At 36.4% G+C, this 269,799-nt stretch overlaps 1 protein-coding gene and 2 long non-coding RNA genes across 5 annotated transcripts; 1 reads left to right on the forward strand and 2 right to left on the reverse strand.

The window, feature by feature from the left end:
• Nucleotides 1-1,708: 1,708 nt before the first annotated feature.
• LOC140690424 (uncharacterized) lies at nucleotides 1,709-86,266 on the forward strand. The gene is made up of 3 exons (XR_012065697.1): nucleotides 1,709-1,903; nucleotides 22,648-22,812; nucleotides 86,017-86,266. It is a non-coding gene; the product is annotated as an uncharacterized lncRNA (long non-coding RNA).
• LOC140690478 (uncharacterized) lies at nucleotides 2,775-5,156 on the reverse strand. Of its 2 annotated transcripts, XR_012065776.1 has the most exons (3): nucleotides 5,053-5,156; nucleotides 4,709-4,815; nucleotides 2,775-3,982 (listed from the first exon to the last, which is right to left on the reverse strand). It is a non-coding gene; the product is annotated as an uncharacterized lncRNA (long non-coding RNA). The 2 variants fall into 2 exon arrangements; XR_012065775.1 differs by lacking the exon at nucleotides 5,053-5,156 and having other exon boundaries at nucleotides 4,709-4,849.
• CCDC102B (coiled-coil domain containing 102B) lies at nucleotides 45,541-230,015 on the reverse strand. 2 transcript variants are annotated; one of them, XM_072952139.1, is made up of 9 exons: nucleotides 229,942-230,015; nucleotides 197,772-198,393; nucleotides 196,274-196,491; nucleotides 188,074-188,182; nucleotides 165,205-165,321; nucleotides 149,381-149,590; nucleotides 82,077-82,247; nucleotides 49,771-49,809; nucleotides 45,541-46,868 (listed from the first exon to the last, which is right to left on the reverse strand). In XM_072952139.1, exons 2-8 carry the CDS (start codon nucleotides 198,375-198,377, stop codon nucleotides 49,807-49,809), a joined length of 1,434 nt encoding a protein of 477 aa, XP_072808240.1. In that variant the 5' UTR covers nucleotides 198,378-198,393; nucleotides 229,942-230,015; the 3' UTR covers nucleotides 45,541-46,868; nucleotides 49,771-49,806. The 2 variants fall into 2 exon arrangements, with proteins under 2 accessions (XP_072808240.1, XP_072808239.1); XM_072952138.1 differs by lacking the exons at nucleotides 45,541-46,868; nucleotides 49,771-49,809 and adding exons at nucleotides 68,025-68,091; nucleotides 71,742-71,811.
• Nucleotides 230,016-269,799: the final 39,784 nt, after the last annotated feature.

The raw sequence follows: 269,799 nt of genomic DNA on the forward strand, positions 1-269,799 counted from the left end.
TGGGTCATGGAAATTTGAAGGAGGTGCTTCAAAGAAGGCTGCATGCTTGAGATGGACAGGGAGGAATACAGAAAAAGATATTGAGGCAGAGAGAGAAAGAGGGATTTAGAAATTAGGAGGTTCAGAAGAGTGATAACTGGCACACAAACCCACAAAGGCCTAAAAATATGTTAATACACAAGGACCACTAATGGATGGAGCCAAGGTATCTTGAGCATAAAACAAATGAAGGGAAGTAACGGAAGAAAAGACTATGAGAGAAGATTCAGGCTAGCCTGGCAAAGGGGCTTGAACATCCTTAGTAAGGAGATGGGGCTTTATTATTTAGGAAATAAATAAATATATGAACTTTGATGTAGTTGTAAATAGCATTAATTATAAAAATGATCATAATAATTGAAACCTGATGTAATTTCTAAGGAATATAGAGCACATTTTATGTTCCTGCAATATTAGATTGATCTTGCTTATTTTTGCTGCATGTAACATTTTTGTCTTGTAGAAATCTGTGCATGCCCATAAAGCAGACAGATTTAGATCCCATTAGTGATTAATACTGTTTCAAAATTGAAATCCGTGATTCACTGTTTGTACAGAAGTGAGCTCTAATATCATGAATGAATTATGGAAAATATTACACAAAGGAATTCATGATCATTCTGTGAATAAAATGGTGGACAGGTTTTGGATAAGCTGCACAAATTATTTCATTAAGAAATCAGTCTGTACACAAAAAGGAAAACTGAGCTTAAGGTGATAGATTAAAATTATGAAAGAAATGGAGTTTTATATATTAAGAACATTTGGACCAGTCCTGCTTCCAGAAACATCTCATTTTAATTTGTCATGAACCTAGATAGTCAGACCACCATGGATGGATTCAGCTCCAAATAACCGTCTATAGGTCAGTGACCTTCAAAAAGTTATTTAAGCCAGATGAGCCTCAGTAGTCCTACTTGTAATATGAAAATATGCCCCTGTTACAGAAATTTTTGCATTTTTGAAGACGGGATGTCTAGCACAAAATACTAGTATTGCACAAGTTATTGGTTCAGTTTTCTAATTGCCGCTTTCTCTGATTCCTAGGGCTACCTCCATTTCACTTTCAAATATTTGGGGGGTTCTTGTTTGAAAGCAAAATGACTGCTGTCCTGCTTTTACCCCACAATGTCGGCAACAGACTAGACGTGTTGAAATTTAGGACTTTCAGGAAAACTCTGTATTTAAAAAAAAAAATGCCATGGAAATACTGTGAAGTTATAATGTCTGTTGATACTTGGCTGAACTTCAAGGATTCGTAAAAGTGCTATGCAACTTAGTGTGCTTTTCTATTTCCTTAAAATTCTTGACTAGTGAGAAAATAGCTGATGCTTAGTTTTATACATTGATGATGTGAATTCATAGATGTTCGTTTACAGTTGCCAGTAACAGGGTTCTTTATTTTCCAAAAAAAAAAAAGAAGTGTGACAAAATGCTTCTCCTTTTTAAACCACTGATTTATGCTTTCCAGACTGATGTACCTTCTGATTGTTTTTAGTATTTTGCTGTTATGACCATTGTTACTGTTAATGTTCTTGTAATTGTCCAGGATAAACGTGCACGAGATTCTCTAAGTTATATACTCTGTAGTGGAGGTTCTGCATTACAAAGAATGGCTGTGGTTCCCAAGCAACACCGCCCTTTAGAATCACCTGAGGAGTCGGAAACTCCCAGCTCCCAGGTCTCACCGCTTGCCAATTAAATCAGATTGGCTGGAGGTGGAGCCAGGCATCAGCAGGTTTTAAAAATCCCAGGATGATTCCCTGGGAAGCCGTTTGGGAACCAGTCGCTGAAAGATGAGCTTTGCTAGGTGGTGCCAAGGGTGTTTTTCAAAATGGTCGTATTCCATCTCCAGCTGCAGTGGGTGAGTGTCTGTTTTTCTGTATCTTCAACAAAATTTTATACTATCTGGCTTTAAAATTTTTGTCAAGCTTGTAGGTGAAAAACAGCATTTACATGAAGCTTTAGTTTGTATTTCCCTTGGTTGCTGGTGAGGTTGAACACTTGTTTTAACTTGGATGTGGACCATTTCTGTTTTTTCATCTGTAAAAATTATGTTCATGTTTCTGTTTGAGATGGTATGGGTTTATTTTTCTATCTTTAATTAATTTGGTAGAAAAGATTTGTATTTTATTGAAACTCTTTTGATAGAGACACATCTTTATCTGGCTCTTAGAGTTCTACCCTATTCCTAGGTTGTTAAATACCCTCCCTCCCCAATTATAAACTTTATCAATTCTGGGGAGACAGGAGCATTTGTTGTGTTGAATATAAGAATGTTTTTTCCCCTTAATTCTCAGTGAAGTCTAACATTTTAAAATTGAACTATCCATGTGTTCCTTGAACAAGCCTTCTGTGTCCGTCATATTATTCCAGTGTAGAGCTAAATTCAATTTGCTAATACTTGGTAAACTTGCAACTATTATTTTGAAGTGATATTTGTCAATAATTTTCAGTATTACTTGTGTGTGTGTGTGTGATATTGCTTTTGTTCAGATTTATTGTAACAGGTATTTAATTTTTCTTGACTCCAGAAAGGTTTTCTTCTGTTTTAAGACCATGTGGAACAGTTTTTTTAAAGACAGTAAAGTCAATTAAGTCTACAGGATAGGAGACACCTGAACTTACTAGATACAAAGTCTAGCTTTGTTATTTTCTAGCTGTGCAGACGTCTGCATTGACTTACTAGCTGTGTGTGGGTATGTGGTTTTTGATAAAGAAGCAAGAAAAATTAGTTAAAATTATTCCAGCAAGCTTTTCTTTATTTGTGCTTTCTTAAAAGAGCAAGCAAAGCTACGACCTGATACATTTTATCAAGCGGCTCCGTAGAAGTAGCAGGGCCGATGTTAGACCGTGGATGGTGGAGCCACAGTGCCTGATTGCAAACCCTATCTCTGCTACTTGCCAGCTGTGTGATCTTGGGAAGCTTATTCTAACCCTGGGCCTTGGGCTCCTCATCTATAAAACATGCAAGATTATAGTAGTCAGCTCATAGGTTCGCCATGTGGATTAAATGAGCTCGCACTTGCAGAGCACTTAAAAGTAGATCTTGGCACAGAGTAAATACTATGTACAGGTTGCTAAACAGCTAACAGGTTGCCTGGGTTCCTTTTCAACTTTGCCTCTGTGGGCAGCCTTAAGTGAGTAACCGTGGGGCCCAGGCCAAAGTTCACAATAGCCTGCACCTGGTAAGAGGTAAACGTACCCATGCGCCAGTAGTGAGTCAGCATTATGAACAATACGCATGCGCCAGCAGCGTGAGTCGGCATTTTGAACATTGCGCATGCGCCACTAGCATTCTAAAAGGACAAGCAGCGTACAGCTGAGCGCCCCCACCCTCCCGCCACCCGCGCCACCGGCTTGTACTGCAATAAAGTGCTGTTTTGCTCTATGTGGGCTCCTATCGCCTTCTTCCAGTTGGGGCAGCTCACCTCCTCGGATCCCTTACCAGCCCCCCGTGGCTGACAGCATCCTACCTGGAGATGCCAGCACCACCTTCTCAAACCCCAGCTGGAAGACAGGTTCACATGTGTGGCTTTTAACTACCTGTCACGTTCTGTAGGTATAAACCTTGTGCGGGTTTTTTTTCTTTTAAACACTGAGATGAGTTGTATTCTGACATGATTTTTGGTTTTCTAAGTATTTAAGAGGCAAAATTTCCTTCTTGTATAGATGCTTTTTCTCCCCTTTCTGCCATTGTTTGGTGATGGTGCTGTTAGTTTTGGGTGGTTATTCTCCTCTACTCTGTCTCACTTTTTCTCCCTCAAAGACGCGGTGACAGTGTTCTGGTCGGTCTTGCAGCTCCTGGGTGTTCGCAAGCAATCTTTGATGCTGATGAGAAGGGCACGTTCCAACTAGGTGGAGTCTCTGCTCTTACTCCGTTCTGTTTAAGGCAGGGCATGATGAGATGTGTTATAAAACTTCATCTTGGTACAGCTCTCTCCTGAGGGATTAGGCTGCTTGTTAATTCTGTCAGTTCCATCTTAGGAGAAAACACGCGTAATGGGTCTCTACCATGAATAACGCACAGGAGGTGCACAGACACACACAGCAAAACTAGTTGATGGTGTGTCAAATACTAATTTTTATCAGTTTCTCATTAAAAACAGCTAGGTCTGGTGAAATGTGCCGATGAAGTCTTTAGCTAATACGTGTGGGAAAGGAGATCTTTATTTCCTAGTAACTAATTGCTGTGTGTTTAAAGTTGAATATGCACAAGTGTGTTGTCAATCACAGTAAGAATATTCCATTTTATCTGTTACACTTCTACATAAAGAAATGTCATGACAAGAAGGAGTTTGTCCCTGTAACTCACATTTTTACAAACTCAGCCTCATCCAACCTGTATTTCTTCTTAGGAACAGAAATACAGCACGCGAAGAGTAGCTTGCCTGCATTAGGCATTTTCAGAGGAAGGTATAATTACCATCCATTGTCTCTTCTGAATTAAAAATAGGTTTAGCTCATCTATACAGTAGAAATTTCCACTTAATGGTAAAGGTCAGTGAGACAACTGAGAGTTTCGTAGTATAAAGACAGAAACTCCTTTTACATAGGAGACTAATCAGAACTTCCTATGACAGGCCAACGGCTGCAGAAAAAGCAATCTGTTTTGGAAATGAAAAGAGAGGCTTCATCACTTCAGCTCTCACAGGGCACATTATCTTACCAAGTCTTTTACAAAGTGTTTCACCGAAGTTCATTTTCATCTGTGTCTAGATTGCAGTATGATTTCCATAGTTCTTGAATATTGGAGCCCTTTCTTCATTTCCAGCCCTAAAAATGCAGTTATCAGAACAGCAAAGGACATCCCGGCAGCAGCAGGAGCTAAAGGCATTTTAATAAGTTAAAAAACTGCGTCACAATCCCCTTGAGTGAAATCCTCCTCGGCCTGAACGGGGACCGTACCGCTGGGGGCTCACCCTGCTCTTTAATCTGTGATTGATCTTTTGACGCCCGTTTGAAACAAAATAAGTGACTTCCTTGAAGATTCTAAAACTAAATCACTCTTACCTCTTTCAGTTCATGAACTACAGAATTTGTTCTCTTTACAGACACTCCTTTGTTTTAACTGCCCTCAGAACTATCCTAGAGACGTTGAGGCGGCTCCTCCTAGCTTCTCGATTTTGTAAACCCGCGCTGTTCCTAACGGCCTAAATCAGGGCCAGCGGACACGCCCGCTGTCTTAGCGAAAGGTGCAGGCTCAGGTGAGGAGCGTCTACGCCGGCTGCCAGAAACTGGTGGAAGGAGCACGATCCTCTTTTCAACATCGTTATGCTAGAAGAGAGTTTGCCTGTATTACTGTCCACACCATTTTGTTTTTTCACTTAACAGTTATTATTTAAGAGATCCACAAAAGTGAATCTACGTACCGTTTTATTCGTGTTTATAATAAGGTCAAAACAGACAATAAATGGTTAAAGATACCTAAGTGATAAAAGCAAGGGAGGGATCTCTCTAAAGGGTAAGGGGGTGACTAATCTAGTGGTTGTATAAAGTAGGGGCAGCCTGCGATGTTCAGGAATGAAAGCTTTATCTACTTCTTAAGTGGTGTGATATTGGTGATCTCTGTGTACGAATTCTTTAAGCAGCACGTTTTTATTTTATGCTTTCCTCTGTTTTTATTTTCTCCCAATTAAAATTTTAATAGCAACAAAACGTTACCTTAGCAGAAAAAATTCTAATACATTCAAAATTTTACAAAAGAAAGGTAAAAATATTGATTTAAATTTTAAGTATTTTATTGATTAAAAATAAATATGAAATAGCAAGCATATCAATATTGAGATAGAATTTCCAACTCATTTAATCATAAACAGCAGGAAAAGTAATCTAATGCTCTTATTTCTCCAGTCCTAGCTGACTCTTAAAATGAATCTGAAAAGTCAAAATTGCAGATGAAGAGTTGATAGAAAGCAGAATCATTATTGTTGTTAACCTCAGCTACACGTGTCCATGTGAGATGCAGTGTGCCTAGACTGGAATTATGGGCAACAATACAAATGATTTTTATAAGATAAGCATCTCTTATTATAGTTTAAACCCCAACTCAAAGAAGCTTAAATTTAGATAAATTTTGATCAATATTTGTTGAAGCTTGTTGATTTAACATCAGGTTTTTAGGAGCTAAACTGGAATTCCTCAAACTTCATTATATTTGTTTTCAAATGCTTTTTCATAACATTCTTAACACAGGATGTTAGAGATCACATAATTAATTAAAAATACTGTAAAGCATTTCCAAATATATATATATATACACTTTATAGATTTTAGAGTACAAGTTCTTGGTTCATCCAAATTAGTTCCTTGGATTAATATTTATATATTACCTGTTACAAAATATTATTGCTATCAAAATAGCACAACATTTTAAAAGGAAAACGTAGAATCAATGACTTGTGACAACTTAGAAAGTTAATGATTCTCATGTGTTTAGAGTTAATGGTTAGGACATATTTTCCTTGGCTGACGTTGGTTTAGGTAATTGCTCCTTGATTGAAAGCCCTAGTTAACTCCTATAGGATTTGTAAAAGACAGTGAGGTGCATGTAGAGTTTATACTTAAACATTTTGGGTTGTTCCTCCAGGCTGTATGTTTTACTCAGTGTTCATTTAGGTAGGACTTCTCGAGTAAGAATTTTAAGTGAAATGCAAAAATCTAAATTCAAAATATTAATTCATTTTAAAGGTATGTAATTGTATCATTGGTATGGACATCAAAAACAAGTTAATGACTAAACAGAGGCCAGTTAAGTCCGTTTAGCTATTGTGACAACTGTAAAAATAAAAATGAACTCTGCACACATTTTGAGAAAGGTTCATATGGGATGCTGTCCTTCGTAGTTTCATCCACAAACATAAGCCAGAAATTATCAGGAATAAATGATAATATTTTCTGCGTATTTAATAATAATTTTCCCAAAAATAAAAATAGCATTTGTACTTTTCCTTGAAAAATGAGTCTCTAGGTCTTCCTTGAGTACAATAACTAAGAAGGGGAAAAAGGGGTAAATTTTAGTGTATCTTTGAGACTGCCTAATGCAGCAGAAAATGCTAAAAGTTAATTGTATTAAGAAAAAATAATTGCCTTGAGTCAAATCTGAGATGAAGCAGATTTCAGCAGAGATGAAGAAATCTCTTTATCTAAGACATCACATTTAGGGGATTATAGCCACCTCGCTATCTGAGTCAAAAGTCCCAGGGGCAGCAAAATTGCTGGTAAGAGCCATGCTCACCTCAGTCCAGAGTGAGTAGGTAGTGATTAGTTGAAATAACAACAAACAAAACAGCAAAATAACCACAAAACATGGAGTTCTTTTTTTTTTTTCAGGCTTACATATTCTTTCAGTCATGACAGTGGATGCTAATGAGGTATTAAATTCAAATAGCTTGTACCAAAAAAAAAGTTTTTTAATATAGTAGAAAGGAACTGAAATGGTATTCATTTTTGTCCTATTGTTTTGTACTGAATTCTTCAATAATTTTCTCCAGACTCACTCATACCCTTAATCCTATATGACTGGCATCACTATAAAAGGAGAAGAGACAGACACAGGGAAGGTGGTCACATGCAGATGGAGACAGATTAGAGTGATGCACAAGCCAAGGAACTCCAAGGATGGCCAGTAGTTATAAGAAGGTAGGGTGAAGCAAGGAGAGTTTCTAGATTCTTCAGAGGAGGAACCCCTGAGCTGATGCTCTGTATTTGGCACGTTGAGCCTCCAGAATTGTCAGGCAATACAACTCTGTTGGTTTAAGCCATCCAGGTTTTGGTGCTTTGACTTTTTTCTCCTCCTCCTGTGCCATATGAAACCAGCTCAGAACTGACACAGCTGTCGTAGGAAATGAATACAGCGTTTACGGGAGTATCTTCCCTGTAAGTCAGTAAGACGCAACAGAATTGTAGTGTGGATGTGTCCCTTCAGTGTCTTGATGGGATGTAATTCCATAGAAGAAATTATTGTTGCCCCTTCAGCCCCATCTTGAATGCTTATGGTGATTCTGAGCTCACGATGGTTTGAGCAATGCCAGGAGAATATATTTTATATTAAGTAGATTTTCTGATATTGGTACCCATTTGTTCCTGCTCTGAGTTTTGAGCTACAGAGCATCAATTTGCCATCCATTAACATTACAGCTCTTAAAATATTTGAAAGAGCACATTCACTGTGCCCTGAATCTTCTTTTTCTCAAAACATTTGGAATATAAAGGACTGAAATGTTTATAGTCACATATTAAGGGATGTAACTTCCTTTATCCTTCATACAAGTGCACACGCACACCCTTATCTGCTTTGTAAAGCAGATTTTTGAAAGAAGTCCATTCAGTCTTAACAAGTCATATGGTAAAACTCTAAAGGGATAGCATAAAAAAGTAAGTCATAAAATAAATTCTTAAAGGACTTTGCCAGTTACAAGAAGCTGTTCTTCTGAACAGCATGAATTAAGCCTTTGACTAGCCTCTGGCAAGTATGAGTATAATGATTTGTAATGAGCAAGCTCTTCTGAAATACTAGTTCAAATTGATTTATAATTTGGGTTGAAGTTAAAAAAAAACCCTCAAAATCCTATTTGTCCTTTTGTGTGATTATTTGTTAGAATCTATAACAATTTTTTAAAAAATTTTTTAAAAATCACAGCACTCTTAAAATACGTTAATATGGAAATGTTATCAAGGCAAATCAAAGCCACGCTTCTCTCCGTTGTCCTTGGTACCAGCAGCTGATTCTCCAAAGCGTGGCCTGTTCAGATGCAGAAACATAAAGTGTGAATGTGCCTCTCTATTAACTACCAGATGGTGTTTTTTTCTCATTTTTTCTATTTGAGATTCATGATATGTTCTCTTACTACATTAATCTCTCATAAAAGATCTTCAAATTAAGAAGAAAGAGAAACTGTATGTGTGTGGGGGCGTAGATAGATGGATGTGTCTGTGTTTATATGATAGTCTGTTATAAGCATCGCTTTGTAGGCTTGTTTTAGGACTGTCTGATTTGTGACCCACCCGCTGGATGAGTCTGTGTTTTAATGCCACTCACTCTGATAGTCAGTCCTGCCTGGCTTCCACATGGTCTTCTACTTCATTCTTAGGTTATGCATTTTGACACTCCATCTGGTGTTAAAATCCGCCACAGAGCTCACAATAGAACAGGCTGTCTTTTTAGTAGCTGGACGTTTTGAATAATCTGTCTTCTCTTCTTCAACCATTGGGATAATTGTTCCCTGTCTCTAATGGTAGTAAGCCCTTAAGAGCAGCAAGTAAGATTGGATCCTTAAGGGCCCTCACATAATATCCTATCTCACTGGTAAATTGCAGTTACCCACCAACCTTGGAGCATGTGAACAAGCATAAATCCCAGAGGAGTTGAAGGAGGCTGTCAACTAGGTATACACTATTACATTCATCCTAACAGTTCATATTTATGGCATAATGGAAGTTATTTCTTAACCAATACTAGACATTTGTTAGCTATCAAAAGCCTTTGTTTTATCATTAATCTTTGCTTCTGAGTTAGAATTGTGCAGATCTTAGTTTAGATTGTTGATGCATTTGAATGACAAACTGAAGTCTTTGATCTTTGGTTATTTTGTGATTGTATCACAGTATATGGGATGCATAGTGTTCAGAATGTACTCAATATTAAAAAAATTCTTTATCATTAAATTTAAGACATATTAATCAGCTATTCAGTTTCATAAGTTGCAGCTTGGGGTATTTTATAACATCCCCAGGTTTTACTTTTGCTTATTACCCTTTTCACCTTTGTCCATTGAACTGATGATTGCATCAAACCATTACTGCAGTATTTCTTACAGAAGCGTCTAAGGACTTCAATAACTAAATTACTTATTAAAATGTTACATATAACTCATTTTATGAGTTTAAAAAAATTTGAAGATGCTCTTATTCAATTATAGATAATAAAATCAGTTTTTTTTAAAAGAGTTTTATATTTTAAACATTTACCAAATACTACATGAGCTTTCAGATTTTAGATATTTCACTCTCTGGATGTTAATAAATGTACATCAAGGATCAGAAGTATTTTCCAAAAGATAAAAGTAGTTTTGTTATTTTTAACTTAGTTACAGTGTTCTTCCTGATTACAGAATGTGACATTAGAAATGGAAATGATAGAAGTAACATCTGGAACAGTACCACCCAATTTAACCTCTCTGAATCCTAGTTGTACACACACATATGTGTACCTCTGTCTGCGTGTATGTACTTCAGGACTCTTTGGATAGCTTTGAAAACATTTACTTCTGGGGCTAACAGAAGATACTAGCTTAACAAGGTCCAAGACTACAGGGTTTTGAACACACCAACTCTCGGTAATTGTCTTTAGAAGATCATTCGTTTTCTTTCAGTTTCATTCTTTGGAATATTCATTTTGATTTTCAAAATCAATCCTTGTAGTTCAGTATTTTTAATGGCTGGATAAGCACACATACACTGATGCACACACACTGATGCTGATCATCAGTAGGTGAAACCATTTGGATGAATTTCTTGATGATTCATGAGTGTCTATTTGTCTAGTGGTAAGTGTGAAGGAATCTCTGTAATCCCAGAAATCAAGACTTGGTATGAAACCATAGCAAGTCCTGGAGCCTTGCTTCCTAAACCCATGGATGTTGTGGACATGTTGTTCAGGTGTAGATTTTGACTCAGGACGTCTACGGTGGGATTGATGCTCTAACAAGCTCCCTGCTCCCACTGTTGCTGCTGGTTCTAGGACCACATTTTATGTCACAGGGTCCTGGAGCAAAGAAGTCCTGCTAAGTGGACCCTGGCTAGGCCTGCTGTGCTCAGCATTTCCTAGGTCAGTGCATAACCAGTGTCCACAGTTACAGTTTTATGGATGCAATATGAACACAGAAGTCAGTGCAGAAGTATAGTGGTTGCTTCTCATTTTGTTATAAACTATAAATAGTGTAGTAACCTGGTACACAGGCACAGGAGGAAACAGGGAAGTTCAATATACATTTTACGGCTTACAAAAGGACATTTGTGAATACATATGAGCCAATTTTGCTGAATTTTCAGGAAGATTTGTTTGGGATGATAGCAGGGTTAGCAAGTACCCCTTAGGTGGTATTCATTTATCTGGTAGGACTTCATGGTACAGAGATAGAACAACGCTGAGAGAAACACAGCCTGCCTCCTGGGAAGAACTAGGGATACGAGAGACTCAGGCTTAAGTCATCTCCTCCATCTTAATGGCATTTGAAAGAATACAGCCTTTGAGCTTAGCACAGCCAAGTGTAACTTCTGCATATTTATATGACAGATGCTCACTTTTGGCAAGACTCAAATCCAGTTATTCAGGGCACTTCTTCATTAGAAAATCAAAAAATGATCTCTTGGTTTAAGCACTAGCAAGCTAAAGACAGACAATGGACCCCTGATTTTTGGACTGAACTGAACATGAGCCTGGGACCCCTGGTAGCTCAAGGTCTTAGAGTCTTACTGGTACAATCTCACGTGGAACCAGGTGTGTATAATTCATGCTAGAGATTCAGTGTGGCATCTTGGTTTACTGTGGATGTTCCCATTTAATATTTATAACACAGAGATGGATTTGGTTCTTTTTTTTTTCTTATGAAAAGTCCAGAGTCAGCAAGATTGTTACTTTTCCAAACAGCATGTCAAGAATTAAGAGAGAACTTGATTTTCTGACTAAATATTTCCCCTAGAAAATGCTAGCGCTTTTTAAATGCAGTATCCATCATTCATTCAGTCATTTGTTTGCTTGTTGTATATTTACTTGTTTATTTGTTGGTTTATATTGAGCTTTGCTGGCTTTCCCAATGTGACAACTGAATAGTCTTTGATAGGTATTTGTACCAGCATAGTAGAGGGGTAACTGGGTTCATGTAGAGAGAAACCAGAATCTGCAAATCCCCAAAGGATGCTTATCCCCAAATATCCACATATTATAGAATTATTTTGCTTAATTAGAATGTGTATGCTGTTTGGTTACAGATTTTCAGATGATCCTGTTAAGTTGAGAGATTCCTATTCATGCTCAGGTTATTTAGAATAGGTATTTAAGGAGAAGCACTGGGAAGCTTGCAGAGTTCCCTGGATCCTAGCTGTCAACCAACGTTGGTGAGAGAGGCCAAGGAGCTCTCCTCAGAAAGGTGCTTCTGTGCCATCTTCTATATCCTGAGATAAGACGATGTAATGTAGGGGCTGTGAAGAAAGGGCCCAGTGGGGGTGCCTTGTCATCAGTGCACAGTTCTAGACTCGGACCAATTCTGCCCTGCCTCTTTCTTCCACTTTTCTCTATAACATTTAAAGATGCACTAGTGAAATGTGTTGAAGGAAACTTTTACCAGGAGGCTGAATGCATGATACAAAAATAATATGGAAAAGTACTTGACAAAAGTATAGGAGCAAAAATTAAACTCAGCTTTCATAGATGGCTAGCATTCATTTACAGTGTTTTTAATCCTCTTCAAATGCTATGACTCAATTTCTTCCACAAGATTCTTCTGTAAGATTGAACATGTAAAAATTTGAGAAATGATTTCTGAATATTTGAGACATAGTAAGTTTTAAAGGCAAATTTGGAGGAAGCTGTAATATTTATTAGCTGTACAGTGTGGCAGTAAGGAATAACAATCTTAGAAGAATGGTAATCTTAGTGTTTCAATGAAATTATAGAAGCAAATAATTTGAAACAAATAGACTACGTCTGTCTTCTAATTAAGATGAAATTCTTAATCAGGAAAATATTGCCAAACAGACAACATTATTCCTATGCAAAGGCTACTTTACGTTTCTTGTGTGTAATAAATTTTGTGTCAAAGGAATAGTCGAAGCATTAATTGCGAGGAGGCTAATATCTACTTTGTCAGGATCCCAAGAACTTCTTAACTCTTAGGTTTCCTCCTGTTGGCCACTTTTTGCTGCTTCCCATGTCCACTGGGGGGTTAGTGGGGACCCTGAGGAGCAAGTTATAAAAGCAAATACGTAGGGAAAAGAGCTGATAAAACTCAAAGTCATCCATTTTGGTAACTGTTGCTATCTTTGAAATACCTAATAATGATAATTAAAATGAATTTTCAGATATTTAATGACTATCAGTTTGAAATGAGTGGAAGAGACAATTCCTTTAAATCAACTTAGAAAATAATATTGTGTAATAAAATATGGAAAATATATATCACACTTGTCATCAGTGGTGCTAAGAATTCAACTCAAATGAGTGTTCCTACCTGTGGTTGGAGGCTGCACACAGGAATTCAAGCATCTGTTGTTTACAGCCAAGATATTTTTACCCAGAGAACTTAACAAAGTTCATCCTTCTTGAAAAATAAATTAGTACAAGTTGCGAACATCTTATTTTATACTGCTTTATCTTTTGAATACTTCTCAGTAGCAAAAAAGAACTGTCATAAACGACTTCCAGAAATCTTGATTATTTTCTCTTGCTGTAAGGAAGTACTCATCTAAGCAATGAAAACTTTCAATTAATACTAAAAAAAAAAGGTATTAATTCTAACGAGCAAGTGAAGACATTTGGGCACAAAAATTCAAAAAGTGACAGGTTAGCAAGAAAGTACCATGTTTAAATAAGGTACTACAAGTTCCCCTAAGATACCAAGCAACACTGCACATCCGTGAAGGACACAGGTGTCTCTTGTTATGCTAGGAGTGCGTAGGAACCCGGGAACCTGGATGTGCGGTAGACAGTAACCCTTGTCATGTGAAAATCTTTCCTCCATCTAGAAATGGTGGTTTTATTTATTCATTTGTTCATTTTTTAAACCTTTATTGGTATAATTGACTTAAAACATTGTATAGATTTCAGGTGTACAGTGTGATGATTGGGTACACGTATATATTGCAAAATGATCACTGGAATAAGGTTAGCTAATGCACCCCCAATGAACTTAACTGTCATTAAAACATGGCATTACGGCTCAAGCTAGTCCATTGTGTTCTGGTGGTTATAAAATTACTCCCCATTAGCACATTTATTTTATGCAGATCTGTTGGTTAGGATTCAAGGAGGGCACAGAAGGTGGATTGTCTCTGCCCCGTGATGTCTGAGGACGCGGTGTAAGACGTGAAGACTGAGGGTTAGAGTCTTCTGAAGGCTCGCTCACTTAAACGTCTGGTGTCTGGCAGTTGATGCTGAAGACTGAAAGCTGGGTGGCTTGGGCATCTGTCTTCATTTGTGGTAGTTTCAGGATCTCTCCGACAAGATGGCTTCAAGATATACAGACGTCTTACGTAGTGACTCCAGTCTCCAAAGTCATGTCGCCAAAGGGAGGCATCACCTTGGAACCTGGGTCCATGGAACCTGGTCATCTTTTCTAACCTGGCACTCAGGCTGGCCCACGTTCAAGGTGAGGAAAAGTCGACCCCATCCCTTTGTGAAAGGTGGTCAGAGATTTTATTGAATTTTTCAAGCTATTGCATACTGCTAAGAGAAAATTCATAAAATCATGCTAAAAATGAGAACAAAGACATGAGTTGTTCTTGAATGTTTATCATGTGTGTTGTTGCCACTCCACCGAGGAAGCAAAAGTAATTGCATGACATCACTGACAACCTTCTTGAGATAAAAGCAAGAGGCCAGTTATTTTGAGAGCAGAAAACTGTGATTAGCTCCTGCACCGGGAGTGGGACGCATTTCTGTCGCTCTTCCCTGATGTGACTTGCGGGGGAGGATGGGAATCTCCAAATTTGGCTAGAAATTTTTCAAAAGCATTTCAAGGAAAGCAGAGGCTTAAGAAATCAGAAAAGGTAGTGCCTGACCCTTATTTCTGATTTCCCCAAACGGAAAATAGAGGGAATTTATTCACAAAAACCCCCTGATACATGTGACTCCTTACTTTCTGACTTTTTATTCATTGCATTTACAATACACCTATCAATTAATGTATGACTTGCAAACTCTCCTGATCTTTGGTGAAGAATTCGTATAGAACATGAGAGATTTTGACTAACATCTATATCAAGAATTTGTCCCCAAAGTCAGACAAATCATATATAAATGTCCCAGACTTCACCTCTGACCCCTATACTATGTAGTAAATGATCATAACTACATGTGACTTTCAAAATAGGACAATTTAGATCTGTATCCTGGTCATTTCTAAGTGCATATGCTAATATTATTCGGTTAATTTTAATCTCAAACAAAATAAGCAGTATCTGGGAAGGGCTACAAGAATATAGAAGCTTAAAAATTAAAAAAAAAAAGTAAGGGCATTACAAGTTAAAAAAACCTTAAATGTAGGTCCATATGCATTTACACAATTTAAAAGGTGATGACAAGTTCAGTTACATGCCCTGATAGTAGAGTAAAAGGTTAGATAAATTAATCTCCGTAAGTAATTTATTAAAAAGAGCATATTATACCCTTGAAGTGAAATCCTGTTACACAAATATTACAAATTAAAAAAAGGGGAAGCTTAAAGTATTTAAATTCAAATTATCCAGGGAGTGTCAGATTTATTATACAAATTCACTCCTTTTACTGTCATATAGGTTGTGTTTCTAATATGTCATAAGGCCTCTGACATACTAAATTAAATATCACAAACTTGGGTAATTTGGGTCATTTAGTTTTGCTAAAAGGCTATCTTTCTATACAAACAGTGGCCAAATACGCATATGCATGTCAACTGATTTTAAATTACATTTTAGTTTTAGATTTATAAACAATTCTGTATTTTTTCTTAGCTGTCAACTTTTAATTACATGTAATAGCTAACAAATAGTTCATAGTTCAGTTTATGAGAAGTCATATTAAAAATGAGAGGAGGGTGTAGCTCAGTGGTAGAGAACATGCTTAGCAGGTATGAGGTCCTGGGTTCCACCCCCAGTACCTCCGTTTAAAGAAAATAAAAACCTAATTACCTCCCCAACAAAACAAACAAACAAAAAAATGATATCCCTATAAGAAAGGAGTACATTAGTCCAATTGACAATAAATTGTGGAAATACAGACTAAAAATCATGGCATTTTTTCCCACACACAGTGTTCAGTATACAGAAAACAAAAATAAAATTGGGATGCTTTACCTTACTTTTTATGTAAGGATGCAAAATCTATAATCAAAATATCAGATAGTAAGACTCCTTACGATGGAATCTTCTGGAAGACTCAGCATTTACGAAGAGAATTGTCAGGACAGCCGAAAGTGAGCTGATGAGCCCACGTGGCTTACTTTGATACAAGTGCTACCTGAGTGTGCGCACTCAGAACCCGCGTGCTGTGTTCTTACACACGGTTCCTTTCCTTCTGTGAGGTAACAGAGATCAAAGCAGCCACAGAAAGTGGAACGTTTCTAATCTGTTAATGTTTAATGCTGTAGCGATCACCTGGTGGTGAACAACTGCTCTCACTCTGCTGCGCACCCCATCTCTCCCTGTCTTCACCACGGGGACCCCTATTCCTCAGAGTAATGCAGCACTTACAACTTTCCTGGAAAAAAATATTAAATTGATGAGATTATTGCTGATACTTATTTATATACGCATTTAATGACTACACAGATACATTTAAAATGTATTGAATTATTACTAGTTTTCTGAGCAGAGTTTGAGTTGTTTAAAATAATGTGCATGTACGGTCGTCAGACATATTGGCTTGTAATTTTCTTTTTTTGCAGCGTCATTGTCTAGTCTTGGTATCACGGTAATGGTGGCCTCAAAGAATGAATTTGGGAGTGTTTCCGCCTCTTCAATCTTTTGGAATAGTTTGAGAAGGATAGGTAATAGCTCTTCTTTATATGTTTGGTAGCGTTCCCCTGTAAAGCTGTCTGCTCCTGGACTTTTGTTTATACTTGGAGGTTTTTTTTTTTTTTATTACAAATTCAATTTCACTGCCAGTGACTGGTTTGTTCATACTGTATGTTTCTTCCTGATTCGGTCTTGGAAGGTTGTATGTTTCCGGAGGGAAATTGTTTAATATGAAAACTTGAGCTGAAACATTCTAGATCCTCATTTTGGGCACTGAAGGGGTGTCTGTGTCAAGGGGGGAGCTTAGGTACCCTCTAATGATGCTTGTAATTGAAACAGTGAACTTTTCAAAAGACCAGAAGTTGGGCTTGGGCTGTCAGTGAAATTTACCTAAAGAATATGTTCCTTAGGCCGTTCCCTTTTTTTGCCTTTATATAATACGGAGTCAATTATTCTTAAATTCATCTTTAATAAAAACAAAGGGCATAGGCCCCCACACAGCATGGGCTACAGTGTCAGGCAGTCAATATGCGCTGAGTGGCCCTGTCACCATGCGGGTCATTTAATCCACAGAAGGAGATCCCAAAGGACTGTTTCTAGAATTAGAATTTTTTAAAAAACTAGTAAACAATTGAGTAAATTGCCTGATTACAGATAAAACAGAAATAATATTTATGATAACAACACATATGTTGTCTGAAGTTTTAAAGCCTGAAATGTATATTCAAAAAAAAAAGTGAACAAAATAGAGGGTTAGAGAAAACTGCCTCTCATTTATGTCTCCCATATGCTTCATGCAGCGATAACTCAAAGTTCCTTCAGATTTGGGGAGAGATGGTCACAGGTGATTAAAGACCAGGGATGTTTCCTGATGACAAAATGTTTGCACAGCTTTGTTTTTGGTCTAAGCATGGCATTATTCTAGACCCAGGCATTCATTTCACATTTGTATTAATTTTGGTCCTATTAGTTGGTAATCCAAATGCAAGTAACGCCTTTACATATCATTAATGCACCATGGAGTGTTTACCTTAGATACAGGCATTTCTTCACCTCTTTTCTTATCAAGAAGCAGGAGGCTAAATGCCTAGAAGTCTTCTAGAAAGGAAGTAACATACGAAGATCTAGTATTTGGGCTGTTTACAGATACAACTAATGTTTAGTGGGGAAATAGCTCAAACTCATCTAATCATACTTATAGTGTAAAAAGTAAATGTATTAAAGGGCATCTTACAGTTGCTCCTGACACGTTCCTAAATTACGTGGCTGGGTTTGACATGGTATCACTTTAACTGTCTTGGCTGGAACACTCGCCCCTGTTACCTTTTGGCAAAAATTCCTTTAAAGGGAAAGAAAGCAGTGATTTGCTTGATTATAGAGATGACAAGTATCTGCCAAAGACAATGCATGTATTGTATGCATACATTTCACTCACAAAATAATAATTCCATAAGTGCTGTCATGTCACAGGTATTATGTCATGGCAGGATAACGAAGAAGCTATTAAGGGAGCAAATAATTGCAAAGAAAGGTTGGAAATGCTGATGGATTAAAAGGATTTCCTAATGTTTAACACAGCTAGATCTGTGCAGGTGCTGTCCTCTTCGCCGTCCGTCCTTCCGTGTCTGTGAGCACACACACACACACACACACACACACACCACACACACATCTGGAATGGTATTCACTTGATATAGAAGGGTTATTTCTTGATGACAAAATCTGGGTTTTAATTTATGTTTGGTGCACCTCAGCACTTTAAAATATTTTTATAATTTTAATATTGTTGGGAACTGTGTTGTAAGAAACACATATTACTCTAAAATTGTATAATTTAATTACTTTAAAAAGCATGTTAGCCATTAATGTGTACTAAGTTTCATGGTACTATTCTCTAAAAGTTTTCATAAAACTTAACACAAAGTTCATGGACAGGCATGCTCATCCCAAACAGGATGATGGTGATACTTTTGGAAATTTGTGGAACTTTCTGTATGCTTGGTTTTCAATGAAATAAACATGTCATGATATCTTTGGTCAATAGAAGTTTTGCAAATCTAACTAACTGTACGTAACATCTTTACTGAGCAAATTGGCACATAGTAAACTGCTCGTACTTAGCTTGTAAACCTTGATAAGTTTTGTCAAATGTATACGCTTGGAAAGCCATCATAGCAATCTCCTTAATGTACTTTCCCATCATCCCCAAAAGGGTACCATGCCCCTTCTCCCAAACCTCCCCACCCTTCCAGCCCTTGGAAACCACTCATCTGCTTTCCTTCTCCGTAGATTAGCTTGTACTGTCTAGAATTTTATAGGACAGAATAATACAGTATGAACTTCTACTTACCTGACTTATTTCACGTACAGTGTTGACCACAGATGACTGGCACCTTTATTTAAAGCAGGCCATGAGTATTTTTGAAATAGACCTAATGGTAACTTTATTTCCTGTTGCATATTAATTTTGCATGTGTTGGATTTTTACAGTGGGCAGGTATATGCCATGAAATATTATTCTCCTGGATAGAACAAAGTTTCGAAATAACAGTTTTGTAGTACGTCACAGGCTAAAATTACATTAAGAACAACATCAACTCTATTAGGTGATGAAAGACTGGTTTACTTTACAGCAGTGACTTTTTTTTCTTAATTTAAAGCCATCAGGTATTTCAAAATAATGCATGTTCTTGCAATTCTGTAATTTTTTTATTGGAAGGTCAACATATATAAATGGATTATTTGATAATAAAACCCATGAATGTCTAAAAAATAAGAGCTAGCTATAACCCATAATCTCTGCTTAGTTATAATCATATATGCATTATACATATTATAAACCAGCAGTGTATCACTTCTGTCTCTGCACTTTTACCAGGCACTGTCTCCTGCATTGTCACAGTAGCCTCCAGACTGGTCCCTCTCCCTCTGCATTCATCCTCCACACTCTTTTCTTGGAGAGACTGGTCCTTCTGAAATATGTTAGATCACATCGCTGCTCTGCTCAAAGCCCTGCCACACCATAGCTCTTCATTTCTCTCTGAGTCAAATTCCGTTATCCTTGCTTTCACCTATGTCAGTTTTGGCAGTAACGTAGCCACGTTTGGCACAATAATTTTATCCAGCGACATAAGGGTCTTAAACAAGGTTGAATAGCTAGTTTCCTTTCAACCAAATGAGATTTATTATCTTGTACTTTCCAGGTGCATTGAAACAAAGCAGAAACATAATTTAACAACTTTCAGAGAATTCCCCTACCTAGCCTGTGGATGAACAGAAAAGTTCATTATGCAAATTAATTCACTTTTGACTCATATTAAGTATTTTTCCCATTTGTAGAACTTTGAAAGCTAATTTAAAGCCATGAATGGCAACTTGGTTCTAACAACTTTCCCTAGAAAATGTTGCATTATCAGTGATTTATTAACAGAATACAAGAATGAAATCAGTGCCCATTAGAATTAATGTAGCCTTTACTCTGCTTCTCTTTTGTCTTGAAAGTCGTTTGGGGATTGGTAGCTACACGTCCACATGGGTTAGCACAATTACATGGAGGTAAAAGTGAAGCACTGAAATGGAAAAATCAAAGTAAGACAGAAAACCTTAATAGAGAATTTAATATGACTTTAAGATTATTTACCTCTTGTGTGATGTAAAGGTACATATCAAGGAATAAGAAAAATATCACCTTATGAGTGCAGAGTAGGCACTGTCTTCTTCCCGAGTTTCTATTTATTTATCCTCAACACACACGTGCACACACGTACACATCTTCTCATATTCATGAGCAAGAATGTCCAGATTAAAACCGGAAAGAACAACATTTTCCAGGAGTTTAATTTCATAGGGTCATTTCAAGGACTAACGCACACAAGTGCCTGCGCGCACACACACACGCGCACAGACACATATACACAAAGCGCTTAATTTTGTCTTTATTTTTTGACTCACCCTTTTTTCAAAATTCCTCATTCCAGTTATTCAAATGATTGAATTAGAACGACCAGGCACCAGGAGAAACATTGAGCAGTTAAAGACATTCACTGTGGTCTCCAACACAATGCGAAGGTAGTGGCTTCCAAGGTGGGTAAAACTAGAGAAAGAGTGAAGGCACCAAGGGTCCAGTTGAGGCGGAGTGGCAGTCCCACAAAATGCCCTTTGCACGGGTCATTTAATTTCCCTTGGCCTTTGTTTTCTTATTGATAAAGCTTAAATGGGAGGAACAAATGCTCTCTTAGGTCCCGTTCAGCTAGGATACCCCAGAGTCCCTGATGGAGCTGCAAATGCCCACGCCTGAGATGTGTCTTCGGCTTCTGATCTGCCGTGAAAGTTCTCTGAATTCTTTGGCTTCTCTTATTCCCTGTGATTCTTCTGATCAGTCAGAGCACCTCAGTGACGATGCGTGAGGATATCCAGGCCTTTTTATTGCTTTCAGAAGACTGCTGATTATTATGGGACATGAGGACATGGAGTTGATAGAATTCTATCCTATCTCTGAATTAGAATACCTTTATCCACAGGTCTGGATAGGGCTATTTTTTTTACACAGATCTTCACATTTAAATATGTAATTTTAAGACAAGCAACATTCTGTATTGTGTCAATGTCACTGGTCGAAAGACAGTCTTATTATTGGCTCATCTTTTTCAAGAATCTACTATATGCAAGATTTAAAGACATACACAAATGATCCTCCAAAAAGAATGTGCAAGTTAGTTACATTTGAGAGGTTTAATGTATCAACACAGTGTATCTGCAGAAATAACAAAATCATAAGAATTACTTTTTTTGTGTAATGAAAATGATGAAGAATTTAAGAGTTGACACATCCCTAAGAGGAAGTAGGTGCTGAAGGCGGGCTACAGTTGCATCCAGTCACACTGTGTTGCAAATGTGAACGGTCTCAGTCTGAGTTCAACATGTATAATGAAGACTCATTTTATGCTAGTCTAAACTCTGCTTCTGAGTTTGGATCGCTGTCTCAGTTAAGACACCATTAGATCTGAACCTGACTGAGAAGTGGCGTATTTCCTTATTATTGCTTTTGTATGATTATGCTAAATGAGACTCCAAGATACAGCTGAGTGTCTTATACGGCTTGTCCCCTAGAGTGTGAGCCAGAGCCCAAACCCTGTCCGGGGGCCTTGCAAGTGTGTCCCCTCCCCCACACATACACAAAAACACTCGTACCCATGAGCCACTCTCCTTGGGTACTTTTTCTATATGTTTCATCTGCTCATAGGTATTGTATCTGTATCTACAGCTATAGTTGTCTGTCTGTCAAATATCATATCTATGTTCATATATGAATATGTTAAATTTACTAGTTATGTCTACATGCTTATATATCTATCTGCTTCTAAATACTCATCAACTTACCTCGTTTATGTTTAATTTTATCACAAGAAGTACCCTTGAGGGAAACATTAAAGCCACTGGCAGATACAGGCAGACATAATAAGACTCTTAAGATGAATACATGTTAAATATACATTTTATATAATGGATCTGTTCATATGACTGTACACTTACACACATGAATGCATCCACAATTATGAACGGCTATCAAGAAGAGTAATGAAAACGCCGATTATGCCAGATGGCTGTCTACATGGAGGCGTGTGTTCTTAAATGTAATCCACACAGGTATTTATAGTGTCTGTTGCCCCTCGCCTTAACCCGTAGCCGCACTGCAGAGCTGCACAGCTCTTAGGATTCACTTGGATTACATAGGTTTCCTTGCTTGGACAGTCACAGACCCTGAGACACTGTTACGCACACAAGAAAAGCCACATGTTGGATTTACTGGACTTTGGTGCTGAGGAATGATAACGCAAAAAGTGTGAACCTTTTCATTTTTTTTTTTTTTCCATTTTGTTCTGTTGAAACTGAGCACAGCAATGCAGAATACTCTGTTCGGTGACTGAGGCGAAGGCAAAGAAGGCAGCACAAACCTGAGGGAATCGGGACGCCCCTTCCCTGCTTTACAAACACGCGGGCGAGATTCTTCAGAACACGTTAATTTTCAGAGGAAAGAGCCAGCAAATTGCAGCCTTGAAAGCGGTAGGCTTCGCTATCCCACCCCCCTCCCCCGATACACGAAGATGTCTTGTTAAAACATCCGGAGACAGAGGCCCTGAAAAGCGCAGGGATTCACAGAGATGGTTTGTGAGAGATGGCATTTCCGTTGCTGAGCTGGAAAGCGGGGAAGTTACTGTCTCAGTGGAGGTAGTGCAATTCTTTGGTAAGAACAAAAAGTGGGGGGCTTCTGTGTGATAACGGCAGAATCGGAAATGCTAGTTGTGATGATGGTATTTTAGTATTGATCTTAAACATGCCAAAGGGGAAGCAAGAAGTCCTTCGGGCTTTTGACTGACACTGCTGTATGATAACAGGAGGCGCGCTGCTGGTTGTGTCAGAGACCGCTTTCCCCTCAGTGTCCATTTTCACTTTCCCTAGTAAGAGTACCCCAGTTGTTATGCCCTGGACATCGCCACCTGTAAAGGAGGCAGAAGTGCCAGACTATCTTGCTGCTCCATGTGGCCCTGTGACTCGAGCCGGGCCAATGAGAGATCTGCACTGTTGTCGGGGGCACTTCCGCGAAGTGACCTTAGATTAGGGCACCTTCTTTTTGCCTTTTCCACCGCCTTCTCTGTGAAACAGACACGAGATAGCTCAGTGTCTAGCAGTTACCAAAGATTATGAAGACGCAGAAATTTGGAAGCCCAAGTTCCTGGCAGCAGTGCAAAACTACTTTACCAGAACTGGACTGCTAATCTGGATATTTATTTTTGTTGTAGAATGTTCTTTCTTTTCTTATTTGAGTAGTTTTTTTTTCCCCTGAAGGCACACACTATCCTAGTTACGTGTCTTTGTTGGTACCTTAAAAGATACAGCAAGACTTACCCAGATGATAGTAATTCTCTAACAACTTCACAGAAACATAATAAAAATGATCATTTATAATTTTATGGAACTTCAGAATTTTAGGATATAACTAATACCATCAAATTCCATATTCACTGTGGAAAATTGGCAATTACATAAATTTATGAAAATGCAACACAATTTTGCAGACTGTTTCCCTGGCAAAAACACCCCTCAGAAAGGGACCTCAAGTTGAATCTGAATGATTTCCCCTTTGTAGTGTACAGGGGATTCACTCTAGCAGATAAACCTCAATTATCACAACTAGGAGAAAAAATTTTTTTGGAATGTGCTAAAAATACCCAATTTCTATGCTGTTGATAATGCCACTTAATTTTTGGTATAGTTGCAGATCCCTATAGGTAGAAGGAATTGTCATTCCTAGAAGACACAGGTGAAGTCTCTTAGGTCGTCATACAGAACAAGATAATATTTATGGATATAACTGGGATTAAAAACCAAATGCTGAGACTTGTGTCAAAACCCTAGGCACTATGGTAGTTATGGGTAAAATTCAATGTAATCATAAAGCATAAAATATATTGTTAAAAAAATAGCTATGATACTATGGGGATTGGTAGAGTGCTATGATGTGGTTGTCTTATATGCAATTTGCCTGCCTTTATCAGAGAAATATTTTGCTTGAGATTTGAAATCAATGCAAAAGATAAAGGGAACTTTGGGATTTGATAAATTTTTTTTATGGTTTTTTTACATTTTTTATTGATTTATAATCATTTTACAATGTTGTGTCAAATTCCAGTGTTCAGCACAATTTTTCATTCATTCATGGACATATACACACTCATTGTCACATTTTTTTCTCTGTGATTTATCATAACATTTTGTGTATATTTCACTGTGCTATATATACAGTGTAATCTTGTTTATCTATTCTACAATTTTGAAATCCCAGTCTATCCCTTCCCACCCTCCACCCCCCTGGTAACCACAAGTCTGTATTCTCTGTCCATGAGTCTATTTCTGTCCTGTATTTATGTTTTGTTTTTGTTTGTTTGTTTTTGTTTTTTAGATTCCACAAATGAGCGATCTCATATGGTATTTTTCTTTCTCTTTCTGGCATACTTCACTTAGAATGACATTCTCTAGGATCATCCATGTTGCTGCAAATGGCATTGTGTTGTCGGTTTTTATGGCTGAGTAGTATTCCATTGTATAAATATACCACCTCTTCTTTATCCAGTCACCTGTCGATGGACATTTAGGCTGTTTCCATGTTTTGGCTGTTGTAAATAGTGCTGCTATGAACATTGGGGTGCAGGTGTCATCCTGAAGTAGGGTTCCTTCTGGATACAAGCCCAGGAGTGGGATTCCTGGGTCATATGGTAAGTCTATTCCTAGTCTTTTGAGGAATCTCCACACTGTTTTCCATAGTGGCTGCACCAAACTGCATTCCCACCAGCAGTGTAGGAGGGTTCCCCTTTCTCCACAGCCTCTCCAACATTTGTCATTTTTGGATTTTTGAATGACGGCCATTCTGACTGGTGTGAGGTGATACCTCATTGTAGTTTTGATTTGCATTTCTCTGATAATTAGTGATATTGAGCATTTTTTCATGTGCTTTTTGATCATTTGTATGTCTTCTTTGGAGAATTGCTTGTTTAGGTCTTCTGCCCATTTTTGGATTGGGTTGTTCATTTTTTTCTTATTGAGTCGTATGAGCTGCTTATATATTTTGGAGATCAAGCCTTTGTCGGTTTCACTTGCAAAAATTTTCTCCCATTCCGTAGGTTTTCTTCTTGTTTTATTTCTGGTTTCCTTTGCTCTGCAGAAGCTTGTAAGTTTCATTAGGTCCCATTTGTTTATTCTTGCTTTTATTTCTTCTAGGAGAAAATTTTTGAAATGTATGTCAGATAATGTTTTGCCTATGTTTTCCTCTAGGAGGTTTATTGTATCTTGTCTTATGTTTAAGTCTTTAATCCATTTTGAGTTGACTTTTGTATATGGTGTAAGGGTGTGTTCTAGCTTCATTGTTTTACATGCTGCTGTCCAGTTTTCCCAACACCATTTGCTGAAGAGACTGTCTTTATTCCATTGTATATTCTTGCCTCCTTTGTCGAAGATGAGTTGACCAAAGGTTTGTGGGTTCATTTCTGGGCTCTCTATTCTGTTCCATTGGTCTATATGTCTGTTTTGGTACCAATACCATGCTGTCTTGATGACTGTAGCTCTATAGTATTGTCTGAAGTCTGGGAGAGTTATTCCTCCAGCCTCTTTCTTTCTCTTCAGGAATGCTTTAGCAATTCTAGGTCTTTGATGGTTCCATATAAATTTTATTATGATTTGTTCTAGTTCTGTGAAATATGTCCTGGGTAATTGGATAGGGATTGCATTAAATCTGTAGATTGCCTTGGGCAGTGTGACCATTTTAACAATATTGATTCTTCCAATCCAAGAGCATGGAATATCTTTCCATTTTTTAAAGTCTTCTTTAATTTCCTTCATCAATGGTTTATAGTTTTCTGTGTATAATTCTTTCACCTCTTTGGTTAGATTTATTCCCAGATATTTTATTACTTTGGGTGCTATTTTAAAGGGGGGATTTGATGAATTTTAAATCTTCTTATAGTACATTCACCAATATCATTAAGGTTTTTTTTTAAATTGAAGTGTAGTCAGTTTCAGTGTGTCAGTTTCTGGTGCACAGCACAATGTCCCAGTCATGCATATACATACATACATTCATTTTCATATTCTTCTCATTAAAGGTTATTACAAGATATTGAATATAGTTTCCTGTGCTATACAGAAGAAACTTGTTTTTTAATCTATTTTTATATATGGTGGCCAACATTTGCCAATTTCAAACTCCCAAATTTATCCCTTCCCACTCCCTTTCCTGTTGTAACCATAAGACTGTTTACTATGTCTGTGAGTCTGCTTCTGTTTTGTAGATGAGTTCATAGTGTCCTCTTTTTTTAGATTCCACATATGAGTGGTGATAACCTATGGTATTTTTCTTTCTCTTTCTGGCTTACTTCAGTTAGAATGATGATCTCTAGGTCCATCCATGTTGCCACAAATGGCATTACTGTATTTTCTATGGCTGAGTAGTATTCCATTGTGTAAATCTACCACAACTTCTTTCTCCAGTCACCTGTCAATGGACATTTGGGTTGCTTCCATGTCTTGGCTCTTGTATATAGTGTTGTTATAAACATTGGGGTGTATGTATCTTTTCAAATTAGAGTTTCCTCTGGATATATGCCCAGGAGTGGGATTGCTGGATCATATGGCTAGTCTATTTTTAGTTTTTTGAGGAATCTCCATACTGTTTTCCATAATGGCTGCACCAAACTACATTCTCACAAGCAGTGTAGGAGGGTTCCCTTTTCTCCACACCCTGTCCAGCATTTATCACTTGTGGACTTTTTAATGATGTCCATTCTGCTTGGTGTGAAGTGATACCTCATTGTAGTTTTGATTTGCATTTCTCCAATATTAGCTATATTGAGCACTATTTCATATGCCTGTTAGCCATTTGTATGTCTTCACTGAAGAATTGCTTGCTTAGGTCTTCTGCCCATTTCTGGATTGAGTTGTTGTTTTTATTATTAAGTTGTTTGAGCTATTTATATGTTGTGGAAATTAAGCTTTTGTTAGTTGCATCATTTTAAAATATTTCTCCTATTCTGTAGGTTGTTGTTTTGTTTTGTTATGGTTTCCTTTGCTGTGCAAAAGCTTGTAAGTTTAATTAGTTCCCATTTATTAATTTTTGCTTTTATTTCAATTGCCTGGGTAGCCTGCTCTAGGAGAACATTGCCAAAGTTTATGTCAGAGAATGTTTTACCTGTGTTTCCTTCTAGGAAGTTTATCATGTCTTGTCTTATATTTGTCATTAAACCATTTTGAGTTTATTTTTGTGTATGGTGTAGGGGAGTGTTCTAACTTCATTGATCTTACATGCTGCTGTCCAGTTTTCCCAACACCACTTGCTAAAGAGACTGTCTTTTCTCCATAAGGTGGTTTTAAATAGAGTTTAATAATACTTAATACAGACTTTCAATAAAGAAGATCAATACTGTGGTGCATTTTACATTTAAATTGACACTGTGGAACCCAACAACCCTAACATTACTCAAGTATTCCTTTTCACTAAAAACTCTCATCTCCTTTCAGTTCCCATGGTTCCTGTGCTATTAGGAAAGTAGTACAGTGAATTAATTAGTCATTTTAATAAAATGTGACTTTCTTAAAAGTTAATTATTAAATGGAAAATCATGGCTGTCAGCAAAATGTTAGCTTTTCCTCCTGATATTAATTTTAAAGTTGATTTGTCATAATAAATGATGGTTGAATACTTTTCATGTTCTTAGGTGTTAGTTTTATTGTAATTCCCATTCTAAAATTAAAGTTTTTAACCCTCCCTAATACCAATTCAGAAGATGTAAAACTACTTAAAAACACCCATTTAATCTCCTTATCTTTGTTAAACAGTTATGATTACTAGTTGTGCTAAAGTAAGCTTTCCAGAAAAACCAATGATGATGAATGGGCATGAAATTTGTTCTGTAGCTTTACAAATAGTTAATTTTTCCAGTTTAGTTAAAAAAAAAAGAAACTCTAAGTTCCTTATCATTCAAAGATGTATTTCTGGTGATTCCAGTGATTCCTAGTGCAAATCTACAATTAGGAAAAAATAGTTATGTAAAATTAAAGGCTGATTTTTCAAGCTAGTGAGCATAAAATTTAAAGAGAATAACAAATACATGGATTGTATATCCAACTAAATTTTCTGTTTCCTTTTTAAAACAACTTTATTGAAGTCTAATTTACATGCCATAAATTCTCCATTTAAAAAACTATTCAATGATATTTAATAAATATATAGAGTCACACAACCATTTTCACAATCTGGTTTTATTTATCAACTCAAAAAAGATTGAAGTAATAAGCTGGTGAAGGAACCAGCTGGTAGAAAGCCATGTGTAGTGTAGCCCTGGAGAGATGGGAAATAATTCTCCCTCGACAAATAAATGTATCTAAATAATCAGAAGTTTTACTTCAGTTAATGATGCCAACTTAAAAAGTTTTCATTATTAAAAAAAAGCTAATGACCAAGTCTCATTTAACGATGAAAATTTTAAAAATCAAATGGTAGACTTCTGCTTTCTACACATAGATCAAAGTATAAAGAACTTACAGAGACAAAAATAGGAAAATACTGATTTTCTGAGTAGTTAAAATATTCCCATTCTAAGAGGTAAATTTTTTTATATAAAGGTCAAACCAAAAATCTCAAAATATTGAACAATGGTATAATTTATTGAGACAGTGCTTTTAAATTATCACCGTAAAATAGACATGAACAAGTGTCTTTACTGAGTAGTTAAACTGTTCTGGTTTCTGGTTTCAGTGAGATTCCATGGACATTGATAAATTCAATGGTGTTCATGCACCTTTAATTGATTCTACATCAGACGGGTTCGTGCACCTGGTGAAATTCTAAACAACGTTTAAATGGTGTGAGTCTTCAAGAATATAAATTGAGTAGCAGCTGCCTCCAAACACGACTTATTAAAACAGGCTGATTCACAGAATTCTAACACCTCCACATTTGCCCAACTTTTCTGCTTGTCATTTGTTCTCTTTATAATAAAGTAGGTAAAAAAAAAATAAACACATCATCTTCTAAATTTGAATTTATAGGCTCTGTCCATGTGTGTCATATATTATTTAGATACCTGTATTTTAACATCTTGCATAAAACATGAACTGAAGAAACATGTAAAGAATTTAAATAGGATGCTACGAGCAGCCGCATCCTTAATTGTACGTGGACATTTTTCCTATAGATGTTAATTCTTAAACACTAGGAATGCATCTGTGTTCATTTGAATTTCACTGATAAAAGGAATTGGAGAAAACTTATGTGCAATCTTGTGTAGATTGGGCAGGGAAATCTTTAAAAAGAATGAAAAGTGCAGGTAATAATAGGAAAGAAAGAAAGTAAATTGCTTTGATATAGCGTGAGTCACAGAGAAAATTCTGATAAGCACGACTCTTGTTTAGCAAGGAAACCATAGGTTAGTTGAGCTGGACTGGATAGCTGGGAAAAAAAGGACGTCAGGGCATAGGACGGGCTTGATAAAGACACAGCACTGGGGCTGGCTTGGTGGTCTGAGCACGTGGCAGACGGTAACTTCCAAAGACTATGCATTCCTAACAAGGGAGAGATGGAATAGCTTGATTGAAAATCAAAGCAGAGAAGAATTTCAAAGAAACTCTCTTTATTAGACCTAACCTAGCAGGTTGCTACAAGTAAAATGTGTACATTTATAATTCATAGTACAGTTTGTACACCAAGAAAATGGTTTCTTATGCTCTAAATAAATGCATGAAGGCTAAAAATACTACACCTTCTGAACGTGAATTTGCAGATCTCTGTCAATGTGTATCATAGGTTGTTTCGCCGCCCCTTTATGAAAACATGAACTGGAGAAACACAGGAGAACTGTGTTCCTTAAGCTCCGCTCTGGTCTTAGTGTGTAGAGAGCCCCCCGTGGAAGCAGGGCTCCTGTTTCCTCACATAGGGAAACCATTTCTACTGGATGGTTTATGAGGCTGACACTGTTTACAGGCTTCAAGCATTTTAGCATTTAATTAGACAGGTATATAAAAGAAGAAAATGTAGGTGTATTGCTTGATGCCTATTACTGGATGTTTGTATACAGCATTCAGTGAAATGATGGAAAAGCAGTCAGATCTCAGAACTGATCTGTTATGACCCCATGAAAGGAACAGATGGCAGGTACTGCGTGAATTCACACTGATGCTTTTGAAGGTTGACAGTGACTGCTCAGTTTCAGGTTTTGAGGCAAACAGGACTCTAATTACCAAAATGCCCGCCCATGACGATGGGAGAGAGCGCAGCGGGACCAAGCACCTCCATTTTCAGCAACAGCTGCAAACGCTAATCAAACCAAACAGTGCTAATTAAAACTGGAATAGAATAGAGCAGTGACAAAAAGCAAACGGATTCTGTAGGATAACAACTACCCAAAAATGGACCCCGTCTGACAAGGAGGTGGCCAAAGATACCAGATACACAGGAGAATGGGACATAAAGTAGTACCTGTATAAATGAGTGACCGGGACTACGGTGTAGTCTACAGATGGGAAAAGATTTACACTCATAACAGAAAAAAAATTTTTGAAAATTAAAAAATAACTAGCACTAGTTGAAACAGGAATTCTATAACCATTAAATGAAGTCCTCAGAAGGCTTTAGAAGAGCCCTGGGAACAGACAGACTTCAAGAGAATCGTGAAAAGAACTGTAGAGTCTTCAGTAAATATTGATGCAGTTCTCAATTCTTGGATTCCCTGAGGCTGCTTTTCAAATCCTGGTTTGCAGAGTGATGCTGGCCTTTCCAGAAGACAAGGAATTCGTTCCAGAATATAAAGCAACTGCAGGTGGAGCAGCTAAGCTTGTGATATTTACTCCAGCTCAGAAAATATATATAGAAAGACTTCACTGATGAAGAAATTAGTGCATTGATGTACATTTTAGGAGCTGTATATCTTGTTGCAGACAACTTTCCTAAGTAGTACCTTAAGGATTCTTTTTGCTTAGTAGTAATGACAGCAATAAGTAATACTGAAATACAATGCTCCCTAAAATCTAGTCTTTATTTTTAAATAGCCCGTTAATACTTTAGATATTGTAGCTCTTGCCACTCTGAGGATTTATTTCAAAAGGCCTGCAATGTGCTGTAAACAAGATGAAAAACTGGAGATAGCATTTATAGAATCTATATATATATCAGTTGGAGTCCAATCAAGAGACAAAAGCCGCACCCAGTATCTGAACAGGGAATTTAGAAATTCTAAACTTTTATGCAAAATAGAAATAAAAATCACTGCCCTTTAAGTAGCAACAAAGAAAATAATTATGTTAGCTAATGAATTTCATTTTATTAGAAAAAAATTAACCATAAAGTTATCTGTGCTTGATATTTTTAACTCTAGTGATAAGCATCATTGCAGAATGAATATTCGATTTCTCAGAGAAAACCAGAGTGATATCATTTTCAGTGTCTCCCAGGTAAAATTTAGTAGCTGTGTGACTGATGATGTTTTGAGATCTTCTGTATGCCATATGTGAAGGTTCATGTTTAATACATAGTATCTCCCAACCTTGCAGTTACTCTCCATGTGCATTTTGCTTTAGTTAGGAAATCCTACTGCATAAAATCAATGACAGAAGACCAGGCTGATCATTCTAGATCCAGCAAAGACATTCATTACATGAACTCAACTCACCATCTATCCAAAAACAATCCATGACATTCTCAGTCCTCATTTTTTTTAACTACCCCAGATCTTGTACTGGATCAGATAATTTATTCATAAACAGACAACCTTCTACATATTTATTGTAAACCATCATCGAGTCATGCAAAATGAGTTTTCTGTGATGGGTTTTTTGACAGAAATATCCATCATATTTAATGGACCCTCTTAGATTAGAAATTACCAAGTAAAACTTATGCATATCAAATGAAGTAGAAAACTATCATTTTAATTATGCCATCATTAATTATCACCATGTATGTGTAATACCTATTTCTTAACTAGGATAGGTGCAGACTTGGATCACCAGGTGTTCTTTTGAAATCAGTTACAGAAGTCCCAGTGACATGACTCACTGTTGATCCTTGCCTGAGCTCATCAGTCCTTGACAATGTACCACTCCCTCATGCTTCTTAAAATTTTAAAACTTCCTAAAAAGTTCATACTCTACTTTTCAGAATAAATCATGAGGCTTTTAAGTCTAATGGTGTATGTCTCATTGTCCCCCAAGGACCTGTGTCCTACGTAGTTCATACATAGTAACCGTTACAGGGCAAAGCCTCGGACAGACGATCACACAGCTAAGCTCATACTCAGAACCAGTAGACTCTTAGATTCCACACTGATGTCGAGAGACAGCGTATGATGGGAGGCACTGTACTCATCATGGATAAGTGGATATTTTTGTTTATCCCCACAGTGATGCTGTGTAGCCACTGTCAACAGCCACTGTAAACACATGACAATGCAAGAGAAACTGAAGCGCCACTAGTCTTCATGGCATTACATGCATTTGAAGAATAGCAGTGGGAAAAGACGGTCAATGGCGGTAATTATTTCTGTGTAATCAAGGCAAAGAGCTTCTGCGTTAAGTAGTGAATTCCGAGTGTTTAAACAATTCCCAGAGCATTCTCGTAGCTCGGAGATTCCCTCAAAGCATTCCTTTATATAAAAATCTATTCTTTTCTAAACACAACTGAATTTAGAGGAATATATTTTGAAGTTTTTTTTGATACATATTAGATATTATGTAAACAAGAAGATGAAAGCAGTGCGGTATTTTTATTTTAAAAAAAAGGCACAAAAGCAAACTTATTTACGTTAGATACTGGAAATCTAAACCAACCAACAAACAAAACAGACCTAAAGTATTTCCTCATAGCACGGATCCCCATTTAGCAAAGCTGCAGCGTCAGAGCGCACGGTGGTTTTACAGTAGCCATGACAATAACTGAATTACGTGGCACACCTCAATCCTGCTGTGACCAGTTTGGAAACTTGGAAAAGACTCTGTAAACCTCTGGTCTCTTTTTCATTTAAAAAAAATTTGGGGCCAGAAAACAGTAGTGATGTCCAGCTTAAGCAACAGAGCTTCAGTCCTCCATGTACTGTTTATGATGACAAAGCCCAGCCCTTCATAGTTGTGGTCTTACAAGAAATAAAAAAAAACAACTTGCTACCTGGGAAGATGCCTGTGGCATGCCTGCAGAAGGTATATCTTTTATAAAATAGTCTACATCTCATCCCCCAGAAGTTCCCCTCTTCTCTTGGATGCTATACTTCCAGTCGCATGCTGGCAATATTCGTAGACAACATAAATGCACATTTCTAATACAAAATCATTGTGTATTTGTCTATTCTCCACGTAAAACTTGATTCGCTTCCTGTATTTATGTCTGTCTATTCATATCTATATTTGTGTATATAACATATACATTTATAATCACACACATTCAGAGTGCAATTGTGAAATGAGTGAATTACTCCTAATGCAGAATTCTGTTTTCCACACTCGCTCCTGATTCCATGATAATAGAGTTTTAGGTCTAAAGATACTCTGAATCCTGTTTCTAAAAGCTGAGCATCTCTCCCCTGGAGTCCGATAGCACCCGTGTAAGTGGCGTTCCTACTCTAGCCACTTACAATGCTCAGCCTCTTAATCCTAAACCTGGTACAACCAGGTCTGCAGGTTTCCCCAGTTAATGGAGGCACAAGAGGGACGGGGATACACACAGGTGCTCAAGGACACGCTCACAGCCTCGGCGGCTTGATGCGGCGGCGCCCAGTGTCGTTCCCAGGAAGGAGCTGCCGGTGCCCCCTTCGCTGCCTCCAGAGCAGCTCCCTGCAGAATAAACGCTGAATGTCACATTTGCTTTTTGCCTTTTTTTTTTTCCTGTAAAAGCAAAAATCCTCCTTGGATTTCTTCCAGTTAGCAAAAACAGGTCCTTATGTAGGTCTTCCGTAAAAGCCAAGTGGCATAAAGTGAACTTTTGAAAAGCAGGGGATAGCTGATCTTTTTTCCCCCAGATTTCTAGGGTACAGCAGATAACTAAAGCGAAAAAAGGGGCTCTGAGGAAAATAACCTCCAGAGCATTGATTCCATCTTCTGTCGTGTGCACCCATATCTGAGTTCTGTGGACACCTCTTACTGGCTTTTGTTCTTTCGTGTGATTTATTTTAATCATATTTTTATGACAGACAATATTGAAATGCAAAGGATAAATTACACTTCCTTAATGTTATGCTTCGTTGTCTATTCAACTTATGTCCAAATAGATGGTGATTCTTACAAAATGAAAATGGTTTTGTTTCATTCAGTCTCTGGGAAGGAATGTTCTTTGCAGCTAAGCAGTTTGTACAGACCTGGGCTTGGAAGAGGTTTAGTAATAGGAGAGACAGAGCGTTATACAGCTGACCCTTGAACAACGTGAGTTTAAACTGCCTGGGTCCACTTGTACACAGATTTTTTCCCCAGCAGTAAAAGTACAGCACTGCGTGATCCATGGTTGGTTGAATCTGCTGATGCAGAGGGCTGAGTGTGAACTTTACACAATTAACTCAGTGGATGGTCAGTGCCACTGAACCCTGGCTTGTTCAAGAGTCAACTGTATTTACAAACATCTTGAGTATGACCAAAAGCACACGAGTTGAGGCCCAGTGTTCTGTGCGGATTTCTATTACACTTTACTGAAATTTAAGATGATATATCTTCTTCCTCTGCTAGAATGGAAGCTCCCAAACCATCAAAATCTGTCACTACTTGTTCACTGTTCATTCACTAGTGTCTGGGAAAAAGCTTGGCTTGTTGTAGTCTCACAGTAGTTACAGAAGGATGAATGAATGAGTGAATGGAATGGATGATGATTTACTCGTAATCCAGATGCTTCCTGCACATTAAGTGTCTAATAAATGTTTTCTGAGCTGATTCTGGCTCTTGTATCCCCACTGCAGAATCCCAGATTGATTATCAAATACATGTTGAGCAGGAAATCAAAGCACAGCTTTAGTTAGTTTGCTTATTTAACCAATTGCTAGTTTGTATTTTCTGGGGAAAATAATGTATATTTTAATACGTGTACATTATTCTAAGAGATGCTGTTGAGTTAAGACATCTGCTGTTATCTTAGTGCCATCAATTCATCCATTTTAATCTCTAAGTTAGAATGTATGACTATTAAAATGGACATTTTACAAATGTTTTTTAAAAACCAAGATTTTCAGTGTTGCAAAAACTTGTCTATATATTTACTTTTTAAAATTTAGTGTCAGCTTTATCAACTTGCTTTTTTTTTAAATTATTTACTCCAGCTGGGATAATGGATAATACATATTTGGGAAATTATGAAAAGACAGAGAAAAGGTACTGGCAACATTTTGATTCCAACATTAGGAGATTTAAAAAAATAGACTAGAGGGAGATTGTACAAGTTTCATCGTATATGTTCAAAGATTGGACTTCCTGCTCATTTCCGGCTCCATATATTTTAAACAACATGTCTGTAGCCAAATTATGATTCTGAGCCAAGCAAATACTGCAGTGGAAAGGTCATTCTGCAGAAAAAATAGTATTTTAACTTTTCTCTGAGTGAGTCAATGCCATGATGCCGATCCCTTCCCCACTCAGATAAGAGGAGATAAAGGAAATTGTATTACAATTTTAATATTTCCTTTGTCACTTTGAATAAAATCCATTAATGCCTGGGCTTTTACAAAGATGTCCTACATGAACAGAAAATACAGCCAGGTTATTAGCTAAATGTAATTGCCTGATGATAACAGACTCTTTGGAGTCTCTGTTTGACTCTTATTTAACTTCAAAAAGACTGTCAATTAGGAGACCACATTTAAAGCAAGTGGGAGAATTATGCATGGACACTCTTAACAAAAGGCGACATTTTCATAGAATAGTACATATCATTTTTAGAATACCAAACTCCTACTTTAGTATTGTTTAGAAATGAAAGGACTTAATATTTTTTGTGTCCCCAAGTGTCGAAAAACATGAGGTCACTAAACGTGCCCGAACCTCACACGCTGTGCAGATTGTATAACCACAAAGTCACGTCGCCCCTTCTTCTGGTGAATCTGTGCGAACAGTTCAGCTGATGCCTATAAAATGAGGTGTGTGAGTGTGTGTGTGTGTTAAGTGTTCCCAATAATTAAACATATGAATTAGAACACTGAAAGTGTCACTGGCTTTATAAGTCAGATACTTAGTTTTGAAGTACCTAATCCAGAGCATCTTGTGTTCAGAGATCATTCATATTTGGATTCCCAGTGGGGAAGGGAGCGCAGATTGGACAGGAGACTCACGGAAGCACACTGACTCCCCCAGGAACCTGAGCCCAAGCCTTTCTCTCTGCAGGATGCCTGTGTAGGTTCTGAGGCATTTCGCTGTGACAGGCAATCTTCTAAATCCATACTAGACATTGTATCATGAGTTCAGGCAATCCTTTAAGTATGAGTTTCCTTTTTTTTTTTTTTTTGAGTTTCCTCTTTTATAAACACATATAATCGTGTGTTAGGGGAGAAGTTCTCATGAGTTCTACTTAGCAAGCTTCTGCTTCTTTGCACTTTTTTTTTTTCTGTAAAAGAGGGAAATTAATCTGAGCGGTCTGATGGGAAAACTCCACATTCAATAGAGACACTATAGTTTCAGAAATCAGTTTGAAATGATGAGTTTCTTCCTCTTGTGCCACGTTCCCTATTGTTGCTTTTTCACGGCCAGGCATCCTGCTCATCATTGGATAAACTGTGACGGGCACAACGCTGTGGTCCGTGTTCCGATGCGTCTTGGGGTCTCTGTGTCTCTCTCTCCCTTACAATCAGATGAGTAAACTGACCCCTGACCTGTCTCTCGGGGACAGACTTGAAAGTAACCTCCCTTCTCTCCACCCCATTCCATAATGATAGATGAAAACCCCTGCTTCATCGTGCTCATTTTACCATCCATGCGCCAGACTGTGAGAAACAAGTGAGAATCCTTACCTTGGGCGAGGTTACCAAAAAAATGAAAAAAACCCAAAAACCTTAATAGTTTGCACTTGAAGTTGGTGCAGTTCTCTCAAGCCACAAAAATGGGCAACGTTTTCTAAGTATTAGTTTGAGGTAAGTTTTATTCTAAAATCATTTCATGTTATGCTTTCATTTTCAAATCTAATTTCAGATTGATGCAATACTTTAATTTTCTAAGAGAGTTCATAGGGTCTGTATTTTTGCAGCAGAACAGTTTTAGACTTGAACAAACAGGGAAGTATCTTCTGGGGGTATCTGGAAGAACACCTCAGAACCTTGTAGAGAACAGCCCCTGTTCCAAAAGGAGTTCTAGCTTCAGCTTCCAGAACTGTTGAACGGCCTAACATGTCCTGTCGGGGTGGATTAGAACTGTGAACCATTCTAGCCTGCCTGTCTGGGGAGGGAGCACCCATTCTTCTTTTCAAGCCTCTGGTTGGATGCTCAGCCCAGACATAGATGTAGAATGACCTATGACCTCCGCCATCTGCCTTCAATTTTCTGAACATCCAACCGCATACACTGTTTCCCAATATCCCACTGAAACCATCTTTTGTCCCCTTGCCATGCCTTCTGCATTCTCTCCTCATGTCTTTGCTAAAGGTACCATTTTTCCATTTACCCAAAACTTTCTTACACCAGAAATTGACACAACATTGTGAACTGACTGTAACTCAGTTAAAAAAAAAAAAACAAAACTTTTTGACACTTAAGATGGTCCCATCTTACCTCCTGCACACATTTCTTTTACTTTTTTAAATAAAAAAGACAGGCATTTTTATGTAGGCCAGTGACATTCTTTTTTTATTTTTTAAAACTTCTCTATTATGGTATGATTCCTCTACAGTAATCTACACATATTTCAGATGTACAATTTGATGAATTTTGATAGATGTCTACACCCATGAAACCACCACCACAATCATGATAGCTGTTTCCATCACTGAGACTGTCCAGTCCACCTAGATCATCCTGTCTTTGAATTCCTATAACAGCTATTCTATATGTATGACACAGAATAACCTATTTCTCCATGATATCTCTTCTAATTTTGCCTTATGGCAGAGTTACTGGGGTGTGATTGAAAATTACACATCTGTGTAACTTCTCTACCTACAAAGGAACTCTTTGAATGCTTCAAATGAGTGTCTAGAATACAGCTTCACTGTACAGTGACACTATTGATAGTTATTTTGAAGTTGTGACTCCAGACAATATATTTCTAAGTTTTTTTGATAAACCATCTTCACTGTTTATGTCACATATGTGAGCGTCAGGTACAAGGTCTCATAGTCAACATAGGAAGAGAATTGATGCATGTCTGTTAATTACACACTAAGATAATACAATTCTTTAAATATAAGCAATAAGAACTAACATTTATTAAAAAGGAACAATGGGCCCAAACTATTTCCCATTTTTAGGATGAGGAATCTGAAGCTTAATAAAGCTTAATTCATTTCTCTTAAGTTGTACAAAGGAGGAGGCAGGACTCAAACCCAGGTCAGACTCTCTTTAAAATATTTGCTTCTCCTTGAAAATAGTTACCTAGCAAATAAATGTGTTGATTGATAGAACACAGGGCACCATGTCTCCTGCCAGCATCTCAAGCCACTACATCTAAAACCCAAGAAGATGTTTACACTATTGGCCATCACTTACTGGTGGCAACATGGACAACTATTATCAACCCACTTTTGTAGATGAAGAAACTAAGTGATCAGATAGCCAAAGAGCATGCCTACTCTAACTATACAGTCTAGGGTCTTTCCAGGATTCTATGCACTTGTCCCAACAAATTCATGTACTTCCTGTACCTCAAAGGCCTTTTCTCAACCTCACTTATCTGGTGATTGCCTTTTCATCCCAGAAAGACTAACCACATATCACTTTCATTACATAGTTTTTCCTGAACACTTTCTCTACAAAGGGCATGTTTTATTTATTTGTGTGTTGTCAGCATCCAGCAATTCCATAATAAGCTCTTTGGGCTAAAAATGATCCTGTAATTTCGATGTTGTTTACTTGTTTGAAGTTAGCATTACTTTTTTCTTATTTTTATTTATTTGTGGCAAAAATCTTTTTTAGTCACAGCTTTCAAATTTGGAATAGGGCTTTTTTCCCCTTTAAACATTCAGGAATATTTTCCCTCAGTGAGAAACAGTAGAAATTGGCATCATACCAAGTAGGCTGAATCAGCAAGAATGCACCTGGCAAACTCAAATAATCTTATTTTATACTATTTTATACTTCTGCTGTGAAAAGCTGCAGTGGGTCACATCGTAGCTGGGGACAGAATGATTATGCAAATTCAATTTTAATTCCTTACTGTCTTGTATCAACTATGTTGATTCTTTCGCTGATAGAGAAGCCTAATGTGTCCCTTGGCTATAAGTCATGTAAGAAGGACATCTATTTTATTTTAATTATCTCTCTCTTGATGTTTCTTCATTTACAGACTTAACAATTAAGCCTACATATATGTCAGTGGTTTTACCAGATCATTATAGGTAGTTGATTTTAAATATAGAGACACTGTTTTATAAATACAGAATTAAATTTAACAAGACCATGGATGCTTTAAAATACACTTACACGGGCATATTCTAAGAGCCAAAACCCTAAAAATATTATCTATCATAAATAACTACATAAAATATTTCAAATATTGTCACTAGCTCTTGGCTGAGATGTAAGATTCTTATCCTCAAAATAATCAACAGCAAACTAAAATGTACCGGGGTTCCTGCAATGCCTAACAATTATGTTACATTTTATATATTTTATACATTTCACTATCAGAAAAATTCAGTATAGTAGATATGATATTCATATTACAGATACAGAGTGGGAGCTGAGATTAACTTCTTAAAATCACACATCTTCTAAGTAACAAACTGGGTATGTTGGACTTACAGATCTCTGCTTGCCTTATGTCCTCAGTATATTAGAGAAAATGTGACACAGTTGTAAGACTTACTAAAACAGTCTTTATTTTTGTTTTCTATTTGTATGTCATGAGCATAAAGACTGACTCTGAGATTCTTTTTTGGAAATATGACCCTTAAAATTGTCACTTAGGCTAGAAACAGACACCATCCCTCCAATCCCCATTATATTTTTGCTAGAGGAAGTGTAAGTGCAGTTAAAACCTCTCAGTTAGCAATACCATCAACAGTGCTGAAAATGACAATCTGCATGTCACAGAGCAAGGTTAATGAAATAACTGTTAACAGTTAATAGTTCTTAAACATTTCCAAACAGAAGTGAGTGTGAAATGGTGGATCAATAAATTAAAGCTTTCAAGGTTAGTTTTTTTATTTTTTGTTTTAAATGTGTGTGAGTGTTGACAACTGAGAGGCACTTCAAAAAAATGTTTCTTCTGTATAGCACAGGGAACTGTATTCAATATCTTGTAATCTTTAATGAAAAATACGAAAACAAATATATGTATGTATATGCATGACTGAGGCATTGTGCTGTACACTAGAAATGGACACATTGTAACTGACTATTTCAATTTATAAAAAAAAGAAAACAGCAGGTCACTCTGTGCCTTAGGGAAGAGAGAATTTGTATTGTTGAGATACATTTTGATATTATACTCCTGAAGCAAAAATGTCCGCTGGTCGAATTTTAAATAAGCTAATCTTTGGTTTATAGTAATTAAGAAATGCCCCATAATGCCATAAATAATAAAGTTACTTACAATTTTTATTGATAATCAAAACTTCTTTCGACAAAAATACATTGATTTCCAAAATTCCTTTTGTAGGAAAACACTTGAGCTGAATGTAAACTGAATATAATTTAATTTCTTGCTGTTTTATTCAAAAACCTTTGTTTAGTTAATGTAACTTCCTTGATAGAACCTTATGCTTTTAAACAGATCACATACAAAAATGATAGGGAATGTGAAATTTCAAAAATATCGTTGAATGTGGTATAAATTAATACAAAACATCAAGGGTTAACAATGGAAAGGATGATAAAATGCCATTTATTAAAATTACCAATCATAAACCTGAAGTCTATGCTGTTTATATTTTAACAGTTAAAATTTCAAGCCAGAAAATTGTTGCACAACCTTAGTGTTGAAAGACTGTATAAATTTTCTATGTTCAAATATTAAATGTAAGTTTTGTAAGTTTAAAAGCAAGAGAAAAAACAAAATCATAGGTAAGAAGCCAAGTCTAATTTTAATTGATGGTCATATCTGTGACAGATTGTTTGCAATAATTAGAGAATATTCTGAATGAAAAGTAGATTTCTTTAATTTAGTGCTTACAGTGTCACAGGGGGACCTCTCACATGTATGAATCTCAATTTGTCTGCGTAACAATAGGCAATAACCATACTCCAGGAAACCCACCATGTGCAGGGGGCAGCTCAGAGAAGGAGTTAAGGGTGGCCATTTTTAAAGTTTGTTGCCAAGCGGTCTTCTTATAGGATGAGGTCATTGCTGCTTACACATCTCGTGCATGTGGGAGGCGTGAAAAGTGTACAGAGGACAGTTGGTCACCAGGCAGGTTCTTAGCATGAAACTCCGTTTCAAAGCCTCGCCATGTAAATAAGATTTTTGTGAGTCTTTCTCGTAGAATATTATAAGAATACAGTGAATTTTATGCTTGTATTTGGCACATGGAGCTGGAGACAATTTCCAGAAACACCTTTGAGTCATCTCAGCTCAGCATTGCGTGATCCAGTGGGAAGGCAGGGACGTGGAAGGCATGATTATCCATTGGTTAAGCAATATACGTATATACAGTGAAACACCGAGTCAACCCTATTTTGCTTTCAAAGCAATAATATTAACAGGTTAAAATCATTTAGATATTATATAAATGTGCTATGTCACATGATACGGGACAGACTTTCTGCTTTTCCAAGCAAAATGAGATGATTAAAATAATTAAATATGATAAAGCCATGGGTGCTACATAAAATGGAAATAGAAAATGAGGTGAAATAATAATAAAGTTAATTATTGAGGCACTAATATAAATCATTAAGCACACAGATAGAAAAACTCAAGTAATTGAACATAATTTCACCTACATTCTTAGGTTATCTGAAAAGAGGAAAACCTTTGTGTAGAAGAACAACATTATCTGCTACTCATGATCTACAAATAGTGAAGTTGGAAAGGTAGAAATTCCAGAGGGCAGAGATGATAACAAAACTAGGGTAATGATAAAAAAAAATGGACAGTATTTAAGCTTTTCTATTCTGCTTTTAAACTTTGCACTATGACAGTCTTATAAGCAAAGACATCCTCTAAAAAAAAAAAAAGAAAAATGATGGTTAATGCACATAAGATGCCAGAACATTAATAAGTAAACAGAAATATCATTTCTTTCCTTTATTGCTTTCGTGAGTCAAGGGAAAACTGAAGTTTGCTTTGGCTTCAGCATGTATGGGCTCACACGAACAGCCGGTATACATCTAGAAAACATTCTCGGACCAGGAATCTGGCACAAATAACCTACAGGAAGGACACTGCTGAATAGATTAACTTATAATGATCTATCTTGTAGATTAATATATGTAACTTTAGATTTTAGTTCTCTCTAAAATCGTGTGTTAGAACAATACATAATCTTCTTTGTACACATAGACTACCTGAGCTTTTGAATACATCATATAGGCAGGACCAAAGCTATCAAAAGTTGGACCCAGGGCCCTGCGACAGCGGCAGTGACTTCTAGCTGCGTTGCCAGAGCAAACGGGAAAATGCAGAGGCAGGAGTTTGTTCAGCTACACTTTCGGCATCTCTGTTTCCAACCACAAGTGATAGTTAAATCTAACATAAACCTTAATGGGCATCATATAAGGGGCCTCTATTTCGTGCTGGTGCCACGCAGGGAGACAATAGTGGAACAAGAAAGGCTGGGATGTAGGCAGGAATGTTTGTTGCTCCCAAAACTCACATGTTGGAACCCTAAGGCCCAATGTAATGTCTTAGAAGGTAGGTCCTTTGGAAGGTGATGAGGACAGGAGAGTGGAGCCCTCACGAAGGAGATTAGTGCCCTCGGAGTAGAGACCCCACAGTGCTCCTTGCCCCTTCCACCGCAGGAGGACACAAGAGGTCTGCCGTCAAAAGAGCCCTCCCCCACTCCAGGTTGGCACCTTCATCTTTGGCTTCCAGCCTCCAGAACTGTGACAAATAAATGTGGGGTTTTTTGTTTGTTTATAAGCCACCTAGTTTGTGGTAGTTTGTTGTAACAGCCCGAACAGATTAAGACAGATACAGAAGTGGGGGTGTTGAATGTTTTTTCAGGAATGAAAGCAAAGGAAAATGGGATGGGCTGTAATTCATGCTAGCTGGTCTTTCCTGCCCCCCAGGATAGAAACAAACAAATACAAGCAAAAGGAAAAAATGATATATTTTTAATGATACTGTTTTATCAATTTTCATCTTTTTTTTAACACTCTTTAGATTGAAGAACACTATCATACTGTCACTAGAATGTTTTTTAAACACTAAGTAGAATAGTTTCAAGCAAGAAATGTTAAAATGTTTATGTACTTCTGATGTGAAGGCTATATTTTTTTTTGTAGTTTTATAGTAAGTTTTATTTTTTTAACTTTTTTTAGAGTTATAATCATTTTACAATGTTGTCAAATTCCAATGTAGAGCACAATTTTTCAGTTATACATGAACATATAGATATTCATTGTCACATTTTTTTCTCTGAGAGAGGCTATATATTTTAGATAAAGAAAATACAGCTAGGAAATGGATGAGTTGTAATACAGCTGAGTCTGCAAGGCTGAGTGAGGTAATAAAAATTAACAGTGAGATCCTGTGTTCTAGTGGGACATCCACAAGCTACTCTTTGGTTTAATCCAGAAAACATGGATTCTTTTATTTTTTGCAGTTCTGTAGTTCTTTCTTACTCTCGCTGCCTCCCTGAAAAATAACTTTGTACGCTCAGTCATGACACAGTGTAATTTCCTTACAGATGGGAGCTTGTCTTCTGAAGAAATTAGAACTCATTGAACAGATTCTCACCCATAATAAAAAAGCTATCAGGATGTCTAAATGCAGTTAATATACTTAAGGACATAGATACAACATACGTTCTGAACATAAACATCATTTCCCTTTATAGAAAAAACATGTTAAGAAAAAAATTAGATACCACTTTACAAAAAAAGATTGAGTGGTAGAGTTACTAGTCCCTCAATGTTTTACTTTCCTTGAATTGTCAAACTGCTTTCAAGGGATTTGAAAATAATTATTTCAGTAAAAGGATGTAGACCTCCTGAACTTGCATAATTTCCCATAAGAAAAATTTAAATCAGAATTATGTAAGTACATCACTACAAATCCAGTTGGCCCCAAGGCAATGCTTAGAAAGCAATAAGGATGCAGAAAGCCACAAAAACCAGGTTAGTCTCAAGCCCTACTGGTCCTCAGCAATCTTCCTTTCCTTGGTGGTCGTTTGGAGGAAGACCACAAGTGCATAAACTATGCACGGCGTTGAAAGATTTAAAAGTAAAAAGTGGTAGAATATTTTACCAAGAACCCAAGCACAGCATAAGAATATGAAAGGGAAGAAATTCACTAAATTAAAAACAAGAGAGGTTGAATAGTGTCTAACCAATTTAGGACTGGCCTTCAGTGAAAGCCAGTGATTCACGGAAGGAAATAATCAGCAGCAAGACTAAGATTATTCGAGTGTGTAGTCTGCGTTTATCACAGCATTTGTATGGAGGGAAATTTTTCCTTTCTCAGCAAAGATCCTGGCAAGGGATTTTTAGAAGCCCTTTAGATTCCCTGGCCAAACTATGGTTCTCAGCCATGATATTTTTATATTATCACAAATCATGTAAGCCATAAAGTAGCTTCTGCCATCTCACTATTGTCTATCCAGTATCCTGACATTTCCTGTTGATCACTTAATATGGACTCTTACTCATATTTGCATCTATTTTTTGCTGCCTTGTCACCCTCTCCAACACACAATGACTCACTAACACAGCCAAACATCAGTGACCACATCTATCTTGTCTCCTCTGTCCCCAGAGTATTTGTGAATTAATAACAAAAAATTAGAATAGGAATTTTTATGCATAGGTGTTTATTGCAATAATACATACAATATTTAAACATTGGAAAGGAGAGAAATTGTTTAACAATAGATTAACTTCAAATATTAGTATATTTATACCTTATTATGCATTCATCAAAATGCTATTTTAATAATGTTTTCAAATAGCAAAATATTTAAAATAAAATTTTGGAGGAAAAGTAGGGTTAAATCTGCATAGACATAATTGTGATTATACTGTGTACATAATCATATGATTAGCATGTAGCTATATACTTAGCGTATGTATGAGACCATGAGACAGACAGTATGAATGGTCAGAGAGGATGTGAGCAGACGTCACATGCATCAGTATGGACCCCGGAGTCAGGCTGCCTGAACGTGAATCCCAGTTTTGCCCCTTAATGAGCAAATTACTTAACCTTGCTGTTCCTCAGTTTCCTCCTTTGTGAAATGGGAAAAATAAATATATGGATGATGTTGGGATTAGATAAGTGAATTTCTACTTAGAACAATATATAACAGAGTAGATACACAATTCTTAGCTATTACGATCATCTAAATATACACACACGTTGTAAGTACACAAAATGAACTTAGGCATACACACAGACAATTGCAAAACTATGCAACATTGAGCAAAATGTTATCAGTGAGTATTTCTGACTTTTGAGATTGTCGAAGAAAAACTTTTGTGTTTATTTACATTTTTTTCCATTTTCTGTATCTTTCTGGAATGAGCAAATGTTTTTATAATCAGAAATAAAAAAATTTTTTGTATGGTATTTAAGAACAGATGAACTGAGTCACACATACATATAATACATATACTTAAAGTACAACATCTTATTAAAATATAACATTGCTTAAAATAGTGCTCAGCATGTAGGATGCATTCTTGGGGCATTTATTAAATTCATATAAATGGTCATTGAGGACCTGGACACAGTAATTAGTAACTAGAGGATATTCAGCCCAAGAGATTTGCGGGAAAGGCAGTTAAAGGACAAAAGTGAAATTGTAGAAGAACACAGTATCAGTCTAGCAAAGTTTGGGTTCTATAATCCTAAGACTTAGGTACGTTTGATAGGCAGCATTGAAGAAGCCAGTACAAAAGGAAAGTTAGAAAATCTATGAAGTGAGGAAACAGGCTTCATGGCCAAATTCAGATTCCAGATAAGCTAGGGAAAACAGAGTAAAATAGGATAAATTTGCTGTAAAGAGGAAAAACTTTGACACGATCCTAAATTAAGGAATGTAGGGCTGGGTGTATGTATGTAAATGTTTGTATTTAAAAAAGCAAAAAAATGACAGTTCTATTTTTAAGTTTTTGAGGAAGCTTCATACTGTTTTCTGTAGTGGTTGCACCAATGTACATTCCCGTCAACACCCTTTTCTCCACATCCTCACCAACACTTGTTATTTCTTGGCTGTTTGACAATAGCCATTCTGACAGGTGTGAGGTGACATCTCATTGTGGTTTTGATTTGCATTTCCTTGATAATCCAGTAATTCCACTCCTGGGTACCTATCCAAAGAAATTGAAAACACATTCAAAAAGATATATGCATCTCAGTATTGATAGCAGCATTATTTGCAATGGCCAAGATATAGAAGCAACCTAAGTGTCCATCAACAGATGATAAAGAAATTGTGAGATACACACACACACACACACACACACACACACACACACAATGGAGTATTAATCAGCCATAGAAAAGAATGACATTGTGCCACTTACAACAACATGGATGGACTTAAAGGGCATAATGCTTAGTGAATAAGTCAGACAAAGACATATGCTATATATTCTTACTTACACATGGAATCTAAAAAAACAAACGAATATAACAAAACAGAAGCAGACTCACAGATACAGAGAACAAACTGATGGTGACCAGAGATGAGAATGAGTGAGGGGAGGAGCAAGATAGGTGAAGAGAATTAAGAGGTACGAACTACAAGGTGTAAGTTACAGGGATGTACTGTACAGCACAGGGAACACAGCCCATATTTCATGATGACTTTGCATGGAGTAGAATCTGTTAAAGTATCAAGTCACTATGTTGTACCCCTGAAACTAATATTGTAAGTCAACTATACTTCAGTAAAAATAAATAGAAAATAAAAGGCACACATTTAAAGAAACTTTGCTAGATTTTAATTGAATTCCAGCCTGATGGCTCTAAGTAACTACTGTGGGCAGTGGGCTAAGTAGTGGTAAAGACCCTCATCTATAAAGGTCCAGTGCCGACACTGGTCTAAACCAACATGCTTCAGAAATGATACATATATGCACATACACACACACACGCACACACACGAAGGAAAAACAAAAGCAAGGCTGGAATTTCACAGGGTGCGTCATTTAGGAACATTTCACTCCCACTTAGATTTCCCCGATACAGTCCTTCTGTAGCCAGTTACATAACTGTTTTCAGACTCAAATGATTCAATTAAAATCTAGCAAAGTTTGAAACTTTCTCAAATGATGATTATAATTCTAATAATTGATATTAGTAATAGAGTATAATATTTTTATAACAAGCAAAGAATCTATCCATGTATTTTACATTTAACCACCCCCATCCAAATAAGTTTCTCTAACGTGACTAATTAGGAAAGAATTTCAGGAACTAAATAAAAGCAACAGTAGGACATCCACAAGTTCCAATATCCTAATGTTGTAAAGTCGCTTAGTCTCCTAACCAATTAGCACTACAAATATAGTGCTAATAAAATCCACCAGACACCCATGGGCCCCTCACTGAAAATATTTGTGGGAATTCTTGTGTCCATGATGTATGCAAATTTTATTAATGCTAAGTCAACATTTCAAATTTTTAAAAATTTAATATTTGTAATTAAAAAAACCCATATACACTAAATTTCAGATTCTGTGGGAAACCCCTAAATTTTACTCTCTGTGGCTGGAATTAATATTTGACTATGTGATTTAAATTAAGGAAGACATTTATTTTTATATACTCAGAGGTAATAGACTTACTTGAATAAATCTAGTAAATAAAGCTAACTTTGCTAAAATGTGTCTTTAAAAGAGTAAGAATTCAGGTGCATTTAATGGAATGACATGCACTATAAGCAGAAAATTTAATAGTGTAGGCTGATTTTAATTCTTCACTTTACTATCTTAAAGGATTTAAGTAAAAGCAACTTAGCAAATTTTTTCCTTCCTTCCTTCCGTCCCTTCCATCACCATGTTCTGTTCTTTGTTTCTGCACTAGCAATTCTGTAACAGATAAATGAGGCATGGATATTATAGTAATTTGGCTGAATTTATTTTCCAGAAAGAGATAAGAAGTAATAAATACAATAAAATATAATTTTGTGGGAGTTCTACCACAAATCACTTTAAGTTTGTATGGGTCACTGAGATTTTTCTTTATTGCTTAATGTTCAACATGCAAATTCTGTCAACTTCCTGCTTACACACATGCATATTTGTCTATATAACTTAGACTACTTTCTTTTTACTTAATATCAACATTTTTCAAAATGGGAATTTCTAAAAGTAGAAGACATTCTTAAAAGTTAAGTGTATGTCACTATTAATTTTTGCTATTTGAGGTTGTCAACTGCATATGCCATAGAAATGACTGTCAAAATTTAATCATCAGAAGTAAACAGGGAACATCCACTGTGCTACTAGAAAATCATGTGTGATCGAATCAATATTTTTGTCCTCATATCTGACTGTGTAAGCAAGTTTTACAGCCAGAGTTCTATAGTGTTCTTGACAGACATGGCACTAATAAGATAACATTGCAAATCTTTAAGAACTGTGTGACCATTCTACTCAGTTTTCTTAAGCACCAACTCATATGTGCCTACTGATGATGTAAAACTCAGAAACATAAATTTGTGTGGTGTAAATATCAAAGTTAAATATTAAATCATGAAAATACACCAACAATGGAGATCACTTAAAACGTAAAAAATCAACAGATATTTTAGTTCATTGATGTAATCTGCATTTTCTCGTAATCAGGACAATTTTAGTAGAAATATTTAAATGATAATTGAAGTTATTTAACAGTTACAGCTATGGTAGGAGGAAAATACCCTGTATAAAATATTTAAATAAAAAAGTGGAAATCTACACAGAGCATTTTCAAAGTACAGAGAATGTATGGAATTTATCAGGAATATAAAATAAAAATTTATAGAGTTTCAGCTTAATTTTTGAAAGACAACAAAATATAATGAATAGATATTCACAGATATTATACAATAGATTACACTTTAATAATATACATTCTAGATGCCTTAAAGAATAATAGAATATTATTGGGTGTAAATGGTTTCTTTGTATTAGAACAGAAGAGCAACATTGAATCAAATTGTTCTATACTCTGCATAATTTTTAGTTAGCTTAATCTGGTTATTGTGAAGGGCTAGACACTTACCCTTGAATTCAAGGCCATTTCTCTTGTCCTTACAAATCACTGTGGGTATAAAAATGGGGAGATACTCCTTTAAGTCAATTAAATGCCAGCTTTCTTATTCTGAAATATATTTCTACATAAAAATCTAGCAGTGAGCTAAGGTATTGCTTTAAAATGATGAGGATAGTAGAGCAGAATTTAGAGGACACAAGTAAACAGGGATACCAACCAAGACAAAAACATTAATGAAAAATTAATCCATCTACAGAAATGTAAATTGTATACAAATAAACATGTGTGAAGATCTTTAGTTAAGTCAATATTTTACCTGCTTCCTATCCCTCAAGTCTTTTTCACCAAATTATACTTCAGTTTTGTATGTTAAAAGAACAGAAGTAATGACTGCATGTGTGTGTATATTTTTATGTCCGAAACCAGAACATTGAAAGGTGTTCTGGGGGGAGGGTATATCTCAGGGGTACAGTGTTTGCTTAGCATGCATGAGGTCCTAAATAAACAAACAAACGAGCAAATAAATAAATAAACCTAATTACCTTCCCCCACCAAAAAAAAAAAAAAAGTGTTCCAGGTAGTTGCATTAAGAATGCTATTAAAAGTGTAGCTCATTGTAACTGTGATTGTGAGGTACTTGGCAATCCTATAAAATAGCAGTTAGATAAAATTTAATATACAATGTGGTTATTCATTCATGAGGTTGATTAAATTTGGTTTTAGTTTTCTTTTCCCCCGTACCATGAAGAACAAAACAATCATAGGATGATTTTACATTTTATAATCTCATTCACGAAAAAAAGAAAAGATTTAGAAATACAGACTATATAGAAAAGAACAGATTTGTTCATTCACACTGAGATTTGTCTTCTCTAAACCCAAATAAAAGATGAAAGTCTACTGAGAAATCATATAAGTCAATATTAAATGCAAATAAATATATGAAATGATTACCAGATCATTTTCTTGTAAGTAATGCAAGCACAGGTGTGCAAAACATCCCCCCAAGAAAGATTAGAATGTTTGTTGGCTGTCTTGGAATTCCATCTTTCAAAATGTCAGAGCTTCCCTTACAATATTCACCTTGCCTCCAAAACTTAAATATAAGGTTTTACTGACATCTGTGCTTGGATTCTGGGCTCAGAAACAAAAAGGACAGAAATGGTGCTTCAGTTTCTGCAGATCTTGTATATACTATTACATTTTTCATCTGAAAAGTGTATGTTTCAAGGATTTATTAACTTACAAGTCTAGAAAAATTGGCAAACTAATACTTAACATTTCCTTGTTTCTACTCTATAAAATGTCTTATTCAGTTTCCCACCAAAATACCTTTTGCAAATTAATTTGAAATATAAAAAATGACCCTTTTTACTTATTTGCAACACAAAATTATCTAATCCAGCTGCCACGATAGTGAGCTTTTAAATAAAGGGAATACAGTTAAGAGGGGTACATACTTTATTTCTTTAATGAGAAACTAGTATTTTTCACTAAAGAAAATATTTCCTATACACATGGTATGTTCCAGACATTCTAAGTGTTGGTTATAAAGTTGAGCAAGACAAGCAATATCCCTGACACCAGGGAGCTACCTTTCTGTCGGTCTGTCTATGTATCTATCCAACTATCCATCTATCTATAATTTATTGTAACTATTTTATCAAAACAGTCAACACATTGCGTCCAGAAAAAAAGACTATTAGCATGTTGGTATTTGGTTACGTTCGCTTTGTTAGTTCATCTTAAACGTAATATAAATTATCAGAAGATGCAATGCTCACTGCCTGATCTTGTTTTTAAATGTGTGATTTCTAAAATAGCTAAAAGAAACGTTCCTAGGAAAGTGTTATGGGCATTCTTCGGATGTATTTAACTTTAATAGGAAATACTAGTCAAAGGATGTTCATGAATAAGTTGAACACATTCTACTTGCTTACTATACAACTTTCCACAAGATCAGAACGTGATATAATATCTATGAAATCAATAGGCATTTGAAGCTATGATAGTTAAGGTAATGGCTATCACTATCTGATGATTGAAGAAATTTTTTTTTTTTCTGTCAGAAGTAGCTTAGCTATTCCTGGAAACTTATTCTCTTTACTCTCTTCAATGTGAAAATCAATACAATTGGACAAGTTTCATGCAGATTTCTGTTGGTATCCTTATGAGAAATGCATACATTTAATTATTAGTCTGGAGACAAATGACATCATTACTATAACATATTACCCATGAATGTATTATAACTCCTTTTTAATTCAGGGCCCCTTTCAGGACCAAAAAGAACTTTATAAACTTCTCAAAAGGAATTTTGAATACTTGTTTTGATTTATTCAAAGATGCCTTCTAAGATTTTGGGAATTTATTGTCTTTAGTTTGAATTTTTATCAAGAAAATTTATCTAAATTATTATCTCTTTATATTAACTGGGCTGTACCTTGTCTTGGGTATGTATTTTGTCTCTACCTAGTAGCAAAATTGTCTCATTTTTCCAGTATTTAAGCCACTTTTTTCTTGCCTATTTACAATCTAGTGATACAAATTGAATAGCAGATTTACTGGTTATCTTTGTTTTTTGTTTCTGAACTCCATGCTTCCCTGTGAAGAATGGTATTTGATATGTTTAAAGTAGAAATCCTAAGTAGATAGTGGAAGTTCTTTATTTTCTTAGTTTTGATCATGAATATGGGTTAATATTTTTTGTTTTATTATTTTATGTAATAATCATATCATTTTTCTCAATTGGTGTGTATATTATTGCATTTCTGATAGAGAACTTCTCTTAAAATCTCAGAATAAACACCATGTGGTCATGATGAATATATTATAACACTTCTAGATTCCCTCTGCCAAGATTATCACTTAGAATTTTTCACTCAATCACAGATTAATCTATAATTCTCTTATACTATTTTCATCAAGTTTAAGATTCAATAATTTCCTATCTCATAAAATATCTTAGGAAATATGCTCTTTCGAACTTTCCTAAAACGTATTTTTTATCTGTTGCTGAAAGTTTTGATAAAACTCACCTATGAAAATCAGCTATAAAACTTGGTTTGTTTGTTTCAAGGAGGAATGAGGAATTTGATGTGTAAGTTATTTAATAGTAATTACTCCATCAGCTTTTTTACTTTTTATGGAGTACTAGAAAGTATTTTCTAGAAAATTTCAAATATCTCAATTTACAATTTTAATGGATTAAAGTTTTTCAGAATCTTCAATTGTATTTTATAAATATCAACTATAACTCTAGTTGTTTTTAAATTTTTTTTAAATTAGTTGGGTGTTTCCTCTTTCTTATTGATCAATTTTGGTAACAGGTTTTTGATGTGGTGAGAAATTTGGGGGATTCTTTGCTGTAAGGAATGTCTTTTTTCCCTCTCTCCTTCCACTTAACTTTATAAACGGTGAATTTGGTTTTTGCCACTCAGAGTCATACTCCCAGTCACCACGGACCACATTTGGATCCAGAGCCAGGCAAACTCTTGGCTGCAGCTGTACTGCTGTTTTGTGTTTCTGTGTTGTTTCTGGCCAGTGAAGAGTTTTATTTGTACCACTAAACATGCCTATGTTTCTTAATGACTTTTTAAAAATAGGTCTTATTTCTTACTGCTGCTTAGAGTGGAGGCAGGACAATCAATGCATCATCTCACTGTATCATCTTGACAAGGATTGCTTATATACTCTCATGTCAGCAATCATTTTACTATGAATGCGTAAATTATTTGTACCATTAGATTGTAGTATGATATCCAAAATGCCATTACATCATATGGTTTGTTTTTATTCAGCCAGAATCTTAAAAAGATTGTATAATTAAACCATCAAACAGTTCCATTTTCCCAGATGAATGATGATCCATTGGCAGCATTTTGGAAAGTGTAACTTACTGTGCTGAAACAATAACTCAGATGGTGGTATCTGAGTGACCCATAAAAGTTAATACAATTTTAGAAGGGTCTAATATAGTCCCAAAGAAGAGCTGGGAGAAAGTAGGTCACTCTGTAAGCAAACCTCTACATCCCAAAGAATAGTGGTGATAAAAAAATGATTCAGAAACAGGGGCCACAGTAACAAAATAATTCAATTGTGCAAATTGCTTCATGCATATAAAAGCAAGCAACTGTGTCTAGTATTTATTTATTTTAGAAAATGTATACCAGTTCTTTAACATTGTTTATGATTACAGTGGGCAGTATTAGAATATTTCACTTAAAACCTTTTAAAGTGCTCTGACATGTATTTTCTCATATGATCATATTACAATTCTGTGCGACAGGGTATAGATAACGTTTCTAAACCTAAACACACACACACACACTGAGCTAAGGTGGGTAGATAGATGTTACATGAGTCTCCTCATTCAAAACAATTGCCCTGTTTATTATAATGCAGACATACACACCAAGATTGTCATTTTCTTTTTTGACAATAAGAATTAATAGGCAATGTGAACACAATAAAGAATGTTTTGATGTATCTTTGTTAATGTTAGCTAAAGAGAAAAACATCTTTCCCCCATAAATTTTTTAAACATCTGTATTTTATTTGAAGAAATTCAAAATTTCTTACTTGTACATGGAAATCTGGGTCATTAACCATTCACAGGGATGAAGAAACAGGCCTAGTATACAGCTTACAGAAAGCAATGATGATAGAGCATCCAACATGGCATGTCATTTTTTAACCCAGTGAAATGTAAGAATAATTCTTATTTTTAATTACATCTTTGAGTAGTTTAATTTCAGAAGAAATCACAAAAGGAAAAAAATGTATGTATCACTGTCTTCATAATTCCTTTGGAAAAATAAAGGAACTCTTGTTATAAACTTGTAAGTTTATAAACAATTCAACATAAGGCTTAAGTTATATTAAATGTAATGAGAGAAACTTTTTTTTAAACAATAGGAATTATCAAAAAATAAAATAAAATTCTTGGTGAAATAGTGAATTCCTAATTCTGGGATGATTTAAGTGCAGGTGATTTACCAGAGGGATTATGACATCAACGTGATGATTGCGTAGGTGATCTTCATGGTTTCTTCCAATTTCAACTGTCTAAGATTCTTTGGAAATGTTGACTGATAAACCTCCAGATGTCAATTTTGGAAACTCCTCCTTTCTGAAGTTAAATATGATCTATTTCTTCTTTAATTCAATGAATCTTTGTGTAACAACTAGTATATACCATGTACCACACAGAAGCACTGGGCATAGAGTGGCAAATAAAACAAAGAAGGACATGATCCCTGCCCTCATGATACTTATATCTGGTAGAAAATACAGATGTCAAACAACAGCACATACCTGGATACCAGTAGGAAATCATATTTTGATATGTGACATGAACTAAAAGGTCAGATTGCTATGAGATTAAGGGTAAAGTTCTATATGATCAGGAAATGCCTCACCAAGGGAGTGACACTGAAGCTGTCACCTAAAATAAGAGAAGGAAGTCAGGTGAAGAATGATGAACATGTCATGGTCATAAAAAAAAAACCAAAACAGGCTGTGCTAGAGGATAGTACGTGGGTAGAGCTTTGGAGATTGAGAAAATTTTAAACATCAGTTCTTCTGATACGTAACAGATGTGCAGAGAACAGCCTTGAGAATGCTGACATTGACCCAAGTGTCATGGGTCCTTGTAAGGAGTTCAGTTATTTACTGTTGGTTTAATGGGAAGCTATGGAGAAATTTCACCCAGACAGGGATAGAATAGATACTGTGCTTCTAGAGTTCCACTCTTTAATGTGGCGTCTGTACTGAAACCGGAGAGGTGAGTTGGAAGCTAGGGTAGGAATCCAGGGAAGAGACTGTGATAATCTAGACCAGAGTAGTAGCAGGCAAGTGGGGGGAAATTTAAGGGTAAAAGGAGATTTAATCGAATTGTCTGATTTATTAGGGAGTGGCTGAAGTCGATGTGAAGAACTAATGGTTTCTGAACAAGACAAAATAGCTGCTATCAGACCTTTCCAACTGTGGTAAAGTTATAAAAATGGGGTGAAATGTATTTTAAAAATGTATAAAAACAAGTTTGAGAGAAACGGACCACACTGAATTTTGAGAAGAGAAGCAGATTAAACCTGCATTTCTCACTGGGGACATTTTTCAAAACGCTGTACAGAGAAACAGAGCCAGACAGAGAACCCTGGTCTCACTGAGTGAGGAAACAGGTCAGAATCTGGGGCTGTCGGAATGGCTGGGATTTAGAGAGTATCAGAGAGAAGGAAAGGAAGGAGAAGCCCTGCAAACATCTGCACAGAATATACCCGAGGTCCTGTGGCAGGCCCTAAGCTGGCCATGTGCAAGGCAAGAATCTAGAAGGTCCAGCGGAGAACAGACTGAGAAGCTTCAGTGGGCTCGGTACTGGGCAAATGCCGGGGTCCCTTCCCGGTTGTACTGGAGAAACACATGAGGCTTTCAGTTGAGACTCCAGAAATACTGTTCCCTGCAAGTAAAGTCATGCCTTAGAGGTAAGAGCTCTGCTCTACTAGGGGGATAAGTTAAAATACATCTGTGCTGAAACGGATTAAAACCAAGCCCCAGCAGTGTCTCGGTCTGTTCAGGCTGCTGAAACAGCACACCGCAGACTGGGACGCTCCTAAACGAGGAACGTACGTACTGAGGTAGCTCATGATGTACGAACATGATACAGTTGGAGGGGTATGCAATAAAATGATGAAATGGAAAATAGACTTAAATTTGAGTAACTCACAACTTAAATGATAATTCTGCATTTAGATAAGTATTTGTAAGCAATGTTCTGTAAAATGCTACTGATGTGTGTAATTTCCTTTTCCATGCAGTATATTTGTTTTTCAGAAAATAGATTTTCCAGAAATTCACTTGTTACAACTGAACAATTAGAGCAGTGTTACAACTGATAGTTTTCAACAGAAATATAAGTAATCACAGACTTTATTTACATGCTCCCATTTTGGAGGGAAGGCCCTAGAGACAAACCTTAGAAAAACAATAGTGGATGTTTTTAACCTGTGGCTTTGGGTAGAAAGTGACCATTGTAAGCAGTCCAGATGGAAGCCAAAAATAAGAATAATTAAGGAACATAAAATTTTAAAAGTCAGTCACAGCCAATAAACTTCCCAAATGTGAAGGATCAGGTTATCAGATTGTGAGTCTCTCTTACTTCATCAGTCCTTAAATAAGGCAAAGTTCAGTTAAATCTGGATAGCTTAACAGAAAATGTATTTTTACTTTATATCTTAATGAGATCCACTTAATGTTGGTGAAAATATTTTCAACAGAAAATAATTAAGGGAAAAACCTGTAATAACGTGAGATCCAAAGATATATTCCAATTATGTTAAATAATAATTGACCCAGAAACTTATATCCCACATAACTAATATACAAAAAGGAAGCAGACGATATTTTTCATAAATTCATTCATTAAACATTATTTTTTCAGATGTTCTGAAGGTTATTAACATTAATTTATGAAAACATTGGTTCATTAGCTCAATGCATAACCAACAACAGTGATTGCTATTCCTTGATTATTATTATAATTAATTATATATATGAGATTTTAAAATGTTTTTCTACTAAAAATGCCTAGAAATACTATAATAATGTCAGAAAACCATTTAGATCTTATTTTATGGCTAAATAGTATTCCACTGTATATTTACATAAATCACATTTTCCTTATCATTCATCCATTGATGGACACTTAGGTTGTCCCTATGTCTTTGCTATCGTAAATAACGCTGCAGTAAACATGGGGGTTGCAGATATTTTCTCAAGTTAGTGTTCTCATTTTCTTCAGATAAATAATGAGGTGAAATTGCTGGATCATAGGGTAGTTCTATTTTTAATTTTTTGAGGAACCCCACATTATTTTCTATAGTGGTTGCACCAGTTTAGAATCCGACCAGCAGTGCACGGACTTGCCTTTTCTCCTCACCCTCAGTGGCATTTGTTACTGCTTGTGTTTTTGATCATAGCCATTCTAACAAGTGTGAGGTGACAGCCTCATTGTGGTCTTGATTTGCAGTTTCCTGTTGATTAGTGATGCTGAGCATCTCTTCATGTACCTGTTGGCCATCTGTATGTCTTCTTTGAAGAAATGTCTATTCAGATCTTCTGCCCATTTTTTAATTGGAATTTTTTTTGTTTTGTTATTTAGTTTTATGAGTCCCTTGTGTGTTTTGGTTATTAACCCTTAACAGATTAATGATCTGCAACTATCCTCTCCTGTTCAGTAGGTCATCTTTTTACTTTATTGATGGTTTCCTTTACGGTGCAGGAGCTTTTGAGTTTGATGTAATTCCACTTGTTTGTTTTTGCTTTTGTTACTTTGCTTTTGGTGTCAGATCCAAAAAATCCTCGCCAAGACCAATGTCAAAGAGCTTGCTGCCTATGATGTCTTCTAGGAGTCGTATGCTTTCAGGCCTTACATTCAAGTCTTTCACTCACTTTGAGTTAATTTGTGTGTGTGGTGTAGGACAGTGGTCCAATTTCATTGTTTTGCATGTGGGGGTCCAGTTTTCCCAATACCATCTATTGAAGAGAATGTCCTTTTCCTGTTGTAAATTCTTGGCTACTTTGTCATATCAACTGACCACCTATGTATGTGTAGGTTAATTTCTGGGCTCTGTTATCTGTTCCATTGATCTATAGGTCTGTTTTTATGTCAATACCATAATTTTTTTTCCTCCAGAGGAGGAAACGAAACACCCAGATGGTGCTTGAGTTTGCTTACTCAGGTTCTGCCGCTTCCTGACCAAACCCTATCCTCTCTCCACACCCCAAAATTCCAGTATATTATTTTCCAGTGCTGCTGAATGTTTTAAGACTTTGCAGGTTTAATAGGTATTTTAATAGGAAGGTGTCAGAACATTTCTAATATTAACACAGTGCTGCCAAGTTGTTATAGATCTCATTGCTGAAAAACCAACATCTGGAACAAATTTTATTCTTACCCTTAGTCCCCATGACTCACTGTCTAAGTGGCCAAGGTGACTGTCATTTTGTTACAAGTTTGAGCTAGTGATGTTTTCTCTATTCTATTAAGACCACGTATTACGAACGCTACAAAAGTTTTAGAAAGTGAATTGGTAATAATGTAGGTGATTATTATGACTTGAATAAATCTCTCATATAAGAAAAAGTAAGTAGACAAAACACTTAGCAGAAAAAAATAGCAAGGGCATTTTATCAAAGAAAATGTATCAAAATAGGACTGTGAGAAGTCAGAATAAAGTAAGCCTCCAAAGAAAACCTAAAATTTGAGATTCTGTGTGTGTGGGTTTCATTCTCTTACAAGGTGGAATGTGAAAGGGCCTTCGAGATGGGGGCATGAGATACCAGTCATTAACTAGACATAACTGCTTACAAAGTGAAAAAAGAGCTAACAGAAGAGAAAGATAAAAGGAAACCTGTAAAAACAGATATTAAAATTGTCTTGAATGCAGAGTACTAGCAGCAACGAAAAATGATCAGATGTGAAAAGCTACTGCAGAATTCAGAGGGAAAAAATACCTAAGAGTTTAAAATGCTTGGAGATAATATTGATGCGGTGAAAAAAAAAAAAGCAGAGCAAACATGTATTGCCTTTGCTGAAGGAATAACTGATGATCATGAGGAGGAAAGAAAACACAATAAAAACATGTAAAAAATAATAGAGCATCTGGAATCTTCCTCGACTGAAATGTAAAGACTTGAGTACATTTAATCTGTTACACTCTTCACAATTACATCCAACTTATTCGCTACATATTTACATTAGCATCCTTTCCGTTCACATTCAAAGTCAAAGACTGTGACTAATTTTTAGTACCTTTGTAAGAAAAAAAGTGTACTGTCAAGTATACTGATGACAGATAGCTAGCTCTTCTATGACACCAAGATGGTAGAACTGTTTATTGTTGGCCAAAATTGGTGAGCCTAGAATTATATGCAATCCAAGTTGTTCTTCACATGCCAAAGCAACAGTAGCAGCTTATTCTTGGACAAAATCACTGAAACGTGGATACCACGTTACTGAGTGAGGAGCCAAAATAAAGAGGTCACTATAGCAAGAGATAAAGTGTCAGTGAAGCTTTAAAACTAATTAAGAATTCAAATAAAAATACCTAAATATGCTTTCATTTAAAAATGCAAATACGAAAAACATCTTAAAATTATGGACAACAAAGAAAATACTAATCTGGGTCTAATCCCTGCTAAATGAATTAATAAATATGAATTGAGAGCATGACCTTTATTATAAACTTAAATGTATAAGAAATTATGACTTTAATTAGCTGGATGAAGGAGATAAAATACTCAAGGAACTGTCCCCCGCACAAACAGAGCTCAATCACCTTAAAAGTGACATGAATTTAGGGATTCAGAAATAGGGAAAGGGGGATATGGGTTGACTACAAACATCAAAGATGATTAGACATTGATTTAAATCTAAAGCGTAACAGTTAAAAACTGGAAGTCAGGGTGAGTAGAATGTATGTAATAAAATGATTTCTACCTCCAGTTTATACATTTTTACTTCTGGAACTTGCAGAAGGGCAGGAAGAACAAAAGCAAATATTAAGATAATTCTTTATATAGGAGAATATTTAAAATGTAATTTTATTCCTCATTTTAATTACAGAAATGTAATTAAGAGGTTCAAGATTTTAAAAATGACTTGAATGACTCTTAGTGGAAACAAAATCAAGACTGTAGAACTCCCAAATTGGGGGCAGAGGATAAAACACAAAAGCAATACCGCACAGCATGGTCCTTACAGGCAAGCCCAGAATGCACAGGCCACATTAAGCAGGCAAAGGCCATAAAGAAAAGAAGGCATACTAAATTTTTATTTATGACAATTTCGTTAATATTTTAAACCTTTTTATGAAGAATGAAACATTGACGTAAAGTAACATCCTTCTGTATTCTCTATAAAAGAGGCATGGGTGTGAACCTGGGAAAACAGAAGGCAGTTTGAGCTCACCCCGGTGCTGGTTCTTATCTCTGCCCTGCACCTGCTCCTCTCCTGCTCCAGACCCTCCTCTCTGCTCTCTGTAAAAATGCAAAACTGTGGGCGCAGATATGCAGCTCCCAGAGGATCTTCTGATGTTTTGATTTCTACCAGAATCAGGGGAGTGGAAACCTGTATGGGACCACGCGGTGGACGGAACTGGGCCGATACAGCAGGAAAAAGATGCAGAGTTGTCTCTAAGGGGGATTTTGGTCCCTGTAGCAGGTCCCAGCTCAGCCCCTGTGAATCCCTTAGTGGAGCTGTGTGTGTGCCTCACTGTGCCTCGTATTCCTAAAGGGTCTTTCTTATCCTGAGGGTCTGGTGAATTTACGGAGAATGACGTTGGATGTTTGCTTGTCTCAACGTCTCCTGGTTGGGAGATATAGCTTGAGTACTGGGGGCCAGAGAGCAGAAGAGCTTTTTCCCCGCAGCTCCCCAGCCTGAGTCTTCCAGTATCTCCAGCGTAATACAGAGCAGAAATCCCTGGTCAGTCCACGAACATCTGATTTGCCGCAGCTGAGGGACTTCAATATTTTCAAGGGAATAGCTACTGAACGGACCAAAAAAATCAATTCCAAATGGTGATCCAGAATAGTACTCTGATTAGAATAATCCCATGGGGATGAAACCAGAGTTTAAACATTATATTTTGTAACTAAAAAAGTGACAGCATTTTATAATTTCTTCTGCTTGAAAATAAGAGATAAGAGATCACCCCAGGCCAATGCTACTATCAGCAACTAGAAAAAAAGGCCAAATTTCAAAAATCATAACTTTAAAGGCATATGAAATGTGTAGACATAACAGAACTAGAAGGACTAAACTCTTCAGAGAGGAGAGAACCATTTGGATGTGAGCTGACGACAACCAGGTGTCTATTATTTTACACCCCTGGTGAATATGCCAGTTCTGCTGGCTTGACTCAGGCAGAGCATGGCTGCCGGGGGCTGTGGCCGGGAGGAAACAGGTGATGTATTTAGGGGCCACGAGGGGCTGCGATGACAGATGCAAATAGAAGGCCAGCTTTCCCAAGACATTTGTGAATTCTGAGGGTGTTTGGCAGGCTAAAGAATTAAGCCAAAAACTTCTGAAAAGAAGGAAAAAAAAGTCTCCTACATCCCACTAGAGAAAAAGGCCTAGAAATACGGGCGGCAAGAGATGAGCGCCTCAGCAAAAGCTGGGAGACACCTGAGGGCACGTACCAATCCTGGATGAAGACAGAAGCCTGAGAACAGCAGAGGCTAAAACCAACAAGCAGGAAAACTGCAACTGGGCGGAAACAAGAAAAAGAACAGGATAAAGGAAAAGTTAATATTTACCTCTTATCTTCAAAAAGGTCCAAAAGGACAAAGCATCCATAAATGAAAGATGATATTAAAGAGGGCAAGAAAAAGCTTTAAGGATGAAAATTTTTACCTTAATAACATCATTTTATTAAGTTATGAGAAACATACTATAATAAATGAATAATTAAGCACAAAAGATACAGACAAGGAGTTTAAGAATGTTGAGAAATGGAACTTCCAAGATAACAGAGCTATGTCTAAATAGGAATCACTCCCTGTTAGTTTACCAGATACCATTGTTCATTTGGAATTAACTTACTGAGTCATAAAGGTGGCCTGAAGAAAAAAAATTAGATAGGTACACAGAAAATTATATAAATAAACAAAAACAGGCGATTATTAAATGTTTCAAAAAGGAATAGGGGCACACAGAACGCTGTTATAGTACACCACGGGGTTCCTGCAGTAAAGCATCTTAACATTTTCCTGAAAAATATAACTATGTAACTCAAAATGTGGCATAAACTATCTTGGCATGCTGAAACAGGGGAAGAGTGGTTGAGGCTGTGGCAATGTGAGAGTCAAGTCTTCATCCAGGAACCAGTTCTCAGAAATAATGTAAAACTAGCAGGGAAAGCAGATCACGTAGAAACGTGGACCTCATGGACTTCAGGGCAGTAGGCTCTGGGGAATGAGTTTTGATTAAAATAAATTTTAAAATTTCACGAAATCAAACATGTCATAAGTTATAGCTTCTGGGATTTGCATTTGCTTAAAAAGGCCTTTCCCAAATGACAATAAAACTCAACGTTTTCTTAATACTTTTACCACTAACTTCTGTTATCTCTTTAAATTCTACCTGCAGCTTAATTTCGTACCGTTTGTTATTGATGCTTTAACCAACTTTTTATCTACTTTCAGATTTATTTGTAATGTTGCTAATTTAGATAAACTCAGGTAGAGGGCTAATGGACTCATTCACTGTTCAGAATCTTAACTTCGGTATGCTATTATAGGGAAAAAATACAAAATTTATTTTTAATCTTTTCAACGTTACTTTATAGTAACGTTGAAATATCACAAATGCTACTGTCATCCCCAAATAGAATTTTGTTAAACTAACACATATTGTATGCTTTTCTACTTTTTGTGGTTATTACAAAGTTTGAACTTTTAAAACAAAGGAAATTTCATCCAAGAGGAATTAGTAATCCTTCCTCAATTAAAGACTTAACCATAGCTTTCAGTGGACTACTGTATAAGTTTCTAGGGGGATTGTGATGTGTGGACACATATATTTTGTAGCCTCCAAGTAAAGTTTTTTTTCCTTTTCTAAATAATGAGTCAGATTCTGGAAGCCTTAACCCCAAACCCCACTGCAGGAATCATTATCAAAATTACTAAATTCTATTTAGTACTAAATTCTATGTAACAAAATAGAATACTACATTCTATTTATACTAAAATTCTAAAATACTAAAAATACTAAATTCTATTTAACAATTAAGCTGAAAGAGTCACTTCTTAGACGCCACATTTCATATCAGAAAATGCAGTCCAAAATGTATTTCATACTTAGAGAAATTAGGCTAATTAAAGATTTATATATGAAAGCTGTATTTCCATTCAACTGTAACATTCTGAGTTATTATCCACTCATTCAGAGAATAAATAGACCTAAAAGCAAGCTAAAGAGAACTGATATAATCTGATTTTATGTAACTGAGTTAATCATAAGTCTAAGAATATAACAGAATGTTCTTTCACGAAATTCCAAGTACTGATCTGAATACTTTTATCTTTTTTTAACACTTCTATTGTGATATGATTCCTGTACAGTAAGCGACACATTTCAGATGTACAAATTGATGAATTTTGAATACTGTTATCTCTTTATCCTAAATTACAGCTTGATGTTAAAATAAAATGTCTTACTTTTTAGTTTTAAGTTCATATTCGTCTACTTAGTCATCTCTTGCTACTGAACAATTTGTTGGATGCTAACAGTTAAATTGGAGCAAACGTTAAAAGTAACAGAACCTTAACTCCTCCTAATATCCCTTTTTGGGAAATACTCTGCACCCTACTCATCACTGCCATTCCTAAGATCCTTTATTTGTAGTGACATGAACCGAAAAGTATGGTCAGATTTAAGTATTAAAGAAAAATATATTACATTAAATGAATAAATTGAAAAAATTATGAATGAAATCCTGGCCAATGAGAAACACTTTATTGGTGTATTTCTCTTCTTTATTTAATCTACCCTCAATTTAAGCCTCATAAAATAATCATTAAACATGTCAGACTTCTCTGAAATGACACTATTAATCTACGCTAAATTGTAAGGTATGGTGGCAAGCTCATAATTAAACAGGAATTGTTAACTCCATGTTACAGGTGAGAAGACAGACGTCAAGGGATCAAATGAATTGCTTGAATGTCTTATGCATGTCTGGAAGTCTCCTAACCTCTTCCTCTAATAGGTCTTTGCCCATCCACAGACATCCATATGACACTTAGGTAAATACAGCTATTGAAGCCACTATTTCTCACCTGTAAAATGGAGATTCTAATTTCTATCCTATAAAGCAAGTAAGGTAGTGCCCACATAGAGGAAAAAATGAGATCCAATGTTAATATTATATGTGTTCCAGTAGCCCTTTCTTATATCACTATTTTTATTATGTGAGTTGTTCTTTAAAATTTTTCCTAGTCAACTACATTCTGTTTAAAACCCAATTTTATTTCTACTTCTCTTTTAAAATAATGTAGAATTATATATTTGCTTTTCCCTGTTTCTTTATCTGAGTCATCAGCGTAGCTCCTGAATAGGACAGATTTCTTTCACATTACTTGTGTGACTGTGGGATTGACACCTCACTCCAATAATTACAGTTCAAGTTGGACTCAGGAATATTTTTTTTCCATGGAGAATACATACAAACATGAGATATGTTCAAATAAGAACAATATTACATTCAGCATAGAGGCTGTTTTCCTAGTTAAACTTGCCAAGCTGTTACTGCAGAAAATAATTACATTGGTCTGTTAGCATTTACTTTTGAATAGATCTTTGTAGTGTTCTGGCTTCTTGGTGGATACAGTGTGTACAGATGTTTGAACACATCTCTGAAAATTATTCTCTTCTTAGGAGCAGAATCCTCCTCAATGAGCAGAAATTTTCAAATGTTATTTATTAGTTATGTCCCCAAGTGAATATAAAATTTAGCCTTCATTTGAAGATACAGAAACCAGATATTTCAAGTGATTTCAGAAAACATTGGTTACTATCTTCCCAACAGTATAACACAAAGGAAAATACTGTGTGTACTTCTTTAGAAATGGATCATGCCAACACGTTGAAAAGACATTAAGATTAGAAATAATACTAAGATTAGAAATAAGCATCCTTCTGCTTTCCACTGCATCGGGTGTGATGTACCCGAAGTTCAGGCACAGTGGAGAGAGCTGCACGCCCGCTACCAAGGTGAGAATGCTTTGGAGAAGATTCCATTTCCCACACCAGTCACAGCCTACGGCTTTATTCCTAGGAATAAGTGAGCGCCAGGCCGGGTGGGACACGGAAGGCCTTTGCGTTCTGGAGGGAGAGTGCACAATGTGTGTTACCTCAACACTAATCTTTAAGTCTGTAACAGCTCCCCTTGGGATGTGGAGATGACACCGTATTTTCAACAGTCTGACTTAAAGTCAGCTAACAGCTCCTTTCTTCCATGTGTTTTTATAAACCTTTGTAAGAGCAGCGTCATAAAATAGGCATTACTTTTTCTGTATCTATTCCTTCATATTTTACATGAATCGGTGGTACTTTGCAGTATAATACCAAACATTCCCCATTGTGGTAGCATTTCTTTAGGTGGTTCAATATAAACTACGCATAAGTTACTGTAGTTCTAGTATAAGATATTTCTATTTGAAACTGGTTAATATAACAATGCTGAGGGGTATTTAAAACAGTATTGGGGTTTCTTGATTAATGTGGTTATGAGTATTCTCATTTAAGAAAATATTTATATTTAAATTTTCTTTTATTCTCAGAGTTTTCTAATATTTATAATTCTAAAGATTTTCTTTAAAGTGACAGATAACATTTAAAGACAAAAAATTTGACATTTAATTTACTGGTTAATGATTATCTTTTTATATCACATTTTTCCTGACTTTTTTTAAGTCTAATATAAAGGAGTTTCGGGTGTGTAACGGCAGGATTATTAACTGCTGTTTAGTAGAAGATGTAAATTATCTTACCAAGAGATTTTAAAACAGGTAAGAAAACATACCCAATAGGAGGTTACAGGTTTAAGGAGTTGAAGTCAAGGGCAAGTATTATTACAATTCAAAAATTTTCTGGGGGGCATTGCCAAGATTTCTTTAAAGTGATTTTTCCTTTTTCCGCAGAAAATTTGCTATCTAAAAGTGTTTGCTTAAAGGAAATTACCTCCTAAAAAGCAGAGTGCAACAAATAAGCTAATATGTGTTGCATATTTATAAATGTCAGTTGCTGTGTCAGACACTTATACACTATTTCATTCGATCTTTATTAAGGGAGTATTATATAGTTCCACAAGTAACGTACTCAAGGTCACAGAGATAATAAGCAGCAAAACCTCTCTTCTGACTGAGCTGCAGAAATAGGGGTCAGAGAAAAGCCTAATCGAAAGTCACTGCGCTGGTGGCACCTGCATTGCCCACAAAGATGATGACAGCCATCGTCATGTTTGTAAAAGACATGAGCAACGGCTATGTAAGGTTACAGGGTGTCTTTTTTTTTTTTTTAAGTAAATTTATCTTAAAAACTGAACTATGAAGCAGTAAACTATACTACATAGAAAAGTCTTAAATATTTCTCTACATACAATTTTATATTTTGCTTTGTTCATACAACTCAAAGGAAATCACAGCTTTATTTCCACCTAATTTACACTTAGACACTACTTTCAATGCTCGTGGGCTTTCCTATGACTTTACTGCAAAATGTCCATTCTTAGTTTGTGAGGCGCTTGTTGCTTTTCCTTAACTTCAATCCCAGGCAATCTGTTTGTATTAATTGGAGAGCAAATCTTAGCTGGGTCTCCTTCAGTCTCCTTATAATGCAAACCATATTGTTTGACACTTCTGCCCACTTGTGCCTTGTATGAAGAATTATACCAAAATTATTGTTACCTCTCTGGGCTGAAAACATTTTCCACACAGCGTGCCACCCCTACCACATAGACTTGTGCATATGTGATTTTTTGCTTATCAATTACTTAAATCATTACTTAAGTAAGGTGATTCTCTTGTCAACTACCCAGCAAATTGTATGGTTTACAACATATATTTTCTTGCAGATGTTGTAACTTTTAGCTCTATATGAAATGTATTCTGAAAGCTCCTTTTGCCTTTCAGAAATTTTATACCTTTAGAATTAGTTGTTCTTAAATGATATTTAAATTGCCTTTATCATCACATGCAATATTTGAGAAATAAGAGCTAAGAAGCCCCTAAATTTAACTATTTTGTACCTGTAAGTTCATTTTGTGAGTATTTCTAGTGAGCAAAAATTTTATGGATATTTAAGAAAATATGAGGGGAAACAGGACATCAGGGTTTCCTTATCTAAGGCCCCAAGCTTGAATTCAACACATTTTGTGAAATAATTGCCGGTTTATTAAGTGCCTGAGTTTCATTTCCAAGTTTTCATTTGTTTCTTTCTGTTCATCTAAAGATCTCTGGAGCTTATGAATCTGACTCAGGAACTCATGAAGCTGAAAGCAACATAGAAAACGCTTCAGTTAAGATGATTTTCAGATGATGACTTGTTTTCATAGAATCTTCTAAAACTGAACAACTTGTATGAATGTAAAACTATGGCCTCATGCACTATAAATATATTTATCGGGCATGTTTAAATAATTTGCAGGTACTTCTATATTTGATGCTCAAATTACCTCAACTTTATTCCATGGCGTCCGTAATATATACAGTGCTATCTCCTTGGTTTCTTCTTTTTTTTCTTTTAGGTCAAACAAGATCCCTTCTAATTGCCTTTGGGAGGTAAATTAGTAAATAATTTTACAAGATAATGCTTTGATGTACATAATCCAAGTTTACCTTCTTACCATTAAAGTTCTCCCTCATCTAACCTGTGCAGGTTTTTTAAACTTCACTTTCCTCTAGTCTCTACTTTAGACCAATAAACATGGAACTAGAATTTTTTTTTTACAGATCTTTCTATTTTTTCTGCATTTGTTAATATATTAGGTTTAAGTTGCATTGTAATAATTATACTTTACTTGAAGTTAGCTATTCAAATCAATGTCTACTTTGTTAGATGTTACAGAAATATTTTAGAGTAAAAAACTATCCCATATAATTAAAAAATTCCTACAAAATTCTCGCAGGCTAAGCATACAGACTGTTTTTTCTTCTTGGGGTACACTCTTAGATCCAATTTCAGTATTTGGGGAGGAATCAAAATGCTCAACATTCATGGCTCATTAAAAATTAATTTTCAGAGATAATTTTGTTATATACAATCAAGATAAAAATTAGAAGAAAAAGGTAATAGGCTAATAATCAGGTTTGGCTAATATTCTGGAACAGATTATTTCACATTTTCATCATCTTTCAAGTACCTACAAAAAAAAAAAACCCCACTTACATGGCATTACAATGCCAGGGCCTAGGACAGTTCCTAAATGATTTAATTAATGAGAAATGTTATCTTTTTGTATTTTTTTCTTTGATTTATATATTTTCAGCTTTTATTCTATTGTTTTGGATTTTAATATAGGAATACCAATATGGGATATACAATAACTATTTGGAAAGCTAAATCACAGATAGGTATTAGATATTTAAGAACTATTTGGTACAACTAGATGAAAAAGAGTTTGAGTAGAATATGATACTTACAATAGGCTACTTATATTCAAAATTGGAATAATTGAACTAAATTTCATAATGCATTTTGGAAATGTATACCAAAAGTTTTAACATTCATGTTTTTTAATGTCTGAAAGATAATATCAAAGACACATAACACCTCTTTTTGCACAAAAATTTTTCATTACGTTCATGAAGTCAAATTGACCTGAATGGTTACTGAAAGTTTTATGTTTAATTACAGTCCATCACTCTGATAGAACATTCGGCAGACATTTGAATGTCTAATTAGATTTCATTATGCTGTTTTACGATATTTAACTCCAGAAAAAAGGCTCACGGTAAGTAAGGGGTGACATTTCTGATGTAAAATAACACAAAAATCCTGGTGGAAGTGTTTTTTAAGGTTTTCCTATTTTCTGAATTTGTGTTAAACTTTTATAAAACTTACAATGAAAAAGAAACGAACTTTGAAGTTACCTGTAAGGATGTTGTGAATGCGGAGGAAAAGGTGTAACTCAGGCCCTCACAGTCTCTCATCTGGGCGCCCCAGAGACCTGGCTGACATCCAGGTCTGATTATATCGCCCATTTGACAAGTCCCTGACCAGCTCTCAGTGCCCAGAGTAGCACATAAACCCTCCTCAATTTTCTCTGTCGTATCGCCTCCTTCCACAGTAATCCTAGACTTTAGTTCAACCCTGACCCTTTTAGCTTTCAGGCCACCAAAGACTGGGTTCGGTGGCAGGGCTGGTGCTCATGTGATTTGTTTCTTTCCCCTGCTCTTTTCTCTGGAACGGACCACCATGCTACTCCTAAAATCCTGTAAAACAGGCTTCTTAAACTCTAACATTCTTATGAGCCACTTTAGAATCTTGTTAAAAATGCCAATAATGATCCAGTTGGTGTCATGCAGGGCTCCAGAGTTTTCTGCTTCTCAAGTTGCCAGATGATACTGATGCTGCCGGCCCCGGGAACACACTGAGCCCGGGTCAGTACAACTGCCCTGGCTCGAATGATGTAGCTTTCCTGCCATTCTCTCTCTCTCTGTTTTTTTTTTTTTTCCCCTTGAACTTAAACTTACCAGACTAAATTATAATAGTCATTTTCTATCTCCTGTAGATGGTGAGTTTCTTGCAAGCGCTACGGATATATATACACACAGGCACACACTTTAACTTTCCCTGCCCCTGCTCATGCGCCAGATCCCATTCTCCATCCCCACCCCACGGCCACCATGCAAGGACATACAGTACATCCTCTGGTTTCTTTTTCTCTTTGGTCATTTCCATCACTGGCTTTGTACTGACTGTGCTTTCTGCCTAGAACTTTCTTTCAACAGTTACCTGAATGATTAACTTTCATTAACATCTTGCATGTAATTTATTCAAATCTGAGGCTAGACACCATACTTAATGTTGCAAACTGTTCCCAAAGCAAAAACATTGTTGTTTTTTTCTACCAGTTCTATGACTTATATATTAATTGTCTCGGTCTCTCACCACTGGAATGCAAAATTCATTTTATAGTGCTTGGAATAGTATTTGCATGTTTTTTTTTTTAAATGGATACTGGATAGGCTGAACCAACTGATGCCCTTCCACTTTTGCTAAATATCTTTGCCAAAAAGCAGGCTGTAATTGGAAAATTTCTATACCAATAGTATCCTCAAACTTTCATGTGCCAGATAAATCCAATTCAATATTTACTGTTGAGTACAGAATAATTGCTTTGTTCCTATTGCGACTCTGGTAAGGTCCCAGCCAGTCTGGCTGAAATCTGGGTAGATACCCAAAAACTTCCGATTCAAGAAAAATAAGTATAAACCATATATTAATAATCTGATCAGACTGGCAATATAATAAGGATAGTCTAAGACTTGGTGACATGGAGACAGCGACTTCAGCTAAAAAGGAGTTGCAATTCCTGAAAAATACTAATCTCCATCACTGAAAAGAATGGAAAATGAAGTAAGAAGACTAGAAAAGGAAGGCCCTGTTAGATGCTACAGACAAGAGCCCATAAACTCATTTTTATCATAGATCCTTGTCTAAATCTAACTGGAAACCACTGACAATCAGTTCTGATACATCTTTTCCATTAGCAACTGAGCAGGACCCATCCCTGTCCTAGAAATTGAAGTGCCATGTTTAGCATCGGCTATTCTGGCAACTCCATCTGGCCAATCGGCTCCAACTCTGCTCCAGGGCGTCCGCAGTGGGGAGCCTTTATCGTCTCTTCACTTCGGAATCTGATTAAAGTAATGAGGAGTGATGGCACAAATGCACCTGTTCACAAGTCCCCTGAACCCAGCTCACGTAACACAGAGCCTTTGTAAGGAGTAAGTGAGCATGACAGCTTGCTGACTTCAAGTAATTAGTACAGACTAATTTTGCACAGATATTTTTAATTGGAAGTGAAATATTCTGAACCATTTTATTTAGGATTATAGCACAATATGCTCTTCACCAGGAAAAAAAAAGTCACAATCACTAGGAGAATTTTACTAAAACTGCCTGGTGCTCTGATGGAAAGTGGTTGCCTTTGGAGAAGTTTGCTGAATATACAGTGTGCTCCACGATTCTACACATTTTTCAATGTCAGAATTAATTTCACACTATTAAATATAGTATCTTATTGCTACCTATATGGAAATTATTGGACAAATACCTATTTAATGACTCCAACTAATTCTAAGATATGCAAAATTAAAATGAGATCTCATTATTAACTGGGTAGAAAATATCCTGTGGTCTTGTGATCCATGGTAAGTGTGATTTACCAGAATTACTTACTAGTTTCCTTACTGACCTTCTTTCTAAATACACGTCATTGAACTTCACAGGACTTTCATGAAACTGGCTGCTAAATTTCTTGAGATCTCCACGATGTTAAAATAAACAGACAGTAAGAGTAAATATGACATATTATTTCAGTTGCTATAACATTTATATATTAAGCCAGATCGAAATTAATTCTAGGGTGTCTTCAAAAGAATTAAGTCAATTGAACATATCCAGTGATTCCAAAGCTCTTAAGAATATCTTAAATAATTGTATTACTTGAATCTAGAGTATTTCATTGCTTTACCTCTATCTAATGAACTTGTGAAATATTCTTTAAGAATTGGATGGACGTTGGTGCCTGAAGTCTAAAAATTACAGGTATTGCTTTAAGATGCTCTAGATAATCTGAAGTGACACTATTGATATTTATATGCAAAGCATTCTGTTTAACAGTTGATTTCTATCGGAGCTATTTTCCTTTTCTTTTCAATAAATTAAACCAGCACTGTGGTCAGTGGGAGCTAAGTACTTAACATCCTACAGAACTGATTCTTAATTTGTGCCCGGAGGGACTAATACTGAGGACTTGTTCCGGGTACCATAGCAACTGCAGAATCAAAGCAATGATGTGATGAGGCAAGTTTGTAGTTGAGACAACACTTCAGGATTCCACTGGGTCACCTGGGGCAGCAAGATCGCAAGTGTTTCTGGTGTGGCGTCTTGATAGGGGACACTTAATTTTATCCAAATTAAAGCAACTATAGAGCATCTCTTTCCATAGAGTAGAATAATCCCATGGAGATGTGTGATAAAGTGCGAAAGATGTGTGATTTGTAACTAGCATCTCCCAAGGGTTGTGATGTGGATCTTTATTAAAACTGACTTCAAGTTGCATTAACCTGACCGATATGCTGATGTGTCTGTGCAGAGAATGAGGTCTTGTCCAACATCAAAGCATGACAAAATACTGTCAAATATTAATTTTCATGACAACAGCACTTGTATTCGATCAGCACATGACGCACACACTGGCACTTCCCTCTGAGACTCTGAATAGGGGAGAGCACTGACAGAGCACCCAGGGAACGGGCAGTCTTCCCTTCCCTATTTTATTTCACTCAGTTAACACACAACAGATGTCTGCCTTCAGAGGGAAGCTGTGTAAGAGCACTGGGCTAAGTGCCTCTTTGCCTTTGGATATTGGAATGAATTCCAGCATCATGAAACTCGGCGCAAGAAATGAAATTGCCATTTTTATCCCAAATTTCAATCTTATCACAGGTCTTGAATCACCAGGCTAAATCTCCAGCTAATGTTGAAGATGGGTATAAAATGCCCTGTTTCTCATCATTTTAACCAAAAGCAGAGGAAATTGCAGCAACAGTCACAAAAATGCAAAGATGAAAACCCAAAGGAATGTAAACATTAAGAACAAGAGAGTTCAGTAAAAGACTAGTCAGCTTTACTAATTGTCACATGATTTGGAAATTCTTCCTCATGGCTCTGTGCCCTGAAAATTCAGCCCAGTTATTGAGACAGTGCCTGTCACTCCGGGCCAGCTACACAGGTGACAATCGACTAGTGAGTCAGAGAAATCTGCTTCCACCAAGATACAGTGAAACCTTCATAAAACAGAGGAAGTGGCACTCTTATTAAAAACCACAGGACCTGCATCCAAGAAACCAAAAACAAAGGGAAAACAAATTAGGAACTAAGGGAATATTTAAAAACCAACAAGCTTAAGCTATGATCGAAACAGATACCCCAAATTAGAAAGAGAAGCACTGCTATTTTGAAATAAAATTCATAAGAATAAGTAGAGAAGAAAAAGTCTTCAAAAGGTGTTTTATAAATAGACCATAAAAATACAGTATGAGATATAAACAGAGGAGAAATAAATGATATTTTTATGATTGGCTTATAAGGACTAATGCTTAATTTCCCACAGAACAAAAGGAGAGTGTCACAATCTAATCTTTTTAATTTGGAAGAGAAACATTAAGTGTCTAAAAAGGACTGTAATGATATGAGGGATAACTAGTGATAAAAGGAAGAAGTGTTTTCCTCTGATACAAATATCTTTCCAGATTACAATTGGTATCTTAGCTCTTTCTCCCCTGTGTGTGACTATGGTCATGGCATTTACTTACTCAAACCTCAAATTTCTATAATTACTGTAATTATAGTACGTAATTTCAGGGTTATAGTAAGACTTACATGAGATAATAACATAATTACATTAATTTTTATATTAATAAATTACTGTCATAATAGCCAACAGTTACAAGTTTATAATAAAGATTAAATAGTATAACATTATGTTGAATACTGGAACATTCCATTAAGCACTGTTATATACTGTAAGATTAAATTAAGCACTGAACATTCAATCTGAGACCTAGGTAGATTAAGTCTGCATAATTATCATATTTTAACATATAGTTTCTTTACTTTCCTCAAAGGTTTCATTAAGTCAACTCCACACATTTTGGTGGTTGAATTTATGTAATTCCACACATTATTCGTTTTACAGATGAGAAACAGATGACCAGAGAGGCTAAATGTCGCCAGCAGTAAATGCACACATCAGAGCTTACTTCCTGATCTGACTGCAGGCCTTTATTTTGCCCACTCTACCAGACATTGTGTCAAATATTCAGAAACTAGATTGAGTTTATATTTTTCACTTGCCTTTTCTAACACTGCTGAATCATAGTTACAGATCAGAAACATATTACTTAAAGTATGTCCTGCATCTGTATCTTTTTTCACTCAGCATGATTTGTAAGATCCCTCGGCATTCTAATGTGTTTCAAAGTCTGTACAGTAACCCACGGTGCACATCCTTAGATGGGATCCATCCAGCCTCCCCATCACCAAAGGCCCAGACGCGGCCACCTCTCAGCTCCCAGGAATAATCCTGCATCCGATACCCTGTACCTGTCCCCTTATTCTGTGTGAGAATCTCCCTGGGATGTGGACCAGGTACAGGGTTAACAGAAATGAAAACATGTGTTTTTGCACATTATGGCCTCTGTTTTATGTGTACGTGTTTAATTACATTTGAACCAAAGATCTCCTTCAAACGGCTGCACTTGGAGAGCAGGGGATGGGAGTAGGATGTCAATGTAAGAGGGAATAGAGAAATAAGAAAGGATTTGCATGAAGGATGAACGGTGCCAGCAAACAAGTGCGATTAACTCAACCCTCAGCACCAGAACACCAAGGAGAAAAGAAATATTATTCTTTGCTGAGTTGCCTATTGCCAATTTTTTTCCTGAGGTTTATATCACTTCCACTTTTCAGAGCATAAATGAGTGGAAAGAGAACTGATGAGGAGAGGGAATAAACTATCAGAAATCGTTCAAAAGAAAAAATACATACGTAAAAGTTAAAGGATGGTGGTCTAAAAATGTTACCTAGAGTTAAGAGAGAGGAAAAACGAACAATGAATCATGCTCTAAACCTGCCCTGAACCCCACCAGAAACAATGTAGGCAGTTGGTAAAGGAAGAACAAGATCATGATAACTGATTGCAGGAAATGGTACCCTTCAAGTCATCCACAGAAAGTGGGACAGAATTGTTAGAGAGATTTAGATTAGCTGTGTACAGAGGCCAGGTTGCTGGACTTCTGCTCACGGTGTCCTGCTATCACCTCTTCCGTTCAGGGGCATCTGAGACAGCTCTACTGAATGCTGGCACAGACTGGGCTGGTCCTAACTGTGCACTCCAGTCGGGGTGTCAGACAATTTTTTTTTAAATACATAATTACAACTAGCCCTTAAGCGCTGGAAGGAAAAGAAACATGGCAAATTGTTTCTGCTGCACCCTGTGAATACCACCATCTTGACATTTATTTTGCTACATTTAACTAAATACACCTGTTTGAATATCCCCTGCCATACTAAAAAACCTCTTCTTGGGAAGAACTCAAATATATTCTCACATATAACCTCTAACATAGAGGTTAGGAAGTAATACATATTAAATGAACTGGGCTGGCTTTTACAGTGCAATTCAGATCCTGGGTCTGGTGTCCCCAGGTGAACCTGGCCTCTTATTTATTTTTAACCTTAACCTGAAACACTTACCACCTCTTTTTCATAGATAAATGTGAATTTCAGTCTATCGCTCTTCTCAGTCTTAAAATTAGCAAGGTGTAAAGTGAGATTTCACCGAATTGTATTTAGGGCTAGGAAAGGATTTCTGTGTCCTTCCAAAATAAAGGCTTGTTTAAAAATCAGCTGTTAATTTGGATAATTCATGTTCTGTAGGTTTAAACAAAGTGTCTCTCACATTCTTCACTGCTGATGATACCAGACTTTTTAAAATATTCACCTTTTTGACACCAGAAGCATTGAAATGTGAGGACAGAATTAGCTAAGCTGTAATAAGGTGATAATTGCTAAGTGTAAAGCCACACCGACAATGCATTTAGCAAAACACTAGCGCTTTTAGTGTGAATTTACACGGCTCAATCGTATCTTATTCTTTCCATCTGTTTAACTCATCTTTTGAATTTTCCTCCAAACAAGAAGACAGTATCAATTAGTTTTGCACATTACCATGCTACAGATACAGGGTACTGTGGGGTGAGAGGCTCACTTCTGTAGCAAGCCATTTTACTTACACCCTGCTGATAACATCTGTTATCATGAATACATGTGTTCAGTGGGGCCAGAGTTATGAATGTGAGTCTCAGTGGCGGCAGCCTTTTCTCATGAGACCAGTGGTTCTGATATTTCACTACACATTAGAGGCATTTGGGAAGCTTTTTAGAAATACTCAATACAGGCCCCACCGCTAACACCTGACTGGACTGCTGGAGACAAGACTTGGTATTAGCATTTTTAAAATCTTCCAAAGCGTTTCTATGGTGCAGACAAGTTAGAAAAATCATCAAATTAGACTTTGACCCTTATGCTGGGAATATATTTTATCCATCTCTGTATTCGATCTAGAATTGTACTGAGCACTTACATCAATAAATCGTAGTTCAGTGAAGAAATCCATGAATTACTGAAAACATGAATGTCACCTCAGTTAGGTGATTCTTCCTTTCCTTACCTTAGAACTTTTATTTGTCAATTATTATACGCAAACCCATCATCTGCTGCTTCGTTTGCAAATTACAGGCATCAAAGACCTAGGAACTACCTGACCTCTGATTTATATCTCTTTTAACACAAACACTGAATATTTTCAAAGTCCTCTTATTAATAGAAGCTATTATGAAGATTGAAATAGAGAAACAAGAGCAAATATTGAGTTACACTAAGGGAAACCAGTTGTGCCCACTGACGTCCTTCAAAGTCCAGCCCCCACTTTCTGGGCTCTCAGATGTCTGCCTGTGATGTCTCTCAGATAAAGTACATCCTTTACTGGATGTGTCTCCTCTGACAAACCAGTAGCTCCACGTAATGCCTACCTTTATCAGAGTCAAACCCCACCGCCCTTCACGGACCTCTGACCTCACCTACAAGCAAACAGAGACTTGCCCACAAGCCAATCAGGCACCCTGTGACCCTATCTGATGAAACACCCCAACAACCGGCTCTCGCAGCTCATGCAGGCACCCCTCGCCTGGTGGCCCCTGTTGTCTATGGCAGTGCACCCTGATAAACACCTTTCTATTCTTACACTTAATCTCTGGTAAATTCTTTTACCAGCCCGCGTGCAACTGGCTCACCAAACAGCCACCCCGTTGTACCACACAACAAAAATAGTTTAACAAAAGGGAACAGACTGAAATTGAAAGTAAATCCGATTAACAGCCCAGCAAACTGAGTGATTTAAGCTCAGCTTTATAAACAAATCATTTGAGTTTTAACTTACTTTCACATCAGTTAAGATGCAGTTAAGATTTTGCATTTATCACGAGTCAACATTTCCGTGATTTGATCTATCATTGCAAAGAATAGAAAATTGGTAATTCTGTATATACCATATTATATTCATATCCTTTAACCAAAGAATTCCACTTAGAGAACTTTTTTTCCCCATTGGGAAAAAAAGGTCTCTACAGAAGACCCTCGAACAACTTAGGGGTTAATCAACCTATAACTTACAGTCGGCCTTCCCTATCTGCAGACTCAAACAACCATGGACTGTCTACGACGGTAATGTTTGCTATCGAAAAATGTATTTGTATCAGTTAACTTGCCCCATCCCATGTTCAAACCCACGTTGCTCAAGGGCCAACTGTACAACAAAGTCAAAGTAGAGTTAAGTTGGGGAAGAAAAAAATTTATATCCAAGCAGATAAAGAAATTTATGTCCAAGGAGATACACCACATCTTGAAATACCAACTATGAAAAGCACATATCAGCCTGAAAATGGACTATGGGAACTGACAAAGCAGAGTGTATTGTTTGCAAATACTGACTGCTATTCTGCACAAAATTGCCTAGGAATTTAAAGTCAATATACTAAGTCATATGATACAATGGTGAGTGATAGTTAATTTTTTCAATTGATTTTTTCTTCTTTATGCGATATGATAATTGCTTTATAAAATTTAAAATATTCTTTGGCAAACCATGTCTTATTCTGTCTTTAGTCTTCCTGAGACTAGCTGTATAGTGTGGAGCACCCTGTGTCTTAGTAAATGGTTATATTATGCTCCTCGCTTCTTAGGTACTGGAGGCATCAGATTGTGAGTTTCAGTCCACATTCGTCTCTACCCACTTTGCTTACTGCATTATTACATTATTCATTAGACTGTTTTCCTACTGTATCTATTAAAGTGGGTCAGTTATTTTGGCATTTTAATGTGGATATACATGTAATTAGTTCTGTACTACGGTAATAGTCTCAATAAAGTTTTGCCATCATATACTCTACACATAACTCACAGAAAAGACGTCAATGAAATGATGAGAAAAGAGTGTTTAACTTCTAAAAAATACACATCAAGTTAGATTTTTTTGGTAAATTTGCTTAAAGAAAAGCAACTTAACAAAAAAATTTTTTTTAACTTGCTCATTTCTCCAATCAGACCTGAGTTTTCTCCTAGGAGCCCCCAGATATCTGTTTCTCTCTACAATATAAAGGATTAATATCTCATTTTCATTTATTTAATCTGTTGACTTATGGGAGTTGGAAACTTTGTATTTGACATTTCCAATTAAACAGTAATTTCAACTCATTGCAATTTGAAGAATTTGCTACTATTAAAAAGCTCAGCCATGAAACTGATAGCATTTTCTTTGCTTCTCAATGATAGGTCAGATTATCATGTTGACTGCTATCTAATGCAAAATCTTATTTCCATGAGGGATATTTGCATTCCTAGCCACCAAAAATGAGTAATGACCTTGAATCTGAGAAAAACTGAAAACTGACAGCTGCAATCCAGATTATAATACCCATATGAGTTGATAATGCTTTGGCTCAATCTTGTCTTACGATCAACTGATTGGATATAGAGGTACAGAACATTAAAATATTTTGTGTGTTGTACATATATTTCAATGCACCTATTTTTAAGCTTTAAAAATCCACAGATTGCCAGCTTTTCTGACTGAATCACCGTTCCTTTCTCCTGACACTTGCCTCTTGATGGCTGGCTTTTATGAGCGGTGAGCAGCTGAACCTGACTTCAGGGACACACACACTCCCTCACTCATTCATACTCTCACACACAATAGAGCACAGCCCATCCTCCTGGTCACAAACTGCTTGTTTTTCTCCCTTCTTCATTCAAGAGTTTTCACCCTTTCCCCATGCGAAATGACCCAAGCAAATTTCCAGTCACAGCCTAGGTCTCAAAGATCTCATGATAATACCGACATCAGAGCTCAGTATGTCTTCTCTTGCTCAATGGAAATCTATGTATTCAAAAGGCAAGTAATCTACAAACCCCCCAATACACACTCAGTGTGCTACAGTGAAACTAGAATAAGAAAAGTGCAATAAAAACTTCCATATAGAGGAGAGAAATAGAAAATATTTATGAACTCTAACTTGGCAGGTGTTGCAAGGGGCTCCTATTCTGTTCCTAGGCAATGGTCCTTTATTTGGCCCGAGTTCTGCTGCCTGATAATAGTGGCCTAGTCTGCAGTTTTCTATGGTCCTTGGCTTTGTTGTCTAGGTGGTCCGATTTTTATTACATTCCGTAAGATAGTCCGTCGTCTGAGCTACTTGCAGTTATCTTGAATTTGTGACAAAATCTCATTCTCTTCTCCCTGTGCCATTTTGTTCAGCTTCAAGGATGTATAGAAAATGACCCTAATTAGGAGTTTTTAACAACACGCTTGGTGGCCACATCACTGATTTGATCCTTGCCTAAAAGCTCCACCTTAACTGATGTTTATGTTCAAAGCATCCTCAGTTTTATGTATTACCATTCACAAATGAAAACCAGACTCTGGAAGTTACAGAACTACTTAAATTTCTGTTACCCTTATGTATTTCTTTGAAAACACAAAAAGTCTCTTCTGAGTTTATCTTTTAATCCCTTGTCGAATGCACCGATAGCAAACAAGAAATACTAGCTACACACCTCCTAAAAACCACAAGCTCATTCTGCACATCATCAGCTTTCCAAGGTGTTATAGGAAATAATGTACTAAACCTCTCAACACTCCATTACAATGGGCAGCCCCCATTCTAAGCTCCAGTAGTTAGTCTTCTTACCACCTGCTTCTGGCACTGGAGCCAATGTAATTTCATATAATTTTAAAATGTTGTTTTGTTTGAATAACCGTAACAATCAGTTTAGCTAAGTTTTCCTACAGCAACGAACAAATCCAAAATGTCAGTGGCTTACCACAAGAAATAGTGTTTTGTTTGTTTTTTGTTTTTTTTTCACCCACGTGGATCCATTTGAGTCAGCAAAGGCTCTGCTCCATACCCTTTTCACTACAGAATCCATGCTGACAGAATAAAGTCTGTATTGGACCTGCTGGTGTCCCGGCATGAGACGGGGCAGAAAAGGAACATGGGAAAAGGGGCAGCAGAGCCCTCCCAAAGCCCCGGATGCCTGATGGTAAGTGGGCACGTGGTGGCTGTTCAGCAGGCTGTGGCGAAGCCATCAGCACACGTGCCGACGCTGACGACGCTGACAGGAGAAGGATGCTTCCCCTGCAGGGAGGGGCAGTGGCATAATAGACCACGGCCATTCTCAAATGCATGATTGCATGGCTGAGTCAGATCTTTGGGATCTGATACCTCATTAGTCCTGGAACCCTGCAGAATATCACAATTTTCCTTCCCAAGCCTGTGCTGGCAACCACAGAGGTTTACTTACCACCGCCTCCAACAAATACATATCAAAACTGTTCACAGGAATAATGGTTATAAGATAAAAACCCAGAACAGTCCTCTCAAGCCTTCCTACCTTATTGCTTCTCTGACTTACACTTCCACAGCCCAGCCTCACTGCACGTGAACATCATTAAAAAGTGCACCTGTGTCTCCATTAACAGACATGTCAGCGCTAATACGTATTATCAGGGGACAATGCCCGAGCCTCACTGGTCAAGTGATTCTATTTTCACGTGATGTTATTAGATAAGAAAATCTGGTTTGCTTGACCATAAAGTTTTGAAGAAAATTAAATCTTAAAATGCGGAATATGTCCTGTTATTGAATTACCCCTGGGAAAAAAAAATCCTGTTTTCTTTTTTAAATTTCCAACTGTTTGGCACTATCTGGAAACAGTCTTTCTAGCCAAGGAACTAATTACTTTTGCCTCAAAAGTTGTCCAACAGGAGCAGATGTGGTGCCTGGAACACCATCGGAAGTAACTGCTGCCCACGGGGTGACCGTCACTATCACGGTGACGTTTGAGGCTCTGTTTCTTTCAAGAAAAATCTCTGTTGTTGGTAACTGCAGCTGAATCATACCTCCCTGTGCAGGTGCACCATCAAGGCATCACACCCAGACTTCCACCTTCCAGAAACCTCTTAAGCATGCCATAAACCATTAGCAAGTTGACCTCACCCCACAAAACAAGATGCCTGCACTCAACACCAGAGAGCCCTGGGGAGAATATATATCATAACATTGAATCATGACATGTATCATGTTTCTCCACTATACAGGAGTAAAGCTTAAAACACCAAATTTTAATTATACCACACCCCCTCCCACACACACACTCACAGGACCAAGCAGAAACTATTTGGAGCTTTAGAGAACAACTTTAAAAATGCACTCCCAGCCCCGCAAAGATGAGCGCGTTGTCTGCGTAATGTTTTCCTCTTCCCTTACACTTACGTTTTTATTGATTTTAGTTTTTAAAATGTGAAGGTTTTAATGTCAACGAACGCAATATGATAATAAAACAAGAAAACTATCTATGCTCCTAAAGGTGACTCTGAATCTATCCAACACGTGCTCTGCTGATACGGTACCTTGTCTTCTGTTTGGTGGAGCCCCTGTTTCAGTTCTTCCACGCGAAGTCTCAGTTTCCTGACTTCGGCCTCACTTTGCCCCATGAGGTGGTGTGCATGGGCCAGGTCTGCTGTCTTAGCCTGGTGCTGTCTGCTTAGCTCATGGTAGGCGTGTTGAAGGTCCAACAGTTCCTTTCAAAAGAAAACAGGGATTTCGTTATTTATAGTCTACTCTGATAAAGTCAGAAGAATGGCAACTTCTTTTTGACAAAATAGAAAAGCAGCTTAGGGAGAATTCAGAGGAGACAGCTCTTCTGGAACTCTACACTTCTGCAGTTAAATAATTATATAACAAAAGTGGAAGCATGTCACTCTGAGTGGAAGATGCATTTGCGTGTGGCTAAGATGGCTGAAACACAACGCGACTCTATGTGCTTGAGGGAATGACCCATTTTTCATGTTATGCAAATTTAGTTTTTATGTATGCTTTCCAAAAGAGGAAACCTCAGATCCATAAATGGAGAATAAAGTAAAATAAAAAGAATTGTTTATCTGCGAAATCAGCATAAGAATTAAAAGTTAAGCAGGCTATCTACTTTTAATTATTCTTCTAAAAAGAAAGGTTTTAGGCTGTGAGTGACCCCCTTCTGAAACCACAGGAGTCTGACCAGGAGACCCGAATAAGGGGCCCATCCTGTCAAAAAAACAGAGTGACTGCACCATGAAGGGACTGGATCTCCAATCTATCTTGTTATAACCACCACCATACAATATACGAATTAACAGGTTACATTAATTGGCCTCAGATTATAATTAACATTGCTTCTCATTTTTAGTTAAAATTTGCTGTGCAAAATTAACAATACTATCACTGTCGAAAATATATTTATTAAAACAATGAAAAAAAAAAAACCTCTATTTCCTCATAATGTTCTAATGCTTTAAGAAACTCCAAGGATATTTCTTTAATTTCCTGAAAAATACTGTCATAATACTTTATATATAAAAAATCGCAGAAGGTGTCACTAGTTAAAAACACAGTTAGAATTTTTTAGGAAAACTAGGTAGACAATTGGAGATGAGATTTTACTCACCACTTCTCGTACTACTACTATTACTAACAACAACAATATAGAAAGAATCAGATTTAATGTAAAAAAAATAAGCCACAAATCATTGAGAAATACTGGGAGAGACCCTAATGTTCGTGCTCTACTGCTTGGTCTTTTGCTCAGGGAAGGTCACCTTATTTTCAGGCCCAGGAAGGAGGTATGTGTTAGTAAAAGTCTATTCTCTGCGAGTGGTCCCCAAGCATGCACCATTGGCATCACCTGGGAACGGAACTCCATCCAAGACCTACTGATTCAGAGGCTCAGGGGCTGGGCCCAGCGACCTTGGTTTAACAAGCCCTTCAGATGCTTATGATTTGTGGTGAAGTTTGAGGACCACTTGTATATGCCAATCATAGTGAGCTTTACTCTTGCCAGTAATTGTTTTAGGAACATAGTTGTAATCTAACCGAACAATGACATGTGAGAAGTCTTCTTGGGTGGGAGGAGGTGATCTAAATTTTTTTTTGCACTTAAAAATATACGAGGAAGACATGCGCCTGGAGGTACAACCGTCTGGGCCAACAGGGCCGACTCCTGCTTATAGCTGAGCTTGGCAGACCTGGCCTGGGCACATTTCATTACAAGAAAATACATCAAATTTTATCTATAGCCAAACATAGTTTCATTATATTCATAGGATACCTTTCACTTTCTATTCTAAAAAGACGAAAACTGCATTTCACTTTAGGAGAAAAAAGTTATTTCATTAATAAAGATTTTTTAAAAAACAGGTTAGGGTGAAAGGGCTTAATATTAGCCAAGTATCTACCCTCACTAAATGCTTCACATACTTTCTCTCTCTCTTGTCTTTTCCCCAGTCTCAGACGTTATGCAAATTGATTATGGCCAGCCTAGCTGTAAGTTACTCCTGCTCTTTTCATTTTATCAAAACAATATCCCATGGCTTCAATCTTGTTATCAGCCCTCGACTTCTAAGACTTCACAAGTTGTTTGACATATTAACCCATTAATTCATCAACACCCCTATTTTACTTCCTGGAGAGAGAGATGGATTTCTTCTTTAACTCTCAAAGCTATGGCCTTTGCTACCATACACTCATTTTTGTTGTTGTTGTTCTTGTGATGAGATCAAGCCTCCCCAACACACACATACTTTTCTTTGAATACATGTTACAGCAGAGAATAAAGGCACTTAGGATCACAAAACGTAATCCCATGCATACCTTCAATGTTTTCATCTGAAGTTCAATTTCCCCTGTGGCTTAGTTACAGACCTCCTGTAGGAGGGCATCCAAATGGATGTTCATTTAAAGAGTTAAAATCTGCATTTGCGAAGAGAATTAAGTAGATAATAAAGATCCATATGGACTTTTAGAGCAAGTTGATTCTAGTATGTTTTTAATGGTGAAATACATGAAACTGTGATATATTTGTATTTTACTTTGGCAGAGAAAAATCTGAATATAAATTAAACATATGTATAAATAAATAGTACTAAAGATTATTTGTCAGTGTGTAATCCTCTATAAATCTAAAGCTATTCAACTGGACAGTAAAGAGACTTCACAAATTTTTTGTAAGTCGATATGAATAATAATATTGGGTCTTGGTATTGAAAATAAACGAACAGGCATCTTCGGTAGGCTAATGTTAGTTCCTCAAATAGAGCAACTCTGTTTGTAGTGATGTAAATGAACCGAGACTAGGTTTTAAACTTTGTATGTGGCTCATGAACACATGCATTAGTTTACGCTTTTATAAGCAAGGATATTGCTTTCCACCTAGAATTAATATTGTGGCTGATACTTCAAGTATCGAAGCGTAACTGATTTTGCTTGTGCCAAGCTGACAGAACTAAAAGACACTTTCTTATCATTTGAAATGACATAACGAAAGGCTGGTAAAAATGAATCAAGTAAGTTTATATGTATCTCTTGGAAGGAAAAACAAAATGACATAGAGGAAATTTAAAAGTGTTATTATATGTGTTATTTCTGTTCATTCAATTTTTTAAAAATCCGTATAAAATTGGAAATTTCTGCATCCGTAATTTCAAACCTGCGTAACAATAGTGTATTGATATGGGAGAGAACCTAAAATTCACAGTATATGATTCAACTCTATTTAATGGAGAGAAGCACTTAGAATATTGGAAATAACTTGCTCATGGTCTGTTGACGGCCTCGTCAGACTCCAGCTGTGAGGGGCAGAGGGGCACGTTTTCTCTTCTCCAAAGTTGACTCAGACACATTGGATGGTTATTACAATCAGATCGGTCTACCTGAATACATTAAAGAACTCACAGTCTCATCCAGATTAAGCACATTATTAAAAGTATCCGGTACTACCTGTTTATTTATTAGGATAAACGTCAACATCTATTTGCATCATCAATTCTGACCTCAAGAAATGCAGAAAGCAAAGGAATGTATAAGAGCTTTAACATGAGTATTCTGGTGACCTTAAGTAGCAACTTTAAAGGGTTTATTCAGTATCTTTAGAGTCATTTTAGTGCTAGCTATAGAGATGACATGTTATCAGTCATCCATTCAATAAGCATTTGCTGAATGTCTACCATGTGCCAGTGACAGGGCTGTACATGCTACACATAAAAGTAAACAAGACACAATCTTTAAACGTACAGAGGTTAGACTCCAGTAGAGGTAACAGGTTGAAGACTATCAAACAAGCAAGTTTTCCTGCTGTGGTAAGTACTAAAAAATAATGAAATGAGCTAACACGATAGGGAGTGATTCATGAGGGTGGATGATAAGCAGGGGACAATCTGGTTGAGGGGATGCCACCCTGTGCCCTCCAGATGCTCCTTCAGGAGGGAGGATGTATTCCCCCAGCTGCTACAAATGTCTGATCACAACCCTCTCCCCTAGGCTGTGAACAGCCTCCTTCCTGAGTCCACACCGCCTCCGTGAGGCAGCCTGGTCGTTTGAGAAGTACGAGGACTGCTCTTCTCACTGCACTTCGGGATGGCCCCAAAGAGCCACCCCAGCCTCACAGGTACCCAGAGGCACAGCTGTCATCACTGCTCAGCAGTCCTACCTCTCCCTCTGCCCTGTGCCCTGTGCTGCTGGTCCCTCTCCCACAGGTGTTGCAGTCTGTAATAAACATCCTGCATGTTGATACCTGCCTCAGAATCTGCTTCCCAGTAACACAAATGGCAACTTCCAGTGTCCCACGGCTGTCACTTGGGGAGATCTAGCCCACAAAATTAAATATCATAGCAGAAATGCCATGGATGGAAAATAGATGATGGAAACTTTACTGAGAAAGTAATGTAAGAAGGGCACAAAGCCACAACATTGTGACTACCTTGTGGCATTTGTGTATGTGTGTGTGTGTGTGTGTGTGTATAAATATATATAACTCCTAAGTGATTGAGGAATATACTTGAGTTTGTGAAAAGCAATTTTTGAAAACAAATTATAAGAATTAATTGTCATGTTAAGGCACTTGAGACTTATCCCACAAGCAAGAGAGTGTCAGATTTTTGAGAAAGAACAAAATGTTCACACCAGAGTTTCAAAGATAAATCTGATGAGTGATTGAGGTTAACAAAATGGCAGTAAGTATATACCTGTCAATAACTGGCTAAATGGCCCAATCGAAAGACACAGAGTGGCTGAATGGATACAGAAACAAGCCCCGTGATGTATCCTGCCTATAAGAGACTCGCTTCAAATCTAGAGACACACACAGACTGAAAGTGAGGGGATTAAAAAGGTATTTCATGCTCATGGAACCTAAAACAAGCTGGGGTTGTAATATCGGACAAAACAATTTTTCTATTTCTATGAGATCATGGATGTCTAAATTTATTGTGGTAATCATTTTATGAGGTCTGCAATTCACATCATTATGCTGCATGCCTTAACCTTATACAGTGTTGTATATCCATTATATCTCAATAAAAGTGGAAGAAAAAATACATACTGCAGTGGTCAAGGTGAGAAATTATAAAACAGTCAACTGGGGTAGGAAGATGTAGGTAAACAGCAATGGAAAAATATTACAGATGTTGTTCAAGGAAAGTTTCACAAATATGTTGGTTAGTTCGGGGTAAAGGTGTCCAAATTAAATTTCTTTCCTATAAGATTAGGAGGAGGTTGCTTAAAATAGCTCAGGCAAAAACAGTCTTCAAAGAGTGATTTTGAGAAAATGCAGTGAGTTCAGCTTTGCCATGCTGTTCTGAGGTATGGCTGTCTACGTACATGTTTATGTCAAGAGATAGGAGTTATCATCTTTAATTCAGAGGACAGAATGGGAAGAGATAATGTTTGAATATATGTGAAGTGAGTACGGTAAGCTGAAGCCCACAGACTGAAAATCAAATGTGGGCGTTTTGTTTATTAAATGCCATTTGTATTTATTCAGTGCTTAGACAACTAAGCAACTGCCCGAAGAAGGTTTGTTCAACTCGACCCACTAATGTCTCACGGTCAGTAATGTCAGTTTTCCCAGTAATATTTAAGTTTTTAGAAAATATGAAAAAGCTTCACTAACTTGAACTTCTTTCTAAGTCTCATTTTCCTCGTCCATTAAAATACACATAATAGCAATTCCACAGAATTGTAACCTTTAAACGACACAGTATGGGTAAGTCATTTTTGACACATTAACATAACCATAGACAGGAACTGGCGAGAATAGGTTAGTTATTTAGTTAGTTAGCTTTTATCAAATGCAATAATCAGTTAAGGTGTCAGTAATCCAGAGGAAATAGATCCTCTCAGCAAATGCCACCAGGGACTGGGCTCTTCTCACCAACCTGCTCTGTTACCCTTAGCTCGTATGTGGTCTTTATCCTTAAGCTTGATGTGTTATGATCACAAATTATCTGCTGCATCTTGCTGAGAAGGAAGGCGGAGGGGAAGGAGCAGGGATAAAAGTAGTATTCTCCAAGGGGCGGGGGTTTGCATTTTTGTTGATAAGGCAACCTCTCAATACTATGCTACAGGGAAAAAATGATAAAAGCAATACACAAAATATTGAGGATACATAAAACTATAAAAATATATTCAAAGTCAGGCATATTATAAACAAACTGAGAAACAATAAAGGCTAAGAAAGATTATTAAAGCATAGATTGTGGGAAGTGAAAACATATAAAGAAGTGAGCTAACAGAAACAAGAAGAAACAAGAAACCTTATGAAGTACAGTGATGTCTTCAGCTGAGTAACCTAGAATTCTAAGCCCAGCTAAACTAATATGTGCGAGGCAGGGCAAAGTCCATCTCAGTTTTAGGCAGAGGAAGGATCTTCCATTCACGTAATCCTGACGAAAGAACTCAGACAGGATATTTTTCAGGAATTCATCTTTCTACAGTTCTTTGAATTCATCAAATCCTTTCCTGTCTCAGTATTCAGACGTGCTTTTCCTTTTGCCTACAAAGGGCTTTTCACAACTCTACACTCATCTGATTCCTAATTATCATTCGGGTCCTAGTTTAAACATGATTTCCTCTGAGATGCTTTCTTGATTACCCAAATGTGAATAATGATTCATAGTGTTATTTTTAATTATCTTTTCATATACCTGTTCATTTCCTTTATAGCCCTTAATGAATGTTGAAATTTTTTACCTGTTTGGGCATTTACTTAAGATTCTTTTTTCCTACTAAGTACTCAATAAATATTTCATGTACCTATGTATACAGAGTCAAAACAATTTACAGTCATGTGGAAATGTTAACCTAACTGGTTGTCAGGTCAATAGAAAACTAGAGCTATTATTGTAAAATTTTGGACTCATATTGAAAATACAATATGAAATTTAGAGAAATAGTCAAAGCTGTTATTAGCAGAAAAGATCTCAATTTATCTACAAAAAGATATAGAAAGATATCTCCTCTATATAACAAGCATTCAAATCAAGCTGTTGGATAAAGCATACCAACGTTATCTGAGGAAAATTGCAGGAATGAATTATTAAGGATAGAAACACTTTACTAAAATATAAATACAAGAAATGAACTGACGAAGAATGTCTTCTGCAAAACAAGCAGAATATTGCAGAAAAGCTATGAGCTAGCCTAACAAAGAAAAGAACACCTTGAAAAAGTACAGAATTGGAAATGAATTAGTATTGACATCAGATTAGTAAAATAGGAGTAGTTCTATTAAGCCTTGCCTTTCAATAGGACACGGAGACTGAAGTCTGGCCAATGGAAAGTAGAAAGAACTGGATTATATCTTTTCTAGATCTAGCAAGTAGACACTCTGTGGGAACTTCCATGTTGTCCCATTTCCTTATCCAAATACCTGTAAGGAAGGACTACAAGAGGAAGCTACAAACTGAAAAATATAAATCTCTGAGTCACCACATGGAGAAGAAACACCAAGGAGAGCCTCCTGGCTGCACTGGATCAAGAAATAAGCAAAAAATAAACTTGTGTCAGCTGCAGAGTTTGGGAGTTGGTTATAGTCGTCTATCCTTACTAATAGGCTAGCACAATTATATTTAACATGCTAAAAAAATAATTTTGATTAATTCATTGGCAATTTTAGTTTACTACACCAAAGGTTACTGGTCTTTAGTTTGAGTGGTAATCACTTTTAAATTGACTTTTTCTCAAAAAAAAAAAAAAGATTTTTCTTTGTCTTTCTGATATACCATAAAGGCTTTTTTTTTTTGTCTTTTTCTTTTAACTGTATAGTTCATTGATCATGTGAAATGTGTAAAATAGTGCCTGGAACATTGAAGGCGCTCAATAAATGATCATTGAATGTATGAATAAATGGACATATTTATAGCATGTCATTGATTGCTGAAGCAAACATGTGTCCATGATTCTAGACTGTATGCAGGCTAGACTGCACACTGCATGGGAAAAGGAAGAGGTTTCTTCAGAGAGTGTGAAGCAAGTCAACATGGAACCAGTTGTTTGAAAGAAGTGAATTAAGGACTGGAACTCAGTAAATGATAGTCGAATGACAAACATATTGGCCTATTTTCAAGCACCATATTTATCAAACAATTATTCTGAGGCTGATCACTTTTCCAGTTTTCCAGTATATAATTTAACGTCATTGTCTAAAGTACTGATTATTTTTTGCTTTTTAAACTAAACTTACTCTTAAATTTTGCCTCCTATCTGTTCTCAGTTGTCCTAATTTTGGAATTACCTAAAAAGAAATTTTGAAGTCCATGACTGTTTACAATTACTTTAAATAGTTATTCTTTTCCAGTGTCCAAAATATAAATAACATTTTTGAAATATGTTTTTGGGTAGAAAAACTGAATTATGATTTTTCAGATAACAAGTGAAATGAACAATTATATTGATTGAATTATGTCCTTTGTGTATCATTTAAATCACCATACATCATTGAATTCCTACTAAATTATGAAATCATAATAGTATTCTTTTATTGTTACATATGAATTATTTTGGCAGGTTCTAAAGTGAATTTGATCTAAAATACTGTCTTCATGGAAAATATGTTGAGATAGATGCTTGGGTGGGGGTATATTCTTAACACATATTTTTTATGGATAGGCTTCCATTAGAAGGTGAAAGGCTGGAAGACAGAATTGAATACAAGATGACATGAAGTGGACATACTGGAGGGAGGGAGGTATTCCAGGCATGTAGGAGAGCTTTCAATAGAGTGAAAAAAACAGCACTAAGTATGGAGGAAATGGAAGAGAACAAGTAATACAGTTGTGGGCAGACTGGGTAAAGGTCTTAAAATCCTGGTATCAACAGACAAATTCTAATTTTTTGTTTTAATGATGTGATAGGGGCATGGAAAGTAAAGGAAAACATTGATCAGAAGAATGAAATACAGTTGATTCTTGATTCACATGGGTTTGGATAGCGTGGGTCCATATATACAGGGATTTTTTTCAGTAGTAAATACTACAGTGAGAAGTGATGTTTTGGCCAATTCAAGACATATCGCTACATATATCGCTACTCCCCTTCAAAGCAAAACTTTCTAAAAGAAATTTCTGTAGTGGTTTTCCCTACTTCTCCATCACCAACTATTTAATGCTTTCCATATTACTTCATCACATGATTCCAGAGGAGCCGCTCATGTCAAGGTCACTGATGGCTTCCAGATAGCCAAACACATTGCTCCCCTCTCTGCCTTTATCTACCTTTAACTCTCAACAGTGTTCTCTATTCTATGAGGATTATGATTTTATTATAATATATAAAATATTGAATGCCAACTCTAGACTCGCATACCTGACTACCTACTTGATATCTACATTTGGGTGTCTAATAGACATTTAAAATGTAATAAGATTTATTATACTAATAATTTCAATTATATGGGAAACTTAACCAACACCCTGTTGCTACCAACACATAGAAAGGACGTTACAACCTGAGACAGCAGTGAATAGGACCAAGATATAAATCCTAATATTTATTGGTTGGATTTTAATGCTCATGTTAGTACGAGAGATATAATATTAAGCCCAAGTGAAAAAGCAAGCTTGCTTCTACCCACAACAGAGTATAGACAAATGACTTTCATTAAAAAAAAAAAAAACCTGAAAAATTAGGGCAAGCGCTGATATGGAGGAGCTAAAGTAACCACCAAGCTGGGAAATCCACCTAATTGCCGAGTGAAACCGTTGGGTATGCAGAACAAATGCCCAGTGACCCAAAAGCCCAGGGTACATAGGTTCCCAGAAAAATCAATCTGACAGGAAAACTCGCTCAAAAACAGCTTTACATCTTAAGAAGTACTGATTTAATGTGAGGAGGAGTAAATAAACACAGTAGGAAAATCAGCATCTCAAGAGCTACACCAATCTGAAGATGCTATAAAACCATTATAATATTAAAAGACAAAAGGTCTTTTAATTATAGTAAAATAACAGTAAACGGTGAGAACAGAAAAGGCAGATTCAAAAAATAATCAAGTAGAACTTGCTGAAAAGCCAAGTAAAGTTTTAGAAATTAAAAAGTCAATGGATAAATTAAATAGTTTAGGTACTGCTGAGGAGGAAATTATCTAATAGATCATAATTAAGTTACACAGTACACAGTAAAGGATGTGAAGAAATTGTAACTAGGATAGAAGGGTTAAGAGACAGTTACTCAGGTCCAGACTTACATACCCCACTGTCTACTTGATACACACACTACAGTAACATTTTGCAAGCCCACAATACCAGGCCTGAAGAGCAGGTCTCTCTCACCCACATTCCTTTGGCCACAACTCGGGCACGTGGTCACCTAAAGTGAAGGTGACTGGGGGATTCAAACTACCTCTGTGCCCAGGAAGCAGTTGAAACAGGTTCTATATGCACCTACCAGTCTCTGTCAAAAAACAACCGAATTAAATAGTAAATATATGGAAGATCTGAATGGCAATTTGTAAAGTTTGATCTACTGTAAAATGTATGTATAGATGTGGGGATATGTCCATATGTCTCCAAAACTTAACCAATAAAAAGGGAATATATTCTTTTTAAACTGTATTTCAGTTCATTGAATATTTACAAAATTGTCAATATACTTAGTCACAAAGGAAATCTCAACAAATTCCAACAAACTTCCATCTCAATAAATTTCAACAAATTGTAGATGACATTTTACAGTAACAAAGCAATTAAAGTAGAATTCATTAAAAAATTTTTTTTAATTATTTGGAAATTTATATGCCTTAAAGGAAATCACAATGAAGGTTACAATAAAAATTCTATATACACTGTTCAGGATTCAGGGTTTAGAGGCCAACTTAGAGCATTGGATATTTTTAGTGAATGAAATGAAGACTGAAAATAAATGAATTAAATTAGAAATCATGAAACCTGAGACAATGAAACAATAGATTGATTAAAATTAGAAACTATAGAAATAATAAAGGACAATGATAATGTGAATAAACAGACAAAAAAGTTATTTTGAAAATTACATAATATAGGGTATAACACTATTAATTTGAATAAATGACAGAAGAAAGAATAAATGATGTAAGGAATGGATGTAAATATTGGTAAATGATTTGAGAGCATTATGAAGTACATTATGCTAACTAATATGAAGACATAAAACAAATGGACAATTTTTAGGAAATTGTCCTAAAAATCAAAAATTGGACTGAGAAAAATTGAAAAATTAAAATGAACTATTTAATGACCACTAAAAAGTTGAGCAAGTCTCAGGAAACACTTTTAGTTAGGTTTTACCAAACCTTAGAGGAATAGATAATTCTGCTCCTATATAATCCATTATAAATTATGTCAGAGACTACCTAAATATCTATAGGAAATTATATTTAAACTATCTATATACATAAAATATTTTAAATACCTGTCAATGTATTTATATGTAGGTAGATATAAAATACCTATAAAATGTTATTTAAAATAGAATAATCAGTGTGGATGCACACTGCTGGGATGTAAATTGACTTGAGCTCTTGGGGGAGCAGTTAGGTGATGCCCACGAGCATATCTGAAGAGGTCCTTACACAGCAGTTCCCAGGCCCAAGTGAAAAGACCTCAGAAGCAGCAGAAATGGAAATACGGAGTCCAGTCAGAAGGCTTCTGAGCTAACCTAAGAGGTGACTCTGATCATCTCCCTGAACTCATGCTCGATGTGTATTTTACTTGGATTGGCAAAAGGATAGTGACTGATAACCATTCATTGTCTGCATGAAAGAAACAATGCACGAGTGTAACGGAAATCTTCAGGGCTCTGTTCCACACAATGGAGTCCAAGTGGGAGGTCCCGACTCCGTTCCCAAGCAGCTGCACATGTAACTTAGATGTTGGTACGTGACTGCTGATTATTTCCTTTTAGTCAGAGAACCAAATCAAGGAGAAAGTAACAAAAGGGGAAAAAAATCAAGACATTCTATCTGGCAAAAGTAAGGCTTCTGCACTGGTGTTCAAATGTAACCCAGAAAAGCTGCAGGGAACAATTGTAGGTCAAGTCAGTAAGAATGTACTTCTTTCTACATCGCCTTTATGTGTTTACATATGGACATCCTGAGTGTATCTCAAATGTAGCTTGTGCACAGATATACATTAGTTCTTCTGACATAGGCTAAGCAAAAATAATATCTCTTTAGACTTCTTTTCTTTGATTAATAGGCATCAGTCACCAATTAAGGCTACACATAATAAAGTTCTGTAATAATAGGCAATACATTTCATCTATTATAATACATATCCTGACTCTGATATTTAAAGATTTCTAGAGTTGCAAATATGGCTATTAACCCTACACCTAAACCATAACTATAAGTTACAAATATAATTTAGTACTCATGTGGCATTCTGTGTCTCTAGAGAACAGACAGATATTAAGTTAAACCCTTAATGGTTAGTCACCAAAATTGCAAATGGAATCAGAAGTTCTTTTTCTATTTTACAGGCCCCCATGGGGGAATAAAGAGAGATCACTGACTCAGACTCAGTGGGGAAGGCATCACGCCCACACAGTTCTTCTTAAAGCCACGCACACTTAGCTAAGTAGTGCTTTATAACTAAAGCTTCCAACCGTCTCTCTACCCACCCTCAGAGCCCTGTAACTGCACAAAGCTACAAATGTTCAGAGAAAACTTTTTGTGGAAAATGCTTAATTGCATTTGATAAATCAGGTTTTTTCCACATCCTTCATGCAGCCTTTTAAGATGATAGTGGCACTGCACAGAGCAGACTCTCCTGGTAGATAAGGCTATTTAGTGCTTTTGCTCATAATTCTAGAGGAATAAATAATTTAAACAAAATAAATAGACTTGTGTATTGAGTTTTACAGACCCAATTGCCGAACAATTCCTACTTCCATTCGTGTAAGAGAAAGGGCAGGAGGGTCAAGGGGGGAAGAAAAAGTGATCAGAAAGGCCAGTGGAAATAAAACCACAGTAAATCATCATAAAAATTAACAGGAAATAATCTAGAGGTTAAGATAAAGATAGACAAAGGAAAGAAAATTGTCAGAAGAGGAAATACAATAATCCAAGAAAGAAAAATATCTTAATAAGAATGTTGATATCAAAATGGTAAGAAAGATGCTCTCAGATACTGCTGAAGGAAAATATGAATGTTCATGACACTATTGGAAGAGAGGATAATTTACCAAAATATATCAACAGTTCTTAATCTGTACTAGATTTTACAAATTAGAAGAAATTTTGAAGAAATTTTGGAAGAAAATTATTCTAGTAAAATATCAAGATACAGATATATTTATACATATACATATATGAATTAAAGTTTTATGCTTAAAAGTATTCACTCTGTATTACTTCTAGTAACAATACTGTCATATTACTACCATAATCTATATGATTGGGCTCTTACTGAATGCAGTATAATTATTCCTTATATTGTAACATTTTAAGATTTTAAATTATGTGGGAAAAAGTTTGATGACACAAAAATCATAAGGCTAATACAATGCGGGCTAACAAAGCACCATTTATTTCAGTTATGTACGTATATACCACACAAACACACACTAACAAGATCTACAAGAAATGGGGTTTTTCTTTTTGTCGCGTTTTACCTAAGACCTCAACACTGAGAACAAAGGATTTTTAAGCTCTTCTCCTTCTAAAACAGATTAAATGATGACCAGAAAGAAAAGTAAAAATGTGGGAGGACAGAGAAATCTGGTCCTGCACCCACTGGGCCTTCCGGATCTGGAGGGCGTGTAATGGGAGGAGTACAGGTGGACTGGGAGACGGTGGGAGCCCCAGGTCAGTTTCTCTCCTCTTTCCTAAGAAACAGAGTGAAGTCACCTGCCTTGGAGCTTGACCCTAAATCAAGGGGGGCCCAGAGAGCTATCTTAACCTGTGTCGTCTGGAGTCTGGGGGACAGACTGATGCCCCACTCACACTAAACAAAGTAAAAGCAGCCTGTGGCTACAGAGCAGGGAGTCGGAGCTTCACTGGTCATCGCCTGCACTTTCAGAATTTCTTGGAACAAGGCATGAATGAGTCTGAGTGGATCCTGCAGAGAGAAGCTGGATTTGCATCATTTCAAAAACAAAAAAACAAAAACAAAACCCACTTTAAAGGACCAGTCAGATGGGTGAGAGGATACCCAGAGCAGCATCCTCTGTGGAGGGCACTTGGGAGGACTTGGGGTGATGCGGGCATGGTCCATGGCTAACTGAGGAGGAAAGCTGTGGCAGAAGGAGCCAGCCGGCGTGGATACCCATGGCTGACACAGCGTGTAGGGCTTCTCCTTCCTCCTTCCGCTCTCCCAGCCCTCTACTCCAGCCCTGGGAAGTGTGAGCCCTGGTGAGTGGGGGACGGAGCGGGCAGGCAAGGTGGGAAGCAGGGACGCAGCAGACTTGGCCCATTCTCCCTGCGGCCCTCCCCACGTGATGCCAAACTGAGGAAGCGCAGAAGCGTTGACTCAGAGGCCTACGAACAGTGGAGATTCTACAGAGCATCTTCCGTCTACTCGACTGGGCCCTCAAGGATGCACGGTGCATGTTTTCCGAGGGAAGGGGTTTCCTGTTGTTCACTTTTGTATCTTTTCCAGCACCTACAGTATATTACATGTGGGTGACATTTCAGAAGTAGCATTATCAAGTTCAAATATGAATTGTTGATGCAGAAAAGACTGAAAAGGGTTTCTTGCTACCACATTCCTAAAGATACTGTGCAATTTGTTATTAAATAAATATTATCCTCTGAAATTTTACTCTTCCCTAGAAGATGAGAGAGCACAGGTGTACAGTTTGCTTTTCAGCCTTTTACTTTCTGTTGAAATAACTAAACTTAGACGTAGAACCACAAAGCTTCCTCACTTTTCCAGTCTGATCTGAGAGAGAACACATTTCATTCAGAACCTCAGATCGTCTCAGGACTCAGGAATCAAATACCTATTCACAGCATTTATTAACATCTAATTCTCCAGACAGCCTCCATCTAGAGAAATCAATATCTATTACTTATATGAAATTATTGAAACTACCCTATAGGTTAACATTAATTGGCACATTAAGCTGCTCTCGTAGGGAGTCTGGAAATGTAAAAGTTTAATGTGGTGATAAATTCAGGCACACAAATAAATCCTTCAGTGTGGAATAACTGAATTTCATCTGTCCCTCTCATTCTGAGAGAAGCATTAGAGGCCAAAGTGAGGTAAAACATTAAAATTGAGAAAACAAGTAAGGTAGTTAACCTAAAACTAAAAGTATCCCCATACCTAATACCAAAGGCTGTCTTTTGTACCAAGTGGGTGCGTTGTGGCTGCCTTCATTGGTGATGGATTTAACAGTGTGGTATTGCGTGGGTTAAGGAGCAGAGTTTCTCAGGGAAAGAACCAAGTTAGAAAGCTTGGATCAGCAAAAGGAGAAAAGGCATGGATCCGACACATGCCCAAGAAGACCTCCAGGGCTGACGTGCGGCCAGAAACACTGCTGGCACCTGTCCCAGGGACGCCCTGCCCACTGCTCCTTGGAGCAATGTCTGGAGGTCGGAACTGTGTGCTAGCTGTCCATGTAGATCGCAAAGGCCAGTTGCTTGGAACCTGGAAAGTCTGTGTGGCTCACAGAGCTTTTCAAAATGTAGTGAGCTCCTGTGTTACACGAGGAGCACATTCCTGCCTTGGGAGCCCACGTTCTGCTGGAAGAACCAGACGGGTTCACACGCCAAAAGGGCATGCGATGGGCGCTCCGTCAGGGCGGGGAATGTCTGCTAGAGACAAACACAGTCGAGAGATCTTAGCAACCTTCCTGCACAGAGAACTGGTTCTAGCTCCGTTATTCATGTGAAATTTACCTGTGTGACAGGTAATAACTATAATTTCATGTGTTTTTTAAACTCTGATGCTAAAATGGAAATTCAAGAGACTTTAACATCTGCTCTCCCTACCTGACAAGAACATGTACCAAAATGGGACATTTATCATCTTTGCAATATGAACGGGCCTGAGTCTCAGGAAGGAAAAAGTGAATCTACAAATACATTCTTGATTTTTATTGGCAACTCTACGTATCCTCCCAACTTTGTAATGGAAAATAAGGCCACGGATATTGTTTTTATACCTTTTTATATTTTCAAGAAAAATCATTCCTGCGAAGCTTACATAACATACTTCTAATTAAAATCCTTAACATACAAAGTTGATAGGTTTAAAGTGTCTTACATTAAACATTACACAAAGTACTCTGAGCTCTAGATATTGCTTTATCTATTTTGTCTACATGGCGTATCTTAAATATACATTGCAAGAAAGAGTTCCTTCCACCAGGAAAACAGTGCATTTCTGCCAAAGGCACAAATGGAATTACAGATGCAAAAGTAAAACAATAAATGTAATTCTGTTATACAAGAAGGCAGTTTTCTTCATGTGGAAAATTTTCTTGAAAATGCTATCAAGTCGGTATCATTGGAATTTTTTTTGATTATGACTTTGTACTGTTATCCAGAATCATTTTTCCACTCCTTAAAAATACAGCTGTAATTGTTCCCCAGCAGCTAATTGCACAAGATCAGTTTCATACCATCTGAAAATCAGACGACTAATTATCTAACATTTTATTAAATTAACTTCAACCTGTAAACGTGAGATAAAGTTCGTCTTAATTCTAAAAAAAAAAAAGAGTGAAAAAGTTTCCTCTTATCAAAAATAAATATTAGCTCCTAGTAAACACCTTGTAATGAATATTTTAGCTGATATCTCCATAAAATTTTTTCAGACTTTTTTTTTTAACATCAAGTCATGTAAGTAGAGAACTCTGCTATTATGCTGTTGCACATGCAGTTGAGAAAAATATGCATATTGTTGCATATGGAGTTGGGATGGATCCAATCCATCTGATCACAGGTTTGTAAATTAACAAAAGTTGAACACAGTTGCTTGAGTTCAAATGCCCAACCACTCCCATCTTCTGTGAATTTTATAGGATCAGTTCATCCAAGGTGAATAAACTAGCCCTGCAGTTGCATCAAACTATTTGGTCCATTAAGACTTTACTTAAGCTGCCAAGTGACATTTTTCCTTGCATAATATTGTTTGGCATCTGCATTGATCAAATTAACTGGTCACTTGCCAAATGTCCACTTCACTTCGGCATATAGATAAAGATTATGAGAGTGAGAGAATGATTTACTAAATGTCTAAAATTTACTCAGTGTCTGAAAGAGATTACATATTCACCCAAATTATATAAATTATACTCAAAAATAACAATCACCCTTGAGTGTTACTCTCAAATTTATGAATACTTCCAATAAGGAAAAAAATACTAAAAATGCAAACTGAATAATTTAGATACAAAAAATCAGATGATAAAAGCACTTAATTTAAAAATTTTATTTTATTGCTGTTGCAAATCTTTGTGGTTTGTGATGCTAACTGGAAAAAACAGGAATGCATTTTAAACTTTGTCTCTACAGAATAGTTATGTACAATTTTGAAAGAAAACAGATGTATAAGATACATTACTTTATAAGATTAAGAAATACGTTCTTAAATAGTTACTGTGGTATTTTACAAGGTTCTTAGTCACTTAACAAACGTTTTTCATTGGATACTTTTCTCAAGACACTATTCCTTATAGAAGGAAAATCTAGTCTAGAAGGAAAGAGAACATATTCTAATAACTAAAATACAAGAAAAGCAAATTGGCCTTGTAATGAAAAGGACATACCATTCTTATCCATACAAAGTTAAAGTATAACTATCTAGTTTTAATTAAAAATAAAAATTTTAAGTGCACTAGTAAATTTTAAAAATTGCATTAATGTGGCTGGAGAAGAGAATTAGATACATCTGTTGTCTTTTAAGGGGGGCATGTGGTCCAAGGGAGTGTGCCTGGTTATAGCTGGAAGAAAACATCCCAACAAATGGGTTTAGATGTGTGCATCTAAAGTAATGTGCACACATACGTCTATATATATGTGTGTATATTGACTCTGATATTTCAAAGTATCCATAGATTGCATTTAATTTTTTCTTACACTATTGGCAGTGGATAAGGATAAGGTTTTTGAGAATATTGGACTATAGCCATTAAGCATCATGTATTTCAACCAGAGAAAAGTTTTCATGGATTACCCTCTAGACTAGGCTGTCTTATCATCAGCAGATAATGGTGGTATCTCACAGCTCAGGACCTCTAGCTCACTGGCTTTGTTTTTCATACTCAAAAGAGTCTTCTGTTGAAAAGTTCTTTGATCTACCCCATTTTTTCCCCTAAATGATTCTAGGCCCCACTCATTCTAGAGCCCCAGCTTAAATGTCCCTTTCTCGCCTCCTGGGCAGGAGGAATAAATAGGTTAGAATAAAATCTCAGAAATCTCTGCATTGGTTCCGTAATACACCAATGAAACACCAAGCCTCATGAAGCCAAGGGTCTCGTGTGTTCTTTCACTGCCAAGTTCCTTTGCTGCCGAGTTCTTTCACATAACACAGAAATAGCTATTACAGGCACTAAAAGATGCTTGTTTCATTAATGAGTTAATGGCTTAGTCATAATAAATCCTGATTTCAAATTCCTCTGGTCAACAGGTTCTACCTTGAGTACAGCTAGTCTAGAATTCCCATGTCAGCAGGTTTCTGTCTGTATCAGGACCTCCAAACCACCTGTCAATAATCAATCATTTTTCCTTTAAGTCCCTGTTACTCTCACATCTCTTCTTAACCAGCAAAAGCACAAATTGGTTCAATAAAACTTCTCCCTTGCAAACAAGGTTTTTCCCTGAGTCTTTCTCACCACTGGTTTCTCAAAATGTCCAACCAACTGCACTGAACACTATCCACTGCATGTTACTGGTAAACACGCCTCCTCAATTTCTAAGACATCTTCTCATCAAATCTCCACGCTCACTAATCACCTAACTGGATAGATCACAGAGGAACGGAAACAGATGAGAAGGACCTCATCTTCCTGCCCTTCTCCTTGATTTCTAGGGCAGCTCATTTGCCTAGCTTTTCTCTGTTTCCACGTTCCTTTCCCATTTGTTCTTTATTCTTTCTCTACCTAAAATAAAGGTTGCAGGGCTCGCTAAACTTCCCCCTTTATCTCGCAGTCAGTCGGGGCATCTGACTGGCCTGGTCTCATGACCTGTCCGCCTGGTTCAGAGGCAGGTGCCTGCAGCAGGGAGCCCGGAGGAAATGCTCAGACGATGCAGCTCAGAATGGAATGAGGGCCCCTCTCGCAGGGTCCCTGAGTGAATTGAAGAAACAGGGCCAGCTTCCACAGTGAGTGTTGAGTGAGCAAGAAATAATCCTTTGTTCCGGTAAATCTCTGAGATTCTAAGCTTGTTATTATTATTATTTTTTACCAGCACAGAGGGTGTCATTACCATATAAATGGCTAAGTTTTGTGGTAATTGCACTTTACTGTTGTTATAAACTTCTTTCATCTCTTCCCTCCCTCCTTCCTCCCTTCCTCCAGATGCTGTTAAATTGGAACAAAATCTTCCATTTCCTCCAGCCATTTCTCCTCTATCTTTTACCAGCTGTAAATTTTAATTCACTAAAGTACTGTTCGTATTAAGGAAAGCATGACTGTTGTAAAAAATCTGAAAGCACAGAAAAGTAAAATCATGAAAACTCAGTCATCTGCTGATAACCAGGGTTCCTCCACTGCTGTCACTCATCCTGGCTTCCAAGCTCTCCCCCCACAACCCCAGATCCCCGCAGCAGCCTCCTCGCTGGGAGTCGCCTCAGCTGGTACCCAGTTTTGTACCATGACCGCAAGGCTGGAGCTGCTCACTCCACAGTGCGCTCCCAGAAGTGGACTAACTCAGACACTTCCTCAGGTAGAAAACTGACTGCACTTCTCGTTTTGTTTATGCCACACCAGCAGCTTCGTGGCTTCCACTATTTCCATTTGGGCTGATCCAGACAAAACAAAGACTGACAGACAGCACGACAGTGTGCTTTCACTAGATAAACAAGTGACAAAATCCCTCAATGCCCATTTCGAATTGTACATTATTTCAGAGTTTAACTGCATCTAAATTTTCATCTAAAGCAACTGTAAGTTCCAAAGGCCTGTAGCTAGTCATAAGAGTCTAAAGAAAATCATGTTACATTAATTCACTAATTTATATGAAAATCAAATCATAACTCTCCTTTTCATAAACTCATCAATAGATTAAGGGGTCGGTATAAATAGCACCTTACACACTCTCACATCTGGAGTAAATCTGGCTGTTAATGTGGTGATAAAATGCATTTTCTAAACTATTCCACAAATACTTCAATACAAATAAGCTTTTTCAAACTGTATATGGAAGCAAATTAAGTATAAATTGATAAATTCAAGCTAAAACAGGAGCAAATGAAATTCATCAGGAAATTAATATGAATAATAAAACATGACAAAGAAGCACTTATTCTCGGACGGAGATTATTTATATAACGTATTCTATCAAATGCTAAATGCGGGGGGAAAATTCTCAATCTTCTTCACATAAGCCCAGGAGCTTTTGATTACTTTTTAAAAATACATTCTCAAAAGTAAAAATTCAGTCAATTAGAATGAGCAGGATATTCAGACTCACATGGTCGCCTTGATCAGTCACCATCATCATCACTATCACGTGTGTTACATGACACCTTGCCTGCAAGATCAGAGCAGAGTCTAGGGTGCCTGTTTTCAACCCTATTTTCTAGTGCTGCCATTTAAAGTTTGGCCAATAAAGCATTTAAAAAGATTTAAAAGTTACAAAGATTACAAATATGGGGACAAAAATCACCATTCTTTGCATAAGAGTATAAACGAGCTAACTTTAAGATTATAAACTGAGTAGCATGAAAACACGTTAGGGACAATCTGGCTATATGTCACAAAATAAATATATACAAAGCATAGCATTTCTTATAGTCCAGAGTTGATCCGAGAGGAGCTATAAAAGACGATCCAATTAACAGAAGGTAAAAAATGTTTAAATATCTTAGAATAAACTAAGTAGGAAATTCATAGGAAGTTTATAAAGAAAATAAAGAAACTTTTTTCAAAGGAGAAAGATGACCTGAATGGTGTAAAGTTATCCATTATACATTCATCTAATCTCTGAATTAATTCACAGATTTAATGTCACTTCTATCAGGAGACCATAGTAGGATTTCTTGAGAAACATGAAACAGTAATTTGAGAAGTTAGCTGCCAATATGAGTGTGATAAAAGAACCAAGAAAACTTGAAAAATAAATACACTGCAGTCCTCGCTCTACAAAGTACAATATAGTGAAGTTACAGGATTAAAACCAGGTGGTATAACAGAAGTGAACAGATGAGTTTCAAGAAGGGAGAAACCCAGAAATATGTCTAAATAGTCATAGAATTTGTAAGTCAGTCGTCCATTACTAATGATGGTAAATTTATACTACTTTCTTTGAGAGAATGTTGGCCATGCAACTATAATAATTAATCAGTAAAACTAAAGAAGGCATGCATTAAAAAAACAAATACAATAATTAAAATGTGACCAATTTTTGACCCAGTGATTGCAAAAGTAATCAGGCATGTGCTAAAGGTAACCTAAATATCACTTACTGGGCTTAAATACATTATTCTGTATACATAATTCATCCATTAAAATTATTTTTAGAAGAAAATATGATTTTATAAAATATTCCTTTTAATGTTTGTGATATTTTCTATTTTCCAAAATTTCTTTGTGAATTCACATCATTTTTGTTGTCAAAATAAGACCATTTGAGAAGTATTTTGAAATAATTACTATTCTGAGCATACTTAATTTTTAATCTTGACACTTTAAAAATTTGTAAAAATTTGTTAGATTCTTTGTGCAATTTTGAGTTTCATTAGTCAAATAGTTGGAGTTTTTTGTACAGATTATCTACAAATAAATAGGAATCTAAATATCAATTACTTGAAGTCTAAACCAAACCTAAGGGAAAATATTTTATACTTTATAAAGTTGGGTATAATTTTAGTAATGAAGAGAAAAATGCCATTTAACTGAGAAAAGGAAATATTCTCTGGGCAGTGTCTCTTCAAAGCAAACTTCTCTGCAAGACAACAGGATATCTATTGAATCCCATGAACATAAAACTTTAATTATTGCTAAATATCCCAGAAGAAAAAGAAATACTGATTGGGAGAAGGTCTGGAGAGCTGAGGTCCCAAGGGGTCGGTCTACACAGATTCATGGAGGGACATTTTAAAAAATGAGTCACTGCAGAAGATGGGCTGGCTTTTCCTCTGCACATGAAAGGTACAGGGTTGTTGAATTATTGGATGAAAGAAATCACTTGTAGAATGGTCTGAGACAGGAGAGTGCAAAGCTCTAGGCAACTGCTTATGAAGTCGTATTATTAGGTAACACTGATGGTACACAGAAAGCCAACCAACCTCAGAAAATATTCTCAAGCCACGTACATCAACTTGGAAAAAGACCTGGAGTTCACTGCCTAATTTAACATTTGTTTGTATCCTCTCAATGAAACACACACTCAAAATATCCAAGCGATACACTTCCAAAGACTCAGAGTCAGTTTGACCATCTATGACAGTAACTGCTGGGGATTAAGTTAGAAAAATTAATTCACAGAGAATTCTCAGCCATTATTACAGACTACACAGGAGATACCAGCTTTCCTCCTCCGGTATTTGGTGAGAGTCCAGATATGCAATGAATTGCTCTATAATCTCATTGTTTCCTTAAGATGAAAATAGTAAGTGAAATATTTAATAAGCAAACTTCTGCTTTCCCTTGACTGTGGAATGCTCATGAGAAAACAGCCATTAGAAACCTTAGCCATAGAACAGGGGCATGCAAAATCCCCAGAATAATTAATCATGAGAAATTAATCTCAGAATATAGAAATGTAGACAGAGTTGGCCCTGGCGCCTTGGGTGGAAGATACAGTTCCCATTTGACTTTGGGCATTGCTTCTTGGAATCTTTCCACAATGACATGTTTTAAATTTCTCAACTAATCTGTATGTCCCTGGAGTGACTGTGATGTCGTACAAATCTTTACATTTCTCATAGCTTTTAGCACACTGTTTTTCAGCATAGTATAGGGTTGAAGGAGATAATTTTCACAGATTATATTTTTGGTTTATTTCAAAAAAAGCTTAGATAGGTTAAATGTTTTAAATGATTTCTGGTAAATTTTATATTTAATGATGATTTTTGGAGAAGTATCTGATAGTCAATTTATTTCAGGTCAACAACTGTAACATTTTCCTTTAAAAAGTTATTTAGGAGTTGAATTTTATTTTAAATTTTTTAAATCAAATTGCCAACATAATTGTTAATGAAAGTTTGTACAATCACCAGTGATTCATGGTTGGTTCCTTTATATCAGCTTGAGTATTTTTTGTGTCATTTACATAGAGTGGCTCAGGCCTTGCAAAGATTTGATGCTGCGGAAGTTAAAGATGCAACAGATTGAAAGTTTGTGGATTTTGCAAAACAGCGACAAGCAAATCTGTGACTATTTTGTGTTAGAAAAAATATCAGTCAGCATTTAAAAACCTAGTTCCGAAACAATAAGCATCGTTTCGTGATTTTGAAGTTGTTTTTTTCCTCAAAAAATTGCTATTTAGGCGAAAATAAAAGGGCTGAAAGAATCCTAAGTAGTATATACTTGTGAGAGCTAACAATCCAATGTCTTAAGAAATAATAGTAAAAAGGTTTTAATGGTGCTTTATAATTATTGCTAAGAAAACAGAAGTGATTTACTATTTTGTGGCTGGGTGACCATTTATATATTTCCGTGATCCTTATCTTCCAGTTTGCTTTGTATCCAGAATTAGACACGGTCTGAATAAATATTTGTTTTGAATTATATGTGCATTATATAAATAGCCAGGCTGTTTCAGGTTAGGCACTTCATATACACTGCAGCAATAAGCAGACTATGATTTGAGTGTACTGCCAGGAGACTACTATCCAAATCTCACTAAAAGAACATTAGAAGTCTACTACCTGGATAGGTAATCCTTCCTAAATGAAAGCATTCCATGACTAAGGAATTCATGAATGTCCTATATGAAATTGCAAATAAATGTTCCTTTTTCTTTACAATTGCAGGTCTTTAGAAGTTATCTTTAACCTTTAAACAAAGCAAAAACATTTTTGTTCAAGAGCTGAGAAAACGACAAAGTAAAAAGATGCTGCTTTCAAAAAGAGCACAATTCACTGTCAATACTTTTAATTAACTTTGAATCTAATCATTAAAGAATCCCTAAAATTCTCATTATTAACAGGGAGTTAAACTTACAGTAATATGTACTGTGTCATAATGTCTAATGTCTTTTCATGCACGTTTCTGAACCAAAGGTCAACTTTCTGAAATCTATCAACAAATTTGTCCAAAAATATTTACTAGCTTCTGTTAACTCTCTTGGGGATTTTTAAGGAGTCTAATGATAAACTTTTTTCCAATAGTTCAGAGCCAGTTGAGACTGACAAATTTGAATAAATTGAAATCAAAATGTTAGAGAATGCTGGTAGGGAACCTGGTGTAGCTGAAGGACAATAATAGAATTCCCAGCATTTGTGGAAGCTGAAGCCCAGTGTTCCCTTGATCTCAGGGAAGCGTGAAGGCACGCCCCCTTCCAGCACAACCCAGAGCTCAGCGGGTGGGGTGTGTTCTGCAGGCACGTCAGGGGGAAAGGCAGGGACTGTGGGTGCCTTTTCCTCCTGCCAAAACCCAACAGATTATCCTTCTCCTCTTCTATGACTGAAGAAACTTACATGGACACATAAAGCAAGAATAAAGTCCAGACCCCAAGTTCCAACCTTGTCTTTGAAGAAAAAAAAAAATCAGGATACAATTCCAAAATCTCGTGTTTTTTTAAAGAAAATATCTACCTTTCTATTTACCATTCTAATATTTCTAATGACTTTGTTCTGTTACTAGAGACAAGCATCACCTGGATGTTGTCTTGGCCTCAGGTAATGGGCACTAATTTTATCAGGTATATTTGGAGGAGACAATGCAGTGAAAGGAATAGAAGAAAGAGGAGAGGAAAAGATAGAAAAAGAATAAGTATTTTTACAGCAGGTGATCATATATCTTAATAATTGGCCAGTCAAATTTCAAAGTATTGACTTTTGCTCTATAAAAGTACTTGTGTATATTTACATGCGAATGTTAACTTCACTAGATAATTGCTGCTGGGACAGGGAGACAAAAATGGATGAATATGTAAAAGAGAGGAATTGTGAGGGCGTAGAACTGAACGTAAATCTGTGAAGTGACAGTGAGTGAGAACCAGATGCAAAAAGCGACTGTAAGATGGAGAAGTGATTCTAAATTATACATAATTTGAAACTACTTTTGTGAGCATAGATTTAGGTCCATATACCAGTAGAAAAAATGAGTACTGGAAATTTGGAGCTAATCAAAATGAATTTGATAAAAACCTTATTGAGAAAAATCTCATAAAAGATATTTTAATATGATTACTATTCCTAAACAAAGTGTTCTCTCTGAAAGCAATGTTTGTGTATTCTACATACTTATTTCCCATTGTTTTCTTGAATACTGCTATCATAACTATAATGAAACATTTGTGTTCAGATTTATATATCTATATTTTGCTGCAAAGTAAAACCACATTTAGTTGACTTATCCCTTGAGTCAAATTAGGAGACTCATGTACATAACAAAATATTTTTAATATAGCACCTTTAATCTAGGATGAAAGCAGTACCCTAGGTAACAACTACCAACATTACTACAAATTCCACACATTGCATTTAACTTATTGAAGTGTTTCACATTAGATAATTTTAAAAATAAAGTGTATTGCATTCAGAAAATGTTAACATCAATATGTTATTAATTACCACAGGCTAGAGGCTATTCTGTGTTAAGAACAAATGTGAAATCATCTAATACTCAAAAAAAAAAAATCCAGGTACTATTGTATCACTATTATATCATTTTACAGATGAGGAAACAGGTAAGAACAAGTTGCATGTTCCCAAAGGCACACTGCAAGTATGTTGGAAGGATGGGACTAGAAATCAGGCAGAAAAAAATAAAAGTAAGTAATACAATCAGAATGACGGAGTCCATGCATACATATTTTTAAACAGTAACATAAGAATCTAAGCAGATCATTTTCCCAAGTCTGGCGTAAAGCAGAAGCATCAGTTGTTTTCCTTACAAGTTATGGAAAAATATTTTTAAAAGAAAAATTATGTAAGATGAAAAAAAAAACATGAATATTTATGCTACTTCTAATTTATAGACGTTCTTGTTCTTTGTTTTGATTTATTTAATCTAAAAATAAACTCCTAGCTATGTTCTTCTCGTAAGACAGAAGTGATATCTGAAAAATTTGAAAGATAAAGAATTAAGTGCTCTTTAAAGATTTACTACTAACACTGTATCTCTGTTGGCTGTTGAAATACAGTCAGTCTATGATTACCACAGCAATAAATATGCTAAATATTTCTCATTTGCTAATATATTTTATGAAACTCTCTTATTCTGACAGCTTAAAAGGAACCTAAATTTCTCATTCTCAAATTCAATAAGGGAAATGGCCAGGATTGATGGATTTACATGATGTAAGATTTGCTGAAAAGTAATGAAATTATATTTCAAGGCTATATAATTTGCTCTTACCAGAATAAATATGTATATGTAAATTACAAAATATTTTTACTCTTATTGAATTAAATAATAATTTTTATAACCATTGATAATGGAGGGTGCTAATATTTTTGATAATTATACTTCTCACATTGATAGATGAAATAGGAAAGAGCATCAAAAAAAAAAGCCTTGTTATGCAAACTGATAATGCAGAAAAAAAATTCTAGTTTAAAGTACTAGGAATAGTTTTTGTCAACCTTATGCTGGAAAAAAACTAAGACCCTGAAAAATAACACCAAAAAAAGTGTATTTTGTGGCACATAGCTTATCTTTGTGTTTATCATGGTAATTAAGATATGCTCTTTATTTACTAGGTCAACAAATTTTCTAGCAATGACTGTGTGCTAAGCCCTGTGTAGTTATGAACAAAATATAGAAAATGACCTTATAGAGCTAATGTTTACTGAGAGGGCATCAAAAAAAAAAAAAAAAACAAAATGAAAAACTCTGCTCCTGTGGGAGAGGCAGGAATACATGCTACATCCGTCTGGAGAAAAGGCAAAAACCCTTGAAAAGGCCACTCCCCTGATACGGAGTTCACAGTGCCTGCCTGGGACTGAGGCTCAATCAGAACATCCAGGAAATTTCACTCTTCCATCCCTGAACACTGTGCTAACAAAATAACAGTCAAACACAGCAGGGAGAGCTCCAGGACACAGATTTCTCCGTGGGGAGCAGTGCAGCGGGATGAACCAAAGTCAAGAGCAGTCAGATATAGAGATGAACCCTCTGACACATTAACCAGCACCCAAAACACCCCACATCAGATTAGATGAACACTAACTCACACCCTAAAGGAATGACCAAAGGAAGGCCTGCTCACCTCCAGACACAAACAAAACCAAACCAAAAACATATGTGTTTATTGTGCTATACAACTTGTCCAGCAGTCAACAAAAGACTATGATGTATACAGAATGGCTAAAATGGCAAGAAAACACAGTCTGGAGTGAGAAAGCAAGCATGAGAATGAGACTTGGCTATCAATGGCTGAGTTATTGCAACTCTCAGACAGGGACCGCTGGTAGACTCTGCACAGGTATGGAGAGAATCATGAAACTGAAGATCGGTCATTAGAAATTAATTGAACTGAAACAGAACGATTTCAAAATCAGAGTATCCAAGAGCTATTAGGAAAGCATCAAACAGTATAAGAGCACCCCAAATGTCAGTGGAGATCACAGGGAAGGGTGCATGTAACAGTGAAGCCCCCACCTGTCAGTGGGGTACCACAAGAGGCCGACGGGGAAGCCTGAATTTCTACCCCTGCCCAGTAGTCATGAGGAACCCATGGGCGATAAAGGCTGAACAGGGAACCTGGACTTTCGCCAAAACTTAGACATACCAGGATGGTATACCCCTCTACCTCCTGAGATAGTGTCAGAGAAAGCCAGATAGAACAAAAGCTTTAAATGTGATCCAGAGTCTCATTATGTGATACCTCAAATGTTCAGATTTCAATAAAAATTATCCATCAAACCAAGAACCTAGAAAACTCGACTTGAATGAGAAAGGGTAATTAACAGACATTAGTTCTGGGATGGTGAAGATGCTGGAATTGTCTGACAAGGACTTTAAAGATACCATCAATAAAAATATTTCAGAAAGCGATCATAAACACTTGAAACAAATGAAAAAAAATAGAAACTCAAGAAGCAAAGTCTTGATTAATAAAATACACGAAAAAGAATCAAATAGAATCATAGAAGTGAAAAGTACAAGTAAAATTTAAAAAAAAAGCAATGGATGAGCTTGATAGCAGAATACAGGGGACAGAGGGGGAAAAATCATTGTGCCAGAAGATAGAACAATAGAAATTATCCAAGGAACAACAGAGAGTGGATAGACTGAAAAGAAATGAACAAAGCCTCTGGGACTCGTGAGATGAGCACAGAAGGTCTAACATTTGTATCACTGGAGTCGTAGATAAGAGGGGAAGATCAGAGCTGAAAAAGCGCTAGAAGAAATAATGGCGAAAGTCATAAAGCTACAGATTCAAGAAGCAGAGCAAACACCAAACAAGCTAAACTTAAAGAATTCATGCCAAGACACATCATAGTGAAACTTCTGAAAACTAAAGACAAGGAGAAAACCTTGAATGCAGCCACAGTAAATAAGTCCTTGTCTCTAGGGGAAAAACCACTCAAATGACAGCAGATTTCTCAAAAGAAACCATTAAAACCGACAGGATACAGCTCAGCATTCTTCAAGTGCTGGGAAAAAGACGACTGGTCAGTCCAGAATTCTATTTCAGGCAAAACGATCCTTCAGGAATGATGAGGAAATGAAGACACTCATAAATAAAAGAAAACTAAGGAAATTTGTCAGCAGCAGACCTGTGCCAAAAGGCGGCTAGTGAAAGTTCTCTGAGAAGAAAGAAAATGATTTAAGAAAAAAGAAATCTTAGAATGTGAAGAAAGGAGAAAGCAAAGGGAAAAGTGTGAATAAATACAGTAGACTTTCCTTTTCCTTCTGAGTTTTCTAAGCTGTGTTTGATATTGCAAGCAAAATTATAACACTGTCCAGTGAGGTTCTCAACTATTATAAAGAAAATATTAAGATAGTTCTATTATAAATGAATGACAGTACAAGATGTAAAGGTGAGGTTCTGTATCAAGTGGACTGGTTAAACAGTGACACCAGCAGACCATGTCATGTTGACGTGGTTTTACTAAGATGGTGCCACTTTGTCCTCCAAATGAGGCAGTTCCCATTTCTCTGCATTCTCATCGTGCATGTACTGCTAGCCTTTTAATGTCAGCTAATCTAATAAGTATGGAAAGATACTGCATAATTATTTTAAGATGCACATCCCAGCTGATCATTAAAGGTAGGCACCTTTTCATGTGTTGGTTGGTTGGTCTCCTGTCATGCAGGTTCCACTTTCCAAAACATGCTGAAAGGGTATTTGTTGCCTGGGTGCTATCAACGCACTGGTAGCTCTAAGATCTGAAAAATAAGTTTGGGATTTTTAAGAATTTGCATAAAGTTCTTGTATCCCTGAACACCAGGGCACTGTGCCTCACACTGGGGTTCACAGCAGCATTGCACATTTCCTGATGAAACTAATACTTGAGTAAGGTTACATGCTTCTGTTGGTTAACAGATTATTTTTTAATGCTGTGCAAATTATAGTACAACCTATGATTAATGATCCTGAAGAAAACGAAGGAGCTGGAGCCCCGAACTGGTGGTATCACAAAGAGAACAGGCATGGGAAATAGTCTAAGCTCATTGGTTAAAAGAAAATATTATTAGATTGGTTACAAAAGCATGTCCCAAGTATATGATGTCTACAAGAAATTCACCTTAACTATAAAGACATGGATAGGTTTAAAAAAACAAAAAAGATGGAGATAGAATGCCACAAAAAAACTGAGCAAAAGAAAACTGCAGTTCGCTACATTACTATCACCCAAATAAGATCTTTATCAACTGAATGTTTGTGTGCTCCACTGTCCCAAATTCATGTGCTGCTGTCTTACCCTCTAATCCGATGGTATTTGGAGATGAGGCTTTTGGGAGATAATTTGGGTTAAATTAGGTCATCAGGGTGAGGCCTCATGCTGGGATCAAAGGCCTTATAAGGAGAGGAAGATCTGCCCCAACCTCCCCGAGCACAGAGGACACAGGAAGGCAGCTGTCTGCAAGGCAGAAAGAGTCCTCACCAGAGCCCAGTCATGCTGATGCCCTGATCTCAGACTTCCAGCCTCCAGGACCGCGGGGAACCAACTTCTGCCGTCTGAGCCGCCCAGTCTATGGTACTTCCTTATGGCAGCCTGAGCTGCTTAAGACAATGACGTAACTAGAAATCTTAAAAACTAAACTCACAACCAAAATTCAACAATTAAGAAGCGCCAAATCATATAAAAGCACCACATTAAACAGAGTACTCCATTCAAAGAAGTAGAATTAAAAGGAAGACAGAAATTCAGGTATTATTAATAACTTCAGGGAAGATGCAAGAGATTTTTAATCAATGAAAAATGTTAACCTGAGATTAGGGAAATTAGGATTTGATCATAGTGATTAAAATGATACAGTAAAGTGAGCGGACTAACCAAGAGACCCAGCTGGAGAGCACGCGTGTTCGCTCAAGTATCAAGTCAAGGGGCTCCCCTAGAAGTACAGCCAGTGACAACCTAGAGAAAAGCATACAGGAGAATGTAAAATAAACTGAGGGCACACCAACAACTTTAAATGTCTACCTAGTGAATTTCCAGAAAAAGAAACATCTGTGGTTACATAAGACGTGAAGCAATCGTGATGGAACTTCTAACTGAAGACAGACGTTTCCTGCTCTGAAAGAACCAAGTTCCAGATGTGACGTCTCCGCTGCAACATACCTGGTCTTCACTCCCTAAGAGTCATTAGCCCTCCCTGCAGGTTCTTGGAGCTGTCATTCATTTTTGGGGGGTCAAAAAAGAAAGACCTTTGTAAATACATACATTATCACCACACAGGGTAATACTATCTACAAAGTTTATCCAGAAAAAGCCAAAGAAGATTTACTGAAATAAGCATATGTGTACGTGCATGTGTATATATAGATCACCAAATATAGTCGTGAGATATTACTGAAACATCTGCTATTTTTTTTTTTTACTACTAAAAAAATACTCTCTAAGTAGAATCCCAGATGATCTGATTACGGGAAGCAGCACAGAACAGATGGAGACAGAAAGGGGAAGACGTGAGGGTTGTCTTGATGGGCAGGGAGTATACGTATTAATTAACTTGGGGTAAGAAAAATATACCTTTTATATTAATATTTAGAGGTTATCGCGTGTATATATATATCATATGCCTATTTTTAAAAAATCTATTCTATTCCTATCTTCTTTTCTGGTTAATTTACAGGAATTCCCTCTAGACTTTTCTTACTGACTTTAAATTTGCAAACACCTTGTCCCAATCTGAATTGTCCTATAACTCTCGCTTAAGTGTCCTCCATCCAAAGAAAGCTTTCATTTTTATTCATACAAACAGACCGTGCTTTTCTTTTGATTTTTGCTTTCGAGTTTTAAGAACTCCCTCCTCATTACAAAGCCATGAACATATTCACCTAGATTTTTATAACATAGTTCTGCTGTTCATAATAAGGTCCATGAAAAATCTGGATTTTTATCTTCATATATTGTCTGAATTCTTGTATTTTTCTCCACACCATCTATCAAACACTCCTTTCTTTCCCCATTTCTGCAGATGGGTAATGATTTAAAATGCTGGTTCAATAATAACTAAAATGTTTTGAATATGGAATAAAGGAGACTATTACTGCCATCGAAAAGGATGTTTTGCTTGGAAATAGAAATAAAGAGTAGACATTGTACTGAGATGTTAGTGAGTCATCCAGGGGCATTCACTTCTTGGATAGTTGGAGGCAGAAGGCTGAACCAAACATGAGAGAACCAGGCCAAACACATAGACTTAACGTTGCCCACGTAGAGTCCAGAGCTAAATCCAAGGAGGCTCAAGAGTGAATGGAGCAAAGCTGTAGTTGCTTTTCAAAACTACATCACAAAACTAAGGAAACATATCGCCTCAACATAATTAAAAGACACTAAAGTAAAACAAATCTAAGGGTGGAATATATTCTGGAATATATTAGAACATATTATGATTCTTAGGATGATATTTCTAAATACCAATTTGGCTGCTCCTTGGAAAAGCAAGAACTAATTCTCCAGGATGCATTAGCAAAAACATCTAGCAAAATAAATGTTTATTTTATAAGATATATACTCAATATACAAAAATAATGTCTGGAGTAAAATGCTCAGAGAGCCTATATCTTATGAAATTAAAAAAATAAATTTATAGATGCCTATAGAGAATGGATATATAAAAGCAGGTACAATTCTATTAAAATCCATAAAGAGGTATGCTAGTTGGCATTAAATTATACCCTTTTGGAAAACTTAAATTACCACAATATTTCTACAAAAATGCAATATTTATATGTGCATACACATAACACCACAGGCACAGAGCATCTAGTATGAAAAAAAGCTACAACTTGTAGAATGATAAAGTGTAAGATGAATTTCAAAGCTTCCTCATTCACTTCAAAAATGTATTTTAATTTTGTTGGCAGAATAGTTTATTTTATAGGTATGTTCTAACTTTTTATAGTAAGTGATATCCAAAAAATTCTTATAAATACAATCATACACTAAGAAAGTATGATGTAAAAATATTGTGTTAATTTTAAATGTAATATTTTGTCTTAATAAGTGTGAACATTTATAATATCTAAAAATTCTCTCAATCCCATATCTAATTTTGTTTGAAAACATAAGATCACCATTGTTTCCACATTAATGTGAACTATTTTGTATATAAAACAATTCTGTATGAAAAATAGTCATTTCATACTTTAAAAGTTACGAGAAAATCCAAATTTGCAATTGTGTCTATGCGTGGCCACTTAACACATCCCTTCTAAGTTAACTTTAAAATACATTTGTTTTAAACCTTATAAAGCAGTTAATTCATTTGTTTGTTTTTAGTGTTTCAAACTGAGATAAAAACTTTCACATCTTAAAAGGCAACAGAATAATTGTTATTGGGCTTAGCTCAGTGAGGTGAACTTTGAAAAAGGAAAATGGTGTGTCATCATGTTTTCTTCCACTAATGGAAAATACGGTCTTGTGCTCCTGTGATGAGAGGCAGGTGAGGGTCAGTGTCCAGGAGAAAATTCAAAGGCAGGCATTTCTGTCAAGATCCAGGGCAACGCAATATTCATCACTAACGGACCCAGCAATTTAATTAACATTTCACTTCAAAGATGTTTCAAGAGTTCAGTGCAATCTATGAGAATATTTTCCATTTAAATAAAAATGTAAAAATTACCACAAAACCCTAACTAAATATCTATTATTTATAATATTCAAATATAAAAAGTTGGGGGTAGAGACCAGGAAAGAAGTGTTAATTTCCCACATACGTAGCCAACTGGAATCCATACGTTCTCTACACGAAACTTAGATGTATGCCCTATTGTATAAAAAGAATTGGTAACTGATAATGTTATACACATGCAGGTTTTTAATAATATAGAAAGCTGACCGAGTCTAAATTTTAAAAATGTTTCTCATTGATTTTAGACACATTTCCCTCCACTGTTCTTGACATCTTCCCAAGTACTCAAGAAAGCGTTACGGACAGAACTCACACTCTTCTGGAAGAGCACGACAGCGTGGACAATGTTAAGTGCATTTAACTCCATTATATACTAGCCCCAAATGGCCAAGGATTGCTTTTCCAAAGAAATAAACTTCCTGTTTTCAAATCAGAGACAATAACTGTAACCCGCCAACAGAAGCAAGCTGCGAGGTAGGTCTGTGCAGTGTGTTAAGAAGCAGGAGTTTCCAGAGCTTTCACAATTGCTGACACATTAAGAGATTCAGCAGCAAGAAAAATAGTTTTTGCTTTTTTTTTTTAGATTCCACGTATGAGTGAAACTGACAACACTGTAAACTAACTATACTTTAAAGAAAAGAAAAATAGTCTGTCCTCTGCCTGGAAGCTAATGGTTTACCTTCAGCACAGACAAATCACTGAGGGGCCAAGGATCAACCTTTTGAGTTACATCGAACATGAAAGAAAGAAAATTAAAACTGCTGCTTCCAGCACATGTGAGGTAGAGAGGAACAGAATAAATAGAGGAAACAAGTAACAGAGATGAGGAGGCAAAAACAGTAGGATACGCTCTTCACCACTAGAAAAACAGTGAATGTATTTTGAGTTCTCCAGTTTATGAAACACACTCCACTGACTTTCCTGCATTGGCTTTTAAATGGGAAGTAATCACCTCTCTGCCACCCTCCGCAATCTTCTGAATATATATAGATTTCTATGCAGAATGTTGCCTAAAGTATACCTCTGGGGGAATGTCTAGCTACAGGGTCCCTATTAAGTAAAATCATTTAAAAATAACATTCATTTTAAACCACTGATAAAGGGGCAACGTGTGCTTTTAAGAAGGTTTCTAAATCAATGTTCGCTTTACAAAGAGGTGACCTTTCTAATTCTAAATTTCCAAGCCTGATACTATCAGCACTACTTTTCTGATGAAAAAGAGGAGAGAGACTGCTATTCGAGGCATTTGTTTATTTGTCACACGTAAATACAAACTAACCTAAAATACAGATACTGGAAGAGTATTCTATGCAGCAACAAAAATATCCTCACAATGTTCAAAAAGAAGATAGACAAATTTTGGTCACTAATATTAAAGTCTTCATAGATAAATTATGAAGTCTTTCTTTCATCAGCATTTGGAAAGGCTGAACTTTAACAAATGGTTTCCATGGTATGATAGATGGTAACTAAAGCACCAAAAAAAAAAAAAAAAAAGCTGAAGAAATTTAAGTTTCAGAACTCCTTAATAGGAAGTGAATTCCAACAACTTACATATCATGCTCATGGAAATGGCCCGGATGGTTTTCTGGGTCCAATCTCTTCCTTCAATGGCATGGTGAGCAGAATCCTAACTGGCTTTAGTAGGAAAGATTTCATTCAAATTATTACTTTTTCCACTGTGTGACTGCTGTTGGCTTAGGTCATTAAAGTCTCTCAGTCTCGCTCTAATTTTAGCACATGTGCTGCCGAAGCGAGCACTAAATCTCAAGTCTTCCTTTTGTAAATCAGTTATACTAGTTCTACAAGGCTACTGTAGATTCGTAAATATTAAATTATGTATGTAAAATGCCTAGCGCAAAACATGGAAAATAATGGATGTCTGAAGATGTGTCTTTTAATTTTTCCCCTCCTTCCACGTAAACACTATTTTTTATTATTGAAATGTAAATTTGCTGTTATTATCCTCATGCCTACAAAAGGAATAAATTAAGGTTTGTACTTGAATAATTTTAAGCTAAATATAAATACAAATAAATGTATGCGACCATTTGAAAGCAGTCATATTTGATGTTTAGTGCTGTAGCTATTGTCCAGCGTGCTTTCATTAGGTAGTTTTCAGACAAATGAAAAAAGCAAGATAAAGCTGTGAGAGTAGTTCTTTCTCTTGTTGGTTTGAACAGCTGGCAGGATGTTTCCGTAGATGAGCCTTTCTCGCGGCTGCAAAGCGGTACTTCGCGTCAGCCCTGTGTCACTGATGAGACTGTACCCACAGGGTAGGATGTTTTCATCCTGAAAACGTACGTAGGTGCCACTGCAAATATTCGAGGAAAGAATGCCAAAGACGAAGCAATGCAGTCCTCAGTCAGACATTAAAGGAAGTAATTTAATGAAAATCACTTGAGCATTTTAATGCCACATAAATAGATTCAAATAATCCTCCAGGAGTTATGAAATAATCCTTAAAGTCAGTTTGCTCTTTAAAGCGTTCATGAAACCCTCAGTGCTAAATGGTGGAAGATATTTGCAGGAAAGTAAGGTTTCTACAGGTGTCACTGGATATCCTTTTCCTTTGCATGTGATAATTAGTTCTCCTAAGGAAGTATTTTTATGTTCACTCAGCTAATTCTGCACTAGCAAATAAAGGAAAGCAAAAGAAGATTTTTTTTAGACAAAAAATTATAAATCCTGCTGGTCTAAGCAAAGCATATAATATAGATCCCAGAACAAGCCTTTTAATTACTTATTTCATTCTGTTTCTTTCCTTGGACAGGAAAATTGCTCATTTAAACAAAAATCGATTCCTAAATTTAAGCATGACTTCCCTTTAGTAAAGACTATTACCCAGTAAATGAAATTCTCTTTCTTCCACATAAAATGACACATAGATTCATACAACAGTCTCTCCCATGGGATTTATTGTGACACAAAACTCATGTAATTTTTCATCTCAATTTTTAATGTGATATTAGATTTCCTTCAAAATATTTGAAAAATCTGAAGCATATAATGAAATGAATATCCATGACCCCAACAAGAGACCTAAGAACTAGAACGTTACCAATCCTGTTACTTCCACCTGTCTGTCTGTCCCATATCCTGTCTGCCTGCCTTCTCCCAAAGTAAACACGATATTGACTTTTATGTTTACCATCCTTAAGGTTTTTTTTAAACATCAGTTTATCTCATATGTACATTACATGCTACCAATGTATGTTTTTTTTGATTTTTATTTGTCTTTGATATTTGTAAAAATAGAATTATCCTGGATGTGGTATCCTGAGACTTGCTTTTTCACTCAATATTATGTTTCTAAGATCCATCCACACTGGGCTACTTTGTACACTATTTCCAGGACTTCGGTCTCCATGTACTAGGGTGTTGGCTTGATATCTAATGCCAGAATTGTTGATACCTGAGTAATGCAAATTCAAACAAGATAATCCAAGATTTCTCCCAAAGTGCTTGTATAAATTTAGCTTCCCAACAATGATGTGTAACAATTTTTTGTTGACATAAATCCTCAATGGCACTTATCAAGCTTTATAATGTTTACCAAGTAGTGATAATACTGTGTCTCACTGGGGATGACCAGAAGGTTACAACTGCCCATTTTTTTTTTTTAATCCACTGAACTTCAGCTTGAGCAAACTTCAGTCCAGCTGCTCTTCTCACTGCAGGCCCTTAAACTTAGGCTTGTCACCAAATTTGATCAAGCACCAAATCACTAAGGGGGCACCTCCACACCAGCTCATCCTAAGAACTTTACCCCTTCCTTCCTGATTCATTTACACCAGACAGATATCTAGTTTATCATCTATTCCTGCTCATTCTTGCCAATGTCTTAACTGGTAAGTAATACAGTGATAAAGGGCTTCAAAGTACATCAAATGTATAAAATCTTAAACTTCACCAAATAGTTGTGGAAAGAGAGAAAAAATAAAACCATGAAAACCACTAAGAAATTACTCTGAAAAAAATTTTAATCTATAGAGTGGTTGATATTTCTTAATAATGGAGTCCAGTTCAGTTGTTAAAAAGATTGATAATCAGTATTTTATGGGTTGATGAACGTAATCCTAAAATGAATTAGGGTTAAACAAATTGCTATTAAGCAGGTAGACACTTAAGTCCTCTTTTTTTTTTTTTATCAAACTTGGTTAATTTCCAGTTAGGGGGGAAAATGCGCATAGTATCCCTTTAAGAGAAGTTCAGGATGACCTCAAGTTTTCAAAAGATGAGCTAAAATTAAAATCCAAACTCATATACAATAAGAAAAAAACTGGTGGGAAGAAAGGGGTTTACAAAAGGACCTTGTTCTTTCCTTAATACTTTTGCAGTTTAAAATTAAAATTTGGATATTTCATGTTTCTAAAAGTGGAGTGATAAAATCTTTTCTTTGCACACCTAGAGAGTGACCTCATCACTGTGTCCATCACACTTCAGATTTAGAAGATGAAAATTGGTCCAAGACCGTTAATATAGAATATTAAAAATTATTGGGTAAAATGGATCCAACATCTCTTTAAAACCTAATTTAAACTATAAAATACTTTTTATTTAATAAAATTTATAATTTTCAACATTTTAATTATTTATTAGATTGTCAGAATTTTGAAGAGTCTAATTTAGTTGTGATTAACCCCATCTTAAAGAGGAACATACAGTTTGCCATCTTTAAAGTTACATAATTTGCCAAAAATCATGTCATGAGTCAGTGGAGATGCAGAATTGAAAACCGAGTTGTCTGCATTCAAATCTAATTGATCTATTACAGAGTAGTATAACAGAAGATAATTTTTCAAGTTTACATTTATCTGTGGATACTGATGGAAAGGAAATTAAATGGTGAGAATCAGTGCCTTCCTCTGACCAAAAACCAGAATTCCAGTAAATTTGTGAAGAAACCTGTGTGCCTGCACCCAGTGTTGCCTTACACAAGTAGAAAATTACCTGTCAATTTTATGGTATAAAAAGAGAACATTAAATATTTTACTTGAGAACTATTTAATCTTTTCAAAAATGGGGTGTAAGGAGACTTGAAGTCATCCTTGTTTTAAAATATTTTACCCTTTACAAGTGAACCACGTTGAGTGCTTCTGAGTGCTGCGTCCACTAAGTGGATAAATAAAAATCTGAGGTCTGCTTACCACTCAAATTTCATTTCCCAAGAGGGACTCTAAATCCTCAGCCAGGACAAAACCCTCAGTCAACTGCTTCCAAACATCCTGTCTGAATTTCTCACTTCGGCTTCTTTCCTTGTATTGTAAGTTATTTCCTGGGACCCTCTTCCCATCATCTGTGCTTATTTAAGTTCTAGCTACCCCTCAGGCACAGCGAACACTGCCTCCTGAACAAAATGTTGCAGCTAACTGTGCCCATTCCTTCCGTCCCATGTTTGAGCTCCACGCCATCGATCTCTCTCCATCTCCATCTGACTAATAATTCTTTGAAAATTTTAACCCCGTCCCATATGTTTACATTTCCAATACGAGGACAGTATCTTCACCTAGTTAATGATGATGTTTTTCTATCATACATTTTATTCTGTGAAAGTACATAAATAACTTGAATTAGCTTACGCCTTATGTCCATAATTTATCATTAGCATGCTTAATTTTCACATAAAAACATACTAATTAAAAAATGAGTTTGTTCTTTTAGGTGATTAACACATCACTTCCATAATAAATCAACCTAAAATCTGTTGCTATATTAATAAACATACGAGGTTTATGGATAATTTTTTAAGAAAGTGAACAGGCTGCAAGGGAGATATTTCTTCTTTTACTTCTCCCACACATTTGTTTTTAAAGAATACATACATTCAAAAATTACCTACTCTATAATGGAAAATAATCTGAAAAAATTATATGTAACTGAATCACTTTGCTGTACTACTGAAATCGACACGATATTGTAAGTCAACTATAATTCAATAAAAAGTATTTTAAATTATTGTGAATGTTCTTATCATCTAATGAGCCAAGTAGAAAACTGATTTGAAATAGTGAAAATGCCATTACATCGAGATATAACAGAAATTCCAGAAAAGACCAAATTAAAAAGCAAACATTTAAAAATTATTATATAGTTCAAATACATTTGAAAAAATCTGGCATCTGTCTAATTGTATATATGATATTATACTTTCTTCAGCTTATTTTCATTTTTACTAATTATATTACATAAGTTATATTATTAAAACTTAGTCTCCTGGGTATAAAGTAGAAAGAAGTTCTGCAATTTTCAAATGCAGTGAAAACACACAGAAGCTCAAGTCAAAAAGCCTGAGGACTGAGGCTTGAAGCTCTTGATATTTTGAAATTTACTACTTTGCACATATTAATACACATTCCGATGTGTACATTCTGAAGTACTTCTTGAGTTTGTAAAACGTTCTCATATCTATGTTAGATAAAAATATTTTAGAATAAAAATACGAGCAAGAGCACCCAGCAAGCTCTAGGCATACTCCAGCCCTGGAAGTAAGCACTGTTAAGACTTTCTATCTTACCTCCTGCGTAGAAATCAACAACAGACAACTGTGGAATCCACACAGAGCAAGGGAACTTCTGGATTAACAATCAACCAAAGAGGAGTGACCACCTCTCCTGCCTCCCCTTATTTCTCAGCTTCCTAAAGTAACTGGAACGCCTGTCAGCCACTGCATCTTGGGCCCTGTGGGTAAGCACTGGGCATATGGCAAACAGGAGCTGCAAATGCCATTCAGTCTCTGACCTTAAATCTCTTTCCTTACTCCACTTATTCTACGACTTGATTACCTTTATCAGTAAATGTATGTAAATGATAGGTAACTACACAGATGAGACAGCTGCGTCAGAAATTGAAGGTCACTGATACTCTTTAGGCAGAAGCCAAAACACCCTAAGGTAATGGAGAAATAAACGCTTCACTCCACATAAAAATGCTACACCCATACTCACTCCTTATTTCAAACTGTTTCAAAAGCCAATGTTAAAATAATGATCACTATGATTACATAATACTGTGATTTTTTTTCCCCTGAAACACACATCATGTATCCAATTCTCCATTTTCCGTACAAATATTGCATTGTGTATGTTATAAGAACTTTGCTGGCACATGGTGCATCCATTGGGGATCATTACTGTAATAATTAAATATATGGACACAAAATTACTGAAGCACGATTCCAGTCACAGAATAATGCAATTCTCAAGTAAATGTTATATGATTGGGTGGTCCAATTTGGAATGAAAATCTTTATCCTGGCAGTTAAATTAGTTTTAAGAAACCATACTGAAATACAATTTAACAACTATATTACCCTCGAAGCTCTTAAGTTTGGCTAAATAACAATTTATCAGATGGGAACACTTTACCACCAGGATATCCAAAATGTAATTTTGCCATGCTTCAAATAATCAATAATATCTCGTTTTGATCAATGATACAAAAAATTAAGAAATTCATCTCAATTACTTAGCTATACACAATCTGTAATTTATAGATTGAGATGATAGAAAATTATTTTAAATGATCTTGAAATAAGATGGAAGATGATGTTTATGTGTATAAATATATACGTGTGTGTTAGTGTATATGTGTGTGCTTGTGTGTGTATAAAGCACTCACAATGAAGTAGACGCATGAATCATGGTTACAGGAATGTGTGTTGCTAAGTAGAAAACAGAGGCTCAACTTTACAGTGCTTTTTGACCATGTGCATGTGTACATGAGAGATAATCTGCATGCATAAACACAGAGAAAGTCCTAACAGCGTCCATAACAAGTTTAACAGTGGCTTGGTCTAGATGGTAGAACAGTGGATGAATTTCAGTTTCAGTTTAATATATTCTGATTTTTCTTTTGGATTATGAAAAATAAAAAAGCTATGGAAAAGCTACAAAATGCTTAGCAGCCAATGATATTTAAGAACAACTAAGCCACTAAAACAAAATTTCAATAAAAGGTATTGGGAAAAAAACAAATAGGAAAATGAATACACACAATGTATGTTAGAGAAGCAGAAAATAAAATGATCATTTTGGGGAAGGCTGTATTTAAAAATGCCTTTCCTCCAAGGCAATAGTATGCAAGGTCAATTGTTTTAATATCTATGAAACAGATCAGAAAATGTCGTGGTATCAGCAGTAACAGGCTACAATTACAATGTCAACATTAGAAAGGACAGTTCTTAAAGGATCCTATCATAGAAACAAAGTGTATGGACATGCTCTCTGGGGAATGAACAAGGATAAATTGCCTTACTGCTGTTCTACAAGAGATTTTCCACAACATTTATGAGGGATACCTTGAGGTTACATTGTAACTGCATGCTTCAATAGCCAACACTATTAAAAACAGTTTCAATCCATTATCTACTAAGAATCAACAAACTATAAAATACTCTGCCAAGCAGCAAAACAAAGTCAGGTCAAATAAACTAGGTGGCTAACTTTTACATGAGTATTTGTTAATTGTGGAACTAAACTTGTCAGTAAGAAATGATTTGTTCTGTATCATAAATGTGAGTGATTAAATGAGGACAGTTTTAAGGTTTTGATTTGCTCATGATAAGTAAACCATACATCTTTTGTGACCTTGAAAGTGTTTATTTTGCAATTTGAGTTTGGTTATTTAAACCGTTTATTAAATTTAACTTAAACTAGAGCTTACAAGGTAGACTATACACTGAGTACTTTTTTTCTTGAAAAGAAAGTAATTTTATCATGTTTTCCCAGGTTAAGTCAAAGAAAGAAGTGATTGACATTTATTTTCCTACTTATTTAAATCATATAAACAAACGCCCAAGCTTAGCTGCGGGGGCTGGGGGGTACTGGGAGCTGGGTGAGCCTGGGTGTTTGCATGTACACCTATGAGAGACAGCAGGACCTGGAGAGGAGGGAGGGGAGTGAGAGGGAGACAGAGAGAAAGGGATGGGGTAGAGCAGAGGGGAGAGAGAAGGGGAGGGAAAGACCAGCATCTGTGGCTTGCGTATCACTGTTTGTGAAACCAAGACTTACTGCAGCCTGGCAGGTGTCCCTAGAGGGATCAGAGAAATTTGGTGAAACTGGAATCACCAGGTATTGCTGGTGATGACTTTTATAAAGCAGGATGGAGAGAAAAATGAGAATTCTGGTCTACTTAAGGATGGCTCTTGGGGAACTGGTCAGGACTAGAGGCTTTGGAGTCAGAGATGGGTCTAAATCTCACCTAACACCTGCTTTAAAAGTCGTATTTGCTCCTAGATGGAGGTTAGGTAATAGGCCCGTGTTTCTAGGTTTTCATTGGTTTATTTTTCTATTTAAATTAGATATAAATATACATGAAATCAATTCTAAGTGTAGGCTACTGTGACTAGTGCTATTACTTGATGCAACAGGGGATAGCAAATATTTCCTCCAAGTTTCAGATTTATTTGTTAATGTAATATGCTTGTAATGATTATAATGCTCTCTGGTCAGAAAAAAAATTGACTTTTTTAATAGTTAATCTAACCTAGATGAATCATTAATTCCTTGAAAATATGGTTCATCCTGGGGAAATATACTGACCTCTGAGGTCAGTTTAATTCTGTTGATTCAGTTACCTGTGCTTTCTAGTGTCTGTAACAGGACTTCATTAACTACTGTATGCCAAAGGAATTGCCCAATTTACAAGCCTAATAAAATTGAATTGTGTACTTTGAATTCAGCCTTCAATATTTTTAGTGCCTTACACATATATATGTGTGTACAAATATATATATACACATACACATATTTTTGTCATTATAAAAGTCAGTGCATTTCCTGCTTTAAATCCTGGCTTACCTACAAAGCTCTTTTTCAAATGCCTAAATGAAATAATAGTTAAGCTTTCCTCCAAGTGTATAAAAGCAAAGAAAATTCTTATGTAATGAGGAATGTGATTAACTCCTAATGAAAACGCATTAACTGGTATATCACAAGCTTCTTTTCTGAGACTTTCCAGAACAAATTTATATATAATCAAAGAGTTAGTAAGGATTTCATGTAATGGACCATGAAATAATGTTAGCTTTCACAAGACGATTTTTCCTATGTGAAATGTGATTCATTAATGTAAAGGAACAGTCCTGCAGAAGGATGGAGTCATCTGTGGGTTACTTTTTGGCTGCTGGGGGAAAAAAAGACAGAAAAGAAAGAAAAACAAGTATGACAAGTCTTGTTTCCTGCTTTACTTGCAGCACATTTGAAAATTCAAACACTTCACAAATGCGTATTTCAAGTAGCAAATATTTATGATAATAAAGGCTTAACAGCTAAAACTACATATTTTATATACCAAGCAAATATTCAATAAATCATGACTGAATGTACTCAAGGAGAAAACATTATGGTTTTTTGTAGAATACTTATTTCACTAATTTTTTCAAGTATTTTGAAATCCCCTTAGTGTCATCTTTTTTTCTCTATTCTCCAGAAAGATCATAATATCTAAAAGATGGAATACTGCAAAAAAAGGTGTTTCAGTTTTGACCTGGAAAAAACAGAAACCAAACTTATCAGAATATGTCCGAAATAATGTTATCAATAAGATCACTGAATAAATAGATATATTTTGTGTGAGGCAAAAAAATACTCTGAATTGATAAGCTCATATTCAAATGATTCACTATTACTCAGGGATTTATGTATCCTAATGGAGTGAATTATTTAATATTGCCACTTAGAGAATATTGAGTCTGCAAGTTGAGTGCATTGGGTTAATTTCCTTAGAGTTTTAATTTGTTGAAAAGGAAACAAAAATTAAAAAATAGGACAAGGAGACATTTCAAACTCATGAATGACTGCCCCAGTCTCAAGGCCCTGTGGATTTGGCTACATACCCCATCAAAATTATATGCTTTCCCTAGAAACTCAAATGTCGCTAGTCAAAATTTTAAGAGAGAGAGAAATTTCTTATGAAGAAAAACTAAAAGTATAGATAATTATGTTTAAAATTTAAAACATTTGGTCTCCAAAAACTTTGGATAAAAATGATAGGTAAAAATGAATTTATCTCCTTAAAATTCAACTTTAAATTGTGAACACATTAGCAAAAAGAAACATGAGTTTTCTTTAAATGCTTATGGCAAGGTTACGGGCAAACAATTCAAATTTATGGGTGCAATGACCTTTGGATTCAATCAGCCCTGGATCCAAACCTCACTCTCCTCTCTCAAGCTTTGGGTCTTCCTTGCACCTCAGTTTTCTCCTTCATAAAATGGCAATGGTCAAAGAACGGCCTTTCCATAAAGTTTCGTTAAAAGTAAAATGAATACTTTTAAAGTGCTTACCATAGAACTGAGGAAATTTTAATCACTCCACATATATTGGCAGAAATACAAAATAAAAGAGAATGGACACTACATTTTTAGCTGAAAATACTGAGGTGAATAACTCACTCAGGAAACAAGACGACGTGTCTCTTTGCAAGATGCCTAGTGGACGTTAAGCTTATTTGTGTTATCATCCTAGAGCAGAAAGGAGATTTAGAGAGAGGGGCTTTTCTGTATCACTTGTCAATAAAGCAGAAGGGATTATAAAGTTCACCCAAGGAAAGCCCTCCATCTATTTGAGGAAATTAAGACAGAGATTTAATGATCTGTATGTTTCATGGTGAAGGAAGGGCCAGAACCAAAGTTTCTTGCTTCTCATAACAGTGCTATTTTTTTCCTCCCCAAAACCCATTACCTCAAATCTCATCCTGAACTAAATTTTTTTTTTGAAGTGGATAGGATTAGTCTCTAAAATTTTTTTTGGAAGATTGTATTATGTAAAATAGAATAAAGGAGCAAGAAATACTAACCTAAGTGATACATTAGAAGTAACTGTATGCACCAGGTTGCATTTTAAGGTAGTTCAGGTGTATTTATCCACAATCTTCTCCAAAATAAGCTATCCAAAACTACAATGTAGTATAGAACTTTTTATCATTTGGTTATCATAAAGTACTGCGTCTCCATTCAAAATGGTTTATTCTATGTCTACACAAAGTTATTCAAAAAGTATTTTTTAAAAGAATTTAAGATGTTTTAGATTAGTAATAAGAGACTTTATATAAGATAAATTCATTTTTAAATGTCAAAATAATATCATACAAAAAGAAAAGACACAGTAAAAACCTAGACTAAATTCATAGAAATACAGATAAATTATGTAGTATCAACACCGAATAAGGAAGAATCCCATGAAGATAAAATGGACTCAGTTCTCCACAGTTGGTCAAAAACCCACTGACAAGATACAGAGCTGGGATCTAAATTATCTTAGAAGGAGCTGACACAGATCTGTACATCACCTCAGGAACATTCACTGAACACCCACCCTGTGATAGGTACATGACTATGAATTAGAATTTACAGACCACTAAATTCTGTTTTTGTCTCATTCCTGCACACAGCTAGACTACATTTCCCAGCATTCCTTGCACTTAGCTACAGTCATGTGACTCCATTTTAGCCAGTGGTACATGTGGGAGTGTTTCCCACCACTTCCCAGACTGGTCATAAAGCACTTCTACACATACCTCTCTGCTCTCTATCATCTTCTGTCAGATGGAAGCAAAACAAAAACAAAAAGCCAAGAGCAAAGCCCTAGGGTATGTTTTGCAAACACGCCTTCCCATTATTCCTTCCCCCAAGGAACATTTTCTTTCCTGATCCTCCTCCCCTAGGAAATTTTAATACTATGGATATACTATAAATCTGTTTATATACTGTGACCTTTAAGGGTCACAGACTATCATAATATCTAAAACTATTTTCACTCCTGCCCCGCACCCCCCAAAAACCCCCCCAAAACCAATTTTCACCTCCTTGGGTGATGTCCATGTTGAGAAGGCATACTTTAGGGAATCATGAAACCACAAAACGGAAGGAGTCTGAGTTCAAGTTAGATGGCTATGAGCATGATACACACCTCAGGACTTTAGGTCCAATATGTTATAGCAGCATGGCCTATCCTAAGTAATACAAAGGTCTTTAAAATGTGTTTATATAAAATGCAACAATATGCCTTGCCTGCTTAGCTACACAATCCAACAGTTGGCCAGAAATAAATGGTAAAACCTATATATACAAAACCAAAAATAAAAAAATGTCTCTAGGTAATACAGTAGTGACTTACAAATCATATTTCCCATTAAAAGATAAAGTCTGACCATAATGTCATCAGGCTATTAGTTGATCCATTGAAACACAGAACTCCCTTCAAAACAAACATAAAGGGACAGGGGAGGAGCAATGAAGGGCTTAATTACTACTGGTAACCTTATTAATCTCACCATCCTCAGAGCTGTCTCTCGAGAAAGCTAATCATCATTTCACACAGTATCCCAAACCCAAATATTTCTTACTTTAAACACATAGTAACCATGGTAGTAAGAACATTCTCCAGTCCAAAATAGTTCACTTTTGTGCTTTCACAAAAATATAGAAGCTTATCAAAATGAAGTAAACTTAGAATCCTTTAAGTTCACATTTATATTAGTTTTGGAATATAGAATAAATGCAACATTTTATATAGATTATATAAATGCAGAATAACATAATTATTATTTTAAAATTTTAAATTAAATTGTATGATATAAGCACAATGCATGCTTCCTGAATACCTACTGTCCTCTGATATGTTTAACTAGGTAATGAAATATTACATTATAATTCTTATTACTTTTGACAATAAAATTTGTTATTAACATTTTCCTCCAATCACTTTAATTGTTCAAATATATAGGCAACTGAAAGTTCAGCTAAAATTCTTTCAACTAATGATAATATATGCATTTTTTTTAATTGAAAGAGGGATGGCAGATTTCCCAGTTCATCTTTTATGGCTTCATGAGTGTGAAAAACATTGAGCTTAATAGCATGTGTCACTTAAGGGACCAAATTTATTGAAGAAAAGTGATCCTCTGATTTGCCAAGTATACAAAAGTAGTGTCAGATTAAAATAAGCATAAGAAAAGTCTCTACCAAAAATTTGCATTATGACTAAGAAAATTAATAATCTCAAAAACAAATTGTAAAGTCTGTCTTAAATTTTAAGATGTCTGAATTACTGGAATGCAAAAAATTAAATTTATTGATCATGCTTCTAAATGAGATGTGATGTAAAGCAAGATGAGAGTAATTGGAGGGTTCTCTGGCAGTTGAAATAAAATAAGCTTCTCACATAAATCGTGTGTTTATTTGAGGAAAAAAAGTCTGTGTTCCTGCAGACAATTGCTAATGTGATCTTGTGATTTCTATAGATTTCTTGACATTGCGTCTAATCAACATTTATTTTTAACTAGGCTTTGCTAATACAATATCCCCAGATGTAACCAAATAGGCATTTGTGGGATATCGAAAATTAAGGCAACCATCCAAAATGCCGATCCCTGACGATTTTCAAAGGAAGTCCCTTAGTCAGTGCTAAAATATCTTGACCCTTATATTTACACAGTTTGACAGTTATGGCAGCTAGGTCACATGCTGCCTTCCCATAGATTAAAAAAGTTTTTCTCCAGCAGATACAGAGCAGAAGCTCAGAGCCCATGACAAGAGGAACTCAGCACATCCTTGACTTCAGCCCACTCATTCTCTGGTCCAGGTGTCCTTCTGCGTGATCCACTCAGTACAGCCGCACAGCTGACCTGACTGCTTCCCATCATCACAGATCTACAGCAGTGACATTCGCTGAACCGTTTTCCTTGTGATATTTATTGTGACTGATTTATCGTGTATCAAACTATTAGGGGAGTAAGTCAGTGAGACTTGCCTTCACTAGTGTCCTGAGAACACCTGTAATAAAAAATAGCCTGTAAAAATACAGGCTGTAACAGCTTGCATACTTAAATGCCATGTAAACATGAATCAAAGCATCTGGGTCCTTTACAGCTTGCATTGCCCTAGGTTTGCCCGTAGATCTTTCCAGCAAGGACTGTGTGATTATCACAGTTCAGGCCCAGGAAACTTCTGATGTTTGAGGAGAAATTAAAGAGAACAAAATGAAAACCATAAACTAAACAAGTAAAAAAAAAAACTAATGCGGGTACAGGAGACAACACAATTACTCTTGATTTTCAAACCTGTACAGTAACTACAGTAATAAATTTTGTCATAAAACTTTAGAGTAGATTTGGTGACTCTAGGTATATTACATACACAGACACACACACAATTTGTTCACATTTAGTAGCCAAATTATGTTCCATATACTCCACCTCTTGGTGTGATAAAGGCTAGGACCCCAAAAAATTTTTTATCGAATATCAGAAACTCATTCTCTGAAACACTTAGAAGCTATTGAGATGGTTCATATTCAGAAATTTAAGGTCAAATTAAGTCAACATAATAGACCCATTAATTTCCAGAAATTTTCAAGCCAGTCAGAAAGAAGAGTTTAAGCTGAAATACCAACTTAAATTTTGTACTATTTTTAATGCTGAAAATGCTCAGATCCCCTCATGTTTCTACCTTGCTCAGAGGTGAATGGAAGCTTCGGAGAGTCCACCAGCAGGGGCTTCCATAAAAGCCACTTTCTTGTCTCAGTAAAACCAATGCAAAGGCAGTCTGATGGAAAACCAATGCTTTTGTAAAATGGAAAACTCAGCAGAAGGTTAAAATTGTTCCATTTCAAGCAGAAAACGTTACACAGCCTTTCTACCCATTTGGTCAAAATTGAAGTTTTTAGTCTTAGGAGACACTGAAGGGTGAAATTAAGGCTTTACTAACTTTCACAACCCTGCTGTGTGGAATTTCTGAGCGAGAAAAAGTGCCTGGTAGGCCACGTTTTCTGCTCAAATTAAAGACTTCTGCTCCAATCCAATAAAATTGACGTTGAGTTTTCAGTGACTTTTCAGTGTCCTTTCAGTGTCCTTTACAGGTGTGAAATATCAATAACTTCATAACTACTAATCTTTAGTTGTGATGATTTAAAATATATTTGATTAAAATCCTAAATAACTCACTGAGCACAAATTCCTAATCTTCTGGCTGATCCACTTTATTGCTCCCATTACCCCTACCTAAACACACAGCTACTCTGCCATTTCCTCGTGATCTCCAACCCATCACCTTGTAATTCCTCCATCACTTCCTTTTCCTGGAATCAGTGTTTTCCAAGCAACGCTACCTTCTTTAGAGTTTCTCCTCCTTCCCCTGATGCTCCTTCTCAGCCTCCCTGGCCAGCTCCACCCTCTCCAACTATGTATCATATATGATTTCTATGGGATCAGTACCGCGCTCTTAATCTTGCTTTTTCCACTGTCAATTATTAACCTTTTCATCTTCCCACAGAATCGATTATCACCTGTGAGTCCAACATTCTGAAATCTGTGCTTATAATCCAGGCAGTACTTCTGATGTCCAGGCCCACATAATATTCATGATGGTAACTTAGTCACTGAAATGTTTTGAGCCCTCACTCTGCGCTAACCTTGAGGATAAGCACTCTGAATTATCTCATTTAATCCTCATGAATGCCCTACATGGTAAATGCTATTATTATCACGACTTTATAAATGAGAAAACTGAGTCTTCGATCAAAGAGGTGCTCAAGGCTACACAGGGAGCTGGTGGAGAAATCAGAATTCCAACAGAGTCCCAAGTTTGAGTTCTTAACATTACCTAACTGCCCACTTATTGTCTGCACCTGAGATGCTGGGTGTGCTCCGAACCAGACACACCTGAAAGAGATTTGGTGAACGCCTTGATTCCCCATTCCCCATTCCTTCAGAAAAGCTCGTTGCACACCCAGCTCTCTCCAACACAGACCTACTTCTAACCCTTCAGTCTTCTGCAATTATATAAGACCTTGCTTCTCCAGCAGGCTTTATAAAAACATTAGGATATTTTCTGTCCTGGTCACTATTGTATTCCCAGAGGGAGGGGGGACTTTTAGAATTGTTTGACTTCCAAAAAAACCTAGTTAGCTAACCAATGTGCTAACTGTATTTACTATTGATGTTATATTATGTGTAATTATAGAAATTTAGAACAGCAAACCTCTCGTCATTTCTGAGAGTTACCAGTCAGCTTCTCAGGTAGGAAAATTCCTACTCAGTATATTATATACTAGATACAACAGACCAGTTACATGAGGACAGGGAACAGGGGAGGTAAAAGCCATTGAGCACCAGCGTCTGAACTCTGTGAAGCAGACTGTAAGTTTATCTCAGCAACACAGGGCTTTTTGTGCCCACCAGAGTGCATTTTAGGTGCTCACAAGATATTTGCTGAATAAGTGAATAAATGTTTAAATAATTTGGTGAAATGACTTTCAAGCATTATCAGTGTGTTACAGACATGATCTTATTTAATGCTCACAATATTTTATGAGGATTTTAAATCAGGAACCAGAGCCTTGATGAGGCTTAAAAATCTATCCAGAACCAATATATACTGTGTGTATGTATGTATGTATAGATATATGTGTGTGTGTGTATATATACATATATATATATTCCAGAACCAGTATATCCCTGACTCTGAAGTCCACACTCTCTCACGCACCACGCTGCTCTCCATTCCACGGGCTGACTCCATTTATTTTAGACTCAAACATGCCCAGACAGTATGAACGGTTGATGCTTCAAACATACTCTAACTTTTGGCTCGTTTATGGCGTGAACCTTGTACGCTACCAAAATAGCTGAATTATTAGAACAAACACGTGTCCACTGCAATGGTGCTCCCCAGTTTACCCCTTTGCCAGGGGGCTTGTGGTGCGGGATGGTCTCTGGTAGGTGTGCTTAAAAACCAGTGTCCGAACTCCCAAACGTCCTGGCTCAGAGGGGCATCCTCCTTCCAGTTTTCAAAAATGAATGCTGCTCACCTGAATTAGTCACCAAATATAAATAAACACAAGAGGAAACAATGGATGCGATCGCCCTGGAAAGCACTGGCACAGTCGCTGCTTAGCAAGCAAAGCGATGTTACCCACGCGTAGGACCAGGAGGCGGCTTTGTGGAACAGAAACTGGTGCGAGGGGATGGCTTACCTGGAGCTCCACTTCGTTTTCTCACTTGACGACGCCGCCGTCCCCCCGCGGAGGATGCGACGAGGAGACAAAAGAAACCCCGAAGAGAAATGCGCGTCCGGAGCGCCGGCTGGCGAAGGACGAAGACGGACAGCCGCGTCCCCAGCCCTTTCGACTCCGCCCGCCCTCGCTGCCAACGCGACCGGCGGGTATTCCGATGGGCGTGGCCCTGGGATGGTTAAAATCAAAAACAAACGGAGGCCCGCCTCGAGAGCCCCTTGAGCAGGAGAAGCCAATTGAGGCATTCAGGGAGGCTCAGGGCAGCCTATCTTGCCAGACCAGCTTGACCTGGGTCACTTCTTGTTTACGCCTCCGGAACCCATGAACAAAACTTAGACTGTTTCCCAAAAGTGGTAAAGGTAACCGCTAACCAGGCCCCTATCGTTTAAGACAATTCTGCTGTTACAGCCAACCGCTGTGAAGAATTAGCAGTCACTGCCTCCTTGCTAGAGCTGCTTTCTAACAACACCCACCTGAGCCTCGTTCTGTGTTTGGCTTGAGGGCTCCTGGCTCACGAACTGTCTTTTGGGGTGCACACAATAATCTCTCACTAATCACTACTTTGCTGAGGCACAGGTTTTCTTCTGTTTCTGAACTTCCCACCTGATACGTGCTTACATCTCAGGTCAGCTCTGCACTGAGCAGAGGGGTAGAGTCACATTTTGAAGTCACTCCCCGTATCACCATTTAGGGTAGAAGCATCTCCAGGCAGAGAATGAAGAAACAAGTGAACAGACCCTCAGCTTGGGGAAACCCTGGCTCTTCGGGCCAGTGATGCGAGGAGACCATAAACGTGCATCCGGAATGAGGGATGAGAGGGCTGGTTGCTGGATGCCTGCCTGTAAACTGAGGTCTCCTTTTGGGGGTTTTCAGTGGTTCTACATCCTGGCTGCAAGCTAGAATCACTTCAGTGGTGGTAGGGGTGCTTTAAAAAGAAGGATGCTACCACAGCAGACCAGACTGATTTGATGGGACTGGTATCTGACACTTCTTAATCATTTCTCCAGGTGAGTCTAGTATGCAGCTAAGGTTAAGAACCAACAGCAGACAGTACTTTCTCAGAGAGGCTGTGGGCGTGTGTAGGGTGGGAGGACCTATGGAATGCTTGCCCATAGAGGACCAGAGAACTGTCATTTTGGGGAACATTTGTTCTTCCCAATTTTTCTATGCTTCCTTTCTCAGTACTTCAGCTAAAACAGCAGTTCTTAATGTGCGGTCTTCAAACCAACAGCAGTGGAACCACCTAGGAACTTAGCAAAAAGGCAAATAATTGGGCCCTGCCACAGGCCTACCCCATCAACCAATCCGGGAGGGGGATCAGTGATCTGTGTTTTAACAAGCCCTCTGAGTGCTTCTGGCAACTTGCTAAAACGTGAGAACCACGGGCATCAGTGAGCTGTTGCTACAACTCAGCTAGGTTGAGGGGATGGTCAAGAGACTAATTCATTTCTTCAGTGCTTGACCAGAGCCTTACGCTACAGACTAGCATGAGCCAACAGGCAGATGGCGGCGGGACTCAGTGGAAGAGAACACAGTGGGGGCCCCACGGGCGAGAGTCAGTCCACCTGCTTGCTTCCTCTCGCATGAATATGTTCTTTCCAACTTGAAAAGCTGCAGACGCTGCACATTTTGATGCTGTACTTTTGCTGATATCTCCAACCAAATCTGGTGCACAAGGAAAAAGTGAGGGATGGGTCAGAGGAAACAGAGAGATCTGGTAAGTATTGGAGGGCAGGAAGGAGATGGCAGGAGGTGGCGGGGGGGGAGACTGTACCAGAAGCTATAAGACCAATTTTTGTAAAGCAGAAAGTTCAGTCCCTTCACTCGTAGGAGAGATCCTTGGCTGGTTATGATGCCACCTACAGCAGTGAACATGGAACAAAACAAGCCTTCACGATGGTAGCTCCGGGACCAGCAGCAGGTTTTGCTGATGAGCGCTTGTCATAGTAAATTAAAAGCATCGCCCCCGCCCCCTGCCCCCGGGATCCATTATCACGATTCATTATCACCCATCCATCCCCAGCAAATGCAGGCAAGTCATGTCCCAGGGTGCCATGCTCTCTGTGTTAGTGGCTACTCGTGTGGCATTATTTTCTAGGTGATATGAAGACTGAAGCTTGATGCAATTCTGTTTCCAAGGCTGCTTCTAGCTCTTTAATTTCTGGTTCCCAGGAAGGCAACATGATTCAAACAAAATTTTTTTTCACCTTTCAGTGCAAATCTGTATCTGAATACAGACTCTCTTATTTATTGGCTGTGTGACTTAACCTCATAGGATTTCACGTTTCTCAGCTATAAAGGGAGAATGATAAAAACATCTATCAGCAGATTTGATACGATGCTATGTGTGCACCATACCGAGCTCAAGGCGTGGGACATACTATGTGCTCAGTTAGTGGAAGCTGTTTTCTGCATATGATTTTAGCATCGTGTACACTTTGTATAGTTTGCTATAAGATGTATCTTTATTGTGTAATACAGAAGTGAATAAGATCTAGCAAAATTATTTTGGTAGTCAAATAAATTGTTAAATGATTCCCTAAGTTTTTATTAAAACAAGACAGAATGGGGAAAAAAGAGAAAGAAAATGATGTGTGGTTTGTATTTTTTAATTTAACAGAGACCTCCCACCCCATTTTCCTTTCTTTGGATTAGAAGGCTGTATGACATTAAGGATGGGCCATGGGGTTTTGAAACATATAGATATGTGTTGGTCCCTGACTCGGTCAGCTTAATACATTAGGTCTTTCCTGACTGGGAGCTGATTGCAGAGACTGGAAGCCTTGGCAGCATCAACCTTGAGCCTCTGGCTTTCAGCGTCTGCTTTTGTAAAATGTAAAATAAATAAATGTAAAATAATAAAATCTCTATCTCCAGATTATGGTTAAGGTAAACGTACACTGCCAATAGAAGCAAGTGGCACATGGCAGGTGTTTGGTAATACCCTTCCCCCCATGGGAACCTAGTTTGTGCTCCAGCTCCCACAATCACCGAATCAGCTGGACAGAAGGTGCGGGTGCAGGAGAGGGATGGTTGGCCGGAGGGGGAGGTAGCAGTTACTAGGTTTGGCTACGTGGACTGCGTGGCCCGGGAGAGCAGCGACCCCAGCACCTGGCAGGGAGGGAACACCTGGGACTGTGGAGGTACGGGGGGTTGGGGGTGAATAACCACCACTGCAGCCTCGCAGAACAGTCGCCTGGTCCCCAGGCGCCAGGCAGCAGCTGCAGTGACACCTGACTCACTGCAGGGTTGTCTCCTCATCGCAGACCTGCGGGAACAGAAAAGCCCGGCGGGTACAGCAGGACTGGCTGAGCCTGATGCCCTCAGGGCTGCCCAGGAGTGCAGACCCCCTCGTCACGGGCAAGTGCACAGGCTGGGATGACTGTGTTTCATTTAGCCTAATACCAGTTCAAATACTTCTCCTGGCCCTCAAGCGGCCTTGAGTTTTGCAATATGTGGCTATGGAAGCTGCAAAAATTTGGTGACTGCTCTTGTGGCTTAATCAACCAACATAAAACTGATCCAAAGCCAGGTTAGCAGCAAATCCCAGACTGAAGTAACCTGTGTCCCCAGTGAGATGGCACAAGCCCTGAAAGATCAGCAGCTCTTGTACGAGTTGTAATGATTAGCCCTGAAGCTACGTCCTGGCCAAACAAGAAGGAGGTGTGGGGGGGCCGGCACTTCTGTTGTGTCTGGATTAACACCACTATTGGGCTGTAATGATGCTGTGATAAAAATGGTTAAATGCTTATCTGAAATAAGACCCACTCGTGCCCTCTGGGGCTGATTCAGTAGGTGGAGGGGGAGCCTGGCATGCATGGCTGAGGTCACCGCTGCTGGTTGGCCTCATCCTGCCTCCTGGAAGTCTATTGATAACAGGACTAAACAACTGACATATGAGACAGGTTGGTTGGCACTGACCCCAGCCCCTGTCAGAACTCAAATCTGAGTGCAGAGTGTTAGTTAGCATGGCATTAGTTCCCCGTTGTTGCTGTAACAAATTGTAACACACTTGGAGGTTTAAACAACACAAATTTAGTATCTTTATTATTCTAGAGGTCAGAAGTCTGACATGGGTCCCACTTGGTCAAAACCTTCACTTCGAACTTCTAGCCTCTAGAACTATGAGAGAATAAATTCCTGATGCTTACAAACGTCAGGTTTGGGATGATTTGTTATGACAACCCTAGAAAAGGGAGGCAGCCTTCTTTGGAATTTTGTTACTGTCTGGCTACCCTACATAATGTTGAGGTTCTTCCTCACAAAGAATACACACTTATCTACATATCATATGTCGTTATCTCTACTGCTCACCACAGGGCAACATCCGTGCGAGTAGAGATTTTACTATTATTATTATTATTTTGCTTTTCTTTCTACAGTACTTACAAGAAGAACTGGTGGCCTTTTAAATGTCTAATAATATCATTCCTCAGGACACAGCATCATTCAGATTCTTGCCAAAATTCAACTACATTTTGAAACATAATCATCTTGGTAATTAAGACCTTGTTCTAAAACAGTGCAGGGATAAATGCAAAATTTACCACAACAAACACTGAAGTTATATTCCCTTTCATATTCTTTTTCATTATAGGTTATTGTAAGATACTGAATATATTTCCCTGTGTTATACAGTAGAACCTTGTTGTTATCTATTTTATATATAGTAGATAGTATCTGCAAATCCCAGACTCCCGATTTATCCCTCCATACCAGCCCCATAATCTCCACGGAATACTACTCAGCCATAAAAAAGAATGAAATCATGCCATTTACAGCAACATGAGTGAATCTGGAGATTGTCATACTAAGTGAAGTAAGCCAGAAAGAGAAAGGAAAATACTATATGATATCACTTGTATGTAGAATCTAAAAAATGACTCAAATGAACTTATTTACAAAACAGAAACAGATTTAAGACATAGAAAACAAACCAATGGATGCTACATGACTTTAAATGAAACTTATTTTACTAGATAAGACAATTTGAACCTTTTATAAAAATTCTGTCTTAATATTCTTCTTTTATTCTTCATAAATTATATGTTACAAATACATGAAATAAGTAGTGAGATGGATTACTACCTGTGAAAGCTCATACTGCCTACATCACAGAAAAAACTGAAAATCTGTTTAACTCATTTTGAAAAAAATTCTTCCTTTATACTTCCTTTATGACTATTAAAACTAAAAGTGCACTGAAATTGATTTTTTCTTAAAATAGATTACTTATTAATAAGCAAAAAGTGGATAAGACAAATCTAATAAGAAGGAAATGAAAGAGACATTTCTCATACATTACAAGTTAGGCTAATAAGCAGTGACTCATTCAAACATAAAGACCAGAAAACATTAAAACTCAGATAAGTTTTAATGGAGGGAAGGACACGTTTGGGTTTTAAAAATTTGTAAGATCCAAATTTTCCTTCTTTTTTCCTGTATTGTATTTAGAGCCAAAGGACATAACACTAATTATAAGATGCTCATTAGTATGGGTAAAAACTTTCCAGCTACATTGCCCCCAAATGGTGCCAAATAAACAGTTTTGGGGGGAGAAACTGAATTAATTCTATCTGGCTTAAAGTAGGATAATTAATTTTAACTGGCTTTAGGTAAAATTATTCTCGTAATACAGACTCAGCCAGCTAATTATTTCTCCATATGTTACTGCCCCTCCCACCTGCCTCACCTTGGCAGAGACCTCTCACATTTCTCCACTCATCCCCCACACTGCCAAGGACATGCCACTAAAACAGACACCATCCTGCTTTCAGTGTGATAAGAATGGCTAGTGCAGAAGATTGGAAAATAAATTTCATTTCTGATATTAAACATCCTGGAAAATAAATGATTAAAAATTACCGTTAACAAAAGATGTTTATCCTAAGCCCTGTCCTCCCCAGAGTTAGGCACCACCCACACCCTTCAATAATGCCAAATCAGAAACCACCTGAAGTCATTTACAGTTATCGCAAACATATTATAAAGTATTCTGGGAACACTGATGTTAACTTGTGGTTTTTCAAATTTCAGTGCACATAAAAATCACCTAGTTACTTATTTTAAAATATATACATTCCTGGTTCCCAAGTTACATGCCTACTAATTCAGAAATTTTATTTTCAGACAGCACCCTATTGGGCACAGAGAGGACCAGGATCCAACTTTAAGAAACACTGCTCTAGGAGATCAGAACATCTAATCTATTTTTAAATTCCTTCATTTCACCATGTAATTTCTACCACACATACGTGGAGTAAGATGCTTTCAGAATAATGGAAAAGAAGCTGAATGGGAAAGATGAAGGTGATTTGTAATTATTATTTCTTGTTTGATTTCCTATTCACTTTGCACTAAAATAGAGCCATGTTCACAAAAGAAAAACGAGAAATCATGCGATGGAAAATTAAATCAACATTGGTGAAAAAGCAGAGACGATTCTTGTTAGCTCCTGACGTATTGATGCTTCCTCTCCTCTATTTGCCTAGAATTTAGACAGAACTAGAAAGGCTGCCAAATGCTGTGGAGATTTAAATACCATTAAATTAAGCATAATAAAATGATAGGGAAACAAAGTGATGGCCAGTAAGAGAGAAATATGAAATGAGAAATCCCTCAGTTATGCCAGCAACCATATTAAATGTAACTGTGTGAATTAAAAAGAAATAACTCCAGCAAGTGGAGAGAGTGCAGTAAGCTGGACCAGGAGGCAACAGCTATTTTAGTGAAAATAGACTGAAATTCCAAAGAAATATTAGTGTCCTCATGAACCCAAATTAGTGTCTTCATTTAAACCAGTAACTAAATTTTGGAAAATATAATAGGATCGTGGAATTTTGGTGCTGGAAGAATCTCAACGGTTTAACCAAATTCTTCTTTTAAAAATTAAAAAGTAAAGCACAAGGAGTGGTCGGCCAAAATCACTCTAATGTTGAGTGTGGATCCAGGATTCGAGTTTCATTCTTTCATTCTTTAACCTCTGGTCCTATTGTCCTGTTATATGTGAGTTGAGTCACACCTTTAGCAGTTACCACTTTCATTGAATAATAATGCAGCATGCTCTCTGGAGCCTCTTTCATAAAGGCACTAACTGTTCTTGACGGCTCTGCCCTCAGACCTAGGCACCTCCTGGAGGCCTCACCTCCAAACGCCATCACACAGGTTTTAACGTCTGAGTTTTGGAGAAACACAAACTCAGCAAATCTCAGTGTTCCCAAAAGTCATCTATAGATTCCACAGAATCCCTATCAAAATCCTTATGGCAGTTTTTGCAGAAATGGAAAAGCTGATCCTCACATTCATAAGGAATTTCGGTTGGCCCTGAATGTCCAAAATGATACAGAAAAAGAGGAACAAAGTTAGAGGACCCATGTTTCCTGATTTCGAAAAGGTAGGTGAATTCTCTGGCAGAATGATAAACATGTAGACCAATGGGACAGACTGGGGAGTCCAGAAAATAAACCCATACATCTATTAACAGCTGATTTTCAACAAAGGTGATAAGACCATTCATTATGGAAAAAAGTAGTCTCTTCAACAAGTGGTGCTGAGGCAACTGGAAATTCATCTGTAATATAAAGAAGCTGGACTCCTATCTTTCAACTATATACAAAAATTAACTCAAATCGGATCAATGATCTAAATACAACAGGTAAAATTACAGAAGTCTTAGGAGAAAACATAGAAGTAGATCTTCATAAAGTTGGATTTAGCAGTTGGATTCGTAGCAATGACACCTTAAAATCATGAACAACAAAAGAGAAAATAAATTGGAATTTGTCAAAATTAAAAATTGCATGCACCAGAAGACATTACCAAGAAAACGCAAAGACAACCTAAAGACTGGTAGAAAATGTTTGCAAATCGTAAACCTGAGAAGGGTTTAGTACCCAGAATATGCAAAGAGCTCTCATAACTCAACAACAAAAAGGCAAACAACCCTTTAAAAAATGGGCTTTGGGCTTGAACACACATTTCTCTGAAGAAGACACACAAGTAGCCAAGAGCACACAGAAGATTTTTCAGCATAATCAGTCACGAGGGAAATGCAAATCAAAACCACAATATGATATACCACCTCACACCCACTAGGATGGGTATAATTTTTAAGATAAAGAAAAAAAACCTGAGAGAACAAGTGTTGCTGAGGATATGGAGAAATAGGAATTCTCATACATTGTGTTGGAAAAGAAATGGTTTAGTCAACGTAAAAAAAAAAAAAAAGTTGGTCCTTCCAAAAGCTATACATAGAATTATCATTTGACCCAGAAATTCTAGATATATACCTAAAAGAATTGAAAACAGGTACCCAAATAAATACATACACATACATGTTTAAAATGGCACTGTTCAAAAGAGCCAAAAGATGGAAACAAGCTAAATGTCCATCAGCATATGAATGGATGAACAAATGCATCAATGCTATTCAGCCAACAAAGGAATAAAGTTTTGACGCTCACTGCAATGTGCATAGACCCTGAAAACCCTATGTTACGTTAAGGAAGCCAGGCACGAAAGGTTACTTGCTGTATGATTCCATTTATATGAAATAGCCAGAACAGGTAAATCCATGGAGACAGGAAGCAGACTTGTGGTTGCTGGGGCCTCGGGAGGGGGCAGGATGAGAAGTTACTATCTACTATTTACTGGATTTGCTTTGGGGATGATGAAAATATTTTGGACAGGTTAGAGGTGGTTGTACAACATTCTGAATGTGTTAAATGCCACTAAGTTACTCAATTTAAAACGGTTCATTTTAGGTAATGTGATTTCATTTTAAGAAAAATAAAGGGGAAAAAAAAGAGTGAGTGTCTCAGATCTATTAAAGTTATCTGAGTTTTTCACTAATCTTTCAGTTTTATTTAAAATTTTAATTTTAAAGAAATATAATCAGAGTCTTGTCATTTTAAATAAGAAGCTAAATATTTTTATCGCTGCTTTAAATCAAGCTAATATAAATCAACTGATGACACCTGGGGCGCTGCCAGTCATTTTCTAATTATATAGTGAATTATTAGCAGCATGCTAGTCGTATCAAATACAAAATGAAATATCATTTCATATCTGAATATCATAATTTAAAATATTTCATGAAGTTCTAGTTCTGTTAAGTATAAGTGACCTGAAGTGTCAAAATTTGCATCTTTGTTTTAATTGGCAATGGGATAAAATATCCTTTATCTGATACACGTGAAGGAGATTTTAAAAGATAAGCCTCCAAAAACCCTACAGAGCTTCTTGCTCTCTAACATTTGCCTTGTAACAGAATAAAAGGGAGAGCATAAGACTGAACCATAAATCAAAATGTACAATGCGGTTTAAGTAATGAAAATCAAAGCATGAACACGTACATTTAATTATTAATTTGATTATGAGGATGTGCCAAACACTATAGTAGGAGCTGGGATTTAATATTCATCTTTTTAATTTAACAAGACACGACAGCATTCAGGGTTTTAGTAAGAGAAAGTGAAACTCCATCCAGCAATAATTTATGCCTAGAAATAAAGCTTCATGCATACAAATCTTATTTGTGTAACGTTGCTCCAGTGGAGAATCATAAAACAGGAAGAAAAATAGTATTATTTTAGAATTAAATTTGTAGAAATCAATTCATTGTGTGTGTGTATGTGTGTGTGTGTGAGAGAAGAGAGAAAGGAGGTTAATATTAAAGTAAACGTCACCCTATTTTGCAGCATATTGATTTATTTCAATTCAGTGGGGAACTTTGAGTACATACCTTCCTTATGACATCAGTGAATGGTACTTACGTGTCTTATCTCTGTTAACTTTAGAAATTCTTGGGCAAAAGGATGTTGTTCTGCTCAACCCACACAATCCCATCCACCTTTGTTAAAGTTTGTACAAAACCATGATGTGTTTCTAAGTTTCATGAAATAAACAACTTACTTTGAAGAACATCTTGTGTGAAGCCTAGTGTTTTGCTACAAGCAAGACATTCTTCAAAATTATTCTTATTTTTATAAACAAAATGTTTCATTTATAAAAAAGGGTTATTTTTTCATGTGTCTAAAAGTACAGTATAAGTTTTTACTAATCACTATATTAAAAATGGAAATTCCTAGTGTATCTCAGAGAGCAAAGCTATGTAAGAACAGTTGGGGAAAAACATAAAATCACCCTGTCTAATAACCCCAAATTATAGAATTCTAAATTTTTACTATTACCATTTTACAACAGTAAAAGAATAGATACAATTATTGTTTATTTGTAAATTATTCAATAAATTTTACAAGTAGAAGAACACCTTGCAGGAACACTAATGAATGGGAAAAAGCTACCAGATCCATAGGTTTGCCTGCTACCCCACTGAAAAGAAATTAAAATATTTTTGAAGACAAAGTTACTAACCAGAATAAATAAAATGTCATTCCTATTCAAGGAGTGGACACCGTCAGTAAAGTAAATTCTTTAGGAATTGACTTTGATGGCCTTTCCACTTTCAGATTAATTCATCATTTTCCTGAGACACATCAATTACTACTCTGTCACATTAACTTTCTGAGAATGACCCACTAGGTGACCTGAATGAAGGGAATCAGGTGCCAGAATGACTTGAGAAAACAAGCTCCCCAAGTGCTTCGTGAGCGCCACGTCGACGCGCCCAGGGGGCTTTGCTCAGTAGACCACTGACTGCTTTTTCCAAAACCCTCTCACTTGAAACAGTATTGTTTGCAGTGGAAAAATATATACACTGCATATCAACAGAATCAAGGCCTTGGAGGCACAGGAATCTGCCCCATACACCGAAGAAAGCAAATCAGCATTCATAGGGTAGATACCACATTTTCAAAAATCATTGGGACTTGTAATTCTACTTTCCCCACTACAGCAAAATCAGGACATATTTTGGTAGGTATTAGGTCATACGTGTTTGTTCCATCCTTGGTTATTTGTTATGTTTGATCACTTTATGGTGAGCACAAATCCCAGTTTTCATTTCCTTTCCTCTCATTTGTGTTCTCTTCCTTTATCCTCTGTCCTGAAGTTCAAAGAAGTGAACAAAAGGAGGAATGGGAGAGGTAAGAAAGGGGTTACAATTAGGGAAGTATTTACAGTTGTTTATTTTTATCTTTTTCTTTTCACTAAGCCCTTGGGGAAGATGTTCTTTTTTTAGCCCCAAGATTACATTCTTTTCCCAAACCTCCCTTTCCTCTGTGCCTCATAGGCATGCTCCCACTTCTCATAATGAATATGAGATGTCTGTTCATACTGATTTTTAGAGTCTAGCTTTCTTTCTCTTACTGCAAATTTATAGAAAGCTCATCTGCCCTTAAATCTCCAGGACTATGTTTCAAACAGACAACCTACTGTACATACTACAAATTCCTTCATTCTTTCTTTTTTAAATTCACTCATTTCATCTTCCTATTAAATAAAACAATTACAAAAACTGCAAGAGAGATCTGATCTAGTCAGGAAGACCAGAAAAGGCTTTCCAGAGGAAGCAGAATGTAGTTAATACCTGAAGAATTATAATGACTTAAGAAAGCAGATGGCAGGTGGCGAGGGTTGTGGTGGGGGGTGCAGACTAGCAATTCGAACAAGGAGGGCTGCTGGAACCTGAACCCAGAGCAGGTCTTCACACAGGTACACAGGCTGCAGCTGTTGGAGAGCACTGGGGTCAGAAACACTGTATGCTGCCCCGTGAAGCATGGTGCCAGCTGCACTTCAGGTGTATCCTGTTCAGATGAACACAGTTATTTAATGTAACTATTTATTTTGTATTTAGGGAAAGGGCCTGAATGTATCTAGATGTTGTCAAAGGGAGAAACTGGCTCAAAGCACTGGCCAATATAATGTTTTAAGACTGAGAGAGACCAGGAAGATGTGCTGCCCTTTGAATTTCCCATCTCTGCACAGTTGTAGAGTTGCCTAAATGCACACATCTCCCTAAGTTCACTGTTGGCTTAACTGACAGGTGTGTAAGCTTGATAATCTCAGAGAAATCTGGTGATGGAATAAATCTACATAGGAAATTAGGGTGTTCTACCTAGAGTGAGAATTCTATGCAAAGGTCCTGTGGTAGGAGAAAGCAACAAGAAGTTCAGGGACTATATACTGAGAGCGAGTAGAGGAAAGTAAGCAAGGAGGAAAAATAACTCTGGTAGTAGAATTGAATCCCAAGAGGGTGACTGGCTACAAGGGTGCAGAGAAAGCATGAGTAACTACTGTAGACCGGGTCCTCACTCCTCTCGAGTGTGGTCTGTGGAACAGCAGTATCTGCATCCCCTGAATGCTTCACAGAAATGCAGAATCTCAGGCCTCACCCCAGACCCACCAGATCAGAAAGAATCAGAGACATAGAGATGCTTTTTCACTACTTTAAAATATACAATAAGCCATCATATGGTGGAAACTCAAAAAGTATGAGCTAAAAATAATGTATTAGTCATTTCTTTCCAGACCACAGTGTGTCATGAACACCCCACAGCAGCTATCACCATAACTTTTAATACACTTCAAATTTTTAGTGACATTGATCATGTGAAAGAAAAAGAAGAACATTTTTCAACAAACATTTTAGGTAACTGAATTCAAATTTGCGGAATGCACTGAAGATGTTTTTAAAAATATGAAATTGCATTACTGATCCCAACATGTATGTTTCTGCATATTAATGAGCATAAGCGGATTTTTTAACGTTGGGTGGAGATGCACAGACTAACAATTGCACGTCACCAGTATAACTAACTACTGGCCGTGAAGTCAGAGTTTCAGATGCAGCTCCATTGCTCTCCTCTTAAACCATACACTGATTCCTTTTCATTTTCCAAAGCTATTCTCAAGCATCTCTGCCGTCAATTTAAAATGCAGCTTCATTCTGGGAAGAGGACTGAATACTGCCGCAGAAGTCCATCACCAGACGTCAGTTGTTCTGATTATACTAACATCACGGAACGGTGCCACCACTATCCAAAGCAACAACAAACCAAAAGATCCACATGTTGAAGCTGTTCTAGCAAAGTCTATGGCAGTGGTTTATGGTTTAAAAATAAATTGCTACATTTATAGTGGTAATATGCCAATCAATCCATTAAAAATTCAGGGGTAGCGCTATTTTTTTTTAATTGTAAAAGATTGAAGCACACACAGCCTTAAGCATAAGCTGTAAAAGCAACTACCAGAGATTTATGTGATGGAATCACTCGTGTGAAGAAGAATCTTTGTCTTTAAGTTAATAGTGCAATTTAAAATTGAAAGGCATTTTCTTTGAAAATGCATTCCCTGTTATGCTAAAGCCAAAAACACTGTGTAAAAGTCCTCCCCCAGGAATTTATAAAAAATTTCATTAAATAAGGAGATTGTTAAAACTCAAGAAACAATCAGTCAATTCATTAGCAAAATGAACCGATGTGGAGATTTCTATAAGCAGCAGATAGACTTGTGTCTGCCACAAATACTTGCTAAAAATAACGTGGTAAGACACGTCACATCTCTTCTGGAGGCTGATGATCAGTGGTGTTTACAGTCGTGTCTCTTCCCTGCCAGCACCTGTTTCTCTGGCCTGCCTCGCATGTAGTAATTTTATGCATACAGATATCCGGTACTTCTAAATGGTAATTATATGCCTGTTACTTGTTACTCCTATGTGGTACTTATACACATAATTTTTATACATATAGATTAGTTTTTATTGAAATAATTTTAAAACTACAATTCGGCTTTGTGTTACAATAATATCCACACTATTCCCTGGAGCTTGGCATGTTCTATATGCAGCTTTGATTCAGTCTGCATTTGGGGACATCTGAATCTTGATATTTTGGTCTGTGGGGATCTCTGTGGCCTTAAGGATTTTGACCTGCAGCTCCTCCATGATACATAGTCTAATTATTTTGGTTCACGTAGTGGGTCTGAATTCTTAATGAAGAGGGTAAAAGGTCACTTGCACCTCCTCCCTGCCATTGAAAGCATGTACACTTAAGGAGCATTCTTCTGATTGATGAGCACACTCAGCGTTCAGACCTTAATCTCCCAGTTCTCAAGTTCTGTCTAGTTCTAGGCAAAAGAACTGCATTGGTCCCAAAGAGCCCAGGTCAAAACTTGCCATGTTCACAGGACAGGCCAACTGACATATGCCGGCTCCAAACAGCCACCAATCAGCCCTCGTGTCTCCTAACTGACATACTTTATGCCATAACAACAGTTTGATGTGACTAGAAAGTCATCAGAATGGAATAGAGTAAATTACTCTTTCATCTGTGTTCTTATTCCACTTTATTCTTAGCAATCATCGCAACGTATTATTGATAACAACTTCCGTGTTCATCTACCTAGACAGACTCTAAGCCCGTGCTGGGCAGGGATAATGACTTCATTCGTCTTTCACATCACCAGCAGCTACAGCAGTGACTGAACACAGTATAATATAAATAAATGCTTGATCTTTTCAAGTGAATCAAAGAGAAACAGATATTTTGATGATCACAACTTGTTCCGTAACTGAAAGAGTTCTGTGCTTTCACAAGTAGCAATCTGCAAAAAATTCTCTATAGATTTATTATTTGTGTATATGTCAGAACTAGAAGCCATTATGGATGGTTTATGAATCCATATAATAGAAAATTATGATCACTCACTATAACATTTAACTTTAGATATTTGCATTGCCAAGTCATGAGACACTAATGCAATTTAATCTTGCACTGGCAATAAATCCCTAGAGCCACAAAGAATAGGGAAGAGTGATATGGAATTCAATTTTTCTGCCTATTTAGCTTTTAGAGCTCATATGAGTATTAACTACTTATCTGACTCAAAAATACAAACTTTTCAGAAATATTTTTAACTTACTGTTAAAGGAATTGAGTGAAAAAATAGAATTGTGCATTAAGATACCACACAGATAGTTTAATGGAAGAAATGGAAATAAGATGAATATGTTTATATTGACACACACATAAATTATAGCTGCAACTAAGAGAATATTTTAAAAATCTAAAAGCCATTTGTCAAAAAAAAATCCCACTGATAACAGTAATTTATGTCTATTGACTTCAGGATAAAACAATTCCAAAACAACCTAAGTTTCCCGAAGTTAAAATTTGCATTTAATTCTAGTTTTAACATTTATTGCCGTATCCTATAAAAGCTATTTGTAACACAATGTGCTTAATTGCCTCAAAAATAATTTTTCTGAGGCTGAAAAGAAACCAAAGAGGAGTAAAACCAGCTACATTTAAATGTTTACGCAGATACCATAGCGGCTGACAAATGCTTATTGTCTCGTTGCCCAAGCTAATGGAAAGACAGACTTACCAAAAATAAGGTCAATTGTCACTTTCTCTGGAAAGCCTTCCCTGAAACCCACACCACACCCAGACTCAGATCTCCCCTCTACCTCCTATCAAAGAACACTCTATTTTTCATCATAGAATTGGTCATAACTGTAATTAAATAAATATGTGCATTAAAACTTAATGCCTTTCTAAAAAACAAAAAAGAAAGTAAATAAGATCAATGGCTTAGAAAACACAAAGACAAAACTGTAACAGGAAACCAAAAACACAAAAGTCCATCCCTTCGTGTTCTGGAAAAGCTTGAAACCATCAGATTGTCATATTCTAACAGTTTCATACAAAATTCATCACACTCTCCTTTCCTATGCATGAACAGCGTTTTTTATGTCTCTTTATTACAGCGGGAAAGATCATGCTGTCAGATATTAGACAGCACAACAGGAGACACTCAGATGTGAGGGGCGCAGAAGCGAAGGCAGCACCCAGGAGACGCCACGGAGGGAACGCACAGGAAGTGGCAACGTTTGCTCCCAGGAGCGCCCGCCCGCAATACACTCATACCTTGTTTTTCTCCTGCAGTTCAATTTGTGATGTCTTGAAATCAGGACCTTGAGAGTTTGCGCTTAGTCTATTTTTTCTGTCCAGGAGCTCTTCCATTTCTTTCACCTGGACCTTTAGTCTTCTATTTTCTCTCTCCAGTCCTCGTCTTTCTGCTTCGAGTGTTTCCCTCTTGTCCGACTCTGATGTATTCGCAGCCTGCAATCTCCCCAGCTAAACACAGAAAACACAGAAAAGCAGCGTGTAGCATCTGTAGTTGCGCAAAGGCCTGGCGCCCAGCGAACAGGCCTCCGCTAAGAAAGGTTCATGGATATGTCCATTTATACAATTTTTAAAAAGAAATTCTATTTATCTGAAAAGTTGAGAACAATACAAAAGCCCTAAGACCAGACTGTGCCCTGGATAAATACACACCTGCCCTCCTTTGACTGTCATTTGACTGTCTCTAGAACCACACAGCCTAGATTTGTCAAGTAAATAGGTTAAGTGAAAAACTGACGATATTTTGCCAACAATCTGCACTCAATTGATGAACATGTCTCAGTTGAGAAGGCACAAAATCATTTCTTGGGCAATTTTGGTTGGATGGATATAGTTCATTCATTCACTTACTTACTGTACCTTTCAACTTCCAGGCACTATGCTAGTCTCTGCAAATAAAGACGAGTGAATGTCATAAAATATCATATACGCCATGATTAAAGTACTATACAATATAGCCCAACTCACCTGAGCGAATGGCCAATTTGATTTTCAGGGAATAGAGGTTGGCAAACCATGGCCAGTGAACCAAATCTGACCATCGATTTTAGTAGGTCCCACGCTAATGACTGAATAAAAAAATCAAAAGAAGAATCCTATTTCAGACAACTAACATTATATAAAATTCAAAATTCCGTGCCACAAATAAAGTGGAATTGGAATACAGCCATGCTCACTTGTTCACAGATGTCTTGTGACGGTTTTCACGCCATGTCGGCAGAGTTGAGCTGTTGGGGCAGAGGCTGTGCGACTGGCAAGGCCTAAGATATGGCCCCTCACAGAAAACTCGCTCGCCTCTCCCTTCCTTCCAGCGTTCCCAGCCAAGGCTGCAAATGAGACTCTCTTAGAGAGATGTTTGTAATGACCAAAACTTGCCTCCAGAAGTTTTGATTTAATAGATTTGGGGTCATTTCAATATCTCCCTGGGTCAATTTTTATTATGTTAACATTTTTTGTATTTAGATTTTTAAGAGGCAATAACAAATGCGTTTATTTTCTGCAGTCTTCTTACGTTTTAATGTTCACTTATTATTAAAGTGAGGTTGAACTATATTTGCCTGTTCCCATTTTCCCCTTGCTCTGGATGCTGTAAGTAGACGTGATTAATAGCTCTAACTGCTCATCCTGAGCTCTGAATTCTAGTCCTGACTTCACTATTGATTCTTTGGGTAAGCTCAGGGAGGTAACTTCACCTCCCTCATGTGGACAATTTACTCTCTTACCTGATAGGATCTGTGAGAAGTAAAATTAATTAAATTGATGGGAAAGCATTTTGTATAGCAATGTACTACTTAGAGAAGAAACACCGTGGTGATATAATTTCAGGAAAAATATACGTTTATTCCCTTTATTTGGCATATGTATATCCAAATGTCCAGGTAACTTGTGGCATTAATCTCTCCAATGAAGCCACTCTTCACAGGAGAAAAACTAGTGGAACCTAGTTCTGGTTCTGTCACTTACTATTGGTTGATTCTAGACAAGACATACACCTTCTGTTCCTCAGTTTTCTGAAAAAAATTAGAATGAGAACACCAAACCCACCAAATTCAAGTTATTGTAAGAACTGAGTAAGACCAATCATTTAAAATGCTTCCTAAACTACACAACATGATAGTTATGTAAAACTATTTGTTACAGATAAAAATTGGAAATTACTTATTTTTACATTAGTTGGTTTTAAAACCTAATGGCTAATTTAGTTTTAAGTACTATTCAAAGTATTGAATAGTATTTTACTGTTATAAAGTATTTTTATTGACATTTTAAGTTCTAAAAGAGAAGTCAGCATTAAGAAAATTAGATAGACTTCGATAATATCATTGGAAATGAATTTTGATTTTAAAAATTCTAAAAACTGCTTTTTCATACGGATGTAATTGTGCTATTATTGTAGAAAATGTTCTGTTCCCAAATCTAAGGGAGGCTCCAGCTTCTAAAAAACAAGAAACTAAAATTACATTCTTGGCACTAGACCTTGTTTATCAATTAAATATAATAAACTAAGGGATCAAATTTTAGATGATGTGGTTTTGACATTTGGGGTGCCTATTTGGGATGTGAGGTGAAAACAGTATTTCACAATCCAATTTAGAACATGACATTACTTTAATTATTAAGATTAATGCTTAAACTTTTTGACTAATAGCACATCACTTATCAGAATGAAAATAATAAAGCTGTAATAAAAAGTCATCAACTTTGCGATGAAAAATTAATTTTAGGAGAATAAATGTATTTTTGGTCAAGGACAAATATGATGCTGTGTCAAGTCTTTATAAAACTGTAGGCATTTAAAAGAAATTGCTGAAGTCAATTTTATACCTAATAACAGATAACAGGTAGAAATAAGATTTTAAATATGTAATAGATGGTTTGAATGAATAAATTCTAAATCTTAAAAAAATGATTGAAGAAAGAATTCTTTTAATAGCATAACAGCAAAGCTTAAATAATGATGTGTGATTATTTACTGTTTGAAGGTTTTTGTTGCCATACCAATTACCTGATAAATTTAGGTATATAACATACATTAAAAAAGTAAAGGTTCTGTGAAAATTGGATCATAAATATAAGCAGTTTTGGTTTTGTTTTCATTTTATAAAATTATTTTCTGTCAGATTATTCTTTTCCAAGAATCATATGAAAATGTACCACCTTAAAAGCCATTCAATTAACTGCAAGTTAAAATGGTGAAAGAAAGATCAGGTAGTATTTTAAGCTATCAGAGTTTACTGTAAGCAATTCTAATAATGATTGTATCAAACTGAAATAGAATTCCATTGATTTGCTTCCAATGATCAAGGAAAAAAATCCTAAAACATTTTAATTTTAACTCTAATATACTGTGAATTTTAACTAATAGTGGGTACTAGTCTTAAATGAATTGCATGCAATACAGGCAGTATTGAAAAATACTTTCTAAAATTTTTTAATGTAAAAGTATATTCTAACCAAGCAAACACTAAAATATTTATTGATTAAATGACTTCCAATTTTATGCATATTAAACATTGGGAAAATATATACATGTCCAGCTATTCAGCTATTTAAAGAGTATTTATTGAGTATCTTTCAGACACTGAATATACTGTAGTCAAAATAAAAATAAACATATAAGTATAAATTGGGCAGCAACTCAAAAAGGAGAAAAGCTGCCGGGTGCTATGGGAAAGACTTGCAGTGCATCAGGCAATCAGAGGAGGTTACTGGAAGAAACCATGTTTAAGCTGAAACCTGAAGCTTAAGAAGGCAGGGGGCAGAATCAAGGCAAGAATGTCTCAGTAAAGGGAAGCAGGACGTAGTTTTGAATATAAGAGCCAAGAGCCCAATCATGAGGTGTTAGGAGTTGGGGAGAGTGAAGTATGAAAGCAAGTTAAACAAGCAGACACTGGTTCTCAAACAGTTCTTAAAAGCGCATATAAGAATTGTTTGAGTTCCTTGTGAATATGTCGTAATTATTCCTAAGGATAAATATTGGGTCATTTCTTTTACTTGTATATTTATGCATTTATTTATTTACTTCCTTCCTTCCAGTTTATGGAGACAGAGCTGACATACAGCACTTTATAAGTTTAAGGCGTGCGGCATAATGATTGGACCATTTCTAAACATACTCATCTGCCAGCTCAGTCTTCATCAATTGTCACTGCTTGACACTGCTCAAAGGATGTCAATGACAGGTTGCAATGAGTGTATACTAACTAGAATGTAAGTTTTACAAAACCAGAACCATGTCACCTGACACGTTCTATGTAAATGTTTTGTAAGGACCCTTGGAGGAAGGAGTAAGTACCTAGCAATAGACTCTAGGAAAAAGCTTCTCTGTATTTCAATTAAATTAGGCACAAAGCGACATTAAAATAGCAGCCTAGAAGAGCCAGAGATTTAACTCACCATTACTGAACATCAATAGAATTTCTCGGTACATTTACTCTTAACTCTCTTTTGCTGTTTTCATAGCTGCATTGCATCTTGTGATAGGTGAACACAAGGAGGTAAAGAGAGGATTTTCAGTAAAATGACCTAGAGTTGAGTACCAATTCTTTTTATCCCGGGAGACTCCATTTTTCATTTATAAGATACGAAAAATATTTTCTACAGCCTACGGTGTTTTGAGGTAGGAATTATTTAGTAGGGGGAAGTTATTAAACTTTCAAACTCAACACAAATATTTCTTGTCATAAGGGTTTTTTTCTAAAGAACAAAACACATCAACGGCCAATTCAAATAATGACAGGAGGAAACAGTGTATTATTTTTCATCATGTTTTACCAAGATAACAATCATTTTGTAAATGGACCTTGTCAACTGAGAAAAACGCCAACAAGACGCACTATGTGGCATTCTGCAGGCCAGCAAAAAGTCACCTGAGATCAAGGTGGATGTTCCAGGAACAGATTTGCAAATATTTAGAATTTTCATTTTAGACAAGTCAGTCATAATAAAACCCCGTGACAAGCACTGCGATTTTGGAAGTAAGAGGTAAAGGCAGGAAGCTTATTTCCTTGCAATGAGAGACGGGTATCCTTTTGCAGAGGACCTAATATATTCCTGGTAAAGAGCTATATAGGTTTTTCCTATCTTTACAATACTCCTGTAAGTTTGTTTGTGCTACACATGAGGAAAGTGGGGTTCTGAGATTAGAAATAATTCTCAAGGTGGGCAAAGAGTCCAAGGCGTGGTTCACCTAGAGTTCGTCTCTGATCCCAATCCTGAGTTCATTCCCCAGACACCAGGGTAGCAGAGAGCCAGTGATGTATAACATATTCATTTGCAATAGCAACCTCCACATTCTGGATCCATTGTACTACACTCTACCAAAGGTTTTGTTTATGTTTTTGTTTGGTTGTGATATATTTGGGGGCGGGGGTTGACCCTTGCTTCGTCTCAACTAGCAAATTAATTCGGAGGAGAGGTGATTCTGACTCACATTCAAAAGTCTGGCAACTGAAACCTAAACGCAATGCGTATATTATTGATATCACCCCCCACCCCTAGATCTTTTAACACTCTTCCTCTAACCATGTCTTGAAATCAAAAGTAAGAACTGGAGAAATCCCTTCCAAAGTCAACATCTACACTTCCCTCTCGTCCAGAGTTAACGGCAGCTCAGTGATAGTTCACTCCTTCTTACCAGCAGTTGACAGAGCAATGACTGGTTTTAATAATGGACAATGTCACATGTATTTTAGTTGCTTTAATTAGTGAAGAGTCCCAGAACTAATTTGAAACAAAATGTGTGCGAAACTTTAGTACAGGAAGAGGGATCCACATGAAAATAATAAATAAATAAATAAATAATCTAGATGCAGACACTACATCCTTAACAGAAATCAGCTCAGAATGAATCACAGACCTGAATGTAAAGCACAAAACTATAAAGCTCGTAGAACGCAGGTAGCCTAAGAGAAAATCAAGATGACCTTGGGTTTGATGATGACTTTGAGATGCATCACCAAAAGCATGATCCAGGAAAGAAATGATTGATAAGTTAGACGTCATCAAAATTTAAAACCTCTGCTCTGAATAGACAATGTCAGGAGAGTGAGAAGACAAGACACAGACTGAGAAAAAAATATTTGCAAAATATGTCTGATAAACAACTGCACCTAAAATATACCAAGAATTATTTAAATTCAACAGTAAGAAGACAACCCAATGAAAAATGGGTCCAAGATCTATGGATAACAGACATCTCACCAAAGATAAACAGATCTCAAACAAGCATATGAAAAGACAAAGTCTAATAAAAAAGTTTTAAATAGACTTTTTTTTTATATTTTGGATACTCATCTTTTATCAGATATTATGTTTTTGCAAATATTTCCTCCTAGTTTTTGGCTTGTTTTAATCATCTTAGCAGTGTCTTTCACATAGTAAAAGTTGCAAATTTTAATACAGTCCAAATTGACTTTTAAAAAAAGGAAGACAAAACATGTGTCTCAGACTGAGCACGAATTGAAAGCAATGCAAACAAATTTAAAAAGGACAGTGAGTGCATTTATGTCTGTGTCAGTATATATTATGACAAAAGAATGATAAGAATGAAAGAGACACATATTTATAAAGAGCTTACTTACACCCTTGTAGGCAATACTTATAAACTTCACAATTAAAACTCTAGATGGTTATTTTGGATCTTTGATTTTGCAACAGCCAGGCAGGCAGTCTTAAAAATTCTTAATGGTATTACAAAAATTTCATATGTAAATATTTTTCTCACTTTCATGTAGAAGTTATTAATCATCTATATATCTCCTAGTGGTTGGTTATTATGATAAAAAGTGTGAATGAACACATCGCTATTATCCCAAATGTTGGTAATTGTTTTACAAGTGTGTCCAAAACAACCAGAGAAAAGCTTTAACGTAAAAACAAAACAGCGAAGACATGCTTTTCTGCAACTCTCCTGCCAAAACTTAACATGCTGCAGTTTATTTATTATAAACTTAGTAAGGCATGAAACTTTACAGAAACAGTACTTACAGAATTCAAGATGTGAACCACAAAAGACGTTTTAAAATGTGGATCTTGTCCTAATGATACTAGGAACCAGAGGTTTACATATGTAAAACCTACATGTAAAATAAAATAGGAATTACTTTTGCCATGTGCTAACTCCATCCTCAAGTGTCCTCTACTACTAGGAAACATAAAATGCTTAGTAAGATCTGCATTAGAAAATTAAGCAAGCCATAAAGGGTAGACCTTCTTTATTTTCGAAATCTCTCCTAAAAGTAATTTTAACAGTAGACAAACTATCGTGGCCCCAGGGGTGGTCTTCTTAGAGATTCCAATGGCTCTCAGTATTTCAAGCACATAAAATCTGCCAACACTAACTAAAGAAAGGTTTTCCACTCAACTGAGATTATGTCTTGTGTTAATCCATATATCTACTTTTTCTAAAGGATTAACAACCATTTTAATTAGAAGTCATATTTTCTAACTGTGCTGGACTCTGATGATTCAGATAAAATAGAAAGTTAACCTCAATTATTAACACCGAGCTGTAATGGAAGGAAAAGTACATATTCCATGATTTACGGGGGGAGAGTGAATTAGAACTAGAGAATGATGATGAAAATGAAGTGGTTGCAAATGGAGAGCCCCCTAAACCAACACTTTACATCCAGAATGACTTAGTGTGACAGTTTTATGTTTTAATGTTGCTTTTCTTAACATCTGATTTTGGGGGAAATTTGACACAAGAGATATACTGATGAATCGTTTCAAAAAACTTACTGAAGAATAAAAAATCACTTTGTATTGTTGATCCAGTCAGAATCACAGAAACTTGTGAAGCATTAAAATAAGATTTTTCATTAAAGAGATTAATATTACAATGAAGCAGGTTAATCCCTTCCATTCATCTTTAATCTGAATTCAGTAGTTTTACTGGATCCTCTACTTACCACTGGCTTCCAATGACAACTCTGTTGATAGAGCCACTGTCCCTAGGTGGGGGGCTCTGATTCTGGGCTCTTATTCTGTTGTTTCTTTGGTCTACCAATCATTGTACAAATACTACCCCATATATAACACATATATATTAATGTATAAATTTAATTTTTTCTGGTGTATACATATTTGATTGATCATCTATCCATCAGTATCTGTGAACTCTGATTCCTAAGTGTGCTAAAATGTTTCTCCCTATAATCACAAATTGAGTTGTAGCAACTGTTTTTTCAGCAACCTTGGAGCTAATCACACAATTGATTTTTTCTGGTACTCTGTTTAATGTGCTGACTTACAAAATAAGTGATGTAATATTATAGTATACTTTGCATTCCTGTAACAAATCAAAATTTTTATTCGCTGTGAGATTGAGACTACTTATATTTGGTTAACATTTTGCCATTATATTTATGTGTAAGTTTGATTGCAGTCTCCCTTGCTTATGTGATCTTTGTCTAGATGCATAATAAGGATTAAACTAACACAATGGAAAGAACTGGGAAGTTTTTCCCCTTCTCTAGAAGCTGTCCTATAAAACTGGAGTTACCTAGTCTGAATTGTAGGACTTAACCCTAAGGCATCCTGATGCTAAAGTTTTATTATAAGAAGAGTTTTAATTCATTAATTTTTAATTTACTTTACTTAATGTTATAAATCAATTCAGGCATTCTATTTTTACAAGAATCATACTGGGTAAGTTATATTTTCTGGTTCTCTTCATGTAAGATTTTATTTTTATTAGCATCATCTCTTCATAGTGGTTCCTTATCTTTGTAAACCTCTGCTCTATCTAAAACTGTGTTCCTTTTTAATTCCTAGTGTTTTCTAATGATAACTCTTAATTAATTTTGCTTGAATTTCACTTTTTCCCCCAAAGAACCAACGTCAGGCTTTGCTGACTATCTCAGTCATAATTTTTTGTATTATATTCATTCCTAATATTGTCTTTCCCTCTTTCTACATTTATTGGTTTTTTTTTTCTTCTTCTAGAATTTAGCTTGCTATTTTTTACTCTGTTATTGTGTTATTCTGTTTACTTTAAGAAGCAACTCTTAACAATCTGCATTTAAAGTGTAATAGATTTATTAGGGGGAATGTGAAGAGAGGCGGGCTGATGCTAACACAAACTAACGCTTAAGAGTTTTGAGTAACACAGTTACTTCCACTACCACCAGCATCGCAGTCTTTGGTAGACTGTATTTTCTCCAACAAAAGCTAGTAAAAATTTATGGTTAAAGAAACTAAACTTAGCTAGCAAACTTTTCCAAAGACCCAGATACCAGGAAAAGCTACTGCTGTTGAGATATCTGAGCAAAGGCATTTTAAATACTTTATTCCACTCCACGTAATTCAAAGCCCTTTCTGAAAAAAAATACAATCTCTTACTCAAGGCACTTAATGCTTCTTGGATAAATGACTGCAGGCTTTCATCTTTTATTCAGTTTTAAATTTATCAGTTTTCTGTAACTCTAGGACAAGTGACAGGTTTCATCTTGGATAATTAGACTATTTAGACTTACATTTGTCTAAATGACCAGAATGCCTATCTATGTGTGACAGTTGATTTTCACTTTCCCCAGAATATTATTTTTCTCTAATGGTTTACTCACATCAAATATCTTTTTATAGATTGTGTTTCCTGAGTTTTGTCAATATGAACTCAGAATGTGCCAGAATGCTTAAATCCGTATCACTAACAGACTTCTAAATTAACCTGCTTGCAACCATCAATATCCTGTTTCAAAGTTATATAACCATTTCCAGTACATTCATACAATTCTCAGTAATCTCTCTGTTAGAACACGTAACGTCAATAAGAGGTATGAGGGACAAGCGATTTAAATCAATTCAAATCAACACCTATTGTGGCAATTTCAGAAGATTAAATTAGGATGGTACTGGATTTCTAATTATACAACACCTTCTCGCTAAGGAAGATTCTATTTAACTACGTCAGTAAATAAAACCTCAGGTATCTCTACATTCAAAATTTCTGACTGGGTCAACTCCCCCAGCGTTGTGCACAGCTGCTGGGGGCAGCCCCACAGCAGTGAAACATGCACTTAACTGGATGATTTTTGATGGCTCCTGGACCCCTCACTGAAGGCAGTTTCCTGAGGGTAAGTCCATTTCTACTTTGGACACTACTGAATGATTAGATCCTGGCATGGTAGGTCCTACACAATATTTGCACAATTAAAGACTGAATTTATAATTTAAGAAAACACCTTGAAAACATTTTCTCTTTTTAAACAGAGAAGAAAACATTTTTCTGCCCTCTATATTTTCCCCCACCTCACCCTAAAAATCATATCTGGTAGTGAATTGTTCCCCGTTAGACTATGTTGCTCTTCGAGTGATTAAAATAGTCTCCCAGATCGACAGCTCCTGTTGTCCACTGCTGAGTAAGAGGGGAAGGGGGAAGTTTTGGCTTTATTGTCAATATTCCACTATTTAAACAAACAAACAAACAAACAAACAACCTTTTCAATATATTCTCCTACTCAACAGAAATGCTCTAAATGTTTTTTACAGGTCAGACCTTTCTTCTTATTGAATTGACTTTCTGGTAATACTACACTCTCTAGCTGTCTCACCTGCTACTCCCTTGATCCCGTATGGTCCTTACCTCTCCCCTTACATGGCGAGGTGCTGTTCATCCTTCACTCCTCATTCTCGACATCTTTTCTATGTCCTTGCGTAGATCACTATACTTCACCCATCAAAGTACATGCTGTATTTAACCATCTGGGTTTGTCTGTTTATTTCCCGGGTGGCCATCGCTCTGTAGAATCCTCAGTGCTTAATTCTCATACCAAGCACACTGCAGATGGCTGACCAGTATTTGTTGAATAAATGATTTAATAAGACAATGACTACTTATTTTGTTGTTTTGTTTTGTTTTTCATGTCACTACCATTTTGCCTGCACAGTGAATCCAGTTGGAGAAAAGTTTCCTTAAACCCCAACAATAACACAATTTCTGGGTGTGAAAAAATTTGTTACAAAAATGTTTATGTTTTATTGTGCATAAGCAAAATAAAGAGGACTACTTATACAATCACAAGTTAAATTTAACATGTTACCCATCTGGGCCTTTTCTGTTCTTAATTAGGAGGCAGATTTTTTAAAAAGTGAATAAATACAGACATTCTGAAAGAGAGAAAAAATGAATATACTTGGTTCTTTCTTAAATTTGGAAATTTTTCACTCTTTATTTCTTTGAGTAATGTTCAGCCCACACAATTTCTCCTTTCAAACTGGCCTCCAGTAGCGTCAGTGTTTGATCTTTTATTATCATCCCACAGGCTCCTACCCTGTTAGCAAAGGCTTTTTTTTCCCCCCAGACTATTTTCTTTCTGTTACTCAGATTGGGTAATTTCTATTATTCTGTCTTCAAGTTCTGTTGTTCTGTCTTCAAGCACTTTCCTCTGCCCCTTCCATTCACAATTTTAAAACATTTTACTTATTGTGTTTTTCCTTCTTAACTTTTTCATTTTTCTTCTTAGTATCTTCTATTTCTCTGCTGAGACTTCCTATTTCCTTTACTGAAAATTTCGTTTTTTTTCCCACTTGTTTCAAGCATGTTCACAATTGCTCATTAAAGCATTTTTATGACGGCCACTTTAAAATTCCTGCCGAGAAATGAAAACTTTCCTGCCTTTTTGATATTGGCATTTGTTGATTGTCTTCTTTCATTCACTTTGAGATATTTTGGTTCTTGATATGATGAGTAAGGTTCCACTGTGTCCTGGACATTTTGGATATTACATTATGAGACTCTGGATCTTATCTAAACATCCTGCATTTGGGCGGGTTCCTCTGACACCCCAGTCTGGAGGGTAAGGGGCAGCACTGACTTGTTCCTTCCAAACTTCTCACCGACCCCCCCTGATACCCAGTTAGAGGTGCTCTTCGTTCCTGCTGGGTGAGGACGGGAGCTCCAGCTACTCACGAGAGCTCCTTAGTTGGCAGAGTGTGGAGGTGAAAGTAGAGACTCCCTATGTGATTTCCACCGACGCCCTGAGGTCTGTGGGTCTCATTGCTGCCCGACCGGGATGAAACTCGGGCTCCGACTCAGCCTCCTCTCTACCATTTCATAAGAAAGGACTGGGCCCCTCTCTGCTGCTTAGCAAGGGTGGAAGTCTAGGCTCCCGATCAGCTGTACTCACAGGAGTTGGGTGGGGCACCACTGTAGTACTTTTCTGGAGGATTTGGCTGGATTACAGCAATTATTGCCTGAGAATTTTTTGTCTTGCTGAGCTGACCCATCCCTAGTCCTTTGACTAGAGCAAGCCGACTTTGGTTGCATTTTGTTTTTGTTTTTGTTTTCATCTGTGCATGTCGGTGTTTCCAGGCTGCTGGCTTCTTCAGCTCCAGCTCTGGGATTTATGCAGCCAAAAGAAAACTCAGGAGACTCACCACCATGTTATATCTTAGGTCCCGAGGTACCCAGCGGAAGGCCTCTTCTCTTCAACTTTGAGAGTCCTTTTATGTTTGCTTTACATCTAATGTTCTGAGATTTTAGCTGACTAACTGGATTAAGTAGGGAAAAGTCTGTCCATCCCATCTCTCCAAAGTAGAACAGAAATAGGATACAAATGTGTGGATGGGTGAGAAGAGAAAAGAACAAAACGCACATAAGAAATAAGAAACCAAAATTCCAGACAATTTGATACTGTAATGATATATGTTTTTTGGAATAACACCAGAAAAACTAATTATCTTCCCTTGGAAAATGTTTGTCCCCAAAAGTCTGGCCCCTAGAATGAGTCTTTCCTGAGTATGAGTTTGCTTTTGAGCAGCAGTAAGATTGTAGAAAGAAGTAATGATTTCTTCACTCAGGATGCCAGTTCATTTCCATTCTAAATTAACTCATTTCCGGTTCAAGGGGTCTTGATCTTAAGAGTGGAGAAAAGATGAAATGTGTCCACTGTGCACGTGTGTATATACGTATGTTGAGACATATTCATCTATCAAGTGACTTCCTGCTTGGAGAATTCACCTCATTACACGTTAGCCAGAAGAGTGAATTATTGAAATAATCTTGGGCCTTTTTTTTTTTTTATCAGACCTGCATTTTGAATTTCCTTGACCAATCAGACTTCCCAAATGGGAAGACAATCATCAAACTACTTTGGAAAGAGGCAGGGCAGTTGAAGAGATAAATAAAGCACAGTCTTCAAGGCAAAATTCTTATCAATTGGTGGGTGTTAGTAACAGTTTTTAAAAGGTGTCCATGATGTATGGAGATCATCAATGGTTAGAAACTTGTAATGTTTGATATTAAAATACCATTTAAAAATATTCCAAGTATATTGTTTGAAAATCCATCACATTTCCAGAATCATTGCTTCAGTAAACCCACAGGGTGAGGGCAGACCAGGGTAGTGACATCAGATAGTGACTATGGCTTCGGGATTTCACTCATGACCTGGGTGCTCTTTGGTAAGCTGCCTAACCTGCTGAACAATCTGAACTTGAATGTGTACCTCTGAGAAATTGGAAACCAACGAGAACATAGGTAAAATAATGTTTGAGGTTATTTTGTAACCTTGAGCAAGGTAAGTTCTCTAAGATTCTTTCCATTAAATATAGACAAGAACACACAGATCATAAGAATGTCAAAATATTAAATGAGATTTTATATTTCAGTGGCCTGGAAATGTATATGTGATGTGTACTGTAAATCTCAGTAAATGGTAGCTATTATAATAAAGATGATATGAATAAAAATGAGCAGACAACTAGAAGTGTATGTTTAGATCAATAAAAAACAAATTAAAATGATTGTTTTGCCTATCAGCTAGGAAAATATTAAAAACAGTAATATATACTGTTGGCTAGAGAATGAGCATGTTTATACATTGCAGGTGAGTGAGAATGTAAATTGATATAATTTTTCTAATGGACAATTTGGCAGTGTGTATAAAATGTTAAAAAACCAACATTCTCTTGAAAAAGCTGTATCATTTCTAGGAATTTACCCTGAGCCATTTTTAAATGTCTAAAGATGTATATGCAGATGCATATTTACTGCACTGTTGGTTATAGATCTAAAAATAAAAGTAAACAGATTTTTAAAAATAGGTTACATTTTAATTAATTTATAATACAATTGCCCAATGACTTTTATGCAAACATAGAAAGTTATACTATGATTTTAAGGCCTAAACATAACCGGTCTAAAAATAAAATAACGCCAATATAGAGTATATGTTATGTTCTTCCCCCCAAGGAAAGGAAGTAGCTTTTATCCTAATTTAAAATGTAAGGGAACACATATATTCACATATACAACACACACACAGACACACACACAAGCTTACTGTTTGTCCCAATATTGGTTTTCTTTTGAAAAAGGCTTTATGTAATTTAATTCAATTGAATGTACTATTCAAGTGCACACAGTAAAAGAGAGCTAAATTATGTTTACATTTGCTTTCAGTGTTCAGTGCTTCAGTAAGAAATTTAAAAATAGTAAAATTATGTATCACAGTGCTTGAATGTCTTGTGGAAGAGTGACTTTAGGGGGGTAAAATGTTCGTATCCTAATTTAAAAACAATATTGAGCTCTATAGATATAAACTAGCTTACTCAAGGTCACATAACTAATAAATGAGTCTCAGAGCTAAAAAAATAGCTCATCAGAGATCCTATGTTGCTATTGTTCCCAATGTATCCTAAAAATGATGACATGAGACAATGCTCTCTACTCTGGGGGACAGTAATAACAGCCATGTGTACCTTTCTCTGTATTTGTCTCTATCTCCCAAGTACGCTTGTATACAGCATGTTGTACGACGCTTAATCAAAGACGCTTCTCAGATCTCAGGGCCAAGAAAAAGCAGCACCTACCCTGATGGTTAGGTTCCTCTTAGAAAACGAAAGATATAAGAGCCATATTTTTTCCCTTTTGACTTAATTGTTAGGAGAGTTGATCTCAACAGTTCAATCTTACTCATCACCGATCTCTCCATACGCCCACCCTCACCTTTATATGGCTCACAGGGAAGAGCCAGTTAGCTCAGGAGGAGATAGTTCTTCCGAACATCTTAGCTAATTCCCCAAAGTGAAAGCACTTTGCCTCGGACAATTTTCCCCCTGAAGTCTGTCATCTTCTCAAAACTCTTGTGTGATAACTAGTATTATTCTTCCTTTCACTATTACAGCTTGTAAACTGAGCCTCAAGAGAGGCTTAACAAGTTGACCAGAATAAAGTAATCAGTGAGTGATGAGCCACTTTTGCTCCCAGATCTTTGCATTTTCATTTCCACTGTGTTCATCTGATATAAAATACACTGTGGTGTGAATTCAGTCCTTGCAGAGTTTTATATGGAAGACACCTTCTAATACAAATTACTTTCCTCTCAGCTTGTATTTTTCCTAACAATTCCATTTCCTGAATTGTTTCTGCACATTTGTATCTAAGACCTCTTCCAGAATTATCTGCTACAAAATAAATAATTTACGATTTTCCACGTTTAATGCACTAACACAATGTTCTAAAAAGTACAAATAGTTCAATCCCCCTCCTATCTCCAAGGACGGTAATTTCTCCTTTATCACAAGACAAAGAAAACAGAATGTACAGTCCATGAAAATTAATTTGTTGTTGTTATTGGTGGGAGTGGAAAATAGATGTTTCCACTATTTTGGTCGATATACCTAAGAAATGAACTAACTATAACAAAAGTGCGGTTGCTCTGCCTGCGGCTAGTTGCCAACTGCCATGTTAATTCAACCATGATCTACATGTAACAAATCTTGGATGTCATTGTTCCTGATTATAACTTAATTCATCAGATCCAGCAGCTAATTAAACTTTAATAAGTATGTATTCATAGTAACACTTGTATCAGCTAAAGCGTGCTTTTATAGTCAAATAATATGTCTTTATAATACTCAGATAATTCAGATATAATATTGGACCAATGCCATTCCATAGCATTTTAAATCCTATGTAATCTGATTACATTATTTTTGATTTTCCACAGCATTCTTTAAAAGAAAGTAACCAAAGATTCTCCAGTTATACTTCCTAGAATAGCATACCATTTAATAACCTTCAAATACATTGTATTACTCTTTATCCAACATCTTACCTCTGCTCTTAACTCATAGATCACTCTGTCCTTGGTGTTTTGAGATTTAGATCCTTCCTTTATATCTCCTGATATTTCTTCCATTTCATCTTTATGTTGACCATGAAGAACGTTAAACTGAAAAAAGAAAGTTAAAGTTATAGTCACATGATATTACAAAGGCTGGCTCCAGGATAATTCACATTAATTAGTCTTTCATTTTGCTTTCAGTTATTTTTTTTCTATGTGGAGTCTGGTAGGTTTTGTTGTTGCTGTTATAATTATTGTAGTTGAACCATGTACTTTTTTACACCTGTCATTGAAAAAAACCCTATGTTGTTGGAAAACAAATCAGCAAATCTCCATTAATCCAAATTTGCCAATTGAAACTTGGGCAGAGTTGGGTTACCTCCACAGATTCCTAATAATTAGCCAGTTGGATTCTAAACTAATCCAAGTAATTGTGGCATATGGGGGCATATGGGAAATCTATGTACCTTCTATTCAATTTTGCTATGAACCTAAAACTGCTGTAAAAAACAGAGTCTATAAAAAGAAATGTAGGAATGAGAAGAATCCTGGAAATGCAAATGGTGATTTTCCCCCAGAGCTGTTCTTATGATTGGAAGTTTTCAGCAGAACCATGACATTAGGCGTGTGTGTGTGTGTGTATGTGTGTGTGTGTATATACACACACACACACATATATGTGTATTTATAACATAAAGATAAATACCCATATGCTATTCTGTTTTGTTAACTTATGTTTTTTTCCCTAAACTATGTACGTGAATGTTTCCAGAATTAAAATTATGTAATTTATATGTAATCCTACAATAAATTAGAATATAAAAGCTATCACTATACCATCTAATTAAAATGTTAAAATAATATTACTCATGTTATTATTGTTATATTACCGTAATATTAAGCATGTGCTAGTCTCCAGGAACTGGACTTGATATATATTTCTTTACTCAATGCTAACAGTAATCCTATGTGTTAGGTATTATTATTACCCCAACTTAAAGGAAAAAAAGCCGTATTTTTACTAGGCTTAAGTAACTTTCTCAAATTCACAAAGCTAATAATTGGAGAAAGAAAATTTGAGAACATTCTTGAGAAATTCATTACTTGAGTTCTTAATCATAAACCAATACTGTATTTATAATAATAAAGCTAAGTGGAACAATAATTTTCTGAAAGGCAACAAGCTTACAGAAATACAGAACAGAGGGAGCATAACAGAAGTTACCATAGCCCCAACACACTAGAAATGGACCGGATGGCGGGAGGGGCTGATTTGCCAGCTACATAAAGGCTCCATGTTCAGAATGGGTAACGTGGAAAAGGCGGACATCACGCCACAAAATTCACTGAAAGGTTGACTATGTGTATTTCACTTTGTTTCATGTCAGTTAAATAGACAGTGTGGTGTAGAACTCTGGCCAAAAGAAATCGAAATAAAAGTTACTTTGCTAAGGAAAATAATGAATTACAAGGGTAAAATAAAAGCAACAGGTTTTAAGTTGGGCTCACCAAAATAAAATTCACTCATTCTGGTAACTGAATGCCCTGAGCTTAATTTCTGAATCTTGGTCATTACTTCTTAGGGAATTAGGTCAATAATAAACTCGTCCATTGTTGACAGAACTTTCAATAAACCTCACCACTCAAAGGAGAGAAGAGGCAGGAAAACAAATTTTCCTATACAAACGGCAGAGAGAACCCACACCAGTTACCTTAAATAATTCCACTTCTTACTCATCATTGTAAGTGGAAAATCAAGGATCTCTGGACAAAGGGAGAACCTCAAGAATGTGAAAACTATGACCAAGATTAAGTAACAGAATGTCTGATAGGAAAAAAAAAATGAAACAGAAAAGTGGTGCAATTTAAGATATGAAAGAGAATTTTTTTTCTTTTTAAATCTAATCACAATCTTCAGGAAAAATGAATATATAATTGCATTCATAATTTAAGGACAAAGCAACTTCAAAATTTTAAAGAACAATAAAAGGAAACTTTAAAAAATGTATCTATCCATCCTTCCTTTAGAAAAACTTAACTATAAAAGTTAGAGGATAGAATTGAATGTTGGCGGGGTACCTGTTCCCTTGATGCATTCACTCCTTTGGACAGCTCGTGTGCACCCTTAGCTATAGCATTGCATAGGAATCAAAATTCTGACAACCTCCAAGTGTCCAGTTCCATCCTGAAGGTCTCCCCTGAACTCCTGACTCACATACCCAACTTCTTTCACTTCTACAGGCATCCAAAGCTTAGCAAATTGAGAAGACAGATTGAGTACTTAAAATCTGTTTCTCTGCCAGTCTTTGCCATCTAACAAATATCAACTCTTCCTTCCCTTTAATCAGGCCAAAAATATTAGGCTTATCCTTAACTTTTTTCATTCTCTGATATGCCACATCCAGACTAAAACAAATCAATTGAACTTAGCCTTCAAATGATTCAATAAATCCAACCACTTCACCACCTATACCACTGCCGTCCTGATCAATGACCATGATCTTAGTGACTTTAATAACTGCCACACTCTCTACTTCTCATCAGAGGTCTGGATTCCCTTTCTCAAAACAGCAGTCAAACAAAGCCTTTTGATCATGCGATGTCCCTGCTCAAATCTTTCCAGGGGCTTCCCAATCCATTCAGAGTATAAATCAAAGTCCTTATTAGCCGCTTAGTCCTATAACCTCTCAGTTCTGGTCTCCTATTCCTACCCCTTATTCTAAGCCAATCCCTCTGGCCTTCCTACGGTTCCCACCACTCCAGATAGGCAAGAGCAAAAGAGAAAATAAAAACAATAAATTAAATACAGTACAGCTAAAACAATTAAAATAATGTAACAAAAAATTGATGAACAGATTAATCCAATATACTCCCTCCTACTAAAAACTGAGTTATTTGATCATTTTCTAAGTTATATTTTGAAGTCAGAAACATCTTAAATTTGCCACTTACTTTAGTTTGGATTATGCATGTAATTAAAATCTATTTAGCAACTGAAAATGTGAAAGCCATGGAGGGGCAGATGCTAAAGATTATTAATTTAGCAGAATTTTAAACATCATCCATAAATGATATACCACATTAGTTAAATTGAAAATGACAGAAATAGGAAGCATCTGATAGAGTGAATGAGTCAGCATTAGAAAGCATTTTCCAAGTTCATGTCCTTTTATTTAAAATTCATTTAAGTATAGTCTCTTGCAATGCTTTTTTTTTAAATTGCATCATAATATAATTCCAAAATTTCTCTTTAAAATTCCTCTCTTGATACTGCAGTATCTGTGAAAGGTTAAGCCAGGCAACTTGTCATATCTCTGACTTCAGAAATATCTGCCATAATTTGCTTCTGGAAAATTAGTAAAATTATGTGTAAATATTTCCTTTAATACATTTAGACTAGGAAAGAGTGGAAAAATTTTCTGGAGATGATGTCTAGAAAACAAAAATACTGTGTAACAAACAAAAACATTTTCTTATTTAATCAGATAATACAGGAGAAGAAAAATGCATTCAACATTCAATTAATCACCAAGCATCATGATCTTTCACTTGTGTATTTCTCAACTCTCCAGATCTTTCCACGTCTCCTACCAGTCTTAGCGCAGCTGATTATTTCTTCCTGGACCTGGATTACCATGACAGACTCATAACAGGTTCCTCATCACCCACACCCGACAAATCTTTTATTTACACCGAAGTTTCAGTCATTTATTTTTTATTGTTATCAGATTGACCCTGGTCAACACACTTCAATGGCTTTTCCCACTGCCTTCATCCGGAGACAAACATTAATAATTTAGGTTTGGGGATAAGTATTGACTATCAGTTTAGAATATAAGACCAAATATTTAAGAGTCATGCAGGTTCTGGTAGGGATACCATATTCCTATAAAAGGTGAGGACTATATGAAGAAAATGGGCCCCAACAGAAGGCTACCCAAATGCAGAGAACCCAAGCAGAGCTAACAAGATTCCATTCATTCAAATACTTTGAATTAGCTGTAAATGCATAGAGAAGCCTCTGAAATTTCATCACTTACAGCTCCAAAACTTAGCTCAAAAATTTTTTCAGCAAACTTTACCTAATTTTCCTTCCCTCAACCTTACAGAATGGTAGTAAAGACACTAAAGAATATTTCTACTATGGTTAATGCAGATTTCACTGTATCCTTCAAGCCAAAATAAAAACACTAAATAACTGATTTTCAGGGCCTTTAAGCTCTTTTGCTTTCTTGCTGATGTATTCTTTACCTTTATAAAGTTTGTCTTAAACTAGTATATTTATTTAGACTCAAAGAATAAAATTCCTGGTGAATTTTAAATATTGATACTTTAAATAAAATAGTTCACACTTTATGCAATGATATCTAAAAGCCATAGAAATGTGCTATTCACTACCATCTATTCAAAAATATGTATTGTTAATTTTATTTCTTGGATTTTTATTTCTATTCTACCTCCTCCATATCATCAAACTTTAATATATGTTTATACTTGAAAATGTTTTTACTCTATAATATACAATAAAAATATGTATATAAAATATAGGTATATATTTAGGCTGTAAGACTCCAAATATTTAAAAGTTTCTTTTAGATTGAATTGTCTTAACAATTATTACGGGTACGTGGTTGCTTAAAAATTAGACAGGACAGCACATTTTGTGGTAGGTAACTGTTAAATATAAACTAATCATTTGCTGGTAATGCATCTCTTAATGAGATGGATAGATAAATTTTTTTCAATTAGTTTGTGTGTCCATGGATGAAATTACTTATTGATAGAATTAAATAAGAATTATGTCTGTTTTATTTATTCTTTTTAAAATGTGGGCACAGAAAAAGTGGATCACACATGTTGACAGAAATAGAAGATATTTTGTTATAGTAGTCATTGTGTTATTTTTAAATATCCTACTAAATATATGGCAAAGCCACACTTTGATCTTATACCAAAATTTGTTTTTTATTATTTAAAAACGGGCCAATCCATTAAGCCCTATTCCAGTATTTTTATGAAAAGGAAAAGTAAAACCCTTGCAGGTGCCAAAGGTTTGGGGACCCATTAGTAGTTGGTTTCTCAACACCAATATTTAAAAATATCTTCTTTGGTTCTCCTTAGTTTTTCTGACTCTGGCAAAATGCTCTAAAATAATACTGGGGTTTGGAAAGAAATACACCTTTCACTTGAGAAGTGGATGGAAAGTAATGTGGGAAAAGGCAGCTTGCTTGCAAAGTGCTTCCTCAGGCAGATGGATTTTTAAAGGCCACAATGGAAGTTGGAAATCTGGAGTTGAAAGCCACACTGCTATCTCTGCAGGGAACTGTGAGAGGAAGTCAGTGGTGTGGTGGTGGTAATTATTTTAATGACTGCAAACCTCTCCATGGAAACAGACACAGCAGTGAGAATAAGAAAATAAAAAAATCTACAGATGCCAATAGCAAAATTAGGTGATGAGTTTTCCTGGTGAATCCTAAGACACAAGTGGGTTAAGACAACCGACTCACAGATTCAGAAATTGTGGTTATCAGCACCTGCTTGAGAAAATTAAAGGGAAGCACCAACCTTCCCTTTGGTGAACAGGAGAATTCCAAACTTACAACAGACATTACCTGGAAAGTGTGTTGGGTCAACGTAAAGACAGTAGATGAAACTAGGGGAGTTTTACAAATTCTGCTTGGGAAGCGTATGCAAGGGGACCATTGTAAAGTCTGAAGAACTGGAGCAATCTCTATCCTATGCACTCTTAAAAAAAAAAACCCAAAAAAACAAAAACAAAGCTTCTTTCGAAAACACTCTGCACTCAAAGGGAAATGCTGAGAACACAATCCATATTGAGAGGAACATTGGCAATAAAGGCAAAGGATGGATCTTTATAAATATGGGCTAGGAACAGAGCCCAGAGTTCTGGGGAAGGACAAGACCATAATTTGGGGCACATTACACAATGTTAAGAGCAGTGAGCACTAGAGAAGTGAAGCTAGAAAACATTTCTTTATTCACCCACTTTCTATTATACATACCAAAAAACACCTGAATCCATTTATGAATGAGCAAGAGGATCATAGCTGAATCATCTGTAATAGTATATAAGGACAGAATAACAAAATAATCTTAAATACAATGAGAATATGCTATAGATGAGAACATTCTAGAAATACACACCCAGTAGAGAAAAAACAAACAAAAATCAAATTTTTCAATGGGATCTAAACAACATCAATAAAATTATAAATAACATGAAAGAACAACTCAGTCAAGAACTTAAAAAATTCAGAAAAGTTCAGTAAAACAAAACAACAACCTACAGAATGGGAGAAAATTTTTGCAAATGATGAAACCGACAAAGGCTTGATCTCCAGAATATATAAGCAGCTCATACGACTTAATGAGAAAATAACAAACAACCCAATCCAAAAATGAGCAGAAGACCTAAACAAGCAATTCTCCAAGGAAGACATACAAATGATCAACAGGCACATGAAAAAATGCTCAATATCACTAATTATCAGAGACATGCAAATCAAAACTACAATGAGGTGCCACCATTCAGTGACCAGTCACAATGGCCATCATTCAAAAGTCCACAAATGACAAATGCTGCAGAGGCTGTGGGGAAAAGGGAACCCTCCTACACTGCTGGTGGGAATGCAGTTTGGTGCAGCCACTGTGGAAAACAGTATGGAGATCCCTCAAAAGACTAGGAATAGACTTACCATATGACCCAGGAATCCCACTCCTGGGCATATATTCAGAAGGAACCCTACTTCAGAACGACACCTGCACCCCAATGTTCATAGCAGCAATGTTTACAATAGCCAAGACATGGGAACAGCCTAAATATCCATCAACAGATGACTGGATAAAGAAGATGTGGTATATTTATACAATGGAATACTATTCAGCCATAAAAACTGACATCATAATGCCATTTGCAGCAACATGGATGTCCCTGGAGAATGTCATTCTAAGTGAAGTAAGCCAGAATGAGAAAGCAAAATGCCATATGAGATCACTGATATGTGGAATCTGAAAAAAAACACATAAATGCAAAACAGAAACAGACTCATAGTCATAGAATACAAACTTGTGGTTGCCAAGGGGGTGGGGGGTGGGAAGGGACAGATTGGGATTTCAAAATTTATAGATACTGACAGGCATATACAGAATAGATAAACAAGATTATACTGTATAGCACAGGAAAATGTATACAAGATCTTGTGATAGCTCACAGCGAAGAAAAAAGTGAAAATGAATATATGTATGTTCATGTATAACTGAAAAACTGTGCTGTACACTGGAATTTGACACAAAATGACTATAACTCAATAAAAAATGTAAAAAAAATTCAGAAAAGTAATTGTATCCAGGAAAGAATTAGAAATAAAGGAAAAATGATTTCTGAATAAACTAAAAGAACACAAGAGCAAGTAAGTGCAACAGACAATGCCCCACGAGACAAAGTAAAGAAAGACGCTCAATATCCAGAAGTAATGAACCAACTGTGACAAACAGAGGAGAGTGAGTAAGATTCAAAGTATTTATAAATTTCCCAGTTTTCCCCACTGCAATGGCCTGGAAATAACGACTGTCTCAGCAGCAGTGCACTTATTTAGCTAGGAACAGATTGTGATCTTGAGGTATTTCCCACTATAAGAATCCAGGACTCTGAAGTCTGGCTTGTTCTAGATATATCAGTAGGGATAATTGCAGTAAATTAAAGCACACTCAATAAGCTTAAGTTCATGAATTCATAATGATACTTAAAAAAAAACCCTAATTTGATTAACACTGGGGAATGCTAGTGAACTAATTCATTATTCTGTAGATTGGTAAAGGAAGGGAAAATAATCTGTCATGTGTCCTGACTATATAAAAGCACACAAAGCATCACATAAGAGGAGGTTCTCTTCATATAAATATTCCAACGACAACCTCAGCAGAAATAACAGAATTAGAACATCACAACTTTGCAGCTCCTAGTTGATCATTGGTTCTAGGCAGTGAGTACCCATCTGCCAGCACCACAAAGAGACACACAAACACCACGTGCTTCTTAACAGAAGAACACGTCATCTAGGAAAAAGCCCTGAAACTGAATGACATCAAAGCTACAGATCCAGATACCATTTTATGGGGAATAGAAAGGACAGAGAGACAAACTAAGTCACACCCTAGGCTGCCGTCTCCAAAATCCAAAATAAAACTTCACAGGGCAAATGACCTGGCTTTTTTCTTTCTTTTTTTAATAAATGACAAGAAGAAAGAAATATAAAGAAAAATCTACATATTAAAACTTAAAAAGACATATCCAATAAAAATGTCTAAGCTTTATTTGAATTTTTATTCAAATAAGCAAACTCTGAAAATAAAATTGATGTTTATTAGAAAATCAGACCTTTGAACACTGAATACTTGATAAAGCAAATTATTGTTAATTTTTTAGGCCTGAAAATGGCATTACTATGTTTAACACAGAGGAGTCCTTATGTTTCAAGATACATATGAAAATACTTCCAGATGGAATAATGCAAAGTAGGAATGGGGATGGGGAAGTAGGGGTAGAAAAGATTGGCCATGAGATAGTAATTATTAAATACAGCTGATGGGGTTCTTTGGGGTTCATCATAGTATTATTTCTACTTTTGTATTTAACTGAAATTTTCCATAATCAAAAGTCTAAAAATAGCAATCCCCTTGCTTATAAGCACTATTTCCTGCCCCTGTGCATGAACCTACTTGGAAAGTAGCCCAGTATAAGGATTTCTGACTTCTCTTAAAGTATAGAATCTATTAATCAATAGTTTTCTTGTTGTTAGTAATTCAGTAGCAGAACCTGTATCTAGTAAAGACATAATCAGTCTTTTATATGGAAATCATGAAATGTACATGTAATCGGAAGCTGACTTCTTCTGCATATGGTTGTGGCTGTGCGGATGACGATGAATGGTAGCCCACTCGAGAGTTACATCAAGTCATAAAATTATAAACCAAAAATATGAAAAAGAACCCATCCCTATTGTGATCGTTGGAAATTATTCAAAAGGTCATTTTGGAAACCACCGTTTTATAATACAATTTCATTCTCCCAATAGCATTTCAGTGCAGGCTCAGTACTTGCTTCAATTATCCAAGGTTACACACTTCAGCTGATAGCTGTTTTCTGTCCACAGAGTCACTTAAAGCCTAAAGGAAAGCCAATTCGAGTCCCAAGGAATTATTTATTATTTTTAACATTTATCCATGAGGTTATAAAGGACATCGCAGTGGTCAATGGGGGATTATTCATGACTTGCAGAGAATATTCATCTGAGAAATTTAATTTGTATTTCATGAAGAGGTTAACTAACATATTTTAGTTCAAATAAAACACCTAACAAGAGAATACAATGGAGTATAATTCTTTATGTGGGTATTTTTCAATCTGTATAATATATATGTAGAGAGAGATGTTTATGCAAACTTGTTTGATCAGTAGAAAGAAGTTATTTTGTACAATGATTGACAAACGGGAATTGGTCACTTTCCTTTATTCCATTTTCAATCTAGAAATGTTTTCCTTTTCTTCCCCCTAACTTTTGAGTTATCCACTTCTAACAACTTCAGATACTAAATCAAAACAAAATAATTGTATTTCTTCATCATGGAGGCTCCGAATACAATTTCTAGCCTTTCTATGAAAGAATAACAGCAGAGTGATCAAAAGGATACTGGAAAAGCGTCAGGAAAGCTGTGTTCTGGACCTGGTCCTGCTAAGCTTTTCTTAGACAGTCTTTCAGGTCTCAAATTATTTTATTTTATGTAAAAGGAGGGAGATACACTAGATTTTAATCTAAGTAACCAATGTGACTATTTATGTGAAATATTGAAATTATTTCCCTCTTGATAAATTAATAAAAGGAAGAATGATTAACAGCTTAGGAATCATGTGAAAAACAAAATATTACAGGATGAAAAAGGGTAATGTCCTTTGTTCTCTTAATTCAATAAAATGGAAAATATTTTTAATAAAAATATAAGATTATTCTTCTAAAAGAGATTATCATGACTTATCAAAGCATTCACAAAGCACATATAAACCCAAATTCCATATAAAAACTGCTTTTAAAAATATTAAAAGGGAAAAAGATGAAAAAATCATACTTCTAATACATAATCAAAACAATACTGACTGCTGGCCAAGATGAAGTAACCAAAGCCAAATTTGCCCACCTGAAACCACTAAAAAGCAAGAAAAATAGAAGAAATAATTATAAAGACATTGATTATCAATCAATCCCTGAGAAAATGGAAAGCAAACAAAAACAGCCCTAGAACTGCCCAGTTTACTACATGGAAAGAGTTTCAGTTCACAGAGTAGGGAGGGAGAGCAAGGAAGCGGCTGATGGTCTCCCTGAGGTTGGGTGGAGCGGGGAGCCATGGGCTGAGGGTTACCTCCCGCAAGAGCACCAGAGAGGAGGGAGCAGAGCGGAGGGGAAGCCTGGAGGTCTGTGGAGGACTCACCACAGGTGATCCTGTGATCTGAGCATAACTGAAAGAAAGCTAAACCTCAAAAGAATGAAAAGAAGCACTCTCAAGGACTCAGATATGGCCAATAATAATTCCTATTCCCAACTGCCAATGTAGAAGTTCTCATAATTCACATTTCCATTAGGAAATGACTCAGAATGGTTTGCCTTCGTAGGAAAATATAGCCCTAGACTAAATGCTCCTCAGGTCTCACCTAACAAGGCTTAAAACCTTAAAGACAAGAAAACATAAAAATATCTCCAAGTGAAGAAACTACATCTCAGAACAAAGCTCAAAAATAACTTTAGAAAATTAAAACATTCAGCACCACCCACAAGATATATTTTCTAATGACAGGAGTCCAATCAAAAACTGCACGTCATGCGGACAAATAGAACACAGGGTCCCTAAAGAGGAGAAAAATCGATCAGTTGAAACTGGCCCAGAAGTAACAAAGACGATAGAATTAGAAGGGACCAAACGGGCTTAACGTTTCCCTCAGCCTGCCTAAATTTTAGATGGCTTTATTTGTGGCTACTGGTTCTTGGCTTTCATTGTCTTAGAGTGTGTTTATTTTGAAAACAACCAAAACAAATAGTAATTCTAAGTTCTTTCTCAGCCCTTTGAGATATAAATCTTATCCCAGACTTTTGCCAGCTTTATAACCCAGGGATGTGCTTCTTTAGGACCTGCAAACTCTCTTTGAAATATAAGCACTGAAGGAGAGAGCACTTGTCCAGTCTCTATGGGAAGGAAATTAGCAAACACTGATAATCTGATCAGAGAGAAGAACATTTGAAAACTCAGGAACAATCAAGGTGTTCCATGTTTGCCTTCCCAAGCCCTCCAGCACATTTCCGCAGGCGCACCCCAGCAGAACTACAATGGGAGCCAATTAGCAAACAGTGGGACAACTTCAAGAGGCTATTAACAAGTTTATAATCCGCGTCTCTGACAAAGAAGTGGAGACAAATATTTGAAAAAAAAATAATGACTAGAGATTTTCCAAATTTAACAAGAAGTATGAGCACACAGATCTAAGAAATTCAACAAACCCCAAGCACAAAGATACATAAAGAGATCATATCCATACACATCAAGATCAAATTGCTCAAAGCAGGTAATGAAGAACAAGTCTGTTTTTTCCATCATTTATAACTATCAAATGTGCCTTAAAGTTTTTTTGTATATTTTTCCAGTTTATTGAGACATAATTGACATGTAACATTGTATAAATTCAAGATGATGTGATACGTATACATTTTGTGAAACGTTTACCATAATAAGATTAGTTAACACAGCCTTCACTTCACATAATTACCACCTTGTTGTTATTATGGTGAAAACATTAAAGCTCTACTCTCATGGTAACTTTTGAGTATACAATATTGCTAACCACAGTCACCATGCTGTATTCCAAAGCGGCTCCATCATTTTGCTTTCTCACCAGCAATGAATGAGAATTCCTGCTGCTCCACATCCTTGCCAACATTTGGTGTTGTCAGAATTTGGATTTTGGCCGCTCTTGGCCACTCCAACAGGTGTGTAGTAGTACCTCATTATTATTTTAATTTGCATTTTCCGGATGATACAGGGTGTGACAGCATCTTTTTCATATGTTTATTTGCCACCTGCACATCTTTGGTGAGGTGTCAAAGTCTGTGGCCCATTTTTTAATCTGATTTCTTGAGTTCTCATCATTGAGCTTTAATAGTTCTTTGCATATTTTGGAAAATGGCCCTTTATCAGATGTGTCTTCTGCAAATATTTTCCCCTAGTCCTTGACTTGTCCTCTCCTTCTCTTGACAATGTCTTTAGCAGAGCAAAAGTTTTTGATTTTAATGAAATCAGGCTTATCAGTTACTGCACTCAAAATCATGCTTTCGCTCTATCTAAAACAGCATTACCATACTCAAGTTACCCAGCTTTTCTCCTATGTTATCTTCTAGGACTTTGATACTTTTGTGTTTTATATGTAGGTCTATGATCCGTTTTGAGTTAATTTTTGTGAAAGTTGTGAGGTCTGTGTTTAGATTCTCTTTTATTTGTTGGCACGTGGATGTCCAGTTGTTCCAGCATAACAGGTTGAAAAGTCTATCTTTGCTCCATTGCTTTTGTTTCTTCTCAAAGATCAGCTGACGATATTTATGTGGGTCTGTTAAGTTCTCTATTGTATTCCACTGATCTATTTGTCTGTTCTTCTGTCAGGGTTGCACTGTCCTAATTACTGTAGTTTCACAGTAAGTCCTAAAGTCAGGTAGCATTAATTCTCCAGCTTGATCTTCTCCTTCAGTATTGTGTTGGTTGTTCTGGGTTGTTTGCCTCTCCATATGAACTTTAGAACCAGTTCGTTGATATCCATAAAATAACTTGCTCAGACTTTTATTGAGGATTGCATTGAGTCTATAGATCAAGTTGGAAAGAACTAGCGTCTTGACAGGATTTTGAGTCTTCCTATCCAGGAATAGAAGCATCTTCAAGATAAACGTCTGAATGTTATACCATTGTAATCATTCCTTTTAAGCCTTTTAAAATTCACAGAATATTGTTCTCTAAGTTCCCTCTCTCTGCATTTCTCGGTTTCTCTCTCACACAAACACACACTCACAAAGTCCCAAATCCTTTAGCTCACAAAGAACGAGAAATTATAGAACATCAAAGTTCTTGGGGAAAAATATGTGTTTTCAATTTTTACTTTTAGAAAAACAGGGTTTTTAAAGGATTAGCATGGTTTAATTCTTAATTAAATAATGCCTGTAGCTGCACATAATTACTATAGTATAAAACTAGGAAGAATTAAATATTCATGTTTGCATACATTTTATTGGAGCTAAAGTATGTGATTGAATGTCACCAAGTAAAAAATTAGTGCCAACTTTGGTATTAATGAAAGAATGTCATATTTCTGCAAAACCTTAGAAATGGAAATGTTTTTGTTTTCCAACTTAGTTTTAGTTTCTTAATAACCTGCCCTTCTATCAAAATCAGTTTCATTTAAGGAAAATATTACTTTAAAGTGTTTACCTCTTGCTTCAGACATGCATAAAGCCCCTAATTGTTTATATTTTTTATTATGGGAAACAGAAAATTACACCTCCTAGTAAATGTTTTTTCCTAAATGAGGTTGCCATAAAATAGTTAGCATGTTTATGTTCTTAACCGGGTTGGGACAGGAATAGTTGGTAGGCTGGCAGATTATGGAAACTCTACTCAAAGACTTACATAAGTTGAAAGAAGCCAGTCACAAATTTCCAATTATACGAAATGTCCAGAATAGGTAAATCTGTAATATTACATTCATGATTACTAATAAGTAATCACTAATACATAAGAAATGAATGCCAAGGGATCTAAAGTTTCTGGACAGATGAAATGTTCTAAAGGTGACTGTGGTAACCGTCACATAGCTCTGTGAATATATTAGAAACCACAGATTTGTACTGTTTACAAGGAATTGTTTGGCATGTGAACTATATCTCAATAAAGCTGTTAAAATATGCAAAAAGCAAAGATTATTTGAATTAAAAGAATGACAGCAATTATGCCTTCTAATTTAATTTTACATCACAAAGGGTTTCTGTCAGGAGTATCCTTAATCGAATGATCTGAAGGACAATGTGAGCTCTCACCTTGTAATTTGTCTCCCTGGACCCTTATTCTAGGAAGAATCAAAAGTCCTACTCACTCACTCCTCTGTGTATTTCATAATTTAACAGTGAGAAAGTGATTCCAAGTGAATCTGAGCATTTCACACTTAAACTCTCTCTGTCAATACTGGTGCTGAAAGTAGGCATATGATGCTGTCTGTAATGTAATTAAGTTACTCTTGGAAACATTCCATCTTATATGATTTTCCACTAATTTGGTGACTTGAAATTTAATACACTCTTACTCTTCCCTAACATATGGCGTTCTCAAAATCATTGGAGATTGGAGCCTGACCTGTACAAACCTTTCCCACAACCAGAGAGCTGACAGAATTGCTTTTCTTCTTTGGGACTTTGTGCCTTTTTTGTGCAAACAATGCAGTATCTAGAATCAGCAAAAGCCACCTATACAGTGAAAAAAAAGTCAGAACAATGGAAAATTGGCCAAAAGTGAGCAAAGTCATAAAATATATAAAGTATTACACACTTCATTTGATAACTGATGTTATTAACTAGGAGTACATATAGCTCATTTGGTGCCAATAGTGCAACTGGCAAAAGGGGAAAAAAACCATTGAGTGGAAAGAAACCAGGCCTTGCAGAGAGCAGATCTGGTCAGGTTATGGCTTTTTCAGTCAGGCTGGTGTATTAAGGTTCTTTAGAGAAACAGACCAAGATATACATAATTTCATATATTTTTATTTTTGAAAAAGATATTTATCATAAGGAATGGGCTCACTTGATTATGGAGGCTGACAACTCCCAAAATCTAAGTCTAGTCAGCAAGCTGGAGACCAAGGAGAACTAGCAGTGAAAGCTCTGGTCTGAGTTAAAAGACCAGACAACCAGAAGGGCTCACGAGAGCCCCAGTCCAACAGGCTCAAGAGCCAGGAAGAGCTAATGTTTCCATTCAAGTCTGAAACAAGGAAAAAAACTGATACCCAGTTCAGAGACACTCAGACAGAAGGAATTCCCTAACACTTACACAGGAGTCAGACTTTTTGTTTATTCAGGCCATCAGCTGATTAGACGAGGCCCACCCACATTAGGAAAGGCAATGTGCTTTACTCAGTCTCCTGATTCAAATGTTAATCTCCAAAACACCCTCACAGACACACCCAGAGCCATGCTTGACCAGATATCTGGGCACCTGGCAGTGGCCAAGCCAAGTTGATCTTTAACATAAAATTATCACAGTTGGTTTTTAGGGGTTTCCATGGTCACCCACCCCGTCTAGCTCAAGTTTTAGAGCAAAAGTATCAATTTAAGGTGCACAACAGAATAATGAGCTAAAAAAACACAGATAAGGAATAAGCACTTCTAACCAATTAAATCAAAATCTTAGAGAGAGACCTGGACATGTATATTTAACAAAAATTATTTTCAGTTGAATCTAATGGATTCTGTGAATTCAGTACAACTGCATTAAAAGATTATTTACTATTTTTTAATAATATTCAGATGATTCATGTGAGAACTCTCATGAGATTTCATCAGCACCTCAGTTTGTATATATTAGAAGATATTTCGTGTGAATATAGAATTATATCTTCCATTGGCTTTGATTGTAACCTCAGAACTATATTACAAAGGAAAATTGCCTCAAGTGACAATTACACATTCTAAAGTGCATTTCAAAGAATACTCTGTTCCAATATGTCATCTGTGCCTTTTCAGTTCTCCCATATGATCCTTGTTAAAACACCAGCTAAAGGAGCCTTCTGTCTTTATGATTTCCTAACTCTCTTTAAAACTCCTGATACTAATCAGGATGCACCACAGCCCTGGAGAGGAGTCAGCGACACTCCGAGTCTCCACCACATCCATCATCAGAGCAGCTAGATTCAGTTCCTTCCCCACAACTTGCTGTACTTTGAGCTGCTATCCTGGACACAATCCCAATGATGCCTCATTGAAATGCTGCCGTCTAGAGGGTGCTCAGTGACCTATGAAATACTCTAAGACAGGAACCCATTTCAGCAGGGGGTAATAATTAAATGAAAAGAGACTGAAAACCACACAAAACCCTGCACATAGACATTTATGGCAGCCTTATCCATAACTACTAAAACTTAGAAGCAACCAAGATGTCCTTCAGCAGGTTACTGGATAAACTGTGGTACATCCTGGCAATGAGATATTCTTCAGAGCTAAAAAGAAATGAGCTTTCAAGCCATGAAAGGACATGAAGGAAAGCATATTACCAAATGAAAGAAGCCAGTCTAAAAAGGTTACATACTATATGATTCCAACTATATGACATTCTAGAAAAGTCAAATCTACGGAGATAATTGGAAAAAAAAAATCACTGGCTGCCAAGCACTGGAGACAGAGAGGCACAAAAAATGATCAGGTGGAGCACACAGAATTTTTAGGACAGTAAAAACACTATATGATGCCGTATCAGTGGAAATTTATCATACAATTGTCTAAACCCACAGAATGTACAACAACAAGAGTGAATCTAAGGTAAATGGTGGACTTTGGGTGATCATGATGTGTCAGTGTAGGTTCATCACAGGTGAAAATGTATCATTCTGTTGAGTGATGTTGACAGTTGGGAAGGCTTCTGTGTGTGTGGATAAGGGGGCATATTGGAAATCTCTGCCATAGAGAACAGCATAGGGGTTCCTCAAAAATTAAAAATATAAGTACCAAGTAATCCAGCAATCCCACTTCTGGGTATATAGCCCAAATATCTGAGATCAGGATCTCTAAGAGATATCTGCACCCTCACATTTATTGCAGCATTATTCAGCAGCAGTATTATTATGCAGTCAAGATATGGGAAAGAACCCAAATGTCCATTGACAGGTGAATGAGTCAAGAAAATAAGGTATATGCATGCAATGGAATCTCATCTAGCCTTAAAGTAAGGAAATCCTGCCATTTGCAATAATGCGGATGAACCTAGAGGAAATTAATGCTAAATGAAATAAGTCAGTAACAGAAGGACAAACACAACACGATACCACTTGCGTAAGCTATTTCTACAATCGTCAGATTCACAGAAGCAGAGGATAGAATGGTGGCTACCAGGGGCTAAGGGGAGGGCAAAACAGGGAACCATTTTTAAATGAATACAAAGTTTCTGTCATACAAGATGAGTAAGTTTTAGAGATCTGTTGCACAGCATAGTCCTTGTAGCTAACAATATGGTATTGTGCACTTTAAAATACTTGGAACTCCCCCAACCCCCAAAGATGCCACTATAAAGCCCCAAAATCATGAACTCCAAACTGTTAATTTGATAGATTAAGTATCAGCTGACTCCTTTGTGCTATGTTTTACATTTTAAAATGGTGTTGCTTAAACTAAACAGGGGCTAAGCCATCCGACTTCAGCCGGTCTTTTTCTTTATCGTTTTATGTTTCGACAAGGAAAGTGGACTCTGTAGCCTAATTTCCTTTCATAGTACTTACAAAAGCCTTAGAGTTAAGTAAGCCATCTCGGTGTTCTTAGCGTTACCTTGGCAATGTCTATAAATTACCCACTAGTAGTTCAATTAATTCTGACGTAGATAATTTAGTGCTTACATTATTCTTAATTACGTTTGTTTAAAAAGGTCTTGAAGGCACTTGTGTTAGCAGAGCGATGTCCCATATGCTTCATTGTTCTCCTACATTTATAGAATTCTAATGTGGGATTTTATCAGCCTCACTCTTTGGCCTGATAAGCTAATTTATGTCTTGCAAAGAACAAGCTGAATGGATTTTCGAGATGAATAGGATGTTAGGGGTGAAGTTCACTCCGGTGCCCTGGAAAATCTAAAATCCTCAGGGATGTGGAGCTGTGGCCCCATCAGGTGATAAAAGACAAGACTAGGATTTCAACAAGAGCCATAGCCATGATTCAGAAGTATAAGCATACAGAGCTAGAGACAAAAGCGCTGGTCATCACAAATTATAACCACGTTTGTCACACTGCATAGAGGGAAATGGATAAAGCGGATGTGACCTGTTTCATCGTGAAGCTGACAGTTCAACGGGAAAGGCAAACTTAGCAAACACAAAAATTACTACCCGGTTGATAAGGTCTTTCGAAACCTTGTGCATTTCCTTGAGGGAAAATAGTAAAGGACGCTTTTTTGGATTAAAACCATTCCTCTTTATAAAGTGAAGCTTAAACTGAGGTTAATGGCAAGATGTGACTGGTGGACGGGGGTGGAAGAGTTGCTGTGTGACTGCTGTAGACCGAAAAAAGCCAGCACGGGCCAGAGGTATAAGTCAGCGTTTCCAGGGAAACAGAAAATAGAAACAAACACACACACGTACGTATCTGGAAATGAGTACTTGCCTGTGAGTTGTAAGTGAAGCAGTGTGCACTACTCCCAAGCTGGACCCGTATAAATCGTCCCTACAGGACCCCCCATTCTCTCCTTGTTCGAATCTCTGGTCAGATGCAGAGTTTCCAGCTGCACGACCTCTGAGCTCTCAGGGGAAGCAGGGTCATTGGGAGAAGGAGGGGCTGTTCTCTGAGAATTCACAAGAGTCAAAAATAATTGTCAGCTGGGTCCTGTCTGCTGGAATTTGGGGCAGTGCATGTTAGAGCAGTTGGCGTAGAAAGCGGGGCGTCACTATCAAGTGCCCACAGATGGTAAACATCCAGTGGTTTGGTTGGCTGCACCCGGATTTCCTTGGACTTCCAAATTACCAGGAAGACATCCATGCTCTACAGAAAAGTCACTGAAGTGATATTATGATCCAATTTACATTTTTGAAACATCGCCCTTGATACTTTGGGGTGGAAAAATAAATAGGTCTGCAGTGCTGAGCAAGAAACCTGGAAGGAGAAGGGATGGGATGGCTCCATCTTCGGAAGGGAAGCTGGGAGCTACGGTTTGGAGTCAGAATTGACAAGAGGCGTTAATGGTTTTCATCATTTGTAGGGAGTATTTCCTTTAAGCCACACACACACACACACAAAAAAAGCAATATGAGACCGCTTTTAACTAGCTTTGGGCTAACAACTCTACCAATACTCTACCATACACCTATTTTAAGTAAGTATCTTTAAGGACCCTCTCTTTACCTATGCAGAGTAGCTCCCAAAGGACACAACCTTTTTTAAAGTGAAGGCAACTGTGTCGAATTTTAGCTACATGTAACTCTTAAGTCTAACCTTCTTTTTCACCCAAATCAGAAAAGCGTTTGCGGTGTTTCAGGTAAGGCTTTCATGTCAGTTATTAGCACCATAAAGAGGTCCCATGAAGCCCGTGTCTCCATGTACATTTAATATAAATATTTATTTGAAAAAGACTGTAAATTTTAAACTACTAGGAACATTGTTATTATCACAAAAAGATAGAAGATTTCTTAATAAAATGCTTTAAAGGATACCAGGTACAAAACAAAAAGCACAACATATTCAAAGAATGATTTAAGAATTACATTTCATTTTTTAGCTTGAGACCAATTTAAAATGTTAGCAGTACTCTCCACATGTGATAAAAAGAATCTTTCATTATGTAAAGAATCAGTCATTTATTGTTAAAGCAAGGTATCATAATTACTTGTAATCAATATTACTTATCTGAATATTTGATTCTCTAGATCATGAGATTTCATAAAAATGATCATTACAGTGCACCTGGCATTCATAATCTAATTCCAAATCACTATTTACAAACTTGCAAAGGAAAAGCTGATTAAGTATTAAAGTCCGCATGGGAAAAGCGTTTTGAACATAACCATCTCTACTACTCATTGTCTTGGTTGAATTTTGAATACTTATTAGATTTTACAATTAAATTCTCATATTTACTCTTCTCTAAATGTCAGTGATTTAATATGAATGATTCCCCTCTAAAGAATACCAGACTTTCAAATACATTTTTAAAAATCCTGGTCTATTAAGCGTATCTGTTGCTAATCTTTCCACCAGAGCTTTTAGCCAGGCATGTATTTGTTTGTAAGTTTCAGGCATCTAAAAGAAGAATTACACTGCACTCAAAGATTTTTATAGATGAAGAACTACAGTGAAAGGAAAGGTCATTGATCAGAATTTTTGAGAAGCACAGAAAGAAAGAGAATTCACATGAAGTTCCAGAGGATGTATTATGACAATATTTTCTGATTGTCAATCCACTGGATGGGAATTTTGAATACTTCACACCTATAATTACTGTACAATGCCATTTCTAAATGTGCCATAAGATCCTTGTTCTCTTATAATCTATTCTAAAACAATTAAACAAAGCTATATTTAAAGTACACGTGACTAAGTATTTTTATTTATTGTTTAAAAAATGTAAAGCATTCCATAATATCTTATAAACATAGCTTGAATATATGTGTCTACCATATATCTTCTAGAATCTTCTAAAATCTAGAAGATTTTATGACTATCACAAATTCCTTTCTGGAAGTGGAAATAAATATTTTTAATAATATCACAGAAATAATTCAAGCAATGATTTTTTTTTAAATTTCTGTTAAATTAACTTTCCATCATCTACAGTAAAAACTTTTTCTCACTCATTCTCACTTTCATTCATTGTTCAAAGTTGTAGTTCATCTAACTGAAACATGCATTCAAAAGTTTAAATAGTTGACTAAATTTTCCACAACAATTTTGAGGTTTTTCTCTGTCCCCCAAACCCTATCCTTTTATCTAGTAAAAGGATCACATATGCATTAATATATATTTCTACATGGACATCAAAATATATACCTAATTTACACTGTAAAATGCTATGTTTGTTTTGTTTTTTATCATCTATAAAACGTTTTAAAGCAATTTAAAGTAGACATTTACCAGTTTGAAACCCCAAAATATCATCTTTGAAAAGAAAACATTTAAAAATATACATATCGATTTTTTTAAACCAACTCAAAAACCATGGCTTCCCGTTGCTTCGGAAATGTTAAATGGATGTTATCAAGTCTGCACTGCCCACTAGTGGCAAAAGACTGTAAATACATGATTTTAATTAAACTGAAGATAAATTCTATCTTAGAAATTAATTTTCTTAGTCAGATTTAGAACTCGTTATATTATAAGGAAAATACACATATAATCTAAACATAACGTCATTTTTGTGTTGGGAACTACTTTTCCTGTGTAACATTAATTTACTGTCAACGTTCACACCCAAAGACATCATGTTCAGTATGGCACCTGAGAATATAAATGCCATGAATCCATATATAAGTGCAAATGTGTGTGCATTCGCACACATTGTATATATACCAATGTGCGTGAACACATTGTATATATATACCAACACTTCAAGCTGGAAACAAAAGCACTCTGACAATATAATATGAGTCCATAAGTGAGAAATAAACTTATCTAGCTTGTTAGCTTTGTTTAATTTCCCCCTCATTGAGAAATGTTCCCAAAAACCTTGAGTTTTTCTCACTGAAATCACCTTTCATTGATAAATGATTTTTAGGCAGGAGATATTTGTCTAAGAGCATTAGGAAAGTTCCCCCTCCTTTCAATTCACAGTGGTCCACAGGGTCGACACACCTGACTAGTTCCGAACCCATGGGTGATGGTTACTGTGCTCTTTGAACACTGGGATGCCTACAGAGAGCCATCAGTGAGGCAAGTGCTGGCAACTAAGGTTCTTGAACACTTCCTCATGTGGTTTCAGCAAACTTGAGTCCACAACTCTACCCTTTATCACTTGCTGGAAACAAACCTGAAGCAGCATTCATATGGAACTTCATAAACCAAGACGCACATCACTTACCACTGTTTACCCAACTGATGGAAGAGTTTTAGGTTAAGGCACAATGACATGATGGATTTAGATACACAGCTTCTTTAGACAGCTGTCAGAATTCATACGGTTTGCATGTGTGTATACATGTGTGTTTACACATGTACGTGCGTATAGAGCACACACACAAACTAAACGTTAACTCATTTGAGAGCGTTTAGCTTGCCATTATTTTTGCTCAGTAGTGTGCTTAGCTTTGCTCACTATTCTATCGCATAAACTAACCTAGCTCAGTGCATTAGTGCACAGAAAATGCACAATTAATATGTTTAAATAATGAAGATTAATAAATCATTGACATGGAAAGTGCTCATGACAGCTTTTTATCAATGAAAATGCAAAGGAAACATACAAAGTCTAGTGGCTGATCCTAAGTAACTATAATGCCAAAATGCAAAGAACCAAAATACACCTAAGATAAATGAGTACTTTCAGGCTGCTCTATAAAAGAATGAGAAAAAGTTGTTTATCCTAGATGCTATGATATAATGACATGTTCAACTGTCTGTCCCCTCACATATGCCTGGAACGGATGGTTAATTGTGTCATGCGGTTGATTGTTAAAAATATGTGTTAATTTATATATAAACAACAAGGATTTGCTGAATAGCATAGGAAACTATAGTCTATATCTTGTAATAACCTATCATGGAAAGGAACCTGAAAAAATATATATATATACACACACACACATATATATATAACTGAACCACTTTGCTGTACACCTGAAACTAACACAATATTGTAAATCAAATATAGTTCAATTTTTTAAAGTGTGTTATATAGAACAAGATTTCTTATGGCCTGAGTTTGACTGAGTCCACTATTGATATGTAACATCAAATATTCCTCTTACGGGGAGAATTCAATCTTTTAACCTCCTTTCCCCTCATCTATTCAGCCTTCTGCGCACCAGGTCACACATTTGAACAGAGAAGCAGTTTTGTGCTTTCTCTATATCGCATGTCTCCGTACCTCTTTCACGTCTGTTGTCTTTAATTCTTTCAGTTCTTCATACTTCCATTTCCACACAGACAAAGCCGACTCCAGGCGCTCGATTTCTTTTTCCAAAGATAAGCGCATCCTAAATTGAGAAATTAAAAGCAAAAGAGCCTTACAATTTAAAAATAATTTTAGGAATGCATTCAATTTTAGAATTTTCTTTTTTTTAGTTTTTTTTTTTTTAGATTTTTTACTTTCCCAATTTTTGATATTTGCATATGATCATCATCCTGACAGAAAACTTTCTCCAGCTTACTAAAAATTACAAATATTAGAGTTGGTTTAATTTGCTATTCTGCCAGTTGGCTTTACAGTAGCTGAAGCATATTTAATTCAGCTTTGCCAGTAGCAAAATAATGGACTTTCTGCCTGATTTCTCCTGCATTATTCATGCATTTTTTCAATGCCTCTTATTCCTATTGTTTTCTTACATAGGAGGCTATTTATGTTTGTAATTTTAACATGGTTTTTATCCAACTTCACATTGTGACTGTATGTGAATGAAGAATCCTTTGATACAACAGAAAGACCAAGGAGCCCACCTAACAATTTAAGGAGTCAGTCATTTATTGGAGATATAAAAACACTTTTTAAATATTTGCAATTTTGTTTGAAGAAAGTGATTCCACTGGGATCTTTATTTCAATTATTTAAAATAATTGAAATTAATTTTTCTATTTATAGAATAAGTGTCAGAACTAGGATTAAAATCTAGTCCTTTAATATCTCAATCATTGATTTTTTTTCCCATGCCCACAAATCTATTACAGTGAGTCACTGAAAATAATTGCTCATTTCTGGTTGTTATGAGCATATATTGACCTTTGCAAATGGCCAGTCCTCATCTGTGTGGTAGACTAGCTTACTGTTAGAAAATACTCGTTCTCTGTCCTCTACTTCCGTGGACAGAGCTGCTTTCCCCATCTGTGGATTTTAGGCTTTGACAACGCGACATTAGCCAACGTGACAGATTGCAGAAGTCTGAAAAGAACTTGTGTGGTGACGTGTCTCTTATGCCTCAGCCATTAGAGTGAAAACCGTTTCTCCCAGGAACTGCTGTCCCCAGATAAACATATGAAGCAGATCTGAGCCCAGCCTCGCCCAGGAGCCAAGGCCTGTGGAGGTCAGCCGTCCTGACGTTCCCTGCAGCCACCTGGGCAAAGCACACGGTTGTCTTAAGCCACTGGATTTTTATTATTTTCTTTTTAATGCAGCAAAAGCTATCTGATATAGAAAACGATATTTAAAAGGGGATGCTGCAAGAACAAAAATGAAAGATACGTAGACTTAATTTAGAGACCAGATGGTGGACAGGGGCTGGAAAAACACAGTGATAAAATATAAGAAATTAGTAAAACAGTGATACGTGTTAGTTAGTGGTGAAACACATGGTGAAATAGAAAATGTGCCTGACGTTACCAGTGAAATGCCAGTGGGTGCAACGCGGCCGAAGGCTTGAAAAGCATTTGTGCAGCTGCGCTTACTTGCTTATATTTAGGCCATTACTATAAGAAGTACATACCAATGCTGGCCCATTGCTCCCCGGGGGAAGGAAAGAGCCCTGAATCATAACTGAGTTTCCCCTGCAGGACCTTGTTCAGAGTATCCAAACCTCAGTGGCTCACAGGCTTCAGTTCAATAAATCCTGATTGTTACATGCCTCTAAGAGTCTGTGGTTGTTAGTCACAGCCTTACTGTATTTATAATCAGCTGATACACACATGGATCTATTTCAGTAATTACGTCACTAGAAAGATCTTATGAACATATCCATCAGGCTAGAAGACACACCCAGAATCAAAATTGAATGCCATTTGCATACTTATAATAAATATGAATCTTCCAGGTAGCAATAGTATGAAAGCAATTTAAAGTAGAATTAGGCCGCAAATATATTAGTTTAATCCAATTGACGGATAAGCAGCCCATTAAGGTGTTACATAATCATACTTGCATGAATCAAGCCATAAAATTGAAAGGGGATAAAAAAGAATTTGTTACAGCTTAACTTCATGTCAAAAGACCTGGGTTACAAAAATTACCAGCACTGTTTATAGGACCAGAATTTGGAATCCCTTACTAACACAGTAAATACATCAGAATTGACAAAGGAAAGGCTCAGTATAGAAGTCTAGGTTCTAGGAACACTCTTGTAGGAGTCCAAGCTCCAGGCTAACAACCGTGGCCAAAAATTCTGACAGAGAAACAAACTCAGCCAGCTGGTGACATCCCAGCTGCTTCCCACGGTATGACTTTTGTCCTGAGTGACTGTGTTTGGGATTTCAAGAATTAAAACATTAAATATAGAAACAGTGAAGAAATTGGATTAAGTACAGAAATAATGAACAGCCAAACACTAACATTTTGTGTTAAATATAGAAAGAATATGTAAAAGCTATTGTACATTAAAATACAGTTTATATTTGGCATTTGATTTTTAAAGTTTTGGATAATAAGGCATATTTGAATATTTAAAAGAAATTGAGTATTGACCTGAACTTGTAAATTTAGTTGAAAAATATAACAAAATTGTACTGTTTGGGACTTCATTAGTATGTTTAAGAATCACTATATTTATGATTTTGATTTATTAGAATAACATGAGTAGAACAAGTTAATTTTTTTGTTAGTGATTGAAAATCTTAAAAAGGAAAAGGAATATGTTAAATTAATAAAATGATTTTATTAAAGGATATTAATCAACTACATTGTGTAATGAAGGAAACACTGATAAATCTTAAAATTAATTTTTAGAATTATTATATTTCTAAATACACTAATATAAAATGTATATTGGAAAATATGAGAAAAGTCTACATTTTAAAATTTACAAATTCAAAATTATGCATGTTGAGAAATCAACATCAAGTTTTTAACATTACACGCTAATAAACCAAATGATGTTAGCAAAAAAGCTGAGATTACCATAAAATGATTTATAATTACTGTAGGATAAATGCTGATCCTCAAAAATGTCATCAGAATTACTGGGGTAACTATTCCCTCAAGGATTTTATAAGAAGTTCAAGAAAAAAATTTCAAACCATCTACTAAATTTTTAATTTTAGTTACATATAAATATAGATATACTCTAAAGGTATAATTATGTCCAGATTCCATCTAAACTTAGACTAAGTATTCAAAGCCAGTTCACAAAATAATAATAGAATTTTGCAAAGTATATTCAAGTGAACAGATAATCAATTGTATTTATTTTAGGAAAATTAGTAATATTTAAACTATAGCATTATTTATCTCTTTACGTTCACATCTTAATAAAATAACATTGATTAGTTTACTAAAAGAAAATTATGCATTTTATTATTTAAAATGGTACAATTTAGTCAGAGAGTGACAGAATGGTCAACTCATAAAAATGTATTTAATAGCAACATGATGCATGGATGTTTTTTCATACAGCTTTATAAAAAAGGTTTATGACTATTTATGCAAGGAGGCATTAGGACATAAACATGCTGCACACTTCAATTTATGCAGCAGAGGGCACTTCTAAATCCTTAATTTTGGTCTAATAAATTTATTCTACATTTTGGAGAGATTTTCAAAATTCATTAATTATACAACTAAGTTTATAACTGAAATTTAAACCATCACCATATTATTTGAACTACAAGAAGGCAAACAAAATTTTACTCTAAAGGACATTGAATATTTTTTGCACAGATTCTTTAAAAAGACAAAATTACTAAGACAAAGTTCAGAAAAAAATAGAATATTTTAAAATGATGATATAAACTTTAAGAAATTCCTGAAACATTATTATCTGGCAATAAATATTAATCATTTTGAACTGTGGGAAATTTCATTGTAAAATATCTAATCTTTATTTTCTTAAAGGTCTATTAATGTCAAATGCTTTTGCCAGACAAAAATAACTAATTTATAGTAACATCTAGATATTCATTTTTCTGTTAGTCCAAAACTTAGAGTTAGTATTAAATGATAACTAATAATTTTTTTACAAATGTATTTTTAATTAGCAACATACTTGTCATTTTGTGATTTCACTCTCAACTATTTACAGCTACATCTTTCAGCAGTAAAGTCTTTCAATGTCTTTCATTTTTGGCATCCTTCAGCATTTTCAGCATCTTTCAGCAAATTGCCAAAGCCATATATAGTTAATTTAATTAGAAAAGAGATGACTTTAAAGAATACTGTTAAGCTCGTAACAACCAAAAAAAAAAAAAAAGGTTTTGCACAGAAAAAGAAACAATTAACAAAACGAAGAAGCAACTTATGGAATGGAGGAATTGTTTGCAAACCATATATCCAATAAGGATTAATATCCAATATATATGAGGAGCTCACACAACTCAATAGCGAAATAAACAACCCAACTAAAGAATAGGCAAAGGACTTGAATAGACATTTTGGCTAACAAGTATATGAATAGGTGCTCAACCCCACTAGCCATCAAAAAATAGCAAATAAAAACCACAATGACCTCATACTTATCAGAATGGCTGTTACAAAAAAGACAAGGGATAACATGTTGGTGAGAGTGATGAAAAGGTGGGAATGTAAATTGGTACAACCATTCTGGAAAAAGGCATGGCAGTTTCTCCAAAAGTTGAAACCAGAACTATCATGTGATCTAGCAGCCCCACTTCTAGGTATGACACCCAAGGGGAATGAGCATCTCCATGTTCACTGAAGGTTTAGTCACAATAGCCAAGGTATGGAAAGAGTCCACTTGTCCTTCTAAAAATAAATAAAGAAAATGGGAAAAAAACCTTCCAGTCATTAAAAAAAAAAAGGAGGAAATCCTGCCATGTGAGACAACGTGGATGAGCTGGAGGACATCAAGCTAAGTGAGAGAAGCCAGCACGGAAAGACAAGTACTATATGACCCCACTTACATGCAGAAGCTTAACGGTGGATGCCATGGACTGGGAGGTGGGGAAAGTGAGGAGACACTGGCCAAGGGGTGATGAGCGAACAGCATGGTGACTGTAGTTAGCAACACAATACTGTATACTTGAGATTTGCTAAGAGGGTAGATCATAAGTGTTTTTACAACACACACACACAAATACCTATATGAAGTATGTGTTAATTCCCTTGACTGTGGTGCCCATATTTCACAATGTATGTGTGGATCAAAACATCACGTAGTACACCTTAAACGTACACAAATTTTATCTGTCAATTAGATTTCAGTAAAGCTAGAAAAATCAATAAGTACCGCAAATGACGTTTTTAAAATGGCAAAGATTTACCATCTACACCATTAGTAACAGTGAATAAAGTAGACCCAACTTTCTAGCCTTTAACCACGTTAAATCAAGTAAAATTAACCAGACTTGCATGCAATTTGTTCATTATGTTAACTGAGGTATGTATTATTTCTATCTTATGCAATCTTTGAGTATTTTCAATTTGCTGTACCGTCCAAGATTTCAAAATTTCACTTCATTGAGAAAAAAAAAAAGACACAACATTTAGTGAAGCGAAGTAATTGAAGCTTACTGCTCTAATACAGAAAACAAATTAAGAAAATAAAATTGAAAGAGAGGTTAAAGCTCAGATTAACTGACACAAAGCAAACATTTTCTAAGGGATGTGAGTATCATCTGTAGTTTAAGTTTAGAACTAATTCAAAACGTTGAAAGAGTACATCAAATCAGTTTACCTCACTGTCCTCCTTCAGATCTGATCTGGCCAAAATTCCTCTTCCTAAATGTTTAGGTACACCTGGCTCTATGAGAGGATCAGTTTTCATACCCCCACCTCAAATTTTCTACCTGGGAAGTTTTTTTTTTTTTTTTTAAGAGATAAGGAGTACACACATTCTCCACACATGAGCAGTTTCCAGATACTGGGTAATTATTCACCACACTGAACACTACTCAGTATAAACCACAGATAAACGTTAGTGTTTTCGATGAGGGGGCTGGTGGAAATGATTCTCTGAGTTCTCGAGGTTGATTCATGTGCTCTAGTCAAGAGCAGCTTCCCACTAGCTGGGAACAGAGGGAAAATTACATTCACATCTTCTCAGCTCCAGCCACCCACTTGCGGAGATTCCAGGGGGAAGAATTGGAAGGATTAGACAGATTTATAGAAGCAGCCCATACTGTATCCTTGGGAAACGTCCCCTTGTGATAGAAAAGAGGCTTTCCAGCCGCTTCCTGTGGGTTGCAGGCTGATGTTGACTCATGGACACGTCACACCCGTGGGGCTGTTTCCTAAAGAGCAAGAAAGCGAAGTGGAAACAAAGGCCTCGTTTCCCCCTTACTCTCAGCCCGGCTATGGTTTATGCACCGAACTTGCTGAGAACTGGAGGATTTACTTACTATGTGAATTGTTCATTTATTCCAAGGAAGTCAAATACACATGTCCGTGTCCATGTATATGAGTCAGAGTGTAAAGATACATGTGTGTATCATTTAAAGCTGGCTCCTTGGGGAGTTTACCCATAGGAAATAGCATTTTCACCTTGCTCTGATTACGTTATGTCAGTGTTGTGAAGAGTGGGCTGGAGAGAAGTCTGCAACTCCTAAAAAGTTAAATCCTTCAAGAAATGAAACCCAGAGGTTAGAACTTGACTGAGACCTGTAGTTCCAGATAAAATTAGGTGTTAATATGGGTACAGGCATAAAATTGAATATGTTTTTGTTCTCTTTTCTACTAATGGTGATTGCCTCTATTAGGAAATCTACATTGATGGCAGAATAATAAATATTTATTGTATACCACAGACACTTGTGTTACCACAGCCTGTTCACATGATGAAGCAGAGACGAAGAATCTGAAAAAGGGAATTAGTGGCATGAATAAATTTCAGGGGGACTAGTGAGAGACTTCTGGCTAACAGAAGAGAATTGGCAGATAAAGAGCTTACATTGGGAAAGGCTTGTGTGCATACCATCACTATTTCAATCCACTGGAAAGCTGAAGTCATTATATAATATATAATTATATTCATGCTTTGTGATAGATATCCATCATTCGCAGTTTTTTTATTCTGCCCATTAGGAGCCTTATAAATAAGGAAATGGACAAATAATGATTTTCAGATTTGAGGATCATATTTTGAAGGACATCAAATATTCTACACAATGCCGATAATTTTCTAGGGAATCATGAAGGAACAACAACAACAAAATAACATGATAAGTAATTCATATTAGTGGCCACTTTCCCAGACATTGTTTGTGTTTGATCCTCATGAGAATTCAGTGAAGCAGGCTAAGTGATGCTATGGGACTTTTGAAGCAAGGTCATTAAAATACCATATATTTCTCTCCGTGCTCTTAAGATGTTCACTTTTAACCAAACCATGATGCTATGAGGAAGCCAAGTGGCCACACAAATAGGCTACATGCAGAGGTTCTGACTGAGACCCCAGATGAGAAACAAGATGAACTGCCAGACACGGGAGTAAGATGGGAGTCAGATGATAGCGGCCTCCCACCTGAAGTCATGCCCAGCCTTGAGCCATCCCAGATGAAGCCACGTGTAGCCAGAGATGAACTGTCCGCTCAAACACACACTCAAGATTCATGAGCGGAATACATGGTGACTGCTTCAGTAATAACCATTGTTTGGGAAATTTTGTTATAAAACAATAGATAATTGGAACACAGTCATCACTATCCGTATTTTCACACAGTTGACAATAGCACACTTTTGGCCAAACCACTATCATAACTAGAATATGTCAGAACTAAGATGACTATCCAGGTGATTTAATCTCAAGTCTAGTTCACCTTCCTCTATAACACAAATGGTCTATGAATAAAGCATCTTTTTTTGCAATTAATACGTTGCAAAATTGTGAGCTGTCCTTTATGAATATTAACATATCTACTCATTTTTATTGATTCACTGAAATCTACTAATGCTGTAAAAGTTAGATAATACACAGGCTATTGAAACACATACATTAATATTTCAAACATAATAAAGGTGAAGCTACCAAAGATGATGAGAACAAGGTAATGATAAAAGAATGATTAAAAACTAAGGTATTATAAATTACTTTTTTAAGTTAAAAAAATGAATATAAATTTCAAACTCATTTTTAAATATTAGTACTTAATGACTAACTATAGGTGAAATACATTATCAAAGGTCCAGTTTACTAGACTTAACAGTTTCAAGTCTGAAAGTCAGACTTGGTTACAAGACAATGATTAGTACTTACTCTCTTTCTTTCCATAAGATTTGTTGGAACTCATCCAAGTGCACCTGCAAAGCCGAAATTTCAGACACTCTATTCTCCAGAGGCAGATTTATTGCTTGCAGTCTTAATCCAGGTCTCATTGCACAATTTTCAGAACCACCATTCTTGAATAAATCAGGACAATCTAGATTGAGTTTCATCTCATTTAATCTTAGTGGGTCAATAACTGAAACTTCTTCCTGAAAGACAAAAAATACAAAACAAGTTTGTTGAATTTAAAAATCTAATGTAGAAAAGTCATGGAGAAAACATATTTTTGGCAGAAAATTAAATGTAATGATTCGGAATCAAATTCACATTTTCATTTATTTATCATTCTCAAATAGTGTTGTATGACCCAACTTTAACTTATATTCTCAGGCTCATTTTTTCTTTCTGTGCTCTACTTTATTGTAATAAAATACAGCTCCCTGCAGTCTTTTAAAATTTTTCATTTACAATGGAATCTATGTTATAACTACCATAAATCCCTTACATCATGGAAAGGCTTAACATTTTAGATGGAATTATATAAGAGCAAGATACTGATTTTATGTTTTTACAGATGGAATTAAATAGAAAGGGGTAAAAATATAAATGAATTTAAAGAGATAACATGAATTCCTAAATTTTGCAAAGTATATTTCATGAGTTGTTAATAGTATTTACAAGATTTAAAAAACTATGGAGGATGTTTTCATTGACAGATAAATGTACAAACTGCTAAATTAAAGTTTTAAAAATTCTATTGTGTACAAAATTCTCTGAAACTTCAAGATTCAAAGTATACCAAGAAAATCCAGGAGTGGATGGTGTGAAGTGTTCCCTAGATGCATTTGCCTATGGTACCCATTTTACAGGAATTCATTGTGAAGCCAGAGTCCCAACCCTTGGGAGATGTTTAAACTACTGTTTGGATAATTTGTTAACAGTGGCTTACTACGATAAACAGAGAGAAATCTCTTTAAACATTTTCTTCTAACATAAAAAAAATACTGGGTTAATTTTGGATAAAATATTACTGATATCAGTAGTATGGGCTGAATTCTGTCTCCCCTGAAACTTACACATTGAAGTCCTAACCCCCACCCTCCCCATCCTGTGCCTCGGAATGTCACAATATTTGGACATAGGGTCTTTAAAAAGTAATTAAGTTAAAATAAGGTCATTAGGGTGGGCCTAGTGATGGTATCCTTGTAAGAAGAGGAGATTTGGACGGCGACATTCACAGAGAAAAGGCGACGTGACGACACAGGGAGAAGACGGCCCTGCTGACACCTGGATCTCACACTTCTAGCCTCCAGAACTGTGAGAAAATACATGTCTGTGGCTGCCCAGCCCGTCCGTGGTACTTAGCTACCACAGCCCAGACAGGCAAGCCCAGCCAGCGCTGGATGGCTGTTCCCCTCCCCTCCCCGTTACCACGTGTGGTGTTCAAATACGCACATAGTCCCTGGGTGCCTCTGGATTTTTTTCTGACCTTACTATTTGTGTTCTCCTTTGTAGGAAATTCTCTCTTTCCCAAACACTCTCTGATGGACTCACACATTTTGGGACCAATTTGAAATGGGTTTCTCTGTGCATACGCCACGTCTATGAAACTAGCAAGCTTCGGATCCTGGGAAACCCTCGTTTCCAACTCCTCCTTTTGATGTGACGGACTTTGCTGCTTTTTCAGGGCACTCAGTTCCTTCATGGCCAACTCTAATTTCATTCTGAGTTGTCTTCCTTCCTCTCTGGCGCTGTTCCTTTCAGCTCGAACTTTACTCCACTTTTCTCTCCAGTTGGCAGTGCAGTCTGACCACCACCGCATGGTCTTCTCCATCTGAGCCGCTCTGGCCTTGACCTCCTCCAGTTCCCGCAGGCGGAGCTCTTCACAGAGATCCCAGTCGCTGGTGCTGCACCAGCGAGCACAGAACTTGTGACTGTGATGCGATTGCAGCCCATAGAGTGGCAAACAGGAGCTACAGGTGTCCCTGGGGGACGAGGCAGGCGCTGCCAGGTCACAAACTGGTTTAACTGATGTCGGCTGCATCTGGAAGATCTGTGTCTCCTCAATTAACCGATGAATGGAATCTAAATTCATATTTATCTTCTCATGCCTAAGGAAAGACAGAGAACGTAGTTACATCTGAATTTCCTCTGCAATTATAAGAGCAAGCCCTACATTTAAAAAAGAACGTTGATGAAAACAATGCATCTTTTCAATATTGCGTATTTTCCTTCCCACTAGAACTAAAAAGGTAGAGCAATTTATGCATTTGCAACTAGACGCAAAGAATCAGAAATTGCTCATATTTAATTTTGCCAAACAAATACAAATAAATATATAAAGATGCAAGTGGGGATAGCATATGACATGAATTATTCATTTTAACAAATATAGTTCTTCCCAGGTAAATATTTATTGCAACACATATTGTCCATTAACTACTCAATGGTCCCATTCCCCCTGCTAGCTGAAGCACAACTTGTTCAGGTGGAAGGCAGAATCTGTTGATCTCTGGGAGGATAAGCCCCCTATTCCCACCCCAGGGGCTAAATTGTGATTGTTCTAAATCTTCCTTGATTCCATTTAATTCACTATTTCCTTCCTCCCTCCATTTAATTTACCATTCACTGGTCTTAAAGCAGCATAGGACCTGGTTCCGGCTGATGACATGGGAGGGCAAGTCTACTAGAGAAGTTTCCCATCTAGCAAAATGTGAAAACTTCAGAATAAAAAAACCCTTTTTCCTCTGCTTTCCTCCCGCCCAGAGACACGATTCCGGAAGAAGGCAAGTGCAACAGCCACCCTGTAATGTGAGAAGTGGTGAAACGGAAGGATGCAAAGAGCTTGAGGGCCTGGGTTCAATTTCCAGTACTGTCATTAAAAAAATAATTAAATAAACAAACCTATCTACCCCCCTTCCCCCTCAAAAAACAAAACTAGAAAAAACAACAAAACTAAAATAAGCACAAATGCAAACATTTTAAAACATGCATATTTATGTTTTCCAAGAGTCATTATTGGATTATAAATTGCATTTATCCGATCAGATAGAAATTATCTTTATCTTAAAGAATTAGCATGGAATTCACGTGATAAGCCCTGCTTTTTTCTTTTAGCCGACTATTCATTCCTTATCTCTTTAACTTATTATTATTGCCAACAATTGTGGAAGCCATGTATCACTGTTTTAAATCAATGCGATGTTTTTTTTTAGTCTAGGTTTTCAGGAAAAATTATTTGAGAAAAAATAATGTTTCTTAGTTAATGCTCACTAAAAAATTAACCTCATTTTTTATAAAATAAACTATTTCAGAATAATCTCTCCTCATAGCATCTTGATGTTACTGCTACCATTTCCAGACAATAACGTGTTTTCTATACTTCAAGAAGCTAAAAAGAAAAAAGGTTCACTACATTAAAATATTAACCTTTCAGGTCATAGGTAAAAGTGATCAGTCTTACTTTTTTGGAATATGAGTAAAGGAATAAAGAAAGATCCAAAATCCACAATCCATTTTATAAAGTACCAATGTATCATTTGGAATGAGCCTTAGAAAAATAAAATTTCTGCTTTCTGGCAGGCTGATCATCTTGAAGCTTTTATAGTGCTTTGCCTGCCAACCACAAATTTAGGTTCCGATAATTTAGAATTTCTTGGAGGATGTAACACAATTTAACTGCTCTTATGTAGTACTTGGGGTGTCAATCAAGTTCAAGAAATTTCTGTTTAAAATATCCCTGAAATGTCTTACCACTGAACAAATATTAAGACATAAAGATTTTTATCCGAGATTGGAGTTTACAGCTTAAGTATATTTCTTCTAATAATACAGATTAAATCTATGTTACTTACTACCCATTTGTTTGGAAGCCTGGCACTTGTTGAATTCCTTAGCATTTTTTAATATTTATGTGTATTTCAAGGATTCAGTGAACAAGGCCACAAACTATTCCAATTTTCTCATGCAATCTAATACAACTTAATAGTGCCAAGTAAGTAAGCCAAAATATTCCTTGAGACCTTAAGCCAAAAGTTGAAATTAGTATTAACTGTGGTAAAACTATAAAGACCAGTTGAATCTTACTTTCATTTAAGAATAACCTTGCTCCTGTTTCCAGGTGCCTAAGAGTCAGAGCACACATTTTATTGGAAAAAATAAAGCAAAAAACTGGTCATGTCAAAGATGTTGTCACTTCCCTGATTCGGACAGGTGATCCTGCACCTGGAATTTACATGGCTAGGTATATACCATTTTGTATAATTTCATAGAGATTAAATAATATAGAGAAGAATGTAACTGTATACATAAGTACTGGTTAAAAAGAAATGAATAAAATTCAGAAGAGCACATAGCCAACAACTCAAAATTTTAATTAAGTCAGAACATGAGGGCAAATTACCCTGTGAAGTAATTCCTGTTACAACTGCACAGCAAACCAAGCAGTGCTAAGTGAGAGGAGCTATTATGTTTTTCATGTTCCCCGCTTGCTCTTTATATAAAAGCTATTCATTTGTTAAAATCATAGATTTTCTTTAATATTGAATTCATCAACATTTTCCAATATTTATGTCCACTTTAGGGTTCTGGTGAACAAAACCACAAACTATCCCAGTTTTTCTGTGTGTTTCCGGAGCAGAATTCCTGAGCCATTTATCCCATTCACACTTGCTCTTAAAGAGCGTGTGCGGCTAAGTCAGAAGTTCTCCATGGATCTGGCTACACTTTGTCCAGAACCAGAGGACGTGTTTTCATGTCAGTGTGACTCAGCCATGTTTTCTTACACCCGTTTGATGGAACCTGAGCAGTCACCCAGATACTCTGTGTCAGCTGACTGGCAAGTGTTCACAGGCTTAACAATGGAGTTTGGAGAATACAACCCAAATGACTGTCATATTGACTTTTGAAATGCGGTTATAAAATTTTTTAATAAGGATATGCATTCTAAAGTTTAGTTTGATTTTCCCAACAGCACATTCTTTACATTAACAATCCAAATTGGCTGAAATGTATCCCACAACAAAAAGCAAAGAGAAAAAATTGAAATCGGAAGCAGAGATGCTATAATTAGAAGTTTGTGAGTTGTATCTATGCATAATATTTCAAATTCTTTGCCTCATTCACCCTACTTCTTACTGAAGCAAAGAAATATTCAAATAAAGGCATATATGATACTGTTTGTTAAGCTTTATTTCTTATGCATGATCTGGAATTTAATTTTTAGTGTAAAGAGCTATGACTAATACGGGGTCAAAGATTAAACTCACTTCAGTTTCACATGGTCTGGCACCAGCCTCCCTCCCTGACCTGGATTCCTATGCCTCATCCCTTCCTTCCCCCACAGCTCCAGTCATGCTGACTTTCTTCTTGTTCTTTGAAGTGGCCAGACTCATTCCTGCTTTGGGACCTCTAAATGGAATGCTCTTCCCTTGGATCCTTGGATTTCAACATGTTCTTCTGCTCTGAATATTTAAAATTGTAAAGGCACTGAAGGTTGAAACTAAGAGGGTAGCACGCTAACAGAAAACATTCAAGCACCAAACTCCAGGTCTATAATAAAATCTGTGTAACGAAACTATTTTAAAAACAATTTTTAATGTATATTTTACATGATGCTCATGGGAGTGGGTAGGTATGGACCCTTCTTGTGCTTCTTATAATAGAAAAATCTAAAAGCCAGGCAGACTGGGTAGAGAAGAGAAAGGTAGAAAGGTGGCAGGAACACTCCATGCCCCATCCTCACATTCTTAGTCTCAGAACAAGGTTTTCTTTTGGAGCCTAGCTTTCCCCCATTGACACAACATTAAATAGCTTGTCCAAAAGGAGAAAATTAAAGAATTAAGGTCTTAGTACCCTACAGGTGCCTTCTCAAGCCACTTCAAAAAATATATATGATACATACATGAGTGTGTTATGTATATACATGTGCATATGTGTGTGTACACACAATGTGTGTATACCTATACACATACAGAAAACACATATTTTAACTGGGTTGTATATGATTTTAATATACATTGTTTAGCAGATTGAACTGCACCTTGGTGTATATTTAGGAATGTTAACAGCACTTGGAGAAAATAATTCCTTCATGTCAAATCACTTTTTGGTTTAATCTGTTTTTGCTACAATTACACAGGAAAAAAGACTTAAGAAAAATTAGTTACTTTCAATGTATTTTGGACGTGAATTTCTGTTTCACTATTCTTTCCAAGGTTCATGTCACATGTAAAGTTTTCTTTTTTCAGATTCAAAAAATAGAAAGTATCTGCATAACTTATTAAATTCTCAATAAATGTTCATTTCATTGCGGACTATAAATTAATCATCACTAACATATGTTAAGATTATATTTTTACATCCAAGTCATACATGTTTACTATGTGTGGTTTATGCTATGATAGAAAAGAGCAGGGCCTATTTTTAAAGGCTAGACTTTTAAAAATTATTTGACAGATTTGGTAAAGTAGAGGAAGACGTGTGGTAGAAATAGTTCATTGAACATTCACTATCATTAAATGGTAAGTGGTAAGGTAAAAAAAAATGTAAAGAATTACTAGGAATACTAACAATGTTCCAAAATCAAGTACAATTTAAGAATAAGAAAATTAATTGACTCTGAGTTAACATTAACCAGAATTATTTTCAATGTCCTTCAATGCCACTGAGTAATCTGAGTAATGCCACTTTGTGTTTATGGCATTTAGATTTGAAATGAGAAGACTTTTTGGTATTACTCAGAATCTACCCATTATTGATGTATCTTGAAATCCAAACTGAAATTTTGGGTTTGTAACTTAGTGTAATCTTGCCAAAAGTTCCCTGAAAGAAGCAGCTCAAGAGAGTTCTCGGGCATCAAATATAAAAAAGAAAGGAAGAAAACAGCCTAACATATTAAATTATAAACATATGTTTGGAATTTCCTTTGAATTACTCATGAGTCTAAACCTTAAGGGTAAAGAATTTAACAAAACACATTTGAGGTTTCTGTAACACAAAACATTTGAAAAGTTAGCCAGTGAACTCAACTACCCCAAAGGCAGAGGAGATTTCTACTCGTAATATTGAGTAAACTGAAACTTCTCCCCTACTACTGTGAAATATCTGTACTGTACAATTAAAATGTCCATCCTTGTTATGTACCTTTTAATAAACATGAATTAATCCATATATTAGACGGTTGAAGGTGGAAGACATTTGAAGATTTTTGTTCGTTTTTACATTTTGTAGCCAGAAAAACTAGGAAATCAGGAGAAAATGCAACATAAGAAAGACAATATTTTAAAAATAGGAATTCTCCTAGGCTTTGACTTACCCTTTCTTACTTAAACCATAGCAATTTTTTGTATGATTGTGCTGTTGGCTAGTAAGTATTTCAGAGTACATAGGTACCTAGAAGCAAGGGAGATTGAAATATTATTCAGAAACTTAGTGCATTTTTATGCTCAAATTCATTGTTTTTTCCAATGTTTTTCTGGTGTTATCCCCAAAATAATCATGTTTCTTGAACAATGCCTATCAATGTTATTAAATAATAATTTAATTTTAATGTTGAAAAATATAGATAAAATATTAAGGTAGCAAAAGTTGCATAAAAATATATTTTTACCTACCTAATTTTGTTTTGTTTAATGTATTTTTAAACAATTTTTTATTGAGTAATAGTCATTTTACAATGCTGTGTCAAGTTCCAGTGTAGAGCACTATTTTTCAGTTATACATGAACATATATATATTCATTGTCACATTTTTTTTTTTCGCTGTGAGCTACCACAAGATCTTGTATATATTTCCCTGTGCTATACAGTCTAATCTTGTTTATCTATTCTACATTTTAAAATCCCAGTCTGTCCCTTCCCACCCCCTGCCCCCTTGGCAACCACAAGTTTGTATTCTATGTCTATGAGTCTGTTTCTGTTTTGTATTTATGTTTTTGTTTTTGTTTTTTTAGATTCCATGTATGAACGATCTCATATGGTATTTTTCTTTCTCTTTCTGGCTTACTTCACTTAGAATGGACGTTCTCCAGGGACATCCATGTTGCTGCAAATGGCGTTATGTTGTTGGTTTTTGTGGCTGAATAGTATTTCATCATATAAATATACCACCTCTTCTTTACCCAGTCATCTGTTGATGGACATTTAGGCTGTTTCCATGTCTTGGCTATTGGAAATAGTGCTGCTATGAACATTGGGGTGCAGGTGTCATTTTGAAGTAGGGTTCCTTCTGGATATATGTCCAGGGGCAGGATTCCTGGGTCACATGGTAAGTCTATTCCTAGTCTTTTGAGGAATCTCCATACTGTTTTCTGCAGTGGCTTTCCTTGCTTCCCTCTCCCACTCTTAATGATTTAGATGTCTTCTTTTACAAGTTTGTGTTTATTCTATTTGTAGTTCAAGGTAGTTATCACCTTTCCAGTTATGAGTTTCTCATTTTTGTAGAATGTTGCTTCTTTTCTATTTAGAGTCGACCTGTTAATACTTCTTTTAGCATGGGTTTAGTGTTGCTAAACACTTTTAGTTTTTGCTTATCTGTGAAGTTCTTTATCTCTCCTTCTATTCTGATGGATAGCCTTGCTGGATAGAGTATCCTAGGCTGCATCTTTTTTTCATTCAGGACTTTGAATATATCTTGCCACTCCCTTCTGGCCTGTAGCGTTTGTATAGAGAAATCAGCTGAGAGCCTTATGGGGGTTCCCTTGTAATTCACTCTTTGTTTTTCTCTTGTTGCCTTTAGGATCATTTCTTATCCTTGACTCTGGCCATCTTGATTATGATATGTCTTGGTGTGGGTCTATTTGGGTTCTTCCTGTCTGGGACCCTCTGAGCCTCCTGTACTTGGATATCTGATTCCTTCTTTAGGTTTGGGAAGTTTTCAGTCATGATTTCTTCAAATACCTTTTCAATACCCTTTGTTCTTTCTTCCCCTTCTGGAACCCCGATTACATGTAGATTAGCATGCTTCATATTATCCCATATGTCCTTTATATTGTTTTCATTGTTTTTTATTTGTTTTTCTCTCAGCTGTTCTGATTGGGTGCTTTCTGTTGTCCTGTCTTCTAGGTCACTTAATCATTCCTCTGCATTATCTAGCCTGCTTTGTACAGCCTTTAGGTCAGTTCTCATCTCAGGAAATGAGTTTACTAATTCTACTTGGTTCTTCTTTATAGCTTGTTTCATTTTTGACATATTTTATATCTCTAAACACTATTTCTTTTAGTTCCTTCAGTACTTTGATCACTCCTATTTTGAAATCTTGATCTAGTAGGCCATCAATGTCTATTTCCTTGATTGTGCTTTCAGGGGATTTCTCTTGATCTTTTAATTGGGAGTGGTTTCTCTGTTTCTTCATATTGCTCATATCTCTCTGGCACTGTGGCCAGTGGGCAGGCGGGTCTCTCCCCCTCCCGATGCTGCAGTCAGATGCTGTGCTCAGGTGAGGCATTAACTACCTAATTTTTAAAGCAATTTTAATTTCAGTAAAAAAAAACTTTGAACTTTTAAGAGTGATTATATCTAGATTCTGTGTGATTTAATGTTCTCCTTTATACTGATTTCTAATGCATATAGTGTATTTGTTCATACATATAAACATACAGGCTTATGTATATATGACTGTACATTTTCATATGACTTTATAAAAATAAGTTGGGAAGTATTCCTTCTTTTATTTTTAGGAAAAGTATGTGTAAACTTGGTGTTGATCCTCTAAATATTTGGTAGTGCTGTGGTCTGAATATTTGTATCCTCCCCAAATTCATATGTTAAAATCCTAATGCCTCATGTAATAGTTTTAGGAAGAGAGGCCTTTGCAAGGTACTTAGGTCATGAGGGTGGAGCCTTCATGAAAGGGATTAGTGCCTTTATAAAAAAGACCCCAAGAACTTACTCACCACTTCCACAAGTGAGGACACAGTGAAAAAGCACCCACTATGAACCAGACTTGATTCTAATGAATATAATATTGCAAAAGTGATGGGATGTCATTTCTGAAATTAGGTAATGAAAGGACACAACTTCCATCTTGCTAACACTTTCTCTATTGCTCCCTCTCTTGGTCATTCTGATGAAGCCTAGAGCCATGTCCTAAGCTTTCCTGTGGAGAGGCTCCTGTGGCAAGAACTCAAGCCCCTCGTCAACAGCGTATGAGAAATTAAATCCTACCCACAGCAATTATAGAGAGCTTGGAAGCAGATCCACCTCAAGTTGAACCTAAAGACCACCAAAGCCCTGGCTGACGCTTTAACCGAGACCTTTGAGGGATTCAGAGAGAGGACCCAACTAAGTCACACCTGATTCCTATCCTACAGAAACTAAGACAACAAATGCTGTTTTAAGTCACTAAATTTTGGTGCCATTTGTCATGCAACAATACAGAAAGATAATCCACTACTCTTAAAATCCCTCCCTCAAATTATCAGTTATCATTGCCACTCATCACAGTTTAGTCTAACTTGACACAAAAGTGTGAATATTTAAGAAATAAATGTTAAAAGTTACAATTAAAGTCATATCAATGGAAAAGTTACATGATATAAAAACAGGGGTAGGAAACAGTAAATCTCAATCCAAATGCCAATCACAGGATTAAGAGAAAATAAATTTTATGGTTTCTTCAGATAATGTTAAAATGTAAAAGGTACATGGCACTACAGATATGCTGCATTCCAGGAAGTGAGTGCAAAAAATAATATATTATCTTGTTTAAATTAGCTATGTTGGCATTAATCAAAATTGGCTAGTCTTTTTGAGAGCCATCACAAGAGACAGTTACTCATGCCATTAATTTATAGGAAGAAAGAACATTATGTAACCAATCCAAACAAGTAGAAAATCCTCACAAAACAAGCAAATGAAATATGTAATTAGTGATCACCACAGATTAACAAAATTACTTTTCATTGGTTTTGACTATTATACTTAAGCTAATTGAAATTCAAATACAACTTTAGAGTTTATACACAGCTTCAGTTTATTAATTACTCTTCTAAATTTTTTATATTATTTTCACAGCAGAGAAGGTTTTTACAGATTATGCTGAAATAGCTAAAAGACTCCAGTTACCACACACACAAAACTGAATTTTCAGAAAAGTCCAGTTTAGTCTCTGTTGATATTTGGGAAATCAAAAACCACAAAGGAGAAATCTGTTGGGTTTTCATGAGTATATTTTGGCTCTTTCAAGAGGTAACAGTAACAGGAAATATAAATTGACATTCAACAACGCCTTTAACAACTTAAAATTAGAAAATGAGGACAGTGTACGATTCACTTTCCTAAAATGCTTCTCAAGACCACATGACTATCTACAATTACAGAAGACTTGAAGTTGCTCTAGCATGCTTAATTTATTGCATACGATTTTCCTCTCTAGTGATAAGTGAAAATGAGCATGCTCATTGTTGCTCATTTTTACTTTTAATATTCTGATAATTAATTTATATAAAAGTATTTTTCACAACTTACGGCAAGATATTGCTTTGCTTTTGGAAAACTGAAAACTGTCTACTAGTTATTTAGAAATTTTCTTTCCCATTTTTGAATGTGAAGTACAACCATATGAGAAAAGCTTTCTATTCAAACAGCACTATATTGAAGTTCACTAGTGCTTATCTGGGACACATAAGGTGGCGTTAAGATCACGAAGTCCTGCAATTTCATCAATCAGATTTGACTTGAGGATGATTTGGTTTTTAAGTGCTTATTAACTAGTATATTTTATAATATTTATATCTTTAGATAAGAATAATTTCTGCAAATCAAGTGATAGATAAACAACTGTTTGCCATCTTAAATTGAAATTTGGAGACAGAGAGAGAAAAAGAAAGAGTGAGAGAAATTGTCAAGCATCTTCCTAAGCATTTCATATATCTTAACCTTTTGACTTCTCACCATAACCCAAGAGGTATGTCTGGTTGTATTTCTGTCTCTGTGCCTCTCTATTTTCTATTTATTTTGAGTCCGCATGTGAGTGTGTGAGAGTGTATATATGCATAATAGACAAATACATTCTTCAGCTCAGCAAAAACCTATCTCATATTTTTATTATTATATGCTATTTTTATAAGTTGTAATTTCACAGAGCCTCTGGCCTAACAGAAGAGTTTCAAATATTTATAATACCACCTTAGTCTGGTTATTCTGTATTATTCAAATGATGACTTGTGCACATTTCACTGTTTTCGCTTCTCTGGGTATATTTTTCCCAATAAAATATATTTTAGGAATGTGATTAAAAATCATTTAAAAAAATTCCCATTTCAAACTAAAATACCAGTTTGACACGTTAAACATTTATCCATTTGCATCTGTAAAATCTCAGTTTTAAACAATAAAAAATTCCATCGTTGGAAAATTTTACAGCAGTTTTTGTGATATTTAGAATGGGTTCCAGTTTCACAGTTTTACAACTTTCTAAGTTGAAGTGCTATTTGACCTAGCATATTTGGTAAAACCGCTACACCCACTATGTCCCAAGTAGAACTCAAATCTTGAAACTCTTTGACAGTTGACTCCTAAGGGAATTTTGAAATTATTTTTGGATATTTTATTTTCACCCAGAACTATATTAAACAGTGTTTATATTCTTACTCAAAATGGTAGATTATGTGTTTTTAAATTTAAAATGGTGTTATTTGTTAATTAAATGTTACTGATTTTTCCCAAGAAAATAAAAAGGGAACTTGGAAACATATTGTGTATATTAGCCTGCTGCCTGTATTTGGCATGGTTTCACATTACACTAGCTAGCTTCCCATCTAGAACACTTCTTATTTTTCATTATCGAGAAGAATTTGAACGAAACAAGGTTTGTTTTCTCTCTAGGGTATTCAAGTGCTGTATTTGAGTTCAATAAAAGAGTTAGGGAAGAGATTATAACAGTGCATTCCAGCAACAGTTAATGTAAGTTATAAATATTATATTTATGAAATTAATACATAAAAAGTTTATAAAGTACAACATCCTGGAAAATGTGAACTTAAATATACTTGCAAACAAGTAAAAATAAGAAAAATGACTACACTGAATTTAAGACAAGCAGCAAGTATTTAGTTTAGTCATTGCTATTAAGGGCCCAGTGAGGCTCGTTATTGCCTGCATTTTTTCTTTTTTGACTTAAACATGTAGTCTTTGTGCCAGATTTTCATTTAGTGTGAAGGACAAACATTTGCTTCTGGAAACTTCTTTAGGCTGGGAGATCCTCTACAAAACACAGAAAATGAACCACATTGGATAGTCAGTTTTTCTCATTTACTTCATTCTAACCATATGAATTAGATGTCAGTTCTAATGAGAGAAAGAAAATTAACTGATCTATTTCTGACTATTAGCTTCCTCAGGAAGACTCTATAATCTTGACTTAGATCAGGTCCCCCTGCTGTGATCTCTAAACACTGATACTCATTCGTCATAAATGTCTAATGGAGTTGTGATTCATGTTTTAAAATTATTTGATTTCTCTCTGTCTCCCCCCCGACTTGCCTGTGAGTTCAGTGTGGGTAAGGACCATGCTTGCTTTTGACCACATTCCATCCTTGGGGGCTAGCACAATGCCTGAGTTAGAGTAGACATTAAGTAAACATTTGTTGTGTGAATGAATGAATGAGAGATATATAAGAGAAAAGAGCCTCTAAAATCCAGCAAGGATTATTTATAAAGAATTTATAAAGAAAATATTTTCTTATTACCAGGAAATTATACTAACTTGTCATGAACTTCTCCAGATAAAAGCCAGAAAGAGAAAGAAAAATACCATATGAGATCGCTCATATGTGGAATCTAAAAAACAAAAACAAAAACAAACAAACAAACAAAAACAAAGCATAAATACAGGACAGAAATAGACTCATGGACAGAGAATACAGACTTGTGGTTACCAGGGGGGTAGAGGGTGGGAAGGGATAGACTGGGATTTCAAAATTGTAGAATAGATAAACAAGATTACACTGTATAGTACAGGGAAATATACACAAAATGTTATGATAAATCACAGAGAAAAAAATGTGACAATGAGTGTGTATATGTCCATGAATGACTGAAAAATGGTGCTGAACACTGGAATTTGACACAACATTGTAAAATGTTTATAAATCAATAAAAAATGTTAAAAAAAAGTGTACATGCCCTAATTTATTTTATGAAATCAAAACAACCTTGATACTAACAACTGATAAGAACTTTATGACAAATATCTCCCACTAACATACACATAAAAACATGAACAGAAACACTAGCAAGAAAAATCTGGTGGTGAAAATGATTAATGTAACACAAAGGAGTTGAATATTTCCAGGAATTTAAAATTGATTCAGCATTTCATTATAGATCGTTGAAATTCACTTAATAAACTGTATTAAAATAAGAAAAATATCAGTAGATAAATAAAATGCATTTGAAAAAAAAATGACCAGTTTAGAGTTTTTTTTTAAATTTAGCAAACCAAAAATAGAAGGGAAAATTTGTGGTATGATAATAGTTATCTGCAGAAAACCTAGAGTAATAATTCCTAGTGGTGAATTATTAAAAGCTTCCCCCCAACCAAATCATAAATTAGAAAAGGGTAACTGATAAAACTTCTACTGCTCAGTATTGTACAAGAAGAGTGGTCTTAACCAATGAAAAGGAAATTAAATTAAATAGGAATAAAAAGGACAAAATAAAACTGTCATTTTTCTTACAGTATGACTGTGTAAGTAGAAAATTCAAATCAACCCACAAACTATTAGAATTAATAGGTGAAGTTAGCAAGGTTACTGGGTATAAAGACAACGTACACAATCATGTTTTTCTCTATCCTAGAAACTAATTGTTACATATCAAATATCACATGTTAAAAATGAATGCTATTTTGTAATGGCATTAAATACATCAAAACAGTAAAGGCTGGAACAGAAGACAGCTAAATTGTGTTCTATAAACTACAATATGTTACTGAGAGAAACTAAAGAATAGCTAAATAAATGCAGGGGTATATCATGTTTATAAATTGTAAAGCTCAAATCTGTAAAAATGGCACATTTATACAAGTTGACCTACAGATTCAATGTAATTCTAGTCGAAAACCTCAGGTTTATTTTCTGGAAATTGAAAAGTTTGTCTAACATTCACTTGGAAATACCAGGAGTCAAAAACAGCCAAGAAAATGTTAAAGGAGAAGAAACTTAGAGGAATTATCGGACTGGATGTTAAAATAATATAAAGCTACAATAATTAAGGCAATGAGGTGCTGGCACGAGGAGAGACAGACAGACTAATGGAAGAGAACAGAGTCCAGACACAAACCCACATCTGTGTGGTGGCTGATTTATGACGGTTCAGGATGGGAATTTTTCCCCCTTTTTTCAAAAAACAAAGTGCCAGCTCAACCATATATCCACATGGAACTAACCGCTACATCACACCATGTAAAAAGATCACTTCCAAATAGAGCTCTGACATAGGTAAGTGTACTACAGAAAAATAAAGCTCTAGAAATTAACTAAGAATAGTCTCTCATTACCTTGCAGGAAGCAAAGATTTCTAATCAGGACAGCAAATATTGACCATAAGGTAAATATTTATAAATAGAACTTTATTAAAACTAAGGATTTCTGTTCAAGAAAAGATATCATCATTGGAATGAAAATGCAAATAATTGCATGGAAGAAAGTGTTAGCCATATGCACATTCACTGAGGATTCATATCTAGAACATATATAGAATTATTACAAATTTTCAAAACAGTTAACACCATTTTTTAAAAATGTGCTAGAAATTTTAAAATGTACTTCACGAAAGATAATATTCACACAGCAATAAACATGTGGAATGTTCTTAGATTATTTGTTATCAAGGAAATGCAAATTAAAACCACAATATAACACCACTACCCATAAAAATTCTCATAGCATTATTCTGAATAGCTCAAAAGCGAACCTGTCCATTGTCTGTAAACTAAAAACGGACACATGAATTTTGCTATAGTCATTTGATTAGAATGCTATATAACAATAAAAATGGATGCTAGAGAGAGATGCATTTCCAAAATGACTGAAAGGAGCAGGTACAAAAATGATACATTTATAATAAGCTCAAAAAGAGGCAAAGCTACTCTCACAATAGAGATCAGAACAGTGTTTATCTTTGGAGAGAGTGGTAATGACAGGGGGCAGGCATGAGGGAAGCTTCTAGAATGCAAACAGGGCTCTATCATTTATTTGACCCGGGTGGCAGCCACATAAAACGTCCTTTCTATACGTCATGAACTGTGTGCCCCTTTTAACAATTCACTGAGGGGCTGATGCTTAACAGTTTGTTCACTTTACATGAAGTCATCAAGGTTGAGCCTCATCACTTAGATAATCAGAAAGCAGCCCGTTGGCAGGAGCTGTCTTTACAAATATTCCATCTACCCCGAGGTCTACCTGTCAAGAAGCTTTCAGATTAGGCAGGTGAGGAGACAGGATAAAGAGGATGCAATCATCACAGTACAGTAACATGCGCTCTGATGGACGTGCAGAGCACAGGGGGAGCGAAGGAGAGGGGACATGTCACTCTACTTAGTGGCTGAGGAAAACATATAAGAAAGAATGTTTCAGTCACACAAGGGGGAAAACATGGTAACACGGACCGGTCCGTGTGGTTCATGGTGCTCAGCAAATCGTAGATCAACTGGCTCTGCTTGACAGGAGATCTGATCCGTGAAAAGACAATACCTTGCTTGAACTCAATGATTCCCAATTAGTTGTGGTGAAATAGAATGGTGTATTCTGGAGATATTAAATGGGCATAAAATATGTAAATGTCCAGTAAAGTCACTGTGTTTAATTCCAATAAAGCGGTCGATAAAATTTGCATATATAGTGCGTAATTACAATTTTAGCTTTTTTTTCCTCTATGTCTGTTTACTACAAGGAAACATACCATAATGCACTAGCTGATTCATACTTTAGTTACCCAACCACTCAGATTAAGTTCTCCAGATGTTTCCTTGTCTTATGAAATTAATGCTAATTAAAACAATCATGTTCAGATTATCAGAATGTCATTATCAAATTTACTTCTCAATGCAAAGACATGAGTCTCTGCAAACAAATGGTTTGTAAAGCCCTTAACAAGTCTAATGACAGAATAGTCAACTGTCCTGTTTGCCCCCCCTACACACATCCCTATGATCATTTGCTTGATAACATCTCCATAGTCATCTTTCTTGCATTTTTTAAAATGCTCAATTTAAATTGATAACCAACAAAATTCTCTGGGCCTGCTTCAAAATAATGAGCATTAACAACACAAAGATAATTGGACTGGAGGGAAAAAAGAAAAATGCAAGCTCAACTACTTCCTCTACCTTCTTTGAACATATTTCCATTTTCAAACATTTGGGACACATAAAAACAGAATCAAGATAATTATTTTGCTATTTAAATGTTGAAATTAAAATGGAAAATGTGAAAAAGAGAGTAACTGATATTTTGGAAGAAGGCTAAATTCAAATGTCAAGTTCCGCTTGTTCATTATGTTTACAACAGCCAGACCTACTTTTAAATTTCTAACAATCGTTGGCAGCATAAAAGATCTGACCTCAGAGTCCCAAGCCTCCCATAGCTCTGTTGCATAAAATCTAAAACAAACCCATATTCAAATTTCTTTTATATTTTAAGATTATCTGTACCATTACAAGTGAAAAGAATTCTCAAACATATTCATGTCAATTAAGCATTTCATAAAAGTAATAATAAACTGAAATAATGGAAAAACACATGTAACATTTTATAACAGCAGATTGTCCCTAGTAGTAAAATAAGTTGAAGATAACAGTTTTTTTTTTTTTTCCCCAAACAGCAAAGGAGTAAGAGTTCTGATTTCCTTGGGGACTGTTCTGGCTTGAATACAACACATAGCCTTTTTTCTCCCACGATAGGAAAAACAGAGGAAGCAAACACATCTTGTTAATCATAGCAGAAGTTAATGTGAACACAAAAACACTTTCTTTCTCATTTTGTTACATGTTAAAGTAAAACAAACTTATCTTTCTTTTTCCTGTTTTCTGCTTTTAGCTGTTATCCCTGATTTCAAAACAGGGCTAGTTCTTCAAAGAAAATTTCTGTCATTTCTTTTGTTACTCTAGAAAGTAAGAAGGAAATAGGCAGAAAGGTATAGTGAAAAGGGATTTGATTTAACTTCTGACCAGGTACAAGAGTTTGCAGAAGTTAACTTGTCCCAGAGTCAGTTTTAACAATAAAGCTGGAGTAATAATGCTGCCTACCTTATTAGTTTGCTGTGAGCATGCAAGGCTATAATATACATAAAGATCTAGGCACGATGTAGACATTAAATGAAGAGTAGCTGTCATTTTAAGATTCTTTTCATTACATAAAATGTCCTTCCTGTATGTCATGAACTGTGTCTGAAATTAAAATACACAGTAAAAACCAACGTTCACACATTTCTAATCATGAGGACCAAATCTTCAGTGACGCTAGGGGATATTTATCCTGAGAATCAGCTCTTTGAACAATCTGTTTTCTATCCCTCCTTTGGTCAGTACAGTATCTGCTAAAATGAAATCAAGGGAAATGTGATTTATTAAAACTTAGAAAGTGAAGCACATAAAGATAAAAGAAAGAACAAGATAGAGGAATGTAAACAACTCCACTTCCAAATTATCTGAAGCTATGAAGACAATGACGTGATAAATTGAAGTAAACAACTCAAAAGGATGCCTCCTTGGTTCCTGCCCACACAGGATGCACATTTCACAGAGCCCAGAGGGACAGGCAAGTCTCGTCCAGCTCTGTCCTCAGTCTTAGCTTACACCTATAGTACTGAAACCAGCTTTTGGCCCCTTTCCTGTTTACCCATTTCTGATATAAAGAACCTAATTATAGGAATGAGATCATTAAGCAATTGAAACTAACTGCTGACTTATGCTCTCCTGTATGCACACTGTACATTGTCTAACCTGTTGATTCTTTTCCTTAAAGAAGTAGGAATGAAGAATTAAGCAGTTAGAGAACGCCTAGCTCTCTGTCCCCACTGGCCCGTTTGGCAATCCTGCAGGCAGCTCACAGGGCAAGATAACATCTGAAGAGACAGTCAGCCAGTCTGCTCGCAATGGAGATGATGCATGGAGATGATGCAGACCCTAACCTCCTGCCTCAATGATTCACTGAGATTCTTCCCTCTTTTTTCCCTTTAAAAACTGTCCTGGCTGAGCAGAAGCTTCGGAGTTGGTTTCTGGATAGCAGTCCGACATTTCCCCAGATTACTGGTTTTTCTGATGAAAGCACTTTACCTTTCTATTGACACTTGCCTCTTGAATTACTATTTTTGAACAACAAGCAGTCAAACCTGAGTTCGGTAACAGTATATGAGGTACACAATCCAGATAAAAAGACAGATCTTTTGCCTATAGAAAGATGGTGCAGAAACTATTTGAAAACCAAAATAAAGTTCGATTTGTTCATCTGTACGTGTGTGTAATATGGTAAAGGCTGGTCAATAATGAAAGAATGATAGATATACACTATGCTTCCTTCTCAGTTTGTTCCTGCTTTATCTGTGGCCCTGTGCTCTGGTTAATTAATTTATTCTGGATTTATGATACCATATAATAATTATAATATATCTGTTTTTACCACCCATCTATCAGTTTGCATCTTATTTATTTTTCTTCTCACAGTGACTAGAACATAGAAGACACTCAATTAGTTAATCTAGAGGGAACTAAAACTACCATTCAGTTAAAATAGAGTTTACAGCTGCCAAAATGCATACGCATGCAATTGTGTTTATGTATGTCCATTGCGCCATAACAAATTAATCTTATTTCATTAATCTGGAATCCTCAGGTTTGTTGGGAATGAAAAGTGTATTTGTCATGTGTGTATGTATGTGTGCATTTATGTGGCGATGGAAAGCATGAATTTTGCTGTTTCAGGGAGTTTAGAGGAAACTTTATATTTCTCATTCTGTAGAAGATTAACTCTGGCTTTACTCCATTTTTCCTATTAATAAAAGTCACCAATATCCTTTCAGTTGTATAAGCCCAAAATTTAGGTTTTCCTTACTAATCATTCTTCATCACCCTTTGTATTGAATCAATTACCAAGTCCTCTTCACTTTACGTTCTAAGAAGTTTTTAATCTATGTTCACCTTTCTCCATCTCAGCTCCCTTAGTCCAAGTATAGCCATCTTACTCTTAGATTACTGAAACAGGTTTCCAGCTGTTCTCTCTTCCACCACTGTTCACCACGCAGTAACTGGAGAGGCATTTTTATCTTTTTCATTTGATTATTTCATCCTCGATGAAACTCTTTCAATTGCTTTCCCATTATTCTTAGGATTAAGTTCAAAGTCCTCATTACAGCAGCACCATTCTTACCCGCTGGCCTCTCCCTACTCCTCTCCTTTTCAGCACGCCCAAGTTTCTTCTGCTTGGATACCTACAAACTTTAATTCTCATTCTACCAAGCTTTTGGTCTTGGATTACCAAAACAACTTCCTTTGGGTGTCAATACTCTATTCCTACACGTTAGTTCTTCAGAAGGAATATTTCTTCCCTGAAAAATGCAGAAATTCCAGCTTGAACTAAAATATGCACATTTCATATTTTTAAAATAGAAAAAATAGAAAATTATGCATGGATATGCATAATTGTTGCTTTATTCTTGCTTTTATGCATTTCCCCAAATATTCTGCAACAAACAAAACAGTAGAAAATGCTTGAATATTCATTAGTCTGAATTTTTTCTTCCTTGTGTATTTTCCTTCCTCCTGATTTATTCAAAACATCAACCTACTCAATTATTACTGAATATCTGAAATACATAACTTAGGTTCTACAGATTTGTAACACTAACCTATAGAGAGGCTATTCATATTTCTCATTATGTTCTTTAAAAATTCTTCTATTAATTTTACTGAACTACCACATGAAAGTTGTTTTCTACTGCTTTATAACTTCCATCATCCAGTGATCACATACAACCACAATTTCTACGTGATTATAAAGCTCAATGACCCTAAAAGGAAAATTTTTTCTGAAATAAATACCTTGGTTAACATTTAAATGTTTATCATAACATACATTTAAAAACAAATAACACTTTTCGTAAAGTAGAACAAAGACTATTTGACATGTTACTGCATTGTGAATTTTGAATCTTTTTAAATAAAATTATTCAAACATATTTTCCCATTAAAATACTGAGAAGTCCTAATGGAAATACGAAAAGCTTATTTTCCTTTCTGTAAACCCCAACCAAGACTTAAAGCTTTTGCAATCTCCTTTATTTTCAGCAATAGAGTATTTAACAATAAAAGATCAAGCACTCATCCCGTAAGGATGAAAATCTAACATTGTAAGTGTATTTTTGCTTATATTTTACGAGAGTTTAACCTCATTCAGTGCCAGGAGGAGAATCTTAAATTTATTTCCAATACAGAAAACTTAAAAGGTACCTGTATTTGGTGACTGAATCATTTATCCATGTAAGTGAACATGCTCAGCTCATTAAAGCCAAACTCAACTTAACATTTGTCTCTTCCAGATCCATTCATTTTCTAACTCAGCTTCTCTCCATGCCTGTGAGAGTCAGGCTGCTGTCCTTCACACTTCATGAAACCCCAAGGTCATCCCTCCCAAAAGCCTTCTACCTTTCCATCACTTAATCACCTGGGCGATGCCTTTTAAAGCTCCCTTTCTCGTAAAACTTTTCCTGCCTGCCTAAATTACTCCCTTTTCTTAAAGTTTGCATCACATCATCACAGGGAGGAAACTGTTTCCTTGGATGCTTCCATGAGGCTCAGTATGCTTTTATATGTAGTCTTCTTAATTTACAAAATTATTCGAACGAGTCTCTAAAAATCGCTAAATTTACAAATACCCAGAGTAAACTGCCCTCAGCAAGCATCCAAAAATAATGCCGACTAACACACACTAACACTAAAGGTTTTATTTTCAAGATTGTTAAGGCAGATTGGGGTAAATTTCTCTTTAATTTTTTTTTCTAATGATGTAGAGTTACAAAAACAAACAAAAAAGTTCGGGGTTTTCTGTTGCTGCGTTTTAATTTTAACCAGACAGAAGTCATATATGTGATGCATTCCAAAATACATCTGACCAGGGCTTTACCGCCTGCTGAGGACGTTGATGCAAATGACTGTCCATTTATGAAAGTTCTGCAGCTAAGTTTACAAATAACTTCCTTCCTGGTTAAAAAAACAAAAACAAAAAGAAAATGGGTAGATGGATAAGAATCTAATTCATCTGAAAAACACTGCTCACTACCTCTTTCTAAATTTTTGGTCCTATTAGGTTTTTGTTTGTTTGTAATTTTCAGACCAACGTCTCTTGTGCATAATGCACCTGTTTCAAGATGAACACTCTTGAAAATCTCAATATAGCTCTCAGTTGGACTGGAATATTATCCCACAAACTAAAATATATACAATTAAAGACAAGTAGTGTTAAATATCTAGTGTTAAAAGAGAAAGTGAGGCATACATTAAAATTTTAGAAGTTTATTTCAGCAAAAATTGATTCCAGTCAGGTAGTGCCAAACCAGACGTGGTTAAGAACACTCCACTGACAGGGGCTGAGGGGAGACTTTCGCAGAGAAAGGTTGGCAGCAGAGCAAGGAAATTATTGACCAGCTAGCTTCACCCCTGGTTGGCCGCTTGTGATTAGCTGCCCTTAGGTTTCGCTTTAGTAACCTTGAGGCACCTGTGGGCTTAGGTTTGGTTTCGTTTCCACAGACGACCACGGCATTAGCGCCACCTCAGGCTAATGGCCTCCTTATTTAATTAATTTAACAATAGTAATTTTAAGATTTTAAAGTACCTGTATTTATTTCCATTTGTCTTTATTTTTATTTTCACTCAGTTTTGCATTTTAAAATTATGTCTGCAACTCATGTGAAACAAAGGCAAAAAAAATACACAGTTCAGGAAATGCATGTGAAACAGTATATTTTGATGACCATTTTATTAAAAACATACACATGCCTATATGATAATGTTTACTCACTTCTGCATGTTGCTAAAGCAGAATAAGGGTAAACATTTCTTAGCTTTTGAGTCTTGAATATTCATGCATTCATTCAACTAGTATTTATTGAATTTCTACTATGAGCCAGGCACATTGTTCCAGGGGGTGAAGGTGCGTCAGTAAATAAATAGATTTAAAGGTCTATCCTCATGCAGCTTACATTCTGATTACATGTGAAATATAACCCACAGAAATTCAGGTCAGATTCAAATATATTAAACATTTTTCTCCAAAGGTTCCCTTGTAGCAAATTACCTACATGTTTTCACGTTTTTAAATATAACAAAAATTGGGTGATGAGTCAAACAAAACAAATGACTTTGAACATATTGGAAGAACTAAAAATAAAAGAGTTGCACAAACTATAACACAGACTAACCCAATTTTTGGAGTTGAATCACATATTCCTGATTAATCTCCCAAATATAAATATTTACACATGTTCAACTCTTCTTCCTTTATGGAAAATGAAGGAACTCTGGGCTGAGAGTGAATTGGACTTTCTAAAAGTCCTCAAAATATTTTAAACAGGAAACCAGCGGCCTCCACCCACCCAGGCAATATGTCCAAAATGCAGAACTTCAGGAGCCGAGTCAAGCTCTTGACTACTCCAAATTACTACAAGCCAGATTTAGTCCTTGAATTATATGCCTGTGTGAACATGATTGAAGAGGACACTGAGAAAATAAAGTGATTAGTGAATAAGGACCAACCCAAGTTTCCCAATTATGCTTTTTTTCCCTTAAAACACATGATTAATCTATTTTAAAATCACAAGGCTACCTACCTCTGAATAGGAATAGTATAAGTTCCAGGAAGTATATTGTACCTCTTATGACATGAATGGAAAAAATACAAAAGGAACACGTAAAATTGATTTTGTGTATAATTAAAAGTATACATTTCTAGTACTATAAGGATATTAAATCAATTATTTTCTCTTGCCTTTTTTTTCCCCCTGTGGAGGAGGTAATTAGGTTTATTTGTTTATTTAGTGGCAGTCCCAGGGACTGAACCAAGGGCCACGTGCATGCTAGGCATGTGCTCTACCACTTGAGCTATACCCTCCCCTCTTGCCTTTTTTTTAGTGGAGGTACTGGGGATTGAACCTTGGACCTCATGCATGCTAAGCATGCACTCTACCATTGAGCTATGCCCCTACTTCCCCCTCTTTTTTTCATTTTCTCTTGTCAAGGAACATTTTTATTCTAAAAAAACTGAAATGAAATAATATAGAAAAAGCAAAGGAAAATAAAGAAATTGTTCAAAACTGACTATTCTTATGCAACAAAAGGAGAAATATTTATACAAACATATCATCACACATTACCAGAACACTAGCTAATAAGATGTTAACATTAAGACAAAATGTTGACTTCTTATCTCAGTCACTGACACTAGATTTACAGCCAGGTTACATTTCTATGGACTCTTTTAAAATAAAAATAGTATCAATTATACAAGTTTGTTCTAATTCTTTAAATTTTAATTTGCTATAAAACAAGAAATCAGTTTTCAGATATATCACTGGGAGGAAAACACCTTATCCTAGAAAACAAACATGGTGGTTGTAACTTACTGAAGCTACTTCTTACGATAAGAGATCCAAAATCTTGATTTCACTGGAAAAAATTCATTTGTAAGGTTTTAAAATCTTAAGAAAGAAAAGACATGATATATTTGAAGATGTCAATGTTAGATTTTGATTTGAATATCAATTACTCTATGTGCTAGTGAAATTTCTTCCCTGGCCATACTTGCTTCATTTTAGCCAAAATGTATTAGTAATTTGTTTAGACATAAAGTCTCTCAACTTCTCCAATCATCTTTTTAAGTGTTGATGTTCTGGCTTTTGTCCTTTGGAATAAGAATAGATAACACTAAAGAAAAAGGCAATTTAGCTATAAAGCAGCACTCTTAATGTAATTGCTAATTGATCTGGAATCAGTTTTCATTTGTTTGTTTTTATTGTAGGCACTTTTTTTAAAAATTTCCTTATTAAAGGCAGTTAAGGAATTGGATTAAAAATGTCAGAATAACAGGAAGTTAATAGCCAGTGTTTATATTTCTCAAAAGATACGGCTTTCCAGACCCTAAAGTAGAAAATGTAAGTCATGTGCAAGGAAAACGGCAAAGAGCTGAAGACCAGATTAAATTCAGATTTTTTTAAAACTCACTTTGTTTTTATCTACCCTCCCAGTTGTATAAATATTTTTTCTTCAACTCTTTCCCAAGTAATCCCTGTAGTGCCACAGTTTCAAAGCTTTCTCAAAAACGTTATTTTTACTTTTTTCCTCTCTCTGCACTCCCAAATTTGTATCTTTTGTTTAATTCATAAAAAAACTAAGAAATTTGTAGATTTCTAGAAATTGGGTTTTATCATTTTCATCATCGCCTGCTTTTCATACCAATGAGGTTTTCTTAAATTATAGCTGGGAGAGAACCTATTGGTGCCAGTTATTTCCACGCATCACCATAGGTCACATATTCTCAATATCAGTATAACAAAACTGTATTAATTTAACATCATCAGAATGGTATAGTGGAACCCAGAGAACACTGGGTTCAGAATCAGAAAATCTGGGATTACTCTGTAACTTGGGAAGGTTGCTCAAACACGTATCTTCATTTACAACACATAGATAAGTATCATGCCTAAATATGATCTATGGTTGCTGTGAGAATACTTTGTAAGTGTATATATTTTGGAGCCTGTGTTGTCCAATATGGTAGTCATTATGCAGATGAAGCTAGTGGGCTCTTGAAATGAGGGTGGTCTAAATTGAGATGTGCTGCATGTATGAATCAGGCACAGTATAGAAAATAAAATGTAAAATATCTCATTAGTGATCTGATATTAACTAAGTTTTGGAATGACAATATTTTTAATATATTGAGTTACATAAAATAAATTATTAAAATGGATTTCATGTTTATTTTTAACTTTGTAGTGTAACTGTAAATTGCATGTGCTGCTTGAATTATATTCCTATTGGACAGCTCAACTCTAGAATATTTAAAAAAATAATGGGGGTTTCTTTTTATAGAGAATTTTACAGAAATAGAAAACCGTGTTTTGATTTTTTAAAACAAGTTCTGTGCATTTTTGCACCATTTCTTGTCTCTATTTTACAGAGGCTTTCTATTGATACTTCATATTAAGATGTTTATTAGTAGCATTATTTACAAATATATGCTTGGAACCTGCATTTTATTGACTGGAAATACAGACCACAGTAGTCATGACTGTTATTTAAATATAAACAACATGATATTTTAATTCTCTGCCTCCTGGTCACATAATGCAGAAGAGGTGACGCTGCACTAGTTGCACCAAAATAGAATGGACATCATTCAAAACATGGGATGTATGTCTGGTCAACCTTCTCATCTAAGCTTCAAGGGAAAAAAAATCCATTTGAATGTCTTCAGTCACTTGCAAAAAAAAAAAAAAAGGAAAACAAAAGAAATCCCATTCAAATATATTTGAAAATATATTTGAAGCTATTTAGAAAGCTTGGGTTTTTAGACAAAAAGGATTCTTCTTTCTAATTGATCAATAAAATTTTTAATTTTTAGTATAACATAGTGTTTCTTCACAGAAATACAAAAATGATTCTTAAATTTAAAAATTCATGTAATTGCTAAAATATTAGTTGTATTATAAACTGAAGCCCAAGAATACTAAGTAACATGATTAATTATGTAACTTTATTTTATTTTTATCCAAAACATTGGCAAAATAATAAGCATCTAGAAAAATTATGAGCTTACAATTTATTAGATGTGAAAAATTGTCTAGATCTTAACTCTGCCTAAAGATTGTTCTCTTAATACAGTCTGTAAGACCAATCAAAGCATCACAAAAAATAGTAAGAAGGCAAATGAATAAAATCACAAACAAAAAATTAGTCTCAGCAGGGGAGCGAGCATTAAAATGAGTGTCTACTTGTAGATTTTTATGTTTTGCCACAATAAAAGCTGTATATATATATATATATTACATTATGCTTTTCTATGTATTTTTATGAAGGCTGTTTTCCATATTTAAATAAATGTCAAAGTATTTATTAATAAAAGTAAAATAAAATGTATTTAGTAAAAACAGTTGTTAATTGATTATGTAGTAGAGGGATGAAATATGTTTTGAGGAACAAAATCTTAATGTCCAAAATATTTTCACATGCATTATCCTCACAATATTCTCATCTTTCAGTCCCTGTTAATTCCAATGATTTTACCTCACCCAACCATTGGTTGCTTGTGTATCCTAGAAGCCATGACCGAATTATCATTTCTTCCCCATTTGAATGTTAATCACCTCTCTGATTATATTCTCCTATTGTCCCCATAACTCTCTTCTTTGACCCAACTTGGACCTCCTGTAAATCAATTCTGTTGCCTTCTGTTTCTCAGCTGCTTCATAGAGACACTGCCCTCCCTAGTCTGTACTCCATTATTAGCAAATTACTGTCAGCTAGAATGGCGCCCTCTCCACTTTACCTTCCTAGAAAACTCTAATTCTGGTTAATTCCAGCTACCTTCCTGTTTCACCTAGGTACCTGGTCATACTTAGAGAAAATATATCTTGCTATCTGGTCTCAGTTCAAGTTCTTGACTCTGATATCAAGCCAGCGTTTAGTGCCGCCACACCAATTGGATCAATTCACACTCCCATTCTTCTGAACAACCCCACACATTTTCTGTCTTCAAACTTGCCATGTCTTTCTCAACTCCTCCGTCTCTCTTGATGAACTTGTTTTTTCTATTCCACTAAGGAAAGAAAAGTTACCAAAGACAACTATTATCCTCTGGTTCTACCAGACCTGTCAGTCTCATTAAAACCCTTGCACTCTGCCTGTTTCTGTGGAGGGATCTTTCACACCCTTAAGGCTAAACTTCCCATTTGTATGCTCCATCTAATCGCCTCTATATACTCATGATGATGGCTCCTCCAAAAACCACCCCCTGTCTTCCCTTTAATAAGTTTACACCTCTCTTCTAGATCATTCTTATCAGCAAATGGGCATGCTGGGATACCTTCGACCTTAAAAAAAAATTATCTTGATCCCCATCCAGGGGCCATCCTATTTCTGGAATTTTTTGTAATGAAAATCTTTACACACATTTTCACTCATGCAATTCTCTCTTGAACCCACTGTATCAATATTCAAACCTAGGTCTCTATAAAAACAAATAATCAATGACTTCTACATGGCTAAATCTAATTAATGATTAACTCCTAGGCTTGAGATTCCTGTCTCTTTGACCAGCCAGTAGCATTTACGTAACGGGCCATTCCATTTTTCTGAAATCAGCCATTTACTTGGCTTCTGGGAGTCTCCTCTCTCATGGGTTTTCTCCTACCTTGGTCATTGCTGCTTCTGATTCTGCTTCAGTGGCTCTGTCTCACCTCACACCTCTGATATGGAATTGCTCCACTGCTCAGTCTTCACACAGCTCCTCTTCCCAATGGTAATCACTTTGACTGAATGCATCCAGTCCCTTTCCTTCAAATCCACCTATTTCCTAATGTTTACCAAAATTATCTCCATTTTGAAATCTTCCTTTAATTCTGGACTCACGTATCTGGCTGACAACATAACACCACTACTCCAAGGTCTAATTGGCATCTCAAATTTCACATGTCCAAAAACAAATTCTTGAACACCAGCCCCCAATCTAGACGATTCCTCCTACTGGCCTCCCTCTGTCAATTAACAGACACTTCATCATTCCAGCTTCTCAGATCAAGCCAAGAGATCCTTGATTTCTCTTTTTTTCACATTGCTTATCATCATTGTTGGAAAGTTCTATCAGCTGTGGCAGTGAAATGTGAAATGTGTCCAAATTCTCATCAAATTCATCTCTATTATCCATCTCAAACCTCCATATCTCTTGTCTGGACTGTCGTATTTAAGCAGTCCTCCTGCTTCAACTTTTTTCCTACTCCAATGTTTTCTCCACAACACAGCTGGAGTGATCCTTTTAAAACTTAACTTATTATGTCATATCTAGGTTTCGAGAATGTGTCATTTTCATTAATTTATACAAACACAATACTCAATAATACGACTTACAGCCGCAGGGTGGACAAAGACTGCCCACCGCTAAGGAATATATTGGTATAAAATTTTGGAGCTGAACTTTGGTGTCAGCTGGAAGACCCTCGCCTTCTGTGAGGATCCCATTTCTAAGACAGCGGTCCTAGAATCTTTCCCGTCAATCTGCACGTGAAGGTCAAATTTATTTCAATCCCATATTCAAATTCAGAAGCCAGAATGTAGATTCATATAGCATCAACACCTTTATAGAGTCCATTCATTACATGTCGTAATTGCCACAATCTACGTTTTCAATCCACACAATCGTTAAAGTTTATAACTCAAGCCTTGTCACTACAAAAAAGAACAGAGAAGCTTGGGCAGCATCAGAGAATGGGATGAGAGCAACTCAAAGCTGCCTGGCTTTGGCCCGACTCAGTCCTGCTGTGGAGTATACCCACAGGAGACTCTGAACTAGAGATGGAATGAATCACCCCGGAGCCCTTAGACAACCCCTGTGATCACTCCAGCTCCTACCGAATAGCTTACACACAGAACCTTCTGGAACTGCATTGAACTCCAGTGGGTCGCCTGGCCCGTCCACCTCTCCTCCTCCTCTCCTTTGCTATCGAGTGTTACCATTCCACTGAGCGCTTATAGTTTGTGAGTTATGTTTTCACCTCGTTCAGATGATGAGTAAACAGAAGACAGGAAATCTAGGAGTATATGCTGAATAATAAAGCCAGTTCATCTTTTGCAGCCATCACAAATTCAACTTTTGACATAAGGACTTCATAATCCTAAATTTACTAAGGGAGGAAATGAATGATTCTGTGAAAAACCCTCAAAACTATTTCGGTAAAAACTAGTCTAATGTTGCTTCAGGCTCTTCTTCATTGAAATGTTGTCACTTTGCCTTGTGGTACATTTCTAAATGGTTCCTGCATCTTAGAAACATATGTTTATGAGTCAGTGACTGAAAGACTTACTTCTATTTTTTTTAAACTTTAATTCTACAGATTAAAAGCAAGCACTGTGATAAAATAGCATTTGTAAACTCTGCAATGAGCCATGTTTTCTGCCCAATACTAAAGATATTTCTATCTTCAGCTACCGAAAAAAGATGCTTCTATCAGAATTTTAATATCAGGTATCTTTACATCTTTGTTACACATAAGAGCATTTCTTAGTAAATATCACTGAATGTAAATCACCCAGCTAATATTTAAATAGATAATAATATTAATAATCCGCTGTGAAGCTATGATTTCAGTGGAATGGCCCTGAGCTCAATCCATCTTCTTTTTGATGAACTGATTTCCTCCAGTAAAATATATATCTAGTTTTCCTTTCTAAAGCCAAAGTCTGAAGTTCACACTTGATCACAGTTGAGCAGCTGTACTTGGTCAGTGCACTGAGGACTGGGCACTGGGTATACAAAGTGCCCTTTGGATACAGCCTTTAAATTCAGCCTAGATCTATTTAATTAAAATAAAATGCCATAAGATCACTGACCACAGTATTTGAAATGACAAATGTACTTACTCTTTTAGTAGTGGTAAGTTTAAAAGGACGAATCTTTACATTATCTGTTTGGGTGCTTTGCAACAGGCATTACTCCAATAAAGGCTACTTAAATGACAGTAAGCTTCTAAAATAGTAGATAGTACATTTCTAAAATGATAGCAGAAAAATTATATATGTATTCAAAACTCATTATTATAACATAAGGTAATTTTATACTTTTATTTCATTAAAAACATTGAAAAATAGAAAAGAAGAAAATGAATGCTATTTCAGATAGTAGTCCCATTCTATTTAGAGGAAAAGCAAAATAATGTGTTTAAAGCTTGAATATTTGAAGGGTTTCGAAAGTGTTGATAAATAGGTTCTATTTTTTTTTTACTACAAATATACTGTTCTCAACATCACCTATTAACAATATAAATTTTATATATGCTCTTCACCCATTGAAATAAAACTTATGTGATATTTTTCTTTGGTAATAATTGAGTCTTCCCACAATTTTAAGAAGGCACTCATTCATACTACACATCAAAATAAAACAAAGGAATGTCAGTGTGTTTCCAATACCATTTCCAGTCACTTTACATATTTCACTTGTGAATAAGCAATATGAGGTGAAATTTCCTTTGAGAAATCAAAATATATCTTCTTTGAATATGAATACAACATTCAAGAAAATAAAAGAGAGAGGACAGCATAAGAGTTGAATATGAGAACAGCCAATTTAAATGTAAAAACTGCTTATTTTCAGTAGCAGTTTCTTGTTTCTATTCCCAAAGGCAGGAGTGGACCACCTGAGAGATGTGATTAGCTGGGATTTACAGATGCTGGAATTGATCTGCCTGTTGTCTTACCGCCTCTGTCCTGCACTCTATTACCCCAATGCCCATTCCAAACCATCCTGCTAACTCTTGCCAGATTCACATTCCTGAAATACCAGTGCAAATTGTTTGGAATCCTGGCTCCACTTACTATATCTATGGCCTTAAAGAAATCATTTCACATTTCTGAACATCAGATCCCTTTGTGTGTTAAATGAAGACAATATGTAAAATGAAGTTCATTTGATTGCACAACTATCAAAATTGTAGATGTATGTAAATTATCTTGTACACGGAAGCACAATTATGTGTTGACAGTACGACCATGATGAAGATGATGATACAGAAGATGATTATGAAAAAGAATAAAATGATGCAGGAGGAGGAGGAGAATGAAGATAAGGAGAAGAAATACCCTCATCTCTTAAGAAACTTGCAATTGCCCCAATTGCATAGTATAAAAGGACAAAACGAATCTGTGTGAATTTCAAGACGCTCCATGACCTTGTCCTGCTCTATTCACCGAGCACAGTGTCTTCAACTCACAAGGTGTATTTTTTCTGCTCCAGGCTTTACTTCCTATCCTTCCTGGCTTTACATTACTTTATGTCTCAAAACACTTTGCTCTGACTACATCTACAAAATAAGAATAGTCTTTTTGCTTTTCAGCAACTATCCAAATTTTACCGATTTTTTTGAAGTCTCAGCTCAGGAAGCCAGACTTTTCTTTCAAGCCTTCTCTAAAATCTTGTTAAGAAAGGAACATTGAAGATTTTATCATTACGGCAAAATTCAGCTGACCTTGTAATATAAGCAGAGGAGATATGATGTATCTTCAAATAGAAATGGCCTGAGATCATTTTCAATTTTAAAGAATTACTTCATGTGTGGCTCTAATAATAAGATGAAACCCTCATAAATGTCAAGGCCACACCCATAGTGAGGCATCAAGAAGCTATGTTCCAGTGATCAAGTAATTACTGAATCCAATGAAAATACACGAGGAGTGCAAAACAGAAATTACTCAATGATCTTATTTTACAATAAAACTATTTTTTTTAAGTTTTGGGGGAAAAAAGCAATTCATATAAAACATTTTTCTAAATATTCAAATAGACTTCATATTTTAAATTAATAGTGCAAAATTGTACACAACTTCGACAAATACCCTATCACCAGCTTTTCAAGATTCCTTTCTAATCTAATGCTTATGTAAAAATATGGAGAAAAGTAAGGATTAAATAATATTTAACTTATATGTGAGGATATTTGACAATAAAATGATTAACAGTTAAATATATAATCAAAAGTTGTAATAATACTTTATCCCACAAAAATATTAGCAAAAGTATATTCAAACGTTTTTAGCAAATTAGAAAAACTCGTGTTTACGTAAATGAGAATAGCAAGAAATATCATTGTATATTTCAATGCCATATGTTACTTACATGTTTCCAATTACATTTTTTAAAGACTACCTCCCTTATATTTTTATTTAACAGACTGAGCCACTCAACATTCATTTTATAATTTATCTTTGCAGGAAACATAAGCAAATACTTCCCAATGGTTTCCAGAGATTTCTTTTCTTCCGTTCTGTAATTAATTTCTATAGAGTAGAAAGTATCTCTTCCCTTTTATTATGTACAGAATTTTATTATTTTATTCTGTCTCTTCCCTACACTACCTAGGTTACTTATATAAAGAAATTAATATTAGTGCTAAGTTTGAAGCATATTTTTCTGTCAACATAAGGACTAGTACAATGAAAAGAGCTCTAAAGGTATGAAGCATAAATATGAGGATTTGCAAAACAATTCTACTATTTTTTCACTCTAAGAATATAGATTACTTGAAACACATTGACTAACTCGTATTCATTTGGAAATACAAAACAAGGTTTTCTTATCAACATATGACATTACTGTCTAAATTTAGAGTTGAAAATCTTACCTGAGCTTTGTTAGTATACAGTTGTTTTTTTAAAACACAGGAAATGTATGACAAGCTGTCAGTATAAATAACACCAATGTGGAAAATGCAAAAGGGAGGGAAGAAATCAAGTCCATTTTAAGAAGAAATTCCAAATCCCTCAATTTCCCAGGCTGACAGTAGTTTTGTTCTGCATCTTACAAGCAACTCTCTTTTTCTGTGCTCCGAGAAGAATACATGCTTTGCCCCAGCAGGAAAATATAAAAATTAAATAGAAAACCACAAGGTTATTAAGCATCTTACCCTCTGGGCTTGCTGGGCTGCTCCAGCGGCTCAGTGTTACAGGCACATGTGTAAACAACAGAATTTCCTGCATCCTTTTCTCATCTGTGCAGCTCTGGGGTCCTGGCCAACAGGATTATTTCCAGTATTAAGGCCGGTCCACACTAACTCAAAAAAGATTCCTATTGGTTGTGAAGTTTTATCAAAACCAATACCACAACACCCTTTGTGGATCATAAGTGAGCTATCCAAAATGAAATCATTTTCACGTTCTCTAACACAGTGTGGTCATCCAACACGTCCTGCACGACCTATCTGAAACTGTGCACTGTGAGTGATAAAGGAAACACCCACCCCTTTATCCACCAGTGTGTTGAATGTTTAGTAACAATTTGTATAACTGGCAATCATAATAAAAAAATGGCAAAGCAAAAAGTACTAATAACGTATCTATCTGCAAAAGATTTAAAGAAAGATTACACTACAGATTACAGGAACAGTAGGAAACATCGTTGGTTTAACTCGACTTTTATTGGATTGCCCCAAAACAGAAAAAGAAAGAATAATAAACTATGTGGGTACAGAAATCAAGATACAAAAACTGTATGTCAAAACCTTTGATTTCAGTCATGTTGGCAGGAATTGTGAGCTGCAGTGTCCAGGGCCCGCAAACAGAGCTCTCTGGCCCTTTTCCCCTGGGGAAAAAAAGTGAAATGACTTTCCAGTGACATGATGCAGCTGTCAGGAAGTGTTCTGATGAATGGGTGATGGCAGGCCACATAAAAACGCCTCTGGTTGAAACTAACAGCACAGAATGCTCAAAGAGGAACAGGAGAGGGCAGAAGAAACGCAATCACTATGTTCCTTATAAATAGCACGAGAATGGCATTTGAAAGTCAGAGGGTTAATGTCTTCAAATTATTTTGTTCTTCCTCCCTACTTAATTTGGAGGAATATTCTTAGCTGAATTACCTACTTGTCATCAATTTCTACTCAACAGCCTCCTTTCCTCCTTACTTCCTGCTGCAGTGGCGAGGGTGACCATCCTCTTATAGAAAGTGAGCTAACCCTCTGACGTTCTCTTTTGTTTTGTCGTTTCAGAAAATGTGTCGGTCGCCATACTCTTTTCTCTTTGAACTCTCTCCCTTTTGTTTTTTGGATTTTCCCCATGAGACTTCAAACACCATCGGTTCTTCAGTCAGTTTTAGTTTTGCCAATGAATCTCACTTTCAATTCGGTCATGTTCACCTGTAGGCACCATTCTCTTCTCCTTTAGGCTCAGATAACTGAAAGAGTTCTTTCCAGCCAAGAACTCCATTTAATACTCCAAAGTGATTGTCGCTGAAGACACACACTTGCACACACACACACACACATTCACACATGTGCACGTTTTGTGTTTTTTTAAGCTTACAGACCCTTCTCAGCCCTCATTCTACTTGTCATCCATCTATACAGCCTTTGATGCTGTTCACAACCCCACTGACGTGAAGACTCTCTTGTCTCTTAGCACTACGTCCTCCTGGTCTTCCTCTTGACCACTCACCCCTTCTCCCCGCTTTCTGGTGGTTCTTCTTTCCCCTCTCATCCCTCCATATACATCAGATATGTCCTCGTGTAAATCTACCGCCTCTCAGGATAATGCCACCCATTCTGATGGTTTCATTTATCACCTTTCTTTTCTGATGGTTCCCAAATATGCACAGTTGGATCCAATCCACTTCTGAGTCTCAACACACTATACTCTGCTACTAGAAAATAGGACAATACATCCTCGAGATATTTAAAACTGAAACCTCTCCATGGACTTGCTGTGTTGTTTACCTCAGCAATGCCAACCAGTCTCACACTTTGCTGAAGGAAAAAAAAAAACAATTCTGGGAGTCATCCTTGACTTCTTTTCTATTCTATGTTCAATCCAGCATCACTTCCTTTTGATTTTACTTCAACGATCTGCCCAGTCCTCTCTCTTCCCACCGCAACAATCCTGGTCGAGGCACCCATCATAATCTATCTGGATCACTGCAGTGTCTTCCTAGATGATCTTCTGCCCCCAGACTTGTTCTTCCCCATCGTTAGTAAGAGTTACTGTGGTTGATTTCCAGTACTCATGCTACCTGAAATTGCTAAAGATTTTTAATCTCCTTATCAAATCCCTTCCTTAAAATACATTTGCCAGGATGCAACTTTCCTGGAGGATTTTTTATGACTTGTTGACCGTGTCATGTCCTTGTCCCCTCTTTTATTACTTTGCTCTCCTCTCAAGGAGGAATCTGCCCAAGGGACGATCACTGGTCTGGTTCTCACTCCACATACATCTGTTTCTGTGGCTTCTCTTGCCATGCATATTACAGTGGCCTGAATTATGTTCTCCAAAAAGATTGTCAAAGTCTGCACCCTTGGTAACGGTGAATGTGCCCTTATTTGTAAATAAGGTCTTTGCAGATGTAATCAAGTTAAGACGGGGCCATCCTGGATGAGAGTGGGCCCTCATAGAATGACTAGTGTCCTTTTAAGACAAGGGAATTTTAGATACAGAAACACAGGGGAGAACACCCCAAGGAGACAGATGCAGAAATTGGAGTGACGTGTCTATAAGCACAAGAATCTAGGAAGGGGCAAGGAAGAGTCCACCCCTAGAGCTTTTGGAGAGAAAGTACGGGCTTGATTTTGGGCTTCTAGCCTCCAGAACTATGAGACAATAAATATCTATTGTTTCAAGCTAACAAGTTTGCAGTAATCTGTTAAACAGCCCTAGAAAATATACTAATATATAAATAATTCCCAAATATATATGGCCGGCCCGAAGCAGTTTATCAACTTCAGATCTGTATTTCTAACAGTCTGATGAGAATAGACACTGGGGGCCATTTAAATCTCTCAATAATCTCCAAACACCAGATCTGTTATTCTTCTTCCAAAACCTCTACTGGGCCTTGTGTTATCAGTCTTAAATATAGACACCATTATCCAGTCTCTCAGGCTAGAAATATTTTTTATGATTCCTGAGTCCTCACTCCTCTTCACCCTTCAAATACAATACCTTATTTTTATAGTAAAACCTGAAAGAATTGTCTATTTGTCTGTCTCCACTTCATCTCCTCCATCTCTTTTGAACCCACACCAATCAGATTTTTGTTTTAGCATAACAATTATTTACTAGCCAGTTTATAAAGTACTGATCAGTAAAATCTGGTTATATAGAGAGGGCATTGGCTCACTTAGAACTTTGTCCAACAAAGGCTATTTTTTCCCATACAACCCTACTTCCCCAGGGGTCAAAAAGTGGAGTAGGTGTCCTGTTCTGTCATTATTGCCAAATCTGGGTCATAAATGCTTTGTTGATTGACAGTGTGGTACCTACTAGCATCATAGAAACAAAGTTATCCCATATCTCCATCTTACTTCAAAGGGTACATTGTCACTGTGTCTTATAACACACACACACACACACACACACACACACACGCATAAGTGTACAAAACCTTCATTTCATTAACACTCCATATCCCATAAAAAGGAAGAGGCACATAAGAAAAAAAGGAGGAAATTCAGCCTTGGAGTTTTCATAATTTGTTGGCAAGTTCACAACAGCTTTAAGCACTCAGCACACATCAGTGCAGGCTGGTTTCTGTGTGAGTGTTTATTCCAATTTCACTTTCTATATTAGGTCCTCCCTGTGAATCCTGATATTTGCTTATGTAACAGTACCATTTCTCAACTTCCTCCCTACAAAGAGAATTTTTATTTTTGTTTGCGGAAACAATGTATTCAGCGAAAAAAAAAAAAAAGAGTATGTTACCAAGACTCCCAGAGAAGTTTTGTCAGTGAAACATAAGTGAAAGCCTGATGTGCATCTTTGTAAAGTTTTGTCTTCCTGGTCTGGATGCCTCTCCATCTCACCTCTTTCCTCTTCTCCTTTCCTCGAACAAGGGTAGGAGGCTGGAAGTGGAGAGGCATTCTTTAACTGACCATGAGGTCATAAGGTCGCGATTCAGATGGAAGCCGAGTGGAGAGCAGCAGGAGGAGCTGGGACCAAGATTGGCCTCGAGCGGACTTTGGTGACAAGAGAATTCAGCTGGTTCAGCCACTGTCATCAGGGTTCTCCCATGGCTTTATTTATTAAAGTGGGAGCTGCAGGCCAATAAAAAGTTGTAACAGTATCTTACCGCAGAAACCGTGGGGAATGAATATTAATCAGAACTGATTTTAGTCTAGATCCTTATCACCTAATTGAGGATCCCTGAAGGAACCGTCACATTGAAATCTCCTGCAGAAACCTTTACTCAATTTTACAGATATTTCGCACCATCTCTGTGAGGCTCCTCCTGATTCCCGCAGGAGTTAACGCTGCAGCCAAAGGTGATATTCATATGCTTATTCTCATGTCCGTTTCCTCAGGGAACTGTACATTTCTTAAGGAGATAATGTTGTATTTGTCTCTGACCTTTTGCAAATGAGCAAATTAAGTAATGAATAAACTAATGAAGGTATAAATGAATAAATATATGAATGTTCTAGGAAAGAAATGAAAACAAAAATAATGAGAGTATCTTAGAACTGGACAAGTTTTAGAGAAGGTAACTTAGAAAGACATACTTTAAAACATTGAGTAAGTGGTGAATTTAAAATTTCTCCTAATATTTTCCCCTACTTTTATAAGTTGAAAGAATTTATAGTGCCAAACATTACACATATATGCCTTTCACTGACAAAGTAAGAAAAACAGAAATATTAACAAAGTAAGACAAGTGGAAAAGATTTTCCTTGGATCTTACTATTTGAATTCAGCTGTTCTGTTAAATTTTAATTGCTACAATTTTATGACACTAATAATATTTATTGATTATTCTAAAGAAACATAATTGTCTCAGTAACTGAAAATTTTTTGCAAGGAAGCCAATTTTGGTTTTGATTGAAATGCACTAGGTGATTTAAAATCTCAGATTAGAAACGTGTATGCACAGACTCACGGAGTACATTGTGATTTTACAAACACACCCTTCATCAATCAAGAGACCAGCTGGGAAGCTACGTCTTTTATTAAACTAACTTGTGCCTGCTCACATACATCAGTCACATAAATCTGAATGTCAATTCACGAGTCATATTGCAGTGTCACAGAAAATATTCTTCTTCTTCTCTCACTCTTTCAGAAATAGGAATTATTGTCTCACAGTGTCCAGAATTTCTTTACAAGCACAATGTATATTTTCTATGAAAATGTCTAAGTTGTAACACAAAGCTAAATTGATTTATATTTTGTCAGTTGAGGGAAAAGTTAAGGAAAAACTGTAAGAATCATAAATCTTATCCACAAGAGAGCATATGTTAAAAAGAAGAGGCCCTGATCTCAGGCAGACGTCAGAATCACATCCCTGAGCCCATCAGCCCCTTTATTTATAAACTAGATGTTACAACCTATAGAGAGATGCCAAGGGTTAAGATGGATATAGGAATACAATGTGCTTATGTATCTGGATATAATGTCATTATATAATGGATATAAAGTGCTTAACAGAGACCTAAAATTAAAGAAATTAAAGCTCTCATTAGTAGTAATTATTTTTAAAAGTAGTATGTTGAATCATGTCTGAAGAGATCTGGGTTTGCTCTGGATCTCAGTGTGTTGTCTATGTTAGACCATGTACTTAACTTCACTGAAGGAAAATCAGGGAGGCAAAAATGTATGTTGAAAATTGTTATTACTTTTCTCATGTTATAAGTGTCTATGTAAATGGCAAATATACCCTTTAATGAAAACTACATCAAGTCTATCATAACTATGAATTCTTAACGTCCGGTATTCAGTTAGCCTTTAAACTGTTTGGACATGCGTTATTATCACAGTCTTAACTGAGTTTGAAGTCTCTTAATATTTCAAATTCAGAGTATATTTAAGGTAAACCAGTGCAGTCTAAGGATTAAAAGTTCCTATGATACGGAAAAACATAATCACGATCATCAGAGAATCATTAGAATAGCTGTGAATTTTCCTTTCAAGAAAGAGCAAAACATGGAGTTTAGTCTTCAGTATCATGTATCACTTTTAAAACCTGGAACAAGACACTTTGTGAAATTTCTAAACATCAAAAGTATATTGCTTCCATAAAAATTTTAGGTTTATTAGTTCTAGCTCTATGAAAAATGCCATTGGTATTTTTATAGAGACTGCATTGAATCTGTAAATTACTTTAAGGTATGAAAATGTCATACACACACACACACAGACACACACACACACACAGGAATATTACTTAGCCATAAAAAAGAATGAAATCTAGGGTATTACACTAAGTGAGTTAAGTCAAACAGAGAAAAAAATACCATATGATTTTACTTACATGTGGAATCTAAAAAGCAAAACAAACTAACAAAACAAAAGCAGACTCACAGATACAGAGAGCAAACCGGTGGTTGCCAGAGGGCAAGAGGGAGGGGGAACAGGCAAAACAGGTGAAGGGGATAAAGAGGTACAGGATTCCAGCTGTAAAATGAGTAAGACGCAGGGATGTAATAGACACATTGGGAATATAGCCAACGATATTGTAACAAGTCTGTATGGGGACAGATGGTAACTGGTCTTATTTCACTGATCATTCCATAATGTATGGGATATCGAATCACTATGTTGTACACTTGAACTAATATACTACTGTATGTTAATTATAACTGAACTAAAAAAAAAAAGCATACTGGATCTGATGACAGGGGAACCAATGTGGGGAAACTACAAAACACAAGATCCAAAAGAGAAATCTGCCACAAAGTAACAGTTGATCTTCCCAGAGGACCCAGGAGAAAATCCAAGCACAGTGTAAACCTAAACTGATGGGGTCTTCATAACCAGGGTCATCGCTGCATAACTGCCTGACCACAGGGCCTTGGGAGCTGGCCTCTCCACACACACACACACACACACACACGCAGAGCCAAGGCTGCCTGGAAGACAGAGTCGAATGCCTGAAGAAACCACTTTATGTTTTAATTGAGGTGACATTGGTTTATAACATTGTATGTTTCCCGTGTGTACACTGCTACCTCTGTACACACTACAGTGTGCTCACCCCCAAGTGCAGTCTCCATCCGTCACCATATGTTGACCCCTTTCCCCATTTCACCCTCCCCTACTCACCTTCCGCTCTGGTGACCACTTCTCTGTTCTCTGCATCTATGTGCTTGTGTGTTTGGTTTCGTTTGTTTGTTTTATTTTTTAAAACTATTCCACGTATGAGTGAAATCATACTGTATTTGTCTTTATCTGACTTTTAAATAAAGCAGTTCATTTCCCCAAGGAGGGCTCCTCGCGTGAGCCCCAGGGGACAGGGGGAGAAGTATAACAGAGCTTCAGGAAAATCCAAGACCCTGAAGGATCAAGAAAAGAGACCCCACTGGTAGTGAGGTACACAAAAGCAATCCAGTGTTGGTTTTAAAAAAGAACCAACAACAGCCGTGAAGAAAGGCTATCTAGAGCTTGCTTTCCTGCTCTACACCCACACACCACAGTGGGAAATGCCTGGAAACAGGCTCACCAGCCCCTTGGCACGGGTCCTTTCAGGGGCCAGGTCAGCTGGGTAAACAAATGTACCCACTACAGCAACCTCCCCCGGTCACCTCATCTGCAACATGTTATCGTAAGGCTTCTTTGGAATCTGCAAAATACACTCCAGAGTCTGGCATACAGCAAGCACTCATTACACGGCAGGTGTGCTAATAACAGCATCATAACAATGATGTAGATTCAGATTCATTTTAAGAAACGAATGATATTCTTTTTATTCCAAGCACTTAAAAGGAGTAAACATCCCTCTGGATTTTATTTAATTCTGGCTAATTGATACTGATGAATTCAAATCTTTTTTATTTCCAACTATTGTAAATTAGAGTTACTGTGGCATCTCTGAGCTGTGGGTGGGGAACACACCTCTGGTACAGGCTAAGCATGACTGAGAATACTGAACTCTGACTCGAAAGCAAAAGATAAAAAAAAAAAAAATTCCCCAAATCAATAAAAATGTAAATAATTTGACAGTGAGCCAAATAAAAGCGTATAGCTTCATCCAAATTCTGCAAGTTCAAAAATAAAAATGTGCTAAAATTGGGCCTATAAATATTATTAAACATCTCTCCAAAAGAATTCAATGGTGATAATGTATTTGGTAAGATAGGATAAGAACAGCACTACAATTGTTTCTTCAAGCAGAAATTGCAGTGTTATTGATTTAAACTACTGAAAATTTACCTTTCTGGTTAAATGATAGAAATTAACACAAGGTGTCTATAATAAAGATCGTTTCTGTATTTACAATCTCTTTTATCTGCTGATTTTTAGAAACCTTCAAAAATTCCTCAGTGACTATTCTGTTTATAATATCTCTTAGACCTCAAAATTAAAATGAATGTATTTGTCACTTTACCTGAAATAACTTACAAAGGCTTGGCACTAAATGTTATTATGAAAACTTAAATAATACCCACACCCAATACTTCTTTCTTCAATTTATTTCTCAAATCATTGCACAGGCCAAACTCAGATGACACTGTAGGCAATTTTTTACAAAACAAAATAATAATTATATTTTAATATTTTGACAGTTTATAGTCCACATTAACCTAAGAAATTATTTTTCACACTGGCTTTGAAAATGTTTTTAAAGTAATGGAGCCCTTTCTTTTAAAAATTAAAAATACAGGATATATTACACAGAAGTCTTGTATGTCAAAAGTGGAACTTCTCCAATTAATGCTTGGAAGAGGGCCTGGATACCTGCCCACTTGGAAACTCTCTTTATATCTAATTTCCTCCAACAATGGCCCTTGGAGGTCATCCACGGACTCCCCAGACTCTAAGGAGCACTTTGGAAAATGACTAATATAATAAAGTCATTATTTTACAGATAAAAAATCTTAACTTCAGTGAAGAAAAATTGTATGTCCAAATTTTTTGTCCACCCACTCACTCTTCTCTTATTAATTTCTTGAGAACTTAAATATGTTTTTGTCTAAAAATGCATATTACATAATAAATAGATGCTTCTTTTTAAAGAGATCAGAAAATATTAATAAGCACAAATAACCCTATTATCCATGACTCCCCATGATCAGATAAGTAATGACATCTTGTGTGCCATTGATGATATTATTAGTTAATTACTACAGATGACCAATAGATAATTTATGCTTCCTTTATCATAGTGGGAGATACAAGATATACAAATCTGAGTATGTTACCCTACATACCTAAAATTTTACTGGTTTTACTTCCACTTTTGCAGGGCATGTGTCTTTGCAAGGCCATCAGTGTACTAGCTACTTCTTCCTCATCTGGTGTGATTAGCATTAAGTCATTTTTCTGACAGCACTCCAGGTATCTTCAGAACATACTATGACAGAGAATGTGAGAATTACATGGATCGGTGGCAAGACTGTCCATTCCAAATGAATGGAAAATATTTCTGATCCAAATCACATTAGCAAAAAATGGTGGTGTAGTTACCTACTGGAGCTCAGAAACAATTAAGACTTGTTAAAACTGTCAGAATCTGCTCTGGAAGACAGGCGAAGGCTTTTGGTGACCGAGCAAATACTTATCCAGGAGAAAGTCCACTGAGACAGAGTAGGAGATCTTTGTGGCTCAAATCAGTAAACTAACATTACTCCTTAAGGAACTATATAAAAAAAAGAAAACTAAACCCAAAGCAGAAAAGAAGGAAATAAGAAAGAAGAAAGTAAGAAAGATTAGATCAGAGATAATCAGTGTAGAGAATAAAAAATAATACAGCGCATGAACAAAACTCAAGTTTGCTCTTTAAAAGATCAACATAACTGACAAGCCTTTAGTTAAAGTGAGAGAGAGAGAGAGAGAAAGAGAGAGAAGAATCATATTAATGGAATAGAAATAAAAGTGGGAAAATTTCTATCAATCTTACACAAATTTTAAAAAAGGACTGGAAAGAAAATACTATGAAGAATTGTACATCGACCAATTAAACAGATGAAATGCTCAGATTTCTAGAAATGCACAAACTATGAAAACTGACCCAGGAAGCAGTAGAAAATTTCACAGACCTGTAACAAGTAAAGAAAAATGAATAATCAAAAAACCTCCCAACAAAGTAAGGCCCAGGACCAGAAGATGGCATCACTGATGAATTCTAAAAAACACTGAAAAAAGAGTTAATATCAATCCTTCTCAAACTCTCCCAAAAACAGGAGAGGTAACAGTCCCTTATTCAAGGATGCCAGCATTACCGTGATACCAAAGCCAAAGACATCATAAGAAAATATAGACCAATGTCCCTTATAAATGAGTGCGAAATTCCTCAACAAAATTCTAAAAATAAAAAAATAGAATTTAGCTGCATGTTCAAAGGATGGCATACCATAAACAAGTGAGCCATACCCCAGGAATGCAAGGGTAGTTCAATATATGGAAGTCAACCAATGTAATACACCATTCTAACAGAATGAAGGGAGGAAATGCGCATGATCATGTTAGCAGTTTGCAAAACCTAACAGCTTTCTGTGATAGGAACACTCAGTAACCTAGGATAGAAAGCAAGGTCCTCAGCATGATAAAAGGCACATATGAAAAACCCATACCTGACATAAAACTCAATGACAAAACCCTGGAAGTTTTCCCCCTACTAGCTCTCTAAGAAAGTGAGAAAGGATGTCCACTTTCCCCACGTCTGTTCAATATTGTACTGGAAGTCCTAGCCAGAGTGATAAGGTACGAAAAATAAATTTGAAAGCATCTATATTGGATATAAACTATCTCCATTCACAGGTAAAATAATCTTATATGTAGAAAATCCTAAAGAATATATATTAAAACTGTTAAAGCACATAAGCAAATTCTGCAAAATTACAGATTACAAGATCAACACAAAGATCAGTTGTTTTTCTGTATACTAGCCAACAGTTAGAAAGAATATAAAGAAAACAATTCCATGTACAATAGTATCCAAAAGAATAAAGTATCTAGTAATAAATTTAAGCAATGAAGTGCAAGTATTGGACACTAAAAACTGTAAAGCATTGATGGCAGATGTTAACAAACACACAAATAAAAGCAGAGGTATCTCATGCTCAAGGATTAGAAGACTTAATGTTGTTAAATAGTGATACTTTCCAAAGTGACCTACAGATTTAATGCAGCTACTATCAACATCACAGTGGCCTTTTCCCTGCAGAAATGGAAAATACAATCCTAAAATTCATATGTAACTTTGAGGTATCCAAGCAGCCAAATAATCTTGAAAAGGAAAAACAAAGTTGGCAGACTTAGATTTCTCAATTTTAAATTCACTACAAAGCTGTCCTTATCAAAACAAAGTGGTGCTAGAATAAGGATAAAAATACAGATCAGTGAAACAGAATTGAGAGTCCAGAAATCAGCCTATAAATCTGTGGCTAATGATTTTCATCAAGAGTGCTAAGATCATCCAATGGAGAAAAAGCAATCTGCTTGACCATTAGTACTAGAATAACTTGCTATCCACATGCAAAGAAATGAAATTGGACCTTTATCTCACATCAAACATACCAAAAAAAAAAAAACCCTTCAAAATGTATCAAAGACCTAAATTTAAGAGTTAAACCTATAAAACTCATAGACACAAACATAGGGACAAATCTTCATTACCATGGATTTTGGTAGTGGTTTATTTAACATGACATTGAAAGCACGAGAAATAAAAACAAAAAATAGATAAATTGAACTTAATCAGAACTCAAAATTGTGTATGCATAAAAGGACACTACGAAGAAGAAGAAAGAACCCAGAGTATGAGAGAAAATATTTGCAAATCACATATGAGATAATAGCCACATATCCAGAATACATAAAGGACTCTTAAAACTCAACAACAAAGAGATAAACAACCTAATTAATAAATGGTCAAAGGGCTTTAATAGATATATCTTCAAAAAAGATATACAGATGCCTAACAGGCACATGCCAAGATGCTCAGCATCTTAGTCATTAGGAAGTGCAAATGAGAGCCACAATGAGATACTACTTTACATCCACTGGGTTGGCTATAATCAAAAAAACATATAATAGCAAATGTTCTCAAGGATGTGGCAGAAATGGGGTCCTCATCTATGTCTGGTAGGAATGTGAAGTGGTGCAGTTGCTTTGGAAAAGCCTGCCAGTTCCTTAGAATGTGGAACATAGAATTTCCACATGACTCAATGATTCCACTACTAGGTATATACGCAATTGAAATAAAATCCTACAACCACACAAACTCTTGTACTCAAATGTTTATGGCAGCATAATTCATAACAGCAAAAACTGGAAAAAGGGCAATGCTCATTGACTAATAAAAGCCTAAATAAAATGTAGTGTATCCATTTTTAACTTTAAAAAAGAATTTATTTGATATCTTCAGAGAAAATATAAATCAAGACACATTAATATCAAAAGAAAAAGAAGCCATAATAACATACATCTGTCTTTGTCTCTACTAAGAGTAAACTGGGAAATTGTATGCTAACGTTCTGTAATACTGGACTATTACTTAGCAATAAAAAATAATGTGCTGGTACATGCTATACCACTGAAGAAGCTTGAAAACATTATGCCAAGTAAAAAAAGTCAGAAAAAGACAACATATTGTATGATTTCACTTACATGAAATGTCTGGAACTGGAAAACATATAGAAACAGAAAGTGGATTATTGTTTGCATACAGTTGAGGTTGGACGGGAATGGAGAATAACTGCTAAAGGGCACAGATTTGTCTCTGTTTTTCTTTTATCTTGTGGGATAAAAATGTTCTAAAACTGATTGTGATGATGGTTACACAACTCTGTCAATCTACTAAAGCCACTGAATGATACATTTTAAATGGGTGAACTGTTTGGTATATGAATTGTATCTCAACAAAGCTGTTTAATTAAAAAAAAATCAGCCCATGTGTAAGGCAGGAAGTTTGCCTAAGTTATCAGAGCTCCTTATAACCAGTAACAGGGCTCTGTAGAATTACTAATATAACTCATATCACAGTCATCTATATTTTTTACTACCTTTTTCCTTCTCTCACTGCATGATTTTCTGCTTCTCTTTCTTTCTGCAAGCATTTTTGATTATGCAATCATATTCAGCAAGTCATATTCAGTATGAACCCACAATACATGTATTCATTTATAAGATATAATGTTTACACTATTATACCTATGTATATTATTAGACTACTATGACAAGACAAATTTAAGAAAAATGGAGTTTTAAAATGTAAATAACTATAATTCTCTTTCTACTTTCCAACTGCCTTAGGCAATCCACCTTCATAGTATGTGGAAGAGAAATAATTTCCAGGATGCTCAGCTAGCAGGTATCTTGTTGTCATACTCCCTTATAATTCTTTTCTGATGAGGACTGTACCCTTCACTTCTTGCTACCCTGCCAGTTCCCACACCCCTGTAAAGACACAAACACATGCAGGTACACAAAAATTTCCTGCCGGAGTAAATTGTTGGCCTTTGCATTTGTTGTTTGATAAAGTATGGGGGGATGAGAGCAAGGTATTTGGGAAAACATTTGTCATCCCTCATTGAAAGACTTGTCAATGTGGGCTGCCCATGTCTCTGGGCGGTACATCTTTAAACAGGAACATGTAAAGTATCTTCATATTACTGTTCAGAATAAACTCTACCAAAATTTAGGATAAGTCAGATGCTGACAATTAGTATTTCACATCCTAACCCTGTCTGCCTTATAACTGTCTTCAATTCTTCAAAATTCTAGCATTAGGTTTTCTCAGTCTTTGTTTTGTTCTGGTGTTTCCTTGAGTTTTTTTCTTTTTCTTCTTTGCAATGATAAATTTTTAAAGGATGCATTGAAGGCTGTAACTAGAAGTTATTTTGACCAGAAGTCATAACTATTTCTTTAGTTATACTTCTCCAATCCTGTGAATTCCTTCAGAGCAGTTTCCAGGCTTTATTCACTTTTTATCCCCAATTTCCAGCACCCTGGCTCGATAAGTACTAGGTTTTCAAGAAACACAGTTTGAATAAGTGCATGATTTACTTAATCAGTTATGCATCAGGGGTTTGAATAGGGTTTTTAAAAATATAAACATATTTCAATTAACTCACTATACCGTGAAATAGTTCTGGCAGCACAGAGATCTAAATAGTCCCTGAAGACTCTATTAATAATAAGATTTTAAATAGCTGGTACAAAAAGAAATGATACTTTGCTAAACTGTAAAGAAACTAAGAAATACTTGGCCAAATGTGAAGTGAAAGTTGGATATCAAGAAGGAGGACAGTATTAGAGGCAGCTTTCATTGTGAGGTTATTTTCCCAAATCGGGAAACTTGAGCCTAGAACCTGTCAAGGTAGAGGGTCTACCGGCATAGACCCTCCGATTGAACTGCAGCTCCAAATAGCTGTTACTTAAGCACAAAGGTAAACACTCAATTAGCCTGCTGTAAAGACTATAAATGATTGGTGAACATCTGCCTGCCTTGAGCTTGTGTTGAACATTGGAGGTGGAAGTATTTCCTGAACACCTGCAGGCAGAGCAGGGCGTGTATGGGTTTTCTGCTCAACTTGCTGTGACCTGCTGAGTCTAAAAATTCTCAGCAAATTTATTTTAAAATGGTTCTGACTTGAAATTACTCCCAAGACCTCAAACAACTCTCACAAAGTTCCAAGGAAAACGATCTGCACACACACAGACACACGTGCGCATACAGAGGGCACACTGCGTGAGTGTACATGGTGTGATAAGTGAAATCAGGAAGGTGAGACGAAGTACGACAAAAACAAGAAAGATTTCATGCAGTAGAATTATTGAGACAAACCAAAAACAAGTCTGTCCGGGTACATCAATGTCTAAAACATACAAGCATAATCAAGAGCCATGAAAATTGTCCAAGTAGTTTTAAAATAAACAGAGACATTCTAAATATAAAAACTAAATGGCTGTAAATTTAAAAACTCACTGAAAGTGGTTCATCAGCAGATTAGACTCAGTGGAGGTGACCATTAATGAATTGAAAAATAGAAGAAAAATCTAGAATGTACCCCAGAAATAAAAGATATGGAGAATATGAAATAGAGGTTAAGAAATATGCAGGATGATATGGAGATATAAAACTGACATCTAATCATAATTCCAGGGAAAGAGCACAGAGAGAATGGGGGAAATAATCAAAGATACATTACAATAGAATTAGAGTATCATTCTATGTATTACTAATTAATAATGAATCCAGGAAACAGTTATCAGTGGCTTTCAACATCACAACATCACACAGAGAGAGCCATCCAATTATCACATGTCTCCTCATGGAAATATCCAACACCTCTTGTATAGAAGTTTTTGGCACTTCGTGCCAAATTAAAAAAGAACCTAAATCAAATCAAACCTCTAAATCAACCGATTAGTTTATAAGCAGCACAGGGAAGAGAAGAAAATGAAATTCTACCCACGGTTATGTCAATAAATAAATTTCTAGGAAAGGAAAAGGGGAAAAGAAAGAACAGAGATATATAGATTAAAAGAGACTTAAAATATGTATCAACCAAATGCAATGTATTTATCTCATCTAGATTGAATTCTTAAGAAACAACATAAAAATGAGCTCATATATAATGAAGGGAGCTTGGCACTATCTAGCAAGATTAAATACACCTTTTATCTTTTCATGCAGTAGCAATGCCCCTTTTAGAAATATATACCAAGAAAATACAAAAAGACAATGTACACAATACCATTAATTGCAAGAATAATTTTAAAAGCATAGATTGGAAACAGCACAAATATTTGTTAATATTAGAACAGATGAGTAACTAGTAATATATTAACACAAAAAAGTACTCTCTGGGTATAAAAACGAATGAGGCATACTTCTTTACATGACTGTAAGGTGATGTCCAGAATATAGTGTTTAAAAAACAAAACAAAGCAAAAATCAGAAAAGAAAGCAGGGTAAGCTACAATTTACCTAGGAAAGATAAGACATGACTATATATGTGTAATTTTAATATATATGATAAGTTTAAAATAAGTGATAAACTATAAAATTTTAAGTGACAACTATTGGGGTTATTGGATCAAGAGAACAGGATAGAAGTTAAACTTGTTTGCATTTTCGTTGTTTAGCAAATTCAACTTTGGGAAATTAAATAAAAATTAAATTAAAAAGCAATCAATCTCAAAAATTCCAAAATAAAATGAAACAAGTGAATTAATAATCTATATCCAGTTAGTGGCATAAACACACAGTGATGTTCTAAGTTATTTAACGCATGATAATCTGACCAAAGAAACCCCTGCAAGAATGTTTAAACTATTTTCAGTATATATATTATATACTTAGTGGTAGGGTTGGTATTGTTATTCGGAGATTGTTGAATATATATTGTGAATAAAGCAAATGAAAACTTATGTGATCTGCAGTATGGTTATGTTGTCATTCCCAGTGTCTTCAAGACCCAGGGTTTGTAACATGGGAGAAAAGAGATACAGACGGAAGATGAATGAGGTTAACAGAAACCCTAGTCCTCATGGGTAATGGAAGTATCAGTGATAACTCATTCTGCATTTTGTGTAAATATATGTAATGATTATATATAACTACATACAAAAGTACATAGAGAACTATATCGTTTAATCCTAGCTTTGTTAAATGAAAGGACCTAGGCATAATGGCAACCCTGGCAGCAAAGATTGCCCCTGACAGCAGAAAATGGTCTTCAAATACACTTTCCCACTCAAGGGAATCAGTTTTAAAAATGAAACAATTTAAGCATCAATAAAAATAATATCTTTAATGTTGCCTGTTGAAGAAGACTAGTGAACCACCGGCCTAATTTTATATTTTGGTGTTTCTTAATGTTTTCTTTTTTTTTTTAATCAGATTTTTACACTAATAACATTATGGCCACTTTTAATTTATCCTTCAACAGATAATAAGTACCATTTAAAGATAAGGTATACATTTTTGCAAACATGTTTTTTCTCTTAAGTGCAAGCAAAATTTACATTGAATTCATATAATACTTGGCTACATTAATTGTGGTTTTATTCTTCTACTTGTTCACAGAAAGGAATGAATGTTTGAAGAGAATATTTAGTCAAAACAGTATGTGCTGATGTGAAAATCAATTCTGACATCTTAGTGTTTTTCCAAATATTTTAATACCAGTCACATCAAACATGCTTATATTCCAGACAACTATCTTTAAAAATGAAACAATGTTTTACACCTCTCAAAATCTTCACCATAATGATAGCCAATGAATAATATGCTTTATATTTTTATATACTTGAAAAAAAACAATTTTCATTAGAGAAAACTTTATTCAGTTTTAAGAAATAAAAATAACTTCTAAGCAAAGCTGCTTAAAGACAATCATACTTAAGTATTAATTTACTATTAAGATAAATTTATATTAGGATGCTGTGTAGCAAGGGGTTTTAGTCATTTAACTTTCTTATAAATTCCAGTAGATACATTTAAATAAAAACTTTATGGAAAAAATTAAGATATAGAAGATTAACTTTGAAACCCTTTATCTGGGGTCGATTTGTATCTGCTCTGTCCTGCATATGGTGTAAACTACCTTCTCGGTGCTGCAGGATGCATCAGCAGTGACCTTCCCTTTCTCCCTGACTCCTCTCCAGAGTCACCAGTACTTAACGCTGCCTCATTCTCACAACTTTTGAAGTACAAATTATTTACAGCTGTAGACCGCCTCTGATGCTGAAAACAATGACCAGGTTTAGCATTTAAGGGAGCAACTCAATCTGATTGCATTGTCTGGGCATTTTTTTTTTCTAGTTATAAAGAGATTATTTTCTAAGAATGAAAACATACTACGTTACTTCGGAGAAGTCCTTTTAACTAATGATACATTTTTTAGTGCATATCAATATTGACTCAATCCTCTTCCTCACTTGGTAATTCTTTTACAGTCCACCTTTCATGGTCTGTGTCCCAGAAATCAAAATCTGTAACATTCATTTGCCCTTTTTCCACTTACCAGAGAGCTTTAACTCCTTTTCCAGACTTAAGCCAGTTTTGTCTCTCTCTCTTTTAAATATATTTTTCGTCTCTTTTATATTCTTTCTTCCAGAATTTTTTTCTTTTAAACTATTGAGCGCTCTGGCAATGTGTACTAGCTAGCTCTCCCAAAGAAAATATTAAGCCTATTCTTTTAATTGGTCTGTTTAGAGTAATCAAGACAAATCTGGCTATATTCCAGTGTTAACTTTCCTTCTTTCCTTGGACTACACAAATTATTTCCAAATCTCAATTTCCAAATAAACATAAAATTAATATTTTGATTATTTATGTTATTTATCGAGAGACAGTATATCTCAATGACTAATAAACGACTTGCTAAATAGTGCAGCTTTATTTTCCAAAATTAAGAACAAAATTATCCGGTTTCTGAGCAGACCAGAGTTTGCCCAAGTCTATAAAATACAAAAGCAAAATGGAAAGTTGGCCATAATGCTTGTGGAGAGAGCCAAGCCAGACAGTTTGGGTCAAAAAGTAAAATTTTTACCCAATGCTTAAATGGTAGAAGTTATTCACAGCTGCAGATAATTTGTACTCTACAAGTTCTAAGGCTGTGGCGCTGGATGTGGCTTTGTCCTAATTATCTGGTTTGGCTGCCTGTGCCGACCAGCTTTTCAGGCTTATTTCCAACTTTCCATTTCACCTTGTGCTGGCAACAACAACAAAAACTGTCAGTAAAATAAATCCATTTGAGTGAACAAATCTCCATTCTGTTGAACGCTACTAGATTGTGTACATGGCCCTGGACGGCTGTTACTTTGATAGCGGAGCCAACAGTTTGCAAATTTGGGGTTAAGAACTCTTGGATCTTTGGCTGATATCATGGGAGAAGAATCTGATTCTGCTCCTCATTACACAGGACTATGTACTTTTTACATTAATCTCTAGACTTAGAAATGTGTGGAACTGAAACAATAAAAATCAAACAACTGCATGGTGAAACAATAATTTTAAAGCATTACAAAACAGGACAGACCTATTTACCCTAAGAGATGCTGACCAGACATTTCAGAACTAAGCATCTTGGGAAATCTTACTTGCAAATATGTGTGTGTTTATATTTCATAGTAACAACTTATCTGTGCAGAAATTTCCCTCTTATGAAGAAACTCAACTTTCAGGTGACCTCAATTTTGACCTCTACTTCCACTTATGGCAGAAAGCTCTTATTTTCCCCCAGTTCAAGGTAACTCAGTAACTTCTAGGTTGAAACTTTAGATTCTGTTGGTCGATATCCAAATGTATTCACAGCCACAGGTCTGCACAGCTCCTAAGCTCCTGCTCCCCTGACACCACCGCCCCTCATTCTGCAGAGCAAGTGGCCCCATCACCCGTTTTACATGATGGCCCCATGTAACACAAGCATTTTTAAAAATGTATCCAAGATTTCTCCAAATTTCCTTCCCCTTTCCTTTTTCCTAGGGGTTACCTAAATCACACGGTGCAAGAGGTAAGGAGAAGCAGTCAAGTAAAGGCTGTGTGGTTTGCATTTCTCCCGAATGGAGAGCACTTTTTGTTTTGGCTCTCTTGTGCCCTGATGCACTGCATCCCTGATGACTTCAGGTATTTAGAAATGGTACCTGCCATGGATGCCACTCCTCCCTTACGGCTGCTCATCTTGATTTGTCATACAGTCTACGTTTTCACATTCTGATTCAAGGTCTCTTCTAAGGACTTCTCCCCTTTATGGGGCTTGGGAACTCCTTGGCCACTTTGACCGCATCACCCTGCAGTACACTAAATCCCATGAGGCTATCTCCAGGCCCTGTTGCCTAAACACCATCCCTCAGCTGCTGATCATTTAAACAGATTTTGCTTTGCCCCTTGCAGTCTGGAAAGCCAGGCACAAAACCTCTGATCTATGAATCCCCCAAATCTATCATCTCTCCACTCACAGGCCTCCTTAACATACCTACATTGATATCAGTCTAGGTACCCTCAGAAGCACCTCATCTAACCCACTGACTGAGCTTTTCTTTCCTTTATGGTAAAGCAGTTAGTATTTTGCAACAACAAATATCTTTCTTTTGGTAGCGTAGAAGTCTATGCTCAATACTCTGGGCTTGGCGCTCAATTTTTAAAGCTTGGCTTTTTAAAAATCACACAAAATTCTTTCTGCTTTCTACAAAGCCTGTCTCCTACGAATCAAAATATACTTGTCTTTACAAATGTCATTAGAGCTCTGCAGTTGAGAAAAACCTTACAAAATTACACAGTCTTCTCTGTGAAAGAATTTATCAACCATCCCTTTAAGGAAAATGTACGTAAAAAGGAATCACCTTTGACAAGTTTGCAAAGAACTGGAGTAAACGGAGCTGACAAAATTCTTTCGGGCTGAATGGAGCAGGATACAACCTAGTTTCATTTCTGTGATAGGCTGGCTATTAGCCACAATCCTCCCTCCCCGATAGCGGAGGTCCGCACCCACAACCTCGCCTAGGCTCATGCAGAGGACATACCCTCACCTCACAGATGCTGGTCTTCACCTTGCAGCTTGCTTTGTCCGGTGGAAAATGGGAAGAAGTGGCCCTCTGCCACTTGTAAGCCTCCGAAACATGAGTTAATTCTTCTCGTGCTTCTGTTGCTACCATGGAAGGACTTTCCCAGGGTAGCTGCTGGGACAGCAGTCCAGGCTTCCAGGTGATGATTCTTCACGCATCACACCCAAGGCTAAGCCTCAGCGGGCTCCAAGACCAGTCAGATGTACACCTTGAAGGAGAAACCACAGCAGAGCCTCGCCTAGATCCACTGACCCCCAGCTGACACAGGAATGCATAAGACATACACACTTCTTGTTGCATGCTGCTGAGATGTTGGGGTGTTGCTAAGCAGGCTGACGATACTTTGGAATGGAGAAATATCGGTATTGTTTTCCTTGTATGTGTCAACTTGTAGAAATTTCAAAATAAAGGAAAATTAAGGAAATCATGATTTTTCATAAGCAGTTCCTTGCTTTTTAGTGAAATAATCAGTCTTTCAAAGGATATTCAGAGGAGCCACTGTAGTCAACTGATCAAATCTTCCATGAACCCTGAAACATTCTTTTTAAAATTCCAGGCAAAGTTTCTATGGCCTCTGTTTCCAACCAACCTCCTAGTCCAAGCTACCAACTACCCTTTCTCACCTGGACTAATGAAATAGCTTCTAAACCCATCTCCTAGCATCCTCTCTTGCACCTTCTCTAGTCTGTTCCTCATGCTAATATGTTCAATGCAAATGGGGCCATATTGTCCCCCAGCTTAAAATCCTTTAATGCCCTCCCGTTTGTTTTAGGAGAAAGACAAAACTGAAACATGTTCTACAAGGATCAGCATAACCTGGCCCCATTCTGTCTCTCCAGCCTCGGTTCTGGAGCTCAGCCATGCCTGGGCAGTCCAGCCATAACAATTACTGTCAATTCCTGGAACAGCACTTGCCTCTTTTTGACTCCCAGCCCTCGCTTACCACTAGCCACAGTCTTCTTGCTCGTTGGCCAGTGATGTCCTCAATTCCAGTGCCACCTCTTTAGTCTGGGTTCCCGTTGAGAACAGAACTTGAGACCAAAGTTTGAGTGCTGCTAGGTTGTGTGGGGATGATTCCAGGAGCAAGAGTAGGAATAGAAAGAGTGAGAGGTGTAAAACGGAAAATAGGATGTGCTATAAAACAAATCGTGTCCTTTTCAAAACCCTTGTGTTGAAGTCCTAACCCCCAACAGCATCTGGAAATGGAGTCTTTGGGAGGTAATCAGATTTGGATGAGGTCATGAAGATGGGTCCCTTATGATGTGATTAGTGCCCTAATAAGGAAAATACAGGGGAACTTGCTTCCTTTCTCTCTCTGCCATAATGAGGACACAGCTGGAAGAGGGCCATCAGCAAACCAGGAGGAGGGCACTCACTGGGGAATCAAATCATCCAGCACCTTAATTTTGGACTTTCTAGCCTCCAGAACTATAAAAAAAAATATGATCTTGTTGTTTTAGTCATCTAGCCTATGGTATTTTTTGTTATGGCAGCCTGAGCTGACTGATACAGGGTACTGTCAAATTTTTAATTGTTGAAAATCTGGCATGTTTTTAATAGTAATGCATTTATCAATATTTTCTTTTCTGTTGGAGATTTTTATGTCTTGTTAAAGAAATCCTACTGTACCTAGATCTGAAAGGATTTTAGTTTTATATACACGCCTGTAAGCTACCCAGAATTTTTTTAAGATGTGAAGGAGGAGTCCAATTTCATTTTTTTTTTCCATATGAGCATTCAGTTCACTCTGGTATTACTCCCAACAAGTTCATTTACATACTGCTCCATACTAGTTATCTAGTTATAAGCCTTACCAGGTTGCTTTCATAGTTAGAAACCTTCAGCGTTCCCTACTACTGATCAAGTCCGAGCTCCCTGGAATTTAAGGTTGAGTGCTGTGACAGCTCCCGCCATACTCTTCCTGGTCCTTGTGCTCTGTGCACACTTAATTACCTAATTTCCCAAATACAGTGTTCTTTTCTCAGTGAACTTATCCTTGACTCATCTTCATTTCCAACTTACAGCTTGTCTCACATATGTTACCTTCTACTTCAGAATTAATACACGTCAAACTTTGCACACCCTCAGTCTGTGACTATTCTCACTCCGTGATAGTTTCCACCCACTTCTGTACTTGTAGAAAGCGTACTTACCTACAAAGTCCATCTTTACATTTTATCTTATTTCTCTTTATCCAGTTAAAATTATGCCTTTGTAACTTCTATTGCATTTTATGTTGCTATATTATAACTTCTATTGCATATTATGGTGTTACATTGAATTCTTCATGAGTGTTTTCCTCTTTAGCATGAAGACTACTTGAGGGGGACAACACTCTATCTTATACGTTCATTACATATTAGTATAATAAGTATTAATTAAATTAAGCCAAAAATAAATCTGAATATATCTAGTTCTATTTATTGAAACTAGGAGTACAGGTTATATGATATTCTGAGGCAGGAAAAATAGATAGTTTATATATATATTTACCTTGCATTAACAAAAACACTGACTCACCCCTCACTGAACTTTCATGCTTTTTATTTTTGCTCCATAAATTCTTCCATTTCCCATTCAATAACCACATGTTAAATAATGTATAAAAGTGTGCAATATTCCAAAGGAAAGTCATCAGTAACAGAAAATAAGAGGATATAAGACCAGTGAGGCACTCAGCTTCTTGACTCTGGGTAAGAGACAAAGAATAAGGCCATGACTGTATAAGTTTAGGCATAGGAAGGTTACCTTGGGTGATACTCAACAGCTGCTTTTCCCATCTGAAAAGGACAGCATGACTTGGGTGAGATCAAAAGAGAATTGTCTTGCCAAATATGAGGTTAAACCCTGGATAAAGCTACCATCGAGGAGCAAATATTTTCCTTGTGATATAATAAAACCATGATTGCTGGCTTAAGAATAGTCTTTAGAAGCAAGAAACTGGACCCATCATCCTATCATACAAGGGGAGATGACTTCACTCCTTAAAGTCTTTCTTCTCTGACTATTAATCCCTGTGGACTCCCGTTAGACTGTACATTTGCCATGCTATCAATGTGACTACCAGTGGTAATAAATCAGTCTGAGAGTTGAAATTGCATATTGATCATTGCAAACCACAAAGAGATTCAGAAAAAGATCAGTCTCCAAAAATAAGTGCTTATTTAAGTACTGCCATTTTTATTTTGGTATATTCTTAAAATATAGACAAATATAAAAATGATAACTTGGAATCTCAATTTTTAAATTTTATATAAGTTATTTAAGGTTTACCTTTAAGGCAGAACCAAGTATAATAGTTATTGTTTTTTTAAATAAAAGATGAAAATCTTGTAATGGTATAGCGTCTGTGGGACTAAAAGGAAGATAAATAAGCAGGCATTTTTTTTTATTTTAAGATAAATAAATCGGCAATTTAGGGCTAATATTCATAGGATGAGAGCATAAAACCAGAGAGAGAGAATTGCAGAAGCAAATTTTTGCCTATAGATATGAAAGTTTCATGACTGCATGTATCTAAAGATCAAAGAAGATGTTGGGTTATTGCTAGTCCTGAAACCTTACCATCACTTCTGCTCCTCAGAATTGGGGGGTTAGGGACCTTGTCATTCCATTGTGCAGTCTCAGTATGGTTTGGATTAGAAAAGAAGCATATCACATCGGGTAACAAGCTGTTTAAGATTCCTTTCTGAGAAAAAGTTATAAATCTTTCAATAGTCCTTTGAAATTTCTTTTTGATAGAATAGGATTCCCAGCTGAAAACACTTAAAGTGTCTTTTTTAGTAAACCCAAGTGTTTTATCGCCTCTTCAGGTGATGAACTGTATTCAGAAATCATTAAAGTAAGGGTAACTCTCAGGGCCCAGAAATTATGCAAAGTTTGGTTCTTCGGAAAGGAACTCTTAAGATGGTAGTAATATATCGAGAGACTAGTTTCCAAGCATGTATCTGGTGTCTCTGTCTAAGGATTAGGACAAGATGTAGTACATCGCATTCATATTTTTAAATTTGCTATAAGTTAGTAAAAACATTAAAGGTCTGCTTTCTCCTGTGTCAGATAATTCACATGACAGTGTAAACAGTATGACCGAGAGTATAAGATAAATAGAGGAAATGTCTCAGCATCTCAAGGAAGCCCAATAAACAGCAGTGTTCATCCCCACCTGAGTTCTGAACATATTAAAATTAGACTAGGAATGCAGCTTGTGGACTCATCCTCTCTCTTATTCACTGAAGTCAGGTGCAGGAGATAGTACACAGCAGGGGCCGAAATAAGCTCTCCGACCTGGGGACACGTAGTTCCGGTCACAGGAGCAGCTGCAATGCTGCAGGCTTCCCTCACAAGGGCTGGGCCCCCTGAAGGTAGGATGGGGGTCAGGGCAGCAGAGGATATTGCCCGTGGTCAGACTGGCTCCCAAAGAAGAAAGCAGATCCGCACTGAACCAAGCACAGCCCATTTCTTCTCAAATTTCCAAGTGTATGTCTCCCTCCTGCCTCTGAGGGAGGGAGTGAGGAAGAAAGGGACTGGGAGTGTTACGGAAAGGCTCGTCTCCTGACTCCAAAAGTGGGGAAGGACAAGTCTGCCCAAAACTGCTCAGCTGCTCACTCTCCCAGCTCACTGGGCCAGCCTCATGGTCAGTCGGGCTGTGTCTATTTCTCCAGAGGAAGGAGACCCAATGTCACCCAGGACGTCCTCCTTGAGCCTGCATCAGACTGCACCCCCCACGCCAGCTACTGCTCCCCAGGTAGACGTCTGAGTCCACGTGCTGGTTGTAGCTGCTGCATTGCTGATCCAACACGGCTTTCCTCACGCTCACAGAATGACAGTGTGGGTGTCTAACCTCGGCTTCGCCTTCTCTGGGACCTTGACCAGGGCAACTCAACAGCTGGGGGGAAATGGACAGACAGCTGAGGAATCATCTGGAGGCAGCTTCACACGCGTGTCTGGTGTTTGACACCTGGGAGTAGATGACACCCGGGGGCAGAAGCTGGTGGAGGGGCCTCACTGACTGCAGCCGTCGGCTGGAGCACAGCGCACGGCCCCTCCCTGTGTCTGAGCTTCTCCACTCGGACACCTCGGTGTGGCTGGGCTTCTTACAAAGCAACTCAAGGCTCAAGACAAGTGTCCTAAGAGGACTGGATGGAAGCCGTAAGGCTTTCCCTGACCTAGCCCCAGAGTTCAGGCACTTCACTTCTGCTGCATCTTATCTTTACAAGCTGGTCACTAAAATGGTCAAGAGGAGGGAACATAAACTGTCAACTCTCCTGAGAGGAGTATCAAAAGGTTTCCAGGCACACTGTAAAACCCTCACAATCCAATAGTTGCTAGTGGCGACTCTGTCTCATAAGATCTGAAATTAAGCAGAAGAATATATTGACTCCAAGACAAGTGTGCCACCAAGACTGAAAATTACCTCTCTGTTCTATTTCGTGTCTAAAGTGTGTCCAATTAAGTAATTAGACAGAGCACATCGGAAGACCTTCAATGAAATTAAATGACAACAAGATATTTCAATAATAAGTTGCATAAAGATACTCTGATAATAAAATTCCAACAATATAGAAATGTTCCATATGTTGAATGTAGCTTCTTATTAATAAAATTCCTAGGAAGAAATTCAACGCAAATACCAAAAAGTTTCAATTTCAAACACTTCAAAATCTGAAAGAATTAACACCCAAAATAAAAACTTCTTGCACTTGTAAGTTAAAGTTCAAAGAAATTAATTCCTTCTCAATTTCTTTCTCTGCTCAGTCTCATCTAAAAAACGATTCTTACTAACTGGATAGATCGGAAGTCCTTTCAGCAGTAGCGGACTAGAGAATCACTCCCTGAAATGACTAAAGTTCCTTCTGGCTTCAAAAATTGTAGTAGTTCAACCCCAAGTTTTCCATCAGCCTCTACGGAGATCTGAGAAGTTCAAGTATCTAAAGGCACACAGCTCCACAGCGCTTACTCAGACGAGGCTCTTAGTTAAAGGCCAAGTGTATGCTCCATTGAGAAACAGAGAAAGAAAGGCAGGCAGCACTGAGGCTGTGGGACACTCAGGTGCTGACTCCCCAGGGTACCTGTTCTCATACTGACATGCTGTCTGGATTGACCCACCAGTTGTGTGCAGTGAATCTAGGCTTCCGTGAGCTCAGGGAAGGAGTTCCAAGAGAGATTTTTTAATTTTAATGTACCTCCGATCGTGGAGTCAGGTCAGATTGCCTAACCAATTATGCCAGTTGAAAATCATGAGTAAACAAACTAGCCCTCGGGGTCAGAATTTAACACCACATTATAAATTCCACTACCCTTCTCTTGGCCAAGAATCAAAGCCCTGCATCCAGGCATGCCAGAAATAAAAATAGCGCCGTTATAGACCAGCTGTAAAATTCCTTAGCCTACACAGTCTCTCCTTTAAAGATTATCACTACACTGTCCCTACATCCGGCAAAGTTAGAGATCAGAGCAACCTGCGGCCCGTAAAGCAGTTAAGTAAGCAAAATTTTGTTCATATTACTCAATACTTAGTGATGCCAAAGAACACAGCAGAAACTCAATGGCATTGAGGGAAGGAGGGTGAAGAAGACAAGGATTGCTTTCAGCTCTATCTGGATACCCTCCAACCTGAGGTATGATCCATGAGCAATTAACTTAAACTACAGTAAAGATAAATTAGCCATCAAGAAGTGAATTCTGTCACTGTTTATCTTACAGCCAGGCATAAATCACTTCTATCAAAGAGTGGCATATGGAACTTAATGGTCTTCAGTGAGTTGAATTGCGTCTCCAAAAAGAAATACTGATATCTTAACCCCTGGTATCTGTGAATGTGACCTTATTTAGAGACAGTCTTTGCAGAAGGACCTAAGATGCTAGTTCAGATGAAGTTATACTGAAATAGGGTGGGCTTTTAAACCAACGTGACTGGCATCCTTATAAGAAGAGCAGATGAGGGGAACTGCAATGAGAGTGCCACGTGAAGAAGAAAGCAGAGACCTGAGTGATGTATCTATCAGCCAAGGAATGCCAAGGACTGCCAGCCGTCACCAGAAACCAGGGCAGAGGCATGAAATGGATTTTGCCCTCAGAGCTTCTTTAGGGAGCGAACCCTGCACACATCTTGATACGGGATCTCCAGCCTCTGTAACTTAGAGACAACACATTCCTGTCACTTTAAGCCTCCAGTTTGTGGTCAACTGTTACAGCAGCTCCAGAAAATGAATGCGCAGCCCAGCTCCAATGTTTGATGCTTAACTGCTGAAAGGTGTTAAGCCCCCACCCCCCTTCTTCCTGCCCCACACCTGGGAAAGCAGGTAAGAATGCTCAGCTCCTCCCTCCTTTGGCTTGGTGGGAACTTTAAACAGCCTGCAGGAACCCCAGCTCTGGCCTCACCCACTAAGCACAACAAAAAGTCCAGTCCAGTCTCCCTTCCCTGCCCTCTCAAGCCGTTTCAGACCTGATAGAGTCACCCTGCTCTCACCAGAAAGCCGCATTATGTGAGTAATAAACATTTTTACATTTTCTTTGCGTGTTTTATAGAGTCATCGTTCTTGACATCTGGACCAAATTTGGTTGGGGTCCTTTCTCTTTCTTCAGGATGGCAAACGTGGGCCATACCTGCTCGTTGCAAAGCTGGGCCATTTGTGACATGGGCCATCCTATCCCGAGTCTCGTCTGTAGCGCAGTTCTATCCCTTTCACCGTATTCAGAGCCTCTGCATTCCCCCTCCCCCTTAGAGCCCATGTCTCTGCTGCCCCAGGGCTGCACTGGAAGTGGGTTCTGTGTAGTGACAGAAGCATCAGGTTCTCTTATGAGGAAGAAGTGTAATCTCTGGTTCAGTCCTGCCTCTTCAGGAAAGGTGGATCTGTTGGTTTAGCTCATGAACGTTTGCCAGGGCGGACTTGCCTCCCTGGGTCTAAGTGACAGCTTTGGAACCAGCTCTGCAGCAGGACTGTCCTTGGTCCCACTCTCCCCCGCCCACTACAGTTTTCCTAGAAAATGTAACCAACTAGAGTCCTAGAGAATCAGAGCCTGCCCTGAAAGAACTCAATGTGAGACGCAGGTGTCCGTGAATGGTGCTAGGGACTGAGTGAATACTTTGTTGAACACCCAGGTCCTCTTCATGTTCGGGATACTCATCAACCATCTTGCAAAACTCACAGATGACACTTTTCCCTGAGAATTGCCCTCAGCCAAATGGGAGTCACTGCCCCTTCCAGGCTCCTCCTCCCAACCCTCTGAAGGCAAAGGATAGCCAATAACCAGCTGAAATGAAGGAGGTTGCAAAGATTGACTCCTTTGTCTCAAGAGAAGGCCAACCTTTGTGCAACTGATGCCTAGAGCTGTGCTGTTGAATATGCTGTTCAACATTGCTCCTGAATGTGGCTACTGAGCACTTAGAATGAGATACGCTGTCTACACATGGGGTTTCAAAGACAGTATGAAAAGAAAGTAAGATATCTCATCAATACGTTTAATATTGATAGATGCTGAAATGACGATGTTTGGTTTAAGTAGAATGTGCTTAAACCATGTTAATTTTTATCTTTTAAATGCGGCTACTAGACAGTTTAAAATTACATGGACGGCATACAGTATATTTAACCTGTTTCTTCTGGACAGCATTGCTCTAGGGCTTTCCTGTGGGATCAGCCTGAATCTCGTCTCCAGGGAAGACCATGTTCTTGCTCGTCTGGATTCCCTGTGCTGTCCTGCCTCCCCCAGGGCTCTTCTCTGGAGCACGCCCCTTCACTAAATCACAGGAAAAGAATCCTGCCCCAGGCTCTGCCGGGAACCAAACCTAAAACACTTTGCATAAGTTAGGTCTTTGTTGCTCTATAAATACCCAGATACGATGTAAATCATCAAGGTAAAAATACATGAGGAAAACACAGCGCAGCCATAATAATTAGCACTATGGCATCAAGAAAAGGTTCCCTGAGAATGATGCGCTGAACCCACAGCACTAGGACACGCTGCTGAGTGATGTGCCCGGTGCGACGACATTAACAATGGTTCTCATCGGAATCCTGGAAAAACACTATTTAAATAAGACAGATATTATTTTGGCTCATACTCAGTTAATATTAATTGACTCTCAACATGGGGAGAGATCTTTGCATTTCACAGATGTCCTTCTTGGGCTCAATATTTAAGATTATCACCACTGTTTTGATGAACAAATAAAAATTCACATTTGAAAAATGTAGGAACTCATAGAATAAGATTAGAGTTCAAATTTTAAATTTCCTTAAATTTCAGACTCTCAAAGATGACACCCACTGGAGAGTTTTGTACTTTTGATTGGTGTTTGTCCTAGGACAGATTTTAGAATTGTTATTCCAAATACTTATTTCAAAAACATATTTTTAAAAATTCTTAAAATTTTTGTCCAATTTTACTCTACTATACTGTAATAAAATATTGTTTAGGTATTAAACTGTACGTGTATTTGGCATAAAAGAGTTATTAGAAAACGTGTATCTGGTCAGTTTTTTTTTACCTTTATAGTGGTACTTTGTCTTTTTTTTTTAACATTTTTTATTGAGTTATAGTCATTTTACAATGTGTCAAATTCCAGTGCAGAGCACAATTTTCCAGTTATACATGAACATACATATATTCATTGTCACATTTTTTTCTCTGTGAGCTACCACAAGATCTTGTATATATTTCCCTGTGCTATACAGTATAATCTTGTTTATCTATTCTGCATATGCCTGTCAGTATCTACAAATTTTGAAATCCCTGGTCAACAGATTGAACAGGCAAAGTTGCCAACAAGCCTGACTGCATAACCTCATATGACCACATGATGTCGCTCTAATGCAAGGTTCTAAAGATGGAAGAACCTTTAGAAGAAATTGTCAAAACACACACTTTGCAGATAAAAATGTTCATTTAGAATTATTGTGAGCAACATCAATTTTACAACATTAGGCTTTCTAATTGGTGAGTTTATACATAAGATAAACTCATGTACCATGTGTCACTTTTCAAAAAAAGGGCTTCCTGTTGGAGAGTCCTGGACATACGGCATCTGTAGCTTAGTGAGGACCCCTGGTGAAGTGTGAGTTCAGGAAAGTCAGGGTTGTGCGTGCACTTGAGTCTCCTTACCACATCTGCATTCATGCCACACAGGTTATATAAAAAACCAAAACAAACAAAAAAGCTACTCCTGGAAATGCTGCAGTAAAATTTAAGTCCATCAAAGATATAGATAAATCTATAAGGCTTGTATTGCGTTAGAGCAGATCACCTGCAAAGAAACGAGATTCAGAAAGACATCAGGCATCACAACAAAAGTGGATGCAAGAAAACAAGAAGTAGGCTTCAGAAAACTGTCTAAATAAAAAGTCCTTTGTAAACACTCATGAAGGAAATGCTGAAATGAATTGCTTCAAGAGACAGGGGAATGATGATCACAGGGCACCATAAAGTACTGTGTAGTCTAAAAAAACAAATGCCAAACAAATTCGAAGAAAGAATGTCCATAAAAACTCTTTTAGACTCCAGAAAACATGAGCATGTAGGGGAGGAAGAAGACAATGTAAGTACCCACACTTTTCACGCACTCTTTGTCCTGCCAAGTTGTGGGAAATAAGACGGAAAATGTCTACAATGATCATGTGTTTCTTTCAGGACATGCACTTATATGGTTGTGATCTTTGGCATAGAAATATCTGAAAAGGTTGACATTTACTAAAGTCTACGTGGAGCTAAACGGGAGAAACTCATTTTCAGAATACTGAATTAGAAGTAGTCTGAAAAGTGTGACATTTTGAGTCACTACACATAAAACCCTTGGCATTTGTGGATTCCTACTTGTGGTTTAAATGTATATGATGAATAAAATTTCCCCCTAAGCAAGGTGATGACCGTCATCTCTGGTGACTGTCCTGTGGCATTCAAAACACACTGCATCATGCTGACTCCAAAATGCAGGTTGGGTTTTAAAATAATACATGTATCAAAACCCTGCTCTTCTGGCTAATCTGTCTCTGACACTGCAGCCTTGTGTAATAAACACACTCACAGAGGACACTCCTCTAGCTGTTTGTCTTTCCCAAGCTAGGGCTCTCCTGTCGCCAGGGGCCTCTTAATGAGCCCTGGAACCAACCTCCCCGAGGGCAGCGAACTATTCTCTTCTGTTCTTCCCAGAGGACAGGTTTACTTCTGCGACCATAGCAACCACTGCTGACTGCTTTCTCTCCGACTTTTTAAGCGTCTTAGTAACAGGAGTCTCTTTCCAGAGAGACGGTAGAAGCCTTCAGCTCTTTCACAATCTGGCCTTAAAAAGCCGGGCTTTGTCCATAAGACACCTTTATTATAAACAAAGCATAGACTTTGTTATTCTCTCCTTGTGTGGGTACCTGTAACCTCCCCTGGGAAACGCAGGCATGACTGCGCCAATCGCAGGCTTCAGTTCTCCGACCTAGTTCTTTGATGCTGAAACCAGTGGCTCCAGCTGAGGTCGCCATGCTCATCACTAACTAAACCTGAACCTAAGGATCCTTCCAGGCTGACAGAAAAAACCTTAACTCCTACGAAGGAAATAGCACAAAGTAGAAGTGAACACATGCAATCAAGTATAAATTTTCTTTTTTAATAATTGAAATTATGGAGAAGGCCTCTTAGGTAAGCTCTCATTTCAGGCAACTTATTGGTGGTGTATTTCCTAAATTGCACTGTATTTATCTATAAAGATTTACCAACTTGTAATACTTACAGTTGTCATGAGAATGTAGTAGAGTAACGCATGCCATGTCCCTGGCATGTATGCCTTTGACAAATGGAAGCTTGCTGGGCTTCAAAAGTAGGATTTACAAGGCAAGGCCAAATTATGAAGAACTCGACCCTTAGGTGGTCAGTAGTTTGAGCAACACAGAGTCTCAACGAAATCATACTTCCTTAATATTTTATTAGAAAAACTTTATGACCCCGTTGAAATCTACATTTTCAGTGCCTCTCTCAAAGAACTTTTTGAAGTTTCCAAACTTATGACTCAAAGTTCAGCCTTCCTTTCCCTCGGTGACTGTCACCACATCTGCTCTTTCCTGTCTGCTCCAGTTAACCACAAGATAATTCTCAAAGGGAGTTATACAACCAGATGTGTCATTTTGATACATTAAGGAACCAACATATGATGGATATTCCTCTTCTTACCTTCATTTATTTCTTCATGAGTTTATTAGTAAATAATGCTGATTTTTAATTCTGAGTGTGTGATCGTATTTTCCAGGACAAAGTAGGCCAGAGGCAAGAGTAACTGGTATTTTCTTTTCAGACCCATCTCATTATCCCCCTTCACTGCCGGGGCTGGCCTGGCTGGCCTTTGGTTTCACTCCTGAGCTGCTTTAGTTCAGAAAGACTTGTGAGTTCACATAAGGATCATAAACTGAGTTTGTTTTAGCCTCTGCATAACCTTTTGCCCAGCTCTTACGTCTCTATATGGTTCTCCTTATAAAACGGATGTCGTCCTTTTGTCCCAAGCCTGCATCACCCTAGGGAAGGTCCTCAGTCCAAAGGTCAGGAAGGAGGAAGACCCTGACCGTGTGCCAGTGATGGTAAATCTATACGGTGCCAGGTCTGCAAATCTGTGACTGGCATGGCAGGGATGACTCAAAATTATGGTTTTCTATGATTCTGGGAGCCATGATATTCTGAAATGTTAAAGAGAAGACTGGAAAACTTCAACCCTGAGTAGATGAAATCATATTATCTGTGGGCAGGTGAGAGTTACAAAAGAAAAGATAACCAGGAGACATTCTTAAGAAAAGCCCCCAAGAAAAGCCAAACGCCCAGTTGGAGGAATTGACCTCAAGGTACGATGACTGTTTCCTGAGCTCTCTGTGGGGTCCATCTTAGAAACACCAGAAACACTTAAAATACACAGGCTACGCAGAGAAAAGCCCTGAACTCCAGTAACTCTGTCTGGTCCACATAAAGGAGACTCACAATTCCTTCTTCAAAGCAATATATTTTACGGAAATTAACTTCCACTCTCTGAACTTTAACACTTGGATCAAAATGGAGAGAGTTCCTCCCATTTTGATCTGAGAATACTAAAGTCAGAGGATTGAGAAATTATTTTCATTTGAAAGAAAAATAGCAGGAGATGTATATTTCCTCTAAAAAGAGCTTGAGCTCCACCAATTCCCATAGTTTTCTGAAGTGGGAATGGTGTTCAGAGACTCAAAGTCTTAAGAACAAATGTCTGCTTGAAGAGCTTTCCTCCAAATGAAACTGATAATTGATATAGACCTGGATTAACATTATTATGTGGCATGTTACATAACAGATATATTTACATATACATAATTATTAATAAAATTGATCATTTCCCCCTCTGTCCACGAGAAGTGGCCTGGAGGCAATGGCATCTCAGATGGGACCAGCGTAATATGGAAGTTAAAGCCCAGATTACAGTTTCCAAAACCAGCTTCCCATGAAAGGGAACCAGAGTCTTTTGCAAGGATAACTGATTGCAGGTCTGGGGAAGGAAGGCATAAAGAATGTAGAGCTTCTTTATCAGAAGTCAAGGTTTCATTCAAGGATTAGTGGAATCAGATCAAAAGAGAACAGGAACCAAAGGTTTGGTTGTGACAACATGAGCATCAGAAATGGAATAATGATTGTGGTTAATTGAAATACATTAAATCTATTAAAGTCCTGAGTCCATGACACACAAAAAGATAAAGGTTAATTTAAATACACCGAAAGTCAAAAGGTCAGAATATATTCCTACTGGATCTTATTACTTAGTCCTTTTGGTATTGCTGACACACTGATCATATTGATGAATGATGCAGAATCTAGTAAGCATTAAATACATCATCTGAAAAACATTTCGGACTCAAGGAAATGGCCTCATACGTGTGACAACAGTCAGATTGAAGACGTAAGGCATCTCTAATCAATTAATCATTTTAAAAATCAGTCATATTTGCATGCTTTTAAGAATATGAACAAGTCCAAGATTGCGTTAATGTTTATAAGTCCATAAAATTCAGAGGGAAAGATTTATAGATCTAAATGTTCTAATCAGCTGTTTATCCTGGGTGGAGCTGCAGACTTCTATAAGCAGACAGAACTATTAACTGTTACCATGAGTCACTTCTCTGTTGAAATCATGAAAAAATTTTCATTATAACAAAAAAGCTTTAAAGTGTGTCTTCAGGGTCAGAGACAAGAATCTAAATTTATTCCCCGGCTAACTCTCTCGAAGTGAATAACCTAATTAACTGAACCATTAACTGACTTACATAATTGGGTTAGCACCTTTCAACCCTAGGGAGACTTACAAGTAACTATAGATGTTTCTGTGAAAATGAAAATAGAGCATTGATATTTTTGCATTTTTATCTTTCTAATGGGCAAGAAAATCTGGCCTGTTACAATGACTGCCTGGAATCTAATCTGAGATATATAATCAAGGAATTTATTTAGATGAAATCTTAGATTTTATGTATAGTATTAAATATATGAGAACCTCAAGTTGAATGTATTCATAAATATAAATTTTACTCACAAAGTGTGAGAATTTCCAGTGTTCCACAACCACACACCAAATGAAAGTCAAATGGTATGCCCATAAAGTTAATGCATTTTTTACTGAAATAGATCATTTTGCGTATCACTTGATATTTGAGTTTCCTTTTCTGTAAAATGCCTTTCATGTGTTTTGTTCATTGTTCTGTGCTTTTTTTTCCTTATTGATTTTTTAATGAATTCATCCTTTTCTAGTTACGTCTGTTGCACGTAATATTTCCAACTTTGTTGCTGGTCTTTTCACTTCACTTTCTCTGTGGTGTCTTTCAAACAACGTCTCAGTGTCGTCCTTCTGACTAGCAATTTTTGGGTTTAAGAAATCCTTTGAATCAAAGATGTTCTCTTCTACATTCATCAAAAGATTTTAATATTTTGCTCGTTCATTTGTCTTCTTTCGGGCTGGAATTAATTTTTGTAAATGGTGTAAGATTTGGGTCTGAGTTCATTGTTTTCTCTATGTGGATATTGAATTGTCTCAGCATGGTGTGTCCTTTTATACCGTTTTCTTCTCTGTCACATGTCACATTTCCTTTTACGCACAAGTCTGTTTCTGGGCTGTCTATTCTGTTCCACAGGCCAGTCAGTTTGTCCTCGTGCCAATACCACACTGTCCTCATTAGCACGGTGTTATCTACCAGAGTAAGTTCTCTCATCTTATTCTTTTTCTGTGTGGAACCAGAGCATCAGTTTGATTCCAGTCACCTTCAGAACCAAAGTGAGTTCGTGGCTGAGCAAGAGGACCTTGTACTTTGATTTGCACTCAGGGTTGCCAGGGATGTCTGAAGAGCAGCACCTGCCCCAGGGGTCCCTTTGTCATTAGGTGTCTACAGCCCACTTGCCAGACCAAATTGCAAGCCCATAAGCAACAGTCCAAGAGTCAATAAGCACGAAACGGCCAGGACTTTATTTGTGTCCAGATCTCTTACTGCCCAGGAACGGGCCCGTAGCTCAGCCTGCGGGGCCATTGACTTGCCTTTGTCTTCTTCCATGAAGGCTTTGCTATGGGCAGGACTCAGGACAGCGGCTCTCCCTTGGAGTCACGGCTCTCCACTCTGGGACTGACAGCTGAGCCTGGCCAATTCCCTTGTGTCCCAGGGAGACTGCTGGAATGGGGAGGCCCATCAGTAAGAGCAGCAAGCAAGTCTTCAGAGGGCTTTTTCGGAGGTCCTAGTGGAGAACGGGCTACTTGCTCGTGAGTAAGCTAGGAACAGGTCTGGTCCCACTGTACATCACGGCAGAGTGCGTCCGTAATACCACTTCCATGTTATGATGGAACTCTTTACCATTTCCCTTCTCGTTGGGATGCTTTTTTGATATTACCCGTGACATGAGGGGTAATTCAGCCGTTGATATAACTTTATGTCACTCAGTTAATGGGGCTGTCCAAGCAAATGCCCAATCACTAGCTAGTAACTGTCTTTAAAAGAAATATACCACAGGACAGCATCAGATCATTTTCTGGTCAAAAAACCCAAAGGTCATTGATAACCATGATTACACGCTTTTGCCAAAAACACTTGAATTTGCATGAAGGCAGGTGGCTGGCACTTTGAAGATATCAGCGTTGGTATCTGTATTAGTCAGCACAGGCTGCTATGACAAAATACCGGAGACTGAGTGGCTGAAATGACAGACATTCATTTCACAGGTCTCGAGGCTGGGAAGTCTGAGATGGGGGTGCCAGCATGGTTGGTTTCTGGTCAGAGCTCTCTTCCTGGCTTGCAGGTAACTGACTTTGGGTTTCCATGTGACTTCCTCACGTGGGGGAAAGAGAAGGCGCTCTCCTATCTCTTCTTCTTCTCATAAGGATACCAATCACAACAGGGGAGCGCCAGGACACCTCATCTAAACCTAATTACTTCCCAAAGACACCATCACCAAATACCATCACGTTAGGAGTTAGGGCTTCAACATACGAATTAGGGGGGGTGGGCAGCACAAACATTCCATCTGTAACGTTATGCCTCTGGATCCCCCAAATTCATGTCCTCCTTGCATGCATAAACAGTTTCCAGTACAATAAAATAAAACGAACCTCCATTTTTGTCTTTTGTGCTTCCCTTTTTTTTCTTTCTCCCACTTCTTAAGGAGAATATTTAATTCACCAATTTTCATTCTTTTTCTCTAAAATAAAAAAGCGTTTGTTTATAAATTTCTCTAAATGCACAGTCTCCTGCATCCCACAATTTTAATAGGCATGTTTTCTTTTTTGTTTAGTTCTAAATATAATTCAGCTCCTATTATTGCAAAGGTATTATGTGTGTTTTAAAATTTCCAGTCCAGATTTGGGGAATATTTTATCTTTTATTATAGACTTATAAACTAATTGTGTTGTGATCAGAGAAAATATTGATAATATCACATTTTTTTCAACTTGCTGAAACTTACTTTATGATATTCTATGTGATTTTCTTTTACCTTTTCCAAGTGAATATACTCCCTGTTGAATGCACAATTCTGTAAGCATCTACTATGTTTTAAACTTTTGGTCTCAGGATCTCTGTATATTCTCAAAAACATACTGAGGACTCCAAAGATCTTTTTAAAAAAAAATGTGGGTTCTATCTAACAATATTTCCCATACTAGAAATTAAAACTAAGACATTTAAACATATGCATTATCACTTAAAATTAATAATAAAACACATTATACATCAAGCAATAACTATAAAAATTTAATTTTTCTTTAGTTTTCTTCCTCATGTATGTTACACAAAGCAATCTGAAAAATGAACAGTATTTTCTGGATTTATATTCCCTCAACATCACTAAATGAGATCTGCAGACCAGAAGCAACAGCATCACCCAGGAACTTATGAGAAACGCAAATTCAGAACTGCTGATTCAGATGCTGTACGGAGCGGTTGGAAACTGTTTTATCAAGCTTTCCAGGTAACTGTTGCTAAGCACATTTGAGAAGCACTGCTTCAACATTGTGTATTGATCATCTTTCCATTAAAAAAACATATAGTTTTATTCTTATTTTTAAACTTTTATTGTTAGAGTCTATACACAGAGAAGTACACAAACCACATGAGCAGAGTGCAAGGCATTTTCACAAGCGAACACATCTGTGTAACAGCACTCAGATTAAGAAATAAAATATTACCCATACCCCTGACTTTTAACACTATTGATTAATTTGCCTATTTTTTGAGTTTTCAGCTCAAATCATACTGTGAATACCTTTCTTTGGTTTCTCACTTTTGCTCAACATTTTGTTTATGAGATGCATCCATGAGTTCCTTATACAAAAGTCCATCCATTCTCATCCCTAACCTGTGCTAAAAGCACAACCTAGTATTCTGCTATTAGACATTTGAGTTGCCCAGTTTTTCACAATTACAAACAGTCCTCCTGTAGACCTCTTTGTACATGCCTTTTGGTGAGGATGTGTAGGCAAATATACAAGGCATATATATGTATAATATTTAGTTCATCTGAAAGGTTTTCTAAAAAATGTCACATGTAACACAAAACCTTCTAAGTGTCAAGGAAATTTATCACCACTGGAGACAGACAAGCAGGAAAAATAAATTTTTTAATTAAAAAATGTATCCCATATTGTACTATGAATTTACTAAATGCAAGTTTTAGCATTTGTAAATTTAGCCTGTGTTCTGTACAAAAGTTTTTAAAAACGTTTTTCTGTTTTGACCATTTTCAAATGAATGCTTTATTCTGATTATTTTCAGTTTGTCTAGGTCAGTGGTGTGCAACAGAAACATAATGCAAGCACATATGTAGTTTTTAATTTTCTAGTAGTCATGTTGAAAGACAGAAACAGGTGAAATTAATTTTAAAATATTTTATAAACTCATACCTAAAATAATTTCAACATAATCAATATTTTGAGAAACTTTACATTCTTTTTATACTGTCTTTAAAATCCAATGTATATTTAGGTTTTTCAGCCATACTTAAACGTTTTCCAAAAACTGAATCAAGTATCAGTTTTAAAATTAAATAAAAATAGTATTCAGTAACTCCATCAGACTAACCGCATTTCAAGGGCTCAGTGGCCACGTATGGCGAGTGGTTACACTATTGGAAAGCACAGGCCTAGGTCAAGAGTGGTTTTTGTTGTCCTCTACCTGCTAATTTAAGCTGTGATAAAATTTTTTTTAATATTTTCTTTTATATGCTGTAGAAGACAATTTTAAAATGGATAAGAATGAGAATTTTTTTAGTCTACTTCTTTTGAGGGGATATCTTTGAACTTTCCTCTCAATTACGCTGTGAACCTAAAACTGCTCTTTAAAAAGTTAAGCTTTTTTTTTTTTTTAAACAAAGTGCAACATAGGAGATTCTGGCTGAGACAGCATGCTGATGGCAGATCCATTCAGTCCAATGGATGATGACTATTTTACAAAAGGTACAAGGGATGAAAATAGCGCCACTAGTTCTGCAAAGAACAATTGCTAGAGGTGCATAGTTGGGGGGAGGGGAGTAATGGGAGAGAAGTTAGAGAAAACATCAGACCATGAAAGTACTGCACATGTGTAGATCTATGATTTTGTTCTGTATCCCAGGGAGTAGTGGTAAAGGTTTTAAAGTAGTCTGATTTTGTATGAAAGTTCTGATTTGTATTTCTGAAACACCAAGCTAGTGAATGCAGAGGGTGACTTAGAGGGAGGTGAAACTAGAGGTTAGGAGACCAATTAGGAGGCTTTTTCAATCATCCAAGCAAAAGAAGAGAGAACCTGACCTGGGGGTAATGGAGATGGAGAAAATGGGGACAGACTGAAGAGATATGTAGGCGATAAAAGCAACAAGATGGGGTGACCAACTGG

This window comes from Vicugna pacos, chromosome 30 (assembly GCF_048564905.1).
Source record: "Vicugna pacos chromosome 30, VicPac4, whole genome shotgun sequence".
NCBI classification, from domain to species: domain Eukaryota; kingdom Metazoa; phylum Chordata; class Mammalia; order Artiodactyla; family Camelidae; genus Vicugna; species Vicugna pacos.

Bases quoted from the DNA above. Each gene is read 5' to 3' on its own strand.
- CCDC102B (XM_072952138.1), bottom strand. From the start codon at position 198,377: ATGAATTTAGATTCCATTCATCGGTTAATTGAGGAGACACAGATCTTC. The intron at 149,591-165,204 runs GTAAGATGTTGG...TTCTGTGTTTAG, and splicing joins TCTATGAGTTAAGAGCAGAG to CTGGGGAGATTGCAGGCTGC. The intron at 82,248-149,380 runs GTATGAGTGTAT...TTCTTTTGAAAG, and splicing joins AACTGCAGGAGAAAAACAAG to GAACTGTTGGACCTTCAACA.